This window comes from Mauremys reevesii, linkage group 3 (genome assembly GCF_016161935.1).
Source record: "Mauremys reevesii isolate NIE-2019 linkage group 3, ASM1616193v1, whole genome shotgun sequence".
Taxonomy (NCBI): Eukaryota; Metazoa; Chordata; order Testudines; family Geoemydidae; genus Mauremys; species Mauremys reevesii.
This window is the reverse complement of record NC_052625.1, coordinates 188,539,501-188,827,858: the sequence shown is the minus strand read 5'-3', so window position 1 is coordinate 188,827,858 and position 288,358 is coordinate 188,539,501. Positions and strand designations below refer to the sequence as shown.

The 288,358-nt window shown below is 41.3% G+C and overlaps 2 protein-coding genes and 3 long non-coding RNA genes across 19 annotated transcripts; 2 read left to right on the top strand and 3 right to left on the bottom strand.

Annotated features, from left to right (window-relative positions):
- Window positions 1-63,091: 63,091 nt before the first annotated feature.
- Window positions 63,092-123,412, bottom strand: TDRD15 (tudor domain containing 15). Of its 14 annotated transcripts, none has more exons than XM_039532190.1 (6): window positions 83,445-83,671; window positions 79,160-79,335; window positions 78,484-78,574; window positions 72,121-72,221; window positions 64,933-71,344; window positions 63,092-63,856 (listed from the first exon to the last, which is right to left on the bottom strand). In XM_039532190.1, exons 5-6 carry the CDS (start codon window positions 71,339-71,341, stop codon window positions 63,753-63,755), a joined length of 6,513 nt encoding a protein of 2,170 aa, XP_039388124.1. In that variant the 5' UTR covers window positions 71,342-71,344; window positions 72,121-72,221; window positions 78,484-78,574; window positions 79,160-79,335; window positions 83,445-83,671; the 3' UTR covers window positions 63,092-63,752. The 14 variants fall into 14 exon arrangements, with proteins under 14 accessions (XP_039388124.1, XP_039388120.1, XP_039388121.1 ...); XM_039532186.1 differs by adding an exon at window positions 80,423-80,476 and having other exon boundaries at window positions 63,092-71,344; window positions 79,160-79,271; window positions 83,445-83,669; XM_039532187.1 differs by lacking the exon at window positions 83,445-83,671 and adding exons at window positions 80,423-80,476; window positions 81,619-81,742 and having other exon boundaries at window positions 63,092-71,344; window positions 79,160-79,271.
- LOC120401933 lies at window positions 83,802-87,133 on the top strand. The gene is made up of 2 exons (XR_005596851.1): window positions 83,802-83,939; window positions 84,910-87,133. It is a non-coding gene; the product is annotated as an uncharacterized LOC120401933 (long non-coding RNA).
- Window positions 123,413-128,937: 5,525 nt separating the features above from the next.
- APOB (apolipoprotein B) lies at window positions 128,938-176,240 on the top strand. Its single transcript, XM_039529832.1, has 29 exons — window positions 128,938-129,072; window positions 130,769-130,804; window positions 136,342-136,457; window positions 138,896-139,041; window positions 140,882-141,035; window positions 141,197-141,352; window positions 142,588-142,712; window positions 142,875-142,960; window positions 144,392-144,611; window positions 146,087-146,314; window positions 146,501-146,618; window positions 146,735-146,881; window positions 148,345-148,556; window positions 148,882-149,119; window positions 149,695-149,871; window positions 150,225-150,416; window positions 151,462-151,629; window positions 152,512-152,723; window positions 153,368-153,550; window positions 153,779-153,900; window positions 154,586-154,796; window positions 156,264-156,439; window positions 156,610-156,797; window positions 157,051-157,196; window positions 159,503-159,876; window positions 161,042-168,625; window positions 169,629-169,743; window positions 170,598-170,784; window positions 174,109-176,240. The coding sequence occupies exons 1-29, from the start codon at window positions 129,006-129,008 to the stop codon at window positions 175,924-175,926; spliced, it is 13,902 nt and encodes a 4,633-aa protein (XP_039385766.1). The 5' UTR covers window positions 128,938-129,005; the 3' UTR covers window positions 175,927-176,240.
- A 34,966-nt stretch (window positions 176,241-211,206) lies between these two features.
- On the bottom strand, window positions 211,207-214,620 carry LOC120400797. Its single transcript, XR_005596080.1, has 3 exons — window positions 214,570-214,620; window positions 212,553-212,653; window positions 211,207-212,232 (listed from the first exon to the last, which is right to left on the bottom strand). It is a non-coding gene; the product is annotated as an uncharacterized LOC120400797 (long non-coding RNA).
- Window positions 214,621-264,813: 50,193 nt separating this feature from the next.
- Window positions 264,814-278,536, bottom strand: LOC120400341. 2 transcript variants are annotated; one of them, XR_005595749.1, is made up of 3 exons: window positions 278,424-278,536; window positions 265,663-265,749; window positions 264,814-265,026 (listed from the first exon to the last, which is right to left on the bottom strand). It is a non-coding gene; the product is annotated as an uncharacterized LOC120400341 (long non-coding RNA). The 2 variants fall into 2 exon arrangements; XR_005595750.1 differs by lacking the exon at window positions 278,424-278,536 and adding an exon at window positions 269,751-269,843.
- Window positions 278,537-288,358: the final 9,822 nt, after the last annotated feature.

The following is a 288,358-nucleotide window of genomic DNA, read 5'->3' as shown; positions in this document are numbered from 1 at the left end:
ACCTGTATGGCAGTGTAGGACCAGAATTTCAGTCATCAAGAAGTAGTTCTGAATGCTGACATGAAAGAGATGGCCCAGTATAGCAAAAAATAGAGACTTAATACCAAAACAACAGGTGCCTGCCACTTCCATGTATCCCGCACAAAGGCCCACACATAGCTCAATATACTTCTGAATGGACACAGGCTGGATCACAGTGCAAAGCTTGTGTATCTAGATGTTACAATGGCCCCTGCCTTGACTTTCAAGGAACACCTTATCAAAACAAGACAAGAAACAATCTGATCCGCAAACTAGTTGGCTCTATCAAGGGAGCCAATGCACAGACATGAAGAATGTCTGGGCTTGCTTATGCTATTCTGTAGCAGGGCCGCCCAGAGGGGGGGGCAAAGGGGGCAATTTGCCCCGGGCCCCGGAGGGGCCCCCAAGAGAAGAGCGGAGGCTCCCGCCTCCGCCCCTCTCCTGCAGCCTCAGCGCATCAAGCGCCGAGTCTCAGCCGAAGCCCCTGAGCCCCGCCCGGCTCAGAGCGGCGTGGGGAGGGGGCGGGGCAGCTGCCTCCGCTCGGCGTGGAGCTCCCAGCCCCGCCCCCTCACCACGCGGCTCTGAGCGGGACGGAGCTCAGGCCCTGCCGGAGACGCGCTCGGGTAAGAGGCTGGGGCCGGGGCGGGGGAAGCGGAACCCGCCGCCACCGCAGCGCAGCCCGGGGTCTTCGGCGGCGGGGGGCCCCTTCTGTTCCGGGACCCGCCGCCGAAGTGCCCCGAAGGCACGCGGCGGGGACCCCCCCCTCCGCCGCCGAATTACCGCCGAAGACCGGGCTGCGCTTCGGCGGCGGGTCCCGCTTCGGCGGTAATTCGGCGGCGGGGGCCCCCGCCGCGGGTCTTTGGGGCACTTTGGCGGCGGGTCCCGGAACGGAAGGGCCCCCCCGCCGCCGAAGACCCCGGGCCCCCGGAATCCTCTGGGCGGCCCTGTTCTGTAGCAGAGTATTGCTCCCTGGTATGGCTCAACTCTTTGCAAAGATGACTTGTAGACATTCAGCTGAATGAAACCAAGTGAACAATAACAGGTACTAAGACCGAATACCCTGGCCTGGCTGCCTGTCCTGTCCAACATTGCCCCTCCTGACATCAGGCAACAAGTTGTCTTGTACCTTATGGAGCAGATTCTGCAAGGCATGCCACATCTACCCATGTTTACAGATGTGTTTAATCCACCAAGCAACCATCTTAGTTCAAGCCACCCTGTTTGGACCGCTCCTCCAAGGCAGCAGTTCTCAAACTGTGGGTTGGGACCCCAAGTGGGTCGCGACCCCATTTTAATGGGTTTGCCAGGGCAGGCTTAAACTTACTGAAGCTCAGGGCCAAAGCCCGAGCCCCACAACCCAAAACCAAAACCTGAGGGTTTCAGCCCTGTGTGTTGGGACTCAGGTTACAGGACCTCACCTGAGGCTGAAGCCCTTAAGCTTCAGCTTTGCCCCACCTCCACCCTCATGAGGCAGTGGGGCTCAGGCAGGCTCAGGCTTTGGTCTCCCCTCCTGGGGTTGTGTAGTAATTTTTATTGTCAGAAGGGGGTCATGGTGCAATGAAGTTTGAGAACCCCTGCTCTAATGGAGTGGTTCTCAGCCAAAGGGAACACATACCCGTGGGGGTACAAAGAGGTCTTCCAGGGGGTACATCAACCCATCTAGATATTTGCCTAATTTTACAACAGACTACATAAAAAGCACTAGTGAAGTCAGTCCAAACTAAAATTTCATACAGACCATGATTTGTTTATATTGCTCTATATGCCATACACTGAAATGTGAGTACAATATTTATTTTCCCCCTGATTTATTTTACATTTATATGGTAAAAATGAGAAAGTAAGGATTTTGTCAGTAATAGTGTAGCTGTGACACATTTGTATTTTTATGTCTGATTTTGTAAGCAGTAATTTTTAAATGCAGTGAAACTTGGGGGTATGAAGACGAATCAGACTCCTGAAAGAGGTACGGTAGTCTGGAAAGGTTGAGAACCACCGCTCTAAGGAATCTCAATATCACTTCCAGGCAGCAAGAATATGCTTCAAACATAGCCAATACGTATTTTGTGACACAGCCAAAAGTCCAGCCCCCTAGTTTTGATCTTCCATGCCATTTCTGGGAAAAGCTTCATTGCTTCAGATGTGGCATAATCAGATGGGCTGCCAATAACTACAAATGGAGCTTTCATGATGCCCTCCTTTGCCACTGTGGCCAGTTAGAAGATGTAGACCACATACTTGTAGGCTATACCCATTGCTAACGGCTGCCTGGTTCCCTTATGCACATGCATAATAACCAATCAATAACTGAGGGAAGGGTAAGACATTTAGGGCATGTCTACACTTGCCTCCGGAGCGATCAATCCAGCAGAGGTTGATTTATCGCGTCTACTGAAGATGCAATAAATCAACCACCGCACGCTCTCCCGTTGACTCTGGTACTCCACCGGAGCGAGAGGTGCAGGCGGAGTCAACGGGGAAGCGTCAGCAGTCAACTTATTGCAGTGAAGACACCGTGGTAAGTAGATCTAAGTATGTCGACTTCAGCTACGTTATTCACGTAGCTGAAGTTGCGTAACTTAGATCCACCCCGCCCCCCTGCCAGTGTAGACCAGGCCTTAGACTAACATGCTTGACTTGATTGTCTATGTAGATGCAATTGCAATATATTTTACATAAAAACATAATTGCTTTATATTCTCCTTCAACAAAACTAGTTGCTCCAAAAGGTTTTGCTGAGTATAAGGGAGGGAGATTGCAGTAAAACAGACTCATCTGACCCCAGGCATATAACCCTAGTCTGATTTAAAGGAGTAAAAGTATTCCTAATACATAATTCTTTCTGTGAGCTAGAAATGTCCAATATAGCTACAACTCCACCTGTACGTTATTTCTTATCTCATGATTGGAAAGGAAAAAATAAGTCTTACGGTGCTGATCCTCTGCAATGGCAACCCCCTGCACTCACACAAGGCTCAGTAAAAGATCAAGAGTTTGTTGGAGTGGAATTTACAAACCCAGACATTTTGAGCTGCAACATGCATTTGAAAGCCCTGATTCCATGCCCAGAAAAGTCAGTCTGAATCCTTCCCTTAAATGTAGTGGGCACTGGATAAGGCCCTTGGACTTTATAATTGTGCAGGGATATATGCTTCTGCTAGGAGGACACACAAAAGATTGCCTCAAAAAGTACATTAGGATGAATGTTTAATTCTGCATATCATGTCCACTCAATTCCCTACTAACAGAAAATAATTCATTTCTGGGATAAAAGTGCTAAGAGCTGTGGCAATACACTATTTTCCCTCTGTGTTTTGGTGGCACTGTAGAGAAGTGGTCTTATTATTTAGTTTACCCTTCATAGGGCATTAACTTTACACAGCTAAAACAGAAGTTTAGTTCCTTCTTTTCAATAAGTAGAAATTTGTCTCATTTCCAAACAATATGAAATTATTTAAAACAAACAAATAAAATTACATTCTTTGAAGTGCTGTTCATTTCTGGGGCAATCCTAAATATGAATGAAACTAAAGACAGGGCTAGATAAGAAGTTTAGGGTGGTCTCAATGTAGCAAACATACCAGTGTATAGGAAAGAACGTTTTATAAAATGATGCAGTCCATGTTGGTTTTGACTGTAGTTAAAAGTACAATAAAGCCATTTTATGCTTGATTTCAGTTAGAATTGGAGATGGTTTTTCAATCTGCCCCTCAACAGTGTTTTAGAAAGCGAGAGGGGAAAAGGCAGATATGGCATTGAATAAAATGTTTCCAATTTCAACCCAGTTCCTTCTTAAGTTGGTAGCATATTGGAAAGGCAATGTGCAACTGAGAACCTCAGACATAAGAAACTTAATGATGGATGAAAATGAAAAACATCAGGATGCCTTTATATCTATGACAATTAGAATCCTTTAAACAAGTTATGAGTGAAAAAGCTGTGGAGAAGCCGGATTGTAAGCCAATTAGAAATGAATGAAAAATCTCATTTAAATGGACATCATCTTTCATTAATATTAGAAAACAATACTTTCTGCATTTTATTGGAGGTGATAAATTCTTTGCGACACCAGAACAGGACAGCTGTTTCATACTACAAGAAATTCTCTCTTCTGCATAGCACATAGCCAAAAATGACTAACCTACCATTTGGAATTTTAGTTCCTGGCAGTAAATCATTAACAACTGTAAATTAGTTTTCTTACTCTTTCCTATAATGGATGGGTTAAAAACATGCCCATGCTGTCATCATAATCAACATCAAAGGTTTGGCCATTTATCTTATGTAGTTGTTGGGTCTTAGCATCTATAGCTATTCCATCTAGTAATTCATAAATTGTACCCTGGCCAATAAGTTTGGTCTCATCCAGTGAAATAGAGATTACTTACTGTAGCTGTAGGTTCTTCAAGATGTTTGGTCTTTATCTGTATTCCACACATGGGTATGCATTTGCAACACGCCCCTGAGCCTGAAATTCTTCGTTGCCCCACATATACACTGTAGCTTTCCTTGTGTTCTTGACCCCCCAGGATATAAGAGGTGGTGCAGGTCGATGCCTCTCTAGTTCCCCTTCTTACCACAGTCCAACAGGATCCAAAGCAGAGGGAAGGAGGGAGGTAATGGAATGCAGATAGGGATCACATATCTGGAAGAACCTCTAGTTACAGTAAATAACCTCCATTTTTTTGTTCGAGTGATGGTCCCACTGTATATTCCACACATGTGTGACTAGCAAGCAGTGTTGAGAGTGGAGGAGGGTGCCAGTAGAGGGGAGGAATCCGGTAACAGAGATGCATATAGTACTGCTGCTCCTATGGCTGCATCTGCAATTTCAGCTTGAGCAAGAGTGTATTGTGACATAAATGTGTGCACAGAGCTACAGGTTGCTGCTCTGCAAATGTCCTGTAGCGGACTGTTTGGTAAAGATGCTGTGGAGGCTGCTTGTCCTTGTGTGGAGTGAGCTATAATACCCACAGGAGGGGGAAGCTTTGCTATCTTGCAGCATTCTAATATGCATCCTGAAACCCACCAAGAAATCTTTTCTAAGGATATGGCCTATCCACACAATCGTTTTGCTATGGCATCAAAGAGTCTCAGATATGTTCTTTGTAAGTAGAACGCCAGGGCGCATCTGATGTCGAGGGAATTAATTCTTTTGTCTGTGGAAGAGGCATAGGGTTTCAGGAAAATTACAGGTATGGAATTCAGAAACAATCTCATGGAGGAATCTGTGGTGTAACCTAAGGGAAACCTTTTCTTTGAGCAATCCTATATACAGAGAATCTGCCATCATGGCTCCTAGCTCACTGTCCTTCCTGGATGAAGTTATGGCCACTAAGAATGCCACCTTCACAGACAAGTGAGTCATGACACATGTAGCTTTAGGCTTGAAGAGCAGACCTCTGAGTACCAACACCACAAGGTTAATGACTTATGGAAAGGTCCTGACCAAGGCCTCCATAAATTGAACAGTGATTGGGTGTGTACAGACAGAATGTCCCTCCACTGGAGGCAGGAAGGCACTAATCACTGCTCGGTGTCTTCACAGCAAACTAAGGGCCAGACCTGAAGTCTTTAAGGAGGATAAATAGTCTAGGTTGGATGATGGGATGTTGGTGGCATTGAGCCTAGGCTGTGAAGCACCACCATCTAGCCTGGTAGCAAGCTCTAGTGGAATCTTTCTGACTTTAGTTATGGATTTCCTTGGCAGAGGCAGAGAACAAGTGTTCTGTGCCTGACACTCCTCCAAACACCAGACCATGAGGTAGAGTGGGCCTGCATTGCGGTGCTTGATGTACCCCCAGCCCCTATGCTGAGTTAGGAGATCCTGAAATGGGTGGATTCTGATAGGTGGACATGCAGACATCATTAGGCGTTCCATGAACCAGAATTGTCTTGGCCAATAGGGTGCCAGGAGGATGACAGTGGCTCTGTTGTGACAGATTTTCTGGACAATTTGTGGTAGTATGGGGATGGGAGGAAAGGTGTATATGAGGTCATCTGTCCAAGACAGCAGGGGAGCATAGCCCTGGGAATCATGGCCTATGACTCCCCTAGAGCATAGAATCACTGAAGATTAGGGTTGGAAGAGACCTCAGGAGGTCATCTAGTCCAACCCCATGTTCAAAGCAGGATCAACTAAATCATCCCAGCCAGGGCTTTGTCAAGCCAGGCCTTAAATACCTCTAAGGATGGAGAATCCACCACCTCCCTAGATGACCCACTATTTCACCATCCTCCTAGTGAAATAGTGTTTCCTAATATCCAGCCTAGACCTTCCCCACTGCAACTTGAGACCATTGCTCCTTGTTCTGTCATCTGCCACCACTGAGAACAGCCGAGCTCCATCCTCTTTGGAACCCTCCTTCAGGTAGTTGAAGGCTGCTATCAAATCCCCCCCTCACTCTTCTCTTCTGCACACTAAACAAGCCCAATTCCCTCAGCCTCTCCTTGTAAGTCATGTGCCCCAGCCCCCTGATCATTTCTGTTGCCCTCTGCAGGATTCTCTCCAATTTATACACATCCTGTCTGTAGTGGGTGGCCCAAAACTGGACCCAATATTCCAGATGTGGCCTCACCAGTGCCGAATAGACGGGAATAATCACTTCCCTCAATCTGCTGGCAATGCTCCTACAAATGCACCCCAATATTCCGTTAGCCTTCTTGGCAACAAGGGCACACTGCTGAGTCATATCCATCTTATCATCCATTGTAATCCCCAAGTCCTTTTTTGAAGAACTGCAGCTTAGCCAGTTGGGCCCCAGCCTGTAGCGGTGCCTGGGATTCTTCCATCCTAAGTGCAGGACTCTGCACTTGTCCTTGTTGAACCTCATCCGATTTCTTTTGGCCCAATCCTCCAATTTGCCTAGGTCACTCTGGACCCTATCCCTACCCTCCAGCATATTTAGCTCTCCCTCCAGCTTAGTGTCATCCATGAACTTGCTGAGGGTGCAATATATCCCATCATCCAGATCTTTTGGACATTCCTCTGTGGGGATCTGTCCTTCCATCTATGAGAGAGCCGTCTACTCTCATGGGGAGCCCTATAGGAGGAGTCTTTGGGTATCCATGGCAGAGACTCTACTGCAAGGCTCATGCTTGGAGGGATGCTGCTAGTCGGCTGAGGCCAATGTGGTGTGGGGTCTCCTGGGTCCAGGTCAGAGCAGGGCCTCATAGCTTCTTCTATCGGGAACTTTTTAAGTTGGAGCTCCTGGGCCTGTCTAGTTCTGGGTGGAAAAGATCAACAAATACTGCACTTTGCAGAGATTTGTGCTTCACATGGGCAAAACAGGCACATTGATGCTCGTTACTGATGGAGAAAGAGCGAGAGCAGTAGATGCAATCCTTAAATCCTGGGACTCTGGGCATAGTCCTGGGACTGAGGAGGATTTCCCCCGAATAGCAAGGGGCAATTATGCTATACTAACACTATACTAACTATAATTACCAAGCTAAATTAAAAAATACTTTACAACAAGTTTACAGGTTAAGCACTGAAGGAGGATACAATTCCAACTCAGGCCATGTTGGAGCAAGAAGGAACTGGAGTAAGAAGGAGAGGCGTTGACCCACTGCACCTTTTATACCCTTGGTCAAGAACATGAGGGAAGTTATGGCACATGTGCGGGTCAACAGACACTGCTTTGAAGAACTTCTAGACTTGGGTTCCTGGTGTGCATACATACCCACATATGGAATATACATAAAGACTAGCACTTGAAGAAGAAAATCTAGATTAACTCCACATTTCAACAGTATAACTGAGATCAGATTCTGGCCCACTGTACCCAACTTCCTGAAGTACTTTTTAACATGGGCTGGCCATTATATTGGAGACTGCACTCTAATGTGTTATATTGTTCCAACTCAAAAGCAACAGGGGAGGAAAATATTCTTTGAATTCACTACAGGGAAGAAAAAGAACAGACTCTAAGGTGCAGCCATCAAAAAAAAAAGAAGTTTGACTTTTTAAAATTAATTGGAAAGAGCTGCTGTGGTTAAAACTCAACAACAAACAAATATGAGAAAGTTCCAATGTGCTTCCATGTTGCACATTCACAGTTCCCACTGTGGTAAGCTAGGTAGAATACAAGTCAATGCAAAAATGTTTCATTTGAGGTCAACAGTCAAGGGAGCATCTAGGGCTTGATTCTTCACCTTTGTGAAGAATGGCTATGTTTCCATTGACTTCAATAGAGCAGGATTGGATCTTTAGAGACTTGCTGTACCAAAGATTGGAGTCCATTGCAGTAGGGGACAAATATAAGGTCAAATCCAGAGGTATAAGGCAGTTTTTCTCAGTCCTTCCTTAAGCAGGCAAACTACCAATGGGATATGGCTTGCAGAGAAGAACAACATCTGATTGCAGTGTCATATTTTGTTCTCATCTACACCTGTGCCTTAATGATTTCAGGGGGGGTTACACAGATGTACATGGCAGCAGAATTTTATCCTGAGTAAAGAGACACACATCTGTGTAAATTGAAAGATGATGTATTCTCTCTGAGTACCGCAATACGGTAACACAAACCAATAGGATGCCAAGATGGTGGTACCAGTATTAGGTACAAACCATCTACAAAAAGCTGGGGTAATTGATATTGCTATGTCATGCAACCTTTCGTCATGCTGAAAAGTTTAAGGGTCAAAAAGATACCTTTTACTATGTGACTGTAAAAATCAACCAATCAATGCAAACTGGACCTGACAATAGTTTTGCAAAGAGCTATTCAAGTAAGCATGATCTGTCCTTTCTACATTGACTTTGAGCTGATGCTTCTTTAAGTGATTTAAAGAGGCACAGATTCTGTCACTCTTACAATTATGGAGTAAGGTGTTGTTCAATATAAAGGTAGCAGAATCCGTCCATGTTAACTAAGAAGAAATTCAAGATTTTATTCCTCTACACAAGTTAGAATTCTGAAGCAAACAGTTATTGGGCTGAGAAAATTAAATAATTTACAGTGAACAATGTATACCATTATACCATTGTGAAAATGGCCATATTGCCAATTCTCAATCTTTACCCAACACTTCCCTAGAAAATTATAAAAAAATGCGTTCTACTTTTGATAGGAAATACAAAAGCAGGCTCTTATTAGAACACCACCATTGGAGTAATGGGGCAAAAATTGCTTTCCTTGTCCACAATATAAACTTACTTTAGAACTGAATGGAAATCTTCATTGGAATGCCACAATGTATTACTTTAATTCCAAGTACACAGCTCTTCACTATTGTCATTTGCTTATATGACATTTTCTTGTTTTCTGTGGAGAACATCTAACCTAATGCTAGGAGCACTTACCTGGAATAATTACAAAGATCTTCTGGTCCTTAAAGAAGTTGCGTGAGAGACAACAGAAAAAAAAAGAATCTAAACAAATTGAAAATCTTTGAGTCAATGTAAAAATAACATCACATTTTCACGCTCTGAAAGTTAGCTACTGTTTTCAAACTCTGATGCTTCATAAAGCTGCAGTATGAACAGCTGTTCCCCCACACAACAACACCTTCCTTACTGAGGATCAGGGCTGCTGGAACAATTTTTACAGTGCGGGTGCTGAGAGTCATTGAACCAAACTGTAAACCCTGTATATGATGGAAATCCCTTCAAGCCAGGGGGTGTGGCAGCACCAACAGCACCCCTAGTTTCAGCATCTATGCCAAGGATGGGTCTAAAATTACTTGGTGTATCCCAAATTGACATGGTAAGCACTCAAACCTCACCGCTTTATAAAGCAGGCCTTGGAAAGCAACCTCTCTTAGGTCCTTATATGCCCCCCCCCTTACTGTAGTACCTGTGTGCCTCCCAATCTTAAATATACTAATTCTCACAACACCCCTAAAAGGTAGGAAAATGCTATTTAACCCCATTATGCAGATGGTAAACTGAGACAGAGAATGAATATGTGACTTATCCAAGTTCTCAGAAAGAAATGATGGAAGAAATGGTTACAAATGCATTTCCTGGACATTTGGATTCAAAGTTCCTTATGGAAATAAGCAATTTAGGTAAGAATACATGCTCTGGCTTCAGGAGATTCAGCCCATGGGGAGGAGAGGACAAAGGTGTTTTTATGCCAGCATGGTGTCCTTTTGATTCTGGACTGCTCCATGTACAGTCCCTGATGTAATGTTGAGCCATCAAGAGCTGTTCTAATTTGTGGCACTATTCTCTCCACCTTCCCTTCCTCTGCCTCACAAACTGGGCTACTCTGCAGCAACTGAGAATTCCCAGAGTTGCATGTGTTACAGGGATACATTTCCCATCCCCATAATGACATTCAGCCTATGCTAAGACTTGCAAGGAGGCCTGCGAAGGGCAGCCTATGGCTGTACTTCACAATGCCTGAACTGAGAAGATTCTTCTCCAGCCAACCAAGAGGATTTTACAACCATTTCTATAACACAGCTATGGCAACCAGGGGCTTTAGTAAGAGAGAGTATCAGAGGAGTAGCCGTGTTAGTCTGGATCTGTAAAAGCAGCAAAGAGTCCTGTGGCACCTTATAGACTAACAGACATATTGGAGCATGAGCTTTCGTGGGTGAATACCCACTTCGTCTTGCATCCGACGAAGTGTGTATTCACCCACGAAAGCTCATGCTCCAATACATCTGTTAGTCTATAAGGTGCCACAGGACTCTTTGCTGCTTAGTAAGAGAGAGAATCATTCCTTTTGCTCCTTAGGTGTTCTATGGCAAAGCTCCAAAATAATGCAGTTAATTCATGCCAGCATATAGGAGGTGTGCTTCTTGTGTGTTTCTCATTTTCTGGGTGCCTGACTTTTGAGCCTGGGGTCTGATTTACAGAAGTGCTGAGCACTCACAGCTGTAACCTGAAGTCCATGAGAGCTGTGCTTTGAGCATATTGATGCTATATAATGCTACATATTCTGAAAAGTCAGGGCCCCAGGTGTCTCAAATTGGGCACCCAACATTAGCGGAGATTTTGACCTTAACCTCTGTGTCTCGGGTATCAACCTGTAAAGTGGGGATAATGTCACCCGCTCATCTCACAGAAGTGTTATGAAAATAAATGCATTAGAATTGAAAAGGCATTAGTGTTTGTAAAGCACTCCGATATTACAATGATCAGCACCATGGAAAAGCCCATGAGGAAATTGATCATTGTGTCTATGGAGTAGGGTTTGAATAGTGCACAGTAAACAAGGGACAAAGCGACACATTGAAGAAGAATCAAACAAAATATTGAATAATGGCTTATACAGTGAGCACTGTACATTCTGTGTGCTGTAGGAGGCAGGTATCATATGGGAAAAAAAGCATGTCGTCATGTAATTAAAGACTATTATAATGTCCAAAAGGGCCGGATTAAGATAGCAAAGGCAACCTTAAATCTGGCATTTCATAACTTTTGAATGCTTGACATTGCAAACTTAATAATGTTCTGTTAACATTTCTTTTCTTTCTCCGTCTCTCATATATATATTATAGATCACTCCTGTAATACACAGGGAGGTCCAAGCTTAAAAAAAGGACTGAATTGCAGTAATTACTCATGTGACCTTGGAAACAACCAAGCACACTATTGGTATTACTGCAACCTAATCAAGAAACAAGCATGCTACCCACCTCATCCTTAACAGTTATCTATCTTTAATACTACTGAGAAAGACTGAACAAAAAAACCCTTTAAAAACTACCCAAGATGCAAGAGAGAGAAAGGAGCCTTTTGAGACACTGGATTAGAAAAAAACTCCTAAAGTTAAAAAGGTAATGGCCTGTGAGCAGTGAGAGGGGCCTGGGACCTCAGAGCACAGGGAACGTTCATGAAGGAGCAAAAGACTGAAACCTTGGAGTAGAAAGACTATGGTCCTGACAACATAGAAAAAGATTTTGGGTAATATTTTCAAAAGCATCTGATTTAGGCATCTAAATCTCAGTGACTTTCAAAATTTGAAAATTGTCACCTTAATCGTGGAAGAAATGAAAAATGTGTCAAAAGCGAAAACAGAGAGAAAGCAAATAACCCGGCAGACCTAAGGCAGGACTCTGGTGTGTGTTAAGTGAATTACGCCTAGTGCTATGTCACATGTCTGCATTTGGCACTTACGAAGTCCTACAATATAAGGATGTTTGCAATGTACACAGGGCCATAGGGCTTTAGGGCATCTTTATACCTTTCTGCCAATGCATAACATTCCTAGAGCCAATTCATGCACTGGGGATCCCCAGGGGGAGCAGAGATGCTAAAGCAGCTCTTACAATATGCTCCTCCCTGTGACTGGTGCAAAGGTTTGTGCCTGGGGAAAAAAGGTCTCCCCATGTCCAGGTAATCCCTGGCTGCTCTAACAGGTCATAGGCAGCTGGTATTATTTTGAAAGTCGCTCTTGTACCAAGGGAGTGGATGAGAGCAGAGTGACCCCGGGACTGGAAATGTGCAACAATGGCTCAAAGCCATCCTCCTCCTCCTAAGCAGTATTGACAGCTTCTTGGCTGCAGCTGACCCTCTGGCCTTTATAGTTTTGTAATATAATCAAGATCTTTAAAAGAAAACCATTCTCCTGATCTCCAGTTCCATTGCACTGAGCAATGCAGCGCACATTTAGCATATGGAAGACTAATTAAAGCAAAATTCTAATTTTTTATCTTGCAGTTACTGCACCCATACAGCACCACTGATTGAGCATTAATTAAAAATAAAATTAATTATGCATTGGTATTTCTCTTGGGTTATCAGATTACTATCTCAGTAAAAAATGATACCTGGTTAAAGATAGGTCAGCTAATAATTAAGAACATTGTGATCAAACTAATGATGGAGGTCTGAGTAATTCATAATAATGGCATTAATGAGAACAATGACACATGTTCAGAGGATATGAATGTATAATTTGAAGAAATTATTGCAGTGGAATAGCATCCGTTTACATTCATCTAGCCCAACCCCTTGTCAAAAATACCCATTATTCTCTTTTGCAGACCAAATATTATAGGCTAATATTTTCTTCTTGATGCAGAAAGATTATGCTTATAATTTGCTGTCCTTTGAGGAAAGATTGTGCCCCCTACATATTTCTCAAACTCATTAATTACATTTATTTATAGTGAATGGTACAAATGTATTTAAAAAGCAGTAAGTGCTCCTGTTCACATTCTTTATCATTGAGAATATCAGCTTAATCAGCATTCTTAATTATGTCCTTGAAATGAAAGACGTTTGCAAATCATTTAGATGTAAAAAAGGGTGCCCAGGGGTCATTTGAACTCGGAATCAGTTCCTGAGAAACAAGCCCTAATTTATAGAAGGTCTTGATTGCTGTTGCCTTACAAAGACCTTGTTGAAACACAGAAAATGTTTATTTACAGCATGACCTTGACAAAGCTACTAACTTCTGCAAGAAGAAAGTTAAAAAGTAATAGCTGCCAATGATGCATTAGCATGGAAACAAATCTCTACATTTGGAATCCATGGGCCAACCCAGCAGCCCTTCTTCAATCTCCCATTGAATGCCTTTCATTTAGGACTTATTCCTGCCAGGGGTTGAGCACTCCTGGAGATTGAGCCTTTAGTAATTAATGGCCTGATCCAGCTCTTTATGAAATCAATAGGAGTTTTTTCATTGATTTCAGTGGAACTGGATCAAGTTCCCTATATGCTCAATTTTTTTTTTCCTGCATAAAGACTTCAGGGTTTACCTTCAGATTAATTGCTGTCTTTCGAGGGGCAGATTCTGAAAATTGCTGAATTCTCTCAGCTCTTTTTGAAATCCATGAGATTCACAGGAGGTGGTAAGCAGCAGGATCAACCTTGTATCTGTATCCTGCCTTTTGCAGTAGTCAGACAATTATGCTAGGGGACTGGATTATGACAACCTTGTGCAGGCACATACACTTAATGACTGTTCTAGCTAATCTGCACAATTGCCTCAGTACATAGGACACATGGTTCTTAAAAACAATTGCCAGTGTGAACAGCAAATGCCTTAAAAATCTCTAATTAAATACACGACACAGGGCTTTTAAGAAAAAAAAGCCTAGGATACAATTAGTATCCTTTAAAAGTCTGAGGTAGAATGAAAATATGAATAGACCAGCTGACTGAGAAAACAGAGTAGCTGTGGCCAAATCACAAATGAAACTCCAGGAGGATTTCTGACAGATTGCAACATAATCCACCCTTTCAGTTTGTTTGTTTACATTTTATTTGTCAGATTCTTTCACAGATCATTTTTTAAACCCAACAATTTATATTTATTCCTTTAATGATTTAATAAAATATTAATCACTGTCTAAGTAATGCAATGACATCATGCATAAAAATTAAAAATAATGCATCTGCAATAACCCAGAGGTTACATTTAATGAAACAATGCCCATAAATGAAATTTCATCATGAGTGCTAATGATGTGCATTTCAGCTGAAAGCATTTTGTATTTATTAGTTTTAACGGTGTTCATCCTCAGCCTCTGTAATCAGAATTACAATATCCACTCAGATGAGAAAAATAATTAAATCATCAAGACCTTCTTTCTTAGGGCTGGGCGATTCTGTGGAAACACAACTTTTGTCTGACTCCAGCCCTAAGCCCCCAAAGCAATAGACAGAGTGTTTTCTCCTCAGTTTCTAGAGGGCAAGTCTTCCAAGAGCACATACGCTTTAAGGGTCACACACATTTTGTGCATCCTAGTGAAACAGTATCTTCACGGTGATGGGAGCACAAGGCATAAGAAAATCACCCTGAATACCCACAGACTACATCTACACTCGCATACTCGGGTACTTACATGTGTATATACTTGCATATGTACCCCATACCTGAGCTGAGTGTCCACATATGCTATGCCAGACACGGGTACAAGCTGTATACACACACACACACATACATATACATATATATGTGTGTGTGTGTGTGTGTATACAGCTTGTACCCGTGTCTGGCATAGCATATATATATACATATATATACACCAGCACCCACACTGCGGCTTTTTGGTATGCTTGCTTGGTGCTAGCACAGGCTCCAGTGGTGATTTAAAGGGCCCAGGGCTCCCCGCAGCAGCTGGAGCCCCGGACCCTTTAAAGCGCCACCAGAGCCCCGTTGCTACTGCGCTATATGCAAACCCATGTTATATCGGGTCACATTATAGTGGGGTAGAGGTGTATATTATATTCACGTGTACCTGGATGGGGCAGGGAGGAGTTGGGAGGGACAAAAAGGACTTTCTGCCCTGGGGAGTTACAGGACTCAAGGCACCCGAAAGCCAAAGGGGGAATAAATATAATTTACCCTTTCATCATAGGCTGAAGGATGGGTCCACACAAAAGTAAACAAAAATAACATTTATTGAAACTAGCGCATGGAACGTAACTCTGAAAACAAAATTTAAAGAGGAACCATAAAAGTAAGCAGAACAGATCAGACTCCACATAGAACATTAGAATCTTTAATGCCTCTGACCCCATGTCCCTGGCCTTGATAACCCCTCCCCTGTACAACAAGGTGTGGGGGAAATGATCTGGTGGGGAATATGCATGGATATCTCCTGCCTGGATTTTGGGGGTTGGACACATACTGGTCATCAGGCACAGTCTTGGACTCATTCTTACCCTCCTAAACAGTCACAGGGTTCCCCCTGAGAGCAGTTGTGGGTGCTGATGCAGAGTGTGGAGCCTGGAATCCAGCAATTCCCTCCACCCCCAACACTGGGGGATGAGGAGGTTTGGATCCTCCATCTCAGCAGCACCCTAAGCTGCAAATGCAGGAGGAGGAGGCACCAGTGGCTACTGCAGTAGGCAGGACCCAAATCCTTTCTACCATTACTTGTACCAGAGACTACAACAGGGCATGCTTCCGCTCCCTTTGGGCTAGCTCCCATTCCCTGTACCACACATCATGCTCCAGGAACTGGATCATATTTGACTCCTGCCTCTGGAAAAAGTGTTTCTCCCACTCAACAGCCTATTCCTCCCTTTCCCTCATAAAGTCAAACTGCTTCTGACTCCCGCAGATCCTCAAGTGTCCTTATCCATCTTTCCCTACTATCCCTAGGCTGCTGGCCCAGGGCAGAATGGGTTCACTCTTCTCAGCCCAAGGTCCTGCCAATTCACTCACCCTAGCAGCACTGTATTTCCTTTCAAAGCGACTAAGAAATCCCCCATATAAAATAACTTTGATATTAAAGGCCACAATACTGATACTTTGCAGCATTTCAGGAATGCAATTGTTTCATTATTCTTCTCTCTGATATCTCCTGCAGGGCCCATGCAGGGAGCACCTGCTGAAAATGGTAGGTAGCATGAAAGAATAGTTTTTACAAATTTAACGTCTTTAAGTGTGTGATTGAGCTGGTGGGTGCATTTATTTCAGGGAGAACATGAATGGTTCCCAATAGCTTCTTTTAAGGTTGGCCACCATTTGGGGAACATAGCAGTTGTGAAAGTACCAAACTGGAAAAGGGAGGTGGCTTTCTAGCCCTGTGGTGGGGATCTGGCAATCTAGGCAAGAGAGATGTTTGGACTGCTTGTCACTCATCTACCTACCGCTGAATGGAGGGGGTTGGTGACCTATGAAGGTGGGTCAAGCACATTAGCACTGCTGTCATACCTTCAGAACTAGCAGGAGTTTCTAATGCACCAGAAATTTGCCAACATATGTTTACAGGCCTGGGAAGCAACCCAACTATATACTAAGTTAGCAGATAGAGCCTGCATAGATGGGGAGAAGTGAACCACTGCAAATACTCACTTGTCCCCAAGCCAGCTCCTGCAGCACAGGAGATCCAGCCCCTTCATCCAGAATTTGGCCACAAATCATTAGTAGAAATTAAGGCTAAACTTCAAAAATGGAGAGCCTAAAGTTAGGCTCCTAAATAAGGATTTAGGCACCTAAATAATTGGCTTGTTTTCAAAAGTGTTGAGCAAGCACTCAGAATCTCCCAAATGACTTTAGTAGTCGGTAGAGTTGATCAAGAATTTTTCAGTAAACCGCTTCTTTGTCAGAAAATGCCAATTCATCAAAACCAAAATTGTTTGCGGGAAAAGGTTGGTTTCAATGAACGTCATTTTTTCTTAAAGTTATACTAACAGAGGATTACTTGCCTTTTTTAAAAAAAAAAAGAGAGGGGAAAAGAAGGTGCTTACTAACTTACTATTTAAGTAGTCCAGTTAAGCTTTAAAGCTCATATTTAATTGAGATGAATTTGAGGGAGCTGAATTGTCACCTTTGCGAATGCAGTTTACATTTTACTCCAAGACTAAGTTAAGCACGGAATCTGAGATGTGATTTTTCAATCATTACTGTTTTATTTTTATTCCCTCCAAGAAAAGTATTCACTTCTCACCTAAGAATATCTCCATACCAAGATCTGTTTCAAGCTTCAAACATTTTTGCAACAGTCCTGTTGGGGGGAAAAAAAGCGGCAATATATATTTTTCAACAAGAGGAAAAGTGTTCTTTCTTCACACTCCCATAATTCAAAAATAACCAACAGGTGTGCACTCAAAAAGTTTCCAAAATGTATTTATTTTTCCTCAGGCAGAAACTAAGCATGGAACACGTCTAGCTAATAGGCGAATGTTTCAGAAAGATAGCAGCATGTGAGAAGAGGGGGTTATTACAGAAATTCTTTTGCAAACTTTACTATGGATATCAGGGGTGCTGGAACAATTTGTATAGTAGGGGTGCTGAGAGCAGTTGAACCAAATTGTAAACCCTGTATCTAATGGAAACAACTTCAAGCCGGGGGGGGTACAGCAGCACCCCTAGTTCCATCACCTAGGATGTATATGACCAGTGGCTGCTATTGTGCAGAGATTGAAAGACTGGTAATACATCATATCTTTCCCTGTCATTCTGACATCTGAAAGACAAGTCATTGATCTGACATTCAATTTATAGTTCCAGTCTGTTAAAGCCTCATTTCATTAAAATAAATTATTTTTTAAATAAATAAATTAATTAATTAAAATAAAAATAAACTGTTATAAGGACACAATGAATTCTGTGATCAACAGATACCCAAGATAGTCTTCCAAGTCTGATGAATCATTTTAAAAGCAATTGTATCAAGATGCCTATTTTGGATTTTCAGCACAGAAAAAAAAACGGGGAAAATTTTCACATAAAATGTTGGTCATTTATTTTCCTAGTTTTAGACATGCTATAACTTTATATGAGCATTCTGGATTGTTTGTGAATCACTGACAGTGAGTATTCAGTCAATATTAAGAATTCACTAATCAAGCTCTCTAATATTTATCCTGAACCACATAGTATTGTTACTATTTCCTGACTGGATAACCTAACCATAGTAAACTACTTTCACTTCAACTCAAATTTAACTTTGTTTCTTGATTAAGCTAATCTTGACTGAGGGCTCTTCACCACTTGTGAACATTTGTACGAACAAAACTTTGGTTGTACAATGTTAGCTAGCAGAGAACAATGAAAGCATAGAATCATACTGAACTGAAACCTATTTGGATAATTGCAACAGATTTTTCACTCTGTTCATGGAGCAGAATGTGTGGTAACTGAAAAATATGTAAATTGCTCTATATTTGTTATGAACACTCCTCCTCCAGATTTTGTTCACAAGCTGCAACAGATTGGGCTACCCTGTATAATTTCTCAAAGAATTTGCATCTTGTGCTGGATCTAGCTGTCTTATGAGCAAAACCCCCATTTGACTTCCGTGACAGATTCCCAAAGTAAGTGTCACTTCCCCTCAGCCTCGTTTTCCCCGTCTTTAGAACAAGGATAATAGCCACATCACAGGGAAGTCCTGAGGCACATGTAGTTATTGGCTGTTGAAAGCTTTCAAGATTAATTTTTTATAAATTCACTGTAAAATATATCAGCTGCCTTGGGCCAAGCCAACACAAACTATCGGGTTGCACTACTGTGTTCTTCTGTTTGAAGAGAGAGTCACAGTTATAGTAATAGCCTCCATTTTCAGCACAGGGAACCTTTCTTTAATTGAAAGATTTTAAAATCAATTTAAAATTCAAAACAAGAGGAAACTTTTTGAAGTGAAACCACTTGAATGTGAGAGTAGATCGATGTTATATTTTCAAACACTCATTTTTTTTAATATATGAGTGTGTTTTGAGATCTGGAATGCAGACATTCTTTTTAATAAATGCAGTGACTGCTACTAACGTACAGGATTTGAAATGATTGTATGGTCTCATTGTTTTTAAAGTGTTGGGCCAAATGAGAAAGCATATTTTTCTCTTTAAAATGGAAACAAGCTATCAGAAACACAGTAAGATACACATGGGAAGTTGGATTTTGCCTTGACTTCTGGTCTACTCTATTCAGGGTCCTGTACTGTGCCCATTATCTTGGTATCTTGAGCAGCCTTGAAAATGTAAAGCCGTCCCTTCTCAGCAGAAGTTCCATAGTTAGCCAGGCTAAATATATGAATGTGTATTTGTTCTTTTCCACAGATGAAGTTAAGCATATTATATCAAAGAAAGTGGCATTCCAGTGTTCTTGATGTAGACACAATGGTTCCATTTTTAGAACACTGCATATTTATTGTGCACACACAGGTGTACATGCATAGCACACACAGTAAGCCAAAGCAACATTTCATGCTTTCATTTCATAATCAGGCTTAGTTCTTAAAAAGTCTTATTCTAATCCCCACTGAGCAGGTATAAAGAGGGCATCTCATCTCAAATACCTTATTCTTGCAAAGAATAGGTTCATCTAAAGTGCAACAATGAATAAAATATGGGGAACATATTTTTGAAAGGTTATTTGACTGTGTCACCAAGTTAATTTTGGCACAAGATGACTCAAAGCATCTGCAATCTGAGCAAGAAGAATGAAACATTTTGACAGGCTCAAAACCTCATCCTTTGATTGTTCCATTTTTAAAAATTCCCAATTTAATTCCACCCTCTCTTTTAAAAAACATGCTCTCTGCCATTAACTCCCCGCATTGAAAAGCCCCCACTGTCCAATACTGCTTACAGGGCCGGCTCCAGGCCCCAGCACGCCAAACGCGTGCTTGGGGCGGCATGCCGCGGGGGGCGCTCCGCCGGTCGCTGGGAGGGCGGCAGGCGGCTTCGGTGGACCTCCCGCAGGCAGAGCCGCGGGACCAGCGGACCCTCCACAGGCACGTCTGCAGGAGGTCCACCGGAGCCGCAGGACCGGCAACCGTCAGAGCGCCCCCCGTGGCGTGCCGCCGTGCTCGGGGAGGTGAAATTGCTAGAGCCGCCCCTGACTGCTTACCTCAGCCAGATGTTGCTAAGCCAAGGATGGTTTTGAAACCTTTATCAGACAAACTGCTCCTTCCCAAATACCAGAAGGTATGTGCTAACTTCTCCAGAATGTCATCTGGCTGAGAATACAGACTCAAGACTCTTTTACTAGTCTGCCTTGGAGACACCTTAACATACTACCCACAGTTTGTGAGAGTTTGGAATGCAACTGTGTACACTGTACTACAATATAAACATGACCTGCTGCTCAGGGAACTGACACTTCCTATCCTACCTCTAAGATACAGAATAACCCCAGTCCCTTTAAAGAAACATTTATTGTACCATAAAGCTGTCACTTTGTACTTTTTCTGCTATACATTGTTCTCATCTAATGTATAAACCGATACTGCATTGATCCTCATTTGGGAATTTAGGCTCCGAGTCAGCAAAGCACTTAATTATATGCTTCAGTTTAAGCAAGTGTTGTGCTATATAGGGATGGAATTACTCATGTGTTTATTGTTAAGTGTTTCAGTCAGTCAGGGTCTGCCAATTTCTTCCTTCACTCCTTTCTTCTTCCCATCTCCCTAGTTTCACTATGTATTAAATGTATATATTAAAAAATATCTGAAGAACAAAGTTGTGATGAAAGTTAAACAACAGCCCAAATCTTGCCCTGTAATGCAGTGGATCACAGAGCAAAATGAGGGTGTACTCTACTGATGAGGGTGTGTTGCAGGTCCCTCTCTGTGCCCAATCTGCAGAGGGTATTAATCTGTTACAACCCCCCATTTCAGAGCCTTGGTGCTTTAGCTCTCAGTCACTGTTCATGCTTTTAGTTCAAATTCCCTAGTGTATCAGCCAAGATGGTGCCTGTCACCAGATAACTTCTTTCCCTCCACCCCTACCGCACACAAGCTTCTCAGGGCCTTTGGCTACTGCTGATCAATGAGCCTTGTGACCTGAAAGATGAGTGAAGCAGATATGCAGAGGGCGGCTTCATCCTTAAGGTTGCAACTTATTGGCTAGAAGCCTCAACACCTCAATCAATGTGCTTAATTGCAGGTCTGGATGACATATTGTAATGCATCCTCAAATTCTGCCCTGCTAAAAGTCTGCATGTTTGTTGCAGCCAGGTTCAGTAAAAGTGTGAATCTTCCCTCTCTAAGCTCAGGTTTCAGCAATCCTGATCTTCAGAGTCAACAGGCTTTTGAGTCCTATACTTATTTCTCCAAGCTTTTCAAAACCTCCTCTCTACATAGACCAGCTTAAGGGACATTATCCCTTTAAATAGCAACTTCTGTGCCCCAAAGCCCGTGGGAAATGTGGGAAATTTTCCCCATGTCTGTAAGCTGTGACAGAAGTCCATTTAGTTGCTAAAGCCTTGGTTCAGTGTGTAGCAGAATTAAGCTCACCATTTGTATGTTTTTTTCAGCTGACAAACTGGTTTATCAGTTCCCTAAGGAATTCCTTCCTAGTTGGTTCTGGTATTTCTATGAGAGTTAGCCCATGATCCTGTTGAACCTTTATTCAAATCCTCCTTCCCTCAAGAAACAGTCACATGCTGGATACACAGAGTACCTTTAAGCTCTATCTCCTTTGAACATAGCCCTTTAAAATGACAAAGGCTGTATGGCCATTTCCAAGACCCAAATTAGGGGTCTCTGTCCCTATTAGTTATTAGCTGAAGTCTTGTATTAACCTGACTTGTCAATAGATGGGCAAGACTTCACCTCTGCTCATGATAAGCACTCTAGCCAGGGAATTTTCCACTTTCTGATTGGTTGCCTTACAATTTAACCTCACTTTCCCAGGATATAGATAGCAGAGGCCACCTTACCACCAAACCACCTCTTAGTTAAGCTCATCTCCTCTGGGGTACTGCTGACTATGTCATCTATAATAATAAGAGATGTACCTATCTCCTAGGACTGGAAGGGACCTTGAGAAGTCATTGAGTCCAGCCCGCTGCCTTCACTAGCAGGACTAAGTACTGATTTTTGCCCCAGATCCCTAAGTGGCAAAAATGGATTGAACTCATAACCCTGGCTTTAGGCAGCCAGTGCTCAAACCACTGAGCTATCCCTCCCATCTAGCAAGCTGGAATTTTTCAAAGGATGGGAGCAGAGGGGAAGACAATTACTCACTGGTAATTCAACTTGTCAGCATCCTTCCTCCTCTTCCATCCCACATACAGTAACTCCTCACTTAATGTTGTCCCGGTTAACGTTGTTTAATTGCTGATCAATTATGGAACATGCTTGTTTAAAGTTGCACAATGCTCCCTTATAATGTTGTTTGGCAGCTGCCTGCTTTGTCCACTGCTTGCAGGAAGAGCAACCCGTTGGGGCTAGCTGGTGGGGGCTTGGAACCAGGGTGGGCTGGTATCCCCCCCCCCCATCAGCTCCCTGATGCCTTTAAGTTCCCTGTGTGGCAGCTGCCCAGCAGGCTATCAATTGCTGGTAGTTCAGCTTTCCCTTCCTCCATTGCCATGTGTTGCTCCTGCCCTCTGCCTTGGAGCTGCTCCCAGGAGCTTCCTGCTTGCTGTGCCGGGAGAGCGGGAGGGGAAAGAGGAGGGCTAATGTCAGGGTATCTCCCTCCCCCCTGCCCCTGCCCTTGCCCCTCGCTTACCCCATTTCCATAGAGCGTGAGGGGGTGGGAGGGGACACAACAGGGCTCAGGGCTCAGGACGGAGGGAGCGTGCTGGCAGCAGCTGCTGTCTCAACTTGCTGATCTACTTAAAGAGACAGTGTACTTAGAGTGGAGTCAACGTACTTAAAGGAGAAATGCACATCTCTCTCTCACACACACACAGAGTGTGTGTCTCTGTCTGCCACGCTCTTTCCCCTCCCTCCATTTGTGCTGCCTTGTAGAGTCTGAGGCTACATTAACAACAATGTGTTAACCCTTGAGGACTCAGCTGTTCTAATTCATCATTTAGCAGTAAGGCATTCCCTGGGAAATATCTCACCCTCTTCCACCCTCTAACTTCACCACCTCAACCAAGCTTCACAATCATCATTGCTGTGTACAGTATTAAGTTGTTTGTTTAAAATACTGTGAATACTGTAAAATACCATAAAAAACTGTGTGTGTGTTTGTGTGTGTGTATATATATTAGTCTTTTGTCTGGTGAAAAAAAATTTCCCTGGAACTTAACCCTCCCGTTTACATTAGTTCTTATGGGGAACTTGGATTTGCTTAACATTGTTTCCCTTAAAGTCACATTTTTCAGGAACATAACTACAACGTTAAACAAGGAGTTACTGTACCTTCCTTGTGTTATAGGTGGATCCTGTTAATTTTGGCTTTAAAATTTACTAAGGACTGAGCTTGGTGTCGGTCTTCATATCCTTTGACTATTCTTTACCTTCATGGCATAGCACACTGTAAATATGGGTGGTCTGCAATTAATCATATCATAGAAGAGGAAAGATCTCGGCCAAACAATTACCGGTGAACTGTTTTCTTTTCCCTTTAAAATCTGAAGTCACCTTTCTTATTTTTTCCATTATTTCTTCTAAAATTAGAGCCGATAGCTCCACCCAGAAGTGCTCTCCTCCATGTGCAATTTCTGCTTTAAGGAAATCCACGGTCCACGTTTGAAAGAATATCTTTAGAATATAACTTAAGGGCTGATCTATAAATCATAATGAATACTGTTAAGGAATAAAGCCATTAACATTTGGTAATGTTAAATGGCTCCTTTTTGTAAACACATTACATAGTTCTGTTTGTATTTCATCATTTACTAAGCTGCTAAATAATTATTTCAAGCTAATAAGAATTAGTTTTGAAGTTGTTAGTGTTAATGAGAAATCACTATATACATATTAGTGTCTCACATGACTAAATAATTGATACTTCAGTTCACATCAGAGCTTTGAGAATACTATCAAACAAATAAAAATTATTGCTTTCATTTTGTCCCATAACTTGAAAAAAGACTAAACTATTATGGTTTTTGAAACCAAAATCAAACAATATTTCCTGGTGACAAAATAAAGGAACAAATTCCAGATTTAGAAGCATAGCTGCATTGTATACTTTTTTGGTGAAGATTCAGTAGAGAAGCGATAGATTAATATGAATTCTATGAGAGTTGTGAGCACACTGCACTTCCCAGGAGGTTTCCAGTTCTTCACAGGGTCAGTCCTATATACATGTTTTTTCACTCTGTAACAGAGTTCACTCACCGCTAGGCGTTCCCTTGTGGCCAGGCATGGTGTAACTTCCTCATTGGGCTAGCAGCCCCTGTTGACTGTTGCTCCAGCACTGTGGTGATTTCTCTGTCTGGTACCTTGTCCAGTGACTCAGCCCTCTGGTCATATCATAGCTTTTAGTCCACTCCTTCTGATGTCACAGCTGTCTAAAGTAAAAATCTGAAACTGTCTTTAGCAGAAACAAAAATCCTGGGGCTCTCCCTCAGCCTGTCCCCTTGCTGGGCTCAACAACCATTACAATGGGCTTGTACACTCCCTCCATGGGGATGGTAGGGGAAGCCAGTCCCCTCAGATACTCTGGGTTCCAGTCCAGGCCCTGTACTGCACAGTTTGATAGGAGTGCTAGTGCCAATGTGGGATTCAGGCCTGTATTTTCACCTAAGATAGTATTTTGAGTTTTGCTTGCCTGTTTGATTTTTTGGATACACACACATTCTTACTAATATGTACCAGCAAAGGACAAAGACACCGTGTATGTTGCTTCTCCCTCGCCAGATGGCTGTTAGTACAATGGGAACAGACAAGAGCAGTTAAAGTATTATTGGCGCGCACACTTCAAGATTGCCTCAACCCCTATCTCAAGGCAAGGTCAAGCAACCAGTCGAGAGGGGCAATGGGGGATTGGGGGGGAAGGTATAAAACACTAAAAGACCAAAGAAATGCTTGTCCCTGACCACAGCACAACCTCACTCCTTACCCCTCCCATAGCGTACAAAAGAGGTGAGACAAAGACCCCAGGCCCTGCTAAATGGAACATGACCATAAGTTGTAAAGGGTGGGACTGTGGGCATGCATTTCAGGTATAATTATGCCTCCTGACGGGGAGGGGGGGTTGACACTGGGAAACAAGGCTTTGCAGTGTTAGCTTTATGGGACATATGTTTGCTGGAAACTAACCCCAATAAACATTGCATTGCCTGCACTTTGGACTTCTGGTCTTCTGCTTTTGTCTGCATGACAAGAACCAGGGGAGCGGGTGACGGGAAAGCCCTCTAACACAGATAGGTTAGCTCCTTTACCCATATTGCAGTTTTCCCTGGGCCATTTCCTGTCTCCCCTCTTTACTTCCCATCTGAGTCTCCCAGCCTCTTCCCTAGGTCTCTTTGCCTGGAGAGCATTTCACTTCTTTCCCTGCTTAATCAGGATCACTTCCAAGCCTCCCTGCCTGGAGAGCTTTCCTTACACACTCTTCCCTTCAGCTTTCTTTCTTACTCTGAGCTTTTCCCTATGAATTCAGAATCCATAGAGGCATTCTTGCTCCCTGCGTGGCTCCTCATTCCAGCTCTTTCGCCAGCTGGGCCCTGTCAGCATTTAAATCTGGCTCCCTTTATACAGGAACCACCTGATTGCTCTGAAGTGAGGCTTATTCTATAATCAAGGTTGGCTTAGCCCAGGGGTTCAGGACCCCTCCGGGGGTCACAAGACTATTACATGGGGGGTTGCAAGTTGGTAGCCTCTACCTCAAATCCCGCTTTGCCTCCAGCATTTATAATGGTGTTAAATATATAAAAACATGTTTTTAATTTATAAGGGGAGGGGTCACACTCAGGGGCTTGCTATGTGAAAGGGATCACCAATAAAAAAGTCTGAGAACCACTGGCTTAGCCCCAGACTCTCCAGCCCACAGAGGAGGCCACCCTGTTAAACCCTCCACTATATTCAAACCTGTCCCTTTCTCTTGTAATGGAAACTGAGGGTGCTGCATACCTTCCTAGATCAGAACCACAGTTACTAGTTCAGCTAGATTTAAAAGTGAATACTTTTTTTATGTAAAGGAGTACATAGTCTTGTTTTCTCATGCAAATTTGCCATTCTCTTAATATGGGCTATGGATGCTGTCTCCAGTCTGCCAACCATCCCATTAGCCACTGATGATGTTGGTTTCTGGTGCCAGCAAATGTGTGGATTTAGATATTGTGTCCTACATTTATTACAAAGATAGTATGAGAACATGATAGAAAGCCAAATCCTCAAATGGTATGAATCAGCACAGCACCAACTTCAATAGAGCTACCAATTTATACCAGCTGATCATCTGTCCCAGAAGGAGTATTATTATTCTTTGTCAAACTCTGTCCCTTGATGTGAGCATTCTTCAGTCATAAGGGTTTTCATGATCTCGTTGTTTTCTTCTCCCCCTTCAATATCAAAAGTGTTCTCACTATATATTCTAACTATACTAGAAATATTTTGTACATAAGCCAGAAAATGTGTCTTGCAATACAGAAGCCTACAGTTTGTATACCTCCCCCAGACTAGGCATATTTGTCTCTTTACTATGCATTCCACATTTTATTACATATCTAGCATGGAATTGTTAAAAAGGAAAGTACTTGCACCAGGGCATAAAAGACGGTTACTCACCTTTGTAACTGTTGTTCTTCGAGATGTGTTGCTCATATCCATTCCAATTAGGTGTGCGCGCGCAGCGTGCACGTTCGTCAGAAGATTTTTACCCTAGCAACACTCGGTGGGTCAGCTGGGCACCCCCTGGAGTGGCGCCGCCATGGCGCCGGATATATACCCCTGCCGACCCAACCGCCCCTCAGTTCCTTCTTGCCGGTTACTCCGACAGTGGGGAAGGAGGGCAGGTTTGGAATGGATATGAGCAGCACATCTCGAAGAACAACAGTTACAAAGGTGAGTAACTGTCTTTTCTTCTTCGAGTGCTTGCTCATATTGATTCCAATTAGGTGATTCCCAAGCCTTACCTAGGTGGTGGGGTCAGAGAGAGATGTTGCAGAATGCAAAACTGCTGAGCCAAAGGCTGCATCATTTCTGGACTGTTGAACGAGAGCATAATGTGATGCAAAGGTGTGGACCGAAGACCAGGTAGCTGCGCGACATATCTCCTGGATAGGTGCACGAGCCAGGAAGGCGGCAGATGAAGCCTGAGCCCTGGTAGAATGCAGGTGATGTGGCTTGGAGAAATATGAGCCAAATCATAGCAAGTGCAGATGCACGCCATCACCCAAGATGAGATCCTCTGAGAGGAAACAGGTAGGCCTTTCATTCGGTCTGCTATCGTGACAAAGAGTTGGGGCGTTTTCCGAAAGGATTTTGTCCGCACGATATAAAAAGCAAGCGCTCTACAGACGTCCAGGGAGTGCAATTGCTGCTCCCGTCGCATTGAGTGTGGCTTCAGGAAGAAGACCGGGAGAAAGATGTCCTGGTTAACATGAAAGGCTGAAACCACCTTAGGGAGGAATGCCGGGTGTGGTCGCAACTGCACCTTGTCCTTGTGGAACACAGTGTACGGCGGGTCTACCGTAAGAGCCCTAAGCTCAGAGACTTGTCTGGCCGATGTAATGGCTACAAGGAAAGCTGTCTTCCAAGATAGGTAGAGTAGCGAGCAGGTTGCTAACGGCTCAAATGGGGGAGACATAAGTCTGGTTAAGACCAGGTTGAGGTCCCAGGTCGGGGCTGGGCAGTGTACTTGGGGGTACAAGCGCTCCAAGCCCTTGAGGAACCTCGAAACAATAGGGTGTGAAAACATGGAACGGCCACCTTCCCCTGGGTGGAAGGTAGAGATGGCTGCCTGGTGTACCTTCAGTGATGATATTGCTAGGCCCTGCTGTTTGAGAGACCAGAGGTAGTCCAAAATAGAGGGGATCAAGACCTCAGTGGGAGTAAGATTATGCGTTTCGCACCAGCAGGAGAAACGCTTTCACTTGGCCAGATACATTGACCGGGTGGAAGGTTTTCTGCTACCCAAGAGAACTTGACGTACGGATGCAGAGCAACGCAACTCTGACTGGTTTAGCCATGCAGCAGCCACACCGTGAGGTGAAGGGCCTGCAGCTCCGGGTGGCGAAGTCTGCCGTGGTCCTGAATTATGAGGTCTGGGTGGAGTGGCAGAGTAATTGGGTTGGCTATCGACAGGTCGAGCAACGTGGTGAACCAGTGCTTACCTCAGACACATTCGTACTCAAGGCCTCTGGTCACTTCAGGAGCTGACATTACACATAAATGTCTGAGAACTGAGAGCAGTCCATTGTCAGGGACATTGAGGGCTGGGGCGGATGGAACAGCAGCCCTGTACACACCAGGGAGGGAGTTAGCCACCAGTCTAGGGAGCCTAGGGTGCTCGGGGGAATGGTGACTATAGTGTCTATTGGGTCCCTGCCCGGGCGGTATACAGAGTTGAGCCAAACTTGCAGAGGGCGGAGGCGGAACCTGGCGTATTTGGTTACGAACGTGCAGGCAGCCATATGACCCAGGAGACCGAGACAAGTGCGAGCCGAGGTCGTCGGGAAATTCTGTAGACCTCGGATGATTGTTGCCATCGCCTGAAAGCGTGGTTGTGGTAAACAGGCTCTGGCTAGACTGGAGTCCAGGATAGCTCCTATGAAGTCTAACCTCTGCGTGGGAACCAGAGTGGATTTTTCTACATTGATCATCAGGCCTAGGTGGGTGAATAGGTCCTTGACGATGCCCACATGCTGAGTGACTTGTGTCTCGGAGGCCCCTCGGATGAGCCAATTGTCCAGATACGGAAAAACGTGTATCCGACGTTGGCGGAGGTAGGCGGCGACTATGGCCATACACTTTGTAAATACCCGTGGGGCTGTAGAAAGGCCAAACAGCAGAACCGTAAACTGGAAGTGCTGACGGTTGGCTACGAAGCGAAGGAATCTCCTGTGCGGAGGAAAAATGGCAATGTGAAAGTACGCGTCCTTCATATCGAGGGCGGCATACCAGTCTCCAGGATCCAAGGACGGGATAATGGTCCCCATGGATACCATGCAGAACTTCAACTTTCTCATAAACTGGTTGAGTCCTCGCAGGACTAGGATAGGTCTGAGACCTCCCTTCGACTTGGGGATTAGGAAATAATGGGAGTAAAACCCCTTGCCCCTTTCGTCCATTGGTACCTCCTCTATAGCTCCCATGGCGAGGAGTGTCCGCATCTCTTGTAAGAGGAATTGCTCGTGAGAGGGGTCCCTGAAGAGGGACGAGGTTGGAGGGTGGGAGGGCGGGGTTAAAATAAATTGGAGGTGGTACCCATACTCCACCGTGCATAGGACCCAGCGATCCGAAGTTAATAATAATAATAATAATTGGCGATATACCAATCTCCTAGAACTGGAAGGGACCTTGAAAGGTCATCGAGTCCAGCCCCCTGCCTTCACTAGCAGGACCAAAGTTAACTGGGACCACGCTGGGAGGAAGTAGGAGAGACGGTTGGAGAAGGGAGGAGAGGGATCCTGGCGTGTAATTGGTACGTCGCTCTCAGGCGCACCTTCAAAAGTTCGCCTTTGGTTCCAGTGATGGTTTCGAGGGACCTTGATTTTGGCCCGCTTGGGATCCTGAAGGTGACCTGCGACTACCTCGGCCGCACCGCCTGCCAAAGTCCTGTCTTTGTCTAGGCGCAGGGAATGGGCGGTGAGGCTGGAGATGGAAAGGCCGACGTTGGGTCACCGGCGTATGCATGCCCAGAGAACGCATCATGACCCTGTTGTCCTTTAGGCTTTGCAGCCTGGGGTCAGTCTTTTCCGAAAATAGGCCTTTACCATCAAATGGCAAGTCCTGGATGGTATACTGCAGCTCCAGTGGGAGGCTGGAAGCCTGAAGCCATGAGATGCGCCTCATGGCAACACCTGAGGCCAGAGTCCTGGCTGCTGAGTCGGCTGCGCCCAACGAAGCCTGGAGGGAAGTTCTGGCCACCTTTTTCCCTTCCTCCAAGAGGGCAGCAAACTCTTGGCGGGAGTCTTGAGGGAGAAGCGCCGTAAACTTACCTACCCCCGCCCAGGTGTTATAATTATAGTGGCTAAGCAGGGCTTGTTGATTTGCCACCCGGAGCTGTAGAGCACCTGCAGAGTAAACTTTGCAGCCGAGTAAGTCCATCTGCCTAACCTCCTTCGATTTCAGGGCTGGTGCCTGCTGGCCATGGCATTCCCTCTCATTAACAGACTGGAGGACAAGTGAGCAGGGAGGAGGATGGATATTCAAGTACTCATACCCTTTAGAGGGCACCATATATTTAGCTCGACTCCCCTGGCCGCAGGAGGGATAGAGGCTGGAGACTACCATATAGTGTCCTCATTGGCCTGGATGGTCCTAATAAACGGTAAGGCCACTCTAGTGGGGGCATCCGCCGACAGTATGTCCACTACCGGGTCCTCTACCTCTGGGACCTCCTCCACCTGGAGGTTCATATTGAGCGCTACCCTCCTGAGGATGTCCTGATGGGCTCTCAGGTCTATTGGAGGAGGGCCCGAGGAGGATGTTCCTGCCACCACCTCATCTGGAGAAGAGGAAGAGGAGATGCCGGGGACAAGCAGGTCCTGTGTGGCCTCTTGCTCTTGGGCAAGCTCCTGCTCCAGTGAAACCTGGGAGTCCGGTGGGTGAACTGGGGCCTCCTCCGTAACAGTCGGAGGGGGATGGCTAACCGTCGCCTCTGGCACTCTGTGCTCTGATGGGACAGAGCGGGACGGCACTACTGGTATGCCTTGGGCCTGGTGGTAAGCCCAAGGTGTCCAGAATGACCACTGATGGGGGCCTTGGTCCTGAGCCTGGGTCCCTTGGAAGACTCTGGTGGGTACGTCAGAGACATGGTCCTGCGCATAAGAGCTGTCCGTGTGGGAGGACCATGATGCATGTCTGGACGGCCATGGAGGAGCTGAGAAGCCCTGGGCAGAGTCTCTGTCTCTAGCAGATCATGCTCTACTCGGCATCGGGGACCGGTACCAGGAGGCAGACCGGTACCGGGAACGAGATCGGGACCTGTGACCGGAGCGGTGTCGGGAGGTCGACCGAGATCTCGAGGCTCGATGTCGGGAGCAGCTATGGGAGTCACGGTGCCTGGAGCAGTACTGGGAGCTGGAACGGTGCCGAGAGTGGAGGGCCGGCAAACGGGATACTGAACGACGCCGTGAGTGCGACCGGTACCGGTGAGGGGAACGGTGCCGGGACTGTGAGCGGCGTCAGGAGCGGGAGCGCCGACGGGACCGAGAACATCTGTGGGACCGTGATCGGGAACGGTGCCGCTCTGGTGTGCCAACAGAGGATGGTCGTATCAACGCAGGCTTGCCGATAGACTGAATTACCCGCACCGGCGGTGCCGGGGGACGAGGCAGCGTCGACTCTGTCGTGGCAATCAGATCCCGCGCCGTTGAGAATGTCTCCGGCGTGGATGGAATAGTAAGCTCAATCACGGCTCGCGCCGGGGAGCTGACAGGCACCGGACTCGACGGCCCTTGTGGGACCGGAATCAATGGTGCCGACGTCGTCGGTGCTGTGGCAGGTGTCAGTGCCAGGCGATCTGACTTAGACGAGCTCTCTGGCTGCGGTGCAGGTGGCACGGAAGCAGCAGCAGTCTTAGGCTTTCTCGACCTCGGGGAGAGGGAGCGGTGTCTAGTCGACTTCGGTGCCGGCGACGGCTGGTGCCGAGAGGTCTTGGCAGTACCGGGGCAGTCCGGTACCGAGGAGGCGCTTCTGCCCGCCGATTGTCCAGCGCTCGATGCCGAAGATGTAGGGGTAAGAGCTGCCTCCATGAGGAGCTGTTTTAGCCGAAATTCCCGCTCCTTTTTTGTTCTAGGCTTAAAGGCCTTGCAAATGCTACACTTATCTGTCAGGTGAGATTCCCTGAGGCACTTAAGACAGGAGTCGTGTGGATCTCCTGTCGGCATCGGCTTGCGACAGGCCGAGCACGGTTTGAAACCCAGTGAACCGGGCATGGGCCCCGGCACCGGGTGCGGGGAACGGGCTAATCCCCGAACCCCTCTTAACTATAACACTAACTATGAATGATGTTAAGTACACTATAACTATAAAACTTTGAACTATATACACAAAAAATAACTAGAGAACTATGAGTAGCTAGGGAGGTGCAGTAAACAGTAAAACCGCACTCCACTGTTCCAACGACCGACACAGGCGGTAAGAAGGAACTGAGGGGCGGTTGGGTCGGCAGGGGTATATATCCGCGCCCAGCTGACCCACCGAGTGTTGCTAGGGTAAAAATCTTCCGACGAACGTGAACGCGGCGCGCGCGCACCTAATTGGAATCGATATGAGCAAGCACTCGAAGAATACTAGATTAACCTTCCCCAGTGAAGGATTTTCGTATACAGTACAGTTTCTAGTCCTCTATCCAGCTTCCTTGCAAAAGCCCAAAGTAGTGTGAATTTCTACCACTTCCCCTAGAAAACTATTCTGCAGTCCAACAGAACTCACTCTTATGACACACTTCCTATATCACCAGGAATTTTTCCTGTCATAACTAGAAATATTGCAGTGAAAATATGTCAAGTGATAGGTTGGGTCTTTCTCTAGGGTCACACTCAGGCAGTTTCAGAGTGTCTTCGCTTTCAGAAGTTCTTTTCCCAGTAGGAAACTTTATTCCAGCTTTTCAGGGTTCTCCACTATATGGCTCTCACATTTCAGGGGGCGTCTAGTCTCTGAGTTTCCTTATAAAGCTCTGGCTTACCCTTGTCAGCTGTTTCCCTCAGTCACCCTATAACCAGAATCAGCTACTTCTTGTGCCAAGCTCTCCTTTTTAAGCTTGCTTCCTCCAGCTGTGGCAGATGCTGCAGGTGTGCCTATTTGATAATGGCTGAGCCTAGAGGAACTCATTAGCCTTCTCCTGACTGGGATGGGGGTGTGTCCCATCATATCCCCTTTGACTACCAAAAACAATTTCTTTATTCTTCTGGAGGTGTTTACACCCTGAAGCTTTTATCACCATTACCCATCTTAGTCATTGCATAACCAAACCGACATGTATTTAGCACTTTTAATCTTTAATCACAAATCACTCCCTCTTCTCTCATAACCACCTAGTTGTTCTTATCTGAACACTCTCCAGTGTGATATCACTCTGGTAGTTTTGTCTAGCTGCTTCTCAAGTGCCTCAACCAGTCCCTGACACAATACGTTTGTGTGTGCATTTGTGTGTGCATGCATGTGTATGCTGCTTCCCGCAGCTCCCATTGGCCAGGAATGGTGAACCGCAGCCACTGGAAGCTGTGGGCGACAATGCCTGCGGACAGTCAATGTAAACCCTGTCTTGTGGCTCACCAGCGGATTGCCCTGATGGGCCGCGTGCGACCTGCAGACCACAGGTTGCCCACCATTGCTATGCAGTGATTTCAGTGAGAGTTTTGCCTGAATAAGGACTTCAGGATTGTAAACAATAATGATTAGCAATTTGAGTGTATGAAAAATATAGAATATCCAAAATTAAGGGTTCAAAAAACACTAATTTCTCAAATTCAAACTGAAACATCACATTGAAGACAGTCACTGAGATGATGAAATTATAACTCTGGAGGAAGGTTCTGAGAAAGGAAAGAAAGGTCCTGAGAAAGGAGAGTAACAGTATTAAAAAACAACCTTGCTGATATTGGAGAGAGAGCATTTATACTGGTTTAATCAATCAAAATAGCTTGGGAACACAGAAGCATGGTTTGTAAAATTCCAAGTAATTGTTCTTTATGCAAGTACTATACTTTATATCTTCCAAATTTAACATTGGCACAATATAGACATTGCAGACTATAGATACAGATAAGTATGTTTTTTAATGGCTTAGCATAATGATTACTAGCCAGGAAATGTGGTTAGGGAAGAAGAGTATATAATCTAAAATGGAATGTTCTTTATATTATTCCCTCTCACAGACTATATGATAAGAAGTGATAAGAGGTGGCTGGAATTCAAAGTGTGCATTAATGGCTTGGATATTGCCTTTTCTTTCAAGTTTAAAAATACATAATTATCATATCCTATATGATGAAGGAGCCATTCAAGCCAATACCTGGTTCAACACAGTATTTCTCCTACTGACACATCTATCAGCCAGAAGTAACATATCATTCAAACAACATTTGTATGTCATTCAGGCATCAGTAGAACCAGCTGTCTAGGCTAATGGAAGTACACAATCATCCTGATGATTTCTGGAATAATCCAAGGGAGATGATGATGATGATTCCCTTTGAGACACCTGCCTCTAAAATGGCTCACACTAGTTTTAAACAGCCTGTAATCTCACCTTGAGTGACTGCCAGGCTTCATTTGGATCCTTCATGTTTAATATATTATTTAGATTGCAGTTTTAGGCCTGAAAGGAAGCAATTTAGATTGAAATTAGCAATAGAATGAGAAATTATACTGACAGGCAATGAAGGTTTAGAGAGTTATTCAAAAATATATCTCTATTCTATGTGTGCGTGCGTGCGTGTGTGCGTACAAGACACACACACACATCCCACTAAAAATGCTTATGGAACATAAAGACGCTGTGGTTGAGCACTCAAACAATAAAATTCCTAAATTAAGGATGCATGCACAACTTCTACTCCTGCCCTTTACTACATGCATTATGATATAGACTTTAATTATGTCAATGTACATTATTTTACAAAAAGGACATAGGTATTTTGCAACAGTTCCAATCTGTAAAGCAATTAGTGCTACCACCTTACAGATTGGCCTTCTATATGCAGAGGTAAATTTGGCTTTGGCAGACAAATAGTCAACATACTATTTGTGTAGAAGATAATACATAAAAGAGTCAATGGTCTGGAAATCTTCAGCCCAAAAGGTAAAAGTTTCTGGAAGCAGGAGATAATAGCAGAAACACTTTGCCAGCCTAAACTATAGCTCTTACTAATATTTTATGAGCTATGGAATCACAGTTAATTTGAAACAGGAGGCGCTTATTAAAGAAATCTACAAACTATAGACACAAACAAGCTCCCTCAAAGCCTGAGTTCTGCCTTTGCTACTTGTTTATCAGGGACTATACGCTGTCTGGAACTCCATACAGCGCCACAAAAATCAATCAACAAAGGTAATACAGAATCATAGACATGTTGGGCTGGAAGAAACCTTGAGAGATCATCAAGTCCAGCCCTCTGCCCTGTGGCAGGACCAAGTAAACCTAGACCTTTCCTAACAGGTATTTGTCCAACCTATTTTCAAAAACTTTCAGTGATGGGGATTCTACAACTTCTCTTGGAAACCCATTCCAGAGCTTAGCTATGTTTAGAGTTGGAACGTTTTTCCTAATACCTAATCGAAATCTATCTTGCTGCAGATTAAACCCATTGCTTCTTTCAGAAGACACCAAGAACAACTGATCACTGTCCTCTTTATAATAGCAGCAAAGAATCCTGTGGCACCTTAGAGACTAACAGACGTTTTGGAGCATGAGCTTTCGTGGGTGAATACCCACTTCGTCGGATGCAAGTCACTTGCATCCGACGAAGTGTATTCACTGCAACTCATGCTCCAAAACGTCTGTTAGTCTCTAAGGTGCCACAGGATTCTTTGCTGCTTTTACAGATCCAGACTAACACGGCTACCCCTCTGATACTCTTTATAATAGCCCCCCGTCTTCTTTTCTCAAGACTAAATATGCTCTTTTTTAACCTTTCCGCATAGGTCAGATTTTCTAAACTTTTTCTCATTTGTGTTGCTCTCCTCTGGACTCTCTCCAATTTGTTCACAGCTTTTTTAAAGTATGGCCCCCAGAAATGGCCACAGTTCTCCAGCTGAGGCCTCGCCAGCATTGAGTAGAGCTGGCCAATTACTGCCCATATCTTAAATACAGCACTCCTATTAATACACCCCAGAATGATATTAACCTTTTATGTAACTGCATCATATTTTTGACTCATATTCAATTTATGATGCACTATAATCCCCAGATACTTTTCAGCAGTATTACCAACTGTACAGATAAAACTCATCTTGTAGCTATACATTTGATTTTTCCCTTCCTAAGTGAGGTACTTTGCACTTCTCTTTACTAAATTTCGTCTTGTTGATTTCAGACCACTTCTCCAATTTGACAAGGTCATTTTGAATTCTAATCCTGACCTCTGAAATGCTTGCAACCCCTCCCAGCTTTGTGTCATCGGCAAACTTTATAAACACACTCTCCACTCCAGTATCCAAGTCATTAATGAAAATATTGAAGAGTTCTGGAGCCAGGACTGAACTCTGTGGGGCCCCACTAGATGCATCCTCACAGTTTGACAACAAACCATTGATAACTACTCTTTGAGTAGGGTCTTCCAACCAGTTGTGCACCCACATTATAGTAATTTTATCTAGACCACATTTCCCTAGTTTGTTTATGAGAGTGTCATGTAGGAGCCTCAAAAGCCTCACTAAAATCAAGATACTTCACATCTATTGCTTCCCCCCATCTACTAGGCCAGTAATCCTGCCAAAAATGGAAATTAGTTAGTTTGGCATGATTTGTTCTTAACAAATCCATGCTGGGTATTCTTTATAACCCTATTGTCCTCCAGGTGCTAATACATTGATTATTTAATAATTTGTCCCAGTATCTTTCCAGTTATTAAAGTCAGGCTGATTCCCTGGGTTCTCTTTCCTCGCCTTTTTAAAGATAGTTACTATGTTTGCCCTTCTGCAGTTTTCTGGGACCTCACCCGTCCTCCAGAAGGTCTCAAAGACAATTGCTAATGGTTCCAAGATTGCTCTTTCAGTACTTTAGGATAAATTTAATCAGTTCCTGCCAACATCTAACTTACCTAAATATTTTTAACCTGTCCTTTCCCTATTTTGGCTTGTTTACCTTCCTCCTTGTTGTTAATTCCCCCTTGTGTGTTCAATATCTGGTCACCATTAACCTTTTTTGGAAAGACTGAAGCACAATAGGCATTAAACACATCAGCCTTCTTGATTATATCAACTGTTAGCTCTTCTTCCCCAGTAAATAGACAACCTACATTTTTCTTTGTCTTTCTCTTGTTCCTAAAGTATTTAAAGAACCTCTTCTTATTGCCTCTTATGTCTCTTGCTAGGCGTAACTCATTTTGTGCCTTAGCCTTCCTGATTTTTTTCCTACGTTTGAGCTATTCTTTTGTACTCTTCCTTAGCCATTTGTCCATGTTTTCACTTTGTGTAGCATTCCTTTTTTGATTTTCAGGTCATTAACGAGCTCCTCATGGAGCCATATTGGCCTTTTACTATTCTTCCTATCTTTCCTTTGCATCAGGATAGTTTGCAGTTGTACCTTTAAAATTGTCTCCTTGAGAAGCTGCCAGCTCTCCCAAACAACTTTTTCCCTTAGATTTGCTTCCCAAGGGACCTTACCTATCATTTCTCTGTGTTTGTTAAAGGCTGCTCTTTTGAAGTATGGATGTGTGTAGCTAGGTCCACATGGAAGACAAATAGTCCTACTCCCCTCATCAGATGCCTTTTTGGCTATGACTGCTGAAAATCTAGTAATAGCCTTGGGGCCAGCTCTAAACTACAAACCTTGCAAGCAAATGGCAAATGCCCCTTATTGATCAGGGGAGCTGCTGTTACCAATTCTTCCAGTTGCTTCTCTCACTCTACCAACATTATCTCTGTATTATCAGTATTGTGCCCAGAGCACCTAAGCATTCATCCAGGCTTTTTATAATGGTACCCATCACTGTAATACCAATGTCTCAATCTCTGGTAGATTCTGGGTGGCCCACATACTGTATCATACTGTATTCATTTCTCTATCAAGTGGGGCAAGTTGTCACAAACATTTTTTTAATCATAGAGCATCTTCTTCAGCTTTATATTTTATTATTACACAATATATTTTTCTTTTGCAATCTAGTTAAATTTAATTGGCAGTGGATATTTTTTAAGAAACTGTATAGCCCTCTGGAATTATTTTTAAAAAATGTTTATCCTTTGCACTTTTCATATTTCTGTCAACCTCCATGGTAACAGCTGCTATAACACTCTCCATCCTTGTGTGGTTTGAGAACTGTGCAATCCAGTGTGGTTTGCAGTCTAGACTCCAAGCAACCACCAATTTGTTAGGCCAATAGTTTTTATTTTTTTTTTTTTTTTGCCTTTGGAAACTATTATATAGGTGTTATTTCGCTGTCCTTTTTTGCTTGTGGTTTATTTCAAGGGTGGTTGATCCACAGACTTTGTATATTGTTTTTTCATATTGTTTTTCAGTCCTGAAAATGTTGCTTCTCACATTAGTAATTCTCTCTCTGGGTTGTCAAGTTTGTACGTAAAATCTTTTACTTAAACTTTTACTTGTTTGGGAGAGCAGAACCTCTTTTTAGAGTTTTTCAGTTTAACTCCAGATTGATTTTATTTTTAAAAAAAATAGTAACAATCCATGTTGACAAAATACATCTCATCCAAAAGTCTTTTTTAAGAAAACAGGTCAGTGAATAATTGTTTCAGCTACCACTGAAGATGAGGCCACCTCTAGGTTGGAACATGGCAGCAGTTTAATAGTAAAGAGCAGCAATGAAACAGAATGATAATACCAGCTGACCTGTAGGAGAAATTTAGATAGGCAGAATGTATGTATCCAAATTGGAATTTGGCCAAAACATGTAAAATGTGAAAAGTACCATGGGATTGCTAATGGTTACAAAATGATTTTAAATCATTCTCTGCAAAGTGACTGGGTGGCTCAGGGTAACACGCTGTGGCCACTGAACCTCAGCTAGACACATGTCCTGTGACTTTGAGGAAGGATGGTCCAGTGGTTAGGGCACTAGCATGAGGCTTAGGAGACCTAGCTTCAAGTCCCTGTTCTTCCAGAGATTCCTATGGACCTTGGGCTTAGTTCCTGTGTTTCTCAGTTCCCATCAGTAAAATGAGAATAACTACCTCACAGTGGTGTTGTGAGACAAAATCATTAAAGCTTATGAGGTGCTCAGGTCTTAGGTACTGATATAGCCCTGTTACTCTAAGAAAGATGGTTTACATCGAAGAAAAACAGCAATTCTTACTCATCACTTGGCTTCCTGCAAACTGTTCACCACTGATGACTTTACTCTCCCTTTCCTCAAGCTAGACAGCAGAGCTATATCATAGCTAGTAAATTTTCAGGACCTTATCTTATCCCTTGTGTCACAGTACCATGGCAGAGAACCAGAAGTTACCTGCATTAGATTAACATGGATGCACAAGAAAAGGACTTTATTAAAATATGTTACTCTCTGCTCACTTTGACCAGCCTTGAGGACTAATAATGAGAAAAAACCCTGCAAATTGCTACCTTGTATGCCCACTTACATCAGCATAGCAAGGAAAATAGCTCTAGGGAACACTAAACATCATGAGGCAAGGAGAGATTTTGTATACAATGTAAATATTGGACTACTAGTTTTTCTATATTGTTACTGTTAGATTCTTTACTGTATAACCTGAGTGGTAGAATGCCTGTCAGTCTCTGTTGTACCTGAAGGTTCTTGTAAACAAACAGCATTATGATAAATCTCTTGAGTTTCCCAGAGGCACTTTCTGCTGCTCTAAGCCTGGGGTCATTGTGCAGTCAGTCCTGCAAATATTCCCCTTGACTATCAACTAAGGCGGCACATGCCTGTGTGCTGTGATGCTAGAGCGTTTTAATATTAAACTCACAATACAGACCTCCTGGAATTGGCATATTTAGCAAGTTTGTGAAATCTTTTCATTTCTTCTAAGGACTGGGGGGGAACGAGTATTATGTGTCAAAATGTCAATGCAGAGAAGAAACTGTCCCTGAGCATACGCTGTTAGAAAGCAGACAGTTCTGGCATAGGCAATGCTGCTACTTAGTGATCCACTGACAAGAAGTCACACAAAGGTGGTTACTTTCTTTTGGGCTAAAAATGCAATGAAACCAATCATCTGTGTCATATGGATTGAATGTTAGGGCCTAATTTTTAAACACTGACTCTACACATCCATATTTGGGCTCTGAAATGCCTATTCTGGGCATATAACTGCTGATTTATGTGTCTAAATTTGAATATAGGCACCCAATTTAGGCACTCAAATTAGAAAATTAGGACCATAAAGAACTAAGACCAACATATTAATTAAAACTATCCAGAGATGATACATTGGGCCACATTGTGCCCCACAGCATCTGTGGTGGAGGGGATCCTTCTTTGTGCAGATGTGCCCCTCCCATATGGAGGGGTTGGTCAGCTGCCTCTGCAGCACTGGGTATGTCAACACCGCAATCAGGAGGTGAAATTGCAGTACCTGTAGACATACACAAGTTAACTTTCATCTAGCTGCAGTGAAGCAGTGGCAGCACAAGCATCTGCATTGGTTTGCCCTGCCCACCCAGAACCTTGGGTATATACTCAAGTAGCCTCAGCCCAGCCCATGCTACTGCGGCTTCACTGCTATTGTTACTCAAGCTATCTTCAATCTAGTTTGATCAAAGCTAGCACTGGTATATCTGCAGGTGCTGAAATCACTCCTCCTGATTGCAGTGTAGATGCAATCCCTTCCTAGACCCCCACAGAGGGCTCTGCACAAGTTTGTATCTGCATGGTGGAGACTGAAGGACAAGCAGAGTGGTCCCAGAAGAAATGGGCATGGAACCACAGTAAGGGGAGAAGCACATTGTTAGACACAATGAGTAATTTAAGTTGGCAGCTGCATTACCTTCTTTGTGGAGCTGCCTTTAGGAGGTTTTAGCCATGGCCATAGTGGGGTGGGAACCCTAGTAGCCTGAACCAAATGGAGCCACACTACCAAGGGCACAGAAATGTCACAGAAACATGGGGCCATGCCAAAAGTCTGTCCCTCTTGCAGATCTACCAGGAATTCCTTGGGTCCTGGGGATCCTCCTGGGGTTAAGAGCCTCCCAGATGAGTGCACTAATCCCTGGGCTATCAGAAAGTCTAAGGTGGGTCTTTCTCAGTCCTGCCTTTGGAAGTTGTTCCATTTTCTATAAATAATTACAAAGGCATTGGGCCAGAGAGAATGATTCTATAGCCTGGTGATTAGTATACTCACCAGGGTGGTGGGAATCCAAGTTCATTTCCTTGCTCCAGTGACTATTTACTTACTTTCTCCCATGGAACAGCTTCCACGGGAGAAACTGAGAGAAACCCACCTCGGAATATCCCACAGCAATTCAAAGCCCTTCACCACATCAGGCTAAGAGGGAAATTTAACTTAGATCTTCCACATCCCAGGTGAGTGTCCTAATCCCTGAGCTACAGCCTATTATGGAAGCACCACCCTCACCTCCTCCTCTGGCAATTTTGAAAATGCCAGGAAAGAAAATGTTTCAGGCCAAACAACCTGTGTTATTCAATCTGAAATGGACTTTCTTGACTTATCAAAACTTTTCAGAATTTTCAAATTTGGTTTGATCCAAACCTTATTTTTTTCAATTTTTCAGAACTGCCAGTGAACCAAAGAAATCAACTATTTGCCCAGCTATACTGACAGTTTATTCTGTATTAGGCCAATCCCCTCCCAATGGCACAGTTGGGGAGGAATTCTACAAGCAGACTCTTCCCCTTGACCTCCTTCTGTAGCTCTTACCATTGAAGGGAAAGGTCTGGCCCTTTGGAAGGAAGCTTTCCTTGCTTTTTATGAGCAATGGAGTTTGTTTTTTATTTCATAGCCCTAACAATCTAGAGTCACATCCTGATTACTTATTCTGGCACTGACTCCTATGTACTTGGGCAAGCCTTCTAGTAACTGTCTCTTTATTCCCAAAGACTAAAACTGAGATAACAATATTTAGGCTTGGAAGAATTTTATTTTTTTATAACTTCGATAGATATCATCAATGTTTATTTTTAAGCATTTTTTTTTCAATTTAAATTTACATTTTCACAGTTGCAGGAAATTATGGGTGAGTCAGACAATTACTTAATGATAGTAGACACTGAGATTCAAAAAGTTAAATCTTTATAACTGTCAATAAACAAATTGTCAACATCATAGGTCAAAATATACAAAATAAATAGTCTTAAATCAAACACTAATACGTTCTCAAGCAGCACTTTCCTTACTTTGCCTTTATATAAATTTCAATTATCATCAATGAAAATATTTTTCATCGCTTTGTGTGTGTACAATCAACATTTACCAAAAAAAATCAAATCCTTCCAAGCATAACAATATTTACATGCCTCACACAATTAAAGTTTTTACATTCCCCTTAAAGATAAAAAGTGTTAGGCAACAAGATAACTTCTAATTTTTGTTCCATGCTGAATGCTAACTGAATTCAAGTTTTCTGAAAAGAAAAAAAAAAAGAGTAGGCAGTGTCCTGTTGTTCTGATATAAAGTATTTTTAAATATTGAGTTACAAGAAAGCCCTCTCACTTTTAAAGCAAGCCAAGACCTTGAAAAACAATAACATATCACCAGGGGCAGCTCCAGGCCCCAGCACGCCAAGTGTGTGCTTGAGGTGGCATGCCGCGGGGGGCGCTCTGCACGCCTGTGGGAGGTCCACCAGAGCCGCGGGACCGGCGACCGGCAGAGCTCCCCCTGCGGCATGCCGCCATCCTTGGGGTGGCGAAATGTCTAGAGCCACCCCTGCATATCACTTTCTACAAATGCAACCAGATCTTCTTTATTAGTGGCTGTACAACCTTAACTGTTAGACCACCTGAAAAGCTTTGGGCTAGCATTGCCATTGGGGTGAATTTACTTCTGCTTAAAATATGGAAATTTTTATTTTTACCAGTTCAACTGAGTTGGAAATCTATTCCAATTGTGTAAATAATGGAACTCGGTAGGGTAAGCTTTTCATCACAGTGTGATACACCTTGGGCAGTACATAAGAATGCCTGCTTCGTGGCAAAAAAAGCAAACCAAAGGCCAACGCTTTTATCTTAACAAGGTAAAATACTCAGGGTAGATGGATGGATGAGCAGACAAGGCACATTAGAAATACCTATAATAGCTGAGTGGCTAAAACAGAGGGATATTTTTCTGTCTCGTGCATGTCGTGTGTGTGTGTGTGTGTGTGTGTATTCTTAAAGTGGAGCTTCATTTGTTTTCTTCAATATTGGAAACAAAAACCCTTCATGACAAATTTTATCATATGCATTTACAAAGTTTATTAGCTCAGGCAGATGACAAATTACATTTCTCCCCAATTTAAAAGCAGGTGTAGTGAAATTTGTGTGCGAACATCCAGTACATTTATATTTTGAAGGGTTATTGATGCAAGTAGCACATGACTTAAAAAAAAAGCCTCTGGCTGTTTCTTGCTGAGGATTTTTCTTTGGTGCAGCACTGAGAGTAAACATTAGAGTGGAAAAGTTAAACTTAAAAAGATCCCTGTTACACTCAAAAAGAGAAGAATCAATATCCTTTTTTTGGTGTGCTGTGCAGTTCTGCAGCACTGATTTGATGCACAGCTGTTTATTTGAGTCCAACCCTTGAGGGGGATAAGGATGGAAGGGAGAAACACAAATCCCTGCAGAGACCACTTTTTGGGAAGAGAAGATAGTTGAAAATGGTTACTCAATTATTTTCACTTATGTGTAACTCTCTAAGGTAATGATCTTGCATACAGATGTGCAGACAGATTCCTGCATAGCCCCATTGACTTCAGCGAGGGTCAGTCTGTGTCTAAATGTCCATCTTCCTGGATCTAACTGCAACATCAGGGCCTGTATTTTTTTATGTCTTATTATTGTCTTCTAGGTTTTTCACAAACAATATTGAAGACTTGCCAATTCTATGGCACCTAATAAAGGTAGGATAGGATTATTCAGAGGTGATGATATTGATATATTGATTAAAGATGTCTGTCAATTCTGTCAATGATGATACCAAACCAGAGCTGACATGGGAAATAACCTAATTCCTTTTTTAAGGAACCTCAGTTTTATATATCTTAGAATGTAAAAGGACAAAGTAATTGCACATATGGGTGCAAGGGTTTAAAATTGATAAAGAGATCATCATAATCCTTCCTTTAAAAAGAAGATTAATATTGAAAAATTTCTGACTGGGAAGGGTTTTATAAATTCTTACATACAAAACCAGAGAGTTTTAATTCCATTGTTACTTCCTAAAGCTCTGGTGGTTAAAATTATTAAATAATATCAACAAATATTGATTGTAACCTGCCAAATAAAAGACCAGAAATTAACACCCCAGCCCACCTATTAAGAAAATGTCTGTATGATGAGATGAGTCTTGCCACCTGCCCAGTGCATTGTCAGACAATAGAAGAGAAACAGTGGATCAAGACAGAGGTAACAAAAGGAACCTGCTTATGAAGATACACTGCTCACAAATGAGATGATTCCCAGGGCTGTACAGTACATTAAAATAAAGGTAGTTGCTGCCGCCGTGAGCTCTTACACTCTAAAGTGCAGGCACACAGAAATTCAACAGTGGGGATGCCCTTGTGTGTGTGTTTCCCCCTTCCCTTTCTTGTATATGGCTATAAACTCACTTTTGGGGTATCTGTCAGTTTGTAAGCTCTTTCGGGGAGGGACAGTATTTTTGTTCTGTATTTGTACGGCATCTAGCTCAATGGCATCCTGTTGCATGACTAAGGCTCCCAGGTACTATGGTAACACAAATTATAAATGAATGAAATTTTAAGAGGGACTGAAAGGAAAAGAGCATGGTGGTTTGATAAATGGGGATGAGAGAAGCATTCCATATACAGAGGGCAGTGTGATGACGCATACAGAATAGTGGGAGGAGATTACCAAGGCTTAAGGCTGGTCTTGCTGACAGACTGGTAGGACCACGATGGGGGAACTTGTGGTAATTCAGGATCCAAGATATAGTCGGGGATAGAACAGTGGAAGGCTCTGAAGACAAATTAAACTTGATGCAGAGCTTAAGAAGGAGCCACTGGAATGATTCAAAGTGACATGATCAAATGTATGAGAAAAAATCTTCTGGAGATCTTTGGATTTCTAAGAGTGCTGTATAATTGCAAAATATTACTACTTTTCTGTGGTGGCCATCTTCCTACACTGGTCTGAGAAATGCTGGTTTTAATTAGAAAAATAATTGGCAAATCCAGTTCAGAGCTAGTGAGAACTGTTTCTCAATGTGTTAACTTTCAGATTATGGTGCCAAGCCAAATGGGTACAGGTTTTTCTCTTTTTCATTTAAGCCATCTAAGCTGTAGGTCAAATGTTTGGATAAAAGTAAGTCTATGCAAATTTGCCTTTTGTTGTACATAGGCTATCTTTCCCTATTATATTATTTCAGAGTTTTCTGTTAAAGTTATAATGCTCTTAATCATCTTCTCTGTGATATCTACAAGAACAGGGACAATGGTGGAAATATTCAGCCCTAATAGTTCTGCGGCTTAGGCCGGCACATGCATTCATCATATGCAAATAGCGTCTATAACAGGCTGCGTTATTCTCATTTATTTCGACAAATCTCAAAAGCTTATTTTTAAAGAAATAATCTCAACAAATGTTTAATTTTTTTGCTGCAATTAATGCTTTTCTTTAGGCTTAAGCACACTGTCCAATTATTTTATAAACTCTACCAATCTCACTTCCATTTAAGAAGTTTGTTAAGTATTTTCTATTTTAAAGTATGCAGCATTTTTCCTTCATGTATCTCACAAGAAGTGACTGTTTCAAACTGCATTTTGTATAATATTTTCCTGTCTGTAGAGGATGCTCACAGCCCTGAAGGGTGAGAGACCATTGCAGCAGGTACCTTAAAACTAAAGTAGATTAGAAAATGGACCCTGTAGATTTTATGGGCCTGATTTTCCTCTCATTAACAATGGCATAAAACCATTGGCTTCAATGGAATTATGTCAGGTTTACAACAGTAGAAGGAAAAGGAGAATCAGGCACTGTGTTTATCTTCATTTTATACCCTCTAAGAGACTACTGGGAGTGGTGTTATGGGGAAGCATTGAAAGAAATGGTAAGAAAAAGGAGACCCCTCTCTCTGCCCAGATCCCCACAAAATGAAGAGCTAGAACATGTTACAGTCAATGAAGAAAATGTATTTATCCCTATGAAAGTCCTTTAGTGCTTATTCCCATTGCATCAGGAGGATTCTCAGGATCAGCAGGTAAGACCGACGCACTAACATCAGCATTCTCTTTGCAGCCAACTTCAGCAGTGTAGAAGCGCAGGTCATGAAACATCAATTCTGCTGGGCTGGCCACTGTGTCCGTATGCCTGACACTCGCCTCCCGAAGCAAGTACTCTTCTCTATTAAGTCAGGGAAGAAGGGCTTCCAGAGGGCAGTGGAAGTGCTTCAAAGCCATACTGAAAGTACACCTTAAAAAGGGAGGCATCATCCTAACAAACTGGGAGGACTTGGCACGGAACAGAACACAGTGGCACCACACCATACACCAAGCCACAGCCCACTCTGAGAACAGACGTGCTCATGAGACAGAAGCGACAAAGGAGGAAAGAAAGGGCACAACACTCCAGCTAACAACTATGTCTGCATCAATAAATAGCTCATTTGTAAAACCCACTGGCAGTACAGATTATCAAAGAACCAGTTAGAAAAATGATACGGAAATATGACACTGTCTAGTAGCATTTGTATATGAGGACTGTCACTGATGGAAGAGTATTCAGTGATTTGTTTGTATTAACTGTGTTATACAAAAAGTTGTACTAAAATCTTCTGCTCGTTTTAAAGGCCAAATAGGTTTTTTTAAATGGCTTGGTCATTTTTAATGGGATCTAATTAAGACGGACAAATTCCTGCCATTTTAACCCATGCAGACAGAACATATTTGAGTATTCTGGATTCTACAATTAATTGAATTTCATCTGAATTAAGCCCTACTTTTTTTACCCATTTACTTTGTATATAAAAATTCACATTCATAAGGCGAGTTTGGGAATCAGGCGCTGTAATATTTCTCCATTGCAATAATTTTTAACAGAACATTTGTTATTTGTCCAAATGGTTATTTATGCTGTTACTTTTGTTCTCTCACAGCTTCACGATTAGGAAAATTAATGCAAAGTCTCCACCTAGTGGCCAATTATATTTCAATGGCTCAAAGTATTTTGGTGTTTATTCAATACACACTTTCAATACCTCTCATTTAATCAAGTGAAAATAACGCATGCCAAGTATTTTGAATCACAAAATAGGAGTGAAAATCTGAGCTGTGGAAATAATAAAATCCCTATTCTACTGTGGATACAGAGACATTCATAGCTGCATTTCAGATTTGGTATCTAGTACACTCATTCCCATACTGTACCAGTCTTGCTAGTGTGCTGATTGCAAGACATTTGGGTTTGTGATGGACAGATTTCAGGAATCCTAGGCAGGCAGAAAACCATGGTTTTGTACAGGTGGTAAACGTGATGGCTTGTTGGTGCAGGGTGCAAACTGTAAGACTTTACAAGCTTTGCCTGTCAGATGATCAAAGAGCAATTTTAACAATAACCTTGGGAAAAGAGAGAGTATTGTACTCCTGAATCAAAGGGAAGCAATACAATGGCAATCTAGGAGAAAAATAATGAAGGAACAAGAACTAAACAGAAAATAAAATCTGAATTCAAAATGAAGATTGAAGGCTCTGCCTATGCAGAAATATTTGGAGAGAGGAAAATAAATGGTGTGTCCTCATCTCTGCTGAGGCCTCTATATGCTCCTATAATACATATATTATGATCAGTATTGCTACTCCTAATAATAGCTATAACACTAAATAACGTAACCTATATCCCTTGTGGTACAGATTTACTCCCCATTGTATATTTATTAGAGCTTTGTCTAGATTTGTGATTATTGCCAGTAGTACCTAGAGTTTCTAATGGAGATTAGGGCCACTTTGAACAAGTCACTTCATAAACACATAGTACAGAACAGCCTCTGCCTTGAATTGTACAGGAAACAATCTACTGTAAAGTAAGTAAAATTTTCAAAATCACCTAAGTGACTTAGGAGCCTGTCTCATTGAAAGTTACTGAGACCCAGGTTCCAAAGTATCTAATTCACTTTTGAAAATAGGACTTTGGCTTCCAGGTTAGTTATGTGATTTTGAACATTTTTACCCTGATTGTAATGATTGCCTATGGTCAAATGGAAAACTGTGGTAGAGCTGGGAATATTAATTTTAATGTGAAATCTTCTCTAAAGCCACTATGAGGAGAAACTGGAATCTTCCCATGCAAGCCAAGTAAGGAATGCTGAGTTCATGGAGACCTAGAATATCAGGGTTGGAAGGGACTTCAGGAGGTTATCTAGTCTAAGCCCTGCTCAAAGCAGGACCAATCCCCAGGCAGATTTTTACTCTGGTTCCCTAAATGGTCCCCTTAAGGATCGAGCTTACCACCCTAAGTTTAGCAGGCCAATGCTCAAACCACTGAGCTATACCTCCTCCCCCCTGGGACAAAACACCAGGAATGATGTTGTGCGTCCATGTATATGAAGGTCCCTGCTGAGAGAGTGGACGGGGAATTCCTAAGAAACCAAAGGACTGCACTTCCCAGAGCAGCCTGGGAGGAAGAGAAATAACAAGCTAAACAACCAACATAGATGCCAATGTGCAAGGTTACTGTGCTAATTTTCACAATTTATATTTTTGACTTGTAGTAGTAGGACTTCCCCCAGCAGTAATTACACAAGTAAATAATTTAACTCACTTTATTGTCGAACCTAGAAGCACAATTTGGATTTGGAGTGTTATTGGAAGAGTAAGTGTTGACTGTCCATCCCACACAATGAAACAGGCTCCACCCCAGAGGAGGAAGAGCAAACAGCTCAGGATCCTTTCCAGAGAGGTCAAGGTCACAAGCAGCTTGGGAAAGGCTGTGGTCCCTGCTCTGAGAGGTACCACAGACAATGAATAGGAGTCCATGTTTTCATAATATTCTAAACTTCAGGACACAAGGCATGGTGAGCTGCTGTTACACTTGTTTATGCTCTTCCCTTGTGAAACAAACCCCAGTATGGGAACTGGCAGTGAGTTTGCTTTCACTTTTAGCCAGCATTTAAACTGAGCAAATACAACAAAGATGTACTTGTGACCATCTGTACCCCTATGCTCACCCCTTTTGCATTGGATTATGGTAAATCTTGTACAAAGTACGTCTTGTGAGGTAATATTTGGAAACTCATAATTTGCAGATTATTGTCCTGGTAAAATATGTGTGACATCACTGTGCATAAAGTTATAAGATTCTGTGTGTGACATTAATGAGACAGGTTCCAACCGCTCTGGAGGGCAGTCACCCAGTTCACCAGAGACAAAAGGCTAGCCAACGCCTCAGCCAGATGTCAATGAGATCAAATGGATCATCACCTGATTAAGTGGCCACTCTTTGGCAGGAGAGAGGGTGTGGGCAAAAAGTACATTTTGACAAAGAAGCAGCTCAAGGTTCCTGTCCACACAGACTTTCTGTCACCTAAACTTCAGCTGGAGATGATTCTTGCGCAAGAGTAAGGGCTATAAGAGGAGTGAACAGATGCCCCAAATAATTTCTCCCTTTCTCTCTACCAGTGGCATCAATACCACTTAAAGAAAAGAGGAAGCAGGCACTGGACCGGGGGGGGGGGGGGAGTGGGATCCTGCCTAAAGGATACAGACAGTAAGACTGTTGAAGCTTGTGGTGAGATAGACTTTTGCTTTGAATTGACTTAGCTAGTTAAGTTACATATTAGTTGTGTTTTACCTTTTATTTCTTTGTAACCAATTCTCATTACCTGTGGTCACTTAAAACCTATATTTTTGTAGCAAATAAATTTGTTTGACTATTCTAGCTAAACCAGTGTACTTGGATTGCAGTATTTGGGAAACCCCATTTTCAATAATAAAGGGGGAAGGATGGCTCAGTGGTTTGTGCATTGGCCTACTAAACCCAGGGTTGTGAGCTCAATCCTTGAGAGGACCATTTAGGGATCTGGGGCAAAAATCTCTCTGGGGATTGGTCCTGCTTTGAGCAAGCAGTTGGACTAGATGACCTCCAGAGGTCCCTTCCAACCCTGATATTCTATGATTTGTGCATATCATTTTCTATTAATGAAATGATGAACTTTATATGAGCTTGTACCCTCCAGGAGGGTGCTGGGCAGTACAAGAGGCATATTTCTGGGGGAAAAACTGGGACTGGGAGTTTGCTGGTGTTGTACTGCAGTGTAATTCATCAGTGGCTGGCTACAGCACTCCTACAATATAGCTGGGTGTGATTTACATGCTGGAGGCAGACCAGGAGTGTTTGCTCTCACAGCAAAGCAGTGTAAAAGGCACTCCACGTTGGAGAAGTGAGGGGACACAATTGTCCATCAGTCCAGACTTCACCCTGGGTAATGTCATAGTACTCCTAGTATCAGAGGGGTAGCCGTGTTAGTCTGGATCTGTAAAAGCAGCAGAGAGTCTTGTGGCACCTTATAGACTAACAGACGTTTTGGAGCATGAGCTTTCGTGGGTGAATACCCACTTCATCGGATGCATGTAGTGGAAATATCCAGGGGCAGGTATATATAAGCAAACAAGAAGCAGGCTAGAGATAACGAGGTTAGTTCAATCAGGGAGGATGAGGCCCTCTTCTAGCAGCTGAGGTGTGAAAACCAAGAGAGGAGAAACTGATTCTGTAGTTGGCAAGCCATTCACAGTCTTTGTTTAATCCTGAGCTGATGGTGTCAAATTTGCAGATGAACTGAAGCTCAGCAGTTTCTCTCTCTGAAGTCTGGTCCTGAAGTTTTTTTGCTGCAGGATGGCCACCTTAAGATCTGCTATTGTGTGGCCAGAGAGGTTGAAGTGTTCTCCTACAGATTTTTGTATATTGCCATTCCTAATATCTGATTTGTGTCCATTTATCATTTTCCTTAGAGACTGTCCAGTTTGGCCGATGTACATAGCAGAGGGGCATTGCTGGCATATGGTACTAGGATCCAGACTAACACGGCTACCCCTCTGATACTAGGAGTACTATGACATTACCCAGGGTGCAGTCTGGACTGATGGACAATCATATGCCAGCAATGCCAGCAATGGCTTACATTGGTGGACGTGCAGGTGAATGAACCTGTGATGGTGTGGCTGATCTGGTTAGGTCCTGTGATGGTGTCGCTGGTGTAGATATGTGGGCAGAGTTGGCATCGAGGTTTGTTGCATGGGCGAGGACTGGCCTGCCACCCAAGGTCTGTGAAAGTGTGGGATCATTGTCCTGGATGGGTTGTAGATCCCTGATGATGCGTTGGAGGGGTTTTAGCTGGGGACTGTATGTGATGGCCCGTGGAGTCCTGTTGGTTTCTTTCTTGGGTTTGTCTTGCAGTAGGAAGCTTCTTGGTACACGTCTGGCTCTGTTGATCTGTTTCCTTATTTCCTCGTGTGAGTATTGTAGTTTTGAGAATGCTTGATGGAGATTTTGTAGGTGTTGGTCTCTGTCTGAGGGGTTAGAGGAGATACGGTTGTACCTCAGTGCTTGGCTGTAGACAATGGATCGTGGTTCCTCGGGGCATTGCTGGCATATGATGGCGTATATTACATTGGTGGACGTGCAGGTGAATGAACTGGTGATGGTGTGGCTGATCTGGTTAGGTCCTGTGATGGTGTCGCTGGTGTAGATATGTGGGCAGAGTTGGCATCGAGTGGCCTTGGGTGGCAGGCCAGTCCTCGCCCACGGACAACCTGCCAACCTGAAGCATATTCTCACCAGTAACTGCACACTGCACCATAGTAACTCTAACTCAGGAACCAATCCATGCAACAAACCTCGATGCCAACTCTGCCCACATATCTACACCAACGACACCATCACAGGACCTAACCAGATCAGCCACACCATCACCGGTTCATTCACCTGCACGTCCACCAATGTAATATACACCATCATATGCCAGCAATGCCCCTCTGCTATGTACATCGGCCAAACTGGACAGTCTCTAAGGAAAAGGATAAATGGACACAAATCAGATATTAGGAATGGCAATATACAAAAACCTGTAGGAGAACACTTCAACCTCTCTGGCCACACAATAGCAGATCTTAAGGTGGCCATCCTGCAGCAAAAGAACTTCAGGACCAGACTTCAGAGAGAAACTGCTGAGCTTCAGTTCATCTGCAAATTTGACACCATAAGCTCAGGATTAAACAAAGACTGTGAATGGCTTGCCAACTACAGAATCAGTTTCTCCTCTCTTGGTTTTCACACCTCAGCTGCTAGAAGAGGGCCTCATCCTCCCTGATTGAACTAACCTCGTTATCTCTAGCCTGCTTCTTGTTTGCTTATATATACCTGCCCCTGGATATTTCCACTACATGCATCCGACGAAGTGGGTATTCACCCACGAAAGCTCATGCTCCAAAACGTCTGTTAGTCTATAAGGTGCCACAAGACTCTTTGCTGCTTTTATATTACTCCTAGCAAATCATTTCCTCAGAGTGTGCAAACAAGAAACAAGAGAGGCCAGCTGAAGCAGCTAAGACTGAGCCTTTAGAACAGGGGTCAGCAACTTTTCAGAAGTGGTGTGCCGAGTCTTAATTTATTCACTCTAATTTAAGGTTTCACATGCCAGTAATACATTTTAATGTTTTTAGAAGACCTCTTTCTATAAGTCTATAATTTATAACACAACAATAGTTTAATGTAAAGTAAATAAGGTTTTTTAAATGTTTAAGAAGCTTCATTTAAAATTAAATTAAAATGCAGAGCCCCCGGACTGGTGGCCAGGATCCAGGCAGTGTGAGTGCCACTGAAAATCAGCTCGTGTGCCGCCTTTGGCACATGTGCCATAGGTTGCCTACCCCTGCTTTAGAATCACAAGTTTAAGCAAACAGTGAAGTAGGAGTTCCAGTCCAACTAAAATCCTACCATGCTCTTGTTCCAGAGCACACAGGTAAAGTACCTCAGCATTCTAAGGAAATGTCTCTCCAAACTATTTCTGTCAACTTCATGACACACCAAGTCCACTAAAAATTCTGAAAATTCTTGATAGCTCTGCACCCCCTACAAAGCCAGGCCCACCGAGAAGCACAATGTCCCACACCTGTACAGTACTCATTCAATAGGCAGCAAGAACTGTGGAAATTTTCCCAGAGTCACCACATCACAGAATAAAAGAAATCAGGGGCAAAAACACCTCTAAGGTCAGCTACTCTACACCGCCCCCACTCCAGGAATCAGCCCAGGATTGTTCCCTTCAAGCACTTTGTCTAATCTAGTTTTAAATAAGCCATATAATGAGGCTTCCACAGCTTCCCTTGGGATCTTATTCTCCATTCTAATAGACCTCATTTCCAGGAAGTTTAAATTATTTTTAATTTCCTCCCATTACTCCTAGTTACTTATAATTATATTACACTTAATGCAGCAAAACTTATTTGAAATGCAATAGTCTTTTTTTTAAAAAATATCCTTTACCAATATTAATAAACTTCCATTATTTACAGAGGTTTTTCTTTCTGAAGGGAATTTAATTCTGGTGAAAGGTTCCAGAGTAACAGCTCTGGAAAGCAAAATCCTCTATTTATATCCACAAATCAGCTAAAACATCAGTGCAAGATCCCCTACAAATGTGACCCAACCAAGAACTAGCTTTTACCAAAAGGGAGACAGATTAGATCAGTCTCCAAGCCCTTTATTTTTTTTTTAATTTTGTGGGGGAGGGGGGTTTAAAATAGGATAATAGGAAAACTGTTTTGGTGTGTTATCTGCCATCACTACATCATATAGCTAATAAACATTCTATTGTTATGGCTGGTTTAAATAAGAAATGGATATTTGTCACTAACCAATTTAATCCAGGGAAGTCAAGCTTAACAATGCCTCCCCCCACCCAAAAAAAATCAACCCTCATAAAGGTTCCTAAAGGAAAAAGCAGCAATAAAATACTCTCCCCCTGAAACTGTTGTTGCTGAGATTGTCAAACTCCAGACCTTTCCCATGACTTTGCAATTGCCGTCCCCCGAGAATTTAGGTAAGGAACTGTGCTTACGTGCAGCCCTCCCAAAGGTGACGACAGCTTGCTGGAGCTGACATTATATTCTTGAAGTAAGGTATCCCATCAGAACAAGTTTCCTTTCAAAAAGAGAAAAGCAAAGCAAAATAGACACAATCTTCCCTAAAGAGATTCTGTTTCTGCATTTTTAGAGTCTGTCACCCCACCCCCATACAAAGAAACATAGGCTCTACTTTTGGGGTGAGGGACAATAATTACTCTAAAGACTTACAAGGTCATTATTGATAGCCAAGGCCCCAATCCTTCAAAAATGTATGTACATGCTTAACTTTATGCACTGGCCTTGACAGATTCAAAAATGGGATTTAGGCAACTAGCTTATGCTTTAGGCACCTAAATCCCAGGATCAGGCACCACTGGTATTCCTGAAACCCTGGGTGCCTATGTTTCTGCTTCTGCACACTACTGCTCCACTCTAGGCATCCACAGCGATGCACAAACTGGGGCATTCCTTACCAGATCGAGCTCCTGGGGCAAGCTCAAACAAAACAGCCAGGGGACTTAGGCACTTAAACTATTTCTAGCAAGAATGAGTTAGGCAGACACTAAACTCCATGCAAAATGGCCAGAAGAGATGTTGGCACCACCCACCTTACAACCCACTATTAAGAGCAGTCATCAAGAATGTACGAGACCTAAAGCTCAATTCCACCCTCCTTCTGCGGAGAAGGGAATTGACCAGTTGGGGGTCTCACTGCTCAGAAAATTGAACAGGTCTATGGACTATTCTGATGTTGGGCTCCCTCCATCTTTCCTGTTGAAGCTGTTCCACTGTGAATAAATAATGGAAGAGCCATTGCTCCAGAAGAGCGAGAGAGCACAAGCATGATAATAAAAAGAACAGGAGTACTTGTGGCACCTTAGAGACTAACATTTATTTGAGCATAAGCTTTCGTGGGCTACAGCCCACATCCGAAGAAGTGGGCTGTAGCCCATGAAAGCTTATGCTCAAATAAATTTGTTAGTCTCTAAGGTGCCACAAGTACTCCTGTTCTTTTTGTGGATAAAGACTAACACAGCTGCTACTCTGAAACCAAGCATGATAATGTCTCTATAGCAGGGGTGGCCAAACTTACTGACCCTCCAAGTCACATACGACTATCTTCAGAAGTTCGAGAGCCAGGGCACACCTGCTGGGGCTCGGGGATTCCTGGGTTACCCATGCAGACACCAAACCACAGCAAGCATGGAGCCCGCTCAGCTCACTATCACTGTACGTCTCCTGGGTGCTGGCAGACGTGGTACTGCATTGCTACACAGCAGCAGCTCATTGCCTTTTGGCAGCAGATGGTACATTACAATTGGTAGCCATCATCGTCGTCTCCAACGGCCAACAATTGTTTCGGTGAGGTCTAGCAGGGGCACCTTGAAAAGTTTAATGGAGATTCAGTCCTGCCTGGAATAGTGCAGGGAGGAATAGCTCATTGTTTTGAGCACTGGCCTGCTAAACCCAGGGTTGAGTTCAATCCTTGAGGGGGCCATTCTGTGTGACAGTTGTGTGTGTTTCTCCTTGATGCAAACCCACCCCCTTTGTTGATTTTAATTCCCTGTAAGCCATGTTGTCAGTCGACCCTCCCTCGGCACTGCTGCGGGTTCCTGTTATAGCCTCTGTCTTTCATGCCCATGGAGATTTTTTCAAATGTTTGGGCATTTCATCTTTTCGAATGGAGTTCTGATAGCATGGATTCGTCATCTGCAGATTGCCACGCTGGCCAAACAGGAAATGAAATTCAAAAGTTCACAGGCCTTTCCCTGTTTACCTGGCCAGTGCATCAGAGTTGAGAGCGCTGTCCAGAGCAGTCACAATGGAGCACTCTGGGATAGTTCCCGGAGCCCAATACCATTGACTTGCGACCACACTACCCCAAATTCGACCTGGCAAGGTCAATTTCAGTGCTAATCCCCTTGTCGGGGGAGGAGAACAGAAATCGATTTTAAGAGCCCTTTAAGTAAAAAAAACAAAACGGCTTTGTCGTGCGGACGGGTGCAGGGTTAAATTTATGTAATGCTGCTCAATTTGACCTAAACTCATAGTGTAGACCAGGGCCAAGTACCAAGCTGAAAAGGCCAGTATGAGAACTGAACAGAATACTAGAATGAGAGCAATTTGTTTTGCTTAAGTGATGACTATCTTCCATACGGAGTTTGTAACCAATTCTAAACTCATACTAGCGTAATTCAGGAGTAACTCCACTTAAACAGAGTTACATTACTGTTCCACTAGTGTAATATCTCATTATAAATCCTATATACACAGGGGAATTGGTTAATCAACCCAATCAGCCTTTATCTGCCTTTATATAATTAGTAGGACTTGGCAGGAAACAGTTTTGTGTCACTTGAGACTTTTCAAATTCTCTCCCATCTCAAATTGGGACGAAAAGTCAAAATCTTGCAATTTTCTACAAATAAACAAACCAAAACAAATTGGTCTGGGTCAATCAGATCATTTCAATCTTTTTTCTCCACTTTTTAATTTTTTTTAAATATAAATTAAGTTAAATTTCAAAAGGAAAATTCATTTTGAACTGAAAAGCTGAAACTTTTCACTTGGAAAATGTTGAAACAGGACATTTTAACAATTCAAAACTTTGTTGAGCATTTACTTGAGTTGTGAAATTGGTCAAAACTGACCCTTTCCCAAGAACAGTACTAGTTTCAATTAATCTGCAATTTTTGGCCAAAAATGTTTTGCCAAAAAATTCCCCACCAGTTCCAGCGATTAGGTAAGTCTTCAAGCACATTTGGCCTATGTACATTGAGTACTGGGCTCAGTACATGGCAACTGGGTGAAATTCTATGGCCTGTGTTATACAGGAGATCAGATTTAAAGCCCGTCTGGCTTTAAAAATCTGACTCGAGGAACACAAATATAAATAAAGAGTCTGATCCTATGGTCTTTATTTAGACCAAACTCCTATTAAAGCCAACTGGATAAATACCGCAAGATCAGGTCCAAAATCTGCAAGTTATTTATTCTCTCCTAACATCTCAGCACACTGATGGTTTTGGAGAACCAATTATGGCAATATATATTATACTGGAAAAACATAACTCCTGGAATGAAAGACTTGAAGGTGAGATTTTTCAAAAGCACCTAAAGGACTTAGGAACATAAATCCCACTGAAAGGCAGTGGGATTTGCACTGCTAAGTCAAGCCTTTTTGAAAATTCCATCCCCTCTGTGTGTGCATATGGGGAATTAATTTTTTTTTTTGCAAACAACAACCATCTCTCAATTAGTGAATGTAATTGCAAATCTTAAAGGTCCTTAGATTCCTTGCCTTTTTCTTTTTAGTGTTCTAACTGCACTATCAAGTCTATCATTGTTTGCTTTTGTCTTTGTTCTAGAGTTAGACAGAAAAATTCTCAGGGCGCACACTTTGTCTTTTTCTTTTAATTCAAATATCTTGTTTTATAATTTGAATTTTTCATTGTTCTTTCACAATGCTAGGCCTGTCTGTAAGATACTGTAGAGATTTTACTACCCATATATATTCCTTTTCTATAACACAGTGTCACCATTTTCCAATATCAACAAGAAAAAGAGAACAGAATTCAAATCAAGCTCAGGAAAGTGGAAAAAACAGGAATAAGCATACCAAAAATCACATAAGCCACACCATTTAAGGTTTGCCTTACATTCACAGAGACACCAGATGGCAGTATAACTCAAACATGAACTATCAGAAACAGACACCAACAAGTCTGTCTAAGCTTTGCTTTGTAAAACACTGCCACAAACCTCATGACAAATCAAAAATATGCTAGATAAGATAGTCTATTTTGAAAATGTATATAATAGAGTGAGATATCCTCCCTATTTGCACTATTTCAACCAAGATGTTCCCGATTACAAGTATATAGTGTAATGCATTGAGTTTCAAACTGTGGGACACATGAGGTTATAAAGGAATAAGAATTCCTCTCAATAGCTGCGTCTCCTGCTCCAATTCCTACTACTGCTGCCAGACTGGAAGAACAAGGAAGGAAGGAGGGATGAGGAGTGAGGGGGCGTGGCCTCTCTCTGTGCAGGTGGTGTGGGGGGTATTCCCACCTGTTTGCCTCTCAAGGCTGATGCACAAGCACCCCCATGGGAAGTGGTTACTCTGTCTGCACAGGCTCTTTCGCATGCATTCTGGGTATCACCCTAGAGCCAGAACAACCTGTGGCCTGTGGTAATTCTGGTGGTCCTAAGGGCAGGTGCATGAGGGTTACAGCACGTCTGCCTGTGTCTTGCTGTGGCCACCTGCCTGGACTATGTCCCAGGCAGGGGATGCTTGCAGGCCAGGGAGCAGGGGGTGCCTTGCCCAACAGGGGCTTCCAGTGTGCACATTTATCCTCTCCATTTCTCTTCTGTCACTGCCACTGTTTCATACCTACTCCCTCCTCTAAGCCATCCACTTGCCTATCTTATCACCTCCCTGGTTCCCTTTTCTCACTATGTCACCTTCATGTCTTCTTTCATGCTACCTCTTATGCAGGTATCTCTCTCCCTGAAAAACATGTCTATTTAAGCACGTTCCCCATTCCTTCCAACTGTTCCAACTGTCCAACTGCAACATGTTGCATCTTTGGGGAAACAAATGGTATCTCTGTATGTGTATGTTGGAGCCCCATCCTATTGTAAAAAAAATAATTAGCTGCTGGAAAATAAGCATTTATGGTAACTATTATATACCTAGAATCATAGAGTATCAGGGTTGGAAGGGACCTCAGGAGGTCATCTAGTCCAACCCCCTGCTCAAAGCAGGACCAATCCCCAACTAAATCATCCCAGCCAGGGCTTTGTCAAGCCTGACCTTAAAAACCTCTAAGGAAGGAGATTCTACCACCTCCCTAGGTAACCCATTCCAGTGCTTCAGCACCCTCCTAGTGAAAACGTTTTTCCTAATATCCAACCTAAACCTATCCCACTGCAACTTGAGACCATTGCTCCTTGTTCTGTCATCTGGTACCATTGAGAACAGTCTAGATTCTTCCTCTTTGGAACCCCCTTTCAGGTAGTTGAAAGCAGCTATCAAATCCCCCCTCATTCTTCTCTTCTGCAGACTACATAATCCCAGTCCCCTCAGCCTCTCCTCATAAGTCATGTGCTCCAGCTCCGTAATCATTTTTGTTGCCCTCCGCTGGACTCTTTCCAATTTTTCCACATCCTTCTTGTAGTTTGGGGCCCAAAACTGGACACAGTACTCCAGATGAGGCCTCACCAATGTCGACTATACTTTTGCATTGTATACAACGGGATATATTCATTATTTTGTTCTCAGAACATTTGGAGATCCAATATAGAATTCTATCCAACGGCACGCAAAATATGGTGGCCTGAGTGCTTGTTTGCATGAGGGCCATCTTTGAGTTACCAGGTCTCCGAGACCCAGATACACAAAGGGACTTAGGCATTGCAATGCCTAACGTTTAAGCTACCTAGGAATCACCAGAATAGCAATGGGATCTGCAAAGCCTGGATAGGGGCCCAGGCTCTGAACCAAAGAATGGGATCCACAAAATCCAGCATGCTATCCCATCAGAGATGTTGATGAAGGAGTGTGTCTTAAGCCTCTGCCCCTCTGATTGAGTCCAGCGCCAAAATCTGGGTTGCAGGGAGGCACCTATCTCCACCTGCAATTTGCAGCTGTGAACCCTCTTCTGAAGTATATTGTTTCTTGTGAGAATGAGTTAGGCAGGTATCAACCTTCACATAAAATGGCTGAAGGAGGAGGAGGAGGTAGTGGTGCTCTCCCCCATAACTTTTGGCACAGTTGTTGGAACAATCACACAAGATGTGGGAGAACCACGTTAAATTCCCCGGCACACACAATGAGGAGAAAGGAATTGAACATGGGGGTCTATCATCTCTACAGGGAGTGCCCTAACCACTAAGCTATGGGATAAGATATTCTAATGTGGGTCTCTTTCAATCTCTCCTTTTGAAGCTGTTCCATTTTGGATACATATTTAAATAGTCACTGCGCCACAGTGAGATAGCAAGAATGCCTATATAGCCTGATGGTTAGGGCCTCCATCTAAGAAATGGGAGACCCAAGGTGCAGTTCCCCTGCTTCAGTGGTTCTTTGGAGAATTAAAGGGGGACAGCTTCAATGAGAGAGAATGAGGTCCTACTATATCAGATCCCACAAGATAGGTGGGAGAATGCCTATTTCCATCTGGTTTGTGGATCATGCTGAGGTTTAGGCATGAGATAGGCATCTGGGAACCTGCCTGAGGCAGTGCACACACCCAGAACCAGAAACCGTAGGGGACTTTTACAGCAAAAATGTAGACACCGAGTGAGTTTAGGTGCTTTCAGGATAAGATGGCAACAAAATGGGGGCTTTGTAGATAGCAGTGGGGCCTAAAACTATGACTTAGGTGCCTAAATCCCTGATATAGGCACTGAAGTTCCTTTGTGGATCTTGCCCCAAGTGCCTCGGATGTGAAATTGCTAAATACCCTAGCCTTTCCACCCTTGCTTGTGTAGCCCTGAGGATTAATCTGTTGGTCTGTATAAAATGTCTTTTTGATAAAAATGTGTAGGCTGCATAGATTAATAGAATTTGCAATAGCTGTAAACGCAAGATACCTAGAAGCTTCTAAACCAGACATCCTGGCCTATTTCCTCTGTGATGCTGAAAGCAACCTTTAAGACCCTTACTCAGAAAAGTGATAATAGGAAACAAACCTACGCAAATTGTCTAGGGACTTTCTGAATATCTGCTAACCTTTCACCTAGTTAGGTGCAAAAGTAGGGTATTTCTGCCCACAAAATACAACAAGTCTACCACAAGATACGTAGATAGTTGTCATTAGTACGCACACAAAAGGTCAGCCTATGAAAACAGGTACCCTCACCTTTCCATGGGGGAAAGACAAATTTGGGCATAGGAGGAAGGATTTCTCCCTATAAAAGGTGTGATAATCCACCATTAGAGCAGGCGATACACCCATCCTTCTATTCTCATCGCCTCACCCTGCCTACACCTACGAAAGCTGTCAACTAATGATAAGTCGTAGTGTTCTATCCTTTCACAGCTGTAAGTATGAAATAATTCTTAATTTCTACTTCACCTCTAAAGCATCTATGCTAAGAAGGGTTTAATTCATAACCAGTTTCTTTATAACTATACTTCCTCTAGCAGAGGTGTGAAATTCACTCTAGTACTATTTGCTGCAAAGTGCATTAGAACTGTGTAATATCATATCATATCTCTTAAAGAACTGTGATATTTTGTAACTTTGTAATCAAACTGCTTTTTAACATTTTACATTTACTTCTTGTTTTATTGGTTTTAAATAAAAGGTCTTGTTTGACTAAACTTTGTCTCAGTGTAAATTCCTGTTATACCCCAATCTCCTTGTATTAAATTCTGTGAAGCCTGATTCAAGACGAACTTTTATCTTCTGATCACACATATTGGCGAGCCATACCCATATTATTAATATCTATTAATTATTACTAACATTCTTAATTAATTAGAAAATTAAGTATTAAGAAAACTAAATTAAGTGGATAAATTCCACTGTCCCTACTAACCCTCCCCAAATCAGGCAACACTTGGGAGCATCTGTGGTCACCAATTTGGGTTGGTGACATTTTTAAGATCAATTCAAACAGAAGATTAGCTCAGGTCTGCTACCAAATTAGACAGCCTCAAGATCATTTGCAACAAAAGTGAGAATGGATACTTCCACTGATGTTGGTTGACTGACAAAAGTGGCAAGGCAGTTTACAGAGTTTTTCCTTGTCTTTAAACCTAAAGATTTAATTTTCTGACTTGCCTTTTTGCTTGACCGCCACTTCCAAAGATCCTTAAGTGCCAGAATTCCTCTCCAATGAAATCCCCACATCCCCATTCTCTCTCCCCATCCCTATCCATCTTCAATGGAGAGCCCCTCTTCCACTCTCTCTCTGGCTCATCATTTATCCTAGCTAAGGATTGAACACAAGTTCCCTTGGGACATGGTTCAGGTTACTCCACTGTCAACCAGGGAGGATTACCAAAATCAGCAAGAGGTAATTCCCTCTATGGGGACTAATGCATATGCAATCATATGGTACTTGTCAGTTGAGTAAATTGCCACTTTCTCAAACATCGCCTTATGAATTGGCACATTATCTTAAGACCTCTCTCTTTTTTAAAAAAGGCATATTAAAATTAGGCTTATACAGTATTATTAATTACTTTAGTGAAGACAATTTTTATTTAAACAAGATAACACAGTTTACACACAAAATATATACTGAAAAACGTTTTCAGAAAATAAATGCACATAATTCTAACCAGATTTGAAATGTTGGTACTTATCCTTTTTCACATCATTTACCAACCACCTAAACCTAAGTGAACCTCAAAACGAAATTAATTATTCAAAATAATTTAGCCATGGCTTGCCATATCCAACACATCAAAACTCTGGAGATTTACTATGTGTATGACAGAGAGTAAACACAAGCTGTATTAATATATGCATGTATAAAATATTTGAGCATACTATGTTTTTTCTAACATAATACAACCATTTTGCTGTAATATGTATCTATCATCAATAGAAAATTAAACAATTATATTGTATAAGCAATACTAGGCAATATATACAAATTAAAAATATACACTCAAATGACTAGCAATAAAAAAGCTTTCTTATGATCAAATTTAATGAAACATAAGCTTCAGTTATATTTAGTATCAAGTTTGGTTAAAAGCCAATGGGAAAAATATTCTTTAGGATTTTCAGGCTTAAAAGTATGTCAATTCCTTTCAAATACAAACACCTGAAAAAAAGTTGATTAAGTTAAATTAAAGTGTTGCATTTTCTCCCTTCCAATACACAGCACAAATGCTACTGTAGCTGGGATAAAAGAGGAAAATTAATGAGAGCTGCACAAGAGTATGCAATGCCAAAGCATGGTCCAACACACTTAGGTATGGTATAAACCCTAAAATGGTTATAATCTAGATTTGGACTTAAAGGAGGTCCCTCCCCCACCCCGGTATTATACACACACACACACAAAAATACACACACACACAACACTTTTCCATGTTTGAAACTTTACTAAAGACATTCGGCAATCTTTTAAATTAAATTTACACACTTTCAATTTCTAGAACATTTGGTTGAAATTAATAAACATTTGGAACTGCTGTTTTACAATGGTTGTCATTTGTATGCAACACTTCATAATATTTGCTTGACGTATTAGAATTACTTACAAATAAATTGAAAAATGTGGCCACATTAACAATATTCTAATATTGAAAAAAAATCCAGTAGCCTACCATAATTAACAGTGAAATTAACAGCTGTAGATGTGGCCAGGTCCTGTTCAGCTTTACTTAACAAAAAAATCCCAACACAAACAAAAAAAGATGAAATTAAATGTGCTTATCCTTCCAACTTTGCAAACAAATACACATAATTCAAAATTACCTATGAATATAAAGAAATGATATAAAAATATAAGTTACTTTAACTATGAGGAAAATGATTTTTAAGATAGTCACAAGCAGATGCAAAATGTTTAATCAGATCCAAAGTAATACTATTGATATTCCATCATGCTACACACAAATTAACAATGATGAATTTCAACGTATGTTTTTACTTTGTTATTAACAGAATACTGTAGTTTAATCTAAGTTCTGAAATGGATTTTAGCATTTAAAAAGAATTTTAGACCTATTTTGAATAGTTTACCAATGGCAGCAAGAGAAGTTAAATTCTAGTTGATGTAATGAGAAGCTTTCATATCCTTTATTTTCCCCAGGTGGCAGGACATTATCCAATCCTTCTGTATCTAGAAAAATCTATAATTTCAGTATTTACATTTTTGGGGGGGAAATGTATATCCCATAATATCCAGTCCATATTTAACATACATTTCTTAAATCTTGCATGTGTATAATACAGCAGCTGCACTATTTGAAATGTCTATTAAAGATGAAACATTTTCCATTCTAATCTAACATTTTCACACACACTTAACTGTGAGACGATTTACACTTTTGGCCTAAAGTTCTTCATGCTGAGTCTCTGTCCAAATGTAAATTTTTTAGGGAAGTTTGAACAAAGTTTCTGCAACCATTCTGAAGGTATGAGGTGTTAATAAAAAAACCCAAAACAAAGAAAAAAAACAACATTTTTACCATAGTTATATTATTGGAAATGTCCATTTGTAAAGAGCTTTTAGCATCCTTACATGAGAACTGATATTACAAAACAATCATTTTCCGAAACTGTCCCCTTTTCCCCATGGAAGAAAAAAATCGAAAACTTCTAATATCCATCCCTTGTGTGCACGCAGTGTGTAGAGAAGTGGAAGTATGGAATTTGCGCGCACACACACACACACACACACACACACACACCATAAGGGCCAGGTAAAATTCTGGTCCCTACTTTGAGTAGGCAGAACCCCATTGCATGGTGCAAAGCCACTTTGCCCCCAACTCAAGCTTCTCCCTAAATGGCACCATCTAGCTCTTAAGACCTCATCCCAAACCAGGAGAAGTCAATGGAAGTCATTCCATTGAGTTTAATGTGTTGGTTCAGGCCCGTATTTACTGATCCTTCTTCTAGAAATAAGAAGCTGTTAGGCATTAAAATTATGTACCTTTCCTTCATTACAAAAATAATTTGGTTTCGTGCCTCTTTGTGATAAGCCTTCCTGGGTATATAAAAACAGAAATAAAGGCCACAATTTGCATTGGCATCAAAAGGGAAGTAAAACCTATTTGAAATCAGAATGAGGCCTAAAAGCTTTATAATGTAAATAAACGTAACTCTTGCAAACATATATTACAGAGCTGAGGTAAAAGTTCAATCTGTATTACTGTCCTGAAAAAAGTACTTTTAACACTGAAGCCTACTTACTATTCATATATTCTTTTGATGCCACCTCTTTACTAATCTTCATTTCCCTCATTCTGGTGTTCATGTCAGCAGAGTCACATGTCTCATTCATTGCTTCTGGAGGCAGATTTTCAGTAAGACTTTCTGTGGAAATGGTGTTACATTTCTTATCATCCGAAAATTGCATAAATAAATTTTTGTCACACTTAAGTTCATCGTTTGCAGTATTTTTGCCATAACTATATGAACTTGGTTTCTTCCAGGGACGTTTTCTAGAATGTGCTTTAGTGGTAGAATTACTTCTTGAAACTGTACCATGGGCATTTCTATGTTGCAGATCTGGTGTTTGCTGCTGTGCATTCTCTTTTTTACGTACCAAGAAACTCCTTTCAGTACAGCTATGTTTTGCTTCGGAAATTTGCAGAAAAAGTGATTGCTGTGCTTCACTTTGAAGTTGTGAACATGGTTCAATTGGTTTTGTATTATCATGTCCAAGAAGGCAGCATGTACTTTTACAGTAGATAGCATGACCAGCTGCAACCAAGGTATCTGCTAGATTACTCTGCTCACACAGAACATCTACCTCTAGTTTCATTCCAGAACCATACTGCTTAAACTGGAAAATCAGGCCTTGTTTACATAGAAATTCCTGAAACACAAGCTTAGCTTCATCACTCCAGTGTTCCCCTTTAGCAGGAATCACACCAGATAAGAAGCAAGAGTAAGATAATCGTGGTAAACAAATAAGTTCTTCTGGAACAACTTTCAGTTTGTCAATATCTGAGTAGGGAATATATGCAGGAAAGCCATAATCAATAAACATTAGAACAACAGACTGAGTTGAAATTTCAGAAACTTCTACCCTGTTCCACTGTGCTTCCAACCCAAACTTGATCAAACAACTTGCACCAGGAGTCACAAGGTCCTGTGGCAAAGTTGGCAAATTGCCTGGAAGGTCAGAAAGTAGCATAAACAAGGTTTTCATAGTGTCAAATAAGTCTTCTAATTGAATAGAGAAGTTTGAAGGATCAGTAACTGTAGTTGCAAATCCAAGGTATTGATTACCACTTTGGAGCAGTGCCCATGTAATTGAATTTATTCTAAAAGACAGTACAGATGTCTTAGAAGCCACGTTATTTGCACTTTCTGTACAATTAGGTTTGTTGATCTTGCCTTGCCCAGAGATCTGATTCAAATATTCCAAAAGTAGAATCCCATCTACTAAGATATCTACTTCCCAGATACAAGAAGATTCCAAGTATCTCAGAAACAGGAGCTTTATTTCACGATATGCAATTTTATTTATCACATAGTCACATGACATTTTACCTGAATTTTTAATCCAAATCCATTTACATAATATGGCTTGTTTAGGAATACACTTGATCTCATTACTGAGCATTTTTGTATTACGCAAGGATACCATTTCACATCTACCACGATCCATGAAGAAAACTAACATTTTCTCCTCACTAATTAGCTTCATCACTTTTGATCGGTACCACTTCAAGGTGTTTTTAGATTTTGTCAAGCATTCCAATCCTTCTTGAATATTTTCTACTGCAATCAAACGGTTTCTCTTTGCTTCTTTGGCAACCATTACATTTAAATCCGAAAATGTTTGCCTATTTCTCATTAATTTTACATGGAAATTTCTACATTTTGAAATATGAATTATTTCTGCCATTTCTAGTTGTCCAGGATTTAGCTCTTGGTTAGGGATTTTAGAGAGGATTTCAGAGTTGTTTCTAGTCTCAACAGCCTCATATTTGTTATGAACTCTAGAGTTCTTTCTTAGTTCCTCATCTTCAGGATCTGCATTTGTGACTGGAATGTCTTGTTCTGTATTAGTTTCCATATTTAGCATTGGTGTGTTCTGTAATCCTGAGCTGTCATGTCTCTGCATTAACTCATTAACCACAGACTTTCCATCACAAATTATATCTACCTCCCACTGTTGTTCATGTTTTTGCAAAAATACACAAGTAATTTGTTTATCATTTACTTTTCTGGAAAAGTAGAACATATCATTGCTGCTCCAGCTTCTATCAGGATGAGTACTTTTTACTCTACTAAGGAAACAATGGATACTGAACCTTGGCAAAGTTAAGAACTTTCCTTGAATTTTGTAGATTTTTGATGGACTCACAACTGCTGTATTACCATAGTCAATGAATTCTACCTCATAGGATTTTCCTGATCTAACTGTTTTAATAACTGCTCTATATAAGAAACAATCAATTACATATTCTGCTAAAACAAGATCCCCTGCCACAAGTTCATTCAGGTAATTTTCATGGTCTACATTTATTTTTCCTTCGTTTAGTTCTTCTGCAAGTTGAATGATTACGTTTTCATCCTCTGCGAGCTGAATATAGAAACTAGATGGGCTATTTATATTGGAAATGTACCCTGCTAACTGAGAATTCAGCTCAATGTTACGTGGAGGAAGACTGATATATTTGGGTCTACTTACCCTACCTTCTTGTTGACCTGTATAATTTAGTTTGTTGGTGCAAAATTCAGTCATAATATTTACAGGTATTTCCTGCAAATTGAAAACAGGGCAAAGTAGAGATTCAGGAGTAAATATTCCATCTGCATTTTTCTCTTTGTGTTCCAAAGATATATTCATAACATTTTTACAAACTGGCTCTTTATTGCCATGGAATGTTGGTAGCATAAAGGGCATACTGCACAATTTTTGTGGAACAAGCACAGTTTGTTCTTTATCTTCAGAAGCCTCTTGAACACCAGTCTGAAAAGATACATCACGTACTTCAGGTTTTATTTCAGTTTTCAAGGCAATTCTCTCAGTATTTTTATCTTTTGTTTTATTACCTTCATCAGGTTTTACTTTGTGTACTTCCCTACTATTTTCAGCAGACTGCTCTGTACAACTTTTCACATGCTCCAATTCCTCTGTGTACTTTTTCCCATTCTCAGACAATAATTGTAGAATTTTCTGATTTATCTGGATATGTCCATCATATAGCTTCACACCAATCTGGCCATCTGACTCTCTGGATACTACTACTGCCTTCAATGGTTTACCCATGAAATTCTCCTCAAACCATTTATTGACTTCTACTGGAATTTCTCTCTCTCTAAGATCTGACAGATAACATTTAATGGCTTGCATGGGTGTCAATAGTAAATCTGTGGCATGATCTGGAATAGGCATCAGTTTGTCTCTCACTACCATCTGTTTATTCCCAAAGTCCACAAAATAGGCCAGTACATAGGATGATGATCCCATGGAAGATGCCAAAGCTCTGTAAAAAGGACCATCTTCAAAATATTGCGCTATGCATAATCGTATTTTTCTCGGGTCATATTCTGAACTGTTTGGTAGGTTACTAATCTCTGCAATCTTCTTCATCAATTTGTCTATAATTTCAGTGTTACGATTAAGCTGGCAATAAAATTTTGCAGGGCTGTATATATGCGTTATATATACTTCCTCTTCACTTCCAATTTTTATATTAAAAGATGAGTAGCAAAAACTATACAGAAAAACTGATTGTTTAAGTGCTTTTGTGAATCCAAAAAATTGGGACTGGCCATGGCCATGCTCCATGAGAAACTGCTGTGCACCAATAAATGGAGTCTGTAAATCAACTAAATTACACAAGCAGTTAGGCCTTATAAGAATTAGAGCATAAATGATGCAAGTCAATAGCCCACTGGAAGCAGAAATGAAGTCTCCAAAATCCTTACATGCCTCTTTAGTCCAAATGAATGGATAAAATAGTGAGAGTTCATTTATGTTCTTAAGACTACATGTAAAAGCTTGACTTTCCAAAGTTAAAAAATCTGGAAGAATAGCTTGAATATCCTTAAGTAAAACTCTTTCCTGATTACCATAGTCTACAAATATCACATCAACTTCATTTCTGGATACTTGTTTCAGAAAAGCTGCTCTGTACCACTTTCCATCCTTGGAGTGTTTTGCAACACAGGCAATCTGGCCAGTTTTATAGGGATTGCTATGCACTTCATAATAACTCTGAATTTGCTCCATTAAATTCATTAGTTCTGATAATTTGCTTTGCAACTGACAAAAAAAATGGGATGGAGAAATAATATGAGAACATATGACATCAAGAACTGCTCCTGGTTTGAACATTAACTCTTTATAAGAGCTCATATGGTCACTTCTCCCAGATATTATATAATGCTTTCTGGAAAGAGTACTTTCCCAATTTGGAAAAGATTCAAGAGATTCTCTTGCCACAGAAAAAGTGTTTAATAACTGTTTGTTGTGATAGATACTTCTAGTTGCTGATACTTTACTTTTAGGTATAACGTATGTACCTTGTGTATTTATATATTTTTTGTTATTGTTTTTTGAATTTAGGCCTTTAGAATTTTTCACAAAGTTCAAAAGAGAATCCGGTTGCACTTCCCAGTACTCAGCATATCCAGCCTGAACCATATGCGTGACAACATCTATTTGTTCCAAGCCATCCATAAATTGTGCATTAACAATGTACTTGCCATTTTGCTTTGCAATGACATAAAGCAAGAGCTGTTTGTCAAATACAACCTTTTTAAAGAAATCTGTTTCTTTTTTAACCCATACATCCTCAATGGGAAATGCATGAGCAAGTGCACAATGCATGGCAAGTGCTGGTAATTTACAAAACTCTGGAAGCAAAGTTTTCACATCATGAACGGGTACAGTATCTGTATTTCCAAAATCCAAAAAATAAACATTAATGTTTACACCTTCCACTTCAGTGATAAGTCCTCGATAGTACTCCATGTCTTTGCTATACCGGGCACAGCAGAGTAACCCAGGCTTTGGGTTTTCAACAATCTTATCATAAACTCCATAGCTATTATACACATCTGCAATATTTTTCATCAAGGTTTGAAACTCATTGTTGTAGTTATTAGTTTGAATCCAGAAGTTTGATGGATTCAACACATATTCGACAAAAGCAACATGAACGGAATCTATTTTCATTTCTACTGTTTTGCAATAGATTGATAAAGAAGGGTCCTTTTCAATTAAGCAGTTTCCCATTTGTTCTGTGTTTCCAATCAAACTCTCAACTGAAACACAGATCTCTTCATAAGCTTTGATATCTCCAAGTATATTAGTGACATCTGTACTAGAAACTAGGGAACATGCTTGAATTACCTCATTCACCTGTTGTGGATATTTAGCATTAACTTCAGATTCTTGACTATATAATGTAACATAATACAAACATTCATTGGCATTGAACAAATCAATGCTGGCATACACAGCAGTCTGTCCTAACAAGGCCTGTTTAAATTCTTTTAGTTGAGAATTTCTTTTTACAGCTTCACTCTGATCACTGAAACATGACAGTGCACACTGAAATGAAATCATTGGTAAGGAAGTGAATTCTGGTTGAAGTTTCAGAACGTGATTGGAAGGCACAACTTCACTGTTGCCAAAATCCATGAACCAGACCTTTACTTGGTCATCAGAGAGGAGCTGCTGTATCACTCCCCGGTGCCACTGTCCTTTTTGTCTTTTTGCAGCACAGAGAGCTCCAAAACTATCACAAGATGGAACATTTTCCCTACTGACAGCTTCATAATGCAAAGTCATTGTTGTGGTCAAGTCTTCTAGCCCTTTCTGCCATTTTAGCATCTGACAATAAAATTTGCTTGGACTGATTGCAAGAGTTATTTTTACCTTCTCTACACTGCCAACAGATAAAGAAGGCAGGAATCTATCCAGAATTGGCTGAAATACTGGTAGATTTTCAGCATTGCTGAAAGAGGATGACTCTGGCCTTGTGTACTTCTGTTGCAGCAAATCTGGCATGTGTTTGCAAAGAAGCTCTTGGGGTAATTCCTTTAACATTTCTACAATAAGACGAAACGAATATCCATCAACAAGTTTTCCTAATTGCAGTTCAAGAACATCGCTAGTGACTTTCGGTACTTCCAGGAGAAACAATTGGTATGGTAAAATGGCTTGCACGTGACCTTTAATCTGTAATCCTATTAGAGAAGAAAAATAATTTAGAGCTTTTGGACCCCATTTTTCCCCAACTGGAAGTATGTTTGCAAAAACACCACACACCACCTTTGGAGGCAGCTGGAACCATTCACCACATGCAGAAGAAACATTTATTTCATTAACTATTAGCACTTTCCCAATGTCTATGAGAAACACTTCACAGATTTCCCCTCTCTTTTCCAGCACTCTTCCTCTATGCCATTCTCTATTTATGTCCTCCACCAAACAAAACTCGCCAATGCCAATACCGTCCTTTACTTTGGATACATGCTGTATTTCCTTTTGCAATATGTGGTAATCAAAGTCGTATTCTGTATTATATTTCCCCTGAAATGTCACAAGTACTTCCTTTGGATGGCACTCTACGTGAGTTACCTTCAGATCCATGTCTAAAAATTTTGGTGGTGGAGACAAAGAATCCATTGTCTACAAAATAAAAAGATCAGTTTTGATAATCATCTAGTTTTCAATTCACTTTTACATTAACCGTGTTTAATTTCTTAAAGCAATTTGTATTCAGTATATCTTTAACAGTGCATTTTGCACAAAATAAATAAATACAATAAACGTTTACTGATCTTAATTCTAATTTTTCCACTTCTCTAGGTACATTTGGCACAACTCTCCCTCAGATGTTGTCTGCATGTGCTCCTCACAGACAAAGAGTGCGTCCTGGACTTACTATTGTGCTTTCTGACTTACTTTATCACCCTACATGAAGCAATCCACAGTGGTCCTCAAAGAGACAAAAATTCCTCATCTCTATTCATTTTATAACAGACACATTTGCAAAACAAGAACACAGGAGGCTCAGTATTTCTGCACAAAACAAGAAGTGGAAGTGACATTTCTCTGTCATTCATGTTATCTCTGTTAATTCTACAACTGGACTGCCTTTCACTCTGCAGGTAGTCTGGAGACATTCCAGAGCTTTAACAGTGGGACTCAAGAGCTGAACCCCCACATACCTGACAGCTCATCTGAAGGTTTGACTCTGTCGAGAAGACAAATCACAAAGATTCAGTGCTCTGTTTGAACAACCTTTTTGTTATTTACACTGAGGTATGCCCCCCCTCCCCTTCCACTTCTTGCTATTAGCTTTATTTGAGGGATTTTTATTTCCCCAAGACAAACATCTCTCTCTCTCCCCGCCCCTTTCCTCCTTCTCCTTCAGCAGGATCAATCTGTGGTCCTGTGCTTACCTCTTTTGATGGAATTACAACTTTTAGTATAGCTGCAAATGTGTTATTCTTTATAATGTACTTCTCATGTCTTTTTGGAGAAATAATTGGAAGTCACAGTTCTACCAAAGGAAAAAAAGGTTTTATGTTAATTATATGTTGAATGCCTCCTTTATTGTACTTACTTGTAGTACTCCATAACAGTGGATTTTATAAAAAAATTAAATATTTTCACATCACTTTTAAACAAAATGCCCTGACCTACATTTAACCAAGTCTCCAAGGTTCAGACTGACTAGAGCTTTATTCAAATGTAATGCAACTGATCTGACTTCACATTCTTTGAATCAATATCATGCCCCTGCAGTTTCACACCACCACCATCACATGCCTATATGCTAAATATGATATTCCGGTTAATAATTAACGATAGGCAGATTGTCAAACACATTCGCCCACTGTCCAAGAGCAAGCTGATAGGAATCAATCCCTGTCAAGCTGAGGCTTAGTTTCTCAGAAACTAAGCTTTTCATTTTTTAAAAATATGTATTTCTAGCTCTTAAGGAGGAAGGTAACATAAGAACACAAGAATGCCCAATACCAGTGATTCATCTGGCCCAGCATCCTGTGGTCAGTGGTCAGGCCAGATACTTGAGAAGGCATGAAGAGAACAGGGCAATTATTGAGTGATTCTCTGGCCTGGTCTACACTAGGCGTTTAAATCGGTTTTAGGAGCGTAAAACCGATTTCACACTAGCAGGCACCTTATATCGATTTTAATGGCTCTTTAAACGGTTTCTGTACTCCTCCCTAACGAGGAGTAACGCTAGTATCGGTATTAACATATCGGATTAGGTTAGTGTGACGCTGATCGACGGTATTGGCCTCCGAGCTATCCCACAGTGCACCAGGGACCGCTCTGGACCGCAATCTGAACTCGGATGCAGTGGTCAGGTAAACAGGAAAAGCCCCGCGAACTTTTGAATATTTCCTGTTTGCCCAGCGTGGAGCTCCGATCAGCACGGGTGGCGATGCAGTCCGAAATCAAAATAAAAGAGCTCCGCATGGACCATGCGGATGTGAGGGCAGGCAAATCCGTTCTATCCGTTCTATCAGCGCTCCGTTAGAATCCTTTTTTAAAAATCTCCAGACAGACGCCAAAGCAGGGACTCAGCGCACTGCAGCGTGACAAGCGTAACGGAAAGCCAAAGAATCAAATGGATGCGCATGGACTGGAGGACTGAAGCTATCCCACAGTTCCTGCAGCCTCCTAAAATTATTTGCATTCTTGGCTGAGCTCCAAATGCTTCTAGGGTCAAACACAGTGCCCGCGGGTCAGGGCATAGCTTGGCACTCTACTCACCCACTCCCCACCCACCCAAAGGTAAAACAATCCTCTGACTCTTTTACATGTCACCCTATCTTTACTGAATGCTGCAGATAGACGCGATAGTGCAGCACTCAACACCAACATCCTTGCTCCCCCCCACCCCGTCATGGGCGGCTGATGGTACAAAAAGATGGAAATCCATCCTCATCATCAGCATAAGCTGATCGTACAAAATGATGGAAATCTATCCTCATGATCAGCTTCAGCTGATGGGACAAAAGGACTGGTAAATCAGCCTATTGGCCCTAATTTTTCTGGTGGATGGATGGTGCAATATGGCTGGTAACCATCCTCATCATAGCAACAGGGGGCTGAGCTCCATCAGCCCCCACCCTTCATGTGTAAAGAAAAGATTCAGTTGCCCCTGGACTAGCAGTGGGATGCTGGGCTTCTCTCCTACACACTGCTTAATGTCCTGTCTGGACTATCATAGCAGCTGGAGGCTGCCTTCCACTCATTTCTCACTAACAAGTCAGTGTGTCTTATTCCTGCATTCTTTATTAATTCATCACACAAGTGGGGGGACAATGCTACGGTAGCCAAGAAAGGCTGGGGGAAGAACGGAATCAACAGGTGGGGTTGTTACAGGAGCACCCCCTGTGAATAGCATACAGATAATTTCTGCTCTGACACAGAGCAGGTGGTTCTCTAGCACACTTGCCTATATTAGGCAGCACAGATTCTATTTTTAGATACCAAAAGGAGGGATTGACTCAGGAGTCATTCCCAATTTTCCCCCTGGCTGATCGGCCAGGGCACTTATGACAGCAGCCAATGGTACAAAACGATGGAAGGTACAATATGGCTAGTAACCACTCTTGGCTTTTGCGCCTGGCTGATTGACCAGGGCACTAGCAGCAAATGGTACAAAAAGACTGGTAGCCATGATCATCCTCAGTTCCAATTTATGGAAGGGTTTGGATGGTGCAATATGGCTAGTAACCATCTCTGCTGTCATGCAAAAGCAAAAGCATGCTTCTGTGTAGCGCTGCTGAATCGCCTCTGCATCTAGTACACATACGGTGAGAGTCACAAACGGCAAAATAAGCTCCATGATTGCCATGCTATGGCATCTGCCAGGGCAATCCAGGGAAAAAGGCGAAATGCTTGTCTGCGTTGCTTTCCCAGACGAAGGAGTGACTGACGACATTTACCCAGAACCACACAATGATTTTTGCCCCATCAGGCACTGGGATCTCAACCCGAAGTTCCAAGGGGGGAACTATGGGATAGCTAGGGAATAGCTACCCACAGTGCAACACTCCAGAAATCGACGCTAGCCTCGGACCATGGACGACACCACCGATTTAATGTGTTTAGTGGATTTTATAAAATCTGTTTTACAAAACCGGTTTATGCAAATTCGGAATAGTCCCGTAGTGTAGACGTACCCTCTGTCATCCAGTCCCAGCTTTCGAGGTTTAGGGACTCCCAAGCATGGGGCTGCATCCCAGACCCTCCTGACTAAAGCCATTAATGGACTTATCTTCCATGGACTTATTTCTTTTTTGAACCCAGTTATACTTTTTTGGCTTTCACAGCACCCCCTGGAAATGAGTTCCACAGTCTGACTGTGAGTTGTGTACACCATAGATTTTTATAATGGCATTATGATTTTTTTTCCATCTTAGCTATCCCTTTTCTAATAGTTCCTAACATTCTGCTAGCTTTATTGCTTGCTGCTTGACTTGGAGAAGATGTTTTCAGGGAACTATCCACAATGACTCCAAGATCTCTTTCTTGACTGGTACTGTAACGGCTAATTTAGAGCATGTCATTTTGTATGTATACTTGGGATTACGCTTTCCAATGTACATTACTTTGAATTTAATGCCAAACTTAATCGGCCATTTTGTTGCCCACTCACCCAGTTTTGTAAGATCCCTCCACAGTAAGCTTTTATCTTAACTATCTTGAGTAATTTTGTATCATTTGCAAACTTTGCCACCTCACTATTTAGCCCTTTTTCCAGTTCATTTATGAGTATGTTGAACAGCACTGGTCCCGGTACAGATTCTTAAGGGCTGCCCTATTTACCTCTCTCCACTGTAAAAACTGACTATTTCCTACCTTTTGTTTCCTAGCCTTTAACCCAGCCTTACTGAGCCACAAGAGGCCCTTCCCCCCCATCCTATGACTGCTTACTTTGCTTATAAGCCTTTGGTGAAGGATCTTGTTAAAGGCTTTCTAAAAGTCCAAGCACACTATGTCCACTGGATCACCCTTGTCCACATACTTGCTGACCCACTCAAAAAATTTCAAAAGATTGGTGAACCATGAGTTCCTTTTACAAAAGCTATATTGACTCTTTCCCAACATATCATGTTCATCTATATGTCTGATAATTATATTATTTACTGTAGTTTCAACTAAATTGTCTGATACTAAATTTAGGCTTATCGGCCTGTAATTAACAGGATCACCTGCGGAGCCTCTTTTTTAAAAAAATCAACATTACATTAGCTATTTTCCAGCCATCTAGTAGAAAGACTGATTTAAGTGATAGGTTACATTTCAGTTAGTAGCTCTGCAATTTCACATCTGAGTTACTTCAGACCTCTTGGGATAATACCATCTGGTCTGGGTGACTTATTACTGTTTAATGTATCTATTTGTTCCAAAATCTCTATTCAACACCTCAATATGGGACAGTTCCTCAGATTTATCACCTAAAAAGAATGGCTTGGTGTGGGAATCTCCCTCACATCCTCTACAGTGAAGACTAATACAAATAATTAATTTAGCTTCTGTGCAATGACCTTTTTACGGATACAGACTAAAACTACTGCTACTCTGAAAGTTGTCTTTCTTGAGTGCTACTTTAGCACCTTGATTGTCCGGTGGCCCTACTGATTGTTTGGCAGGCTTCCTGCTTCCAAAGTACTTTAAAAAATTTGGCTGTTAGTCTGTGCACCTTTTGGCCCGCTTAATTACATTTTTACACTTGACTTGCCAGAGTTTATGCTCCTTTCTATTTTCCTCAGTGGGATTTGACTTCCAATTTTTAAAGGATATCTTTTTGTCTCTAAATGGCTCTTATACTCTGCTGTTTAGCTATGGTGACATTATTTTGGTCCTCTATGTTTTTATTATTAATTTATTATTATTATTATTAATATTTGGGGTATATAATTAGTTTGAGTCTCTACTAAGCTGTTTTTTTAAAAGTTTCCATGCCACTTGCATTTCATTCTGATGACTGTCCCTTTTAATTTTCATTTAACTAGCTTCCTCAATTTTGTGTTGTTCCCCCTTTTGAAGTTAAATGGTACTGTGGGGGGTTTCTTTGTTATTTTGCTCCCTGCAAGTATGTTAAATATAACTACATTATAGTCACTATTACTGAGCAGTTCAGCTACATTCACCTCTTGGACCAGATCCTGTGCTCCACTTAGAACTAAACGAAGAATTGCCTCTCCATTTGTGGGTTCCAGAATTAGCTGCTCTCAGAAGCAGTCATTAATGGTGTCTAGATTTCATCTTTGCATTCCTTCCTGAATAACCTTGTGAATGTCTACTACTGCAGTTGTGTCTTCCTCAATCAGCAGACAGCCTACAACACAAAGGTCTGGCCATGCTTTTATTCAACTTAATGGGACATTAATTGGCTAGTTATCCAGTTAGTCACTTTTCCAATTTATTTAAATATTAATAAAGGACCCAATTCTGCAAAATTCTGTATGATCTCATCTTTCACTGACATCAACAGCTGAAAGAGTTACAGAATGGGCTTGGGGAAAACAGAGAAGAGCTTGGGTGTAGATGTGGCTTCTTTTTCTCCCTTCTCCCCCCCACTCCTTTTTGGAAATGAAGTCCATTCTCACATTCCCTTTTGCGCTATCAAATGACCTCTGCAGGAGAATCTTATAAAGGATGACAACTTTATAACCTATACAGGTTATTGTCCTTGTTTACACTGTGAGAGTTGAATGCTGCAAGGAACAGAAATATTCAGGAACAAGGTAGGAAGTATGAGAAATAAGCGACAGAAGGGTTCAGTGCGAGGGAAAAAAAGAAGACAGATGAGAAAGATGCAGGGACAAAACAAACAGAGCAGAAGACTTAACAAAAGATTGAGTTGGCTGTCTCCATAGTCCAAAACCAGCGTAAAGCGGTGAGTCTCAAACTTTTGTACTAGTGACCCCAACCCCCAGTTTGAGAACCCCTGGTGTAAAGAATACTAGACAGAATTCAGCCCCTGAGGACAGTAGGTGGGCGAGTATGGAGGCAATGCACTCAGTCCCCAGAGGGAGGAAGCAAAGTATTTGTGTGTGGCAACCCTTTCTTTCCAACTGAAATATCAGAATGTCTGGGCTCTAGAGCAGAGGTTCCAAACTTTTTTTTTTTCTTTTGCTGTGCACCCGTCTCTGAGAAATAATATTTCCGCAGAAGCCTAGTGTCCAATGGTGCACCCCAGCCAGGATGCCTCACTGCACCCCAGCCTATGAACATCCCATGCCCGTGATATGTTCCGGGCAGGTGACCCCAGCAGAAAACAACAGCTTGGCTGCACCTCTCTCCTCATATCCCTGACTCTGGGACCTCCCGCCGCATCACTCACAGGACACAGGCTCCTCCAGCCTTGGCGTGATCCACAGCATGCAGGCAAAAGAGCCTGAATGGGTAGAAAGGAACTACCACCCACAGGGGTGCATGGACATTAGCCTCTGGAGAGGCAAGCAAGCTGGAATGCCTCTTCCCCCACCTCCTGCGAAGGAAGAGGCCTCCTCCTTGTTCTTCCAGCCTGACAACTCAGCTAATGAGAGATCATTCTTATTCCTCTCTCTAATTACCTCACCATGTCACAGCAGGAACACCCCACAGTTTGAAAACGAATGCTCTATATGTCATGCATAGCCATCATAAGGTTGAAGAGGTATTGCCATGCTGTTACCTCCAATGCTGGCAAATCTAAAAATAGACTGATAAAACAAAAGCTCTTTCACTCCTTATTAAAAAAAACAACCCAGTAATTTTGTGTACTCTTAACTCACCAGTACATGCACTCTGGTATACATTTATAGATCACCCAAAATGCACATGTAGAAGCCCCTCTCCTATGCACTTCAGCTACTCCACAGCTGTCTGCAGGGGATGAGACAAGGGTTAGGGTGAAAGTTGCAGAAAACTAAGGAGCAACTGAAATCCAGGGACAGAATGAAAACCATTATGCCATTTTCCAGTCCCTTCTGCTACAACAATGACAACTTTATACCAGATCTCTTACTCCTAGGGTAATTCTGTGCCAAAAAAATAAAAATTCTCTGCACAGTATTTTAAAATTCTGCATATTTTATTTGTCGAAATAACATACAGTAACTCTTAACGTTGTTATGTTCTCTCCCATTCAGCCAGGCACATCTGTCCCTGCCCCATGTGTCCCTGCACTCCCCTTTCCCCTGCGGCCCTACACCCCATTCAGCCACCCCTTCTCCCCTATCTTCAAAAATCCCTGCACCCCCATTCAGCCAACCTTCCTCCCTCCATCTCCACATGGCCCTGAACCTCCACTCCATTAGCTCCTGTGACCTCGCCCAAGTCTGTCCCACCACTAGCTCTTCTGAACTCAAGTCTATGTGACCGCCCAGCAGCCTCATGTGCCCTGCTCTGCCCATATTCTCTCCTGCCCAACCCCTTCCCCCCACTACCCTGTATCCTGGCTCGCCTCACCTAGCCCCACAGGCAGGGTGCTGTGAGGAACACAGCCTCTCCTCTTCGCTATCCACGAATGGTTTCTCCGTCCAGTGAGCGGGCTACCCTCTGTTGTGGTGCCACAGTAGCCCTTGGTGGGAGAAAGGTGTAATTACAGCACCTGGCAGAATCTATTTTCTGCAGAGAAAAAAAAACTGCAGGGGATATGATTAACTCCATACTAACTGTATTTCAGGTTTTTTTTTTAGCATGATCAATACACAAAGAAAGCCTAACCAACTTACTGATGCCTTCATAATCAAGTATATACTAGGGATGTAAAATAGCAAAACCGGTAAGCATTAGTCTTATTGGTTAACCCACCTTAACCATTAACCCCCAGCCTCCGGCTGGCGGGAGCAGCCCCAATCCCAGCCCCAGCCCCCGCTGGCCGATCCAGGCTGGCGCAGCAACCACCCGAGCTGACCTCATCAGCATCCTAGCCCCACGCCCACAGGACGGAGCAACCGCAGCCCCAGCCCCTCTCCCTTTCATCAGTTAAACAATATAATTAATTGTTTAACAGATTCACTTTTTAAATGACATTTACATCCCTAGTATCTACTATGTTAAGAGAAATAAATGTCTTTATTTCTGTTAGAATATAGGTTTGTTTGTCAGCCTGAGATAGAATTTTGGGTTTGACTTTTTGATACTCTTTTATCTTATACTAATATGTGTAAACAAAGGACAAAGACACTGTGTGTTACATCTGCCCGCAAGCAGATGGGTTGAAAAAAGATAAGAGATGGAACTCAAGTGTTATAGTACACTCCCACCATACCCTGTGTGAGGATACAATGGAAGGCTGCCTGGCTCTTTCCTCAAGCCAACGTCAAGCAACCAGTGAGGAGGGATAAAGTGGGCTGGGGAGGAGGTGGGGGGGGGGCATAAGAAACACTAAAAGCCAAATAAAGACCTGGCCTTGGCCAAAGCACCACCTCACTCCTTATCCCTCCTATGGGATATAAAAAAGGTGGGACAAAGACCCCGGACCCACTTCCCCCCAAAAAGGAACATGACCATAAATTGTAAGGAGTGGGACTGTGGGTGTGCATTGCAGGTATATTTGTGCCTTCTAAGAAAGAGGAAATGGAAATGGGGACACAGGCAAGACTCTGCGCAGTCAGAGCTGGAAGGGGGACATAGGGTAAACGTTCTGCGGCATCAGAGCTGAGAACGGAACACCAGGAAACGGACTCTGCTGGCATGTACTTATGGATATGCTTGCTGGAAACTAACCCCATTAAACACTGCATTGCCTGCACTTCAGATTTCTGGTCTTCTGCTTTCTGTCTGCATGACAAGAACCAGGGGAGAGGGTAAAGGGAGCATCCTCTAACAATTTCTATGGGCCTATGATAAACAGATTATCATGTTTATTACAGTGGTCCAAAGAGTCAACCAGAAACAGAGCTCCACTGTATACAGATCAAGACACATTCCCTACAGAAAGACACTTACAGTCTAAATCAAAAGCCAGACAAAGGACAAACCATACTAGCAAAATGAACAATGTAAAATTGGTAGGGCCCTACCAAATTCACAGCCATGAAAAAAGTGTCATAGACTGTGAAATCTGTTCTCCCCCTGTGAAATCTCACTTTTTGTGTGCTTTTACTCTATCCTACACAGATTTCATGGGCGAGACCACTGTTCCTCAAACTGGGAGTCCTGACCCAAAAGGGGGTCACAGTATTGTCACCCTTACTTCTGCACTGCCTTTAGAGCTGGGTGGCCGGAGAGTGGCGGCTGCTGGCCGGGCACGTGGTTCTAAGGGCAGCGCCCCGCCAGCAGCAGCACAGAAGTAAGGGTGGCAATATCATACCATGCAACCTTTCCTTCTGCACTGCTGCACTGAGAGGTCATTGGCCGGAGAGTGGCAGCTGCTGACCAAGGGCCCAGCTCTAAAGGCAGCAGCACAGAAGTAAGGGTAGGAATACCATATTATTCCATTCTTTTGTCTGCCCTGTTGCTGGCGGCAACTCCGCATTCAGACCTGCTCTCCAGCCACCCAGCAGCTGCTGCTCTCCAACCACCCAGCTCTGAAGGCAGCGCAGAAGTAAGGGTAGCAGTACTGCAACTCCCCTACACCAACTTTGCAAATAAAAAAAAAAAAGCCCACACACTCCTTTTTGGGTCGGGATCCCTACAGTTACAACACTGTGAAATTTCAGATTTAAATATCTGAAATCATGAAATTTATGATTTTTTAAATCCTGTGACCGTGAAATTGACTGAAATGGACCGTGAATTTAGTAGGACCCTAGATATCAGCAATTCTCTCTCTTTCTCATTACGTGCGGGAAATTAACTATCACAGCCCTTTCTTTTGGTTACTGAGGCTAGGTCTACACTGCGGGGGGGTCGACCTAAGATACGCAACTTCAGCTACGTGAATAGCGTAGCTGAAGTCAGTGTATCTTAGGTCAATTTACCTGGCCATGAGGACGGTGGCGAGTCGTCCGCTGCCACTCCCCTGTTGACTCCGCTTCCACCTCTCGCTGCGGTGAAGTTCCGGAGTCGACGGCAGAGTGATCAGGGATTGATTTTATCGCGTCTACACTAGACACAATAAATCGATCCCCGATAGATTGATCACTACCTGCTGATCTGGCGGGTAGTGTAGACATCCCCACAGTAATAATTTCAGGGTAATTTATACATTTACTGAAAAGAAAAAATTACTCATCACATTTAAAGCTTTCTTGTTTAGCGGTTGGCCTGATTCAAGATCACTGGCAACATTCTGTGACTGTTTGAAAAACTAAAGAGTTGCCTAAATAAGACTTTCTGGCTCTAGACCAGGGGTCGGCAACCTACGGCACGCGTGCCAAACATGGCACGCGAGCCGATTTTGAGCGGCACGCAGCTGCCTGCCGCGGTCCCGGCCCACAGCCCCACTCAGCCCCCCCGCCCACCGCTCTCCCCTGCGGGGGCAGGAGACAGAAACTTGGTTCTGCGGCAGCCAAGCTTCCCCGTCCCCTGCTTCTTCCCCCAGCGTGCTTTCCTGCCTCACCCCCTCTCCGTCCCTGAGCCAATCAGTTGATGGCCCTAGCAAGGGGGAGGGGGAAGAGCAGCAGCGTGCACACAACTCCCTAGAGATGACAGCGAGAGGTAGGGATGGGGCCTTGGGGAAGGGGGTGGAACAGGGCACATCCTTTCCAGCCCCCTGCCATGAGCTACTCAGGACAGGGGGCTGGGAGCACCCCTATGGGCCGAGCACCCCAGCCCTCTGCCCTGACCCCCCCACACACTCAGCATTCTGCCCTGCACCCCCCACACACACACACCCAGCCCTCTGCCCTGACCCCCCCACACTCAGCCTTCTGCCGTGCAGCCCCATACCCCCCAGCCCTCTGCCCTGACCCCCTCACACTCAGCATTCTGCCATGCAGCCCCCATACCCCCAGCCCTGACCCTTGAACCCACACACTCAACCTTCTGCCCTGCACCCCCTACACCCCCAGGCCCTCTGCCCTGAACCCCCCCACCCCAACACACACCCAGCCTTCTGCCCTGCATCCCCACAGCCCCATACCTCTGCCCTGAACCTCCCCACACACCCAGCCTTCTGCCCTGACACTTGACCCCCCCACACCCAGCCGTCAGCCCGACACCCCCACACACCCCAGCCCTCTGCCCTGATCCCTGAACTGCCCCCACCCCAGCCTTCTGCCCTGAACCCCCCACCCCCGGTCTGGGGTCCTGGCCACAGGCCCTGCTCCGCCCGCTGCCGGCCTAGGTGAACAGAACCCCAGGCTGGCAGCGAGCTGAGCAGGCTGGCGGCGTAAGATCAGCATTTTAATTTCATTTTAAATGAGCTTCTTAAACATTCTGAAAACCTCGTTTACTTTATATACAATCGTTTAGTTATATATTATAGACGTATAGAAAGAGACCTTCTAAAAACGTTAAAATGTATGACTGGCATGGGAAACCTTAAATGAGAGTGAATAAATGAAGACTGGGCACACATCACTTCTGAAAGGCTGCCGACCCCTGCTCTACACACAGCTCTACTCTGATGACAGGAACAAACAGAACTTCAGTTAGAGGCAACAAACAGCGCCTGGTTGTTAAGAAGAGTCTGACCCAAAAGCAGAAAATTCTTGGGGGAAAAACCCTTGTTTTTAACCGTCTCCAGACCTGGCTTCCCGTGCGTGCCTTGTAATGACAGCACCATGCACGGCCACTAGCCTCTCAGCCAGAGCCCCAGTGGCCTGCCCGTGTCCGGCCCAAAGCCAGGCGTACAGACACCAACCTGCCGTTTGAGACGGTCGGAGAAAACTCTTCCTTCAGCACGTCTAAAGGACCGTGTCTGTCAATGTCCTTGCGGACCAGCCCAGCCCGCGCTGCACGGAAGGGGGGAACAGGCAGCACGCGCGCCGGACAGTTAACGGGGCTTTCGGGGGACGCTGCAGCGCGAGGCGCCACAGCGGTTCTGCCCGCGGAGCCCTGGGCTTGGCCGGGGGGACGTGCCTCAGAGGGGCCGGAGCTTACGGGCCACGGGGTTCCGCTGGCACCGGGAGGCGCTGGCCGCACGAAGGGTGCCTGGGCGGCTGCTCCCTTACCCGGGGTCGGACGGGCACTGACGCCTGCTCGAGGCGCCGCGGCCGCAGGGAGAGATCGGTCTGCGGGCGCCACCCACAGCCGGCAAAATGGCGGCGCAACTGCCTGTGGCGAACGCCGCTCTGTCGGGCGCATGCGCCGCGGGCCGCGCTGACGCCCGCGTTGGGAGGCTGAGGCAGAGCTGGGGGTGAGGCGGGAAGGGGCGGTTGAAGGTTCCTCTAGTTGTGTGGGGGTTGGGTGTTGCTGGGCTATGGACCCCCTGAGTCTCCCCCGTTCACCCACAGGGGTCTTCAGCATGGGGCTGGGCCTGGCTGGCTGGCTGGGCTCCCCCAGAACCCCATGCTTGCTTCACCAGGCCTTCTCCAGAGTGGGGTCAGGCCAATATCCAGCACCTCTGAAAACCCACCTGAAAAATGTTCCTCGCTGCCTCTACAAGCCCATCCTGGGTGTGGGCCGCTGCGCCCACCCAGCGCCCCGCTGCCCCTTTGGGTTCACATTAGCAGCCTCTTCCTCCTCCCAGTAATGAGCAAAACATAAGCACACGCAGCATCTAATGAGGTGGCCACACCAAGGGAATAAATAGCAAGTTAGACCACAAAGTCCTTGAAATGCTAAGAACTGTTGTTGGGATGAATTAATCGATCATAGTCTCCAAGCATGTGGCCCTCAGCTTTGCCAGAGTTTTGTCTGTCACTGCTACTCAGGGAGCTTGGTGGACCGTGGATAAGAAGAGCTAGCCCTGGCAACCTTGGGAGACATTAAAGCTTTCCGTGCAATAAATGGAAATATTCCTATTTGGAAAGCATTACTAATACAAGCTTAGGGGAGAGATGGGACTATTTGGTCTTGATACTATATATTTTGTTCAAATCAGAGGAAAGATCATGCCAACCTGGAGTTAGTTCTCTTTAAAACTCTCTTTAAAACTCCTTTAGGTTATCGTAGTTAAAACATCCATGATAACAAAGTTCAAATATTTTGTAGCAATAGATTAGTTCCTTAAAATAGATATTTCTAAATGCCTATCATTGAGCTGTCTAAAAGGATGGGAATGTATGTTTCTGGCATTACTTCATAGTATGACAGTTATTAAATTTGCCTCATTATATGACCATTAATAAACTTGCTCCCTTTCTATATTTTTCCTGTTTTTGCAGGAAAGACAATCCATCATATCTGAACACTTTGAACATGTCTCCTGTGCAGCCTTGTTAGTAGTACATGGTGCATTAATGTCCAGGAAGAAGATGTTTACATTTAATCTTTCAGGATAGAGAAGCTCACTAACTCTTGGCTGGACACCAAATTCTAGCCCTCATTTACTTCTAAGTGTTGTACCAACCTGGAAATAGGTCTATGCCTTTGGATTGCCATGGAGATGTCAATTATTTAGGTGTGTGAAGTCATGCCACTTTCCAAGAAGCTACTGCAGCAGCATCCCTGATGGGGTCTGTGGTTGCTTTTTTAAGCAGCTTAAAAGGGCTGAAGTATTTTTAAATGTCTATATGAGTGAATGGCCACAGAAGCTGTAAAATATGTACCAAGGTCTGATGCAAATGAATAATAGCATTTCCAAATAAAACTAAAACATCTGGGCTAGATTCACAAAAAGGACTTAGGCACCTGCCATTTTAGGTGCCTAAATCCAGAATCAGTCCCTTGTGAGATTCACAACACCCCACCCACACACACACACTCACACACACACTCAGCTCAGTTGCCACCTAACCCAGCAGGCAGCCAAACTCATTGCCTACATTTCTGCAATAAAATTCCTTGTGCAAGTGTATTTCAACCACACACCTGGTGACCGGATGCCTAAGCCTCGGAGTGATTCATGCATTGGGAAAAGATAAGCATTCCTCCACCTAACTGACCCATGGGCCCTGAGCCAGTAAGAGTGCTCAGACCTTGTCTACTGGATTGGGCCCCTATATGTGAGCTTGCCCAAAACAACTGGGGGTGGTGCCTCTCTCATAGAACAGTGGAACACCTTCAACAGGTGAGACTGAGGGAGTCTCACATCATAATATGCCATAGGGCAGTGGTAAGGGCCTGCACCTGAGCAGTAGCGGATCCCTATTAAAGTCACGTTTCCCCACATGAACGGCAAATTTCAACTGGGGGTCTTCCACGTCCCAGCTGAATACCCTACACTAACCACTGGATTAAGAGTTATACGGGAAGGCCTCCTCCTGGCTTCCTGCTAAAACAGCATAAGCACTTAATGCCAAGACAGGGTTTTCAGAGGGAACTGCCTCCTTGCACACTGGACTTAGTCACCTATGCCTAAAAAGGGATGGGGTTTAGCACACATATCCTGCAGGTTGGCATCTCCCACTGCCTGGTTTAGGTGAGGAGCTGCCTAGGGTGCTGACTTTTGTGAATCCCATTCTGAGGCACTTATCTCTTTCCATTCATTGTATAGGGAGCCTAGGCACTTAACTCGGGCTTTGTGAATCCCATGATTTTCTGAGGGCCTAAAAATTTGGCGTGGCAATATTCAGCATCACCACACATAAGTTTCTTTGTGAATCTAGCCCAAGGTGAATGACTTAGATTTGTTATTCTTTGTAATAATCTTCCATAGATAAGAGAACAAATGCTGGTGTTGTATAAGGAATGGGAGAAATAAAAATAATCTCTTATTCAAGAACCTTGAATGGGAAAAAATCCATTTAACCATAGCTACAGATATGGAACTAACTGTTGGGTGAAGAGACTATTTTCTTTTCTAGTGCAGCTGTGCACTACAGCTAAACCTTTACACAAAAGGATTTCATACATCACAAACTCTGGTAGAAGTTCTGCTATCTTTATATAGGCAGAGATTTGGAAGAGAAAAAAGTACAAAGCAACCACACCAAAATTGAGGCCAGAGCAGAGGTGCTGGAACAATTTGTATAGTGGGGGTGCTGAGAGCAATTGAATCAAACTGTAAACGCTATATATAATGAAAATCACTTCAAGCCAGGGGGTGCTGCAGCACCCCCGACATCCCTAGCTCCAGCACCTATGGGCTAGTCCTAGTGTACTTTTTCCCACTCTTTCTTTGAAAAGGCCTAATCTAATCCACAGCAATCACTGTATGGTGCTGATAACAGAGCAGCAGCCACCAGGTGGCAGAAACAACCAAAGGTGGCCCTTAGTGAAATACTTGACAATATACCAGTATTGCTTCAACAGTTTGACCAATGAAGCAATTAATTCAGCCTGTCCAGTCCTGAAATACAAGTGCATATATGTATGGGGGAACTCTAAAGATCACATTTGCTCTATTAGAAATGTTTTCAGATAATTGCTATAATTTGTATTAACACAAACATCTTGATTTATGTACAGAATGCAGTTCCCTTTGAAAATATATTATATAATACATTACTCTTGTAGTCACTATATTTTTGCAAATTATCTTTATATCATCAGTAACCTATTACACAGTTATAAACTCAGCAGTTTATACATCAAAGAGCAGTCAGTGGAAGCCACAGCTATGAAATCATGACAGAAGAAGCCAATATCTTCTACTACTACTTAAAATGTATATAGCACTTTACAAGCAATTAATGACTCCTCATAACACCCCAAGCAGGTAAGAAAGTATAATCCACATTTTATAGATGGGGTAACAGACAAAGGAGTTAAGTGGCTTGTCTCTGGCCACAGTGAAGTAACTGGGAGGAATTCTAATAAGAGGGATTGTTATTCAGATTATTCTGTTTTACCCTTAGGACTTGTTTACACACACAAGTTGTGTCGCTTTAACTATATTGTTAGTTAAAGCAGTACAACCTCCTCCCTCAATGTGTGTGCAGTTATACTGGTATAAAGGTGCTTTATACTGGTATAGCTATTCCCTTATGGGAAGGAGAATAACTATACCTGTATAAGTCACTCTGTACCAATATAACTCCATCCACAGTAGGACTTTTACTATTAAAACTATTTTAGTTTAAAAAAGCTTATGCCCAAATAAATTTGTTAGTCTAAGGTGCCACAAGTACGCCTCATTCTTTTAGCTCTAACCCAAATAGTTACACCGGTAAAACTTATAAGTATACACAAACCTAAGATTTTTAAAGGGAAAATCAGGGAGTGCACATGCAGTGTAACTTTGTCATTTTAAAGGTTAAATGATATGTCAGATGAATGGTAGAGCAATTTAGTGCATGCATTGATGGTGGGTGATCTAACAGAATTGTGAGTCATGGAATCATATAAACTAAGAGGTGGAAAAAAGACCTATTAAATCATCTAGACTGTCTGGTGAGGAGACAGACTAGATGATCTAATAGGTCTTTAGCATCTTTCATTTCTATGATCCACATCAGTTAACCAAGGTGTGGCCTGAAACCTGCAAACTGGTCTATGTGGAAAAACCTTTATGTTCACACAGAGCCCCATTGGTGCCAATTTGGGGGAGGGGCCTGCCTGAGCAGATTTGCTTGAACATTCAAGGCCTTAATTTGTACTCTATTAAACCTGTTCCAAAGAGTTCACCTGTATGACTTTTGCAAATTCAAAGAGAAATTTCAGGCAAGCTTATCCAAATAAACTCTTTGGACTGGGAATTATCTTTGTATATGTTCGTATGAGGCCAGATCAACAAAGGGACTTAAGTGCCTACACTCTAAGTCCCAGTTTTAGGCAACACTGCAATCCACAAAACACAGCTCAGCTTCTGCCTGACACTGTATGCTCCTAAACTCACCTGGTGCCTAAATTTCCACTGTAAAAATTCCCTAGGTCCCTATGTTCCACCTCTGGGCATGCACACTCTGCTTCACTGTAGGTAACTGGGTGCCTATATCCCACCTTTGCCCCAGTGCGATTCATGAACCCGGGGATGACAGGCGTAGGAGAGTCTATGTTATTTGCAAGGCCTGATCCAGTAGGTGTGCTCTGAGCATGCTTAAACTCGGGGGGGAGGGGAGAAGGAGGTATGAGATATCTTTAGATTTGTACAGAGATCTCCCACCTCTCAGGAGAGTGCCCTAGCCACTGAAATATCTAGTGATATTCTCTTTGGCCCAATTAATATTTAATGTTTCAATTATTTAATTAAAGTGGAATGGCTTCAACTGGAGAGACTGAGAAAAAGACACATCAGAATATCCCATAGTCCAGTTGCTAGGGTATTGTCTTGAGACAGAGATGATCCTTGTTCAAATTCCTTCTCATTCGACTCCGGAGAGAATGGCACCAGACTCTTCTACTTGCTGGTGAGTCCTGACCACTGAGCTAAAGTTTATGAGGGAAGTTTCTCTCTCCTCCCAATCCTCATGAGCACTTTGCATGGAGCTAGGTGCCTGCATCACTCATTCTCACAAGAAATGGTTTCGGTGCCTAAGCCATCTGATTCCAGAAGAGGGGTTCCTGGCAGTGGATCACAAGCAGAGATAGGTGTCTCCCTGCAGCCCAGACTTAGGCGCTGAACTACATGAGGAAGTGGGACTTAGGACACACCCCTCTCATCAGCATCTCCCATTGGCTAGTTTAGGCAGACCTAACCTAATGTACTGGCTTCTGTAGATCCTATTCTTAGGCACCTAGCTCTCCCCATTCATTATATAGGGAGCCTAGGCACCTAACTCAGACTTTGGGGCTCTCATTGTTGTTCCAGTGCTTTTCTAGGCACCTAAAAGTTAGATATTGCAATGACTAATCCCTTTGTAGATCCAATCCACGGTGCCTAATGTTATGGGACCCCCAATCTTTACTGGGCCCTCTGGGTGTGATTTTAATATAAGTATAACAGAAAATACATTGGAACTGGAAAAGACTTCGCTTGATTAACTCTCCATTTCAAGGCTTGGGTTTGCTGTCCCTAATGACCTGATAGGGGGCTGAACAACCTTAACTCCCACTGAAATCAGTGCTCAGCCCCTTTGAAAATCAGGCCGTAAAAGCCTTGGTTCAATCCAGACCTGTGTGTGGGTTTCTTCCCTACCCCCACCCTTGCAATGTGGGGCTCCAGAGTTAATCATTATGTCTGTCTTGTTAAATATTTCACCTTTTTCTCTGTTTACAAACAGAACAAATGACCTAGAACTGCTTTTTGGACATTTGTCATTGGTCATGTGTGTGAAACATGAATTGCAATGCAAACAAAGGCAATGGTCATACGATGTCTACTTGCTTTTCGTACTGTCAGCTGAGCTAATGCATTTGCTCTATAATTCTTCAGATATATGTGGCATTTAGCTCCAGTTTTTTAAAGGTTTATGACCCTATTCTGATTTCAGATAGGTACCATCAATGGGAGGTCCATCAAGGTATCTGAGGTAGAATTGCACTCATCAGTTGTCCATTAGTCTTGAAATAAGTTTTAAAATGTTCTCTTTAAAACTAGTGATTCTCTTTAATTGCTCTCTGGTACACCTTGGATAGTTTTTTATACACATAAATCTAAAATTATGTCTACACTATCATCCTATAATAGGGCAGACAATATGCTATGGTACTTCAGGAAAAGCATGATATATTATAACAGTTTTAATTGCCTGCAGGGTGCTGATCCATGTTGGAATTAAAATACGTGGTGTTGTCATCAGATATATTAAAGGGACAATTTCATGGATGAAATTCTGGCCTTATTGAAGTCAATGGCAAAACTCCCATTGTCTTCAATGGAGCCAGGATTTCAGCCCATATATTTTGAAAAATACATTTGTTACTAATATAGTGTGTGGAAAATAAAAATGGAAAGATTTTCAAAATCTGACTGGCTTTTCATCTGTGTTATGGATTACTTTTTGCATTTCACTTCTGCTGGAGTAACAATAATAGATTAGTAATTTTCACATTAAGGCCGTGATTAAAGCAATCAAATCTGTGCAGCTGGACCCCTGTGCCTGAGCCCCTTTGAAGTTAGTTCACCCATGCAGATTTGGTTGCAGGATTGGGCCTATAAGATTCCACGGATGAGGAGAAAGCTACCAAGAGACAGAGCGTACTCAGCAGCAAGCCTTCTCATTTGGAATCATTCCCATTCGACCCAGCCCTTGGCTACATTCAGGAAATTATGTAAATCACACCTCCTTGTCCAGACTTCTTGCTATGTTCATTTCCCAGATACAGTCTATTGTCTAAGTTTCCCCATCTCTGTCTTGCAAAGTTGTGGTATTTCTGGGCAGATTTTTGCTCCATATACTTTACTACTGCTTGCAATCTAAGTCATATAAACTACACTCTGGTCTTGTATATGCTAGGTTTTTAGCCACCAGTGTAACTAAATCAGGGCAAAACCCTAGTGCATACACAGTTTACATTGAGGCAACATGAATTTTACATAGTACAAGTTATCTTTGTTTCAAACAGCTACAACTACACAAGTGGCTAAAAACTCATTATAGACAAAGCCCCATGTACTATGGTGCTGGGAGCCATATACATTCTCGTAATCATATTTTTTTCTCTGTTTATCAGTCTATTTAGCAACAGGTAAGGTTCTCTATTGAAGAATCACAAGGCACCATTGGATATTCTTAACAAAATGCCTCATTTTATATGCTGAAAATAGATTCCAAAGATTGAGAGATCTAACCATCTTGAAAGCCAACACATTTCTTAAGAGCAATCCTCAAGCTGCTCTGCACAGCTCTTCACTTTAGTTTCTTGAGATGATTAATTCTTTAGTCCCTAGATTAACTCACTGTGGGAAACACACATTAACCAGGTAACACATTTATGTTTTATGTAATGCACAATCTCACCTTGACATCTTTCCAACTCTGCTGAGACTGGCATTTAGGATAATCAGTATACTGTTTGGTAATAATTTGACCTGCTAGCTTTGCATATCTACAACAAACAAACCAGAGTCGATGATTATGTCAGTAAGAGAAGCTTCTCTTATAAAACTCATCTGCACTGTTCTATCGGGAACTTTCATTCCTCTCCTTCATCTTTTGCAGGGAAAATACAATAACATTAATAAACTATAACGCTGAGGTGTATAATGTTGCAGATGTTCTGTTAAGAAATAAAATAACTTTCTACTAATTGATCTGGTTTCCACATGTAATCCTCATCTTTACATTTTGGAGAAAATCCATTTTTTGTACAAAATGACAATGCAGACCAAAACTTACAAATAAAGAACTTTACAAATAAGACTCTACTTTTAGGGGAAGGGAAACCTGCTTTGATAACTCCATCTGAGAAGGAGCAGAATTGGGGGATGACTGCAACAGTGAGAAAAATGTTATAAACACTGAAAATTGTAATGTAAAAAAATGTACTTGACTTGAAAGTGTCTCCCCCAATTCCATCTACATCTGTGTATTCTAGTTCTAGATAAGTAACTGTTTGACTAAATATGGATAATATCAATTATACTGAGAATGATTTTCTTTTATGAGATCAGTAAGTCTCTTTCCACATAACTGCAGATTTTGTGAATAGCACATAGAAATTTGGTGGGTCCTAGCAAACTGTAGAATTATATATTTGATTTGGCTTATATGTAACCTAAATCTTTTGGATATTTTCATAATTTATCTGTTTTTGTTACTTTACATAGCCACTAGTACTGTCAGAGTTAAGTTGTATTAATCCTTTCATCCCAAAACTCTCAAAATAGGGTTGTTTTTAATATTAAAAGCAGAATAAAACAGAATTTGTTGCTAGAAATATGTTGAGAGAGAACTTTGCATCCAGACATAAGCCAGATCCTAAAGGGTAGTTAGGCTCCTAAAACATCCATTGAAATCAATGGATGTGGGCCCTTGTGAATATTCAAGAAGCCATAGGGCCAGGCATGCTGCCTATATTTTAAGAATGAGCTTCGTACATATCTTCTATTTACTCCATGATAAATCCTGGCTAACAGTTGTGCTCGAAAATAGGTGGGATATGATACAGGAAAATCTATTTGTTTGCTTTTTACTCAAATAATAATGCTTATTTCATAAGCAAGGAGGGAGGCAATGTCACATGACTAATAAAAATTATAAGACTTTTTACTTCAAATGCTTATGCTTTGTTCCTGAAAAGTATACTCAGTGTATGGGTAAAATAAAAGAATGCTTAGACACTATGATAATATAAACAAACAAACAATTTAAGAAGGGAAAGTGTCCTCCCTGGAACTTTAATAAAATAAACCCTGCAATTTGGTGCAATCTGATCAATTCCTAAAGCAAAAACCTTGTACTTCAGAAATATTTCTCTGAGTTCCAGATATAAGGTAATCCACAGCAGAGGTTTAACTTTGTCCAGAAATGGGGTGAAACAGAGAAATTGTCCCTCCTCACTCTTTAGTTTGGTGGCAACATTTTAACAAGGGACTCCCAGTAGCCCTGAAGATCATCACCCCTCCGGCTTATCCTGGCAAGCAGACAAGATCCTTCTAGTCAGAACTAGGTTTGCAAATGGTTTTTCTGTTAAAGAACAGCACCATATACTGTAATTATGTTTGGATGTTCTCATGACTACCTTTTCATTAGGATCTGGCCTAAGTAACTTTTATAACTTTTCTCCCTTTGAGGACAATTGCAATCAAACAAAACTTTAAAACGTCCAAACAGCTTCCTTTAAGAAATTGTACACAATACAGATATTTAATAAATAATTAAATAAGCTTTTGATGGGGACAGGGAATGATCATTCATATATGAGCTCCATAATCATGACTCCTTCCTCCATACCTCACTCCCCAAAGATAACGTCTCCCATTTACTTCACTCGGATTATGCTGAGGCCCCAAACCAGTCAATGTAGGCTACAATGTGAATAAATGTGATTTAGATAAAGGGAAAGAGGCACCTTTCTCCTTTAGTGCGCTATTTTTCCAGTTAAGGTTGGAGACAGTAAAGCAAGCTGTTAAATTCTTAGAGGATATTAAGGCAAGAAGGGGCCATTTTGGCTCTAGCCTAACCTTCTGCATTATGCAGGTCATAGAATTTCACACAGTTATTCCTGCACCAAACCCAATAACTTGTGGATGAACTGTTTTATAATTAAAAAAATGTATACTTAATAGTGCTTGCTAATTACCCCACTTGATAAAATACTAAGTAAATGTAGGAGTATACTAAGGCTAAAAGTGGGCAGGATTCACCAAAATTTGTCCTGTCTGTTACCTCATTTTAAATAGAAGGGGTGAAGTCCTCCCCCACTGAAGTTAACGGGTGTGTTCCCATTAACTTCAGTGGAGCCAGGATTTCATATGGCAACTCAGCCCATGTAATGTGAGGAGTTGAACAGAGGGAAGGCAATTCTTCTCTGCAACTATTCTCTGACTAAAGCAACTACTCCCTGGGGCTCAGGCAATCACAGAGAACAGATCCCAAGGACCTGGATTTAATTCTCCCATGTAAAAAGAATACTCGGCAACTTTCCCAGATGTTTCAACGGGGGTTAGCTCTGCCATGCCTGATGTAAGGGAGGAAAGGTAACTAAAGGCAGAAAGTACATAATCTCCTCTATCTCTCCAAAGGGCATATCTCAACTTCAAATCACATTGGAAGCAAAACTAGTTCCTTTCCCCAAAATGAAAAAAATTGGCAGTTCATCAGACAGGCTGGTGCAGAAATTTTGCATCCTAGCTCATGTAGAAGACTGCAAACAGGGGGGCAAAATTCAGCCAAACCAGTCATTGTGGGGCATGTTAGTGATTTTTCTTTCATATGCCCTGTGTCAGGCTGATCTTTCAACTGAATAGGTCAGTGTGCACTGGAGTTAGGTATTATCTACTGAACTGAGCCCTAACATGTTTGCTCTGAATAAATGCTATTTATTTTTTTTGCAGAATTACACAATATACAATACTTTTCTAAATATATGCATTAACCATTTCTAGCCATAAGCTATATTTTATCTCTTTAATAATTCAAGAAATTTAGGCAATATAAGTTAACCTGAATGTTGCAGCACTTAAGAGACAAGCTGCCTTTATTTACCACAAAGTAACTGCCACAAAGGACCATTTCATCACTAACACTGAGAGCTAGAGCTGGTTGAAATTTATTCAGACAAAACTCATACTGATATGAATGAGAGATTTGCTTGTATTAAGACTGAGGATTTAAAAAAAAAAGACTTCAGGAATTGGGCTAATTTAAGGACAAAGTAGTATTTCTATTATTCACTCTGACCAGAAATTTTTGCAAGTTTTCTAGTTAAATTCTAAATACAAAATGTAATGTGGAAAGTCTCTTTTGCAGCATCGCTATAAACAATTCAACCTAAATGTTCCATCCACTAGCAAAGATACTGTGATATTACCATAGCACTCCACTTCCACTATGATAGCACCAGGGTCTCCAGGAACTTATTACTTGTAGTTGAAATATTCTTGTCATGCTTCACTCTCACTCTCACCCCTGCACATCAAACTGAGTCATTCCGTGCCACATGAATATATGATAGAATCATGCTAATCCTACATATGCTTCCAAAAACTCTGTGGTGGAAACCATTTAGTACAAATGTGTTCCCTTAATTCCATGCCAGTCAGACATGCTTACTCATGCTGAAAACTTCTATTATAATTGGATGCTGGTTATAATTAGAAGGTTTGGGGTCCAGGTTGAATTCTGAATCAGGGATAGAGGCTGGATCAAACTGAATGGTCCCAACACTTATCTTAATCATCTCATCGCAGAAGAGTTCAATCTTTATGAATAGTGAAACTTGAGATAAACTTCTTCCTTCTTGAATGGCACAGGTTCTTACGAGGTCAGCCCCTTCCTGTGTTATTTCAGCACCATCAGAATAAAAATACTGTCCCTTTTGGTTCTGTATCCAACCCAAAACCATAGGGTCAGGTTTGAATACAGATAATTAAATTTAAATCTTATTCATTTCCCCAGGCCCAAAATTAGGAAGACAGTTGACATTCTGTCATCTCTAACTAAAACTATTTAAGGAAAACATCAACACATAAAGATTTAGATTTTTCTGTAACCATTTGAAAGAAATAAGAATATTTACCGGGGGGGGGGGGGGTTCGGGTTTTTTTTAACCCCCGCAGGAGATGATGCAATATAATGCATGCCAATTAAGTTAAGTTTGTTTGTTCAGATGGACTGAGGCCAAATTTCAAAAGCAATTTAATGCCTGATAGCTAAAATAATGACTTGGGGAAATTGGCTTAGCAAACAACATAGCAACTTGGGAGGCAAGGGTGAAATGATAATTTCAAGAAAAGAAATTTAAGGGATTCACAAGCTTCACAAACAAGTCCAGAGAATGTAGGTTAGAGGGTGATGATGCTAGTGTATGCAAATGTTCTCCCATGAAATCTTCCTCAGGTTTAATATGGCCAGGTATGCCAATCTCAAAGAGTTCACTCAAGATAAAACTGTAGACTTTATTACGTAATAGAGCAAAATAAATTAATATACAATGATATGTGCAACAGCTCAATAAAACTGGGGAGGCTGCCACTTTATTTAGACAAACACATTCTGTAACCAGGGTAAGTAGGTCTAGGTTGAATTCTGCCACCCTTATGTCAATTAATACCTTGCTCCATGAGCAATAATAGTGCTTAGTTACTATACGTAGGCACAGATAGGTCAAGTCAAAGGCAGAGCTGGGACTAGAACCAGTTTCTTTTGTAAAATACCAGGTATGATTGCTGTGTTGCAATTAATCTCAATGCCATGCTATCTTGCTTAGTTTTTGAGTTCTCCCTGTTTTGAATTCTTGTTTTACTGACACACAGATTTACATGTTGTTCCATATCCATGTGGCTTATTTGCTTTTTGTCCTCCACCTCCCAGGAGAGCTATTCCAGGCCCCCATCTGCTAATAATTTATATTAATTATTATCATCTTTAGTGCCACAAGTGTGCAAATCATTAAATGAACATAAAGACACAGACCATATACCAAAAAACTTCCAAATTAAAGCCCTGATTGTGTCTCTTTTACTCACATGAGTATTCCTTACTCACACAAGCAGTCCCATTGATATAAATGTTGATGCCTTGATATTAGAAAAAATACAGATGAAAGAAGTGGTAAAGAGATGCAACACAAAATAAAATAGTTTAGGTTTGGTACACACCTGGTCAGCTCCAGAAGTCAGGCATGGAGGGTAGGTAAGCCTTGTTTATCAAGTAACTGTCAGGAACATGTTAGCCCTAGGCCGACACTCTGACAGAGAGCTTGCCTGATGCCATATCAAAAGGTTGAGGTAGGTGCCCAGTTAAGCCCTCAAAATATGTAATAAATACAGAGTTAGGACTTAACTTTGAGTATCCACATTTGAAAAATTTGGCCTAAATCCATACCAAAATCAAGTTATAGCACTAATTTGTGTGAGAGCTACCCAAGCACAAAAGATAAAGCTTCAGAAAAATATTTTACATGGTTAAATAAACCTCCCCACAAAAAGCTTATTTTCATTCTGTTGTCTACCTCCAATACTTTTAAAGTACCCGGAATGTAATTGAACTTATCAAGAAATTTTGTTAATGGAGAACAAGCATCGGCCATTTCTGGGGAATTTTATATTTCAGGAGAAATAGGAGTTTACACTGAAAATACCGTCTTAACCATAACTATAGTATCACTAACAACATTATAGCTTGTTGCTTTTTAATGAAATAGCCAATCTAAGCTATTTTGCAGTGCAGCCTGATTGAGACCATAATACTTTTGGGCTAGATTGTCCTTTAACAACCAGCCTCATATAAGAAGTGGTGCATAGCTCTACCACCCCAGAGCAGCTGTGGAAGGATTGTGCCTAAAACAGGAGGCAAGGAATCTGCTTCTGGCCCTTCCCAGTAGCAGAATATTACCTGGTGCTTCAGCAGACTTTCCACCCCTCTCTGTCCACCTCCTGCCCACTGGTGTGGGGGGAGAAAAATTTGGCTGCTTTCTTACCTCAGACCTACAGTGGAGATGCAGAGTCTATGTGAGATTGAGTTAGGATGGCTTGTGGGAAGGGGCAATCTTATATCCAATTAGGCCAAACCAGAATCGGCCTTTTATGAATTGTGTGTATATGTGAACCACTGACCTCTACTATCTGGAACTGCAACTGCTCAACTGTGTGTCATAGGCCATATACCACTAACTGAAATTATTTGTTGGCTCAAATAATAGGGACTTGTGGTTATAGAATAGGAGAATTTGAATTCCATTGGCTTACTATGTAAAGTTCTCAGAGGCAATGGTGTGCATCGCAGTGACAACTGTGAGTCCATTAAGTGGCTATAATATTAATGATATCTGAATAAATAGTTGGTACTGTTTCCCAGTCTCTCTCTTGACAGTGAGTGTAAGTCAGTTTCCCTGCATTTGCAGTCTTGTAAAATGTGTAATAATGAATTTATTTTCTAGCATACTATGTAAATTACAGGTCTGGGTTCTGCTGCTTCGTAATTCTCTGCTTTTCACAGCTTAATTATCCGATGCAGAATAAGATGGATGGCCCTTTTGGCCCCCAGTCATTACTGTAACAATGAAAAGACTCTAGACATTACGTTTCTGATACCACATTCTCATGACACAGATTGCAACAAGAGTAAAGGTGCATGATTCCTCATAGATGAGAACAGCAGCGGTGAGAAGTGGAAACCCCAGGGAGACTTTATTCTCATTATGATCTCCAAATCATATTCTCTTGGTATTTCCTGGATGTTCTATTCACCATATAGGTCTGAGACAGATGGAGAAGTGAGAAGCTGTAGATTCAAACACAATATATTAGTTGGTTCAGCCAGAAATGACTTCTGATAAGAATCTGTGTGGATTCTTCCAGCTGTGAGACACCTTCCATGTATAAAATTATGAGATACACAAATGGCTTAGTAATTGAGCTGACTCTACCACTGTTTATCAGTATTGTGAATGTGTGGGTTAAAACTGGTGTCAGTAATGAACCGAGCTGAGACTGAAACCAGTGTCTGCCTGTACCTCCTGTTTTTCCCAGCCCTTATCAGAGAAGTTATAAAGAAGTTGTTTTATCTGAACCCCCGTGGATTATACAGAAGCAACAAGAAATATCCTGCTTTTATTACTAAGATCCCAGATACCTGGACTTTGCACCAAACAAATCTCTGTTGGCTTTAACCTTTGCACAATATCATAAATCTGTTTGCTGCGTGGCAATGAGATCACTGGTTGTTACAGAGCAAAGAACATGAACTGGTTAGTCATGTAAAAATATTCTCTAAGGTTGAAGATACAGCCACTTTGTAGCTATTTCATGCTCTGATTGATTTTAAACCAGGAACCTTATTAATCAAGTAGAATATCCACACCTCTGGGCTGTGTTTTGTCCCCAGGTGATTCATCCATAACTTACATTGTTGATTCTGTATATGCTTTACAAAGTGATACATCAGTTTTATTCAGGTGCACAAAAGCAGTTATTCTCAGGGTAGAAAAGGGTTTCAATACATGTTGACTAGAATTGTTGATTCATTCCAATATATTGTAGGAATAAATAGAGATTAAATTAATCAATTTTGATTTTTTTGATTATACTCTTCATCAACATTTTGAATTTGTATGAGGAAAAAATAGGGAAAAAGATACAGGACATTTTTCAAATTTCCCGATACCATTTTTCAGTCAGATCAATACAACAATATCCATAGCACCAAGAGCCAGATTTTTAAAGGGATTTAGGCACCTAGGGTGGAATGTTCCACAGGAGTAAGGCTCTTAACTTGTATTTAGGCTCCCAAGTTGTACTGATGCTAATGGAAGTTAGGTTCCTAACTCCTTTTGAGCATTCCACCCCTAGTGGGCGTTTCAGAAGAACCTAGGTGCCTAACTCCAATTGATTTCAATAGGAGTTCGTTATCTAGGTGCTTTTTGAATCCCACTTGGCAGCTAACTACATCTTTAGGCAACTAATACCTTTGAAAATCTGGCCTATAAAGGGTAAACTGCTAGGCCTTTCTCCTTGATTTCTTTATGAATATGTTTTTCTTGGATTAGAAAAATAAATACAAACTATTAGTAAATGTATATGACTTATTACAGAAGATGACATGGAAAGGAGGCTGAGACACACCGAGGTTTTATGAACTGCCAGGGTTTCTTTTCATATGGTTTGGATATACATAATCTATAGGGGGACAGAGTAATTCAGAAGAGCAGCAGTGCCCAGAACTGTGTTCAGTACATTTTTGTGAAGACAAGAATTGCATCGTTAAGGAAGATAATCCTGTTGGGCCAAAATTAGCGCTGGTGTAAGCAAGCACAGCTGTATAGAATTGTACCAGCTATACAAGGTCAGAATTTTACCCATTTGGCCCTGAATCTCTTCGCGGTTACACAGGTGTAAATCAGAAGTAACTTCACTGAAGTCAAAATCTGTGTATGAAAAATCAGCATCATTAATTTCAATAAAGATAGTGTTGTGGTTGAGGCAATGGCCTCAGATTTAAGACACCTGAGTTCAATTCCTGACTCTGCCACAGACTTTCTATCCTATCGTGGACAAGTAATTAAGTCTCTCTATGCTCAATCCCCCAACTTTCAACTTTCCTATCTCACAGGGGTGCTGTGAATATAAATAAATTAACGCCTGTTACTGGGAGGTGCTCAGATACTATAGTGATATTATATGGAAGGACCATATAATAACCTGGACAAATTCATATTAAAATAGCTATGATATGGTGTGATATGGTATGGGAGGACCTAAATATACCTGTAACATTGACATAAATGACTAAACTCTAACCTTAAAAAAAGAAACTAAATTAAGTTTTAATTATATTGATGGCTACATGGTGTTATGCAAAACAATAACATGGTAGTAATTGAAGGGCAGATTCAAACATTGGCATCAGGAGTTTGCTTCAGATTTACATTGGTATGACTGAAATTAGCATCTGGTTCTTACTTTAAAATTGGGAACTTTTTAATAGGCAAGTACTTGAAAGCTTGGAAGCCAACAGCCCTGTCAGTATTTGCATCTAGATTATTCTGTCTTGATCTGGGCTACTTAAATTTTAGGCGAGGTTTGTAGCTTTACAAATGTTTAGACAATGGAACAAGCTGCAGAGGGAGGGACTGGAATCCCATGAGTGGAGTCATTTAATGCTAGATGAGAGACACAAATCTATCAGCTGGGTCAGGAATAATCAAACTAGTCATACCACGATGCAGGGGAAAAGCTAGATGAATCACTAGAGGACCTTCCAACTCAAATGAATCTATTATTTTTTTCTGAGTGTTATTAGATGCTGGTGTATCTGAGATGGTTCTGGGAAGGTCTTCACTGAAAACTTAATTCAGGTTATCAACACTCAATTTACTCCTCCCAAGTTAGCCTAGCTCAAGTGAGAGCAGCCACACTGCAGGATCAGAGGTAGTCTCCTGATTCAGTGGGAATGGGGATGGGGGCCAGGGAGATTATAGGGGGTCCAGAGAGAGCTCAGGCCTGTGAAAGAGGGAACTCTGCTTTGAATGAACTGGGGGAGCTGCTCCTGCCTCTCCTTGAGCTCCATCTCCACTGCCAATGGATGCGGTGGTATCCCTGACCCCCAACCCTTTGCCTACCTTGGGGCTCTCATCCTGGCAAGTCACCTCAGTCCCAGTACAATGATGCCAGCAGTGACGATGGTGTGATCTGGGCCAGCACAGGATGGGCAAGTCACTCCTTGCACTATCAACAGTGGGTGCCAAACCTGAGTGGTGCTGCAACTGGTGCATGGGGTCACAATGCCACTCACTCAAATTTGCCATGGCTTCCCCTCCACCATGGTGGCCAGGCCAAATCTGAGTGAGGGGCATTGTGATCCCTGTGCCAGATGCAGTGTGACTTCAGGTTGACCTGAGTTGGCTTGATATCTGTGGATGCAGTTGCACCCATGGACCCCAGCTGAAGCTGCCCCTGGCATACTGTGAAATACTTAAGCTGCTGTGTCCCATGTGCTGTACTCATTTGTGTATGGCACGAAGACTTCTGGGGATGTCTGGACTTCCCATTGTTCTTGAGGTGCAGTAATCTGGACTACTATATTAATTCTTTCCCAGTGAATTGTGGGAGCACTTGTTTGTCCTTCCTGGGCTTATGGCAAGGAATCAAGGGATTCTAGCCTTCTTCCACACTACCAGGTGATGAGTTTTTCATGCAAGTTTAAGTCTATGTCCCTTCTCGGGCCAGCCAACTCAAGTAAAAACATCACCACACTGGAATTAAGGGGTTATGTGTGTGGATGTGACTCAAGGCAGGGGCAAGACTCAAGTTACAACTTGAGTTAACTTGAAAATGAAGACAAGCCCTCTGTATGAGAGTGGAAGAGATTCTGAGAGGGGATGGATGTATTGGGCACCAGGGGAGAAATCCTGGCCCCATTGAAGTCAATATCAAAACACCCATTTACTCCACTGAGATCAGGATTTCACCCCCAAAACAACTTTATTAAAGGTCTGATAATGTATTCTTCCATATGTAGAATATGAAAGCTTTCAGAGTGCTGCATGCAAAAATACCGCAGAATCAGATAACTAACTTCCATTTAAGTAATGGAAATAAACTTAAATAAAAATAGCAAATTATGGGAAGAGTGGAGTGAATCCCATAGTAGTACTTATAAGTGATTTTTATTTCAGACCCTTGATACACTGAAAGAAGAGAAAGAGTTTTGAGTGAGTGATAAAGTTTGTGCAATATAAACCTAAGACTGCATACAATATAGTTTAACATTCCCTAATGTGCCCTCAAAGCATTTACAAGTAATCACTTTTCTCTCTATCAATGATTTTAATAAGATGCCTCTAAATTTGTTGTCCAATGAATTTATAGTTTTGATTTTGTGTTTACATTTTCCTCAGGTCTATTAACTGTGGGCTCAATCCCACATTTCGTACACAGTCAGAACTCTGCTGAAGTCTGCAAGAGTTTAAGATAAGCAATGAATGCTGGGCCAGACCCTAATTGTAACATTTTGTACTGTCTTTTCACTTAAATTTGTTTTTCATTTCAAGGCAAATAATAATAATAGAATCCCAGTTTCTAGAAATGTTCTGAGATTAAAATATGCTTTTCTGAAAAACAATGATTAACCTACATCCTCCTCAGTTGAAGAGCCAACACAATCCTTTTGTTTTGCAATATAACTAGCATGTCCAAAACCAAAAAAAAAACCCAAAGCAAACAAAAAAGAAAAACCAACAGTCCTCAGGTTGGAGTAAGGCTTGTGCAAAGCTACAATGAGCCCTGCAGAAGTACCATGTCCTGATTTTGATCTTATGTAAACATGGAATAACTTCACTGAAGTTAATGGAGTTCACCAGTGTCAAACCGGTGTGGGATGAAAATCAGGCCCTATATTTTTGCATAGAAGTATATGAAGTTTGTACCATCTGCTTTTAATTAATTAAATATTTTAATAGTTGGACTAAAATGGAGTTATTTAAATATTCTATCTAATATGTAATAACATTCTATGAAATCCAGCATGAATGATTTATCCAATTTCAGTGTTACACATTGTTACTCTATTTAAATAATATATTAGCTAAAACTGCAAAGTATTAGTGAATCTTCTTACATGGACTAGATGACCTCCTGAGGTCTCTTCCAACCCTAATATTCTATGATACATAGCTAAAAAGCTTTGATTTTTTCATATAAATAATGATACAGGCTTATTGATTAAGCTGTCTGCTTTATCAATCACTAAACAAAAACTGACTAATTGAGTTCACATTAAAGCTTGACCCCCAAGCCCCACTCCCAACTCAGAATTTCATGATTCTGCATGTGAAATTGCGTATGAATTACCATGGCATCTGTCTTTGGCACTATGTGCCATCATGTAGAATTCAGGCTTAGTGAGACTGATTTGATAAGGTGGAAGCAGAAGCAGTGTACTGAGTATTGATCATACTCCAGCAACTTCCCTGCTTGTCTCATGATCTTCCCTGCGTGGGCCTACATACAGAGCATTAAGCAATACTCTGTACCGCATGGTGAAGAGCACCCCAGTGTTTCTCTGGCCTGAGCAATCATAGGAGTCTTGACCAAGAGGCAGGAAATGCAGAGGAGAAGAGGCTCACACAATAATGATGAGTGTACATACACTGTAGTAGAAAGGAGGCGAGTGGTGGAAATAGGGAAGGAAGTAGAGAAAGACAAGATTTATGGAGAATCATTCTGAATTGGATGTTCAAGTATATGGGAGCCAATGGAGCTGTCTGATACTGGGGAGTGAGGTGGTCACACAGAAGAAGAGAGATACTAAAATAGATAAAAAGTCTGGAGTGTTTGGTTATGATAGTCCAATGATCTTAAGGCTTTGCAGCTTAGAGAAAAGAAGGATATGGAGACTCTTAATGCAGTATATATAGTAAGTAATAATGATAATATAACACATCTAGTGCTTTTCATCAATAAATCTCAATTTGCTTCACAGTCTTTAATATATTTATCCTCACAACCCCCATGAGGTAGAGAAATGCTACTATCCCCAATTTACAAAGGGGAAATTGAGACACTAAGTGACTTGCCCATGGTCACACTTGTAGTCTGTGGCAGAGCAGGAACTGAACTTGAGTCTCCCAAGTCACTGCCCTAATCACTGGACCAAAATGATGAGCCTTGGACAAGAAACTCTGAACTAATCAGTAATTGGAGAAAATGTTCCATCATATCCCTGCCTATTACAAAAACAAAGATTTAATTTAATTTGAGATCTGCTACTTATTCTACTCATAGTGTTGTAGAAACAGGGTAGGAATTGTTCAGCTACTGGCTAGAAATGAATACTGGACCAGTATCTTTGTAATTACAAACCATCCACTTGGGAGACCACTGTCTTTCCTTCCTCATCTCCTTCCCACTTTCCCCCATCATTGCAAAATGTGTGAAATCTAGGGCCCAATCAGACAAACACTTACCCATGTGCTTAAGTTTAAGCATGTGCATAAGTGTGTGCAGAACTGAGACCTTTGGCCTTGATTCAGGAAAAGCTCTTAAGCATGTACTTAAGTGCCACTGACTTCAGTGGGAAATAAGTGTGTACTTAAAATTAAGCATGTGCTTAAACACAATTACTGAATGTCGGCACTTTCTATAATCAGGGACTCAGATTGCCCAGAAAAGCTTAAAAAGGCCAGTCGTATGTGCTGGAAAGTGCCCCAGCACAGTAAAACAAGAAATAATACGTAATAGCTAGTACTTGGAACAGGAAGAGAGTGGACAAAATACACCTATAGAAAAATTTAGGGCGGTTGTCCTAATTTTATGCTGTAGGAACGAAACACCAAGGAGTGTATTATATTAAACTTCACATTCTATTTCTTATCTCCTAAACTTCCATGTTATCAGGTTAGATGCACAATCTTTATTAGACTGTAATACTGCACGGTGCGTGCAGCACGTGCACTGTGTGTGAGACTCTACCAGAAATTCCAGTTTGTACTGTATTATACACATAGGGCCTAAGGGTGGCATAACTGGCCCCTGAATTTTTTGACAAATGGAATATAATGCCATAAAGGAAAATATTATTTTATCTATTCATGGTCATAAATATCCATATTTAACAGCACATGCACAAAGGTACAGAGTTGAGTCAACATTAACTGCATTTCCTGAATTTTGTGTGCTTGATTTCTCAGGTCATTTTAGGTTTCTGTGTGACAGTTTGTTATACCAGTACTTTTGGCACCAGAGCAGGAGCGTTGTCCAGGGTCGTAGATTTAGACAGTGGCCCATGTGCAACACAGAGAAATGCAACACAGGACCTGAAGAGAAGAAGCAGACTTCTGAAACAACAGCCAAAAAGATCTGGGAATGCTGTGCTAACTCTGAATTTAATAATACTCAGTATACTGGCTTTTCTGCCTCCCTGTCAAAAGCAACATTTCCTTTAAAATTTTATTTACAATATTGTACTGTTCACGCTTCTTCATGGTATCTCCAAATGGATCAGAAAGAGAGAGTTGATGTCTGCTAGCCAGGGGAACAAATGAAGTCAAAGAATCACTGATTTACATATCATCATTACCCATCAGTAGAGTTTGCTATGGCTTAGGATTCTGTAGGGAAAGATAGGAATTGAACCATGCTCCTAAACTGTGCTGAGCTGATCATATAGAACCCTGAATACCAATACTGAACTTTAGCTTTATACTTACCACCACCAACAAATCATATTGTTTCCATGCTTATACCTGGAAACCCAGGGTTTTTAGATGTTTAATGCTGCAGCTATTCAGATTTAGAGAAATAAATAGTTAATGATGAGAGCAGAAAATATTCAGTGTAGAAACACTGACCAAACTAATGTTTAACTAAAATAAATTTGCCCTGGGTTTCCTTGGCAGAATTTCCAGGACACTGAAAGGCACACAGAAGTCTACCCAGCATTCTGTGCTTAGTTGCTATCAAACATTGCCTGAAAATTAGCTGTCATATCTTATTTTTTGTTTTTGTTTTCAAACAGAATGTGTTTGTGAATCATAGAAACATAGGACTGGAAGGGACCTTGAGAGATCTTCTAGTCCAGTCCCCTTCACTCAAGGCAGGACTCAGGGCAGGAATAAATATTATCTAGACCATTCCTGACAGGTGTTTGTCTAACCTGCTTTGAAAAGACTCCAATGATGGAGATTCCACAACCTCCCTAGGAAATTTATTCCAGTGCTTAATTACCCTGACAGTTAGGAAGTTTTTCCTAAAGTCCAACCTAAACCACCCTTTCTGCAATTTCAGCCAATGGCTTCTTGGCCTATCCTCAGAGGATAACAAGAACAATTTTTCTCCCTCATCCTTGTAACAACCTTTTATGTACATGAAAACTATTATCATGTCCCCCCCTCAGTCTTCTCTTCTCCAGAATAAACAAACCCAATTTTTTCAATCTTCCCTCACAGGTCATGCTTTCTAGACCTTTAATCGTTTGTGTTGCTCTTCCCTGGACTTTTTCTAATTTGTCCATGTCTTTTCTGAAATATGGCACCCAGAACTGGACACAATACTCCAGTTGAGGCCTATTCCGCGCAGAGTAGAGCAGAAGAATTACTTCTTGTGTCTTGCTTACAACATGCCTACTAATACATACTAGAATTATGTTCGCTTTTTTTTGCAACAGTGTTACTCTGTTGACTCATGTTTTAGCTTGTGACCCACTATGACCCCCAGATCCTTTTCCACAGTATTCCTTCCTAGGCAGTCATTTTCCATTTTGTATGTCTGCAACTGATTATTCCTTCCTAAATGGAATACATTGCATTTGTCCTTATTGAATTTCATCCTATTTGCTTCAGACCATTTCTCCAGTTTGTCCAGATTATTTTGAGTTTTAATCCTATCCTCCAAAGCTCCCCTGTGGGACCCCACTTGTTATACTCTTCCAGCTTGACTGTGAACCACTGATACTCTACTGTCTGGGAACAGTTTTCCAACCAGTTATGCACCCACCTTATAGTAGCTCCATCTAAGTTGTATTTCCCTATTTTGTGTATGAAAAGATCATGCAAGATAATATCAAAAGCCTTATTAAAGTCAAGATATACCACATACTGCATCCACAAGACGTGTTACCCTGTCAAAGAAAGCTATTTGGTTGGTTTGACATGATTTTTTCTTGACATATCTATGCTAACTGTTACTTATCACCTTATTTTCTTCTTACTTACTATTTATTACTTACTATTTGTTATTTATACTATTTATTAATGTATCCATTTCACAAAGGTTGTAGTAAAAGACATGTGTCTTGCTTACTCTTCAATCATCTGCTAAATCCTCGCACGATGAATCAGAATCCAAAACAATCTGGGTCCAATATTTTTCTCTTTTTAATAATGCCTCTTTCGTTGTAAATATTCAGCTTCCACATCAGAGGGGTCAGAAGTACAAACCTTACGCTAGGGGATCCTATGGCATCATGGCATATGTGACTGTGTTTTCAGTGAGAGGGATGAGGTGTGGTTGGGAAGCAAATGGAGCCAGACCAATTACAACCAGGGGTGTGCACAAGGGTGTGGGGGAGAGCAAGCAGGGCCCCCCTCCCCCCAGTAATCTTCAGGGGCACAGAACTCGTCTGGCCTCGGGGTCATGGTGGCATGGGGCGGGTAGGGGAAGCAATCTCCTGCTGGGTAAGAGCAGGAGGAAGAAAGAGTGAGCTCCTGCCAGAGTCGGGCCAGGGGGGAGGGGCAGAAAACAAGCTCCTGCCGGAGCCGGGGCAGGGGGAGGGAGGGAAGAGTGAGTTCCTGCCAGAGCCGGGGTGAGACAGGAGGAGGGAAGGAAGACCAAGCTCCTGCTGGGCACCGGGAGGGGCAGGAAGAGCTAGCTCTTCCTGAGGCTGGGGTCAAAGTTAAATTTCTGCACATGCCCCTGATTACAACCGATGCTCCAGGATCAATGAATTTCATATCGTTTTTACCTGCAGTCTCCCAGTCTATGTGCAGTTTGAGGGCAACATGCCATGCATGTGCTGGTACCAGTCTCACTGCAATATGGGAAAATGTAGAAAAGATAAAGCCAAAACAACCACCGATTTTTTTCTCACAATCCTCTCCCCTTTAGCTTGTTTTTCTGGAGGAGCCAAAAAGGCACCTAGAGTTCAAAGTCTGTAGAGAGCTTTGCCTAGGATCCTGTTATAATTTTCTACCTGTGAACAAAACCTGTCTACACTGTAACTGGAGGTGCAATTACAGCTTGGGTAGGCGTAGCTGTGCTAGCTTTAATCTACCCAGGGGCGGCTCTAGGTATTTTGCCAACCCAAGCACGGCAGGCAGGCTGCCTTTGGCGGCTTGGCTGTGGGAGGTCCCTGGTTCCGCGGATTCGGTGGCAGCCTGTGGGAGGTCCACCAAAGCCACGGGACCAGCAGACCCTCTGCAGGCATGCCGCTGAAGGCAACCTGCCTGCCGCCCTCGCAGCGACCAGAAGAGCGCCCCCCCGTGGTTTGCCACCCCAGGCACGTGCATGGCGTGCTGGTGCCTGGAGCCACCTACCAAACAATGGCAATGAAAATCTGACAGCAGAGCTTTCAGCAAAGTCTAGTAAGGCAGCTATGTACATAGGGTCCCCAGGTGGGCTTGTACAGCCTGTGCAGCAAATCACATCTTTGATTGCAATGTAGGCATAGCCACAAGCACAAAGGATGAAATTCTCGCTCTGCTGAAGTCAGTGGCAAAAGTCCCATTGACTTCAGTAGGGATAAGATTTCATCCAAAGTGCATAGAGTATTCTTAATTCAAAATGTAAGCAAACAGGCTTCTCAATAAAGAAGTCCCAGTAACATACCAAGCCAAAAGCAGTATTAGTTCTTTGAAAGAGAGTGATGCAGTTTAGATGCCAATAGCAGACTTGCTTTTGGAGTCTACGAAGGATCCAGATGCCACAGCTAAAATTCCTCACATTCAGACATCTGGGTTCACTGATCACAGTTCAAAGGGAAATAATTAATAAAGAAGTGGTAAAAATGATGTTATTCGTGTAATGGTACTATAGCCATTAAAAGCAATATATTTTTTTTAAATCACGGAAAGCTGGTTTCATTTTGTACAGTGCGGATTCCATTTTTCTCCCTGGAGAAAGTGGAAAAGAAAAAATGGAACTAATTGTTTGAAGATTAGTGGAGTCAGAGTTTCAAAATTATGACAAAAAGTGAAAAACGGTGACAATTTTAATGACTTTTTTCTCATTTTCCAGCCAGATATACAAAACAGTTAATATTTCCTTATACAACTCTGTTAGAGTCATGTGAATATATTCAAACCCCCAAAGATTCCATGATTTACTACTGAGACATCACTTCAGTGTGAACTGCAACCTGTATCTGGGTGCAGTGCTCTTGGCTTTCTCTCTCCAATTCAGGACAGACCTTGAACTCTTCAGTTGAAAATTCTACCTCTATGGTTATCTACTTGTTAATGACCCTTGCTACAGGGAGTCCAGAGCTGTTCTTCTCTACGCAGGAAGGGTTCCCTGCAAAACTGTTCTAGGCACTATAAGCAAAGGGTTTGGTGGGGAGGGTTCTTTGTTATGTTTTTATATTTTTTCTATCCTGTTTTCAGTGGAATGGTGACCCTGCCCAGGGGTTGTGACGGCAACCTTATTATGGGGACTGATTAGCCTGGGAAGTCATCTTCCTTGTCTAATAGTTTCCAATGCCATTTCTCATAATGAAAGAGTTGGCAAGTCTGGAGCAAACACTCAGCATTGTAGGGTGAGGGTACAGGGAACCGTGGAGGTCAGCAAAATCATTTTTCTTGCAGTTATTAGCAGTGATGTATTTGCTCATGATTCTAGTTTTGTTTTAAGTTCCAGGCGATTGTATTCTAGGAGACTGTAATGTGCACAGCTGCACATTACTGAAGAGACATGCATTACCCGTGAGAGACATTTTTCTAGTTCATATATGACTGACGTCCAACACTCTTAGATCTGGTAACGTCACTGTGCATGAATCAGTGCTGGTTTCTGGTCTGCATGCTTCAAATGTCACCAAGGATTAATGGCCTTACATTTATAATGTACGTAAGGAGATAACCTTTACATATCAACTTAGTGCTTGTTTAAGGTAAACCGACAGCCCTGGGGCAGCAGCAATTCGATCTCCTCCAAATGCAAGTGTACTTCAGGCCTGGGCTAAAAGGACCACATTTAAGATAACGCTGGTTTGATTTTTATGGCCCATTCAGTGTTTGGGCACGGCCTACCCCCTCAACAATGAGTAAGGGTGGTAGTTTTTGTGGGAAGTTAATTATATGTTTAAAAATATGAGGGTTGTGACATAAACATAAAAAAGTCAGAAATAAAACCAAATTATTTTTCTATGAAACATTAACTTGACCTCCCACCCTCTAACTTCTCCTAAGAGGAAGAGGGGTAACATTTTCAAAAAGTCTTGAATGATCAAGGAGCCTAAGTCCCATTGACTTTCAATTAAGCTTAGACATCTAAGGGCCAGGTTTTCAAAGGTATTTAGGCATCTAAAGACACAGATAGTCACCTAGTAGGCTTTTCAAAAATGTCTAGGCACATGGGGAGTTAGGACTCTAACAATGTTCATTGTGAGTTGGGATCCTAAATTCTTTTGGGAATCTGAGCCTGTGACTATGCTGCTATTGAAAAATCGGGCTTAGGCTCCTAAGTCACTTGGACACTTTTGAAGATTTCTCCTGAAGTGTCTCCAATGACTGTTCCTAAGGCAACAGGGTGCCTCACATGACTCAGCAGTGACTAGTTATACACAGTAGTTATGTCTGGGGCTTGTTAGGGGGTGAATGGAAATCACTCTAATTTTATTTAGCCCTGGAAGGCTACCAAGATGCAATGCATTGAGGGAAATGAGAAGATGTACATTAAAGACTAAGGGAGGGTAGATTGTTCTCTAGAAAGGACAAAAGCAATACAAAGTCCAAAACAATGAAAATTATAAATTTTGCCCTGATCCTTAATGGAATGTAGTAAGGAATGACTATGTAAAGGTTACAGAAAGAGGGTGGGAGTCAGAACAGCTGGGCTCTAGTTCTGGCTGTACCACTGGCTCACTGTGTCACCTTTGGGAAGACACTTAGGTCAAAATTTTCAAAATTGGCCTCTGATTTTGGGTGCATTAATTTTTAGATGCCCATCTTGAGACACTGTGGCCCTGATTTTCAAAGGTGCTGAACATCAGTACCTTCCATTGAATGCAAATCACATTTTGATTGTTCCACACTTCTGAAAATCAGGCCCAGGATATCTCAGGTTAGGCTCCCAAATCCTGAAGCACCCAAAAAAAGGGTCACTTTTGTTGGCCTTGTCTATGCACTCAACTTACTCCTGTCAAATGGCAATGTATTCTTTAAAGAGGTGTCATGAAGCTTAATTAATGTTTTAAAAGGATTTGCAAAAGTTAAAATGATTATTGTAATAAATACAGTAACAATAAATTTGGCTGAATTTTCTAGGTCATGAAACATTCTTGTGACTGTCCAGAAGTCTATGATATCATTTGCAGCTGTGGGTGGGACTGTGTTAGTAGTAATTATAACAGGTTGGACCCCGCTTTTGGAATGTCTCAGGTATTTACTGGGATTTCACTGAGCCCCTCCTCCTCTACCAGCCTGGACTCCCACTCCCTGTTTTGCTGAATTAGGTTCTCCGGCCTCTTGCAGCACACACACACACACACACAGAGGCAGGGCCACACCCAGCTACAGACACAGACTGAAGTCAGCTCTGTGCGAGAAGATTCACCCAGCACTTATGTGAACACCCCTTTTGGGGAATAAACCCAGAATAATACTGTCTTGCACTGTACAGAAAAATCTGCACAGCACAAGCTGATAAAAATTCACCATCTCCCTCAATGTGAAGAGAGATGTGCACAGCTTCTTGCCCCCCCCGATATGAATTCTACAAACTGGGTAATGTTATAAACAAAACAAATGTATTAACTATAAAAGGCAGATTTTAAGTGACTATAAGAGATAGCAAACAGAACAAAGCAGATTACTGAGCAAATAAAACACAACAGTCAAACTAAGCTTGATTTACTAAAGAAACAGGTTACAAAATATAATTTCTCGCCCTAAATGTTGACTTATGGAGGATGCAGAGTTTCAGTTATTTCTTCTTACAGATTGGACCCCTGTCTCAGTCTGGACTCACCCCTGCCTTTCCCTTCAGGTTAGTTCCTTTGTCCCTTCAGGTTTTTCGTGCAGTCCTTCTTCTTGGATAGGCAATGGAGGAGAGTCCAGATCAACCCCCTCTCCAGCCCTTAAATTGGATTTCCCTAAGGCAGGAATCCTTTGTTCGATTCCCATCCCCCTACAGAGGAAAAGTGCCAAGCAGTGTCCAAGGTGGTGTTTGTATCAGGTGACAGGATCACCTGACCTGGTAGTGTCAGAGCTATGTCCCAGGAAGCCTCTCAGGAAGGAGGGAGATTAGTATTTTCACAGTCTTATTGTTTCTTCTCAAAGGCCCATCAAGGCTGTGATGGCTGGTTTTCGGGTGGGTATCTCTCAAATACACACAGTTGTAATTGTTACATAGTCGATATTCCTAGCTTTAGATACAGAAATTACATGCATACAAATCGGATAATCACATTCAGTAAATCATAACCTTTCCAATGATATCTTATATGAGCCATCTTGCATAAAGTATTTTAGTTATGCCATATGCATATCATAACCACATTTCTATGAAGAATATGGGGTGTAACATAACAGTAAGGCTTCCCTAAGAGGTTCATCATTCAGTCTAGAATCTTTTTATCTATAGTTTTATCAATTGCAAAATGCTGGTAGATTTAAGTACATAACTTATCAAAATGTGGTTATTTGTTTTTATGCCTTCATTATCTAACACGATTATGGAAAATTTCTTTACTTTGATTTTACTTCTTTTTATCCCATGCCCTTTGCTCCCTGACCTCTTCCTGAGCTCTGCTGAGGTCAACTGGGACACAACTCAGAATTGGGATCTTTGGCTTTACCTAAGAAAATATTCTTCATAATAAAATAATAATAAATATAATAATAATAATAATAATAATAATATATGACAACTGTAATTACTTGTATTCCACTGATAAAAAATATATCTGAATCCCATCTCTGGATGCATTAATCACTGAAAAAAACCCTTAGAACTGAAACAGAAATAACTGAAGTCAGACATTGGCTTAACTGTCCATAGTTGCTGAGAATGCACTTTGTACTGATAGTACAAATTCAAGATAGGATATTAAAGATGGGCAAAGCCCATACTTACTGATACCACTCTATGCTATCTCCTGTGTGTAATACAAGAAAAACCTGTTAATTACTGTACTTCATTCCATGGCAGACTTTGATACTTACTAAGCATTAGACAAGGTAGACAGTTGCAAGATAATGCACAGTAGAAAGAACTAAACTGCTCAGTAGAAAGATCTAGGTGTTATTTATAATAAATAATAATAGGAGATATACCAATCTCCTAGAACTGGAAGGGACCTTGAAAGGTCATTGAGTCCAGCCCCCTATCTTCACTAGCAGGACCAATTTTTGCCCCAGATCCCTAAGTGGCCTCCTCAAGGATTGAACTCACAACCCTGGGTTTAGCAGGCCAATGCTCAAACCACTGAGCTATCCCTCCCCCCCTCAAATAATAATAATAATAATAATAATTTAGGACATCTCATTGTAGATGCTTGCCCAGTGTGTAGTAGTGGTTTAAAAGACGAGTTAAGGTCTTAGCTTGCATTAAACAGAGTTTAAAGAATAATTTATACAATGTATTACTGCCCCTTGACTAAGCAACAGATGAAATGCAGATCCGCATTTCCATTTGGAAAAGAAATCAGTGACACAGAGTCATATATTTTCTTAGTGTAATTTGTTTATTTTCAAAATGTACCCCAGTCTTGTTTCCCTGGACAGCAGGAGGAACCAATGGCACACGGATTGTACCCTTTTTTTCAGGTAAGGAACCATAACTTTCTCCCACAAAGCAGCTATTCTGAGCCTATGCCTCTCTCCAAGGGCTCGTACAGAATCTCAGCCAAACACCGACTGCTCCTTCCGAGGGACCACACCAAACTTGGTGTGCTGACTGCATTACACAAAGTTTTGTTCCGCCCCCTCAGTCCCTGAGTTTGAAACCTAGGCACCTTTTGGAACACATGGTCTTGGCGTGCCAGCCTCCTCCTTTATATCCAGCTGTCCTGCACTACCAAAGGGCCTGAGCTGCTTGTACTGTTGGCCGCAATGGATGTGCTAAAGCCCCCTCCCTCCCCTTTAAAAAAGTCTATGATGACCTTTGCATCCAAGCTTCTTAATAGTAATACCGCCTTCATTCCACTATTACAATATCATTAAAAAGGGAACATATTCTAATATCACACCAGTCAATGTTACCTTCCACCTTGAATATTTTATTCACTTTGGATCTCATTTCAGAGAAGACATAGAAGGGAAGAGAAAATTCCAATAAGCGAAAACAAAACTGAGCAGAGACATGGGAAGGTAGATCCTCCATATGGGGAGATTTTAAAAGATTGGGACTATTTTATTTACAGAGGAGATATGAGAGTAATAGAAAGTAAAATAATGGACGGTAAAGAGAGGGGAACAAGCAGTGAAGTTAAACCATCAATAGGTATGTAATGATAAGAGTAGCTTCTTTTTCTCAAGTAGTTGAGATAAGGAGTGGTTGAGGCTTGTGCTTTGGCACCAGCAGTACTGGGCTCAGTCCAGCAGTTGAGGTTACTTTAAGGTGGTGGCCTGCTGGTGTTGAATTCCTGTTCACCTCAGATACTGGGGATAAACTTTCCCTAATGAGGAGTGTATCAAAGATTCTCCATCATGAAAAAAATGCAACAGACTGTAGAATAGTTTTCAACTGCTATGGTGAGTACAAAACCCAATTGCCTGTGTCCTTAAAACTAGACAAAGGCCTGAAAAATACAAATAAGGGGACAATCCTTAGTTACAGGGGATGAATCAGTGGTTGTCTAACAGGGCCAAGATTTTTAAAAAATAGGTGCCTAAAGTTAGGCTCCCAAGTCTATCTTTAGAGATCAAAATAAGTGACCTGATTTTCTAAAGTGCTGATGGAACTTGTTGACTTTTGCTGTCACTTGCTATTGTTCAATGTCTCTGCTAAACTCCCTTATATCCCTAGTGATTCTGGTGTCACAAGATAATGGTACAGATTATAGAGGAAATGCCAGGTAATGTTTCAGTAAGTTTGTAGCCGGAGCAGGAATGTGAGAGAAAAGTCTGGCTACCTCAGTGATGGCCCCACTATTGAGAAACTGCTCAGCAGTCTGCATGGGAGAAAAGTCATAGAGGGGTCCAATGGGTGTGGCTTTCATCCTGCTTCTAGGGATCACTGGGTTGGGTGATCCATATGTGGCTTCATACGGTGGCTGAAATTCACCTCTACGCAGGAACCATTCAGCCTTCACTTGAGACCATAAAATGGGGCTTCCAGGAAAGGAGTCTGAACTCTAGGCCTTCTATACTGGGGTGAATGGGTTCATTCATTTTAAGTGATATAGCAGACAAGCAGAATTGCTAACAAGAGATCTCTATGGAGCATATACAGAGGCCAGCAGTACATGCAGAGAGGCCTGATTTTGTCTGGTTGCAGCCTTGCCATCAATTTGCAATCCTGAGCTCCAAATGTCACACCAAATTAGGTTGCTCCTGAATCTCTTTGTCTAGTCCACTCCTCATGCTACAAATATCAGTTACATATTGGCATTCCTTTGCATCATAAAGTGTATGTTTTCCTGTTTGGGGTGAGATGATGCCAATTTCCTCAAACATGCCAGAAGTAGGCTTTACAGATTTTAAAAGAGGGGTTCTCAATTTATATCCAAAGAAGGAACACACCCAGTTATTACAGCTGATTTCAATGTTTGTGAGCTGCGGTATCATAATTATCTTAATCATACAATTATTGCAGGACTCAAAGTACATTTATTTTTATATAATGGAAAACACCCTTGGATTAGTAACCCAAGTGAAAATAAAGTATGATGGTTACATTCTACAACAGTTGCTCAGGTAAAGCTTCCACTGAAGTCAGTGTGAGTTCTATTTGTGTAAGATCTTACACGCACTAGTAGCCTCATATATCAAATTAGATTTCGAGCAGAGACTGTGGAGTCGATTTTCAAAGGCATAAATGGCATTTAGGAACCTAACTCTTGTTTGTGTCTTTGAAAGCCTACTCCTATATCTTCTTGTGTGTTTGTCCATTGCCTGGCACAATGGTGCATCTATTACTGATAAATGGGTGCGGGGCTGATCTAAATATTTATGTATCTTATTAGTTGAACAATCTGTTATTCTGCATTATTTAGCTGTTAGCCTTTGAAATTAGATATGATTCTAATTTGAGATACAGCATTCCTCAGCTCTTTTGGGGAAATATAAAAACAACCACAACTTTTCTGAGAAAAACTATCATATGATGTTGCAATAAGGGGTTTCACCTTTCAGGTTAATGTTTGACATTAGGTATAAATGTAAACTAGAAACTAGTCAAACAGAAAGATCCCTGTGTAAAGAATCCATGGATCTGTTGTACAGCTGAGAACAAAGGAATAATCACCCTACGTTTTCAGCAATCTCCTAATTAATTCACTGCATAGTAATACCATTTTGCCAAAAACTGCAACGCTAATATGAAGGAAACATTAGCCTGTTTCTTACCGTATTCCAAAATAATTCCTTACCAAAGAGTTTAGTCATTAGAAAAAGTCAACAGCTACTTTCAGATCTTAAGTCTTAAATAACTAGAGTTCAATATTCATCTTAATACTAACGCCTGAAAAATACATATATCAAAATGAATAACTGAAATGTTAACTACTGCGTCTGTAAGCTGACTTCCCATTCCAAGATTAATTTTCTATCCCATTGGAAAAGTATCAAGTTCTCCTTCTATAACTATCAAACGTTTCCTTCTCGCATGTCAAGGACCTGACTCTGTTCTCACCCTCAGGTAAATCATATGTAATTCCACTTAAGTCACTAGAAAATAAGTATATGAGAAGTAGAGACGTGCTGTTTTTTTCCCCAATAGAAATAAACTCAAACTCTCTTAGAACCATGTCTTATGAATTCAAAGAAAAAAATTAGAATTACATGAACATGAAAATTGCCATGCAGGAACAGAGTTCCTCTAACCAGTATCCTGTCTCTAACAGTTGGCAATACCAGCTGCTTCAGAGAAGGATGCAAGAAGCCCTTAAGAAGGGCATTATAGAAAAGCCTTCCTCATCCCCATTTGTCTCCTGGTCATGAAAATGTATATTTTTTCCAAACATTGGATATCCTTATTATCCCAGTAAATGTCCAGTCCCTTTTTTTTTTTTAAGTTCCGTTATTCTCTTGGCCTCAATAATATCTAGTGGCAACTAGTTCAAGGGGCCAGTTGGGCATCATGTTTCATTTTTTCAGTTTCAAATTTACTGCCAACTTTCAGTATCATTGAATGGCCCCTCATTTTTATAATGTGAGAAGGGGTGAATAGAAGTGCCTGATGTTTCCTCTATATTATTAATTGTTGTGTGTGCCTTTATCCTGCCCCCTCCTCTTTGATTCCTTTCTAACACAAATAGTCTTAATCTTGTTCATCTCTCTTGACTGGATGTTTTTCCATGCCCCTGACCATTTTTATTGCTTGTCTCTCAACCTCCTTTATTTCTGCAATGTTTGTTTTGAGACAGGATAACAGGAATTGAATGTGGTATCCCAGATGGTGACATCCAAAGAGGATAGAACTATGATGTTCTCAGGGGCAGCAGATGACAAAACAAGGAGCAATGGTCTCAAGTTGCAGTGGGGATGTCTAGCTTGGATATTAGGAAACAATATTTCATTAGGAGGGTGGTGAAGCAATGGAATGGGTTACCTAGGGAGGTGGTGGAATCTCCTTCCTTAGAGGTTTTTAAGGCCTGGCTTGACAAAGCCTTGGCTGGGATGATTTAGTTGGTGTTGGTCCTGTTTTGAGCAGGGGATTGGACTAGGTGACCTCCTAAGGTCTCTTCCAACTCTAATATTCTATGATTCTATATCATTGTTTTTTATTAATATAATGCCATTATAGTATAATCTGTGCTATCTTCCATCACACTGCACACTAAACAGAGGTCTTCACTGAACTGTTCAGACACAGTTATAAGCATGTATGTTTACTGAGTTTTTATAGTTAATTTAGAACCCAGTAAAATGTATGAGAAATTCAGATTATTCCTTCCAATTTGCATATCCTTGCATGTGTCACCGGTGAATTTAATCTGCCACTGTGCTGTCCATACACTTTGCTGTATTAGGTCTTTGTGAAGTTCCTCACAGCTTTGTGTAGAGAGATTCAGAGCAGGCACTGGCAAAGGAGCGCTGTGCCAGATCTATTCCTCCTAGCATCCCCTTGCATAGGGAGGATCCTTCTGTGGCTAGTGTAAGTGGTTTTAAAGCAGCTCTGTGCTGGTGGAGCAGCACAAAGTTGTCCTAAAGCAGGGGAATACCTGGCCCTCTATATTTACTCTCTTTGATGCTCTGCTTAATCTGAAATAAAGGAAGTGGCCCAGTGCAGGTTGGACCTAGGATTGAGGAAGTGCAAAGGTGGTTTAAAGTTGCTTTTGCACTTTCCCCATGCTCTGAGTTGCACTGAGTGCCCTTGGTCCAGAGTCAGGAATAGTATAAGGGGACCAGGGAAGTTATGAGGGCAAGTGATGGAAAGCAAACAGTTAGACCCACATTAAAAACATAAAACACTAACAATTTTCTGTGTGTAAAACTTTAAGCACATAAAAGTTTTCCACATGGATAAAAGCCTCCACTTCTACCTCATCCATTCCCCTCTAACATCCATGATCCCCACAGCCCTATCCAGCGATGAGTAAGGCATACTCACCTTCCCTGGGCTGTGTGCCATTTACCAACAGCAAGGATGGTCTTAGCCTAGGAGTCACTGCACTCAGTCTAAAACCCTGAAGAAGCCGCTGTGCTGGTGTTAGGCTCTCATCACACCAGATTGCAGGAGTGGGGTTGCAGTTGGGAGGAGAGCTCCATGGAGAGCAGAATTCTGAAGCACTCTGAAGGCAAGTACAATTATCTTGTACTTAATGCAGAATACAAACCCATTTACAGGAGGAGGCAGGTGCTCTGGTGAGAGCAGTTGGAGTAGAAAACGCCCCTAGCAATGGAAGTCTGGATAGGATGGAACTGGTAAAATACAAATGAACAGGAGGAGGAGACTACAGTACTGTGGCACCTATGCAGGATTTAGCAAGATCTTAGATATTGGATGAGAAGGTAAGGGAGGAGTCAAAAGTGACACCAAACTTGTAAGCCTCGGTGACAAGAAGGTCTATAGCATTGTGCTGTAGCAGAGAAAGGCAGTAGGGAGAAGAGGAGAGGGCATGAGTTGAAAGATGAAAAGCTTTGATAAATGTACAAGCAACACGTCCAAGAGGAGACACTAGACAGACTGGGGAAGATGAGACAAAGGGTGGGTGGTGAAAGTTCTGGTGTGAAGAGGTAAATTTAGGAGAGATGGTAGCTGAGCCCAATGAACTGAATGAGAACAGACAGCGAGACAGTTTAGAAAGTGAACGGGGGCTAGCGATGGAGGAAAAAACAGAATTTAGAAACACAATTTTCTATTTGCCTATGCAAATATGAGATTTTGCAAGTGAAAAATGGATAACCTTGCAAATTTTATGGACACAGTTAAAGAGCTAAGAAACTGGCTCCATAAATCTCAGACTTGCTGATCTTGCTGATATTGTTATCAAGAAAAAAGTATCAGGCTAGATCCTCTCGAGCATAGCTCCATCAGTTCACTCCAGCAGAGAATCTGTCTCACAGTGTTCATATTTCTCTAAAAATAACTCAGTGTTTTTCAACAAGGCAAGATAAGTTTTATGTTACATGATAATCCATTTATTCTTTAAATTTGAAATGACTGGAGCAACATAATTCTGAAAGTTTTGGCTCTTTCCTACTAAATAAATATGTAGGTGCTCTGTTTACCTTTAGTAAACCTGTTTTCAAATAACTGAAAAAGGATGAGCTGATGGAAGGTTTGTTCCTGTTACTAATAACATTTGAACAACAGAATGTTCTCTTTTCTTGTCTGACAGCCCTAGCTGTTATCAAAAGATAAACTCTAATTATGTCGCTTATGGCTTATCTTAATTTAAAAAGTTAGTTCAGTTGAAGAAAGACCATTGTAACGAATCACTGTGCTGTAGACAGACTGACGTATAAAAATCATCCACACCCCATCATAACATGAACTAGAATGCTGCTTCTTCAGCTCAAAAACAATTGTATCTACCTCTGGCAATAAGATTAGGTCTCTATAATCTTTGTAGGTCAGACTCTAAGGATCAGATTTTCAAAAGACCTCCGAGCCTGATTTTCCAAGCATCCAAAATTCAAGCCAGATTTTCAAAATAGCTCAGCCCCATTGTGAAAATCAGGGCATATATTTTGATGCCTAAACTGGAACTGAGCTGTTTTGATAATCTAGCTCTACTTGATGTCATCATACACACATGCAAAGTGGGTAAACGACAGCAAGTTTGTTTTCACCATCATTTTTTCTGACTATACAAAGGAGTGTGTCTTTGCAAGAATAGTGTGGATTTTCCAACATCAGCTAAAACAAACTAATATCAGAAATGGGTCTGAACCTAAACCTCAAATTTGGAAACATCTGGGCTTGTGGGGAAGTGTGTATCCAGAAATGGACGTGAGCATGTGTGGTGGACAAATAAAGACATGGCCATTCCAGATGCCATATGCTCACAATACAACTCCAGAAATGATTTCCACGTGAGATACCAATCTTATTTTTCTGAATAAAGGGATCTCTCTCATGTTGGGTGAGATCCTGAAGGACAGTAGTCCACAAACCAATTGCATTATCGTTTCATCCATACAGTTCTTGTAGCTACCTGTGTTGATTTCAGAAGCTGCTTTTTTCCAAATGTATTCAAATTACATAGAGAGTTGGTTCATTCTAATTAGATGACTGCTGCTTCCAGAGTGAAAGTAGGTAGGGGATGGTATGGCATACCAGTAAGAAGTGGCTGTCAGTACCAGGCCGTACGCAGCGGCAGTGCTTTAACGTCACTGCCCCTTTTGCCCCCCACCACGCCAAGGCCACTGAAAGGGGGGCGGTGTGTGTGTGTGTGTGTGTGTGTGTGTGTGTGTAAAAGGGGTAGCTGTCCCGGAGACCGGAGATTTAAAAGGGCCGAGCTCCCAGCCACCGCCGCTGCTACCGCAGCAGTGGCCGGAGCCCCAGGCCCTTTTAAATTGCTGCTGGAGCCCCTGTTGGCATGGGCCAGGCAGTGCGGATGGGCTGGCTGGAGGATGCTGACCCCAGGCCCTCCACTTCTGCCTGAGGCCCCGCCCCTTCTAGCTGGGCCCCCGTACCGGTAAGTCTTCTATGTTACTTTCACCCCTGGCTGCTTCTTTATCCAAATTAGTTTCCGTGGGCTAACTCAATTTGTCTAATGCAAGGGATCAAACTCATTCTGTGGAGAGGGACAAATCCAATTGTATTATGGTCCATGGCCTCAGATAAATTTAGAACTACAGATTTCCTTTGACCCATAGCAGATGGCAGGGGAAGGCAACTGTAAGGTAATAGAGGGCCACAACATCCATTAAAACCCTCTGGCAGGCCAGGGGCTGTGACATGGGGGAGGGAGGTCAAATCCTGACCATAGATGGTATGATGTGGGGAGGGTCCCAGGAGGTGGGAGGCCCGGGGAGCGGTTGGAGAAGGAACCTGCCCTGCCCTCACTCTGGAGGTCGTTCTCATCCTCCAGGGCTGGGCCCAGATTCCTACTCCATCCTGTTGGCTCTTGCCACAGCATCACATGGCACACACGTCCACACACACACACAGGCAGGGCCCTCCCTCATCCCCTTCTAGGCCTTAGAACTACCAGGCTGCTTGCCCCATGCTAGGCTGTGGTGGGTAATAAAATGATCTGAAAGGTCAGATGTGGCCCTTAGGCTGCCAGTTGCTCATCCCTGTAGTATGGGATTTGGAAAGACTACAGAAGAGATTTTACTAATTAATTTAGAGGGTGACCAGAGCCAGGGCATATATTTTGCCCATTTGAGACAGAAAAGAATGGTTGGATTTTCGGAATATGATAAAGAAAGACACAACAAGACTTGGTAAAAGCCTAGATGAAGGAATCAAAGGAAGAAGAGGGAGGAATCAAAGATGAACCCCAAGTTTGTGAAGCTGAGGAACTATCCAGTATGTAAGGGATTGCTCACTGCAACAGAAATAAATTTACTTATAGGATTTCAGGCTGGGAACTTGCTGTTTTGTTTAGCTGCACCACAATAGAGTGAGGGGTGGGGAATTGCTACTAACTATGCAGTAGATAAGGGATAGGTGGGCATGGCTCCATCCCATAATACTCTGAGTAACCCAGTTATCCCTAGCAAGACCACTTTACTACACTTGATGTATAGACTTCACTAACAAAACAAATAACTGATAATCCACACAGACTGAAAAATGGTACTATTGGTTTTTCCTCTGAAGTCCAAAATGTGATTTTCAGCCCTAAAAATATAATAAACAACAAAGAACTTCAGAGCAGAGTCTTTTGCACCTTGCTACTCATGTAATCACATATTTTATTTCCAGGAGGCTGTGCATAAGAAATATATGCAACAACACTCTACCTTAGATTCACTATTTACTATCTAGCCCAAAACAGCCTTTCATAAGACAGTATTGATAGTTGCATAGATGCATGACTTTTTTATTCTTTTATAGCATATAGTATCTTGTAAAGTCAAAAGCAGAATATGCAAATTATATTGGTGGTTCACAATATAACTATTGAGGTTTTTTGGCAATTAATTACCAGAAAATTATTTTAATGATGAAATACAGTTCTATAATGAGATGCTGAGTGCAATGAAATTCTTCACTTTCCATGAAGTACCCTATAAAACTCTGATACAATTCAATTTTTACACATTTGGGTTTATGAATAATTCCCCCTCATCCTCAAGTACTTTGCTGCAGCTCCATGCCCTAATATCTCTGGGCTACCTTTAAATCCCTACAGCCCTAACTCCCACACTTACTCCCTGGGAGTCCCTCCCACCGACTCAGTCCCTCTGGGTTACCTTTCCATCTTCTGTATTCTGGGACTGAGCTCTGACTCCCAGGCTACTTCCTTGAAGTACTTACAGACTCTGCTTCAGAGATCCATAAGACACCCCTCACCACCACTTGCTTCCTATGAGTGCTTCCCCCACATTGAGCTCTCTCAGCCCTTTTATAAGGCCCATTAGGCATCAGCTACCCCCCGCCCCAGGCTGGGAAGCAGCTACTTAATTATAGTGCAGCTGGGGCTGATGGGACAGGGCTGATTAGCTCCAGGCCTCCTAGCCCTTAAAGGGACAGGCCACCTTGTTACCGTGTTACTTTGGCAGTCAAAAAAGGCCAGCCCCAACCCCCAGGAGGTTAGAGTCTAATTCAAAACAAGACACAACAAAAGTGTTTAGCAAGCAATAGGCACTTGAGCTAACGCTCAGTGAAGTCAATTGGTAGAGTAGTAAATAATGCTAAGGATAGGTCAGTTATACAAAGCAATCTGAATTGCATGTTAATAAAAATATAATAAAATAAAATAATAATGGTAATCATTCATAAAAATTATTATCACTTTTCCTCAGTAGATCTCAAAGCACTTTACCAAGAAGGTCAGTACCAATAACTCCATTTTACAGATGCAGAAACTGAGGACAGAGTAGTGAAGTTACTTACCCAAGGTCACCCAGCAGACTAGTGACCAAGTCAGCAATAAAACCAGTTTCCTGAGTCCTGTGTCCTGTCCATTAGGCAGCACTGCCAGATAAGCTAAGTTCAGCTGAATAATATGTATTTTAATACAGCCAAAAGCAAGGTCATACATCTAGGAGCAAAGAATGAAGACCACACTTTCAGGATGGGAGACAGCATTCAGAAAAGCACTGACCCTGAAAAAGGATTTAGGGGTTATGGTGGATAACCAACTGAACATGAGCTCCCATTGCGAGGTTGTGGCTAAGAGGGTTAATACTGCTGCTCAGATGTATAAGCAGGGGAATACTGAATCAAAGTAGGGAAGTGCTATTACCTCTCTATATAGTATTAGTGAGACTATTACAGGAATGTTGTGTCCACACTTCAGAAAGGAGGTTGAAAAATTAGAAATGGTTCAGAAAAGAGGTACAAGAAGTATTTGAGGTCTGGAAAACATGCCTTCTAGTGAGAGATTTCAGCAGCTCAATGTTTTTAGCTTATCAAATATAAGGTTAAGAGATTATTTGTTTCTGGTCTATAAGCATATACATAGGACAAAGAGTTCTGATAGCAGATGATTCCTTAGTAGAAAAAGACATAGCTAGATCCAGAGGATGAAAGGTGAATCTAGACAAAGTCAGACTAGACATAGAATGCAAATTTTTGACTGTGAGAGCAGTAAGCCATTGGAACAAATTATCAAGGGATGTGATGGATTCTCCCTCGCTTGAAATCTTTAAATCAAGCCAATGTCTTTCTAAAAGATGTTTTATAGCTAAACAACAAGAGGTGGGCTTGATGTGGGAATTACTGGGTGAGATTCTATGGCCTGCCTCAAGTAGCAGGTCAGGCTAGATGAGCAAAATGGTTTCTTCTGCCCTTAAAATCTGTGAATCAGTGGAAGTTCTTCCATTGACTTTAAAACAGTGTTGGATCAGGCTCAAAAGAGAAGGGAAGACAATGGTAACAAAAACTAGATCAAGCGGGTCCATTTTACAACTTGATGGTTCAAAATCAACTGAACATTATTTAAAAAAATACATGCAAAGAAAAATCTCTCTCTCAACATAGCAATCATTGGTTGGATAATCTTTTGTAGGCATCACAACAGAAAGGGGTCTTTAGGAAGGATTTGAAGGAAGAGAGGGTACTGGCCTTACAAATAAAGTCACTTCGACATGGTGAGTTCTTCAGTCACCTTCTATTGTTTATCAATGAAGCATTAATAATGAGGCCATATGAAAAGACATCTCCTGCAGTAAACAAATATCAAGGAATCGCTAATAAGGTTGTAGCACATTTTAGATGAGTTACCACAATGAGAATGTATGTTATTGGTGTCTCTCACTTTATTCACATGCATACTACATGCTACAAAATGCTGCAGTTTCCTGATGTGTAGTGTTACGCTGTATATAAAGGCTGGATATAATTAATATAATTTAATGATTAATTACATTCTAATGACCCGATAGTAAAAACACTGCTTGGCTGTATGCAGCCTGTTTTAGACAGGTAATCTATGACGCCCCTACTCTTTTTCAAGAACTTTTGATTGACACTAATTTCTAGGATACTTGTCCTTCTTTAAATATATATTTTTAAATGTCATATGATTTGTAATTCTGGTTAAATAAACTGGATTACTGAATCAGCAAAATACTTAAGCACATGAGTAACTTTAAGCCCAGGAGCAAGCCCCATGATTCAGTAAGACTATTCACATGCCTAAAGTCAACAGCCTTGTTGAATCAGGGCCTAAGTCCTCAGTTTAGCTAGGGACCTCTCTAGGGGGTGAAAGGACAGTTCGCTTCCCATGGCCCTTTGATCCTTGGCCTCTGGTGGGAATGCAAAGTAGTGCTAGTTACAGTAATGTGTTTTTATGCTGTCAATTTCTGTCCTCTAAGAACTGAATTGAGACTAGTACTCACTAAGGTTGCTTGTAAAAAGGCAACCTATAAGTGAAAGGTTATTGATATCATTACTACTAACCTTAACTCCCTGGTGTCAAGTATCAGGGAATAGCTGTGTTAGTCTGTATTCACAAAAACAACAAGGAGTCCAGTGGCACCTTAAAGACTAACAGATTTATTTGGGCATAAGCTTTCATGGGTAAAAAACCACTTCTTCAGATGCATGGAGTGAAAATTACGGATGCAGGCATTATATAACTACCTGCTCCCTGATTCCTCAAAGAGTCAAGCATAGTAGATAGCACTTCATCCAGTAATGACAAAAGCTACAGGAATTTATGATCTGTTCTATATTTTGTTTAAAGTTCAGTCTCCACCTAGCACTGAAATCTGCTGTCTATCTCTTAATGTTTCATTCATTATGACTATCATTTCTGGTAATGCCACGTAGAAGATAATAGTTTTTCTTCTTCTCTTCCATATATTTCATCAATAACTTAGCAAAAAAAAAGTCTCTCTGCCTCTTATCTAAGATAAAAAACAACAACAGCTGAACCAAGAGTTTAAAATATTTTAATGCAGATGTTCCTCAACTGTGGTCTGTGATCTCTGGCTGGTTACATGGTGCTAGATCCTCCTTCTTATTTCTAATGGTTAAATTACATTAAAAGGTATCTAAAACCGTCAATCCTTTCCTGATATTACTGTTCCCTGTAAGCTATATGCCCCAGGAACGTTATATGAGCATGACGGCGAGGGAGGATGGGCCAGTCATTAGGGCACTAGTCTAGGTCTTGGGAGACAGGGATTCAATATAGTGTTGTAACATTTTGTAGCATATATTGTTGTGAGGTTACAATGGGATCCTGGCCCATGATTAGGACTCCTAGGTGCTCTGGTAATTCTACTACCACTATTAATAATAATGCAAGTGTGTCACATACATACTTCTGGTTTGAGGCGGGATATTGAAGGCAAATTTGGCCCTCATTTATACTAATCCAACCCATTGTCTAAACAATCTGCCCTGATTTACAACTGGAATCCTCGCTGAAGAAAATGAGGTTATACAGTAGAATTTATTAAAAATCCTGTTAATGGTCGGCAATCCAGAGAGTTCTCACTCTTCCAGAGCTGTGCTCACCTATAGTGCTAAGTAATAAAGATCTATATGTGTCATTAAAGTCAGACATGACTGAATACACAGAACACACATAGTTGCTTTTCCGGTACAGTCACATTTCAAAGTAAAAAGAGTGCAACAGGCCATTCTGTGTTTTGGGGCAGCAATGGTCACAATGGGCTCTTTGGAAAACAAATATGCTTTTCTCCAATACTTTGGTGGATCTGATGGGTACTAGACAAGATCAGCAATGGAAACAGAAGTATGTAAGAAATGCTGTTCTTGTGGTGTTTTCAACCCAAATCACAGAAAGTCTGTTCTTATGAGATTTCTGGTCTGACCAAAATGGCTTGCCCGTCCAAGTGCCTTTAGATGAAATCCTAACCCCAGAGATGTCAAGGAAGGGCTAGGCTCCTTGGCTGAACTATATCTGCCATGATGCACTACCTACCTTCTGGTTGAACTGACACTGTACATCATGTGAGTTATGTGAACATGGTGTATCATGGGAGCAGGGCCGGCTTTAAGCCAATTCACCCGATTCCTGGGAATTGGGCCCTGCGCAAAAGAGGGCCCCACACCTGAGGGGGCCCTGCTCCAGGGGTCTTTGTCAGCATTTTGGCAGCGGGGGGTCCGCTCCGGGGGTCTTTGGCAGCATTTTGGCAGCGGGAGGTCCTTCAGTGCCATGGAAAACGCGGAGCGGACCCCCCGCTGCCGAAGTGCTGCCGAAGCCCCGGACCGCCGCCGAGTATTTCAGTCGGGCCCCGTGGGTCATAAAGCCGGCCCTGCATGGGATATTAATCTAGCAACAGAGCCTATCCCACAGAGAAGAGTCAAGTCACGAGGTACCTGAATTACAGTTCCCATGAGGCACCCTGGCAGTTTAGGGGAACCCAAATTACTATTGATCCAAGCTAAAAATAAATGTTTTGATTTGGTTCAACAAAACGAAAAGAAATATTTTGATTTGGGAATGTCAAAACTTTTCATTGTGGTCAGAAATGTCAAAATCAAATATTTTGACATTACTTAATTGAATTTTGGGGAATTTTCCATTCTGGAAAAAAATTGCTTTTCATATTGATTTGGGAATTTTTTCCCAAATATTGGAATTCCCTATGGGATGGAAATCCTGATTTTTGACCAGCTCTAATATGCACTTAAATGTTCACGAGTACTGTGCAGTTTTGAATTTCCTTCATTTAGTTCTCTGAATAATAATGATCATTTCTTATCCTTACCTCTCATTTCTTTGTTGTTGTTACCAAACAAGGAGCTGAACTCTAAAAATCTGGGCTAACTGAAACCAGCAAGAATACTGAATTTTCTAATCCCAACATTTGATATGGCTTGTTGTGCGTAGATATTACAAGCCTGTCTGAAATGCATCTGCTTTTGAGCAAGGTATGAAGCAAATTTTGGCCCTATAAAGGGCATCTGTAATATTGATTGTTCTGCCTCTTCTGGCCACATGACAGCATGTTCACATTAAGTAAAGAGAAGATGCCTAAATTATACAACAATCTAATTACTCTCATGTGTAAGTACCATTCAAGCCTCTCAGCCTCCATACTAATTCAAAGGTCTGTAGTGCTAACTTTTCTCAGCAGGAATTTACATGATTGACTTTATTTCTTGCTAAAAGGAGGAAATCCCTTTTTGTTGGAATATTATCTTCTGCTGTTAAAACTCAGTTAAAGAAAGAAAAATACAATTGAAGTGGCACAATCATTTACCACAGATAAATGTTCAGTCTTCTGCATTCTGGGGCCTCCGCAGCCCAGGCTGAGCCATCTGCAGAATTGCAAAGAGGATCCAGGACTCTCACCTTTGGACCTTTTGCAATTTGCTCTGAACTTTCTAAACCATTTGGCTCAGCTGCTTGCAACAGACTATATAAATGCAGGTCCAAGTGAGAGGCTCATTCTCTCCCTGAAACTTGGGTAGAAGAGGTGAAGGGAGAAAGGAGAAGAACTGAGGGGACAGCAGCAATAGGGTCCGGTGCTCACCATGGGCCCTCTGCAGCTCTGGCAGCTGCTGCTGCTGCTGTTGCTGCTCAGTAGTGATGTTCTCACTCGTAAGTAGAAATTTATATGCCAGGGCTTTTTGCTGGTTTATGTGCAAATCTATTAAAATATCAGGGAGGGGAAAATCTATGGGACAATGAATCACAGAATCAGAGAAGCAAAGGATGGGAAATATGTAATCTATTCCCTTTTTGTGATGTGAGTGTGTCCTAATAGCAGGACCCATATTGAATCCATACAAGGAAAAGTTGGAAATTTTACCATTTCTCTGGTTTATTTTTAATTTGTTTTACAAGTGTAGTGGTATCATCATCCTTTATTTTTGCCTAGCTGCTTTTCTTTACCGTGGTCATTGCTCACCTGCAAGGAGATGTTGTATAGTATTCTGCAGATTTAGTGTGGGTGTTGCTAATACTTTTTACTGCAAGTGTGATGGGATGTGAGTGATAAAACATGATGTGTCTGGTAGGAGGCACTGTATGTGGAATAGCGATTTGTATTAAAAGATGACAGTAGTAATTTTGATTCAGTTCAGTAAAGATACACCTGGTATAATTTGGGGAAAAAATGAATGTGGTATGGTGGAGTTGTAAGATAATTCCTTCCTGGCCTAGGAGTGTCTGTTCAGACTATTCAATGGTACCGTAGTTTGTAAAATGTTTCGGGATCCTTTAGGAGGATAGAACTATGGGTCCAATCCTTCACCATTGAAATAAATGGGTGTTTAGCAGGATCTGGTCCTATATGCAGGTAATGATAATATTCGCCACCAGTGTGCCTTTATTGACTTCACCGGAGTTACACTAAGGATATATTTGGTCCTATACATTGTTACTAGTATTGTTTTTGTTATTAGATTACTTGAAACAAGTTACTTTTTTCCTAATTCAAAACAATATGAATCTGATCAGTTAAGTCAAAGAAAAGACCGTGGGCTTTGAATCAGAGCTCATGAAAGAATAAAGGTTCAGTATTCAAACTAACCTTAAGTGAATGCATAACTTTATGTAATCCAAATATTGATTAAATTAAACACATTTTTCAACAAATATGTTTACCTCTGTCATCAATACAGGTGACTCTTACTTATCTACTTTTCACCAGTCCACAAATTTTATAATTCAGACACAAAAACGGAGGTCTCCCCCTGCTTCTTAGTCAAGATTTAATAGCAGAGAGCTGTACAGAGGTCTCATATAGCAAAGCTATTGTTATTTTTACAAAGAAATATTACCGCAGTGCAGTTATTAGTCTACTATTCAATATTTTCATTATTTCGTAATTTAAAACTAACCTATACTTTTCAGTGTTGTATAGAAAGTATATTCTGTGATGCATTTGGTCTGTTTGTCATCTATCAGCTGTACTACTTCCCCCATCACAATGCTTTTTTATTATCATGTTGTACATTTAGTGCCTGATCATACACCATTAATATCAAGGAGCATTTTGCCACTGAGTTCAGTGATCTGAGGATCAGGCCCTTGCTTGCTAATTCACAAAATTCAGTCATTTGTAATGTGTTTTTAATGCTCGACTTCACCATTTAAGTAGATTGGAATTTTGTCTTTTACCTCAGTATTTGCAGAACGAAGCCCTTAGTTGATAGTACAAATTAGTGAGGCCCCACTGTGGCTGCATATCCATCTCTGGACTGTGATGCAGAATGTACATATGTATTTCTATTTTATTTGTTTGATATTAATAATTTGTAAAAGCTTTATTTTATGCTTTGCTTTTTTACAGAAGATGGGCCTGAAAGTGGAAATTCAGCTTGCTCAAGTAAGGTTCTCCCTTTGTATTCCTTTTGCTCTACTATTGTTTTAACTGACTATACCTCCCAAAGTTGATGGTTTGGGTTTTTTGTTTTCCACTTCCATATATCCTTTCCTTTAAAACAGATGTTTACTCAGACAAAACTCCTATTGACTTCAGGAACTAGAAGGTGTCAGGGACTTAGCCCTATGAATTTTAAGACTTTTCATCAGACTGAATAGCAGTGATTGTGGCTCTGAGTTTTAAAAAACTTTCCACAAATAAATATCACATTTATTTGCTTGGTTGATTTTCAAGGTCCATTATTTTGGAAGTCCCCTTTCTCTAGCTTTGAAGATTTAACAAGGAAATCGTATGCATTTCATTTCAATGTACACTGGTAATCTCACTCCTGATTTACTCCTTTCAGTTATTGCTACACCCAGGGATTTGGCTCAAATACAGAATATGTCAATAACTCTATCAGCTGGGATAATAATTTATTAAACCAACCTAGTCAAGAAACAGGAAATGCTGACTTTATGCACAACCTTTGTAATGAATCCTGGTTGGCCCTGACTGCTTTCTTGGATACAGAATGTTCCTCTGGAGGGTCAGTGTCCAATGAGTTGTTTTGATCTTTGTCCTTGATGAGCTTTTGCTTTTTCTTATTTGACACTATAGCACCATCTACAGGTGATCAGGATTAATTCATCCATCTGAACCAATTCAGAGATTTTTTTCTGGGTTTCGCTGTCTATTTCTCAACTTTCTTTTTATTTACTATTTTCATCATTATTTATTCCTTTTATAACAGATAAGCTTCATGTTAAACACTGGAAATGAAGGAGTAGTTGGAGGGAAATTATGTCTCCTAGAATTAGTACAACAGATATCAGTCTTGTGAGAATTGATGAAAGTATACAAACAATTATAATATTGTAGAGTGTAAGGTAGCTGAAGTTTACATGGATAACCTTCAAACTGTTTGTATGACTGTAATTAATATAATTGGCCGATCAGACTAGTTAAATCATTGAGGATGAAGAGAACTATACCATACTAAGTATTTATTGCTATCATATTCATATTTATTAATAAATAAATCTGTGGTGTCTGAAATAAAATACTTGACGTCAAGGGGAAAATAGATAAGGCTTACGGACTCTGGAAATCCAAGAAACACCATTTTTTTCATGTTCTCTCTGTGTGTGTGTATATATATATATATTCCTACTGTATTTTCTACTGCATGCATCCAATGAAGTGGGTTTTAGCCCACGAAAGCTTATGCCCAAATAAATGTGTTAGTCTCTAAGGTGCCACAAGTATCCCTAGTTCTTTTCTTAAGGAAAAAAACAGGATACTTGCAGGAAAATTCTACTCTCATTTACAACCCCAGTGATGTCAGAGTAAACTCTCGTCCAGATACTTAGCTGGTGTAAACTGGCACAGATCAACTTGAACAGATCTATGCTAATTTACACCATCTGAGGATTTGGCTCTCTGATTTGAAATTATTCAGTCCCACTTCCATAGCTTAGACTGTCTCATATATTCCTCTTCTAAGATGTATAGCTTCCTTTTAAGATCTCTCTCTCTTTTTCCCTCTGAAGCATAATTCTTGTACCAAAATATAAAGAAAGCAGACAAACTCCTACCAGATTCTACTGAGACATTCCCTGCTGACATGATAAAATGTGCTACAGGAGCATGGCTGAGACTATAATACACTTCACTGAGCCAAACAGTGCTGGCATAAAGAGGCAAAACTATTGATTTCACTGGAGTTGTGTGTGCTGACTCCAAGATGAAGTTGACTTTCCTTCCTCCCAAGGAGGATCAGGGTTAGTTTCCAATTCTGCCAGCAGACACAATGGCAATCTGTCAACAGAATTTGGCCCACCATTTCCAGGCCTGCCACTGGAAGATCTCATATCCCTGTGAGACAGTGAACAAAATTCTGCTTTCATTTACATCTATGTAACCTCACAGATTTTTCATTTGATCTGCAAGCAGAATTCAGTGTGCTGTTCGTGGCAGGGACCAACTTTTTTGTTCTGTGTTATACAGCACTTAGCATAATGGGGTCCTGGTCCATGACTAGGGCTCCTAGGTGCTACCACAGTACAGATAATTAATAATAATAATAATATTAAAGCTGAATCTCCTTTGCAGGTAGTAGGGACAGATAGGTGAAATCTCCCTGTGTGAAGAGGCCCAGCACAAGGCCTGTGTGCCAGTTAAGTCCTCTGCGCTCTTAGGAGAGGCTTCTAAACACATTTCCTCCTGCCTGATATTATCTCAAGGACTTAAATAGTGCACAGGCCTGATCTGGGTCCTGTACACGTCAAATTTAAAAAAAAAAAAAATCCACTAATATAAAAAGGAAGAACTCCAGGGAGTACATGAACTCAGGTGTGAGTTTGACTCAGAAAAGTATCTCATGTTCCCAGAAACTTTTGGACAGCAGGGCGGTTCTTTAGATTCTTGCACAATTACAATTAGGGGTTCTGGTTTTGGGGGGGGGAGGGGTTCCACTCCATTTCCACATTTATCTTTGGAAACGTCAATCGTGTGACGTTCCTGGACAAATTGGCTCTTATAGTTTTCTTTGAATTGTGACTGAACAAATTTGAGTTGAACTCTGTTGTTAGCAAGGAAGCAAACACCACTTTTAAAGAAACCCAATAAAGGCTTTTAAAAAACAATCTAATTAATTGTCTGCATATAATCATAAAAAGGTGGGGGTGGGAGGGATATTGAGAGGCCATTAAGTCCAGCCCCATGTGCTGAGGCAGGACCAAGTAAACCTAGATCATCCCTGAGATGTGTTTGTCCAATATGTTCTTAAAAGCTTCCAATCTTGGGGATTGCACAACCTCCCTTGGAAACCTACTCCAAAACTTATCTACAGATATAGTTAGAAAGATTTTCCTAATATCTAGCTTAAATCTTCTTTGCTACAGATTAAGCCCCTTTTTTTCTTTTCCTATCTTCAGTGGACATGGAAAACAATTGATCACAGTCCTCTTTACAACAGCTGTTAGCATATTTGAAGACTGTTATCAGGACCTCCCTCAGTTTTCTTTTCTCAAGACTAAACATGCCCAGTTTTCTTAACCTTTTCGCATAGGTCAGGTTTTTAAAACCTTTTCTTATTTTTATTGCTCTCCCCTGGACTCTCTCCAGTTTGTCCACATCATTCTTAAAGTATGGTGCCCAGAACTGGATACAGCACTCCAGCTGAGGCCTAACCAGTGCTGAGTAGAACAGGACAGTTACTTACCGTGACTTACATACAACACCCTGGAGCGATGATGGGATTTTTGAAACTGCATCACATAGTTGATTTATTCAATTTGTGATCTACAGTAACCCCCTGATCATTTCCAGTAGTATTACTGGCTAGCCTGTTATTCCCCATTTTGTACCTGTGCATTGTGTAGTATTTTGCACTTGTCTTTATTGAATTTCATCTTACTGACTTCAGACCAATTCTCTAATTCCTCAAGGTCATTTTGAATTCTAATCCTGTTTTTCAAAATGCTTGCCACCCCTCCAGTCTTGGTGTCATCTGCACATTTTTTAAGCATACTCTCCACTCCATCATCCAAGTCATTAACGAACGTATTTAAGTTTGGAAGGATTTAGATTTAGATTTTTTTCAATTTGACCATACACACAGAAACCAATGAAAAAAATATTCCCATCCATACTATTCTAAATTTACCAATAGGCAAAGTAAGAAAAGAGCTGCTTGAGAATTTATTAGAGTTTGATTTAAGGATATTTACTTTGTATATTCTGACATGTGATGTTGACAATTTGTGTTTTAATGGCTATAAAGCTTTAACTTTTTAAATATCAATATCTAATGTCATTAAATAATTATTGTCTAAATTTCCCCCATTAATTTCCTGTAACAACTGTGAAAATTTAAATATTTTTTTTAAAAAATGGCTTAAAATCCATAATTTTGCAAAACTGAAGATTTAAATATATTTTTTAAAATGCTTAAAATAAGTTTGTATATTATCCATCAAAATTATAACAAAAATTGATTCTGTCAAACCTAAAAATATTGAATAGATTTGACTAAATATGACCTCCCAGTTTGACAGTGAAGCATTGATAACGACTCTTTAAGTATGGTCTTTCAACTAGTTTTGCACCTACCTTATAATAATTTCATCTAGACCACATTTCCCTCATTTGCTTAAGAGAATGTTATCTGGGACTTTATCAAAAGCCTTACTAAAATCAAGATATATCACATCTACTTCTCCCCTATCCTCTAGACCAGTAACCCTGTCAAAGAAGGAAGTTAGGTTGGTTTGGTATGATTTATTGTTGACAAATCCATGCTGGCTATTCCTTATAACCCTATTATTTTCGGTGTGCTTATAACTATATTGCTCAAAAAAAATAATTAAGTATCTTTCCAGGTATTAGTTAGGCTCACTGGTCTATAATTCCCCAAGTCCTTTTTGCTCATCTTTTTAAAGATGGGTACTATGTTAGCCCTTCTCCAGTCCTCTGGGACCTCATCCATCCTCCATGAATTCTCAAACATAATTGATAACAGTTCCAAGTTTTCCTCAAGCCATATTAACTTGGATACATGTAATTTATCTAAATATTCTTTAATCTGTTCTTTCCGTATTTTGGCTTGCATTCATTCCCCTGTGTTAATATTAACTGTGATGAGTATCTCATCACCATTAACCTTTTTAATGAACACTGAAACAAAATAGGCATTAAACACCTCAACCTTCTTGATGTCATGAGTTTTATCTCTCCTTCCTCACTAAGTGGAAGACCTACACTTTCCTTCATCTTTCTCTTTCTCCTAATATATTTAAAGAACCTCTGTTTATTGCCTTTTATGTCCCTTGGTAGGTGTAACTTATTTTGTGCCTTAGCCTTTCTGATTTTGTCCCTACATGTTTATGCTATTCTTTTTACTCCTCCTTAGCAATTCATCCACATTTCCACTTTTTGTAGAATTTCTTTTTTGATTTCCATGACATTAAAGAGCTCCTGATGGAGCCATATTGGCCTTTTACTATTCTTGCTTTCTTTCCTTTGCATAGCTTCATTTATCCCTTACATTTTCTTCTGATGGGGCCTACATTCCCAACTGTGCTTACCATTGACTTTAATGGGGAAAAAAATCTGAGATGCATAGACTTTAAAGCCGGAAGGGATCATTATGATCATCTAAGCTGACATATTGCATAATACAGGAGAAAGGATCCAATGACTTGTGCATCAATGCCACAATTTCTGTTTGAGCTATAGCACATATTTTGGAAAAACATCCTATCTTGATTTAAAGGCTTCAAGTAATGACAACTCACCATATCCCTTCTACAGATTTATCTTAAAAAAATGTATGTACAAAACCAAAGAAGAAATCAGCCATAGGGATATGCTAATATTTCCCTCATTTTTGGCATTATTTCCAGTTTGCACAGTGCTATCTTGGTTTGTATTGTGATGATATAAATAGGCATCGGTCTGTGCTATTCATAAAAATGTATTTGTTTTTCTAATTGCAGAAGATGCAACCAGATTTAAACATCTCAGAAAATACGTTTACAACTATGAAGCAGAAATAGCAAGTGGAGTAAAAGGAACAGCAGATTCACGAAGTGGCTCAAAAATTAACTGCAAGGTAAGGAAAGAGGAAGAAAGAACTGACTACAATCAGAAATAAAAGATAATGGGAAACATGGGGATTAACAATTGGAAACTCCTCCCCCATATTTTCCTACGCCCTCCATCTCCCTTCCCGCTCCATTTTTTATTTAGTGAACGTAGTGATTGTGAAATGCACACATTTGACCGCCCTGAAGTCTGAAGCCCTTTATTTTCCGACAGAAAAGGCAGTGGCAAGATTGGCGGAGTTTCTTCACTCCACTCTGCCAATGTACCTCGAACCTGACCTGGCTTTTCTACTTCTAGAGAAGAGATAGCAGAGTTGGTAACTCAGTGCATGGCTCATTCAGCATTTGGCTTATCCTCTGAGTCTGCCAATAGAGCCACTCAACGCTTATCCACTAGAGCCTAAACTGAGGTTGCTAATTGATCAATTGATTTCATGCAGAACACTGAATACTTACCCAGTGATGAAAACTGTCAGTTATCTTCCTGGGTCAGGATCTGGTATCCTAGGGGTGAAAGGCTCCATAGGCCATTAGCCTGATAACCTATCCTATTCTCCTTCCAACTTCCTCAAAATGTCACATTTCACAATATTACTTCATTATCTGGGTAACTGGGCAAATAGCTTTTGGGTATTACAGTGTTCTGCCCAGCAACTAAATACTCCTCTGTATAATGTTCAAATTTCTTCACAAGTTCTGAAGCCAATGTCAAGACCCACACTGCAGATTGCTTGTTTACAGTGAATATTGCTGGTCTTTGCATCTAGCATGCAGTATGGTGTGGAGCAAATGTTCAGTGTTTTTCATTAATCATCCTCATGCTTGTTCTGCTTGAAATGTACTCACTTTTGGCACATTCCATATGTAAGAAATCTTATAAATTAGTGACCTGATTCTGCTCCAATTAAAGTCAATGGGAGTAAGATCACATGTTATTATCATTACTGTAAGAATACCTATAAATACTCTGGTCATAACATTTCAAATTTCAACATTTTCTGCCAAAAGTTTTTGCAAAAAAATTCCTACTTTTTGACCATCTGTGGTTATAATATTATTTGATTAATAATAATTCTGAACTTTATAATAATGTTGGACCATGTCACACTCACTTTCCTTAGGTAAGTAGTTCTATTGATATCAGTAAGACCAGAATAGAGCCAAGAGGACATGGTCCATTGTGCATATTTTCAGGAGATAATATGTAGTCTCTCTTCTAAGGTCTGTATCTTCAGCTTGTGTAAACAGAACTGGAGAAAGAGCTGGTTGGATAAATGGTCCTCCCACCCTGTGGCAAATTTTTAATTTTTTGTAAAAATTATCTAAATCTGAACTATCCAAACTATTTTAGCCAAAATATTTCTGTTCCAGAATGTCACTGTAGTGCCTAGGAGTTGTAGTTTGGGTGCCTTGTGCTCCCATTTTCTTCTACAAGTTGGACTCCCTGGTTGGAATACTCTCCCCTATTGGTGAGGAGAGGCAGTGTATCATGGGAGTTAAATGGCCATAATGTATCTGAGGAGACAAAACCTGGCTGGGGAACCCAGTCCTTAGAGGAAAATAGAGATGTGAGGCAACCAAACTACCATTCCCATGAGAAAGAAATATTTTGGGTTTGGAGCATTCATTTTTTCAATGAAAAATCAAAGTTTTCCATGGAAAGCAGACACTTTTTCAATAAAAAAGTAATTCAGTTGAAAACCCAATATTCTGTTGAAAAATAGTTTTAACTAAAAATTCTCTACTAGCAGAAAGTGAGGAACTGGTTCAGATCTAGTTCGGTAAAATCGATGGAGCAGGAGACCTGGGTACTTGTTCCAGGCTTTGCTATTGACTTACTATGTGATCATGGGAAAGTCACATAATGTGTCTGTCTCTCAGTTTACCCATCGTTAATATGAGGAATATATTATTAATTATTCATATGTCCATAGCTCTTAGGGACCCTAGTCATAGACCAGGACCCCTACATCCTAGGTACTCTACAAATCTATATGACCTCTACTCCACCTGGACATTGTAAGATTACTTAAAGCACTCTTCGATCTTCACACAAAAACTGCTATACAAGTGCACGGTGCACACAGTCAGGGCCGGCTCCAGGCACCAGTGAAGGAAGCAAGTGCTTGGGGCGGCCACTAGAAAGGGACAGCAGTCCGTGTGTTGTTGGGGCTGCACGTCCAGGTCTGCGGCAGCAATTTGGTGGCGTGTCCTTCACTCCCTGTCTTCCGCTTCGGCACTTTGGCGGCAGCTCAATCGGGTGGGTTTTTTGTTTGTTTCTTTTTCGCCGCTTGGGGCGGCAAAAAAGCTGGAGCCGGCCCTGCACACAGTGTTACTTTAAAAATAAATTTTAAAAAATCTCCTGTATCTTTAAAAATATGAACCACATAGTTCTTCAGGAGTGATAGTAAGAGAAGGAGCAAACATGTGCTGTGTATGTTTTCAGGTTGAGCTGGAGGTCCCACAGCTGTGTAGCTTCATCCTGAAGACAAGCGAATGTACTCTGCGAGAGATGTCTGGTGTGGACGCTGAGGGAAAGACGCTCCTGAAACAGTCAAAGAACTCAGATGACTTTGCCAGAGCCATGGCCCAGTGAGCAAAAACTTACTAGAGCCTTTGCTAACAAACCCGTCCTTATTTAATTTGGGATAGACTATAACTTCACAACCTGCCCTGTCCTTTAGAAGGGGTGGTGTATGGCAGTGCTGTCCCAGACTTGGGAATGAACTGTGATGTTGAGAGAGCAGGAGGCTGAAGGGAGCTAGTTGCAATTCCTTGATTCAGAGCCACCTGTCTGTGGAACAATTTAGTGCTTCATGGGGACAGTCCTGAATTGTGTCACTGAAAGCCTGAGTGTAGCAGAGCTCAGCTCCCTGTCTCATCCACACTCTGGGCAGGTCTACACTACGGGGGAAAGTCAATCTAAGCTACACAATTTGACTTACGTTAGCAACTAACCACCAGGGGTTGATTTAGCTCTTCACTAGGCCTGCTAAATTGAGCCCTGGTGGATCGATCGCTGCAGCATTGATCCACCAGTAAGTGGAGACAAGCCCTCTGACACTGGAATGTTCACAGCCTGCTTCCTTCTCTCCTTCATATCAGGAGTGTAGGGAGTGCTGGTGTAGGAGTTAGTGTAGTCCACTCTGAGTTTTCTACCGGAGGAAAGTTCCCCTGAACATGAGGAATTGTCAAATGGCCGTGTCCAGCCACTTTCAGACTACTTTGCTTGGCTTACACAGCACAAAGTAACATTAGCCCACCTAAGCATACAGCCCAGGCTTCTGCTACTGACCTTTAATGTCCTTCACAATTTAGCTCCTTCCTACACTGGTAATTTATTGTGTCTGTCCCCTCTGGTCCACCAGTGAAACCAGCTTCCATTGCTTGGTTGTCCAGTGATGGAGAATCAACTGCATTGCTTGGTAGTCTGTTCCAATAGTTAATTACCCTTACTTTGAAAACATCACATCTTATTTCCTATCTGAATTTGTCTAAATTCAGCTACCAACCATTGGGTTTTGTTATGCATCTGCACACTACATTAAAGAGCAGCAAAGAGTCCTGTGGCACCTTATAGACTAACAGACGTTTTGGAGCATGAGCTTTCGTGGGTGAATACCCACTTCGTCGGATGCATGTAGCAGCCACTACATGCATCTGACGAAGTGGGTATTCACCCACGAAAGCTCATGCTCCAAAACGTCTGTTAGTCTATAAGGTGCCACAGGACTCTTTGCTGCTTTTACAGATCCAGACTAACACGGCTACCCCTCTGATACATTAAAGAGTGCTCTAATGTCAGAAATCTTCTCCCTGTATAGATACTTACAGATCCATCAATTTTACCTTTAGCCTTCTCTACTATAAACTCAATAGACTCAGCTCCTTAATCCTGTCACTATAAATTAGGTTTACCAGACCACAAATCATTCTTGTTGCTCTTCACTGAATGTCCTCAAAGTTTACAACATCTTATTCTTTAAGTGTATACACCAGAATGGAGGTGGTATTAATGGTCAGTAGTCTCCTACTCAGTATTCAAAGAGAAATAATATTAAGTAGAGTCATGGTTGGGGATAGTCTATACAGAATTGGGGGAAAGAACATAGCAATATAAAATAATATGCAGTGAACCCAAGATCACTATTTCTCATGAAAAAGGGCAAGGGAGAGATGCAGAAACTGGTTCATTAGGGAATATTTTAAATGCTGTTTTAAATTATTTGAAATGTGTGTGTTTGTACAGTCCTTGGCACAATGGAGCCCAATCTTGATTGGGGTTTTGGGGAGTCACATTAATACAAATGAATAATAATAAATAATTCTACATCTAGATATACATGGAGCATTTGGCAATAATCAAGATGGTAAGCTCTTGGCTAGCTTGTTTTTATTTTTGTCTCACATTTACTGTTTTTTTGGGGGGCAGGTATGAACTGAAATTTAGCACTCAGGATGGGAAGAAGGTCCAGCTGTATTCAGAGAAGGATGAACCAATGAACATTCTGAACATCAAGAGAGGGATCATCTCAGCACTTATGGTGCCAATGGAAACAGAAGACAATCTAAAAACAGTCTCCATGGTAGGAAGCTGAGCAACAGTTAATTTACTTCTTTAACAAATGCAGCAAAACCCACTAAGTGGGCCCTGTCCTGACGTTCTTACTCAGGCAATGGGATTTCAAACTAGACTTGAACTCTTTTGGTAACATGAACAATGATGTTAATTTTTCCTGCTCTCCAGGATACCATATATGGAAAGTGCGACAGTGAAGTTGAAGTCAAGGATAGGAAAGGGAACACAGCATCAGTTATTTCAATTAATAGAAACCTGAAAACCTGCGATAACTTCAATCCCATCAGAGACTATGTCAGCCCAATTGCCCTCATAAAGGGACTGGTAAGTACATCAGGGCATAATGTGATTTAAGAAAGTGCTTCATTATAGCTATTTTAGTTCTTCAGAATCTGACCCTCTGCCTTTGCTTCCTGCCATTAGTGGTAGTCAATGGAAAAATCTGAACTTTGGGAAATGCATATCATCTCAACTTCTTTCACATTGTTCTCACAAATACTGCAATGCGATGTGTTGTTTTTTGGTTTGTTTTTGTTTGTTTTTTAAGAGAATAGTTCGGAATAACTGATTTTATATATATATGTAATCATACTTTCCCATGGGCTTAATACGGTCAGGTGTGAGGCACCTTATAAGATCAGGCCCAAGGTTTTCTAGATAGCCCATTAAACTTTATTGGCCAAATCTTCCAACATGCATATGCCCATTGCATGTAACCAGCATATGTATGCAAGTAGCTTGATGTGCATGTGCATGCTGAAGTTTCTGCATGCACCAAGATAAATCCTTTGACAAGCCCCATCCTCAGAGGCACTCAGGGTATTTGTGCGTGCAAGTAGGCTGGGTGCAAACACACACACACACACACGCAAACACACACACTGGAAGATTTGGTCCTGGTACCGAATGCTCCTGTGCTTATTCTTTTAATGTTCGTTGCTGATGGAAATCTTTAAACCATTTGTAACTATGGAGTCCATAGGAGGACTGTGAAGTACATACACTGTTTTAAAGTGTCTAAATTATTCTGACCATTGCAAATTACTTCATAATGATAAGGGCCAGTGCTTAATTTGTGCCAGAGCTTGCCAGGGCTGAGCCCGGGCACCTCTAGGCTTGACAGTTCATAGCTCTGGCACCTCTGGGTTTGCTGCATCCCTTATGAATGTAAAAAAAAACACTTGAGCCCTAGCACCTAATTGTTTGAGCCCGGGCAACTTCTTTCATTACAAATTAAAAACTGATTTGGCCATGTCCTTTCCTGTTGGCTGTAAGGGCTCAGTCCTGCAGTACATTCTCAAGCAAACACCATAATGACTTCACTGATACTTAGGACAAGAGATCTTCAGTAGTGTTGGCTGTGAAGAGACTGCAGGATATGGACTGATATATTGGCACAGTTTTTCTTTAGACAAGGCTGTGATTTGATTATTAACCGCAGCACCACTCCCAATGTGCTGTCACTTTTAATGTTGCAGCTCAGTAAAAATACCCTTCAGAAATGTGCTTGCTTCACTAAAACAAAATATGCTAAATGTTCCTCAAACTATGTTTTACAGAACAGTCCACTAGCCACCCTGCTCAGCAGCAGTCAATCCTGTCAGTACACTATAGATTTAAGGAGAAAGCATGTGGCTGACGTAGACTGCAGAGAAAACCACCTCTTTCTGCCTTCCTCATACAAGTAGGTGGCATGTTATATATCGTTACCCTTCCTTTGTAAATAGTCATAAAGAATACTAATAGGTCAAATTCTGCCCTGATTTACTGCCCATGGATTCAGTACAATTGAAGCACAACTAATTCAGCCACAACTAAAGGACTGCATTTTTCTGTTATTTACTAGAAATCAGTATGGTATGATGGCACAAGTCACACAGACTCTGAAACTTCTTGAAACCCCCAAAATCAACAGCAGAAACTTTGATGAAGGTAGGTCTGCAGTACTGAAACATGTTTCCATTTCATCGTGGCACATTTCTGGCTTCCCATCTCGGCATGCACTCCTCATAAAACATGTACACTGACCAAATTAGATTAGCTTTGTTAAGAAATGCCTAACCACCTACAATAAAAAAAGCAGCATATCACCTTCAGGAAATAGCAATGGTGTGTATTCACCTATATGTGAAATAATTCTAGATATTGGGAGACAAATGCACTCTTCAGCTACATCAGTACCTATATAAAACTTCATAAAGATCCTGTTATTTAAACAGGAAGGATGCTTCAAGGAGTCAGAAACTAAAATGTCTCTGTGATGGCCTGCCCTTGTGGGCAGTGTTGCCTAGTGGTCAGGGTTCAGGCCCTTAGATATGCAGGGTGTGGGGCGGGGTGTAGGGGAGCCTGGGACCTCCCACTCCACCAGGCTCCAGCTCAGGGCCCTGTGAGGGCTATCAAAGGTCTGACATCCAGGAAATCCTTAAGGCTGCCCTCCCTAGGCAACCCACTGTGGTTCAAAGTTTGAAGTCTGTGACAAGAAGATGTGAAGGGGATCAGCTCACCACTGGGCACTTCCTCATGGCCGTGCTTTGCACAGCAGTGCTCTCTCTCTCTCAGGGCAGCAGCTGCCTCCTCCTGTGACTTGGCTCCCTCGCCAGGTCAGTCCCCAGTCTCTCACCAGTCAGGGTAGTCTGTACCCGTGGGGTACAAAAGGGGTGGAACAAAGACCCCAACTCATGACCCTCGAAAATGGAACAGGACCTTAAGTTCTAAGGGGTGTGACCAGGGGCGTGCACTGCAGGTATATTTGGGTCTGCTAAGGAGGAGGAGGTGGGAATGGGGAATAGGGGAATGGAGAACAGGGACACAGGCAAGGCTCTGCGGCGTCGGAGCCAGGAAGGTGGATGTGGTGTAAAGGCTCTGAGGTGCCGGAGAGGGGAAGGGGGATGCGGGGTAAAGGCTCTGCGGCGTCGGAGCTGGGAATGGAACACCAGGAAACAGACTCTGCCAGTGTGTAGAGCTATGAATATGCTTGCTTGGAACTAACCCCAATAAACACTGTATTGCCTGCACTGCAGACTTCTGGGCTTCTGCTTTCTGTCTGCATGACAAGAACCAGGGGAGAGGGTGAAGGGAAAGCCCTCTAACAGTCTTCCCTTCCCTCAGGAAGTTGCTGTTGGGAGAGTTCCTGCCTTCCCTCAGCCCTTTCCTCAGAAGCTGCAAGTTTCAGGTCCATTGTCTTCCCTGATTTGCCACCAGTGAGCTGTTCTGCTCCCTTTTAACTCCTCCTCCAGCCTGTTCATGTCTTGCAAGTGTGGCAGGGTGGGGCTAGCTGAGCTGCTCTGGGCTCCTGGCTGCCTGGTGTGGGGTTTGTAGATCACAGTCCTTACAGAAAGAAATAATGCTTTTCCTGTTTGTTAGATAAACTGGAAAAGAAAAGACTTTCCTTGGAAAGTGCTGATACCAAATCCCTCCGGCACGGAGACGCTGTGCTGAAGGTCCTCCAGGAACTGCAGAAGTTGTCAGCCTCCCAGCAGAACCAGCAGAGAGCAAGTCTTTTTTACAAATTTGTAACTGGACTTAGAGGCTTACACAATGACACTCTTAGGTCTCTTGTACTGAAGATGATGGAGACCTCAAGGTAATGTATAAAAAGTGTAGCTCTCGCATTGTGTAAACACAAAGCCTGGCAATGTTGAATCAAATTTAATTCCAGAGGTGATGTTCTCCTGTAAACAGTTTTAATCATACCCTAAAGTAATATCTTAAATGCTGTAATAGTTGGACATTGAGAAAGACCGCTAAAAGTATGTTTGAGGGAGAGACGGAAAGCTATTTAAATGTTATCCCACAAACAAACAAGTCCAGTGTGGTAATAATTTACTTCAACAGGTTTATTCTTACCTTCCACAAGATAGTAATATTTTTCATTTGCTCATTAACTGTTACTTTGATATATATAAATGCTAGTATATTTTGAGGGGAGGAGACTCCTAAGTGTAAATCGCACTGCTCAGTATTATATGGGATCAAATCCAGAACTTGTACCAATTCTCCCTTAAATGGTCATGTAATAAATGCTGCACAACAGCATAATAAGCCTTTATCACAGATGTCAGCGGTCGCCCTGTGACTCCTCCCCTCTGCTCCCCCACGAATAGGTTACTACTATGAGATAAACCTGGATTAGACCTTGGGTAGGCTATTCAGGGAAAGGATGTGTTAACATGCACTGATTGCAAGCCTTGGCACCAGGTGCTACCACTACCAAATCTCCAGTTGTGGAGAGCAAATTTTTGGAGGTCCAGGAGTGGGGCACAAATCTACTGCTCCACCATTTCCCTCCTGGCTGCATTTTATTCCATTACACATAGGCAGAAAAAAAGCAGCTTCCGTTTAACTCATGTTACACTGTCTGAGGATTGTGACTGGTTTGTGGATGAGCGGAGGGTGAGATGGTTCAAGAGAGAAACATGTGACTACATGTCTTGGTTGTTCTGTGCCTAGCACAATGAGTTCCTGGGACACGATTTGGGCTCCTAAGTGCTACAATAATACAAACAATGAATAGTAATAACAGTTCATAGCTGGTTATGATATTAGCATAATTTGTAAAAATAATACGATTTTAACTGATTTTTAATGGCCATTTGTGTGATTTATTTTGAGACACACAGAGGTATATGGATATATCACTCGCACTAGAACGCATACAAATCTGGATACAGACACAGAATACATAGGTATAAAAGATATTGATGAGATGGAGAAGGATACGCCTGAACCAAAACCCCAGTTCCAAACCCTCCTCTGGACTTTGTGGAAGTTTGGATCTAGATTTGAACTTCAGGTTTTGGACTAGTCTCTACAGAGGACCTGACTGGAAAACTCTGACTCTGAGCCACTCCAGATTTCAGAAAGTTCTGATTTGTGATTTGAATCTCAAATCTGAATTTCATGACTCCATAGAGACCTAAAAACATTTCTGTTGTAGAAAATATCTATCTTCATTTGAATATAGTTTTAACACACTGGCTGCACATTTCTTTCTAATATGCAACATGGACATATACTCAAGAACATTGGACTAATGTCAATAATCTCTTTCCCTTTCAGTTCCATCACAGTGCAGGGTCTGATTCAGTGCGGTACCCCAGATTGCATGGGTTCTATACTTCAAATAATAAGAACTGGAAATATTGATCCTCTGGTGGCGGACGCAGTCACATACAGCCTTGGACTCCTGCCTTTTCCATGTACCAAAAGAATACGGGAAATTCTTAACATGGCCCAGTATCAGCAAAGTCGAGCTACTTTTTATGCTTTAAGCCATGCTGTTACCAAGTGAGTATATGTACATATACGTGTACAGAAAAAAAAATGTTAGGACAAACTCTGAAACAATCATTATTTGGAGATTTAATCATTCAGATTATTATGTTTGTGCAAATTGACTTAGAAAAAGATTCCCTACACACACCTAAGTAAGGTGTTTCTAATGGTTTTTGGTTCATTTCTGTCTTCCCTTAGTTTCTACGAGGACAAGAAAACTGTGACACAGGAAATAATGGATGTTGCAAACTTTATGGAGTCAATGATTGGCAATGAGTGCTCTGGGAATGACGAGTTAACCTACCTCACACTTAGGGTATTTTAATTTGCCTCTCTCTTTATATGATCTATTATTTTAAAATCACAGCATGCAGTATAACATTCTTATTGATTGGGGAAATATATGTATTGCCTTGTTTTCATAATTCACAGGCTATTGGAAACATGGGCAAGGCAATGGAGGTTGCTAATCCAAACCTGAAATCTGCTCTGAAGACATGTATCAAAAGTGAAGTTCCATCAATTTCTGTTCAGAAAGCAGCCATCCAGGCACTGAGAAGAATGACTATTACTGATGAGGTAAATCAATCTTGTATAGTTCTAGCTCATCTCGGTTGTATGCTTCTAGTTAATGGTTAAACAAAGCAGGCTTTCTCCATCCATGAATATTTTATGCTATTTCCCCATTATCTATTCCCCAGCCTTTCTTTAGAACCCCTTCCTTGATTTTTACCGGGGCTGATACTCCTCTCACAGCAGCATTCTCAATGGGCCAGATCTTTAGCATGTGTGAATTTGCATAGCTCCATTGTTTTGCACCTGCTTTACACAGGTTTAATTATGTGAAAGGAGAATTGGATATGTCCATTGCTATTGGACGGTGTCTTCAATGAAGTAATTACAATGAGGATGTGGCCCAGTGACTTCAAGAGCGTTACCTCTGATTTACACAGGTTTAATTACAGTCAGAGGAGAAGAATCAGGCTCATTGCTTTTACTGGGTGGATATTTGTTCTGGTAGTGTTGCCTAGTGGGTAATTCACTAGACAAACACCTAGGTTCTATTTCTGGTTCTACCACTGGCCTTCTGGGTGACCTTGGGCAAGTCAGCCTCTCTCTGCCTCATTTTCTCTATCTCTACAATGGGGATAATGGTACTGACCTCCTTTGTAAAGTGTTTTGAGATCTATAGATGAAAAGCACTGTATAAGAGCTAGATATTATTTGTATTTGCACTACAGCAGCATCAGGTTTGTTTAACCTACACGGGTTGCATCGTGCTAGACAGAAATGTAGAAAAAGCCAGTTCCATCTCCAAAGAGCGTACAGGACCTTTTTTCACATTTTAAATAGTTGTTAAGATGTTGTACATCACCCCAAACATTTCAGGGAATACAACAAAGAGTCCTGTGGCAACTTGTATTCACCCATGAAAGCTTATGCTCCAGTACTTCTGTTAGTCTATAAGGTGCCACAGGACTCTTTGTCGCTTTTTACAGATCCAGACTAACACGGCTACCCCTCTGATACATTTCAGGGAATGTTTTTTTTGTGTACTATGAAGGTGAAGTAATCAGAATTACTATGCGATATATATGAAATAAGTAGAGCTGGTTGGGAAATGATTTATTTTTCCCTAAGAAAAATGTCAAGCAAAAAACTTTTTCATTTTTCATCTAAAGTTTTCTTCAGAAGTTTTTGGCCTTTTGTTGACAAAATAAAAACTAAAAATGTTTTGGTTTTCAACAACCAACAAACAACAGTTTTCATTTTCAGTTGCCACAAACCAAAATGAATTTCAGTTTTGACAAAAGCAGATTTTGTTAATGAAAATTTCCATCAAAACAAAGTTTTAATGATTTTTTTTACCAGTCCTAGAAATAAGTAGCTTCCCTGCTCTATAACTCCAGTAAAGTTGCAACAAAGTTACACAGGTGTGATTAAGGGAATCATTTGACCCAACATGTTCCAATCAGACACTGGCAATATCATCTGCTAGCCAGATTATCAGTGCACTAATGTACCTTTCATTGTTGGTACAGGACCGTACTGTGCTTCTGAAAGCTTTTCAAAATGCCGATGCTCCAGTTGATAAACGTCTGGCAGCCTATCTCATGCTGATGAAAGGTCCTTCCGCATCTGATCTCAACAAGATCACTAGAGCGCTCCTAAGGGACAAAAGTGAACAAGTGAAAAGCTTTGTTGCTACCCACATTGCCAACATCTTGGACTCTGAGGAAGTAGGCATCGAAGAGTAAGTACAATTAAATTGTATGTTGTTGACATGGAATGAAGTTCTAAGCCTAATTGGAATGGTGAACTGAAATAGCCTCAGTTAAACAATTTAAAGTCAGAGAGCCAGATAATCAGCTGGTATAAATTGGTGGCTTCAATACAGATATACCATCTTACTCCCACTGAGGTTCTGGCTCTTACCCTTGCTTTTTCTACATGAACAAGTGCAGAGCATTCACTAAATACAATCAAGACAAGTGGCAGAAGAAATCATTATTGTTTGAAGACTAGCTGATTTCTGGAATGTTTACTAACTGTATTCCAATTAATTTCCTTTTTCTTAGTCTTAAAAACAAAGTAGAAGAAGCTCTTAAAGGATCTCAGATTCCAGCAGCCAATGACTTCAGAAAGTTTTCACAAAATTATCAGATTTCCAAACGTATTTCCCTGCCCGGGAATGATCCTGTCTCAGCCAAAATAGAAGGAAATCTGATATTCGATCCAAACACCTACATTCCTAAAGAAACCATGCTAAAAACTACTCTGCAGTTGTATGGACTTAGCCCAATGGATATCTTTGAGGTACAACAGATGTCAAATCATTACATTATTATTCAGTATTTACATATTTTCTTTCTGTTTGCTTATACTGACTTGCAGTGACTAAATATATTAGTTTTATAAGCATCAAGATCCAGATCTAAACCCCACTGATGTTAAAAGGAGCCCTGCCATTGACATCAATGGGCTTTGGAGCAGACTGGCCCTTTCTTGGCACTCATTACCACTGTGAGCATTTCAGGCTTAGGTTGAGTCATTCAAGATCTCATTAAGCATAAAATTCACCCCTTTGCAAAAGCCCCACTTGAAGTGCATGCACCCTAATGTCACACTTGAGCACTCATATTAGGGTTTAGAAGGGATGTAAGCAATTCATAGGTCTTGTGCTGATGCTCTGCAAGGGGGTGAATTTCACCCAAAGAGAGATCAAACGCTCTGCTCCCCAGCTGCAGGCATGTGCCTTCTCTAAAGCTTTCTGTCATTGCAGTTTACATTTTAAAATGTACCATTTTTTTCACCAGAGAGTCTCTTTGCTGTAAAACTCCCTAGAAGCAGGGAATCTGTCTCAGTCATTACATTGTCTTCTTGTGTTTCAGATTGGCATGGATGGGAAGAGTTTCGAGCCAATGCTAGAAGCATTGTTTGGGCAGAAAGGGTTCTTTCCCGACAGTGCCAGTAAGGCTTTGTACTGGGTTGACGGCAGAGTTCCAGAGCATGTCTCCAAGGCGCTCTTTGACTATTTTGGTTACTCCAAGGATGACAGACAGGAACAGGTATACTTTCAGACTTTTCTTTAGACAGTGTTTTATAAATATTTTGCACACGCATTTATCTGTGTGCAGTACTTTCCGGCATGTGTAACGTATTGTATATCTGGAGCATTGCCCTCTCGTGGTTAATTTACAGAAGATAAAATCCCTAGTTACACCTAACTAAAGGTGATTTTCCTTTATTGAATTCCGTAGAATCCTTTGTTTTAGGAACCAAAGTTCCAGAGTTCTGTCTCCAATAAGGGTATCTGTGCAGATCAGCTGGTAGCCATTATGTAATTGTACTGGGTGTATCAAATTCTCAGACTTGTTACAAGGGGATTTTATTTTGTGGTACTTTTTGATTGAATTCTCAGGATGTGATGAAAGGAATAATGCTGAACTTTGAAAAACTGATAAAAGAAATGGGAAACAATGAAGCTCCTGAAGGTAGGGCCTACCTCCGAATCCTGGGAGAAGAACTTGGGTATATGAAACTCAACGATCTCAACATACTGGGAAATTTGATTATAAAGAGCATTAAAACTCTGCAGGCCATTCCAGAGAAGGTATGTTTCTGAAGTGCAGAATGAAAATATTTCACATTAGGTTTTTCTATCGGATATTTTTATATTTATCTTCCAAATAAAGCACAGATATTTGAATGGAGTACTAGTCACTTAAAAAGAAAATTACTTAAAATGTAGTGTCAAAATTTAGCCAAAAAAAGACAAAGGCCCTATCCCCAAAGTTATTTAGGTGCCTAACTCCCATTGAAACAAATCCATCTAATGGGAATTAGGTATCTAGATACCTTTGAGAATCTGGACCTAAAATAATTGTGTATCTCGACAACAGAAGAATGTGAGATTCATGATAATGTCTTCAATACATGATTATCTCCGTATCTTTATTCCATTTGATTTCACATGCTGTGGATCTAATCCACCAATGAGATCCACGCAGAGTCCCAGAGAAGCCAGTGGGGGTCTGCTGAGACACAAGGATGCACCTATTGACTCCAAAAGGATCCCATTGCAGGATTGAGACCAACATGGGAGTAATCCCTAAAATTTTAATGTTTGTCCATGTGCTATATTGCTAAAGTGTTAATGAAGGTAGAATGTACAGGAATATTTTAAAATGTTTTATAATATTGAAAAGGAAAGGAAATGTATTGCACTTTAGGGATATTGGGTGAAATCCTGCCCCCATTGAAGTCAGTGGGAGTTTTACCGTTGACTTCAGTGATGCCAGGATTTCACCCTTCTACCTAATCTGACCCACTTAGGTAATTATATTACACCTATCACCATGTAATCAGATGGTCACTATTGTTTCCTCAGATTTAGGTGAAGAAATTATATTTATTTTTCTTAAAAGTCGGATTTTGACAAATGTTCTTTGTGAATATTTTTACTTGTGCCTCATAAATTAATATTTTTGTGCCATCTTGGTCTCTGTACTGTATAAGAATTATAGTCTTAGATTATGTGATTATGATTAAAGGATATTTTAAAAGGTCCTTTATACCTCATTTTAGGATTCATTTTAGTGTTACAAAGCCTACATTAAAGTATTTAATTGTTTAATGTTTCCTTATTTGATTCACAGATTGTGCAGGCCATTTCAAAAGGTACAGAGGGTGACTTATTTGTTCACTACATCTTTATGGACAATGAATTTGAGCTCCCAACCGGAGCAGGATTGCAGCTCCAAGTTGCTTTCTCTGGAATTGCAACTCCTGGAGCCAAGGCTGGGGTGAAGATTCAACCAAAGAATGTGAGTCTTAATTCCTGTCATGATATTATATCCCCCTAACAAGTGTGCCATCTCCTTTGGGAATAAAGCAGAAATATTGCAATTTGTCAAAGACAATACAGAATATTCCAGAAACAAAGATTAAATTATTAATTACAATGCTTCCAGGTTGTCATTGGGTGAGGGCAATATTAAACTAACAAATTGAACAAAACAAATATTAAAATATACCTGAGTTTTATATAGCTATCTAAGATTATTCATCCAAATTAACCCAAGTTAGTATGCTAACTTCCCTGAAATCCTGAGTCACCAGAAATAGGTTTGGAACAAAATCTCCAGTCCAAACACCTCTGAAATTTGGGGCTGTAAATTTTTGAATCTGCATCCAGATTTTGCATCTGGCCTCTATTTTGGTAATCAACCAAATTAAAACCTTGAGCCTGAGTGCTCTTATACACTGAGAAAGTTTAGCTAGATCTTTGGACCCATTCCTATTTGTCAAACCTCTTACTCACTGGAGCTTAGTATAATCCTCCCACTGTGGAAAAGTCTCTTCTGACAGGATTTAAATTGCATGAGGCTCTCCAAACAGCCAATTTTTATTCAAAGTCTCTCTGCAGGTGGAACAGCTTCAACTATAAAGCAAGTTCATTGTCCCTGAGTTATCTCCCCCCATATTTGCTGCCCCACAAATATCACTTCCTTTTTCCTTCAGATTCTATAGTGTGTCTTAGTGACCAAACTTTACTGAATAATAACATTAATTTGATAAATTAACCTACCAATATCTAGATCTAGTCAATCAATAAGAATGAGAACATTACTCTTACATTGATATTATCAGAACTAAATGATGTTCTTTGGGGAATGAATATATATAATTTTATCTTTTCCCCATAGATGCAAGCAGACCTGGTCATTAAACCCTCGATGGCAATTGAGTTTATAACTCATGTGGGAGCAAACATCCCAGCATTTGCTAGAAGCGGCGTGCAGATGATCTCCAAAATATACCATGAGTCTGGAATAGAAGCCCGAGTTGGTTTGAGAACCGGACAATTAAAACTCAGCATCCCTGCTCCAAAGACCCCTACCAAGCTCTTCAGCTTCAGGTGTTTGAACCTGGATAAGAATATTTGCTCTTTCAAGATTGCATCCTCCTTTCTCTCTTGCTTTTTTGCTTCTGAATGATAAATATTGTACTGGATTTTATTTTGATGGTGGTTGGCTTTTTTGTTTTTGTTTTGGATTTCTTTCTTTATTTGTTTGTTTGTTTTTTGCTTTTCTGGAAAATGACTGCTACTGTAAAGCTAGGATAACTTCCTTCTCAGTGTAACGTAGTAGTCAGAGCAGACTAGGGCCCGGGAGTAAGGCCTGAAAGATTCCTGAATTTGTTACTCACTTTCATAATATTTGCCTGTTTATGCTTCAATTTCCCCTTTTATAAAATGTTGGCAATAACAATGCAAATCTATGTGATAGGGTGATACTTAATTATCATAATCACTTTGAGATTCTAAGATGAAAGGATCTGTATGCATGCAGATTATTTATTATATAATAATTATTAATGCATAATTTTATCATTTTCTCACTACTTGCTACTTCCAACGCTTTCTGTTACTTAAGCTTGTAATAGGTATATTTTTTCAGAAGGTTTTCACTTGAAAAGTAATCTCATAAATAGGATTTATCAAATAACAGTAATATTTAGATACATGTCTTGAGAGTAACTAGACTTATTTTTCTTTTCCAGTAACACATTATATTTGGTCTCTCCAACCAAAACTGAAGTGATTCCACCTCTGATTGAGAACAGAGAGTCGTGGACGTCTTGCAAACCTTTTTTCGTTGGTCTAAATTACTGTACTAAAGTAGCTTACTCTAATGCCAGCTACACAGATGCAGCACCATACTACCCACTGACTGGAGAAAGCAGGTCAGTCGTGTCATCCTTGACTGTATCTATTTTTTGTCTGCCCCACAAAAGTCAACCATCCCTATTATGGCTGCAGTACATACTGCTTTTTTTTCATGTACTTTAATTAAAGACAGGCAGGATCAGCTCAGAAACAAGATGGTTGGGAACTGACGTGATTTTTACCATTTGCTATACTAATTGGATTTGTTAGTTACTAGTATTGGTGACCTTTTCCCCATTCTTTAGGATTGAAATTGAAATACAGCCTACAGGATCAGTACAGGAATACTCTGCAAGTGCAAACTATGAGCTACAGAGAGAGGAAAATGGCCTTGTAGACACTTTGAAATTTACCACTGAGGCAAAAGGTAAGAATCTAAAGAACAATCAGACTTAGCTCATCTTTGAATTGTGACAATGCCATGAAAAAAAATCAGATTAACAAAATTAGGATTGCTATTTACAACCTACAATACAAAACAATCTTTGTACCCAAACCTGCAAACGTGTGTCCTCAGTTTTATGTACATGAGTAGTTCCAGTGCACAGGTGTTATAAAGGACCATAGCTATGTTTTGTATCTCAAAATGTTTTGCTATGTTAAATAATAAAATTACCTTGATACATGAAAGCAATAAAGAAGGGAAATTATGAGGCACCATATAAGCAAGAGGAAAGATACATTGTTAGCTGAAATATGAAAATAAATGGTTAGTCAATAATGCACAGAAATACTGAAAATCTGTTACAGAAAAAAAGAGTTGAACCAACATCAAATTGTATGGAGAGACAAACTGAAGAAGATCAGTGATAGATAAAGAGAGAGAGCAAGCAGAGAGGTAATTAGAGACAATATAGCATCTCCAGTAGGTTGGATGGAATCTCTAGAAATCTGAAAGAACAAGGAGAGCAAATTTCAACTTGTGTACTCAAATTGTTCTCTTCACTGTCTGCTTTAGATATTTGGGGTAATGCTATTTTCAGATGCTCATTTTTTTTCATTCTTCCTTCTATAAAAACCTAAAAAGACATAATTAATGGTGCATTTTTCAGGTGTAAGACAAAGTGAGGCCACGCTGACCTTCAGATACAATAGAGACAAGAAGATTTTGACCAGTGATGTCCAAATTCCAAATTTTGATATTGACTTTGGTACCAACTTCAGAGTCAATGATGAATCCACTCTGGAAAGGAGGGCATATACCTTTATCTTAGACATCAGTAACAAGAAGATTCCTGAAGTTACTCTTACTGGTCGCATAAGGTAATCCCGACATCCTGTTAGACTTTCCGAATATTTTGAAACTAGGTAACTGAATATTTTATTAACAGTAGGGTTTTCAAGAGTATGTTCTTCTAGATTAGGGGTCGGCAACCTTTGGCATGTGGCCCATCAGAGTAATCCGCTGGTGGGCTGCGAGACATTTTGTTTATGTTGACTGTCCACAGGCATGGCCGCCTGCAGCTCCCAGTGGACGCGGTTTGCCGTTCCCGGCCAAGGGGAGCTGAGGGAAGTGGTGCAGGCCACAGGAACATGCTGGCTACCACTTCCTGCAGCTCCCATTGGCTGGGAATGGCGAACTGCAGCCACTGGGAGCTGTGGGGGGCTGTTCCTGCAGACAGGCAACATAAACAAAATGTCTCACAACACGCCAGCGGATTACCCTGATGGGCCACATGCTGAAGGTTGCTGACCTTTGTTCTAGATACACAGAGATTGTCCGTCATCTACGTGCACCATGTGACTTCTCTCTCCCTTCACTCAAATCCCTGTTTAAAACACACTTCTACCATAAAGCCATTCATCTATAATCCACCACAGATAAATAAAAAGAAAATAAGTACAATCTAGCTTCAGAATGGATTCTTCACACTATATATGACAAATATAATTTCAGTTACAAATTCATTGAGGTAATTCCTGTATCTTCTGTTATACTGGTAGAGTGTCAAGTGTGCCATTGGCACTCAATAAATAATAAGAATAAAAACATCAAAGAGCTATCGATAAGAATTCCTCTCTTCATGATAAGAATATTTCCTGTAGCATCTATGGAAGAGTTTATAATTAATGGCAGTTTTCCCTTGATCCTAAAATTATCTGCCTCACAGATCCACAGTGAAGTGAATTGTTCACACTCTTTAATACCCTTCATTCTTCAACAGAATTCTCTTATTTTAATGCTGCCCCATGGATGTTCCTCATGCAGAGCTGCCTTTAACACCAGTGGCATTAACAAAGTTCAAGGACCTTGATTCCCTTTCATTTACACCAATGTAAAATCAGGATTAAGTCTACTCAAGCCAGCAAGTTACAAAGGGGTACAATGCTTAAGTTAGAGGAGGATCGGACTCAGTAGTAGACTATTGCCCATAGATGGCCAAATGCTTTAGTGTTTACTCAGTTGTTAGATAAAACTACTATTGATGTGAATGGGAGGTTTATCCTGAGTAAGGATTTTCGTATTTGGCCTATATATACCTGGACAGAAAGAGCTCCATAATAGTATTATAATAATTTTCCTACATCAGTGAAGTCCCAAGGAAATCAACGGGATTTCAGAGCACTAATCAGCTCAGGGGTCAAGTTCCTAGGTCCAAATAAACCCATTCCTTGTAAGACCTAGAATTCCTTTTTCCAGTTTTAATTATAATTGTTCCTGAAAAAGTGCCAGCCATAATATAGCTAAACTGGTGATTGCTCATGTTTGCTACTATTTTGCTTTCACAGATATGATGGGAAGAAAGATGCAATGCTGGGAGGTGTCATTTCTATCCCTCGCCTACGGACTGAACTCATAACTGAAGCGTTGCTTCATCATTCACTGAACAGGGTTTCTCTTCAGATGGACTCATCTGCAACGGTTTATGGGAACTCGATTTCAGAGAGAGTTGTTTTCAGATATGGTATGGGCATTTATCATGGTGTAGAAACTTCATCCATTTGTGAAAATGATACATGTAATCTCCTGTTACATCCGTTATCTAGTACATCTGTATACACTATGAGCCATACAAGAGTAACGTGATTTTGTTAATTTTTAATCCTCCCCCTCCCTTGAACTCATGATTTTCAGATAATGAGAAGATTGAACTAGAGTGGAATTCAGGCACCAGCACGGCAGTGAAAAAGATGTCTGCCAACTTCCCTGTTGACTTTGCAGACTACCCGAAGGCTTTACAGAAGCATGCCAATGAGCTGCTGGATCGTAAAGTGGCTAATACAGATATGACATTGCGGCACATTGTCTCACAATTCATCATGGTAAGTGTGAATACTTATTCTAAAAATATTACAGCTTGATCATGCAACCCTGAGGAGCGGTCCAACACATTTTACTAGGACTACTTGTGTAATCACTAGGGTGTGTAAGGGTTGCATTATCAGGTCCATCTGCTCCTCTCCAGAAAAGCACTCAATCTTGTGCTTCACATTAAGCACATGGGTAGTCCCACTGGCTTAAAGCTAACACTTATTTCACACTACTCTGGAAAACACATCCACTGTGTCATTGCAGGCAACCCGTACCTGGCTGCAGAAGGCATCCAAGGATGTTCCTTATGCCCAGACTTTACAAGATAAGCTAAATGGACTGCAGGAACTGAACATTCAGACAATGGGGCTGCCTGTTATCACCATTCCAGAGGAACTCTTCCTGAAAAGGTAAACGGAGAAATGAGAGCAATCACCATAGGGGACTGAAACTGGAAACTTTCTCATGTATTTCTTATTTAAAATATGATTGGACTTTGTTTTAGACAATAGCACATAATGACCATAACAAAGAATTGTAAGAGCAGAGATATATAATTATGTTTACTAAATGGCATACATAATTAATGTGTACGGGCCAATCCTCAGCTAGTGACATTTGCCATAGCTCCATTGAAGCCAATTTACACCAGCTGAAGATCCTGCCCATCGCATATAACTATATCATGCACTCCATATCCCTTAGCAGAAAACAAATTGTTTTTCCTTCTGCTTTCTTTCACTGTGGTAACATGAAGCTCATATTAGGTACAAGCATCTTCATTGCTTTCGGTCTGTACATGGGCTGAATATGGGTTAGGAACCAAGTGATCTTTCTCCTACAGTCTTACCAGCTATGCCCATTATTATAATAGTGGCTAATTCTGCTGCCCTACACTACATTTTTGTTAACCATTTCCGATTCAGTGCCTCTGGTTTATCAGCCATTTCTTAAAAATCACAACTTTGTATTTGGAGTTCCATGACTTTCAGATTGCTCCTTGGTGCCATTCACTTCCATTCAGCAGCACACATTCTGCCTAGCTAAGCTATTTGTCTTGGAGTGTACACCATACTCACCCGTGTGGTATCTGACTGTCATTTAGGACCATATTTTATATAACATATTTTCTGATGCCCCAAAGGTACTAATACATTTCCAAATCTTATGCTTCAGTAAAACTGTTTTGTAGACAGTCATATGTGCCAATGGACTTTGTCAATATTTTCTCTAATTTTGGAGTATAGCTGATAGAATAATTCATTACAAATAATGCTGTTTTACTATTTGCAAATTATTTATGAATCAGTCTTGATTACAGCAAATGTATCTATTATTTGTTAATATTCACAGAACAGTTTATGCAAATAATTTCAGCCTATGGTGTTGGAAACTGTTCAATTTAACTATTTGGTATTCATTGAGCTGTGCAGTGGATCATTAAATTACGAGTATTAATATTCTGGTAGCACATAAAGATTCCAACCCTGGTTGCTCTAGCCACAGAGCACACGTAAAATAGCAGACAGTCTCTGTTCCAAACATCATATAATCTAAAGCCAGTTTAGAGAAACAGATACAGGCAAACAACAACAAAAAGAACTTGCCAAAAGTACAGATCTTATCTATTACAATGCAATTTCTTCTCATTTTTCTCTGTGCATAACAATATCCACCAGCCCCACCAAACCTGTTTACAGCCACCAGTCAGAGTTTTTCACAGTCACGTGGTATTATTTCTGCTACCCGATGGGATGGCTGGAACTTTTAAAGAAAAATAATAATAAGTACTGAAAGATGAGTAACAAGTAGTGTATAATGATAAACACACTTTCCAGTATGAATTTTTGGACAAATAAATAATGTCTTCTAAAATTACTTAAATGTTGAGATATGCAAATAACCAGCAGCTATCATAGAATATAATAATAATAATAATAATGAAGCCCTTCATGTAACACTCTACAAACATATCACTTTTATTCACAAGAATATGAACAGATCCCTTTTTCTACTATTTCACATAGCATATTGCATAAGTGTGGCAATGACATCAGAAAGGAAGGGCTTCAAATCAAGAGATGCCATTTAGAGCACTTAGAGCATTATTCTGGGAGTTAGGAAACTGGAGTCCATTTTGTAACTCTATTAGAATGTGACCTTGGTCAAAAGACTTTTTCTGTCTGTGCCTCAGTTTCCTCATTTATAAAATGCATATTATATCTCTGTCTCTGACACCCATTCCCATACCAACATTTCTTTTCATTACTGTTCATAAAGCAGATTAAGATCTTCAAATGGCAGATGCAAAGTATTAATTAGAGTAGAAAATCAGGAGCAAAATAAGAGTCTTGTGTTTAACTTCCTTGGAAAAAATAACTAGAGAAGTAACCAGCATGGTCTAGTCAATTTATTTTGTGGGGAAAGATCTAGTCCCTGCCAGTGACATTTTGTGTGGAGTTGTCCCACTTAATCTCTCAGTCTTCTTGTCTGTAAAATGGGGATAACAACATTTACATACCTACCTGCATAAAGTTTTAATTAGTGGATGTATGTGGAGTGCTGAGTTCAGACTAGATTATCATAATGGTTCTTTCTTCCCTTAAAATTAATGTATTTATGAATTACCTCATTATCATTATTATTAATAACTATTACTTCGTGTGTTTCATAGAGTTTTACATAATGATAACAGTGGGTAATTTTTGTGTTACAGTGATGGACGGATCAAATATATTTGGAACAAGGACAATGTTATAATTAACATCCCATTGCCATTTGGCGGAAGATCATCGCATGATATAAGCCTGCCAAAGACTGTAAAAACACCTCCATTGGTAATGAAATCAATTGGAATAAATGTGCCATCTCAGGAGTATCAACTTCCACTATTTACTGTTCCAGAGTCCTACCAACTTCGTGTGCCTTTACTGGGCACTTTAGAGGTCTCCACAAATGTATACAGCAATTATTACAACTGGTCTGCATCTTATACAGTGGCTAACACCACAAAGAATGTTTCCAGTATGAGAACTAGTTACCTGATGAAAGCTGATTCTGTTTTCGACCTACTTTCATACAGTGTGCAAGGTAAGAATTTTTGTTAATAGTGTTACACTTTTAAATGTGCTTTTAAAATGTCTCTATTTTTATATGTAACATGAAAAGGAGATTCATTTGCAAACTGTTTATTTAAAAAAATGGTTGTGTAAACGCAAATCTTTTCTTCTTTTTAAAATTTGTAATATGAACTTTATTTAATTAGGTGATAAAAATAAATCCTGATAGTTTAATAAAAAATTCAGCTCCAAATTTTCCAAGGGGCCCCAACCCAGCCTCTGAAGCCCTGATCCTGAAAACACTTAAGCATATGACTAGTCCCATTAAGCTCAATAGGAATCCTAAGTGCTTGCAGAATCAGGGCCTATATTAGTATGTGCAGTTATCTGTGTATGCAATTCAGGTAATTAGATCACAAACACTAATGTCTGTGCACAAACAGTTTTCCATGCAAATATGCAGGTGCAGTTGTATTGCTATTATTATCGTTAATTATTTATCCAGCACCATAGTGTGTGTGTGTATGTGTGCCTATACATATATATACAAAACCATATATGTATGTAAACAAAGACCTTGCCCGGAGGAAATCACAGCCTAAGGATCTGATCTTGAAAGGAGATTGGTGCCACAAATTCCTATTGAATTAACTCAAACTCCTATTGAGAGGTCAATGGGTGCTCTAGACAGTTAGCCACTCTAAGGATTAGGTCATGAAACTGGGATTTTCAAAGGGAGCTGGGCACCTAAACCTAAATTTCAATGGGAGTTACCTGCCTAACACCTTTAGACTTTTTTTGAAAATCCCAGCATGATGCACAATAAAAATGAAGATGATGAAAGAGATGTGTCATGAACACTGTGATCTGGATGATTTGTTTGGCACATAGTTTGTTCATTTCAAGTTTAAACAATGGTATGGCCTATTTCATCTTATAGATTTATATGTATTATCGCAATAAGAGTTAATTTAAAGGCTGTTTTTGAAAATTTAGCCACAGACAGCAAATATCCAATATTATAGAAATGTTTAGTATTTACTTTACAAAACAGTGTTGGCTCTTTGAACAAATTAATATGCAATTCTGAAAGTTTAATGGTATCATACATAGTATATTATTTTGTCTTGGTAATGTAAGATATTTATTATATCTTCATATCTTTTGTTTTCCCCCTTCCCTATCTCCTATTCCAGGTTCTGGAGAAGCATTTTATGATCAGAATACATTCGATTGCACATATGAGAGTTCCCTACATCACAGACTCCTAGATTCAAATTTTAAATTTATCAGGACAAACAAATATGAACCTACCCTCACTGTAAAACAGACCATTTCACTTACGGCATCTAGCACTCTGGGCACTCAGCTCTCCTTTTCTACAGATATGGATTTCAGCCAGAAAAATAATTTGAATATCAACAAAGTACAAATGGAAGGGGAGTTGAGAGTTGCTTCAGCCTTTGCTAAAGGAATTTACACTCTCTCAAGCACCTATAACAAAAACAGCCACGACTTAACTGGGAAATCCAATCTGACGTTTGACTCATCTTACCTTCACGCTACCAACCAGATAACTGGCAAGCGAACTGATGATGTACTGTCAGTCACTTCAGTCTCTAATATTCAGAGTGGTATCATAACAAACACAGCTTCACTGAAGTATGAAAAGAGCCGACTGAATGTGAAGTCAGAAACAAATGGAAGATACCAAAACCTCGCAGGTCTCAACAAGTTTGAATTAATTTTGGCAAAGCAGATGGCTTCAGTTCACTCTGAATACCAAGCAACTTATGAAGAAAACCGGTATTACACCAGCCTTTCAGGTTCCCTTAATTCCCAGGGTCTTGAACTAAATTGTGATGTTGCTGTGAATGCTCAACAAAACCGAGCAGCACATAAGTCTACATTAAGGATTAACCAGGATGGTTTGGCCAGCAGCGCAACCACAAATCTGCAGTTTAATCCACTAATGTTGCAGAAAGAAATGAATGCTAGAATTGATGCTTCTGGAGGCACCTTGGCAGTTACTGCTAAGGGGCGCTATGGTAAACACAATGCCCAATTCAGCGTAGATGGAAGAATGGCCCTAACGGAAATAGCGCTAGGAAGTGTATATCAGAGCACAATTCTGGGCATGGACAGCAAAAATGTCTTAAACTTTAGAGTTAATAGAGAAGGACTCAAGTTTTCGAATAACTTGATAGGATCATACAAGGAAATGAATCTTGAGCACGTGAATGAGCTGAATATTCCTGGCTTATCCTTAACATTTACTTCAAAATTAGACAATACCATCAGCTCTGACAAGTCCCACAAGCATTATTTTGAGCTACAGCTGCAACCCTATTCACTCACAGCTAAATTGAACAATGACTTAAAATACAGTGAAACTGATGTAACCAACAAAGCACAGTTACGACTGGAGCCACTGAAGCTGACACTGACTGGTAATGTGAGAGGAGCCTACAGAACAGATGAAGTGAAGCATACATACGCCATCACTTATGCTGATCTGGCTGCAAATTTTAAAACAGACACAGCTGCAAAACTTCAAGGCACAGCACTCATCCACAAAATGAACCTGGATGTTGCAGGGCTTGCTTCCTCAATTACTATCAATACAAACTATGATGCAAAATCCCTGCATTTCACCAATGTAGTACGTTCTGCTATGGCCCCATTTACTGTCACTGCTGATGTACACACCACTGGTGATGGGAGACTATTTGCTATGGGGGAACATACTGGACAACTGTACAGCAAATTCCTGTTTAAAGCAGAGCCTTTAGCTTTCACATTCTCCCATGATTACAAAGGATCTACCAGCCACAGCCTAACTACTGGAAAAAAATACACTACATTACTTGATAACAAAATCCATATGCTTTTCACTCCATCAGAGCAGTCAAGTGCCTGGAAATTGAAGAGTCAAGTGAACAATAATGTATACACACAGGACCTTGGTGCTTACAATGATGCAGAAAAAACTGGTGTGGAACTTAGCGGACAAGCTTTAGCAGACCTCACTATAATGGACTCACCAATTCAAGTACCATTAATGTCTGAACCAATTAATTTAATTGATGTTCTACGTATGAGGGATGCCATGGAACAGCCTCAAGAATTCAGCATCTCTGGTTCTGTGAAATATGATAAGAACAAGAATGAGCATGTTATCAACCTGCCATTCCTAGAATACCTGCCTGCTTACTTTGAACAAATCAGGGGTGTGATTCTATCCACACTGCAGTCTATACAAAGGTACTTTAAAAGCATAAATATAGATCAATATATGAGGAAGTACAGGACAACTATGGATAAGCTCCCACGGCAGGTGAATGACTACATGAACAAATTAGATTTCAAAAGCAAGGTTAACGGCATGAAAGAGAAATTGGTTGCTTTCACAAAGGACTATAGAATAACAACTGATGACATCCAAAGTGCACTGGAAAATGCCAGAATCAGTTTGCAGGAAGCACTGTCTCAGCTGCAGATTTACCTGATACAACTTGAGCAACATATCAGAGATAATTATGATCAGTATGACATTAGAATAGTTATTGAAAAACTGATTGACCAAATAGTTGAAAAAATGAAAGTTCTGGATCAACAGTATAAAATCAGTGCATCGATGATTAACACTATTCAAGACTTACAGTCCATTATTGCTCAGTATGACCCAAGCAAAATAGAAAGCAGTGCCAAAGCCTGGATTCAAAATATGGATGCTGAGTACAAAATCTTAGCTCAGGTACAAGGAAAACTAGAACAGCTCAAGAGTCAGATTCACAATATTGATGCCAAACGTGTTGCAGAAAATTTGAAACAACAGGTACAGGCTGTTGACATTAAAAAGCTTCTAGAAAAAATCAGGAGTTCATTACCAGTTCAAAAAATGAATGAAATTATTGAACAAATTAAAGATATTCTCCTCAATTTGATGGAGGATTATGAAGTTGCTGAGAAGATCAGTGCTTTCCGAGGCAAAATGCATGACATGATCATGAAGTATGAGATTGACAAGCAGGCTCATTTTCTAATGGACAGGATGATACAATTGTCTGACCAATATAAAGTGAAAGAAACTGTCCAAAAGCTAACCGTTTCCCTGAAAAAAATTGACATAAGATCATTCTTTGATAAAATTGTTAGTGTTATTGATGATGCTGTCAAGCAAGTGCAAGCATTTGATTATCAAAAATTGATGGATGAAGTCAACAAATTCCTTGACATGGTTATAAAACAGCTAAAGAATTTTGATTATAACCAGTTTGTAGATCAAACAAACAACAAAATCCGGGAAATTACCCAGAAAATCAATGATGAAATCAGAACCCTAGAACTCTCACAGAAAGCAGAAGCATTAAAACAGTATATGAAGGATGTCAATGCTGCAGTTTCAAAATTCATGGAACAATTAAAAGACACCAAGCTTACAGCAGTCATTGATTGGTTCAGGGACCTCCTAAGTTCAACAGCATTTGCTGATCTGAAAGTCAAGCTAAATGAAAACCTGGAAGATCTACGAGACAGGATTTATCAAATGGACATTCCAAAAGAATGCCAGAGATATCTTCAGAAGGCAAGCCAGTTCTATAATACCATTGTCGCATATATTTCTGACCAATGGGTCATTGCTTCTAAGAAGATTGCTCTTTTAGCTGAGCAGTATGATGTAAAAAAATGGGCTGAAAAAGTGAATGTGTTTGTTGAAACAGGTTTCATTGTTCCTGAAATCAGAACTGGCCTAGTCAACATACCTGCCTTTGAAGTCAGTCTCCGAGCTCTCCGGGAAGCGACATTTCAAACACCAGATTTCGTAGTTCCATTAACTGACCTGCATATCCCTTCTTATCAAATCCACATAAAAAAACTTAAAGACATACAAATTCCAGTCAGGTTTACTACCCCAGAATTTACTATTCTAAATACCTATAAGGTTCCTTCTTATACAATTGACCTGAATGAAATCAAACTGAAGATTGTGAAAACAATAGACCAAATGATGTCCAGTGAATTTCAATTGCCAGTACCTGACATGTATTTTAGAGAACTGAAGATGAAAGATATGCTTTTTTCTGACATTTCTTTCCCAGAAATTCATATACCTGAGCCACAAATACCTGAATTCTTGATCCCTAAACTAAATCTAAATGAGTTCCAGATTCCTAACATTCAGATACCAGAGTACCAACTGCCACGTATTCCACACACAGTCACTGTCCCTACATTCGGCAAACTGTCTGGTGCTTTCAGAATAGCTTCTCCATTCTTCACACTGTCCACTTTTGCTGGCATTCAGAACACTACAGCTTCTGTAAACAGCCCAGAATTTGTAGCCACTGTTTCAGCTCAAGCAACATCCAGATTAGATTTCCTTGCTTTCACTGTGAACGCAGATGCACGCCTCTCAGCCCCTGAGATGCAGCAGCTGATCCTTAAAGAAACCATGAAGGTCACCCATACACTCCTTAAAGTTGATCACAACAGTGAAGTGATATTTTTGGGGACTTCTGTACAGGGGAAAGCTGAAACTACTACAAGCTTACGTACTACAAAGAATTTGATGGAAGTACACAACAACTTACTAGTCAAGCTAGAGAGGAAAATTTTGATGCAGAGCAGGACAACATATACTCACAGACTGAACATCCCACAAGCTGATCTCTCCAGCCAGGCTGATCTGATGAATGACATGCTAACAGAGTTAGAAGCAGGACACATATCATTTACTTCCAGTGGTAAAGGAAACTGGAAATGGGCTTCTCCTGATTTCTCCGATGAAGGCACCCATGACTCCCGTGTCACTTTTACGATGGAGGGGCCCATTATTGCATTTGCTGCTGAAAACAGGATAAACGATAAATACTTGAAAATCAACCAGAATGTGAATTATGAATGTGGTCTCCTAAATTATGCAACACTTCAGCTTCAGTCTGAAGTTGAGTCACAACATGTGGGTCGTAGCACTTTAAGTGTACAAGGCACAGGGCAGCTTGCAACAATGAAAGTAGAAATAAAAGGAAATCATGTGGCTAAGCTCAATGGGAGAGTTGCTGGAACCATAAATAATAATGTTGCCTTTTTGGTGAAGCCCTTTGAAGTTAGCATATCAACAAACAATGATGGGAATGTAAAAGTTAGTTTTCCATTGAAGCTGACTGGCAAAATTGAATTTCTGAATAACTATGGTCTGGTGCTCAGTTCCTCTGCTCAACAAGTCCATTGGCAAGCTAGTGGCAGGTTCAATCAGTACAAATATTCCCACAGCATGTCTGCTGGGAACACTGAAGACAAGATTGAAGCTCATGTGGGAATGAATGGTGAAGCCAACCTGGACTTCCTAAATATTCCTCTATCAATTCCTGAATTTCACATTCCTTATGTTGGAATCAAAACTTCTCAGATGATGAAAGGGTATTCACTGTGGGAACAGACAGGCCTGAAGGATTTATTGAAGACTACAAAGCAATCATTTGATTTAAATCTGAATGCCCAATATAAGAAGAATAAAGACATGCATTCTCTCCCACTTCCCTTAAAAGCAGTGCATGAAGCAATTAATCAGTACATCATTTTCTTCAATAGACATTTTGAGAAAGGAAGGGACAATGCATTAGATTTTCTCACCAGTTCATACAACAAAGCCAAGATAGAGTTTGACAAATATAAAGTAGAAACTTCATTCAACAAACTACCACGGACTTTCAGGATTCCTGGATATACCATTCCCATTGTGAACATTGAGGTGTCTCCCTTTACAGCAGAGCTGCCAGCATTTGGTTATGTGATCCCCAAAGAAATAAGCACAACAGGCTTCACCATCCCACTTATTGGGTTTTCAGTGCCGTCTTACACATTAGTCCTACCGTCGCTGGAGATGCCGGTCCTTCATGTTCCCAAAGATCTGCGCACACTTAAGCTTCCTAAATTCACAGTGCACAGCCCTTCAAACCATATCTTGATTCCTGCTTTGGGAAACATTACCTATGACTTTTCATTTAAATCCAGTGTGATTACCTTGAATACAAATGTTGGGCTTTTCAACCAGTCTGATGTTGTTGCTCGCTTCAGTTCCTCATCTTCTTCCATCATTGATGCACTGCAGTTTAATTTAGATGCTACAACAAGCCTGACGAGGAAAAGGGGTTTGAAACTGGCCACAGCATTGTCCCTGAGTAATAATAAATTTGTGGAAGGAAAGCATGACAGCACTGTTAGCCTCACAAAGAGGAACATGGAAGCTTCAGTGACAACAAATGCAAAGATCAACATTCCAGTTTTTAAAATGAATTTCAAACAAGAGCTTACAGGAAACACTAAGTCCAAGCCTACTGTTTCCTCAGCCATTAATTTTAATTATGATTTTGATACTCTTAGATATGGTGCCAGTGCTAAAGGTGCAGTTGATCACAAACTTACTCTGGAAAGTCTTACATCTTACATTTCTGTAGAGACAGCAACAAAAGGAAACATCAATGGAATGTTATACACCTTAAATCCATTTTCTGGGATGCTAGTCCATGAGGCAAATACCTACCTGAACTCTAATGGAGCTCGCTCCTCAGTCAAACTGGAGGCTAACTCTAAAGCAGATGGAATCTGGAATGTGGAAATGACAGAAAAAGTTGCTGTTGAAGCATCTACACATCGTGTTTATGCAGTCTGGGAGCACAATGGGGAAAACTATGCACAATGTACCCCTCTTCTGAGAACTAAAGGGACTCAGAGCTGCAGAGTAACCTTAGAACTGGTTCCTTGGAGTATGTCAGCATCTCTTCAGCTACAAGCTACTCAACCAAATTCCTTCCTGGACATAGCTTCAGTTAATCAGGAAGTTTTAATGAACATCAACACTGAAAACCAGAAACTTGGCTGGAAGGGTGAAGGCCAAATTCAGTCATTATCTCTCAGTCATAATATGCAGTTATCAAATGAAAAATCAAAGGCACAATTTGACATTTCTGGGTCTTTGGAAGGACATGTCGATTTCCTCAGGAACATTGTGTTTCCAGTTTATGAAAAGAGTTTATGGGATATCTTGAAACTGGACCTCACTACCAGTGCTGACACAAAGCAGTACTTAAATACTTCTGCATCCATAGTTTATACAAAAAGTGAAGATGGTTACTTTTTACCTATATATGTGAACAGACTGGCTGACGGCTTCACAATCACTGTTCCTGAGATGCATCTAGAAGCTCCAGATCCAGTTCTCACAACTCCAGAATTTCAAGTTCCTTTTACAACCCTGCAAGTTCCATCGTATACCATTGACTTGCGCAATATAAAAGTTCCACACAAGCTAAGCATAATGCCTTTTGACATCAATTTACCCTCTCTGCCAAGAATGAGATTCCCCAAAGTAGATGTAGGAAACAAGTACATTACACTGGAAGAATATAAAATTCCATACTTTGAGGTGACAGTACCTCAGTACCAAATAACTCTATCTCAGTTCACTCTTCCAAAAAGCATTTCCCTTGGTAATATGTATGTGGATCTGAGTGAAGTGGCTAATAAGATTGCAGACTTTGACTTGCCAACAATTACAATTCCTGAGCAGAAAATAGAGATCCCACCTCTCAAAATATCCTTGCCTGCTGGAATTTATTTCCCTGCATTCGGTGCTTTGACTGGATCTTTCAGAGTTGCTTCACCATTGTATAATGTCACCTGGAAAACAGACGTAAAAAACAACAAGGACTCTTTTACATATTCCATTGATTCTACCTCCAGTTCAACACTACAGTTCCTGGAATATGACCTGGAAGGTAAGATGAACTTTAGAATTTCATACTCCAAAATTTGGGTTGAAAATGTTAACATTATTTTTTCTCAACAATTATTTTGTGTTTGAAGTGCAGTTGTACTGTGAAAGAGGAATGTAAAAGAGGATCCGTTTTCCTTCTGTGTTCATTTTAGTGACAAAATAACTTTATTTCTTCTCACTCCTGTTAGCCCTGCATAGCCAGTACAGCTAAAAGAAAGAGCTAGTTTCTATTTCTTCTTGCACATCATCAACCCATTTATTTTTAGTAAGTATCAATTAAAGGCTTAATCTTTTACACCTGTAAAAATCAACCGAAAGTTCAGAGGGTTGCACAGATTAACTAAGGGAATAATTTCTTCTGTAGCAATTTTTTCATTGACTTGAATGGGATCTGGATTAGTTAGGCTCTATCAACTGGTGGTAATGCAGAAGCCAGCTTGACTGATCTCAGGATCAGTTTGTAAGGCTGTCAGTTAAACAAATATCCATCTTTTTGCTTGGAAACTGAGCACATCTGATTTAAAAATTATTGAAACACACACTCAGAATACCACAAAAACATTTTTAGAGCCATTTTTATGAGCACCACCAAACTTCAAAGTTATAGTAAAAACATGAGGTAAATGTAAAATGACATGCTGTAGAAGAGAAAGCTCCATTTATATTCTGCATCAAGGGCAAAAAGCAAAGCAAAAGGGCCTTTTATATCCAAATTACAATAAAAGACATGAAGAAGGAATTGTAAAATTCCCAATTTTTATTTCCCTATTTTTCCCTACTTTTCTAGCTACAGTACATTTCTTGCATTTTAAAATGTCTGGGACAAAACAGATATATGCATGTCCTTTTGTATTTTGCATTGTGGGCATCTAACTTCTTACCACACAGTGGTGTGTGACTGTGGAACCACAGTGATGTATCCAGCTGAAATACAGGATACCATGTGATCTGTTTTCTGCAGTGATTCCAGAAATTCACACAATGCAAAAATCTCTCTTTTGCAGCTGTATCAACCAGCAGACATGAAGGTGATGTGTCTGTGGGAAAGATAACAGGCAGCTTTTCACATCGTGACATGAGTGTGGACTATAAGGAAGATCTGACTATGCAAGGATTTAGGTAAAGATTTGCTTAGGTGACATGGTTTATAATAGGCAAAATGACAAGAAACAGACTATGGCTTAGAAACCTAACTCCTACAAAGTGCTTCGTGGTAATTATAAAGAATAAATGTGCTCTCTTTGCTCCCTGGGCTATCCCTCACCACTCCACTCCCATTAGATAACTGGGAAGCTGGAAAGCACTCTTCTCGAATATGACTGTTCTGAAGAGCCTGCCATTTCACATAACTGGTGAGATGTAACTAAGGTTTTCATATAATCAAAGATCCTGATTTCCAACACAGCCTCCACCGAGACTCTCTTTCTGCAAGCACCATTCATTGGAAGCCTAATTTTCACCTGCAATTATTTATGCTCAGATTTACTGAGACTTGGATGTCCAACTACCTGATTTCATCTGCAGATCAGGGGCTTAGTAACAGTGACTGCAAGCAACAATAACTGTGGGCACAAACTTTCTATTTACACTTCTTTGTGCCTGCAGTACACAGATGGAAAAAGGAGGAGTCTCGTTTGTAAAAATCTGACTGTAAGAATCAGCTAACAACATTCAGGGCCTATTTTGCAGTCCTAATTCAACCAGAACTCCTAACCAATCTCAGTATGGAGTTTTGCCTGAGAAAGCAGTGTCGGATATTACCCTGCATTTGCATATGTGTTAGTCAGAGTCCCAAGATAAAATGTGGATAGTAAAACTTAGTTTTCTTTTGGTTGCTTTGGCTTTCTTTATACTTTTATTAATCACGAGAGATACTGTAAGAAATCATACTGCAATATGTATTTCTGTAGGAGCTGCCCTGTAGCTTAGCATTCATTTGTTTCTTAAACACTGTTTGTTCTTGGTTATATCAGAGTCTTGGCTCACACTGCATTACTAAAGATCACCAGCCCAACCTTTACTGATGTTCAGATGCGTTATTGGGGAGATAGGCACAGGATCTCCTCATCGGTATCTTCACCTTCTGCGGGCACCCTGGGTTTTCGTGTTGAGATGGACACAGATATTCTCCGGGGGAAAATTTACTACCAAACTCAACAGGTAGGCAAGGCTTGAAATGAAGCAAAAAGACACCATGGGGCTTGGGGTTTTACCTTTTAAAGTGACTGTAATGCTTACTAAAGGGGCTAGAGTGATAGTTTTGAAAACTGACTTCTGTCCAAGGAAAACATACATAAATCCTGCAATGTGAGCTTCTTTTACGCCATCCAATCTCAGCAATATGACTTAACCCCAGTCTGGAAGTAATATCTCTGTAAACACTTTTAGAGGTAAGAAAATAGTTCAAGCTCCCTACCTATTTAGTTTTGGCAGAGCTTTGAGATCAAAAATATGCATCCATTAGTAAGTGGACAAAGGGCATCAAACTAATTGCATATAAACCACTGTACAGCCATCAGATTACAGTAGAAGCCCTATTTTATGAACTAATTGAGGACTGAGCAATTACAGTAGGTATGGTGCAAAAGTTGCTCTATGATGCACTGCACTACTTTCTCTTTGTCCTTCAAATCACTGCAAAGCAATTTACAATGCATTGAAGGCACGGAAATGTGAAGGGATGTTGATTTGTTCTTCATGACATCTCTTGTTATGTATCAGAGCAATAGCCATGTGAGACTGTATCCACAAAAAAAACAAGGAGTCCAGTGGCACTGTAAAGCCTAACAGATTTATTTGAGCATAAGCTTTTGTGGGTTAAAAAAAACCACCTCTGCCACCTTAAAGACTAAGACTCCACTTCTTCGGTTTTTCACCCACAAAAGCTTATGCTCAAATAAATCTCTTAGTCTTTAAGGTGCCACCGGGCTCCTCATTATCTCTTGTTATGTGATTTTTCTTCTGTTGGGTAAAATGGATTGTATGGAAGTAACACAGGAGGAGAAGGACCTCGGAGTATTGGTTGATCACAGGATGACTATGAGCCGCCAATGTGATATGGCCGTTAAAAAAGCTAATGCAGTTTTAGGATGCATCAGGCGAGGTATTTCCAGCAAAGATAAGGAGGTGTTAGTACTGTTATATAAGGCACTGGTGAGACCTCATCTGGAATACTGTGTGCAGTTCTGGTCTCCCATGTTTAAGAAGGATGAATTCAAACTGGAACAGGTTCAGAGACGGGCTACTAGGATGATTTGAGGAATGGAAAACCTGTCTTATGAAAGGAGACTCAAAGAGCTGGGCTTGTTTAGCCTAACCAAAAGAAGGTTGAGGGGGGGATATGCTTGCTCTTTATAAATGTATCAGAGGGATTAATATTAGGGAGGGAGAGGAATTATTTAAGCTTAGTACCAATGTGGACACAAGAACAAATGGGTATAAACTGGACACTAGGAAGTTTAGACTTGAAATTAGATGAAGGTTTCTAACCATTAGAGGAGTGAAGTTCTGGAACAGCCTTCCAAGGGGAGTAGTGGGGGCAAAAGACATATCTGGCTTTAAGACTAAGCTTGATAAGTTTATGGAAGGGATGGTATGATGGGATAGCCTAATTTTGGCAATTAATTTTGGCAATTGAACTCTGATTATCAGCAGGTAAGTATGCCCAGTGGTCTGTGATAGGATGTTAGATGGGGTGGGATCTGAATTACTGCAGAGAATTCTTTCCTGGGTGCTGGCGGGTGAGTCTTGCACACATGCTCAGGGTTTAACTGATCGCCATATTTGGGGTCGGGAAGGAATTTTCCTCCAGGGCAGATTGGCAGAGGCCCTGGAGGTTTTTCGCCTTCCTCTGCAGCATGGGTCACTTGCTGGAGGAGTCTCTGCAGCTTGAGGTCTTCAAACCACAATTTGAAGACTTCAATAACTCAGACATAGGTTAGGGGTTTGTTATTGAAGTGGATGGGTAAGATTCTGTGGCCTGCTTTGTGCAGGAGGTCAGACTAGATGATCATAATGGTCCCTTCTGACCTTAAAGTCTATGAGTCTATGAGTATAACTGGTCATATGTAAGTTAAGTGTTCATAAAAATTGACGTTCTACTGTACTTATAATTACTGTAGAAATGGCCCAAACTAGAACCAGCAACCTAGAAGTGATGGTAATGAGATACTGAGCCTAAGTTCTAGGTCCCTGTCAAGGGTTTTGTGTGGAATCATTAACACACCTCAGGTATATTGTGAGGCACAGAGCTAAAAGCCACTTATTGGATTTGGCAACAAAAAATTCCATTCCTGAGAATCTACCACAATAACTTCACAATTACAGACTTAATATTCCAAGATTGCGATATGTTAATTTAGGTATCACATAAAATTAACAATTTAACTTGTGTAAAATTGAAATCAGGGAAATGTATTTACTTTCTTAGGGTCTGATTTAACAACCCTTAATCATACTGAGTATCATAGAATCATAGAATATTAGGGTTGGAAGAGACCTCAGGAGGTGATCTAGTCCAATCCCTTGCTCAAAGCAGGACCAACATCAACTAAATCATCCCAGCCAAGGCTTTCCCAAAACGGACCTTAAAAACTTCTAAGGATGGAGGTTCCACCACCTCCCTAGGTAACCCATTCCAGTGCTTCACCACCCTCCTAGTGAAATAGTGTTTCCTAATATCCAACCTACACCTCCCACACTGCAACTTGAGACCATTGTTCCTTGTTCTGTCATCTGCCACCACTGAGAACAGCCTAGCTCCATCTTCTTTGGAACCCCCCTTCAGGTAGTTAAAGGCTGCTATCAAATCCCCCCTCACTCGTATCTTCTGCAGATTAAATAACCCCATTTCCCTCAGCCTCTCCTCATAAGTTATGTGCCCCAGCCTCCTAATCATTTTCATTGCCCTTGTTGGACTCTCTTCAATTTGTCCACATCCTTTCTGTAGAGGGGGGACCAAAACTAGAATAACATTTATGCTGGTAGTCTTGTTGATTTAAAGCATTGGAGGATTGCATACTTCTAATGCTTTTGTATTAAGGTAATGGATCTCTTTCAATTCATCATATAAAATAATTAAATAGAATCTTAACAATAGTATGACGGTAGCTTAGTGAATGAGCAGAACTGATACCTTTCCAAGTAATTCTTGCATCTTGCTTTGATACAGTTAACAGGTAATACAAAGGAATCAGAAAGATGTTATAAAAAATAACGAGACCAAATTCTGCCCTGATTTACTTTCTTATTCCACTATTTTTAGGCGTAAGGACAGAATTTAATCCAATACAGCAATTAAAAATATGCAGACACATAATAGACAAAACTGAGTTTATATTCAAATTGAATGCAAGATAAGAAAATGCCTATCTAAAATCCCTCTATAATTTAGGGTCATGTTTTTAGAACAGAAGTAGCATGTAATAATATTTTAATTGTTTGAGTCAGAATCTGTTTTTTCACTTATCCTTTTTGGATTTTCAGTCTGCCTCTCAGAAAGAAATTGACTTATTAAAAAGTGAGATATCATTCAAGAAGCCTGACCTGATTCAGATCAAAACTAACTGGAACGATGCTGCTGCTACAGACATGCTGAGTGGTCTAAAAGAAAAGGTACCTACAATTACGGAGGCACTCTATAACAGTATTAACAAGTACCACCGCGAGCATACAGGGATGGAAATCAGTGCAGCCACCCTAAAGCTGAAGAACATCCTGCAAAACAAGGCTGACAAAGCATACCACTTAGCCACAAGAAAAATAGCTGAAATGGATCTTGACCTCCGCACAGCTGCCTACGATGCCACTGGGAAATACCAAGAGATGACAGCCAAAGCTAAACAGTTATATCAAGGAGCATCAGATCAAGCAGTCCAGATTGACTACCAGCAAATAAGAACAAAGATTTTTGATGCTACAATGGATGTAATAAGGGAATACCACAAGAGGGTAAAGCACCTGATTGACTCAACCATCGAATTCCTGAAGATCACAAAATTCCGGGTCCCTGGACTGGCTGAGAAGTATACTGGTGAAGAACTGTATGTAATGGCTACAGAGGAGGCAGCAAAAGCTACTGATCTATGCATTTCAAAAATGCAAGAGTATTTCGACGTTTTGATTGCATTTGTCAATGAGATGGAAGTTAAAGTTCCTGCTTCTGACAGAATTCTCAAAGGCAGTGAAGTGCTTGATCAAATTAAAGAAATGCTAAAACATTTGCAGAACAAAGCCAGACAGATATTTGCTACTCTTCATGAGGCTGACTTTGCAGAAAAGCTTATGCAACTGAAACAATTAGTGCAACAAGTTTTCCAAAATGTAGAAGAAATTATTAGAAACTTACAATCGAAAAACTTTGAAGAGATTAAAGTTCAAGCACAACAGATGTACAGTGATGCCATCAACTCAGACTATGCAGAAAAATTGAGATCCTCGACAGAGAATATTAAAACACACCTTTCTCAGTTAAAAGACTTTAGCCAGAAGACATTTCAAGAGATTTCAGAGAAATTACATCAGATTCTTCTATATGTAAAAGCACTGCGGGAGGAATATTTTGATCCAAGTTTAGTTGGGTGGTCAATCAAATACTATGAAGTAGAAGACAAGGTGCTAGATTGGTTAAAGAGTCTAATAGATGCTCTAGTGGACTGGCATGCCAAATACATTGGAGATACTGCTGACTTGGTTTCACGTCTGACTGATCAAATACAAGAATTTGTGGAAAACCATGGCCAGAGGTATTATGATCTGGTTACTGATGCTGATGGAAAAGGAAGACAGAAAGCCATTGAGCTCTCTTCTGCTGCACAGGAAAAGATCCGATATTGGTCTGAAACTGCTAAAAAGAGTTCTGCTGAATATAACAAACTAGTCAAAGTGAAAATACAGGATGCCTATAACCAACTCAGCCAAGCCTATGAAAGGCTAATCAGTGCAACACAAAAATTAATTGATCTGGCTATAGAAAAGTACTCTACATTCCTCCAGTACATCACGGAGTTGCTCCATCATCTTGAGAAAATGACAACTGATAGCATAAGGCCATACATAGCTGTTCGTCAAGGAGAGCTTAGAATAGATGTGCCTAAACCATTTGACTGGCAATCAATGCCCCAATTATATGAGGAGGCACTCAGAAAAAAGTTGGAAATAACACGCATGTTGATTCAGAAAGGCATGGACCAAGACTCCAAGACATGGATAGAATTGCAAACATTTATTGACCAGCAGCTTGCTGATGAGCAACTGAATATTCAGCAGATTATTGAAAATATAGAGCAGCGCATAAGAACCTGAATGGACATGTAGAAGAGCTAAAAATCACAAATTTGTATCACACTGTATTTAAAAGATGACAGCAATCAACATATTGGAACTTCGGGAAGATACTGTCTGAGTTTGTACTTGTAAATGAAACTGAATAATCTACAGCAGGTTATTTTAATGTGCTTCAAAAGCCAATAAATGAATTCTTTATTACACTGTTGTGTTATTCATTATAACCAGTTTTACTTGGGCCATGAGCCTGATCCATTAGGAACAATGGAAGTCTTTACATTGACTTCACTGTGTGTTGGACCAAGTAAATAATGTACAGTAAATTTTGTAAATAGTCTCAAAAGCTAGGGTTTCAGATAAAGGTCAGATTTGTGATCCTGTTAAAGAACAACTTGGAAAAACAAATGCAATTATTTCAAAGAATAGAAATTATCCACAAAAATACTCTTATAGTTATCTCTGGGAGAAAAAGAAAAGGAGATGAATACATGCACTGTGAACAAACCAAAGAAGAAAGTAAATAAATGCTGGGAATAAAATCAAGAAGGAAAAATTCCTCCCATTGTAAAAAAAAGTCAGATAGTTTCCTCCACTAAATTATAAAAAATAATAAATAAATAAATAATGCTTTGTTAAATACAAATCATAAACAACACCTGTATATAGCAGTATTATTTAGAAAAATAGGCCATGAATTTCAGGAACAAATAAAATATTGTTCTGGGATAATTTTGTGACCCAGAAATTTAGGGATTTTTCTGATTTTTTTGCACTGCAAAATTTTAGGTTTTTCATCAAATTGTGTGATTATTTTATTCTTCACAAGTTTTATTGCCAACATTGATCACCACAGGAGTCAAAGGGAGTTTTACTACTGTCTCCCATGGCCTTGGAGTCAGGTGTCATATGAAAGAAATGCCAAAATATGAATATTTCCATTTCTGAGAGGAAAACGTGTGGACATAATTTTTTTCAGGCTTATATACAGTAGTTAGAACTCTATGTAGATACTCCTTGCAAAAAGACCCAGAAAAGGCTGAAATAATGGGCTTTTTACTCTTTTGTTGCCTCATTCAAAATAAACTCTTTAAAAATATCACTAGAAATTTTGTGAGTATGTTTATTTTGGTGTAGTTGGTTCACCCTGGGTTTTTTTTATGTTTATTCATGGGAAAGGGGTGCTTTTATATGAGGTTTTGTATAGCACATGTTTCTCGTGTGCCTCTACACCACCCTGATCTGGCTGCCTTTGGAGGCAGGGTTCCTTCCATGGTGTAATTGTGAGCTATGCCATTATCAGATACCATTAATAATTATACCATTAATAATGGGAATCAGATGGGCAAGACTAACCCAGAGAAACAAAGAGTGAGCCACATCCAATCAAATGCATACATCTATCCAGTCATTAGGAGGAAAGACTGACCCTTGGAAAGTAAAACTACCACAGCTGTGTCCACAGGTCCAGTGTTCCCAGGGATCTGAGTCATGACAAGTAATGCTCAGTGAAAGAGCTGGGTTTGAACTGTAAAAGGAGTTCTTGCTCCAGATAGGTCTAACATAGGATCTAGACATCTTCTCGCCTCCCTCGCTTCCTGAGAGTTGGGAAGACCATTGCTATCAGTAGCCCTTTTCATGACATCTACTGAGTGCCTGAGTGCAAGCAGACTTTTGATTCAGTCTCATGACCCTGGCTGCAAGAAGCCCTTCCACATTCATTTATAAGGAATATCAAGCCTGTGGGTCACCAGATCTTTTATTTTACTTCAGATTACCTAACTCATCACACCAACCCCCAAAATGTATGAGCCTAACCAGATTTTCCAAACACATCCTGAACTGTGCCGCCCTCATAGCAAAGATCTACAAGACAAATGGCAATAGAAAAACACCATCAACATCATGGGGTGGGAGGGAGAGATGTAAACATTTGTATCTTTTTCTTTTAGTTTTCTTTCCTCTGTCTTCCTCATGACTATTTATTTCAGTCTATCATCTATAGCTCTTGGGAGGGATAACAATTCTACAGAAGGCCCAGTATGTCAGGGATGGGTAAACCGAACAATACATTTGCCAACTAACAAATACTGGCTGCATTTGGCAAGGCAAAAGTTTCCCAAGAGCAAAGACAATAGTTTACACACCAAACTGTGCTGAAAGATTAGAGGGTGATTTCCAAGTCTCATAACAGCGTTGCAGCCAATGGATTAAAATTCTCAATGATGTAATCTCTGTGGTAGCCATTTTGCAGTCATTCTATGGCTGGTTTTGGGAGTGTCTGGTAGCAGCATGCTGCTTTCAGAGAAGAGCTCTCACTGTAACTATAAAGAGCATCAGATTTTCACACCAAAAAAAAATCATTTCAAACACTTTTTGTGTGTGTGTGTGTGTACACAACAGGAAGAACAAACCAATTTTTCCATACAATAACGTTACCAACTAAGGATAACTTTAAATTCTCTGGCTTTTTTTGTTTGTTTGTTTGTTTTGTTTTAGATTGTATCAAACTTTATTTTTATTTCCTGAGTGATATTTTACAGAATTTTGAACTAAACCACAATTATTCAAATTATGGTACAATTTGCTCCATTTATGAAACTTTAGCAATATAATCTCTTGAAATATCAGTACTCTCATCCTGTCCTTTTTTTTTGAGCCTAGTTTTTACACTGAGAAATTAGATATTTCATTAAATAGCATTACGTGGGAGATACATATCAGGAATGATCAGCTATCTGGGACTCGACGACATTGTTTCTCTTTGCCTATAGTTTTTTATTATCGGAATTCTCATAAATGCTGAAGGGGCTTTTCTTTATAATTAACAAGTATTAGACATAGAGCAGAGTTGGTTGTAAAAGTTTAATTAAATAAAATATTTTATGAAGAAATTCAGAGAACAATATGCCCTGCTCTCAACCAAGTCATCATAGAAATAACATTGACAGGAAACGTGTGTGTTCCTAAATGACAAATCACTGCAAGAAGCAGGACAGCAAAAGTACTCCAGAACTTTAGGCTGTGCAGTGTTACCTAGAACTAGCTTTAAATAAGGAATATAGGAATACAGCTATATAGACCAATAGCCCATAGAGTATAGTATCTGTTGCTGGCATACAGCAATTTGTTTCATCACTATGATTAATCAACACCTTACAAGATTTAAGTTGAGAGAGAAGGTGAGTGAGGTAATATATTTTATTAGACTGCGGACAAAAGGTTTAAGATGAGACATTTAATTTCTCAGTAAAAGAGACCAAACTCCATATTACTCTGCTGCCTGAAACTATATCAGTCAGGTAGGAAAATACAATGTATTAAGGGGAATTCTATGTTTGTTCTGGGCATGAGACTCCTACTGACACCCGGAGTTGGTTGTATTTCACTGATACCGAGCCAAATCCTGATTCACTTAAAATCAACAGCAAAACTTCTATTGAGTTTAATGGAGGTAGGATTTGGCCTGTTGTGCATGTATAATTTGAGAAGCACTTTGGGATCCCACTGTTTGAGAGAAGTTATATTATTATACTGCATACAAACATCTAAGGAAAGAACATTCAGATTGAAAAGTCATGCATTCACAAGTTGAGAAATGCACGAATGAAGATTGCCTGTGCAATGTTAATTTGGCCCCCTTATGCAGTCATATTATGAAACATGTCACAGTTCAGGGCAACTGTACCTGTATTCCCTAGTAGTACTTCAATGGCACTCACTCTAGCCTTCAGGCTTCTCAGCCATCACCTCCTGTGGAGTAGGACACCATCATCAATAAACCATTCATTTCAAACAATGGACCCCTGCATGGTGTTGCAATATTTGTCACCTCTCTTCTATAGAGAAGTTACGTACAATCCCAGTGCACAATTACACAGAAACGTAATACTATAAGGTCTTGCAAGGATATTACAGGAAATTGCCATATCTGCCACAGTACAGTCTTGCCCAATATCACATAGGAAATCCAGGAATAGAGCCAACTCTCCTGGGTTCTTCTCCAATGCCTTAAATGCAAGAAAATATCCTTACTCTTCTTGCAACTCTCTGCCCCTTGTGCACTGAATTAGAGTCTGCTTGGGCCTAATTTTTAGACCTGACTCGGACCCAAGCCTGTGAAGGCTAAGTCATTTTCTGACCTGACCTCAATCCTTCCTGTGAACCTGAGTCAGCGCCACAGCCGCTGCTGCCTCCTGCTTGTGGGAGTCTATCCTCCCCCTACCTGTGAGGTTTGTGCACACCAGCAGCTGCATGCCCAACTCCTGCTGTCTGTCCCCTCTGGTGGCACTGTGTGTGCTGCAGAGTGAGAGGCACTGCTGCTCCTCGGCACACACACTCCACAGCCACAGCACACATAGTGCACCAAGGTGCCTGGGGCCAGCAGGAGCGGGGCATGCAGCCTCCTCCAACCCCATGAGCGGGAGGAGGCAAGCTGACCCAGCCCGAGCCTGAAAGGGTCTGGTTGTTTTTCCTCCCAACCTGCCCTGGACCAGACATTTGCAGTCAGGACCCATCGGGTTCAGGTTGGGTTGTAGGGCTCTACACTGAATGGCGCTGTGCTCTATGTGCTCACGTAATTAAAGGCACATGATGTGGCAGAACCCTGTGGTGAATGAGTGAAGAATGCTGGAATTATGAGAATTCAATCCCCTCCCCCTCCCATTTCTCAATTTATCATCGTATAATGAAAAAGTACTTACACCATATCACTGCATAGTAAATACCCTGACATTCTAACTGAACCTATGACAATATAGGCCCTGATTCCGTTGATCTGAACATTTCTTAACAGTGTGATAAATGCCATGCTGGCACCTAGCAACATCCACATTGCATTATACTGTTAGAAACACTTCTGTGAAGCACACAAATACTAGCCATCCCTTAAAGAAACATCACCCATGTACACGCTCATGAAAAATCAGCTCTCAGAACCTCCATGGTGCATGCATTGCCAAACAAAGAAATGACACTCTATTCTTGGCTCCCATGGCCCACCATTCCCCGTGTTCCTCAGGGTTTGTAATCATCACATGTCAAGCTATATATTAACCTGGGACCAGTTCCTGCAGAAGCACTCCTTCATGACAGTAATATTCCTTTCACCGGGACTACTCACATATGTAAACAGGGCTGGATTAAAGCAGTTTGGCATTCTAGGCACGCCACAACATAGGGCCTCCCACAGCTCCATCCCCATGTCCTGCTCTGACCTGGAGAGGCAGGCATACCCACTTCCTCCTGCCCCAGGAAGCAGGAGTGGCAGCAGGGAGTGCCTCAGTACTTAACCCAGCTTCTAGGGACTATCTGATGGGGTGGATAAGCCAGGCCTGCTACGTTCTTCATCTGCCACAGACAGTGTTCGCTGCTGGAGTGGTGTTGACAGAGCCCAAGAGAATTGGGTTTTGGAGTTAACATCCTATTGAGATGCACAGAGAGTTCCCACTTCCCTGAGCTATTGTTTTGGGCAGGTGTCCCTGCATCAGACAGACTCAGGATGTATTTTCAAGCTTTTTATCACAACTGTGTAGGCTAGAATCTTTTTTTCTTTTTTTTTTTTAAATGAAAGCTAAGATTCTGCCTTCATCATATGGCTCCAGGAGCTGATGTGCTAAGGATGTACCTATAGAGCATAGTCTGGCCCTGTGTGGTATTCCTGTCTGAGTTTGCATAATCTAGTTTTTAGAACGTAACCATTTTTCTGCCTCTCCCAAAAACCTTAATCCCAATCCTGTTCCTCATGTGTTATTCCCCTTTGTACCTATTTACATCTACGCTGTAGATAATGTTGGAGAATACATATGTGGGAACTGGAATGGCGGCCTAGTAGATCAGGCACTGGACTAAGTGCAAGGGGATGTGGGCTCAAGCGTTAGCTCAACCACAGACTTTCTGTACAACTTTGGACAAGTCACTTAACCTTGCCTGTGACTCAGTACCCTGCTTGTAAAATGGAGCTAATGCTTCCCTTCCTCAAAGGGCTGTCATGAGGATAACAACTATTAAATGCTCAGGTAGGATTGTGCTGAAGGCCAGATAAGTAGGTAAAGACAATGCAATGACAACAAGAAATCAGTAGTTATACTGGGTTTATCTCTAGTATCATTATGTTCGTTGTTCTAGAAACTTGCATTGGACTTCATGTGCTAAATCAGTCAGAAACTCTCTATTTAACCCCATCCCCCATCACACATACCAAGCATACAGCATATAAAAAACTCATGCCGATAAATGATCCAAGGAATGGCCTAAACAGCTGCTAGGAGTTAATTTATATTGGAGTTTCTCCATACGCTTTTAACTTTGCAAATAATCTGCCACCCATTTCACTTTTTGGCTGAAGCATAATGCACCTTTGTAAAGACACCATTCTGTCTAACAGAGATGTTTCTTTTTAGTCCGGGATTTTGCCCCCCTAGAAATAACAAACAGCTATCTCATTTACCCTCCACAAAATGCTGGCCACTTACTGTGTGTAACTAAGCCCCATTTCATCTGGTTTAATGTTTAGCATGGCATGCAAACTAGTAGATTACAGGGGGCAGATGATTTATTTAATAAGAGGGTTTTTTCCATAAAAAAAAAAAAGCAAAGTCATTGCAAAAAAGCTGTGTACGATGTAAAAGCACAGCCTGCGATGAGTGACACAAAAAAGTCCTGCAGCATATATTGGTAATCCTGATGCTAAGCTTAACTGCTTCACCGCCTCTTCCTTTTCCTCCATTACTTTGTGTCTTGACCCCCTTCTCCATAGCTCTCTTCTAGGAGTATTGTTCATTGCAGCCACCCTACCTTCGGAGTGAACAATTCCCATCTCGGACAGGCATATAGAAACAGCAAACCCTGATGTCCACCACGGAATATAATTATATATGAGATGAACAGTTTGTTATGCTGTAGCTAAATTAATGTCAGCATTTCTATTAATCCAGACCACAATGTTTTTCACAGGGGACAATGAGGGCTTGGAACGTAGCTATAAAAAGATAGATCATTAAGTAATTTTGCACACACAGGCTGTCAGGTTTTTTTCCCCATCCTCTTTTCCCTAACCCTATGCAGCAACAACCACCACCATCTTCCAGCTACTGCAGGGATTCCAAGTACGGAGTGTTAGTAGTTTGGGGCCCAACCCTACAAGCTGAGGATGCTCAGCATTGTTCGGGAACATTTCCGGGGTTGTTATTATGTAACAGGGGCTGGCATGTTGAATAGTGTGGGGATTGACAAAGCTGAAAGAATTCAATGCATTTTAGTAAGAAAGAAAGAATTTGCTGCTGGTGTTAATTAGCTGGAGTTTTGGAATTAATGGTTTCACAAGGCTATTTGGCATGCAGATTTTGTTTGTTTGGGGGTGAGGGAGCTAAATCTTGCCTCATACATATACATGCAGGAAAATCCTATGTAGCTGGAAGAGTTTTTCTCTTCCTTTTATTAAGCTCTTTGTGATAAATTGCCACTCTGCAACAGAAAAACCACCCACCTGCTTCAAGAGCCTGGGGTCAAACCTTGGCTTTAGTTGTTTTGAAGGAGCACAAAGCAGCCAGTATGCCAATCTAAAAAAATATCCCAGGAATCCCCTGTGATAGGGTAATCACTGGGTGCCACAAAGCTGGTGTAGGCACCTCTGCTCTTTGATATGGGAGGTGGAGGAGTTTGTTGTGTTCTGCCAGATTCTGACCCACCACAGTCCCTGGATGCAGGTAGCATAATTTAGAGGAGCCCTAAGGTTGCTCTAAGTTATACCAGGGGCAGTTTTAGCTCTGGCTAGCCCAGTATCAGGGAAGTAGAAATGTGGTGTAGATGCACCTTGCCCCCAACACTTCCTCAACTATGCCAAAGACAATCTCAGCACAGCTAAGGATTGAACTCCCTGTGTCAGAGAGAGGCCTATAGCTGATACGTTTCTCATACATTCCTTCCTGATGCATGCCGGTAATCAGCCCTGAAGCATGATCATTGGTGATCCTTGACATATATATGCCATGTATCACTGGATCTATTTAATTATTGTTCACATCTAACTGCATCTCTTTCTTCAGCTTGACATGTTTTCAAAAGATCCTAGACCCCCACTCTAATTAAAAAGCATGAAAAAGTGACCACTGTAAAATGATTTTTATGGGTACAGATTGGCTCCCACATCACTGTAATTTATCTTCAACACATGTCGTAAACTGCTTTTGGAAAAGGAATGCTTAATAAATGTGATCTTTTGTTTTGACATTATACATTCCTACTTTCAGCTAGATGCTTTTGAATGATTAACCTAAGAATGTTGCTCTTGCAGTCAACCAGATAAGCCATCTTTGGAAGGAGGAGAGGGTGAATGTCTACAATTATTTGGCTAAAGCAGTATCTATACTTTATGAAATTGTGCCTTTGTTTTGAAAATAAACACATAAACTTGGCTCCAAATGAGAGTTGTTAGAATTTGTTTCCATTATTAGAAAAATTAGAGTAGGTCTTCACCTAAATGCATTAATGTCTAAAAGCCATTATGGACACCATTTATAAGTCATCATTTACTTACAGTTACCACAAAGGGCTAGCAGAATCAACCACAGTTTTCTTGTCTACTTAGAACAGGTACCTGTGGTATGGTATGTGTGTTAACGGTGTGTTAAGTAGGTGGACTTTTTAATTGCCTTTACTGCAATGAATTTTGCAACTCAACAAATGCAAACAGGTACATTAAGAAAGCAAGGAAACTGAGGGAAATTTTCAAAAGCACTCAGCATTTGCCAGTTAATCTGATCGTTGAACATATATTCTAAGGGCTCTATTCCTCTTATCTCACAAAGAGCTCTGAGCTAGCTGTGTCTTTTCTTACATTGGTGGTTGGCTGCAAACATCACTTCAAATTCTGCCCTTAAAGCAAACGGTCTGTCTGACATAACAGCAGTGGGAGTTTCCCAAAATTCTACCCTTTGACTACGCCATTGATACAGCTGCGATAGGAGCTATCAGATGCATATTTCTTCTCAACATAATTGGCTTTCGGACCATTTCTACATCCATCAATTAGCTTCTCCTTGCGCATTTTTGTGCTTAACATGTGCTTTGCTCTGGCTATCACAAAGCTAATCAATTCTTTACTCAGTATAACAGAGAGTAATATCATATATCTAATGAAGGGTGAACTGAGGAAGATATAATAAGAATTGACCTTACCCTTTCCCAACATTTGAACTGAACCCAAAATATGTTTTGCAAAATATCATTCCAACCCTTAGTGAACTTTTTTTTTTGGATGTGGATGGGGTGGAAGTCTCCATATTATTATTATTTTATATGTATTCCAGTGACATCTAAAGGCTCCAAACAAGATCAGGTCCAATAGCAAGATCTCTCTGAATCTGGTATCAGAAATTGCCCTTACCTCAGTTTCCTATTAGTACTAGTCGTTCATTGGCTTCCAGCACTGTCAGATCTCAGAAGCAATGTAGCCCTCTGCTTAAATCCTAAAGTCCTTGCCTTCTGGAGTTTAACTCAAAGTCTAACATAAGCCCAAAAACAAATCTCACCCCCTAGACTCTTCCACTGGGCACAGCCCTTCCTCTGAAGGTCTGTCCTCTGTCACCTTGTCTTTGGCCATTCTCCTGGGCTTTAATCAGTCTCTTCTTCCCCTCATATGCAAGGGTCACTCTATTCCCTCAGAGGGTGTCCATATGGGGGAACTCATGCCCATGCTCACCCTCTACTATGGGTTCCATAAACAACTGGTCTGCTTGCCCAAAATACAAAACTGCCCTGCCTTATTCTTCCCAGGGCATTTTTCTATACACTGTCCATCCAGGGCTCCTCACCAGCCCTTTCCCAACTATCCTTTTGCTCTCAATTAAATAATGACTCCCAAGTCTACTTTCCTTAGACGTAGGATGATCAGATAGCAAATGTGAAAAATTGGGACGGGTTGGGGTGTAATAGGTGCCTATATAAGAAAAAGACCTGAATATTGGGAGTGTCCCTATAAAATCAGGACATCAGGTCACCCTACTTAGAGTCTTCCCTAACTTTCACTAAAATTGCTTTCAGATCTACCCTCCCTTGCTGAACTCGGTTTTCTCTTATCTCCCAGCAGGCATGGTTTAAGCACCTGATTCTTGTCACGTGTCTACCCTTTAATTCCCCTCACCCAGCGAGATGAGCTACACCAACCACAAGTGAAGCTGAACCCAAAGGGCCAGCTCAATCTGTGATGGGCCTTTATTAGGCTACATATCAAACAAAAAGTGAGAGACAGTCATTGACACAAAAGCTAAGTTTTAAATAGACAAGACAAAAGGCAGGAACAAAGAGGGGTAAAATGACGTACACAAATTTGCACAGCCAATCCATGGGCTCCCCTATGCCCTAGCATCTGAATCTTGCTGCAGTTCTCCACTTCCAGGTCTTGGTTGGGCTATGAGAGAAGGTCTTGAAGTATTGCAGGAGATGCTATTCTTGTGGTATTTTAACTGGAAAATCATAAAAGCAAATCATGAGAGTATGAGAGCATTTTGAAATTTCCAGGTTGGTTTCTAGAGCAAAGAGGTTTGGATAAGTCCAGATAAGCTTTGGACAAGCAGCCAAAACCAGTGATGCTGAGTAAAAATGTTCTAACACTCATAAGTGACTTTGAAGTCCATTGAACGTCTTAGGCATCTTTGAAAATTTGACTCACTTAACATAACTGAATCCAAATGCTGAATCACTTGAAGTTGGACTGTCTCTAATAGCAAATGTGATCACCATTTTCTGAGGAACCTACACTGTTTTCACCTAAAACTGTAGAATGCAAACATCTTAGGTAACATAGAGGAATCATGAAATCATAGTCACTAAGGCAGAGCAATATGATTCATAGCAAGTCAAGGTGGAACTTACCGCTGTGAGAACCTTCTTCTTACTTGAAAAGACTTCAGTCTGCACACTAGACAACTAAGGATCTTTCTGGAAGGCTATATGTCTTCAAGGGCATGGTGCACTGAGGGATGTGATAGACAGGACTCCAACCAAAGTTCTCTGATCTTGTTACTGTATGGGTGTACCAGGGAGAAGAAGAGTCTTCTTCCCCTTTCTTCTCCCCAGACCTAGGCAGTGTAAGGCATGGTTTAGTCCTCAGTAATTTGAAACATTTGGACTCAGTTATGAATAGCAAGGATGGATATCTAAATGGATAACTGTATAGAACCCATGTCTTCCTGTGTGTCTCACAAATTCACATGATGCCCCCTGTAGAGCGGGGAGGGGGAGGGGCGGGAAGAAAAAAATATTTTTTTTTAGTTCACTGGCAATTCCATACCATCAAAAAAAGTATTTTTGACCTGGAACAAAAAGTCCAGTTTGGGTTAAACAAAACATCTTGTTCAGTCCAAAATGCAGGCCTAGCATCAGGAGGAGGTAGGAGGGAGAAGGATTAAGTTAAATACTAATTGGAGCAAGAACACAACGTTGGGTCTCCCATGTCAGGTGAGTGCCTGAATGACCATGCTATAAAGTCTTTCTAACTTAACTCTCTCTCTCTAGCCCAGTGAATGTTCAAGTATTTTATGCAAAGTGGAATAGCTGCAGTGGGAGAGACTGAGAAAATTCTCCCCCAGATATCTCATCTCCCAGTGGCTAGTGCACTCTCCTGCAGTGTGGGAGACCCACATTCAAATCCCTTCTCCACATCAGGCAGATGGGGGAACAGAACTTGGCTTGGCTCACCCACATCTTAGGTGAGTGCCCTAACCAGTAGGCAAAACTAAGAGGTGGGGACCACTTCCTCCTCCAGCCATTTTGTGAACCTAACCTGACATTTTTCATTCTTGCTGTGATTGGGTATCTACCCCACACTCACCCTGCAGGATTTAATGTAGGCCACCTGGTCCAATTAAGCCATTAGGCAGCTGATTAACGAAGTTCAGCTGGTCAGGAATCAGTGGGGCCTAAAAAGCCCAAGAGCTGAAAGGAGAAGAGGCTCCTTGGAAAAAGCAGACACTCCCAGGAGAAAGAGAGAAGTGAGTGGAGATTGCAGTCACTCACTGGGAAGAGAAAGAAGGCTTTGGGGAACTGGTAGGCCTAGGAAGAAAAGAGAAACCAGTAGTAGAAGCAATTCAGGGACAGAGCAGTGAGGCCAGAGAGAGAAGGCCCAGACTGCTGAGCTGAGGGTCCCTGGGCTGGAACTCGGAGTAGAGGGTGGGCCCAGGTTCCCCTACCAGCCACTGGGTGAGTGGCCTCAAGGCAGTGAGTGAGAGGACTGCCTAGGACTATTGTGGGCTAAACCTTCCCTTGAGGGGGATACACGGTCAGTGACACAGTCAGAGGGCTGAGCCACGAAGAGGATTCTGTGGTTCCTGAGGCTGTGGGTAGGCAGAGACAGTATGCAAACTGCAGACAGGGGGGTGTCAGCCTTGAGCTAATCACCACTGCACCAGAAGGAGGTGCCAGTCTGGTGGTGAGCAGTGTGCCCCGTGACACTGGCCAAAACTATTTGGTAAATTCTTGGGTCAAGTGAAACTGCATTTTTCAGCAAATAAACTGTCTGAAAATTTCACTCCAGTGCTCAACCATTAGGTTTAGTATTTTGATTTTAAGTGTGTAAAAGCTCATGTAGCTTGACAGTTTCCTATTGGCCACAAAGATATACAAACTTTTATATAAAACATATTCAAACACTGTACAGTACTTGGCAGTAACTGATAGTCACGAAATCTCTTCCACAAGTCTAGATCTACATTTTTCAGATGACTGCTGGAATGTCTGAGCTGGAATGAAAACTCCCACTTTCGGTCAAACCAGGCCCACTGTCAGGGATCTGGACTGCACATGTGGAATAGGTGGTGGTCCTAGGATAGACAGAATACTTGGAAGAACAATAAAATGAGCTGTTCAAATACAATACTTACCATGTACTGCAATTTGCTGTCTGTGGCCAGGATTTGGCCCTCTGTCTGGAATTTGCCCCATTTGTGATCTCAAATGTGTTGCTTTGTAGAAACATGAGGAAGGATTGAGGCCTGAATGCATTACACTACCACAGTTATGTCTGGGGAAGCACGGAGCAAAGGGCTGATCCTCGTGTCGTGTAAAGAATCTAAACAGAAGAAAAGAATCATTTTGTCCAAATAGCCAGGGCTTACTCTCAAGAGCACTGCCCCTTCTTGCCATGAATAGACAGAGCACAGGTGCATTCTTATACCGCTAGTGATATTATGTCTTGCTGTTCCTTTCCCCTCATTCTCTTTAGAGGAGTGGTGTGAAAACAATCTGAAAATCCATGAAACAAACATGAAAGCAGCACAGCAACGTGAAAGTTGACCATCAGCTTTCTCTTTTCCTTAAATATTCTTCTTTCCAAACACGACAAATTGTCCTCTGAATTTACAGTCAGAATAGTTCATTTTTATTACATTTCCACAAGCAGCACTGAACTGTGTCAAAAACTTGTAACATTCAAAGGAAAGCCACAAGCCACAGGCTGTTTTCCTACTGTTAATGTTTGCATGTAATCTGCCAAGGGCAGGAAGAGTCCACTACCTTCAAACTTTTGCTTACCAGCAACCTGGTTTGGGTTTAATGTTAATGTGGTTAAGATAGCTTCATTCAGATTTGGAGCAATGCTGACTCAAATTAAAGGGGAGAAAATCCAAGTACAATTTTTTCCCAATATATCTTTCAGAAAACAGCATGACTTCCATCATACCATCTTCAACATTAATAAGGAGATGGCCCTATAACCTATTGTGCGCTGAATCATGTTACTAGTACCCTTCGGACTTTCAGTCATCTGGGGCTGGCAGTGCTACAAAGCCCATATTAGGCTTTGCATGGAAAAGAGAAAGGATGCCATTTGGCATCCCTGATAGAGCAGATTGTGAGGAGGCACCTCCCAGCAAAAGATATTGAAGCTGTTGCAGTGAAGGAGTTAATCAACATTGAAGTACTAAGCAGAATGGCATGCTTTAGTCAATGATTTGGAAGTGAGAACCTCAACTTGTTGGCATAAATAATTACTAGGATTAAATCTTAGTAAAATGTTTGGATATCAGGAGCAAGACAGTAGAGTAAGAGTGATATCAGTGCTTGTCTGGTGCTCCGCCGTTAGTACTAGTTATTACCACATAATACACTTACGTTGACCTGATTTTTCAGTGTCCAAAATAAATCTCTCAGACAGTCTCCATCAGCTTTTAGCCATCGGTTCATACCAGAACAATGAAACTCTCCCTATTCTCAGGCCTCTGCGCAGAAGAATGAGTTAGACTAATGGAGGAGTATGAACTGTGAGGCTGATGAAGTGGAGGAAAGCTGATTGACTACAGCTGTGTGGTAATCCAAAGTTTGTCCATCACAACATTTTGGTTGTTATAATTCCATTGATTTGGTCCAATAAAGAACTGTCTTTACTTTCCATAATTCCAAGAGAAATGTGTGTTCATTTCCCAAATGTACACCTCTCTTATTGAATATGAGTACAATTTTCACCTGCCAAATTGGGGAACCGTGTTTCATCAAACTGAGGAAACAGAAAAAATTGGAGAAACCAATATGTTTTCATGATTCCTTTCACCAGTTTGTCCATTGCTGCAATATTTTTCATCTCAATCAGACCAACATGCTGTCTAATGTCAAGGACTTAACTGTGTGAGGCACCCACCAGGCTCCACTACACTGTCATGAAACATGGCACCTGGAAATAAGAGGGAGTAGGTACAAACTATAGCCCACATTTTCCTCTACATGGAAAAACCTAATTCTGGAAACCTGTTGAGTTTCCTCTGATTCATTCTGGGGCAGAGGGGAAACTTCTGCCTCTGCCCCCCACCCTCCAGTAAACAGGAAATGTGTTTTACCCCCTAAATTTGAGGTTGTCTCAAGATGTTCATGGATCTCAGAACCCCTACAAAGGTCAGTGACATCCGAGCTGAAGCCAATTGTCTCCATACTAAGCCTTATGGAGTCTGTGATGGGGTTTAGAAATTCCACACTGGACACATGGAGTTAATGAGCTAATGTGGGCTCAGGTGTCTAGGCCACGTTGCACTTGTGAGACATGTCAGGATTAGAGTGAAGAGATGAAGAGGGAGAGCCCCAGCTCCGTTAATGGCAGGCCAGGGAAGAGAGCAGACCTTCAGTGCTCAGCTCCTTAGGAGAGGGCTGACTGATGGCAGGAGCTCCCCAGCCAACTGCTGCCTGATGATCTCTCCCTGAGGAAAGGGAGGTCCAGATACAGATGCATCTTGAGGGGGAACCATTCCCCTCTATTACCGGTGAACTCAGGCTGTTTTGTGTGTGTATGTTAATGCCCCTTGGTTTTGTTTCTTGACTCCCCTGGAAGGAGAGAGACATTAAAGTGACCTGGCCAAAGGGCCCAGTCACAGGAAGAGGCAGACCAATGCAGGCCAGGATTAATGTACCTGATGGGAAGAGAACTGCTACACCATGCTCGGTCACAAGGAAATACTAGCAGTGAGTCAACCTCTTCATGGGGAGGTTCTTCACTACCTCATGGCAGCCCAGCTTCATGGGGAAATATGTGGTCCCCATTGGCAGCCCCACCAAACCTTGTAGGTTTGTTGTACTGGATACAGCAGGAGTTATGACTGGTTCAGCTAGCACTGATGTGCAGACAGGTTTCCAGTCAAATGCATGGCAGCATGCAGGGGCGGGCTATTGCGCTGTCTAGGGGAGCATGTAGTAGAGCGTCTCCTCTTCTCCCACCTTTTTCAGCATTGTTCTGTACCTGTCTAGTTATCTGTCTGTCCTAGATTTGTGCTTATTGCTGTAGCATCAAAGTGATGTAGCGCAAGATGCAGCGCATAGCAGAAGACAGCATATAATCCTGTGAAAATAGCAGAGTTCAGCAACCTCTGGAAAAGATCAGGACCAGTTCATAAAATGCTAAAAAGCCTGAAACTGCCGTGAATTGCTGGGCTATGAAAGCTTCACCTGCTCAGGAACAAGTTAATATTACTGTGTTTACTGCTTATGTTCCAGTCCCATATATTATGGTGAACAAGCTGACTAGGACGATTGGTGTAATAACTTGAGCACCTAGGGCCTTTACAGTAACCCTGGGAGTAGTATCTTGCATGTTCCCCCTACTCGTGTTTAATAGGAATCCATCTATTATTCCACTAACTCCTTCCACCTGCACTTACCAATTCTAGGTAGATTCCCTGTTCCCCCTCCAAACAGAGAAAGGAGTTTGGGACAGGTGTGTAAGCATGTATAAAATAACCAGATTGCATGTTACATCTTGGGTCTTTAAATGGGTGACCCAACCAAATAGCTTTGCACAGAGCCTTCGAGTTAGCCCTGAAACAGTTTGCAAAGCACAGTCAATTGAATGTGATTGAAAATACTGCTGCTGCCATCATTCAAGAAGCACATGGTATCAGAACATTGAAACAGTGGAATAAAATGTACCCTACGTTATTGATATAATGAGATCCATCTTAACATCTATGACTTTATTAGTGTGAAGGATCCTGGCAAAGTTTAAAAAGCCTCAGCCGAAACATTGCCACTCAGTCAGATGATGGCACTATAGACAAAGTTCCACCAGCAACACTCCACACTCATTAAAATGTGTGTTATGCTGTTCATTATTCTGGTTTCATTCTCTGTACTGATTTTCCCCTGGTTACCTGGTTGGAAACTGTACCCCCTGATAATTCATACACTCACACAGACAGCCTATAACAAATGTTGCTAAGAGAAGGACTGCCACCTGTTAAGAATCCATGGTTTGGGGATGCACTGAAGTGTGCTCTTTTCCCACACTAGTATTTTAAAAGGTTATAGATCATGTGTGGATAATAGGCAGAACATTAGGTCACTTGTCTCACTTACAACAATAATCCATTTTGATATGGGTCAGGTTGACACAAAGAATCCACCCATACCAGGTCTATTGACAAAACTGATCCCTTTCCCCCAAACTAATGAAATTTTCAACTAATGGGTACTTAAGTTAATAAAGTGTGCCACACATCTGCTAGGAGCCATTTGTAAAATAAAGCACTGGAGTTCAATTTTGAGATCATTGACATAGTGTTTGAGTGGCATCCCACAGAGACACAGCATGGCACCAAATTAAGGAGAGTAACACAATAAACGTGTGAGAAATTATGTTAGTATATAAACAGTAAGTGAGAGCAACTCTTTCTTTAAAGGAAGCATAATGCTGTTTGGGGTTCACACCATCACTAATGAACTGAGCAGGCCAAATCCTGGTACCATTCCCCCTCCACTACCACCCCCCGCCAAAGTCAATGGGAGTTTTGACAATGACTTCAAAAAGCCTAGGATTTGGCCCAGTGAGTTATTTTCAAGGAAATTGGAGCACAACTATTCTTAGAGCTAAAAAAATCTTTTCAACGTGTACGTCAAAAAATCACCATTCCATGTTACACAGGTCATGGCATGCTGAGGATAATAGAGAACAAATATTTCAATAAAGCTAGGAAAGGGTGGGAGTTTTTTTAAATTCCTGAAATTTAGCCAGCCCAGTACAATGCAAGCCAAACGTCACATTAACAATAATGAAGCCCTAAGCCTTTGCAGCACTTATTTATTGAAAATATGTCCACATGAGAATTAAAAATGGTCCTGAAGGGTAGCCTGAATTTGATTTCTCAGCTTTTCAATGAGCTACAGCACCTGATCTTAGCCATAGAATGGCCCAGGATATCAGGTATTGAGATGATTACTTTACTGACTAAATAAAAGCTATTTTAGGTAAGTTGAAAAGTTTTGAAAAATGCATAATTACAGATGATCAATATATTTCAAACAAAACATGTTTTTTCACTAGAAAAGGGTCTTGTTTAAAAAACATTTGCTTTTATATTTCATTTTGAATATTGGATGTTTAATATATTTTTTAATGGAAAACATTACTGAGAACTGAAAAAATTGATATCCACTTTGATAACACGTTCAATGTTTTCTGTTAACTTTTTTTGGAGGGAAGATTGGAAAAAAATATTTTTTGTAAAAGCAAAAAAATGGGCACAACTTGAACACTTCAAAATGTAAACATCTTTGATTATAATGCACAGATCTCCCAGAATATGTCTACACTGAAATTAAAAACCTGCAGCTGGCTCCTGCCAGTGACTCCAGCTTGCAGGGCTTCTGCTAAGAGGCTGTTTAATTGTAGTGCAAATATTTGGGCTTGGCTGGAGCCTAGGAGCTAGAGAGATGGGGGGATTCCGAACATCTACACCACAATTAAACATCCCCTTAGCATGAGCACGAGTCAGCTGGCACAGGCCAGCTGTACGTTTTTTAGTTGCAGTGTAGATGTATTCCAAGCCGCCTCTTGCCCTCTGGCCCATATAAACTGCAGCTTCCAAAGTAAAACCAGTTGAAATTTTGTGAAGTTTTGATATGATTTTGTTTCTCCAAAAAACTGGAAACTTTAAAAAAAATGTATTAGGATTTTTCAAAAAATCAAAATTTTGTTTCCAAACTTAAACACCAGCCCCAGGTTTTTATTGTAAGCCTCATTCTTTCTCTGTTTTAATGAGACATCTGCAATTTAAAATTTCAGCCTTGGAAAACAAGATTTAAAAAAATGACACTTCAAGATCTGTCTTTCTCACAGTGTTTCTAAACTTTCACTACTGGTCCCAGTTGTCATCCACGGTGTGTGAAATGGAAAATAATGGGGAAGGCAAAAAGCCATCAGACATTGTCACAGTTGAGATCCTGTTTTATCCAAACTGGTTTCCTATGTGACAGGTTCATGCAACAATAACGTTTTCCAGAACAATCAATTTCCCCACTAAAGGCCTTATCCAAAACAAATCCATGGGAGTCTATTAACTTCAGTGGGCTTTCGATCACATTCCAGCACAGGAGTTTTATGTCTGGTGTCCATATAAGCATGGCTTCCAGCGAATTCCTGCTACAATTGACTGTTTTACACATATCTGTGCCAAACCCCTCTCGAGAAGGACGTAGGCATGAAGCAGAAGCGCACATTGATTACAGCAATTCTCACATAGGTATTCCCTACACTGAGGATACCCCCACCAGCCCTGCCCCCCTTCTTAGCACACCCACTACTCACACATAAAGCCCTATCTCTGCATACTTGCACTGAAGGATTTCTACAACACAAGAGGAAGGGAAAGCAGGCCTATGGCTTTTGCCTCTCAACATATAATTAGCTAATGATACAGGGTACTGAATATTTTAATATACTGAAAGCTTAAGCTACTGTATTTATAACAGTCAGTTCAGTTCTGTCACTATGGTTGCCAACCTCCAGGATTGTCCTGGAGTCTCCAGGAATTAAAGATTGATCTTTAATTAAAGACTATGTCATGCGATGAAACCTCCAGGAATAGGTCCAACCAAAATTGGCAACCCTATCTGTCACACTCAGTGACTAATACCTCATATCACGCATAATATCTAATTGCATTGGGTTCGATTGCTCCAGCCCAAGCTCAAACATCTGCACCACAATTAAACAACCTCTTAGCACAATCCACGCAAGCCAGAGTTACTGGCACAAGCAAGCCACAGGTTTTTATTTGCAGTGCAGACTTTCATCTGTAGCCAAGAGTCCTTTGCAAAGGAGCTAGCAGTATGTCTGTTTTGTACAGGTGGGGAAACTGAGGCACGGAGCGATGAAATGGCTTGCTCATGGTCACCCAGCAGGCTAGTGGCAGAGCCATGAATAAAACCCTCATCTCCTGAGGCCCATTAAAGAATCCTCAATCTGATTACATGAGACCATTTTGGCCCCAGGTGAAAGCTACTATAGTTCTCCTGGATTGGAGACACTGTATGTTGAACATTAGCAAAGTCTGCACTAGCTACAGGCCAGCTAGGCAGCTGTCTAGGGCGGCAGCTTTCTGAGAGTGGCAGATTGGCAGTGGCACCAGGAGATGAGGCTGGTGGGGCTTTGAGGAGCAGGAAGCTGCACCCAGCCAGGCTGCTGGGGAAGCATTTCCACCCCCTCCTGAGACGCTTCCCAACCCCAGACTGGAAGGTGGCCCCTGCTGCTGCCTGGATGTTGGACTGTTCTGCTCTCAAGGGGTCTGACCCTAGGGCCCATCAACCTCGGCAGTCCAAGGCTGGGATCTGCCCCATCAGCCTCCAACCCAGCTGCATGAGATTCAGAGGTGGAAGTGGCAGCAGTGGGGGAGGTGCTGGTGGTCTGCTGTGAACCCCTAACAGAGTAAGAGAGGGATGGCAGACTGAAGTTTTGCCTAGGGCAGAGATTGTCTTGAGTGGCCGCTGCACATTATTATTTATTATTAATGATTAATTATTAATTATTAATTATCATTATTGTATTTGTTCATTGGATGGATTGTGTGCCTTTTTCCTGTGCACATTGGCAATGCGCTAGAATTTGGAATAACTGTTAATAAACACAAATATGTAAACGAAACAACAGCAGCAGCAAAGATTTATGACCTTTTCTCAGGGTTTATACTTTGAATTGGTTTCAATAAATCACATATTTGTTCAAGATATACCTATACCCCGATATAACATGGTCCTCGGAGGCCAAAAAAAATCTCACCTCCTTGTAGGTAAGACTGCATTATGCCGAGTTCAGTCTGGTACGGTGTACCGGCAAGAGCCGGTATGCCGTGCTGGACTGGACCAGCTTCCTTGGCGGTGATTTAAAGACCCCGGTGCTCCAGCCACTGCTGGGAGTCCCAGGCCCTTTAAATCACTGCTGAAGCTCCGGCAGTGGGGCTCGGGCGGGAATTTAAAGGGCCCGGGGCTCCCTGCAGTGGCCAGAGCCCCGGGCCCTTTAAATCATTGCCGGAGCTCTGACAGCAGTAAAGCAGCGGGGTTCGGGTGGCGCTTTAAAGGGCCCAGGGCTCCCCGCTGCTTTACCGTGTTATATCCGAATTCATGTTATATAGGGTCGCGTTCTATCGGGGTAGAGGTGTAATTGAAAACAGGCATTTCATGGAAAGCACAAATGGGGAGTGGGGATGAGGGACTAAAAATAATAGAAATTTGAGGTCAGTTTTGGTTTACTCTAAGGTTGCTATTTATGTTCTTCCCATTCAATGAGATACAATAGGTGCTGATTGGACTCAATTTAGGCTTTGCCAGCAGGGTCTTGGAAAGGCCAGTGCGACCAGCTTGGCTTAACAGTGAAATCGTTGCTCGTCTTAAACACAAAAAAACAGCTTACAAGAAGTGGAAGATTGGACAAATAACCAGGGAGGAGTATAAAAGTATTGCTCAGGCATGCAGGAGTGAAATTAGGAAGGCCAAATCACACTTGGAGTTGCAGCTAGCCGGAGATGTTAGGAGTAACAAGAAGGGTTTCTTCAGGTATGTTAGCAACAAGAAGAAAGTCAAGGAAAGTGTGGGCCCCTTGCTGAATGAGGGAGGGAACCTAGTGACAGAGGATGTGGAGAAAGCTAGTGTACTCAATGCTTTTTTTGCCTCTGTCTTCACAGACAAGGTCAGCTCCCAGACAGCTGCACTCTGCAGCACGGTATGGGGAGGAGGTGACCAGCTCTCTGTGGAGAAAGAAGTAGTTCGGGACTATTTAGAAAAGCTGGACGAGCACAAGTCCATGGGGCCGGATGCACTGCATCCGAGGGTGCTAAAGGAGTTGGCCGATGAGATTGCAGAGCCATTGGCCATTATCTTTGAAAAATCATGGCGATCGGGGGAGGTCCCGGATGACTGGAAAAAAGCTAATGTAGTGCCCATCTTTAAAAAAGGGAAGAAGGAAGATCCAGGGAACTACAGGCCAGTCAGTCTCACCTCAGTCCCTGGAAAAATCATGGAACAGGTCTTCAAGGAATCAATTCTGAACCACTTAAAGGAGGGGAAAGTGATCAGGAACAGTCAGCATGGATTCACCAAGGGCAAGTCATGCCTGACTAACCTAATTGCCTTCTATGATGAGATAACCGGATCTGTGGATGAGGGGAAAGCAGTGGATGTGCTATTTCTGGACTTTAGCAAAGCTTTTGATACAGTCTCCCACAGTATTCTTGCCAGCAAGTTAAAGAAGTCTGGGCTGGATGAATGGACGGTAAGGTGGATAGAAAACTGGCTAGATGGTCGGGCTCAACGGGTAGTGATCAATAGTTCCATGTCTAGTTGGCAGCCAGTATCAAGTGGAGTGCCCCAAGGGTCGGTGCTGGGGCCGGTTTTGTTCAATATCTTCATTAACAATCTGGAGGATGGTGTGGACTGCACCCTTAGCAAGTTTGCAGATGACACTAAACTGGGAGGTGTGGTTGATACGCTGGAGGGTAGGGATAGGATACAGAGGGACCTAGACAAATTAGAGGATTGAGCCAAAAGAAATATGATGAGGTTCAACAAGGACAAGTGCAGAGTCCTGCATTTAGGACGGAAGAATCCCATGCACTGCTATAGACTAGGGACCGAATGGCTGGGCAGCAGTTCTGCAGAAAAGGACCTATGGGTTACAGTGGAGGAAAAGCTGAATATGAGTCAACAGTGTGCCCTTGTTGCCAAGAAGGCTAATGGCATTTTGGGTTGTATAAGTAGGGGCATTTCCAGCAGATCGAGGGATGTGATCATTTCCCTCTATTCAGCACTGGTGAGGCCTCATTTGGAGTACTGTGTCCAGTTTTGGGCCCCACACTACAAGAAGGATGTGGATAAATTGGAGAGAGTCCAGCGTAGGGCCACAAAAATGATTAGGGGGCTGGAGCACATGACTTACGAGGAGAGGCTGAGGGAACTGAGATTGTTTAGCCTACAGAAGAGAAGAATGAGGGGGGATTTGATAGCTGCTTTTAACTACCTGAAAGGGGGTTCCAAAGAGGATGGATCTAGACTGTTCTCAGTGGTAGAAGATGACAGAACAAGGAGTAATGGTCTCAAGTTGCAGAGGGGGAGGTTTAGGTTGGACATTAGGAAAAACTTTTTCACTAGTAGGGTGGTGAAGCACTGGAATGGGTTACCTAGGGAGGTGGTGGAATCTCCTTCCTTAGAGGTTTTTAAGGTCAGGCTTGATAAAGCCCTGGATGGGATGATTTAGTTGGGTTTGGTCCTGCTTTGAGCAGGGGGTTGGACTAGATGACCTCCTGAGGTCCCTTCCAACCCTGAGATTCTATGATTCTATGATCTGTGCCACTCCAACAGCAGCACAGTGGAAGAATCATGCCTCAGACAGGCATAGTTCTATCCCTATTCTCGGGTCATACCACGAGATTAGTAATTTGCTGCAGGTCCAAATCACCAGTAATTTACTGTCTTGCGCCACACCAGCTCAGCTGTGTCAGCCAACATGTTGGTGAAAGAGAGTCAAGGCTCCACCTACTTCCCATCTCATGGCTCTTTATTCACCTGCTCAAGGTAGGAGTGGGGGGTGCAAATCACCCATTGACTCTTCCATGATCAATCCCAAGTTCTGGTTAGCCCATGCACAGCTATGATTTCGGGGGGGAGGGCTCTTAGTGCCCATGAAGCACTTGCATGGGCATGCAGTCCAACTGATAATCAAGGTCATAGTAAACAAATGAAAGAATACTACTAAAAGTGTGCGGCACACCCCTTGTCTATCGTATCAAGATTGCACAGCTGGCCTCAATGGTGATTTTTTTCTGTGTTTCTAATGATTCCCTCTGTCATTTATTGAGAATTACTATTTATATAACTTAATTTTGCACTCATCCCTGCACTCATGAGGGTCTCTGCAGAGCTAAGCACATGGGTGGTCCCCAAAACCTGGTTTGTAAGATGAGGGACAGGGAAGGGAAGGCAGGTATTCACACAAAGCCTGAGCTCAGTAGAGGAGCTGGGCCCTGGAAAGACATGTGAGGTATGGGGTAGGTTGAGGGAAAGCCATCATTCCCATTAGTCGACAGAACACTGTGGAGGTGCTACAAGAAGGTTACTTCAGTCCTATGTGGGGCCTTTAAACATAAGGGATGATAGAAGGATCTATACAATGGTGTGTCTGCTATGTGTCACCCTCTTCTATATGGACATGCCACTTCCTATCCTCCATGCATGGCTGTGTGGAACAGAGTTCTGGCCCGTGCAGGGGAATGCATTCAGATCCCCTCACATTCCAATCCTGGCCCCTCTCGTGCTGTGAAATCATAAAGGACGGGACTTGTCTACACGGTGCATTAGCCTGCCTTAAAGAGGGGTAAATTCTAGTGCATGCTACCGTGTCACGCACTAACTGGCCTTGCAGCCCTTGCTGGCATACACTAGAAGTTGTCTCGTGTGTTAGTGTAGTCCCATTTCAAACAGTACCATTTTAATTCACATGAGGTAACTTTTAGTGTGCAACAGCTGGGTCCACACTGAATGACATTTACACTCCTGTAGTGCAGATTATCGCAGCTGGTAGACAAGCCCTTATAGTTTATTTTAATTCCTATTATACAAAATCCTCTATATCAATGCCCTGTCTTCTGCTTTGTGTAAACTGAAACCTGCTCTGACATTCTTCTTGGTTTACAAGTTAACAATGACAATCAAATTTTGGTCAGTCAAGAACTACTGTAGATATAGGCAGACATTGTTAGCAGCTGAGGCCCTCTTTTAAAAGTCTAATTAAATTAGACTCAAGCAGGTTGTCCTTTACTGAGCTATTTTGCCAGTTATTTGAGACTTATTCTATCTTAGAGATGTCAGAGAGGCATAAATGCTACACTGTACATAAATAAACAATTTTGGGTTCAATTATCACTCAGCAAATGGGTGTCATCTTATTCCACTTCAAACAGGGATTTGTTTTTCAATCTCCATGAATCATACTAATACCAATTAATATCAATAACTTGTTTTTTCAGACATCATTTCAAAACAGTATTTCCCACTTAGTGGTTCATGTCAAATAATTTTGCATGTTCATTTACATCCATTTCCACATCTGGCACAAGCTTGTAGGCCATCTCAAATGAGAAGCTATGAACTGGGTAGGCTGGAAACTAAATGACTCTCTGACCCCTAGAGATTGTGCAACCTAATTCACCTCCCATTTTACACCAATTTTCTAGCGGTGTAACTCCCACTGATCTCAGTGGAATTAGTCCTGATTTAAACCAGTGTGAGAACATAATACTTAAAGCTCGTGCATGGCAAGTCAGGGTGTAAATCTACAGCACACTAGCTTGTCACGCACTAACTCATCATATAGACAAGCCCTTAGTAGTTTTTTCAACCAAAGGGCCTGAGTCGTCTTTCATTTACTCCTGTTTTACATGTAACTCCACTGACGTCAGCAGACTTACTCCTGATTTGTACCATTATCATTTACCCAGGTTACCCACTGATGTCTCAGGGAGTTGCACTTGGGCAAATGAGGTCACAATTGGGTCCATAGTGCTTTAGGCCAAAGCCTCTTGTCAGTGTGTAATCTGGGGATCTGAAAGAACACAAAGGAATCTTCCCCTCCAGGTTCCAGCATGAGCCGAATCACTCCACCACTGCTATTCCTAGCTAATATTTCAAAGTTGTTTTTCTTTCAAAGTGTTCAAAATGTGTTTGTTTTTCCTTTTTTGCAAAATTTTTCTTGTGCTTTTTTTTCAAAAGTTGTATACAAAACCCTAACAAATTAGCTATCAACATTTGTCACTTCTCAAAAGCTGGGGTTTTTGGTCAATGAAACATTTCAATAATGTTTTCTAACATTTCTTTTTTAAAATGGAAGAAAGGGAAGACATCATCTTGATGGGGGAAATGCATTAAAAAGGCTATTTATCAATGAAAAAAATTGGTCCAAAAAACTTTCGATCAATTCTGTTATCAACCTTCTCTTGTTGAGGACAGGGGCGGCTCCAGGCATTTTGCCGCCCCAAGCACGGCAGGCAGGCTGCCTTCGGCGGCTTGCCTGCGGAGGGTCCACTGGTCCCGCGGCTTCAGCGGACCTCCCATGCCTGCGGGAGGTCCGCCAAAGCTGCGGGACAAGCGGACCCTCCGCAGGCAAGCCGACAAAGGCAGCCTGCCTGCCACCCTCGCAGCGACTGGCAGAGCGCCCCCAGTGGCTTGCCGCCCCAAGGACGCGCTTGGTGTGCTGGGGCCTGGAGCCGCCCCTGGTTGAGGAAACAACTGCAAGACAGCAATGGAACCTCTAGCAAAACACCACCCCAGGCCCATTCTGCCACATCCTCACTGCTACAGGTTTTAAGGTTAAACCCAGCTAGCAACAAACACTTGTGTCCTGGAAGAAACACTGATGTACTATTGACACTAGAATTTACTGTGATGACAGGTAGGGACACACAACCCTGACACTCCCTTATACTCGATATACTGTACAAACCGGAGTGGGGGAGGGGGAATTAATAAAATTAAAATTGAAAAGATAACTACTCCAAGCAGAATTTTGACCCATAAAGGAAAAGTATCAGAGACTCTGTGAACTCCACTATGGACTTCGCTATTGCTAGTGATTTTATGTGGAAGGTGGCTCAGATATTAAAGTGATGGGTGGTAGTATAAAACTGATCAATAAATTAGACAGAATATACATTAATTAACACATGTTAAAACACAACTAAAATCGAAGTGTAGAGCTACCCTACCCTAAGATTGTGTATAGTTTGTTGTGTGCTTCCTTGTGTGTGTGTGAACTTTGAATTGTGTGCACACATCCTTAAGCAGGGTATCTACCACATTTAATGTTTTTAGGGATTCGGAAATATTTCCTATAGAGATAATACGGAAAAAAGAACTCCTAAAAACATTTTCCAATTTGTAGAATATTTCAAATTTCAACCATTGTCTTTGTGTGAAAATCAGTTATGCAAGACAGGGATGCACAAAAGTTCATGAGACTTTCATATGCACTTGAAAACCTGTCCTGTTATTTTAACCCAAGAGATTACAGGAGTCTCCAAACACTTGATGATCTCTCATGCTATGTGTGCTGCAGAAATTTGGAACAGCGAGATAAGTTAACTGGTGGAGTTGCAGCACATGGGGTAAAACACCTCTCCAGTGCAGCCCCATATCTCTAGCATGTCACCATTGTATAGAAAGCCCATTGGAATGTCTGCACTTCCAAGAATGTAGCTGTGTTGTACTACCACACAGAGACAAGAGCGGAATCCAACAGAGAAGCATTTCAGTATAAAGTTTTAGCCTTCAATTACCATTCACTGTCTGATCATGTTTGCGGGGGGTGGGGGAAGGAGGTGAGTCTGAGGACCTGTGGATGCCTCTGGAGGAGGCACTTGAACACATCATGATATTTGGAAACTCGCACATCGTATTTTTTCTTTTATTCCCCACTGTGCTTAGATAGCTACATAAGCATCAGGAAACACCTAGGCTTACTACTTTTTTGTGAAATGCCAATACCATGCTGCGTTCTGCGTTCTGTACAGAACGAGGCAGCCCCATTTCCTAGCTGCTTGCATTCTAAATAGATAGATTAGATATAGATATAATAACCACATATCCGTATATAGTCTCACGTCACATGTGATATAGCTAGATTTAAATAGGGATTAAGTGGATTCAGAATTATATCTGCTATTTGAAAATTAAGAGCAATTAGCATTTAACTGAGTCAAAAGGGGTGCACATGGTTAAGACATGCACTTGGCAGACACAAGTAGGAATCTGGATCAGAATAGCCCACAGTCCAAACACACAGGAAGACACAGTCCCTGCTCCAAAGAGTGCACCATTCAATTATTTAAACATAAACCAAAGGCTTTCAGAGAGTCAAGAGGGGGGAACAAATGTACACCGATGATTAAAAATAGCAAAGGCAGATTTTGCAAGCAGTCGTTTGCACTGTTTAGCATCTCTGTGGTTTGTCCTGATCTTTTTACTCTTCAGTCAGTAAGGATATTTATCAAAAATCATTAGATTCCCAGCTCTCACACATGGGTGGCTCCCGTAGAGAGTGAAAAGGATAGAGCAGTTTTAGAAAACAGCTACATTATAACTTGTGCAAAGGAAGGGATTTTGGAATAAACCGGGAATATCAGATTCAGATGAGAAATAAAAAAGTAAAGAGCCCCCCTTTGGTGTCACCACATACGTGATTAGAGAGACTTAAAGAATTCACCAATAGACTCTCCAAGCAACTGAGTGTTGCTTCAATGGTATGCAGTCAGGTTGTATTTGTATTCGGAAATCCCAGCTGTATCAGTGTACCCAGTGTATTGAATATTTGTGAGATGAATTACACACACAATTCTGTTAATAAAAGAAATCAAAGGACATTTTCAAGGGAGGCAGATTGCTGTAGGTGATATTGTAATCTTCCAACTTTTCTTTCCCTTTGTTCACTTTTATACTTCAAGGAAATAAGGATAGCAATATAGTCATAAATAAGTTCTACATTTAAAATAGGCTCCAGAAAAATCTAGTTTACGTATTTGTTTGGGAATAAAATAAGAAAGTAGTCTAGTGACAAAAGCAGAATAATTGTCCTATATCGGCAACCAGCTCACTCTGGGACCTTGAGTAAGTCATGCTGAATCTCTCTATGAACTCAATTTAGCCATCTGAGAAAAGGGTACAATATTCCCACGCTAGTTTCTTTTCCAGATTTCTCATTCTCAGGTCCCAAATAGCTCCCCCCACATGCACACCCATTCCACACACACTCTTATCTTTGTTGTCTTTTCATGGTGTTGGGGGATTGATGGCTTGTCTTGTCTCACCCCTGCTTTCTCTTGGGACAATTCCCTTGGGCCATCAGGGTTATTGGGTGGCTGTTGCTAGATTGCAACTGTGTGGCAGCACATTATCCCTCTTCCCCAGCACTAAACCCATAACAGTTTTAAGAGCCATAGGTCTAAGGCACTGCAATGGACATATTAGGGTGGGATTTACTCAAGTAGTCAGTTTTGGCGTAATTCTGATGCCATAATGAAGACTATGGAAATTTCAGTGAAGGTTAAGCTGAGCATTTTTCCCATTCATCATCTTTTATGCTTATATTTTAAAATAATAGTTTATGTATTTAAGCCCCATGTTTTCTTTCTAGATCTTTTACGTTTTTCTGCAGTCAAAGAAGTTGATAGTTTCTTAATAGCTGATATTATGATATGATAGTCTCCTAATGGTCACAAAAGAATTAACATATAGACTATAAATGGTTACCTAACTTCAAAAGTGGGAATCCACATCATATAAACAATCCAGTGAGCTCCTACAATACTTATTTGGGGTTTGGATGGAATGTCCTATGAGGAAATACTATGTTTAGTCTGGCAGAAATTTACTTGAGAAGTGGCTGCATAATGGTATACAAAATACAGACAAGTTAAATCTGGACAAAGGACAGAGGTATTAGAGAACCTAATTTCTTCAAATACTGTAAGATGATTAAAGTAAAAAAACAACCAGATCTTACACTAATGAACAACCGCTGATCTTGTGTAGCCCTTGAGTCCTTTAAAAATAACAATGAGAATCGCAGAACAATTAGTAGAACAAATATTTGTTCTTACAAAAAACATATTGAATAGATTTGGAACACAGGAAGCAAGTAATTATTAGAATCAAAATAGGCTAATGTTCTCCCTATGCTATTTCTAAAACAATTTGAGGTTCACTATTAGTATGTGTATTTAACATATCATTTTGAATCTTGTTACAAGTTATTTGGACTACATTTAATAGGATTATTATTTTTGGCATTCATGGTCATGCAATGTCTATAAACAACACTTCTGAACCCTTTTAATACTAGAAATGGCCATATGGTGTCATGAAATAAGCAGATCTTTTTGTATTTTTAACAGTGCATTTATGTCATGTTTTTAATTTTTGGATTTCTATCTGCAGCTGGTGGCATGTGTCACCACTGAAGTATTATGTATCTGTCTAGTTGCTTAGCTTGCCCTGATCTCCATAGGATCTGTTTAGCCATCCCTTGTTTAATGTCCTTATGACCCATCACACTATTCAACAGCTTCAATGGTTATTGTGAGATGGCTCTGTTTTGGGAGATTTTCTGGAAAATTGGTGGATAGGAAGTTGACAGCCATTAGAAGATAGACCCAAACCATTAGAACTCTTTTCATCTAGATGTATCCTGCCCAGAGGAGAGGGGAGAAGAAAGGGAATTATTGTAAACCTTATAATTTTTCCTCAACTGTAGTTAGCCAAAATGGCTCTTTCCTGTATCCATGCCCCAGCAAACACTGTGAGGAAACTCCATCCTGTTCCAATAGAAGTGGATTCTGTGCTGTGCCTCCTGAGAGAAGGTGCAGATGGGGGGCAAGGAGCGGGGATGGCAAAGATGGTTGTAACAGCCTCCAGTGTAATTTAGAGGAGCCTTGAAGTTTGCTTTAACTTATAGCAACCTCCCAACATCTGCCTGTAGGCTGCACCCCAAATTCTCATTTACCCAACACGGGGCTGTGAGGTGGTCGAGGGACATCAACACAGAACACATCACCGGACATCGACAGTACCAGGAGGGATGAGCTGGAATGCTGATGAGAAGCGCAATCAGGAAAGTAACTGAAATACTTTCCTCATGGACTGTACTTTCTAAATGGACAACCTACCCTAAATTCTCAATTACTGAGGGACAATCTTCACTCATTGCTATATTTGCTTTCTACAACCAACTCTCTGTATAACTTTTCATAAGTGATGTATCCGAATACTTGGATGCTAATATCTAAACTGTATTCTTAAATGTATTCACCTAAATTTGGGTTATTGCTGATTATGCACTATATGTATCTTATGACTTTAAAAACAAACTTTGTATTTGTGGATAATGTAAGCACTATACCCAGATGTACAGACACTTTTTTCTTAACCTGTGTACTATATCATTTTTTAATATTAGCTTTAATAAAAAAATTAAATCTAACCTCTTCCATCAACCCTATGCTAATTCTGCATCAGAGAAGGTATCCTCTGGCTATCTGAGTCTCTGTTATGGCCCACAGAAGAAGCCAGATCGGCATATGGGAGCTGGCACAGAATAGGCCCTTTATTAGCTGCCAGTAGGAAACGTTCAGAGAGTTGATCCCTATGTAGTCATGACTGCCCAGATGGGGTGGAGTGAGACTGCTGCTGGGAAGGCTGGGACAGGGCATTTAAAGAAAAGTTGTATTTTTTTTTCTCTGTACAATTCTGCCTAGGATCTTACAAGATGCCCATCACTGTGGTATCTGAATGCCATGGACTGCTGTCTCTGTGTGGAGTCATGCAAGAAAGATGCTTTGGCATAAGAAAGCAATTTTGTATTTTAACTGGTAAAAATAATGTCAATATGCAATGATAGGGGAAACAACTTCTCTTTACAAAGATGATTGAACAGTACTGAGTAGACAGTTTATTTACATTAACATGGCATGTATTTATCACCACCCTGATTATTTGCTTTTGTGTTTTGACATTCCCTGTCCTTCGGTTCTTTGTCTTTTTAAGTAATGAGCTCCTTGAGCTTGAGTGTCTTTGTGTTTGCACAACAGCCACTCTAATACGGTCACAACAATGACTGGGCACTACAACATTGTAAATAATAAAATAAGAATTGAGCTGTTGAAATAACATTGTTCTGCCTTCAATACCCTATGAAGGTACAATTGAATGTAACTGAATAGTAGGCTTAGTCCCACCGGTCTGAAAGAATTCATGAAGGAATTTCTAATAACTTCAAAGTAACAAAAGAAGCTGCCAGTTTGGCATGTAAGGATACACCGGTGCCTGGTAGAAGTAAATTCCTTTTTAGAGGCAGACACTTCAATTACACAGTAGCAAGTTCTACAGTAAAGGAGTTCTCATTGCACACAGAAACCAGAAGTGTATGAAAGGTAATAGGGCTTGACTGTGCAAGATGCTGAAGAACTGCTGCCTTAGACTTTGCACAACTGAGCCCTACAGATACATTTCCCTGCCTGCTCTGATTTATTCAGGGACAATAGAAATAACATATTTTTACAGTCTTTCATCCTAAAACAAAACAAAGCACGTTACAAATATCAACTGAAAACCACTGCCCATAGCAACACTGAACAAAAGTTTAGGACAGGAAGTAAAGAAGAATTCTATATCCAACTGAAACTACAGGGTAGTCAGAATGTAATTATGCACCCAGGAATTGGCCAAGAACACAGGGGTTAATAAACTACTTTTGACAACAGCTTGCAATTGATGACTGGAGGACAGGACTAGCACTGGTTGAATTGTCCTATGAAACATTTTTTTCATCAGAAAATGTACTGTTTGTGTGAAAGGGTCGGTTTTGACAAATCTCCTGATTCAAGAAACTATTGATAAAAAAAAGTTTTTTGAAATTATTTAATTAACCCACTTTGACATTTTTGAAGCAAATGTTTCATTGTTTTGAGTAAAACAATATTTTTGTTCTGAAATTTTAGGTAATTTATACTAAAAACATTTTTTTAATTAAAAGGTTGAAATAAAAAGCTTCAAAATTATCTAAATGAAATGTTTTGATTGACCCAAATTGAATTATTTTTTCCAGATTATTGCTTTGAAAAAAATATTTGAGATTGAGATTTTGAGTTTCATCCCATTTCAGGACAGGGAAAAATGCTGAAAACTCTTGCAGGACAGTAAAACCATTTCCTGCTTAATTCTAATGATGACTTTGGTTGTCCATCTAATCTTTAAGATGGCTCAGCACCATTGCAAATACTGGACTATTTGTTGAACGTTAACTCAGAAGAAAGTGTGCCACTTGCTGAATCACCAGCCTCACTTCCTGAAGCACCTCGACATTTCTTGGAAGTCATCCTTCCAAGCACAGGTTTGGCCTGGATCATCTTAACTAATGAAACAGGACAGGAATCATAGAATATCAGGGTTGGAAGGGACCTCAGGAGGTCATTTAGTCCAACCCCGTGCTCAAAGCAGGACCAATCCCCAACTAAATCATCCCAGCCAGGACTTTGTCAAGCCTGACCTTAAAAACCTCTAAGGAAGGAGATTCCACCACCTCCCTAGGTAACCCATTCCAGTGCTTCACCACTCTCCTAGTGAAGTAGTTTTTCCTAATATCCAACCTAAATCTCCCCCACTGCAACTTGAGACCATTACTCCTTATTCTGTCATCTGCTACCACTGAGAACAGTCTAGATCCATCCTCTTTGGAACTCCCTTTCAGGTAGTTGAAAGCAGCTATCAAATCTCCCCTCATTCTTCTCTTCTGCAAACTAAACAATCCCAGTTCCCTCAGCCTCTCCTCATAAGTCATGTGCTCCAGACCCCTAATCATTTTTGTTGCCCTCCGCTGGACTCTTTCCAATTTTTCCACATCTTTCTTGTAGTTTGGGGCCCAAAACTGGACCCAGTATTCCAGATGTGGCCTCACCAATGCCGAATAGAGGGGAATGATCACGTCCCTCTATCTGCTGGCAATGTCCCTTTTTATGCAGCTCAAAATGCAGTTAGCCTTCTTGGCAACAAGGGCACACAACAAGGAGTGACAGCATAATTCAGAAAACAGGCTCATAGGTTTTAAGGCCAGAAGAAACCACTATGATCATCTAAACTGACCTCCAGACATGAACGTGTATGAGGCACTATTCCTTTTAACCCCATTTCCTCATTTTAGCCCCCAAACTGGAGATAAATGAAAAAAGGTTTGGAAGATATCTGATCATTGTTTGGGAAGAGTTGGAATCCAGTTTGTTGTTTAATGTGGGTTTTTTTTTGCTTTCAATGCAAAAAAGAGAGATCATGAAACATGATTATTAAACCATGTGCCTTCTTACACACAGTTTTTCTACCAAGGTAACCAAGTTTGAAGGCCCAGAACTCCAATGACGAGAAACACCTAATTCCCATCAATTTCCATGGAGAGAAAGCATTAGCTCTATTACAGAGAGTGACACAAAATCCTTGGTGGAAACCTACTAAGAGCTCTCTCTGCTTCTGCTGGCCTGCTCCCATTCATGGCAAACTTGTACCATTCTCAGTGCTTCAGACAGAGATGTGCAGTTTCAAGAGTATTTAGGGGCAATGACACACTCAGACTAATTCAGAGGGATGAATTACAATACCAACACTGAACAATCCCTACTGGCAGTGAGCACAGCATCTGAGTTCCTCATCTCTACTAGTGAGACAGGCAACACTATATTAAAGGTAAATGTGGCCTGAAGAACTCAATATAACCTTCAGTAATATGGCTAATATGCCAGAACTCCATGAGCTTGAGTTTTATGCATGTTGGTAATGTAGGAGAAAGTCCTCAGCAACAGGCAAGGAGCTGCCAAGAGGCATAAAGTTAAAATCATAGTTTGCCGAACAGTTGGGGTCATTCTCACACTCTCTCTTTTACTGCAGCAATCCATTCCTTATAGTGTTTCATTAGATTGTAAAACAGTGTTTCCTCAGGACAAGCTTTTCCTTCAAGCCAAATACTGTTCCCACTTACAGCACTGTAAATCTAGAACAATGCTGTTGAATTATATGACACTGAAATCAGTTGCACAAAATGCAATTGATCACAGAATTTGGACCATCTTCATGTTCAGAAGTGATCATAGGCAGATAGAAAGATTTCTCCTGCCTACGCTCACCTTTTCCTGCATTGATCAAGCCTCCTCCTGAAGTTTTTAGTAGCTAGATGTTAAGTAAATATATTTGCTCATCCTCTCTCCTCATTTCAATTTCAAACACAAGTAATATGTTCCAAAAAGACCTCATAAATTTGGGAGATGGTCAAAAGTCAGCCTGTGTTAAGACCTGCCATATTCTCAGCACAGAGGGAAGCCGCCCCTTGCTGATTGAGGCAGTTTTTTTAAAATTCTGCTTATTCGACCCTGAGATCTGGAGATGGATACACTGACTATTCATAACACAAGCCCAGTTTTTAAAAGACATGTCAAGACGCAAGAGAGCCAGCTAGCCTTTAAAGTGGACACAGTCTGTGTTTTCAGTTTATGTTGTCAGTCAGTGAGAAAGAAACATAAGTCAGTAGTTTTCAAATGAACCACCAAGTCACAGGGTCTGGATTTTATAGGCTTCCATAGACAGCTGTGATTTCATTAATGATTCACATCATTTTGATTTTCAGAATTATGCTTTGAGAGTGAGATTTCTTCTAGCTAGTGCAATGTATGTAGCTTCTTTTTTAATGGACAGAGAAGGTAACTTTGGGGAAACTGCAGTGCTGTCACTTTTATACGGTACATGTACAACTTGATGTCACTTATACAAATGAGAATGCACGTTCTTCAGATGTGCAAACTAGGGCATTTCATCATTTGCCTACAATCTCCAGGTTTCTGGACCTTCTTCCTTAACAGTAAGGCTGTACGCCCCCAACACCAAGTGTGTAAATGGCGCTTAAGCCTGGTATTAAGTAAGTTGAGCATCACATAGGTTAGATGAGTTGTGCTTAGGTCCCAAGGTGATGGAAATAACAAAGTATTGTCTACTTAGTTTTTAATCATTCAAATTACAGAGGAATAAATGGAATTTAACAGCTCATTTTAAAACATATCTTCATTTCCCAATAGTTCATCCATACATGTAGGTCACAGATCAACATCTATTGCTAATTTTTTTTCCTGGAAACTGGTGGAATAGTCTAATGAATTTGTGAGGTAACAGTATTAAACTTCTAGGCAGGGTGTCAAAATCCACCTCTGATTTATGTAGCATATCTGTAGTAACTTGACAGCCATTACACAGCCATGAATGATGCATTAATATCTACAAATCAATGGTCAAAGCAGTTTGTTTAGACATGTGCAGACCATGAGGTGTCTGAGTAGATACCAGCCTGGACACAAAGTTTATCTGTTGTTCTACAGAAGACAAATGTCGTTGCTACTGCAAGATTCTAAGCCATGGAAATTACTTAACAGTTCAGTTGTGATACAATTAAGCTGTGAAAATATTTCCCAGTCTCTTGAATCCTTGTCTACACAGTGTGGATAGCACAGGCTCAGTCCATCGAAAGTAATGGAGTGAGATTTTCCACTGTGTTCATTTCATTGGACTAGGAGTGTAATTACATTTTGAGGAAAATAAATCTTTCTAGTATAATCATTTAGGTCAACAAGCTCTAACCCAGCAGAGCACGCTGGCATCACCTACTTATATAATAAATATATGTCTAATAAATAAATGTCTAAAAAAGCCTTCATGGCAATAGGATCATATTAGCAGGGGTCAGGAGTTTATATCAATGCCTGTTAGAGCCCTCTCCAAAGCAGTAGGCTTCTTTTCAGGTCGACTATGGAGATTTGCTTTCTTACACAAGTGAATGCGGTTCACCTCAAGGGAAAAGAAAACAGATCATCTGATCCTTCACAGTGGGCCTGCACGCCACACTGCTAATCATGAAGAAATCATGGAAATACACCAGGTGTAAGGCACCACAGTTTAAATCCAGCAGAACTTTCCCTGTTGCAGCCTCTGGGAAGCAAGTCCTTCAGAGGATAATAAAATCTTAAAGGAAAATGCAAAAACAAAATGCAGAACGATTAGTTAAATAAAGGGCATCTGTCCAAGAAACCTATAACAACTCTATGAAATGTGTTTTCAGCACCATAATGCACATTTTCTGTTTTGTTTCATAGCAAAACCATTACATGTAAGTGTTGCCTTTGAAACTCCAGAAAAAAACACTGATGAATGTTTCACGGTGGACCAAAGGTTGCCAAAACTAACAGCTTTCTGTTTAGAGACCCTCACCGTGAAATCCCTGTGAAGTAGCAGAGCTTGAAGAGTAATTAGCCACAACCATAACAAAACAGTGAGCTACTCACCACTCAAATCTCTCTGACTTCTCTGTTGTTTTAACTGTCATTGGTCTTGCTGGCACTTGAGAAAGGATCATCCACGAAAGAATCACTTCACATAACACCAGCTGAGGTAACAAGACACAGAAAGGATATTTGTCATGGTATACTTGTAACTTTTTGAAACCAATTCTCACCATTGTACCTGTTCCCATTCCTTAGAGCAAAATTTTACAAGCAAAATTTATTCCCAGTAAAATTCCACTGACTTCAATGGAGCTACATCAGGGATGAATTTGGCCCCTCATCTGTCATCAAAATCATAATGGGGAATTAGCTCAAATGGTAGAGACTAGTGCTTATGCTCTCTAGACTCGGAGGGGAGGGAAGGAGCTTTCCCTTCTCTTTTAAGGCCAGGGGTTGGCAACTTTCTGCATGCAGCTCATCAGGAAAATCCTCTGGCAGGACGTGAGACATTTTGTTTACGTTGACCATCCGCAGGCACAGCCCCACACACCTCCCAATGGCCATGGTTCGCTGTTCCCAGCCAATGGGAGCTTCAGAAAGCAGCAGCCAACACTGAAGTTTTTTCCTGAAATTTTCTTGTCATTGCATTAGAGGTGGATGCGGCTCCACCAGTGATAGCAACAATGGGAGGGGCACTAGTGTAGAACAAGCCACAGCGGTGTTAAGCCCAGGGTGTAAACCAAGCATTAAGCTGGTTGTACATCAAATAAACTTTTACTGTGCTTTCAGATCTGCTCTGAGGAGTGGTAAAAATGTTAGTAGCTGATCTAAACTAGGTTTCACATCTCTGCTAGCAGCAGTAGTGATACACTGGTAATAAGGCACCAAAAGAAAAATCTCAGAAAAAGTTCAGTGCAGATGCAAGCTTTGTTTAACTTCTCAAGAAAGAAGATACTGTATTGATGGACACTAGAGAGAGAGAGAGAGCATTTGCATAGCACTTTTTCATAACAGTTAATCATCATCACATATAAAGGGACTGATGATTTCTTCCTCTCTATATTGCTTTATTGATGCTTTGTTTTACCAAAAAAAGTTGTAAATAAAGTAGCCTGCACAAACCCTTCACTTCCATCAAAAAATAAACAAAACAAGAAACAAACAAAAAAAAACCAACAACACTTTATTCAATTATTGTCATTAATGAAACCTGTAAAAGTAACCTGGGCTTTTATGTTATCCTTCCAGTTTACATAAAATAATACTGCCAGTGCTGTCTCTCTTCATATAGTGCAACACGAATATCCAGAAGTTATATTACAGATATTGTATAATTAGGAAACAGACCCACAATGAATTTCCCCACCCACGGAGATGTTTGGATTCAGGGATTTGGGCTTCCCTTTATCCAGTCCTTCACAACAATCCAGTTCAGAGTGTGGATCCAGTATTGAAACTAAATCTAAAACGGAGAAGTCTCCACCACTGCACTCCAGGTTTGTGGGTGTGTTGGGGAGATGCATCAGGGAAAGCTGTTGATTCATGCTGGATTAAGCTGAGAGCATGGGCTACCTGGCAGTGCCCCAATAGGCAGTGAGTGGAAGCAGATAGCTAGTGCCTAGCTGAGAGACCCAGGTGAAGAATGGAGGTTTAAAGTGCCTTCTTCCAGAAGATAGAAACAGTCAGTGGGATCTTGAGGGAGGTGTGACAAAGTTCCTCCTCTACCTTGGTGGGTCCTGCGCTTATTGGCAGATTTGCTCGCCTCAGAGATCTTCCCCTCTGGTGGAACCCACAGTCCGGGTCAACTCCTCCTGTGTCTGATCAGGATTTGGGAGGTTTGGGGGGGAACCCAGATCTGCCCTCTACTCCGGGTTCCAGCCCAGGGCCCTGTGGATTGCAGCTGTCTGTAGTGCCTCCTGTAATAGCTGCATGACAGCTACACCTCCCTGGGCTACTTCCCCATGGCCTCCTCCAAACACCTTCTTTATCCTCACCACAGGACCTTCCTTCTGGTGTCTGAAAACACTTGTACTCCTCAGTCCTCCAGCTGCACACTCTCACTCTCACTCTGACTCACCTCCTTGCGCCTCTTGCTCCCAGCTCCTCACATGCGCACCACAAACTGAAGAGAGCTTCTTTTTAAACCCAGGTGCCCTGATTAGCCTGCCTTAATTGAGTCTAGCAGCTTCTTGATTGGCTGCAGGTGTTCTAATCAGTCTGTCTGCCTTAATTGTTTCCAGAAAGCTCCTGATTATTCTGGAACCTTCCCTGTCACCTTACCTAGGGAAAGGGGACTTACTAATATATCTGCCTTCTATCACTCTCCTGTAGCCATCTGGCCTGACCCTGTCAGAGAGGGTTTTAGAGATAAGGTCTAATGTCTATTTCTGAACATGGAAATGGAAATTAGCCTTTTCTAGAGTTTTGGTCTGGAAACAACATTAGTCCTCATGTTCTTCATCCAAACACAGATTTCCTGGTCTCTGGCTATATTGATTTGAAAGATAATTTTTAAAAATTGTTTCTGCATAAATAGCATGGAACCTGCAATGCACTGTGTCTCCTGTATCCACATCTTCTGAAACTCTTACTGTGAGCTTGATTTTGAGATTAGTTTGAGCTTTATTATGAGCTTGATTTCCTGGTGAAATGTTTGCTCCCCCAGTACAGTAGTGTCTTTAATAACCTCATCCATCAAAGTCCATCAACTCTTGTACCCTTTGCCTGAGATGTACTGAGCCATAACTTCCATACTACTTCTCCTTCTCCATTACAAGGTTAATTAAAGCCAGAACTGGTTGGAAAAATTCCTCTGAAACATTGTTTCATTGGAATTGACCAATTTGGCAACATTAGACTATTTTGCAGAGGGAATCAAACTTTGCTGTAGTATTGAAAGAACCCAGGAGAGGTTCCTAGGGGTAACCTATCTGATTTCTGACAGCTTGCCTGCCCAGCTCCTCGGTAGCTCACATGGTGAACGGCTGAGGAGCCCGAGCTTCCATGGTCTACAAATACAGATTCAGGGCAGCCAGTCTGCGCTTAATTTGTACCAGGGCTTGTCAGGCTGAGCCCTGGCACCTCAAGGCTTGGTAGTTCATAGCCCCAGCACTCTGGGCTTGCTGCATCTGTTAAGAAAGTAAAAAAAAATTACTTGAGCCCTGGCACCTCTTTCATTACAAATTAAGCACTGCAGCCAGTGATGCAAACTACCCCGTGTTGGTGACCCCACAGCTTTCAGTATCCCCAGTTCTGCAGCAGCCAGGCACGTGGACTGCACTTGGACTCCAATCCCTTTCACTGAGAATTTTAAAATTTGGGGGTTTCATTTCTAATCAGTATGAACCAAATTTCTAAACCACAAAATCCTCCCCAAACCAAAACTGTCTTCACTCAGTTCTTATCGTAGAATCATAGACTCGCAGGACTGGAAGGGACCTCGAGAGATAATCTAGTCCAGTCTCCTGCACTCATGGCAGGACTAAGTATTTTCTAGACCATCCCTGACAGGTGTTTGTCTAACCTGCTCTTAAAAATCTCCAACCTCCCTAGGCAATTTATTCCAATGCTAAACTACCATGACAGGTAGGAAGTTTTTCCTAATGTCCAACCTAAACCACCCTTGCTGTATTTTAAACCCATTGCTTCTTGTCCAATCCTCAGATGTTAATGAGAACAATTTCCTTCCTTCCTTAATGTAATGACCTTTTGTAGTGTGACTGAAAACTGTTATCATGTCCCCTCTCAGTCTTCACCTCTCCAGACTAAACAAACCCAATTTTTTCAATCTTCCCCATAGGTGAATCGCTAGGTCATGTTTTCTAGATGTTTAATCATTTTTGTTGCTCTTCTCTGCACTTTCTCCAATTTGTCCACATCTTTCCTGAAATGTGGCACCCAGAACTGAACACAATACTCTAGTTGAGGTCTAATCACCACAGAGTATAGCAGAAGAATTATTTCTTGTGTCTTGCTTACAACACTCCTGCTAATACATTCCAGAATAATGTTCACTTTTTTTGCAACAGTGTTGCCCTGTTGACTATTATTTAACGTGTGGTCCACTATGACCCCCAGATCCCTTTCCGCAGTACTCCTTCCTAGGCAGTAATTTCCTATTTGTATGTATGCAACTGATTGTTCCTTCCTAAATGGAGTACTTTGCATTCGTCCTTATTCAATTTCATCCAGTTACCTCAGGTCATTTCTCCAGTTTGTCCAGATCATTTTGAATTTTAATCCTGTCCTCCAAAGCACTTGCTACCCCTCCCAACATGGTATCATCTGCAAACGTTATAAGTGTACTCTGTATGCCATTATCTAAATCACTGATGAAGATATTGAACAGAACCAGACCCAGACCTGATCCCTGTGGGACCCCACTTGATATGCCCTTCCAGCTTCACTGTTAATCATTGACAACTACTCTCTGGGAAAAGCAACAGAGAGTCTTGTGGCGCCTTTAAGACTAACAGATGTATTGGAGTATAAGCTTTCGTGGGTGAATACCCACTTTGTCAGATGCATACTCTCTGGGAATAGTTTTCCAACCAGTTATGCACCCACCTTACAATAGCTCCATCTAGGTTGTATTTCCCTAATTTGTATATCGGAAGGTCATGCGAGATAGTAACAAAATCTTTACTAACGTCAAGATATACCGCATCTACTGCTTCCCTCCTATCCACAAGGAGTATTATTACCCTGTCAAAGAAAGCTATTAGGTTGTTTTGACATGATTTGTACTGTTAGTTATCACCTTATTATCTTCTAGGTATCTGCAAATTGATTGCTTAATTATTTCCTCCATTATCTTTCCGGGTACGGAAGTTAAGATGACTGGTCTGTAATTCCCCGGGTTGTCCTTATTTCCATTTTTATAGATGGGCACTATATTTGCCCTTTTCCAGTCTTCTGGAATCTCTCCCATCTTCCATGACTTTTCAAAAATAATCACTAATGGCTCAGACATCTCCTCAGTCAACTCCGTGAGTATCCTAGGATGTATTTCATCAGGTCCTGATGACTTGAAGACATCTAACTTGTCTAAGTAATTTTTAACTTGTTCTTTCCCTATTTTAGACATCCAATCGCTGCTAAGCTTTTTGGTGAAAATTGAAACAAAACAGTCAATTGGCACGTCTACCATTTCCACATTTTCTGTTATTGTTCCTCCCTCACCCTCATTGAGTAACAGGCCTACACTGTCTTTGGTCTTCCTTTTGCTTCTAATGTATTTGTGGAATGTTTTCTTGTTACCCTTTAGGTCTCTAGCTAGTATAATCTAATTTTGTGCCTTGGCCTTCCTAAATTTTGTCCCTACATACTTGTGTTATTTGTTAATATTCATCCTTTGTAATTTGACCTAATATCCACTTTTTGTAGGACTCTTTTTTGAGTTTCAGATCATTGAAGATCTCCTGTTTAAACCACGCTGATGTCTTGACACTCTTCCTATCTTACTTATGCAGTGGAATAGTTTGATTTTGTGCCTTTAATAATGTTACTTTGAAAAACTGCCAACTCTCTTGAACTGTTTTTCCCCTTAGACTTACTTCCCATGGGATCTTACTTACCAAATCCCTGAGTTTGCTAAAGTTTGCCTTCTTGAAATCCATTATCTTTATTGTGCCAGTTTCCTCCTACCATTCCTTAGAATCATGAACTCTACCATTTCATGATCATTTTCACCTAAGCTGCCTTACACTTTCAAATTCTCAACCAGTTTCTCCCTATTTGTCAAAATCAAATACAGAACAGCCTTTCCGGGGTAGGTTTCTCCACCTTCTGAACTAAAAAACTGTCTCCAATACATTCCAAGAACTTGTTGGAGAATCTGTGCCCTGCTGTGTGATTTTCCCAAAAGAAGTCTGGGTAGTTGAAGTTCCTCATCACTACCAGGTCCTGTGCTTTGGGTGATTTTGCTTAATGTACTAGTAGTTTGAATGTGAAAAAGCATACACATTCCTGACTTCTGGTCAACAGAAGTTTATATACAAGCTGACAAATTTTTCAGATATTAATTGTCTTTCTCTTTTTGAATGTAAGCTCCTGGAGGCAGAGTCCATGTACACTGAGTAGCTCAATAAATAATAAAGTGATAGTCTCTAGATATCATAGTGTTTCCTTATCCTCCAATAATTACAGTAATCAAAAACATCAAATGAGGAGAACAAAAACATCCCCATAGAAGTTATGACTTGAGTAACATGACTTCTTGTTACATAAGGCAATAGCGATCAGATATTTAGGTATATGTGACTTTTCCTTTCCCTCATCTCCAGTAAAGTGGAAATTCAGAATAGAACAGCTTTAACATTACACAAAAACTTGATGTAAGATTTCCTGACACTTATATGAATCTGTATCCTAGCATGCACCATGTATATGATAAGACTTATTAAAATGACCAAATGTAGTTAAGTTATGTTGCCATGGTTCCTTTCTGTAGGTGAAAGAGTAAAATTACTCTTTTTACGATTACTATTTTGTTGAATTTTGCCTTCCTTTCTGTCTCCCATTTTTTAAAGTCAGCTGCCATGTTGGCCTTCCTGCCCACCCTTTGGACAATTTAAAGTTTTTCATTAATTTCTATACATCAGGAGAGCGTTCTTGGAAAAATGCCTTTCCCACCAAAACTACCCACAAATTGCAAAATCAACATTGAACTATTTTGTAGCCATTACTCCTGTGACAGAATTTGAACCTAACATCCTCTGATCCAAGGTACTGAGATAATTTACTCACTCTTTACAAAAATAAAAGCCAGCAATGTCTGAAGGAATTACTCTCTTCTTTGGGCTGCAACAATTATATGAAATGGTTTCCTTGTCCGTTGCAGGAACAGTAGTTCTTTTGACATCACCATTTTTTATAATGCTGTCAAATATTAGCCTAAATGAAAAATTGGGTCTCTAATTAGGCTAACTGGAAATACTGCATTGCCTAACCTTGGTATTATATTTTCAGGTTTGTTTACTAGGAAGTGTTGCTGGCTGATTTAGTTAAATCATCATCTCTCTCTTTAACTCTATATGGGCTATTATTTTGCTTTCCTTCATATCAGCAACTCATATTCTCTAACACTGGTATGCCACATTTGGTAAAAAATCTGTATTTCAATCAAGCTTCTTTGCAGGAATTTTGCAAACAAAAAAAGAGCTAATTTTGTTGAATGAATAACAATTATAGCCACACACTCTTTCCAAAGACTGCTGGTCTCTCCAGTCACAGGATCCTCCTTGCCTAATCTCTTCAAATAATACTTGAAGCAACTGCTTCCTGCTAAAGCATAATCAGCAACAGGAATAGAGAGGCAAGCAGTGCTGCAGATGATAGTAGTACCTTGGAAAGGATCTTCTTTCTTCAGCAGGATGTAAACAAGAAAGCCAGATATCTGATAATACATTCACTAAAATCCACTTCTTTCACAGTCTCTCCAGAGAAGACCATGCTCCCACAACAGCCTGGAAAGGAGCGTTAATGTGATGCATATCTTGAGAAACAAGCAACCTTGTCACCTTATTGCACATAGTCCAGCCTCCTCCTTGTCTAGTCATTGCTTGCTACATCCTCTCCTCTTACACCTAACAATGCTAATACCTAACTTTCTTTACTACTTGATATCTGCAATTAGTATAATTATCCTCATTCTATGGATGCAGGACAGAAGGAACAAAGAGGTGAAATGATTTGCCTTATGTCATGCAGCTAGACAGTAGTACAGCTAGTGTCCCTACAACTAGTCCAGGCACCCATTCATTGTGTCCTTTTCCTTGTAACATCTTGGGGCAGGGACTGTGTCTCTGCTATCCCAAAAGGGCCATGTTTACCTATAACACTGTGTAGAAATATTAACTAATAAACAACAAAATATAAAAAATGAAAACATTTTAAAAAGGACAAGATTAGAATCTATTACAGCTAAACTTTCTGTTTAAAAATAGCTGGGGAAAACCTATATCTATATATGAAATATTTTTTTAAAAACAATCATTGAGGCTTTTACACTCTGCAGCTCTCATTTATTTAGCCAGAGGACAATGCAAAGTGATAATTAGGTGCTAAACTCGAGCCATATTCCTACAGATAGCCCTCCTGACAGTCACTTAACACCTAATCAGGTGTTAAAGGTATAAATGATGGGGTTTTCAACAGCATTTAGACCCTATATAAATTATAAAGTAGTTTTAAATTAATAGGGTTTGTCTATATGGGAAAGTTTTACCAGTTATACCAGTATGGCTATACAGGTAGTTATACTGGTATATTCTCCATATGACACTCTTATTCTAATATAGAAGGTTTTATTTCTGGTTTAATTTAACCCTTCCCAAATGACATAAGTTACCAAAAAAACAAAAAAACAACAACCCTATTCTTATATCAGAATAAGGCCTAGTCTACACTTAAAAGTTTTGCTGGCATAGCAACGTTGGTTAGGAATGTGAAAAAAATCACCTCCTCAACCAATACAGTTTTGCCAGCAACAGCTCTAGTGTAGATTAAGTTATATTGACAAAAAATGATTTATTTCATTTGAGAAACTGTATAAGCTAGACCAGCAAAATAACTCCTGGCAGTACAAGCTGCATCACCAGGAGAAGAGCTTATCAGCAAATGCTTTCTAGTGCAGACAAGGCCTAAGTGTGTCAACGCAAGTGGTTATACCAGTATAATTATATCCATTTTGGGCCTTGTCTACACAACACATTTTTGTTGACAAAAGTCAGCTTTCATCAACAAAACAGTGGAGGTATACACACTATAATGATCCTCCCACCAATTTAACTCTCCTGCTGCCCCCTCTCCCGGATAACCCAATAGTACACCAACAAAATAAGACCCACCTCAACAAGAGGCATAGAGCTTTTGGAGACAAAGATAGATCGACGCAGAGTCAATGTTGACACTGCACCTGCTTATGTCACTATAAATGGCCTCCAGGAGGTGTCCCACAATGCCCATCCTGACTGCTATGGTCAGCGGTTTGAACTCCACTGCCCTGCAGCCAGGTACACAGGCATCTCCTGCGCCCGCTTTAAAGGACCGGGAATTTTTGAAATTCTACTTCCTGTTTGCTCAGTGTGGGCAGCTCATATTGCATCTCCCCAGCTGACCATGGTAGCTTCATGCAGCAAATGCTCTCCTGCTTGGAGTACACCGGAGTTGTTGGATCTCCTGGGTCCGTGGGGAAAGGAGGCTGTGCAGTCCCAGCTCCATCCAGCCATAGGAACTTTGAACCTATGCTCAGCTTTCTTGTGGCATGTTGGAGAAGGGCCACAAATGGGGAATGCACAGTGCCTTGTGAAGATCAAAGAGCTGAGGCAGGTGTACCAGAAGGCAATGCAGGCAAACTGTCGCTCTGATGCTGTGCCAAAGACCTGCCGCTTCTACAAGAAGCTGGACGCCATCCTTGGTGGCTACCCCACCTCCACCACCAAGAGCCCCGTGGATACTTTGTGAGAGCTGGAGACAGGGGCCAGCAGACTGAACCCTGTGGTGGATGAAGAAGTGGAGTTGGAAGATAAGGTGAGACAGGCAACAGGATCGTCCAGTGGCATGGTGAACCAGGACCTCTTCTCGAGTCTGGAGGAGTCAAGCCAGTCCTAGCAGTCCTTCTCTGGCATGCATGATGCAGGAGAGGGGAGCTCTGGTGGGTTCTCATTTTGATTTCATATTGATTGGTAACATGAGGTAAAGCTGTCCTTTCTTTCATTTTATGTGCTAGAAATGGATTAAGGGATAAAAATGTACAAGACTAGAAGTGTTTGCATCAGCTTCCCATTCCCCTATGCAGCTACTCAATGGGAGCCCTGCAGAAAACTTTGTTTATGTACACCAAGATTTCATGGGAATCCCCTCCAGAGAGATCTCTAGGAAACTTTCCTGGAGATGCTCACCAATCCTCTGCCGAAGGTTCCTTGGCAGAGCTGCTTTGTTCCTTCCCCCATTGTAGGAAACGTTCTTGTGCCAATCAGCAATCTCTTGTGCAAGGATCAAGGCAACTAACCAATGAGCAGCATTGGGACCGGGTCTCAAGCCACATGCATGCAAGATATACATCCTTGTTTACCCTCAGGAATGAGATATCGGCTTCAATAACCCCTGCCTGTGAAAAATGGTGACAGAATTTACAATAGTGTCCTAATTCGCTTGCAGTGATCCCCTTAAATAAACACCTAGACCAGTGATTCTCAACTTATTTACCAATGCGGGCTGCATATGCAGCTCTCAGTGTGTAATGTAGGCTGCATTCATGCAATATATATATCACCTGTATGGTCCTGAGGATTCACATGGGCCACAGCTGTGTGCTGATTGGGCTGCAAGTGGCCCCTGGGCCACAGGTTGAGAACCACTGGATTAGATCCTTTGCTCCATTTTGGACCTCTCCCCCCTGGGTCAAACTCACCATGTTTACGGTGCTCGCTGATCTGTGTGCTTTCCAAGGGAGAGGGAGAAAGAGGTGTATTTAACTATTACAATTCAATGCTCTGAGTGCACTCACAATACTGCCTCTGTTTCTTGTGCTTCTACAGATGTGCCCTGGAGGAGAACCCCCTACACACCCGCACAGTGCCTCTGTTAGATTAGGAGGTGACCCAGGAGGAGTAAAGAGGACATGTTTAGGGAGGTGCTCCAATCGTATAATGTCACAGATCATGATCAGCAGGCGTGGAGAGAGACAATTCACGTAAAATTGAAAATAGATAGCTTGGAGAGTAAGCAGGGCCAGGAGTGAATGATAAAACTGATGGAGGACCAAAGAGAGATGCTGAAGTCCCTGATTGCTTGCTTTGCCCTGCGGCCTATGCAGAACTGCGAGCCATGCCGTCCTTTCACTGTGGCTGCTGCTGGAATTCATACAGCGTGACAATTGGCACATTTGCAGACTACAAATCACACTCAGGAAGCAATCATCACAAGGGTCATTCTAGGAGGCAAGGAAACAAAACCTGGCTGAATGCATTATATAAAGACACATTCCTGGGGCTCATTGTCAAAATGCTGATTCAAAGCATCCCTTGAATAGCCCCCCTTTGTGCCCCTCTAATAGCTCTGGTATGTGGTTGCTCAAAGTCAGCCTCAATGTTGCACCCCTGGCGAAACTTTTCCCCCTTAGCTTCACAAATATTATGCAAAGTACAGCAGGCTGCTATGACCATGGGAATATTTTCCTCATTGGGGTCCAACCTGCCATAAAGGTAGAGCCAGCGAGCCTTTAATCTGCCAAATGCACATTTAACGGTCATTCTGCACCTGCTCAGCCTGTTGTTGAAGCACTCCTTGCTGACATCAAGGTTTCTGGTGTAAGGCTTCATGGGCTGTGGGAGTAAAGGATAGGCTGGGTCTCCCAGGATCACTACGGGCATTTCAACATCCCACCATTAGAATCTTCTGTCTGGAAAGAAAGTCCCTGCTTGCAGCTTTTTTTACAGGCCAGTGTTCCTGAAGATGTGTGCGTCACACACCTTCCCTAACCATCCCGTGTTGATATCAGTGAAAAGACCCTGGTGAGCCACACGCAGCCTGTAATACCATAGAGAAGTCGCCCTTTCTATTGATGTACTCTGTCACAAAATGGTCCAGGCCAAAACTGGGATATGCGTGTCATTTATCACCCCAACACAGTTATGGAATCCCATTGCCGCAAAGCTATCTACTATTTCATGCACATTTCCCAGAGTCCCAGTTCTTTTTAGCAGGATGCAGTTAATAGCCCTGCACACTTGTTTGAACACAACCCCCACAGAGGACTCATTTTGATGTTCTTGTACCTCAGGGCAGAGGCAAGCTCCACACACAGTTCCAGGAAGTTGGCTTTGTGCATCCGAAAGTTTTGCAGCCACTGCTCTTCATCCCATACCTGCATAATGATGCTATCGCACCACTCAGTGCTTGTTTCCTGAGCTCAGTAGCAACGGTCCACCATGTGCAGCTGCTCCGTGAATGCCAAAAGTAATCTGAAATTTTTTCTTTCCATGGCACACAGCAGAGTAGGCCCCTACTGCTCTAACCTCTGACAGGGCTGAATATTCAGGAATCAAGGCACTAAATCCATCTCCAATGCCCGCTGCCGTCCACCACATGAAAATCAGGGCCAATCCTATTATCTATTATCTTCTCTTTAGAATATGCAATTCAGTGGCTGACCTTATGAGAATTACTCACTTAGCCTTCACTGAAAGTAACAGAGCCAAGCTCCATACAAATATACATTTATACTTCTATAGCTGCGTTGTCTTTGATAATCAATGCTCCCCTTGGCAACCAAAGCATCTCACATACTGTAAGTCGTCTGCGGAGAAATGAAAACAAACAGTTAAGGAGCAATCACTTAAGAAAAACTTTTTCAACAAAGCTGGACCAAATGGCTTCAAGCTCATCTTTCTCTGTAAATAAAGTGGTGAAGAGAATGAGATGTTCAGTGACGTGCTCAGGGCCAAAAGACAACTCAACAAGTCAAACAAATGTAAGCACATTTAGAAAATGTTTAAAGTAAGGAAACTATTCCAGAAATACCCTCCTTCCCTATCCTTGTCCCCCATTTACTTGCATTCCTCAGGAAAAGCACCATATACGTTCACGCAACAGGGTTTTTGCAAGAATATTCATTCTTCATCAAAATAGAAGGAAACATTTAAGGTATAACTTGTACTACCTACTATTCAAATGCTTTAGCTCTGGATATCATGCATAGATGTGCAATGATACAAGATTTATGCACTCTGACACAAGGGAATCACAATGCCATCCTCAATAACAGATACCACAAACATCCAGAACCCAACACTCAACAGCCTGCGGGGCGTTAAAAATTCAGATCCAACTTGGTGGTTCAGATCTCCATTACCGATTTGTCTTTCCTGGTTGATTCTGTAGTCCAGTAATGCTACATTTTGACATCACATTCATTTTCATGGGAACACAATGTTAAGTCATATGAAGATTGATTATTTGTCATTGATATTGATAATGCACTAACAACTAGACACTCCATTGTGCTAGGCACTGGGTGAATATATAGTAAATGACAGGCCGAAGGTCTAGAATTTCACTGAAGAATAAATAAGAGGGAACAGCTGAGGATTAATTTTGCTATGAAAGCAGTGTGGTCTAGAGGACTGGGGTCTGACCTAAGAATCAGAAGACCGAGATTCTCTTTCTACCTATGCTAACAGCTTGCTGGGTGATCTTAGGCAAGTCACTTACCCTCCCTATATCTCAGTTTTCCCAGAGCTAAAATGGGGGTAGTGATACTGACTTCCTTTGTAAAGTGCTTTGAATCTACTGGTGAAAAGTGCTACATAAACACGCCATATTAGGAAAAGTAGAAAAGGCTATTTATCCCCACTTGGTAGATACAGAACTGAGGTATATGGTGTAGTTGTAGCTGTGAGACAGCGTAGGTGAGGTAATATCTTTTACCAGCTTGTCTCTCTCACCAACAGAAGTTGGTCCAATAGAAGATATTGCCTCATCTCACAGAACTGAGGCATAGAGAAGATAAGTGTCTTGTCTCACAAAGGAAATCTGTGGTAGTGGAGGAACTTGAACCCAGGTCCTCCAAGTCCCAAGCGAGCACACTGATCCCTGGAAAAGCCATCATCTCTTTATTTACTTAACATGACTTAATTGCTAGCTCAGAAATTCAGGGCCTTTTTAAAAAGAACATTGCAATTGCAGCTGAGTGAATAAACAGTAGAAAATCATTTATTTAAAAAATGTAGCTGCTGCTTCTGTGCATGAATAGCCCCCAAGCATCTAGTGGCTTTCTCATGTGTATTTATTATTTACAATTATGTATATGAATAATTACTTAAAATATTATATTTGTTTATTATTATTATACTGATAGAATAATCAATCAGTATAACCAAATTTTAGAATTACCGTGCATATTGTTAGCAGCTTTTGGCTCATATTTGATGTTCAAAATTCAAGTTGCATTAGTTAGTTTTCTTTTGTAACCACACGTGAGAATGCATATTCACCCCAGAGATCAAGCCCTTTCTTGTTTCTAAGGCTACACGTGGAAGTTTCACTGATTTAACAAATCGGCTTAAAAACTGATTTTGTTACATTGGTGCAACTTTGTGCATGGACTTTCTTGTATCAGTTTAAAACTGCTTATATCGGTTTAGTTTGTCCCTGTAAATTTACTGAAATAAACCAAATTTAAACTCATAGAAGAATGTCCATACACCAAGTTGTACTGGGTTAACTAAAATACTTTCAGAATCACACTTTTAGGCAAACCAGTGCAACTCTGTGTGCAGACCAGGCCTATAAGTTTCATTCATCCAAGCAGGGAACATTAAAAAGACCTCAGAGTTAGAGGACCAATCACATACTCTGACCAGCAACTTACAAGTAGCAAACAGTCCAAGCAATAATCAGAGTGAACAGTTCACAAACAAACAGGCAGAAATATGATCACTTATATGGCATGAATTTTGAGGGACACATGTGCTAAATTATTTCTGGATGTCTTCCTAAAAGGTATGTGATAGTTCAAACAGAAGTTCCTCTGCAGCAGCCAACAGTCTTTAGATATAGGAATGTCCCCAGTGATACTCATATCAAGAGCATTGACAGTTAAATACTATACATGATTTTATAAGGAAGTGGAAAATTTGATCACAAATAGTAATCGTATCAACAAATTGCATTTTAATATGTCCAAAATGATTTAGGGGTTATAATATAATATGAATATGATATGAGCTCCAAGCCAATGATAATAGCTTAACAATAAGTTTTCTTTTTGGATGTGTACAAGACACCTTCAAATAGGTATATAGTATATTCATTGACCATTGTTGTAATACTCTCATGGGTGGTAATTGCTCATAAGATAATTGGGAAATAATTGAAGCAAAATCAAAAAGAGTGGCCTTAATAACAATTTAATGGGAATGAGAAATGAAATTATTGTATTCTAATCTTATAAAAGAAAGTAAAGAGTGTCTTGGATTTGTAGCTGCCCTTTTGAAAGTCTCCCCAAGGAGGTTCATTAGAACAAAGTTAGAACAAAGTATCAAGTGATATGCTGAATTCTCTTGATATTCTGGCATACTCTATTATTTCAAATTTACTAAGGTATGTCAACACAGTTCAAGTTATAGTGATAGTGTGTGATTTAATACTTCCTAATATAAAATTTCTATAAGAGATATTAAACCACCAAAACCAGAAACCAATTGAACAGGGACACCATGGTGTCTCCAAATCATTAAAATACAAGCGGCCCAATAAAACATAATATTTTTTCTTTTTGATGACATCTCCAGTGATTTTAGCAGCACATATTTTTGAGAATATGGACCCATTAGCCATTACTCTATATCACTAGCTATTGTTTATTAGTTGTTATATGTGCATTCTCTTCTCTCAACCTGCCCCAGGTTCACCTGGCAGGCATTTGGCATATTTACTGCAATTTAAAGTAAAATATAATAATGTAGCCACTGCAAAAAAAAAAAAAAAAAGTGAGCCTTCCCATCCTTTACTGAAGTTTTTTGATGGCAACAGCTCTGATATGGCATGTATGGTGAAAAATGTGCTTTGCTGTTCCTTAATGTTGTGATTTATTGTCATTTCTATAGGCTTCTTTTTACTGAACAGGAGAGTACACAATAGAACAAAAATAATGGAAAAATAAGAGAGAAAGAAGAGAGGTAGAGAGGTGGATCTGGCATACTTATTATTTTTAATATTAAGAAAGAAACTTTCAGTCTCATTTTATCTTGCAATTTTTTTAATTAATACTGATAATGATTTCTTTGAGATATTAATACAAATAATACTTACTATACTACTCAATAACTCCTGATTACACCTATTAAATAGATAATTTTTAATTGCCTTATGTTACAAAATAATGTTACCTCAATGTTTATAGTTTTCCATATAGGGAAGCAGAGAGACACTGTGAATACTGAGCTAAATTTCATCTATTTATCTAAGGCAGCATTTCTCCATCCTTTACATATCAGAATCCCCTTTTTGCATACCATGACCTTTGCTGGGTTCACCTATACAGGTCTGTCGCATCTTACGTGGATTTAACATGTGCAATTTCAGCTTTACGTGGTCAGCAAAACCAAAAAAAAGAAAAAAATAACAATTTTAATACTGTACCTGTAGTGCGGGTGATTCCGCCCGCCATTCAACTCAATGTAATTTTGACTATACGTGGTTTTTGCTTTATGCGCTAACCGCGGAACGGAACCCCCGCATAAGATGAGACTTGCCTGTAGTCAGAACTCCCATCCCATTTAGTAATGTGGGAAGGTCATGACCCCTTAACACCTCTTCATGACTCCTGGTGGTTTTAAGCCCCATGATCCAAGGCAAAACAGATATGTTTTTAATAGTGAACAGTATATTTCACACCCGTTTGCTTAGTTTTAAATATTACAAAGCCTTTCTTATCCCTAGTAGACTATGCTGAATGGGAACTACGCTACAGAAATATGTTGGCAGGATATGGTCAATATTAATTAGAAACAGACCCAAACCAAACATCTGCCTTAGAAGGGCAGAAAATTTGGGTTCAGACTGAAATTCACAGCTGAAAGTTTTCTCTAGAACACACCAAATCTGACACCCCCAAATGTTGGTAAATTTCAGATTTGCATCTGGGTTTCAAACCCTTAAATTCAGGAGTGTCTGGATCCAGGATTCTAGTTCTGTCCATTTTAGGGATAAAGGTCCTGATTCTTCCCTAATGTGCACTGGTTTTACATTGTGTGACTCCATCGACTTTAGAGGAGTTAACGCCTAATTTACACTGGGGTAATGAGGGGAGAATCAGACCCATAAAGTGATCATAACACAATTGTGATGTACTGAAATTAAATGTCTTCTAATCTCTTGCTGTAATTACAAACCTGATTCTTGCTCTAGGGTTTATTTTTAGGAGCTACAATGGTTTAGATTGTATCTACACTATTTACTATGCTGAAATATTGAATGAAATAGAGAAAAGTAGTTTTTCTAAGCCACATATTTAGTACGCTGATGCAGTGTATAAACTCTGATCACTTGCACTATGTTTAGGAAGTCGCTAAAAATAAAACGTTACTTTTTAAAACAATTTTCTTCCCTTCATAATTGACTTGTTTTTGTATTACATTAGGACCAAGATTTGCAAGAGTGACAAGTGATTTGGGATACCTCAGTGTTTGTTTGCCCAACTTAAGACACTTTAAAGGGACTTGATTTTCAGAACCTCCAGGTATTGCAATTTGAGCAACCAAAATCCGAAAGATCCAAAAATCACTACTCACTGGAGCTAGTCAATTTTTTTTCGGGGGAGGGGAGGAAGGGGGGAGAAGGGGGAATGAAGTTTCCAGAAAAATCTAAATTTGCCATCAATTTTTTTTGATTTTCCATCAGAAAAAAGTAAATGATGTATGGCAAGTTGAATCAACCACATTCAGAATAAATCATTTTTTGAACTGACCTGAAATATTTTGTTTTGAATCAGTTCAACTAAACATTTTGCATTTCTTTATTAGTGATGCCTTATGGGAGTTGTAGTTCAAGTCTCCATTCTCTCCTATTGGCCAGGTTCCCTGGAGGGCTACATCTCCCATAATGTAATGCAGATTTCCTTCTGACTGAGTTGTGTGGTGCATCATAGAAGTCACATGAATCTTGGTGCATTATGGGAGATGTGGGTCAACCAGGGAGCCTGGCCAATAGGGGAGAATGGGGCATCAGGTTCCTGAACTACAACTCCCAGGAGACAATGTGTCATTATGGGAAAATGAAGTTTCGTATTGAACTGACTCAAAACAAAGCATTTCAGGTCAGTTCAATAAACCAAAAGAAAACATTTCAATTTCGGGTATTGAAAGAATGTGTCGACATTTCCTAATCAAAATTTTCACAATTTCTAATCCACACAAAATTTGGAAATGTTATCTCTGTTTGGAATGAAAACAAATGTTGAGATGCCAGAATTTTCCACAGGACAGAAGTTCTGATTTGTGCTCAGTTCTACTACTCACTTTGGAATATCTTGGCCTAAAGCAATAATCATGGCAAGAATGCCACTATAGGTGACCTTAGCATCATTATATACTGGTGTAATGCTTCTCAGATAATTTTAGTATAACTGTACAGCAAATATATAAGAATCCCAAGCAGGCCTTAGAAATCTGGAACTGAAAACAAAGGGTAGACATGTTAAGTAAGAACCATAAAGAGAAAAAACCCTTGGAAGGGCCAGGAAGATTCCATAGTGCACAAAATAGAAACACGCCGTCTATAGTGAATCTATCAATCTATTTAAATGATTAATAATTTTTACAATAGGCTGGATTCACAAAAGGACTTAGGCACCTAATTGCCACTTTAGATCTCTAAATCCCAAAATCAGGCCAAAACTTGCTCATTGCCTACATTTTTTCAGTAAAAGGTCCCTGGGCTCTTAGGTTTCCGTTTCTGATTCTGAGCATGTGCACTGCATCTTCACACCAGGCATCGGGGCACCTCACCTCAGGGTGATTCATGAATAGGGGTAATATGGGCATTCCTCTGCCTAACTCACCTTCAGGGTCCAATCCAGTAAGTGTGTTCAGAGTGATCCGAAGCCCCTGTAGCTGAGCTTACACAAAGATCCTGGGGAGGGGGAGGGATCTTCCCTCATAGCTTTTAGCCCAGTAGTTAAGGTGCTCACCTGGAATAGGGGGATTGCTGGTTCAAGACCCTCCCCCACATCTGAAGGAGAGAAGGGATTTAAATGAGGATCTGCTACTTCTCAGGTGAGTGCCTTAGCCATTGGGCTATGGGATAATCTTATGCAGGCCTCCATCCATCTCTCCTGTTGAAGCTGTTCCACTCTGCATAAATAATTTGTAAAAAATAATTGGAACGGGGGGACTGGATCCTGGTTCTCTCCGCTGAGAGTTCTAATTACCAGGCTACAGGGTCATTCTCTTGCTATCTCTCTCATTTCTCACCCCACCTCTCTCGTTTCTCTCTCATTTCTCTCCCCACCTCTCTCGTTTCTCCCCACCTCTCTCATTTCTCTCCCCACCAGTGTCAACAGGAGCGATTGAGGAAGCTCCCATCAGTATATGCCATTTCCCATTGGTTAGGACACACACCTGAAATGTAGTGATCCCTCTTCAAATCCCTTCTTTCCTCTCAGGAGGAAGAGGGATTTGAATTGGGGGGCAGGTGTCTCCCACATCCCAGGTGAATACCATCACCAGTGGGGTAAGAGTTATGAGGGAGCTCCTTCTCTCTTCCCTCTCTTCCCTCCTTCCCTCTCATCCCCACCCCTCAAAAAAGGTGTAGGCATCTAACTCCAACACAGGGTTTGCAGTTGAGAATCCCAAGCAGAGGAAGATGCCTCCCTGCAGCCTGGACTTAGGTGCCTATCTCTGTGAGAGGGGTGAGGCTTGGCTTGGCATTTCCCATTGGCTAGCTTAAGCAGCTCCCCACCTAGCATGCTGGTTTTTGTGAATCCCATTCTAAGGTGCCAACCTCTCCCCATTCACTGTATAGGGAGCCTAGGTTCCAAACTCAGACTTCGGGAATCCTAGTGATTTTTTAGGTGCCTAAAAGTCAGGCATAGTGCTCAGCATCACCACACCTAATTTTCTCTGTGAATCTAACACAATGTGCTTCCTTCTGATCACTGATTCCTTCTATTATTAATCCACCTGCATCAAAAAGAAACAAAAAAGGAAGAAGTCATAAATCTTCCAGAGTTGTCCTCCTGGACATAGAATGAACTTTGGTCAACAAGCAAGTCAGAAGCTTCCTCCACTAGGGACTGAAAGGCTCAGTTCAACTCCCATTGAAATCAATGGAAAGACTCTGTTTGAACTGAGTGGGAACTGGACACGGACCTAAATGAACAAAGGCTGTTGTTGCACAGACTGAGTGACGTTAAGTGTTGCCTGAGGTTTTTTTTGATTACATTAAAATCAGTGCTTAAATCACTAAATTGTGGAAATTTCCCATTCCACAAGTAAGCAAATATTCTAAAGTATATATATTTTACTTAGCAACCACCACACAAAAATATACAATGGGGGAATCTGTTAAATCCAAACCCTTGCTGCATTTAAAATTGTGTTCTTTTGACAGGTCTGTTCCTTTAATAGGGTTTCATTGAAGAGGGTGCTATTGTTTTATAAAATACTTTGTGGTTTGGTATGTAAAATATGCAGCCATTTAATATATCTCAAGTAGTTCAATTTTGCATTGTATTTTAACTTTTGATGCAGTATAAGTTTCCCTCCAGAAGTTCTCTCTGAAAAGGCTTCATTGTCATTTTCTATATATTTTGGTTGAGTACTTAGAAAATGTCTTCTTTGATCCGATTTATTTCTTTAAGTATTTTTGTATGTGTACCATTCAGATAGGTAATATATAGGGCACAATTAATGTAAGGACTAGAATAACTCACAGGATCGGTAATAACACGTTGATACTTTCACCTCTAAGTCATCAGTTTGAATCCAATCCTAGTGCAAAGTGACTTACAGTTGTCAATGGCTGTTTGGCAACATGTGTGAAATGTCTCAGATGTCTCAATCCATTTCCTAAAAGACAGGTCACAGCAAAGTCCCTAAAATTGGCATATGCAATTGTGACTGCTGACACACCTGAAAAGAAAAATCTGCAAGTCAGAAATGGGAACATCCACAGCAGAATCATTGATAATCACTGATGTCATTAATCAACCATCTCACATAAAATGCTACCATAAACAGATTAAAAAGAGAGACATCATATTTTAAATGACAAAACAGTCAGAACCACAAACTTTGAAAAAGTATATGATTGAATTGAATAAACACAATTGTTGATAAGAGAGTCAAGCATGATCAAATGAGACCCTACCCCCAAAGGAAGAAACTGAATAACACTATTCAGTTACACTAATTAAAAAGACATTTACAGAAAAAAAAATATCCAATCAGAATACTACGGAGGAGCTCAGCTATAACAGAGATAGATGATCTTATCAAAAACAGGTAACTATGGCCCCAGTTATGCAATGAAGTCATTGGAACCTTAGAGTGTGTTAAAAGTTAAGCATGTAATGACATGGGAACGTTCTATGGCCTGTGTTTATACAGGAGGTCAGACTAGATGATCACAGTAATCCCTTCTGGCCTTGGAATCTATAACTCCATGAAGTGCATTGATATCAGGGCCCTAAATTCTATGTCAGGCTATTCTTAATGTATACAACGAGTCAGGAAAAAGATCTTGGAGTCATCGTGGATAGTTCTCTGAAGATGTCCACGCAGTGTGCAGAGGCGGTCAAAAAAGCAAACAGGATGTTAGGAATGATTAAAAAGGGGATAGAAAATAAGACTGAGAATATATTATTGCCCTTATATAAATCCATGGTACGCCCACATCTCGAATACTGTGTACAGATGTGGTCGCCTCACCTCAAAAAAGATATTCTAGCACTAGAAAAGGTTCAGAAAAGGGCAACTAAAATGATTAGGGGTTTAGAGAGGGTCCCATACGAGGAAAGATTAAAGAGGCTAGGACTCTTCAGCTTGGAAAAGAGAAGACTAAGGGGGGATATGATAGAGGTATATAAAATCATGAGTGATGTTGAGAAAGTGGATAAGGAAAAGTTATTTACTTATTCCCATAATACAAGAACTAGGGGTCACCAAATGAAATTAATAGGCAGCAGGTTTAAAACAAATAAAAGGAAGTTCTTCTTCATGCAGCGCACAGTCAACTTGTGGAACTCCTTACCTGAGGAGGTTGTGAAGGCTAGGACTATAACAATGTTTAAAAGGGGACTGGATAAATTCATGGTGGCTAAGTCCATAAATGGCTATTAGCCAGGATAAGAATGGTGTCCCTAGCCTCTGTTCGTCAGAGGATGGAGATGGATGGCAGGAGAGAGATCACTTGATCGTTGCCTGTTAGGTTCACTCCCTCAGGGGCACCTGGCATTGGCCACTGTCGGTAGACAGATACTGGGCTAGATGGACCTTTGGTCTGACCCGGTACGACTGTTCTTATGTTCTTATCCTTTTCTTCAAAAAATTAATGCCTGATCTACACAGTTTTGTACTGGTATAACTATGTTGATTGGGGTGAGATTTTTTACTAATATAGATATATTGGTACAAGCCCTAGTGTAGATGCAGTTATATTGATATAAAGATTCCATAAACCAGTATATCTTATTCCCCTTGCTACATGGGAATAAGTTATATCGCTATAAGTACATTTATACCCATATAAATGTGTCTACAATAGGGAGGGTTGTACTGCTTTAACTATACAGGTATGGTTAAAGCAGTGCCATTTTTGTGTGTGGACAAACCCTAATTCAGATTATAATCTCACTGTTGTCTTAATTCTAAAATGAAAGAGTGGGTTACTATTGACTTCAACAGTAGCAGAGTGAGGCCAATGCTGAGCAGTTCTGAAATGCCTGTTCACAGAACCTAGACACTTGGTCTGGGTGCATGTGGAGTGACTTTCACCTTAAATGCATAACAGGTTATGAAAAGTAAACTTCCAGTTCTTTATTTGCAGTGGGCCGAATACATCTATCCTCCTGATTGATCTAACCTCATTATCTCTAGCTTAGCTCATGCTACAAAACATCTGTTAGTCTATAAGGTGCCACAGGATTCTTTGCTGCTTCTACATCTCTTGTGTGACTCCAATGACTTCGCTTTTGCAAGGTTTAAATATTCATCATTTTTTCAGCTGGAAACACTAGAATAACAGATCTGAGGCAAACTTGTGTCTTGGCAGAAGTTATTCACAATTTCTTCATCCAGCTACATTTTGTCTTTTGCAAGACATGTTGGGTGCCCCACCCAGTCACAGCAATGCATTAGAAGAACAAGTGGATACCCTTCTTAGTCACTGACTACATAATAATGTGGTAATAGTACCCATAATGATCATATATTGATGCCATAACGTTGCCCCTTAGTTCCACAAATATTACGCTTTTCGACCTGTATAGAATCCCAATTTTTGTGTAGCAATAACCATTGTTCTGTCTACCAAAATAACAACTTCAAACCTACATTTAACAAGAGATGAATGACCTATTTGGTCTTTCAGTCCATTTTCTGCCAATCAGGGTTCTTAAGTGCTGCACTGAATCATAAAATCATAGAAGATGAGGGTTGGAAGAGACCTCAGGAGGTCATCTAGTCCAACCCCCTGCTCAAAGCAGGACCAACACCAACTAAATCATCCCAACCAGGGCTTTGTCAAGCCGGGCCTTAAAAACCGCTAAGGATAGAGATTCCACCACCTCCCTAGGTAACCCATTCCAGTGCTTCACCACCCTCCTAGTGAAATAGTGTTTCCTAATATCCAACCTAGAACTCCTCCACGGCAAATTGAGACCTTTGCTCTTGTTCCCTCAGGGCTTCTCGTAAGTCATGTGCCCCAGCCCCATAATCATTTTTGTTGCCCTCCGCTGGACTCTCTCCAATTTGTCCACATCCTTTCTGTAGTAGGTGTGGGGGGCAAAAATGAACGCAGTATTCCAAATGTGGCCTCACTAATGCTGAATAGATGGAATAATCACTTCCCTCGATCTGCTGGCAATGCTCCTACTAATGCAGCCCAATATGCCATTAGCCTTCTTGGCAACAAGGGCACACTCTTGACTCATATCCACTTTCTCATCCATTGTAATCCCCAGGTCCTTTTCTGCAGCACTGCTGCTTAGCCAGTTGGCCCCCAGCCTATAGCAGGGCATGGGATTGCTCTGTCCTACATGCAGGACTCTGCATTTGTCCTGGTTGAACCTCATCAGATTTCTTTTGGCCCAATCCTCCAATTTGTCTAGGTCACTCTGGACCCTATCCCTACCCTCCAGCATATCTACCTCTCCCCACAGCTTAGTATCATCCGCAAACTTGCTGAGGGCAAGCCATGCTTTACCCCATCTTATGTCCCATCTTATGTCCCATCACCCAGCTCATTAATGAAGATGTTGAACAAAATCTGCCCCAGGACCTACCCTTGGGGCACTCTGCTTGATACTGGCTGCCAACTAGACATTGAGCCATTGACGCTACATGTTGAGCCTGACGCTCTATCCAGCTTTTTATCCACCTTATAGTCCATTCATCCAATCCATACTATTTTAACTTGCTGGCAAGAATACTGTGGGAGGCCATATCAAAAGCTTTGCTAAAGTCAAGATATATCACATCCACCACTTTCCCCATAACCACAGAGCCAGTTATCTCATCATAGAAGGCAATCAGGTTGGTGAGGCATGACTTGCCCTTGGTGAATCCATGTTGACTGTTCCTGATCACCTTCCTCTCCTCCAAGTACTTCAAAATGGATTCCTTGAGGACCTTCTCCATGATTTTTTCAGGGACTGAGGTGAAGCTGACCAGTCTGTAGTTCCCCAAATTCTCCTTCTTACCTTTTTTAAAGATGGGCACTATATTTGCCTTTTTCCAATCATCCAGGATCTCCCCCAGTCACCACGAGTTTTCAAAGATAATGGTCAATGGCTCTACAATCACATCAGCCAACTTCCTCAGCACCCTCAGATTCATTAGATATGAATCCATGGACTTGTGCATGTCCAGCTTTTCTAAATAGTTCTTAACCTGTTCTTTCATCACTAAGGGCTGCTCACCTCCTCCCCATACTGTGCTGCCCAGTGCAACAGCCTGGGTGATGACCTTGTCTGTGAAGACCAAGGCAAAAAAAGATTGAGCACTTCAGCTTTTCCACATGATTTGTCACTAGGTTGCCTCCCCCATTCAGTAAGGGTCCCATACTTTCCCTGACCTTCTTTTTGTTGCTAACATACCTGTAGAAACCCTTCTTGTTACCCTTCACATACCTTGCTGGCTCCAACTCCAGTTGTGCTTTGGCCTTCCTGATTACACCCCTGCATGCTTGAGTAATATTTTTATACTCCTCCCTAGTCATCTGTCCAAGTTTCCACTTCTTGTAAGCTTCCTTGTTGAGTTTAATCTCACCGAAGATTTCTCTGTTAAGCCAAGCTGGTTGCCTTCCATATTTGCCTTTCTTTCTACACATCGGGATGGTTTATTCCTGTGCCCTGAATAAGGCTTCTGGTGAAATGGCATTCATGCTAAGAGGATTCCCTTCCACTCTGTGGAAATGACATTTCACTTGCTAGTTACTCAGGAGTGTCATTGCCAAAAAGCAACATCAGCATCTGCAGCAGCCACAGAAGCGTCTTCTGGATGAAAACTCATTAAATTGAACTCTAAGTATAGCAGTCATTCTGAGTCTGTGTTCAGGCTCTCGTGGTGGTTGATTGAAGCCATTTTGAAATTTGGCATTTTGAATAAAAGCTGAAGGAAGGGTAATTTAAAGACAACAGATATAGGCTGTGACTTTGCAAAGTACTTAAGCATGTGCTTAACTTTCAGCATATGGGTAGCTCTACTGAAGTCATGCTTGATTGCTTTTGCTGAATTCAGGGGCAGCTCTAGCTTTTTGTCACCCCAAGCATGGCAGGCAGGCTGCCTTTGGCAGCATGCTTGCGGGAGGTCCACCGGTCCCGCGGCTTTGACTTACTTGCTGCCGAATTGCTGCCGAATCCGCGGGACCGGCAGACCTCCCACAGGCATGCCGCCAAAGGCTGCCTGAGTGCCGCCCTCACAGCAACCAGCAGGGTGCCCCCTGCAGCTTGCCACCCCAGGCACGCGCTTGGAGCACTGGTGCCTGAAATCGCCACTGGCTGAATTGAACCAGGAACAAACTACTTTTTGTTTCAGCAAAGGGATGCAGTAGTAGCTCCTATTCATGTAGACTCATAAAACCCAATTCTCCTCTTGCTCTTCTGAGTCACAGTATGATTCCAAATCCACTTCTGGAGCAATGTGACAATATGCTACCCAGGCTATAAAGTAAAGTCACGAATATGCTAACTTAAAGTACAATTTGTTTGAAAGTGGACAATATTCTGAGCTTGAGGCTTTTAGAGTAAGTGGTTTCCATTGCTGAACAACAGTGCTATCCTCTTTTCATTTGCAAATATCTGTGTCTGCCCATGGGCCACCTTCCCTTTTAGTTGCTGAGTGTCTTCTGGACAACATCAAAGGCTATTCCCTAGCTCCCCTCATTGCACTCTGTTCTGCAAGACTCATTTCACAAGTAACCTCATGGTCCCATTGACTTCAGTGGGGCCAGAATTTTCACCCTCAATAATTAGATTCAAGAAGATAGAGAGAGGACAAATGACTTGAAGGAGGTGATGGGTTTGGGGAGAAAGCAAGAAAAATGAAGACAGTGGATGTGACCATCGGACTGCTACAGACCACCGGACCAGGGGGATGAGGTGGATGAGGCTTTCTTCCAGCAACTAACAGAAGTTGCTAGATCACAGGCCCTGGTTCTCATGGGTGACTTTAATCACCCCGATATCTGCTGGGAGAGCAATACAGCAGTGCACAGACAATCTAGGAAGTTTCTGGATAGTGTAGGGGACAATTTCCTGGTGCAAGTGCTGGAGGAACCAACTAGGGGAAAAGCTCTTCTTGACCTGCTGCTCACAAACAGGGAAGAAATAGTAGAGGAAGCAATAGTGGATGGGAACCTGGGAGGCAGTGACCATGAGATGGTCAAGTTCAGGATCCTGACACAAGGAAAAAAGGAAAGCAGTAGAACAGAGACCCTGGACTTCAGAAAAGCAGTCTTCAACTCCCTCAGGGAACTGATGGGCAAGGTCCCCTGGGAGAATAACATGATGGGGAAAGGAGTCGAGGAAAGCTGGCTGTATTTTAAAGAAACCTTATTGAGGTTGCAGGAACAAACCATCCCGATGAGTAGGAAGAAAAGTAAATATGGCAGGCGACCAGCTTGGCTTAACAGTGAAATCCTGGCTCGTCTTAAACACAAAAAAACAGCTTACAAGAAGTGGAAGATTGGACAAATAACCAGGGAGGAGTATAAAAGTATTGCTCAGGCATGCAGGTGTGAAATTAGGAAGGCCAAATCACACTTGGAGTTGCAGCTAGCCGGAGATGTTAGAAGTAACAAGAAGGGTTTCTTTAGGTATGTTAGCAACAGGAAGAAAGTCAAGGAAAGTGTGGGCCCCTTGCTGAATGAGGGAGGGAACCTAGTGACAGAGGAGGTGGAGAAAGCTAGTGTACTCAATGCTTTTTTTGCCTCTGTCTTCACAGACAAGGTCAGCTCCCAGACAGCTGCACTCTGCAGCACGGTATGGGGAGGAGGTGACCAGCTCTCTGTGGAGAAAGAAGTTGTTCGGGGCTATTTAGGAAAGCTGGACGAGCACAAGTCCATGGGGCCAGATGCGCTGCATCCGAGGATGCTAAAGGAGTTGGCCAATGAGATTGCAGAGCCATTGGCCATTATCTTTGAAAAATCATGGTGATCGGGGAGGTCCCGGATGACTGGAAAAAGGCTAAGGTAGTGCCCATCTTTAAAAAAGGGAAGAAGGAAGATCCAGGGAACTACAGGCCAGTCTGTCTCACCTCAGTCCCTGGAAAAATCATGGAACAGGTCCTCAAGGAATCAATCCTGAACCACTTAAAGGAGGGGAAAGTGATCAGGAACAGTCAGCATGGATTCACCAAGGGCAAGTCATGCCTGACTAACCTAATTGCCTTCTATGATGAGATAACCGGCTCTGTGGATGAGGGGAAAGTAGTGGATGTGCTATTTCTGGACTTTAGCAAAGCTTTTGATACAGTCTCCCACAGTATTCTTGCCAGCAAGTTAAAGAAGTCTGGGCTGGATGAATGGACGGTAAGGTGGATAGAAAACTGGCTAGATGGTCGGGCTCAACGGGTAGTGATCAATGGTTCCATGTCTAGTTGGCAGCCGGTATCAAGTGGAGTGCCCCAAGGGTCGGTGCTGGGGCCGGTTTTATTCAATATCTTCATTAACGACCTGGAGGATGGGGTGGACTGCACCCTTAGCAAGTTTGCAGATGACACTAAACTGGGAGGAGTGGTTGATACGCTGGAGGGTAGGGATAGGATACAGCGGGACCTAAACAATTTAGAGGATTGGGCCAAAAGAAATATGATGAGGTTCAACAAGGACAAGTGCAGAGTCCTGCACTTAGGACAGAAGAATCCCATGCACTGCTACAGACTAGGGACCGAATGGCTGGGCAGCAGTTCTGCAGAAAAAGACCTAGGGGTTACGGTGGAGGAAAAGCTGAATATGAGTCAACAGTGTGCCCTTGTTGCCAAGAAGGCTAATGGCATTTTGGGTTGTATAAGTAGGGGCATTTCCAGCAGATCGAGGGATGTGATCATTCCCCTCTACTCAGCACTGGTGAGGCCTCATTTGGAGTACTGTGTCCAGTTTTGGGCCCCACACTACAAGAAGGATGTGGACAAATTGGAGAGAGTCCAGCGGAGGGCAACAAAAATGATTAGGGGGCTGGAGCACATGCTTATGAGGAGAGGCTGAGGGAACTGGGATTGTTTAGTCTGCAGAAGAGAAGTATGAGGGGGGATTTGATAGCTGCTTTCAACTACCTGAAAGGGGGTTCCAAAGAGGATGGATCTAGATTGTTCTCAGTGGTAGAAGATGACAGAACAAGGAGTAATGGTCTCAAGTTGCAGAGGGGGAGGTTTAGGTTGGACATTAGGAAAAACTTTTTCACTAGTAGGGTGGTGAAGAACTGGAATGGGTTACCTAGGGAGGTAGTGGAATCTCCTTCCTTAGAGGTTTTTAAGGTCAGGCTTGACAAAGCCCTGGCTGGGATGATTTAGCTGGGTTTGGTCCTGCTTTGAGCAGGGGGTTGGACTAGATGACCTCTTGAGGTCCCTTCCAACCCTGAGATTCTATTATTCTATGATTCTATGTGATCCAAATTAAAAGTGAACCTGAATTTAAACCTGGAGTGGAAGCAAAACTGCCAAGAAATTAATGTTCTTTTCTCTGGTTTTGGGTCCTCTTTCTTCTTAATGTTGTTATTTATGGTCAGTATTTAAGCAATGCAAAAAAACAAACCAAAATAACTAAGCAATCCCTATTTTGAACACTGACCTTTAGTTCTCCTATCCATTGCAAAATAGAAAAGGGCTGTTCTTCCCTTTCTAATCAGACATGATTTTGACATACTGCTTCCAACTACTTGTTAATGATTTTCCAAGCTACTCAGCTTGATTCTTCACTCCCTCCTGAGTATGAAAGCTTTATTGTTCCCTGCTAACGTTTCTGCCATCCACCCCTCCCTATCCTGAGCTTTGGCACAAATTGACTCATTTGAGCTTCTGTGTGAAGACCACCTGCAGCAGACCTTGAAATGACTAACATGGAAGCAGACTGAGATTCAGCTTAAAGCCCAGTTTCATATCAACTCTCCCTCTCTCTGTTTCTTACACCAAAAACTACTTCATTTCCTACACCAACTGCTAAAGTAATAGTCCCAAAAGAGGGAGCAATAATTTACAGCAACTCTTCTTAATACCCAAACATTAATTTTATTTATTATGCCAAGAATGAAATTTACTCGAGACATAGTCAGTGATTGGCATCTTTGGAGGAAATATGGTAAATTACTCAAATATATGGATATAGCTGTAGAGATTTATAAAACATTGCCTTGAATGGCTATAACATGATATATGACTAGTGCTGAGGTCATGTCCAATGTACGTTTTGCTCATTTACTTTTGCAGGTGGGGCTGAAACAGTTGCCAATTCACAAAACGAGGTTTAAAAAAATAGATTGAAAAGTAGATTTGAAAAGTTAGATTAAATAGTGTTACTTCTTAATAGCAAATCTATATATATGTATATACGTCCAGGCATGATAAAACCCAGTTTTTGACAGTTTGAAAAATAAAAAATAAATTAAAGAACCCGATCCTGCAAACACTTACTACTAGGTACAGTGCTTATTATTTGAGTACTCCCATAGAAATCAATGGCGCACACCCAGTAGAAAGTAATATGCCCCCTGAGTCAAATAGGAGTACTCACAATAGTAGAGCACTCTGCCCAGCAGTGTTCACAGGATCAGAACTTAAGAGGCCTGATTCTGCAAGACTTATTCAGGTGAAAAGTCCACTGAAAGCAATACTATTACCATGGATTTGCTGTGGTGTAACTGAGACCAGAATTTGGCCCAATAGGACTACTCATGTGTGTGGCCTCCAACTAAACAGATAAGAAAAATCTTCCACTTTTCAAGCTTCACACACACAAAGGCATTGGAGGAAATGGATTTAGCAAGTGATGTGTTTTGTTTCTTTGTTGGAACACATTTGGACGGCAAACTGCGGCTCTGTTTTTCTTGTCAGTGCTAGGGAGAAAAGAGAAATGTAAGGCTATTTAACAAGGATTCAGAATATGACTCGCCTACTTTTTTTTTCTTTAGGAAAAAAACTGGGTGATGTTTAAAGTCCCTAAATCACAAAAGGCATATTTTTAATATCTTGTACTAGGGATAACCTTTTTAATAGCACTGGAAATCCCCATGTACTACATCTAGGTGTATCTAGATGGATTGCTTCCATATGAATACATTTTCCTTCACCATTTTTCATTCTATTGTACATATCTGTAACGTATGCTTTTTATAATGAAGGGCTACTCTTAATAACCTTGTATTTATTTTATTTTTATTTTTTTAAGAAAGAGCAGATGTTATGAAGTGAATGAGAGCTATTGGTTTAATAAAGCACAGTCATCTTCCCTCAGATGTTACAATAAGCCAGATTAGATAGAGCTCTAATGGAGAAAGTTTGAATGTTACTTTTACTGTTGATAAATGGGGAGAAATTTCATTTTCTCCTTTTGGTGTATGCTGTGTGTATGTGTGTATTTAATTGTTTAGAATCTGGCACTGTAAAGATATGAAACCAAAGCATCCCTAGATCTTAAAATGGCCAATTATACAAACAATGTTTTTTAACTGACAACAATAAGGAAGTGTAAAGTGATAAAGTCCTTTTTTCTCCCCAATTAAATATTTTTCATGAAGGTCTTGAATATATTTCTCTCTATAGTGTCATTCGAGTAATAACAGAAAACTTGGTGTAACGATGGAAAAAAGACATTAGAATTTTTTAGGGGTGGAGAAAGGGGATCTGCGAATGTACATCAAAGAGAGGGTCTTGTTTTTCCTTCTATTCCCTCAGTGTTTCCATGAAATCTAAGGCAATGACATCACAACAAAACAACGTTGCCAAGATATACTATACAAAAACATGTTTTCACATGGTTACATTTTCTGCAAATTATAGCTCTTGGAATATAAATCAGAATAATTGTTTAAATCAGAGTGACTGTTGAAACAGATTTACAGAGATCAAATCAAAAATGTAATAATTCTTGTGGTTTCACTAATGCTCAGAGCACCAAATACTTCTAAAAATTTTGGTTGTCAGTTATATATAGTGTTTACATTAACATGCTGCTTGAACAGAGAAAATATATATTTTAAGATGAAAATGTGAATCCAGGGTTACAAGAATGTTTCTGAAACAGCTAAGTCATCTTGTTTCAAGTAAAACCAGATGTTTGCTTAAAGTGAAAGCCAATCATTTCTTTTAATTATGTTCACTGGTTAGGCCACCAGGAATATCCATATGTGCACACAATGATCCGATTAAAATCAAAGACCTTATGATGGAGAAAGCAATCAACAACTGAAAGACCACCAAATGATATGCAGTGCACTGATCTGGATTCTACCATGTATGTTTGCTCATTTTCACTCAGCAAGTCAAACAAGAAAGATATTGCTAGAATTCTCTAAGACAGTCATATGAGAATTATAACCTAGGTTCTTACAATAGCTTCAGTATTAATGGCCTGGTAAACAGTGCTTCCAACCCAATTAACCTGGATTAAATGGCCAAAACTTCTATAAAGGTTGAATGCACCATGTACTATAAGGGAAGCATTGCATCAAAATCTGTGCTCTCTTCAGCTTTTAGCAGATGTTATATCTTGGTGATCTTGAGAGGGAAAGTAAGGTTTGAAGACTTGTACAGTACTTCATATCAATATTTAAGAAGGAGAGGGATTGCACCTCCACTTGCTTTGCAGATGTACCTCGTGTGGCATAGCATTCCTTTCTCTGACATTTATGATATTCATCTTTTGGGGCTGGGCATGTTTACCAGGCATGCTGGGCAACTTTACCCCATCTTATGTCATTTTCTCTTCTGTGCTACTTGGGCCTAACATATTCTGTCAGAGCTGTTCTGACCTTCCTCCCCACAACTAAGTCTTTTGAGTAGATAATAAGCAGTCCTCTGTTCCAGTGATTCTCAACCTTGCCAGACTACTGTACCCCTTTCAGGAGTCTGATTCGTCTTGCAAACCCTAAATTTCACCTAATTTAAAAACTACTTGCTTACAAAAATCAGACATAAAAATACAGGTCACAGCACACTATTACTGAAAAATTGCTTACTTTCTCATTTTGTCTGTATGGAAAGTTTAGTTTGTACTGACTTCGCTAGTGCTTTTTATAGAGCCTGTTGTAAAACTAGGAAAATATCTAGATGAGTTGATGTATCCCCTGGAAGACCTCTGCGTACCCCCAAGGGTAGGCGTAGAGAACCACTGCTCTATTCTATTATATATAGGCTTTTATACTGCACTCATAACTGTAATAGCCAAGTGCCTTCCACTAGTGAATTAAGCAATGAGATTAATATCCGCCACAGATAACTTGTTCTCTCATCCTCTCCCATCACACTGCAGCATCAACATAAAGACACTCCTTGCTGCCATTGCTCTTCTTTCATATTAGTTCCAAATGAGAAATTAAAATACAATCACTCCTTCTGAGAAACTGAGTTAAAATTTCTTCTGCTAGTCCTACTGATCACATGGGTTAAGTTCAGCCTATCAAGTAACCAGAAACTATACCATGTGACTTACGTAACCAATCGCAGCCAACCACTCCAGGTAAAAATTCAAAAAAGTGATGTCAAAACATGCCAGAAAACACTGAATTGCATTTTACATTGAAATGTCAGCATAAAATCTTGAAAAATTGCAAAATTATTTGAATTTCACAAATATTTGAGGAACTTGAACAAGAGTAATATTTTAATAGTTAATATTTAACATTAATATCATTAATATTTCTGTGATTCTTTCTCACAACTTGTTTCACTAGCCAGAATATGAACTTCATAGTTGGCAAATGAATTTCTGATATCAAAAACTATTTAGGTTCAATATGTGATCAAATAAAATTAATCTATGACATGATATAAAGGAACCATCATTGTAGCTTTTAAATAAAGTAAGTTTTGTTGAAAGGATGTCAAAAGAACAATAGTCACATGAGCTATTCTTATGAAACAAATAGTCCCATTTAGGTTATGCTCTACTGGTAATGTATTGATAATTAAAGTTCTGTGTGATTTATGGAAGTCAGAAGGGAAATTACTCTAAAAACATCTAGATTTAGTACTTATAACTCCCAGCTCCCACTGTCCCAAAGGATAACACTTCAACAATCACCATGACTCAGTTGAAAAGATCTTTGGCTTATTTTTGCAAAATGTTTGCTTGACTTCTTCAACTGCATCTACTAAATGTGCTCAGCTCGATAAGATAACTGACTTATAAAGCTATGCAACAGAGTAATTACAGCATCAGTCCACAATAGTAGTGATATTTTACAACATACAACACATTCAGAAGTCTTGAGGAAAAAAACATCCACAAGAATTAACTTCCATCGACATTGGAAACTCAGTGTACGGATAGACTATAATGTATTTTTTATCTTATCTGTCTGTCTTTATAATGCCAGTCTATAGTAAGCTATTTTCCGGATATGAAGCTATGTATTAAAGTTATAAATAATGTATGTAGTAAGTAGAGCTAGTCAAAAAATAGAAACCTATTTTCACCAAAAAAAATCTATATCAAAGTTGTGGTCCATTCCAACATGTTCAAAACAGACCACCCAACTCCCCCCAACCTTTTTTAAAGTCTGCATTTGTTTTACCTTTGATAAATGAAAATATAATAATTTCAGTAATAGTTGGTATTTTATTACATTTTTAAAGACATTGAAAAATGAAGGCAATTATTTTATTTTATTTTATTTTATTTTATTTTATTTATGGTAAAGGGCCATTTCCAATTAAAAACTTTTTTGGTCAAAATAATTTAGTGCAGTTCTAATAGTAAAGTGTTATTTTATATTATGGATTTGAACAATCAGTTTCACCCCAATGGTATGTGACAGGAGAGTCAGGATTCATATTCAGTGAAACAGCAGTTCAAATGAATAAATATTAACACTATGAATTTCCTTAACACCTTTCCTAAAAGCAATTTAAAAATATTTTGTGCAGCAAGTGTTATCAGAAGCATTTTTATACGTGGGTAAATTGAGACACAGAGAATGTAGCATAGTGGTAGCCTGTCATAAAGTATACAAGGCTTCATGACATATGCCATTCCACACCCTGTAAGCACCAGTAATTGACACTGTATGACCACATTTGGAAATGTATTTTCCTAGCTGTGGGAATTTGACCATCACACTTCCACTCCGGCATAAATACAGAGCAATTGGAAAGTAGATTCAGCAGATAAAGGGCAGAAACTTACACAATGGAACAATGAGTGTTTTATTGATATAGTAATCCAGCATGGGCCCTGATGTGGCACAGGATAAACTCCAGCTGCAATGAGGAAAGACTTGTTTCTCCCAGAGTGGGGGAACCAACCTCAAGGTCTGATTCAGCTCCCAATGTAGTACATGAGAGCCTTTACATTAATTTCCAGAAAGAGGAATCTGGGAGTTAGTCAATAGCTATTCCTGGTCTCATGTGGCATAATGATATGGCAGCAGCATATAGTGGCTAAAAATAGTCAACTATTTACTAATATTTACATATCACAACTGCACATCAGCCAAGTACAGTTTCATCAAATGAACTGTTTAAACAAATCTCAGCACTTTCACAGACACTTGTTTTAGGTGATGAAGTGATGACAATGACAATGGTGATGATGGAGGCTCACATTGCTGTTGTCATACCAGGACTCAGCAAACAAACACATATAAGCGAGGTCAGACCAATGCAAGAACCGCAAACACAGTTAGATGTGGGACAGACAAGATTGTCCATGACCATTACAGGCTGTTGTATCCTTGCACTGTTCATGTTCTTCACAGGTGTTAATGCACCTTGTTTCAAAGCAGTCAATGGTGATATGATAAATCTGCCATCACCATGCTCTGTCATGGGCTGTTGCTTCCCAGTTGCTGGGGTCAACCTGACATGCTTTTAAATTTGACTTCAGTGTATCTTTAGATTATATGTACTGGCCACCATGAGAATGGGTGTTTGGCCTTAGCTGACCATAAAATATGCTCTTGGGTAGTCTCAAGTCAGCCATACAAATGAGATGCCCAGACCAACGCAACTGAGGTTTTATGAGAATGCTTTGAATGCCAAACATCCAACTCCAATTAAGGATTTTGATACTGGGCATCTTGTCCCACCATTTGACCCTGCAAACAGACTAAAGTACATATGAAACTGACTAAGTTTCCTAATGAGGTGGTTATATGTTGTCCATGTTTCACAACCATATAAAAGTGTTGTAAAAACACAACTGCCCCATCTACATTTGGTTTAGTACCTATTTTTATGCCCCTATTGTTCCATGGGTGGTTTGACAGAATTCCAAATGCAGAGCTGGCTTGGCTTTGCGATGGGTAATATCATCAGTCATTGCATTCTGTGACAGCATAGGTCCTATGTTGCAAAACTTCTCCACAGACTTGCAAAGGTCATTGTTGATCTTAATAATTGGGTAGACATGCATATCCCCTAACACCAGTTGATACATTACTTTGATTTTCTTCAGGCTGACTGTGAAACCAAAACAACTGACTGCACAAATGAAATCATCAGTTATAAACTGAATGTCATCAACCAAGTGAGCAATCAGTGCACAGCCAATAAAAGCTCCTTAATGAGTAGAACTGCCACTTCTGTGGGAGCACAGAAGTGTTGTAGATTGAACTTCTTCCCATCAGGGTGAAACTTGATAGATACTCCTCTGTCAATGTCATCAAATCCAGCCATAAGTACAGCCCCACAAAAGGATGGAAAAGAGTATGGGAGCCAGCCCACAACCTCGTTTTATGCCATTGGTGACCAGAAAGGGGTCTGATATCTCACCATTCTCCACCACTCTGGCCATCATGCTATCATGAAAGGACCAAATGATGACCAAAAGTTTCCAGAAACCCTCACAATTTACAGTGTCAAAGGTTTAGCTAAGTTGACCAACACCATATAAAGACTGTGGTTTTGCTCCCAGCTCTTTTTCTGAAGCTGACCAGGTGTGAAGATCATGTCTATAGTGTGTTGTCCACACCAAAATCCACATTGAGACTCAAGGAGGACGGTTTCCTCAAGACAGGTGTTAAGTCTATTCAGTATAACTCAGGCAAGAGTTATCCCACCAAAACAGCAGTGAAAATCACTGCAGCCATTCACAATTTGCCCTTGTTATGTTTATAGACTCATAGAAATGTAGGGCTGGAAGGGACCTCAAGGAGTCATCAAGCTCTACATTCAAGACCAGTGTCCTGAGACAGGATCCAGAAAACATAGACCCACCCCGACAGGTGTTTTTCCCAATATGTTCTTAAAAACCTCCAGTGATGGGGATTCCACAATCTCCCTGGGAAACCTATTCCAGAACTTAACTATCTTATAGTTAGAAAGTTTTTCCCCCTTCCTGCAAATTAAACTCACTACTTCTTGTCCCACCTTCAGCGGACATGGAGAACAATTGATCACTGTCCTCTTTATAACAACCTTTAACATAGTTGAAGACTATGATGTGGTAACAACTATGACAGATGATCTGGAAAAGGTTAAGTACTCAATGCTTTTTTTGCCTCGATCTTCACAGACAAGGTCAGATCCCAGACTGCTGCACTGGGCAGCACAGTATGGGGAGGAGATGACTAGCCCTCAGTGATGAAAGAACAGATTAAGGACTATTTTAAAAAGCTGGACATGCACAAGTCCATGGATCCGGATCTAATGATTCTGAGGGTGCTGAGGGAGTTGGCTGATGTGATTGCAGAGCCATTGGCCATTATCTTTGAAAACTCATGGCAATCGGGGAAGGTTCCAGATGATTGGGAAAAGGCAAATATAGTGCCCATCTTTTAAAAAGGTAAGAAGGAAAATCTGGGGAACTACAGGCTCACTTCAGTCCCTGGAGAAATCATGGATCAGGTCCTCAAGGAATCCATTTTGAAGCCCTTGGAGGAGAGGAAGGTGATTAGGAACAGTGAACATGGATTCACCAAGGGCAAGTCATGCCTGACCAACCTGATTGCCTTCTATGATGAGATAACTGGCTCTGTGCATATGGGGAAAGCAGTGGATATGATATATCTTGACTTTTGCAAAGCTTTTGATATGGTCTCCCACAGTATTCTTGCCAGCAAGTTAAAAAAGTATGGATTGGATGAATGGACTATAAGGTGGATAGAAAGCTGGCTAGATAGATGGGTTCAATGGGTAGTGATCAACGGCTTGATGTCTAGTTAGCAGCCACTATCAAGCAGAGTGCCCCAGGGGTCAGTCCTGGGGCCGGTTTTGTTCAACATCTTCATTAATGATCTGGATGATGGGTTGGATTGCACCCTCAGCAGGTTCACAGATGATACTAAGCTGGGGGGAGAGGTAGAAAAGCTGGAGAGTAGCGATAGGGTTCATAGTGACCTAGACAAATTATAGGATTGGGCCAAAATAAATCTGATGAGGTTCAACAGGACAAATGTAAAGTCTTGCACATAGGATGGAAGAGTCCTATGCACAGTTACAGACTGGGGACCGACTGGCTAAGCAGCAGTTCTGCAGAAAAGGACCTGGGGATTACAGTGAATGAGAAGCTGGATATGAGTCAAGAGTGTGCCCTTGTTGCCAAGAAGGCTAATGGCTTATTGAGCTGCATTAGAAGGAGTGTTGCCAGCAGATCAATGGAAGTGATTATTCCCCTCTATTCGGCACTGGTGAGGCCACATCTGGACTATTTCATCCAGTTTTGGACCTCCCACTCAGGGCTGGCTCCAGACCCCAGCGCGCCAAGCAGGCGCATGGGGCGGCATTGTCGGGGCAGGGCGGCATTTGGCTCCAGCAGACCTTCCGCAGTCATGCCTGCGGGAAGGTCCACCGGAGCCCCCAGGACGAGCGGACCTGCCACAAACATGACTGTGGAGGGTCCCCTCTTCCCGCGTCTCCGCTCGAGCTCCTGCAGGCATGACTGCGGCAGGTGCGCTGGTCCCGCGGCTCGGACGGAGCTCCCGCAGGCATGCCTGCGGATGCTCCACCGGAGCTGCGGGACCACGGGACCATCCGCAGCCACTTCTGCCCCGGCCACGGGACCAGGGAAGAGCGGCGCAGCGCCGTCCTGCTTGGGGCGGCGGAATTTCTAGAGCCGCCCCTGCTCCCACTACAGAAAGAATGTGAACAAATTGGAGAGAGTCCTGTGGAGGGCAATGAAAATTATTAGGGGGTTGGTGCACATGACTTACGAGGAAAGGCTGAGGGAATGAGGCTTATTTAGTCTGCAGAAGAGAAGAGTGAGGGGGGATTTGATAGCAGCCTTCAACTACCTGAAGGGAGGTTCCAAAGAGGATGGAGCTAGGCTGTTCTCAGTGGTTGCAGATGACAGAACGAGGAGAAATGGTCTCTAGTTGCAGTGGGAGAGATCTAGTTTGGATATTAATAAAAACTATTTCACCAGGAGAGTGGTGAAGCACTGGAAGGGGTTACCTAGGGAGGTGGTGTAATCTCCATCCTGAGAGGTTTTTAAGGCCCGGCTTGACAAAGCCCTGTCTGGGATCATTTAGTTGGGGTTGGTCCTGCTTTGAGCAGGGAGTTCGACTAGATGACCTCCTGAGGTCTCTTCCAATCCTAATCATCTGAGATTCTATGACTTTTATCAGTTCCTGCTCGTTCTTTTCTCAGGACTATGCTCAGGTTTTTTTAACCTTTTCTCATAGGTCATATTTTCTAAACCTTTTATCATTTTTGTTGCTCTTCTCTGGACTGTCTCAAATTTGTCCACATCTTTCCTGAAATGTGATGCCCAGAATTGGGCACAAGTATTACAGCTGAGGCCTCACCACTGCTGAGTAAAATGGAACAATTACCTCCCATGTCTTATATACAAATGTGATTCTGGCACACCAGATGACAGCTCATGCCAAGGGCTCCATGTCTCAGTGGAACACTGACAAATACATAGCTCACCCATATTGTTAAAATATGTATTAGAATTATTAAAAAGTGCTTAGCGTTTAGACTTTATTGAATGCTTGTAAATTGCTGCATTCACTAATTTTACTTCTAATATCTGTATCCTATATTATAAGGTAATATTTAAACATTTGTATTATAAGCATCTGACTGTGTAAATCACCAGACAGTATAGATACATTTATTAGCTGATCTCAAACAGAAGGTTGAGGTAAACAGGATGAAGTTTAACAAAGACAAACGCAAAGTGCTCAACTTAGGAAGGAACAATCAGTTTCACACATACAGAATGGGAAGAGACTGTCTAGGAAGGAATACAGCAGAAAGGGATCTAGGCGTTATAGTGGACCACAAGCGAAATATGAGTCAACAGTGTGATGCTGTTGCAAAAAAAGCAAACATGATTCTGGGATGCATTAACAGGTGTGTTGTGAGCAAGACACGAGAAGTCATTCTTCCACTCTACTCTGCGCTGGTTAGGCCTCAACTGGAGTATTGTGTCCAGTTCTGGGCACCACATTTCAAGAAAGATGTGGAGAAATTGGAGAGGGTCCAGAGAAGAGCAACAAGAATGATTAAAGTCTAGAGAACATGACCTCTGCAGGAAGGCTGAAAGAATTGGGTTTGTTTAGTTTGGAAAAGAGAAGACTGAGAGGTGACATGATAGCGGTTTTCAGGTATCTAAAAGGGTGTCATAAGGAGAAGGAAGAAAACTTGTTCATCTTAGCCTCTAAGGATAGAACAAGAAGCAATGGGCTTAAACTGCAGCAAGGGAGGTTTAGGTTGGACATTAGGAAAAAGTTCCTAACTGTCAGAGTGGTTAAACACTGGAATAAATTGTCTAGGGAGGTTGTGGAATCTGGCAATATTTAAGAACAGGTTAGGAGGGGTAGCTCAGTGGTTTGAGCATTGGCCTGCTAAACCCAGGGTTATGAGCTCAATCCTTGAGAAGGCCACTTAGGGATCTGGGGCAAAAATTAGTCCTGCTAGTCAAGGCAGGGGGCTGGACTCCATGACCTTTTGAGGTCCCTTCCAGTTCTAGGAGATTGGTATATCTCCAATTATTACCTTTAGATAATGTCTATCAGGAATGGTTTAGACAGTGTTTGGTCATGCTCCTTCATAATTTTTAGACATATTCACATAGCAATAGAAAGGTGTACAGTGCATTAAAATGTGCATTCAACCACTAGGTGAATGGGTCAGATTACATGGACTCAAGTGCATTATGAAAATGATATACCTTACCTTTCCTTCACTACATATGATCACCCAACTACCACCAAGACTGTCCAATGTAAAATCAGCTCATGCATGAAGAACAGCTGGTTGAAACTGATCCCAAGTGAGAAAGAGGTGGTATGGGTGAGCAGAGGAGAGGGTTTTGAAGAGTTTGCAGCCACGGTACAGTCTCCATTGGTTTAAGATACACACCCACAATTTGTCAATTCAGTCTATGAGCACGCTTGGATTCTTCACTGATGCTGAGCTCTCAAATAGCAGCATCTACAAGTAATGCTTTCTACCATCTCCACTTTGTTAGGAGACTCCATGCCATCCTGGTGGATGGTGTCCTGGACTCAGTTATTCATGCCTTTGTCATCTCTCAGCTGGACTACAGCAAAGCAATAACCTGGTGTAACGGATCGCTGACTCACCAAGATGGCACCTCCTGCTGGTCACTCTGGGAATTAGTTCCATTCTAGCCATGGAGCATCCTCTGAGGGATGTCTTGTCCATTCTCAGCTCTGCTGCATTGTCTGGGACCAGTACTGGATTTACCATGATGCCAATGGCTCCATTGCACTGGGCCCAAGCTCAGAAGGGGACCCATAATGCTCACTTCCTCCCCTCTTGCAGTGCTGCAGAAGCGGAGGCCCTGAGAGCGAGCCTCAGAGATCCAGCATAGGAGCTGAGAACCCAAGGGGCCCTGGCAACTGTAGTTCCTTGGCCAGCTCCCTGCCTATAGAGCCAGCCCTGGAGCAGGGAAGGAACTACATTTCCCAGTATTCCCTTGGCAGCTATCAACAGGAAAGGGAGGGGGAGGGAATGGAGAAGCTGAAACCCCATGCGCTGCAGCTTGCTGCAAATGGAGAGCTGGCTGCTAGAAGGGGGTGGCAGTGTGAATGGGGAACAAGTGTGCCCAAGGAGTAGAAGGCTTTGGCCCAGATATCCCCTTCAGAAGACTTCCACAGACTGGATTAGGGATGCTGGTGTGACTTCACCTGGCAGCCCCCAAAGAAGGAATTGGGTGTATTAAATGGACAGTGCACCTCTCTATCTGAAGCCTAGCAAGGGAGGTATGTGGATCCTACCAGAAGTTAAAATGATAAGTAAGAGAGGGAAGGCTCTACTAGAGGACCTGGGCAGCTTTAGATACAGTACCAGGCACGTAGGAGGATTTCCACTGAGCCACGGAAGCAGAAATTGTCTTTTCCTTTCCAGATTTAGCTAATATTCAGAAAGGGAATCTAGCACCTGCCTTCCAAATTTGAACACCTTCTAGCTCATTTTAGGCTGCTGTTACTTCATTTCTACCAAATCAAATATACTGATCCACTGTAATTTTCTGTAGAAAAAGTAGGATAAAATTGAGCTGCAAATGCTGGCATTTTCTCAGTGCTACCTAGGACTGGAATTGCTATTTTCAACAGCCATTACCATTTTTTTTAGTTTTGTTTGTTTAAAAAGAAGACACTAATATTGCATTGGCAAATTTCCCACAGAAACAAAGAGTGGAACAAAAGAATAACAAAGACACCTCAACTTTTCGTCATTTATGTAGTACTTGTGGCACATTAGAGACTAACAAATGTATTTGAACATAACCTTTCGTGGGCTACATCTTAATTAATTAGCCTCTTTGAGTTGGTATGGCAACTTCCACATATTCATGTTCTCTGTATGTATATATATCTTCTTACTATATGTTCCATTCTATGCACCTGATGAAGTGGGCTGTAGCCCACGAAAGCTTATGCTTAAATAAATGTGTTAGTTTCTAAGGTGCCACAAGTACTCCTGTTCTTTTTGCCGATACAGAGTAACATGGCTGCTACTCTGAAACCTGTCATTTATGTAGGACAGGGAAAGGTCCCCTGGAGTCCCTGGGAGAAGGGAAAAGGAAGGAGGGGAAAGGAAAAGGCTAAAGAGGAGTCAAAAACCTATTTCAAAAAAAAATTACAAATCAAGTAAGAAAAAAAAAAGAATATAGCAAAAAGCAGGCGCAGGCTTGCAATTAACAAGAACAACTAAACAACAAACAACACACAACAACAGAAGTGGACAAGTGGAAGGTGGACAAATAACCAGGAGGAGTATAAGTGCAGGTGTCAAATCAGGAGCAGGAAAACTCAGGATCATCAAATCACACTTGAGTTGCAGGTAGCCAGAGATAGGTTAGGAGTTAGTTTAGGTATGTTAGCAACAGGAAGGAAAGAAAAAAAAAAGTGAAAAGAAGGGTGAGTTGGAGGGAGGGGAGGTAGTGGAGGAGGAGAGGAGAGGGAGAAAGCTAGTGTTTTTTTTTTTTGCCTCTGTTTTCTTCAGACAGTCTCAGCTCCAGACAGCTGCACTCTGCAGCACGGTGGGGAGGGAGGGGAGGAGCTCTCTGGAGAGGAAAGAAGAAGTTAGTTAAGGCTATTTAGGAAAGCTGAGGGAGCACAGGGCATGGGGCTCCGAGGGCCGAGGGGAGGTGCTAAGAGGAGATTGATGATGAGATTGCAGAGCCATTGATCTGTCAAATCGATGTGTGAAAGGAGGTCGAAAAAAGAAAAAAAAAAAAAAATCTTTAAAAGGAAAAGGAAAAAAAGGGAAGAGGAAGATCCCAGAGTCTCACAGTCCACCTCAGTCTCTCATGGAGGAAAAAATCAAGGGAACAGGTCTCAACCACTCAAAAGGAACCACTTGATCAGGAGGAGTGGTCATGGAACAGTCAAGGGGGCAGCAAGGCTGCCCTAACTGCCTGACTAACCTAATTAGATAACCGAGATGGATCTGTGGATGTGGAGTGGGGAAGCTTTTTTGGATTTTTTTTTATTTTAGCTTTTTTTTTTACAGTTACATTCCAAAGTCTTAAAAGTTAAAGAGGAAATGTCTGGATGGATGAATGGACGGTGGAGTGGATAGAAACTAGATGGATGGTCGGGGTGGTCGGGTAGTGATCAATGGTTCCATTGGTTGTGGGCGGAGGGTGGCCAGTGGGCCCGGGCGGGGGGGGGGGCGGTTTTTGTATCTTATCTTCATTAACGATCTGAGGAGTGTGGACTGCACTGCTGCCTGCTTCAGATGATGAGGAGGAAGGAGGGAGTGAGGAGGAGAGGCTGGAGGATAGGAGGGGGAGGGAGAGAGGGAGAGACACATTAGAGAAAAAGAAAAAAAAAGAATGATGATGAGGTTCAACAGGACAAGTGCAGAGGACGGAGAATGCCATGCACTGCTGACAGACTAGAATGGCTGCAGTTCTGCAGCAGTTCTGCAAAAGGACTAGGGGGGATGAAAAGAATGAAAAGCTGAATATGAAGTGTGTGTGTGCCCTTGAAAGCAAAAAGGCTTTTTGCATTTTGGGTGTGCAGGGGGGGCAGCAGCAGAGCAAGGGATGTGATTTCCTCTCTTCTCTACTAGCTGGTGATGAGGCCTCATTTGGTACTGTGTCCAGTTTTGCCCCCCCACACTAAAAGAATGGGTGGATGGGAGGAGAGAGTCAGCGGAGGGCAACAAAAAAAAATAGGGGCTGGAGCATGACATATGAGGCTGAGGAGAGAGGGAAACTGGGATTGGGAGAAGAGCAGAGAGAGAAGAGGGGGGATTTTTTTGCAACTTTCAACTACCTGAAGGGAAAGGAAAGAGGATGGGATGGATCTAGACTGTGTGGGTAGAAGATGACAGAACAAGGAGTAATGGTCTCAAGTTGCAGAGAGAGGTTTAGGTTGGATATGGAAAAACTTTTTCACTAGTAGGGTGGTGAAGCACTGGACTGGTTACCTTTAGCAGGTGGTGGGAATCTCCTTCCTTAGTTTTTTTTTTAAGGTCAGACAAAAGCCCTGCTGGGATGATTTTTTTAGGTTTTGTTCCTGCTTGAGCAGGGGGTTGGACTGGATGACCTCCTGAGGTCCCTTCCAACCCTGAGATTCTATGATTCTATGATTCTATGATAATATGAATCCAGATATCCTCCAATCACACAAGCTGAAAATTGTTCCACTTTACTGCAGTTCTGTAACCATGCAGGAACCAGTCCTGTCTGTGTTCTGTGCACATCCAAAATTCCTACCTAATTCAGAAGTGCCTTGCTTTTGTGACCATACTACCTGATATTTTCAGCCCTTGTAAGCTAAGCAGGTTTACATTTAGTAATTGGGTGGGAAGTCTCTCAGAAAAAGTTAGGTGCTATAGGAGGTGTTTCTTATTCACTAGATAATGTGAGACGTTCCTGTTACAATAGTAAACCAATGCAGCATACAATTCTCTTTGCTCCTAGAGTCTAGAATGGGGTCATTTGCTTCTATACACAGCCCATTAAAGACAATGAAAAGACTCCCACTAATTTCAACAGGCTTTGGAGAGAACTGGTTATACACAGGGTAACTCCACTGTTTTTAAAGGGTCCTGGTCCCACAGCAGAGGGGGGGCCATGCGAGCTTGTTGCAGAGTTGCTGCTCAGGGATGGGAACCCCCTGGAACTCCAGCCTCCAAAATCATTCAGGCTGCACTTTCTGCACGACTATGTGCTAGCTGAGGGGTGCGTGGGAATTGGTGGCCTCTGCTGCAGGTGATGGGCATCTCAGATACTTAAAGCCATGGCCTTAACTGCAGAGTCTCTAGCTGCCTAGGGCCAGTGCTGAGGATTTAGGCCTGGTCTACGCTAAGGGCGGGGGTCAAACTAGGGTATGCAAGTTCAGCTACGCTAGTTCAAACTACTTACCCGTCCAGACGCCGCGGGATCGAAGTCTGCGGCTCCAAGGTCGACTCCGCCACCGCCGTTTGCAGTGGTGGAGTTCCGCAGTCGACCGGAGCACGCGGGGAGTTCGAACTATCGTGTCTAGATTAGACGCGATAGTTCGAACTCCGAGAAGTCGAACTCACCGCGTCGACTCACGCGGCAAGTGTAGCCAAGGCCTTAGAGTCCCTAGTGCTGCGTTGCAAGATTCAAGCATGCTCAGCCTTGGAATTGCCACCCTTCCCATGACTAGTAGCTGCAGCTATCTAAGGCTGACCTCTGGCAATTGGCCCCCATGACTGTAGCCAGAGAAGCTGCAGGTGGCTCTGTGACTACTGGGGGCCATTAAGCTAGAGCAGATAAAGAAAATGGAGTTAACCTCGAGGAACAGAGGTCACCAGTAGGAAAGGAATGTCAAGGGAAGCAGGGAAAGAGGGAGCAGGTCAGGCTTGCAGGGGACAATAGCTCTAGCTGGTCGGAGAGCATGTCCAAAGTAGAAAGGAAACAAGTATGGGGAGAGGTGGTGGTGATCAGGTAGTAGACTAGCATGTAGATGGGAGCAGAGGAAGAAAGGCTGGTGTCTTCAGATTCCCAAGGGCTAAGTCCTCACTTTGGGGAAACAGTGTTTGCAGGTGGCTTGCTCAAATGGCAGGATGGGTGTCAGAATTGATCAGGTATCTGCTGGCTTTAGAACTTTGAGCTGAGACTAGGACCACTGGTGACATAGGGTGGTACTGGAGACATGGCTAGAGAAGGTCTGAATGAGGAAGGAGATAAATCTGTGGGGAGTTTCCTCGATCACTATGAAAGTTCTACTCACTGTGGACACTGGTAAACCCACATGGGTGTACAGCTCAATGAGAAAAACTGGGGGCTGAGGGAGCTGTGTATGGCAGTGCATATAGTCATGTAGAGGTATATGATCAAAATGAAAAATGTCTCTGAGATTCAGTACCGGGTATACTATGGCACCAATGGCACTGCCACACCAGGCCCGCACGCGGAGCTCACGACTGCATAGGGGCCCAAAAATATGTTTGGCACCGGGGCCCACAAAAGGTTAATCCAGCCCTGTCTGGGACCCATGTTGCTCCCTGGCTTGCGGCGTCCTCTTCTGGACAAAGCCCTGCAGCTGTGCCCCTGCTCTATTCTCCCCCCCTTCCAGGGATATCAGCAGTCCTCAGTCTGCACCTGCCTTTGTGGCCACCTGCCGCCCCGAAGTCTAGTCCCTTGCCTCAGGGACAAGGTACGGTCCATTGGCCTCGCTCCTCCATGGTAAGATTTGGTGTAAGTGGGGAGGGGAGGACCCAGGACCACACGCTACTCTGGCTCCCGACCCAGGAACCCTCTAGCAGCAGCCTCCCACTGCCTTCCTTCAATCCCCTCTTCTCCCTGTGTACTCTGGGCCACTTCCCCTTGGCCTGTGCACCTTCTTGGCCCTTGTTCTCAGGGACTGCTGCTTGGCAAGTAACAGGCTGGAGCTCCCTCTCTGTTCCCCTGAGCCTGCCCAGCACTGCTCTAGCCTAAGTGCTCCATCTACAGGGAGCCAGCCCTTCTCCCTTGCTTGTCAGGAAGAGACTGCTGCCTCCTCTGCTTTGCAGCCTTTATATAGGGCCCAGCCTGGCCCTGATTGGCTGCCTTTCTGCCCTTCTGTGATTGGCCGGGTTCTGAACAGGTTCCCTCCAGCCTGCTTTAACCCCTCCTCTGCCAAAGTGGGGCAACTGCCCTACTACACCTGGTTATAAAGCCTTCAGCACTTTGGAAACTCCAACTATTACAAAACAATGCACAGCATCTCCCCCGCAGCATAGGCTATTGCAAACACATCAAACCTGTCCTTCTGTGTCTACACTGGCTTCCCACTGGCAAACTCATCTGTATGGAAAACAGAACTTTCTCCAAGCATAGTCCAAGACTGCGAAATGAACTCCTCCAGGAACTAGCAAACCTCACAACTTTCCATTCCAAGTGCAAGGCACATAATTTGACCTGTCCTCTCTAACATGAACACATAACAGGCATATTTACATAACAAAAGAAAAAACACAAAAACAGAAAACCCAATACACTACCAAAACAAGACACTCCACTGCCCATATTTCTCCCCAGAGAGAGAGGATGAGAGAACAAACAAGATGTGTAGTCATGTGACTTTATGATCTACTGCAAGCTGCTCAGATACTATGATAAGTGTGGTATAAGAATCTATATAGAATAGTGGACAATTGACATACTTCCCTGAGGTCTAGTTTATAGAGCACTGGATTGGAAATTAGTATTCATAGGTGCTGATCATGGCTCTCCAACTGACCAGCTCTGTGGCAAGTCACCTCACCTCTCTGTGCCTCCACTTCCACTCCCATCTTTTTTCTTTGTCTCATTTAAATTGCAAGTTCAGACAAGGACTGTCTCTTGCTACAGTATTTGGCACATTTGGGCCCTGATTTTGGCTGGGGCCTCTAAGACCTACTGTAATATAATAATAATAATAATCAGGTGGCTGAAGGCACAGACATTGCCTCACAATGTCACTAAACATCACAGTGAACCTTGTGTTAGTATTACTATGCTGTGGGCTAAATTCTGCCCCGACCTACATGAACATAAATCCCACTGAGATCTTTGGGAGTTGTGTGTGCACATCTGAGGGCAGAGTTCGGGCCATAAAGTTTAAGTATGAGCATCTGGGCACAATTTTCTCCAGTGAACAGAATTCCAAGTTTCTGTAACATCTGCTGTGGAAACTATAAGGATTTTATATTAATGTTTTACACTGTGTTAACTATAATCACCTACTTTTATGGGGCAAGCGTAGTCATCTCCACCTGATGATTTTAGTGACGTGATTTTAGTGATGTGGACACTAGAAACTGGACTGGGACCATCAACTCATTTCAAATGGGCCATTGAAGAGCTATCAGATGGTAATGACTTTAGCTTGTGACTTGCAAGTGACCTAGGCATGGTGGGTTTTTTCCCAGCAGAACATCATTTTCAGATGAGCTCTCATTCCTCCTTTGGGAGTCAGTAAATCCCTTCATATTTTTGAGATTGTTTGGCTAAGATAACAACTGCATTGACACAGAAAAAATACGCTTAAGTGTTAGCAGTTTGTGTATAGGCATTTCATAATGGGAAGGATAATTTATAAGAACATAAAAATGGCCATATGCATCAGACCAATGGTCCATCTAACCCAGTATCCTATCCCTGACCGTGGCCAGTGCCAGATGCTTCAGAAGAAACTAACAGAACAGGGCAATTATTGAGTGATCCATCCCCGTCATCCAGTCCCAGGATCTAGCAGTCACCGACTTAGGGACATCCAGAGCATGCAGTTGTGTTCCTGACCATGGGGGCTAATAACCATTAATGAACCTGTGATGGGGTGCCAAGGGAGGGCCAATCATTGCGGGCCCTGGTGACCACGCCTCCTTTCCCCTGCTGTGCAGGCGCCCAGTGGAGAGACCACATAAAAGGAGGCAGCCCAGGTCAGTTGGGGTGAGCGAGGGAGGAGGAAGGATGTAATTTGCTGACTCCTGTGACAGTCCTGGCAGTAGAGCTCACAGACGCGGACTACACTCTAGGCGATTCACTGCCCGCTGAGGAAGCTGCTGCCTGTTCTGCATCCCAACCCAGAGGGAAGTAATGCCTATAGGTGGTTGGTTTGTTTTGCCCCACCCAGTGGCTGCAGTCTGCTTACTCCCTCCCAAGGGGATAATTGCCCAATGTAACTGCCTGCCCCAGCCCAGCAAGACTGTTTGTTCATTTTGCCCAGCCAAGATGCTCCACGGCTGCAGACGGTTTGTCTGTTTTGCCAGAGATTATGGACTATTTACGGAGTGACAGGGTGCACCAACCCCACACTGGGCCAACAGGGGCTCCCTAGCTCAATGCACGGAACCCATCCTCCATGAACTTGTCTAATTCTACTTATACTTTTGGCCTTCATAACAGCCTCTGGCACTGAATTCCACAGGTTGATTGCATATTGTGTGAAGAACTACTTCCTTATGTTTGTTTTTAATTGAGATATACCTATCTTATAGAACTGGAAGGGACCCCGAAGGGTCATCAAGTCCAGCCCCCTGCCTTCACTAGCAGGACCAAGTACTGATTTTGCCCCCTCAAGGATTGAACTCATAACCCTGGGTTTAGCAGGCCAATGCTCAAACCACTGAGCTATCCCTGCTGTCTATTAATTTCATTGAGTGACCCCTAATTCTTGTGTTATATGAAGAGGTTAATAACATTTCCATATTCACTTTCTCCACACCATTCGTGACTTTATAGACCTCTACCATATCTCCTCTTACTCATCTCTTTCTTAAGATGAATGTTCCCAGTCTTCTGAAACTCTCCTCACATGTAAAATGTCCCATATCGCTGATCATTTTTGTTGGTCTTCTCTCTATCTATTAATATTCATTTAATTAGATAAAAAGGCACAACTTTAAAAATTGTGTGAATGTTACTGAAAACATCACCATGCAATTGTACCTGTTTATAACTTTTGATTTTTGTTGATAATTTTTAGAGTAAAGCACACGCTTACATTCTGTCCTGAATTAGGGCCTAAATTATACAAAACAGTGTACCATGAAACATTTTAACAAATGAGAAATTCTGGTGCTTTCTTCTCATTTGGTGAGGAATACTTTACTTTTCCTTATCTATTAATTTGTTCTTCTATAAAACAATATCTAAGATTCCATAAAAAAATGTAGTTGCATTTTTTAGCTAGTTCTCACTCAGCGGCCTGTGGGAAACTGGTGAATAAGTAGTGAAATTTGGACATAATTTTGTGGATTTTTCTGTAATGTAGTGATATTTTTATGATATATTGTGATGATGATATACATGCTTGTTCATAATTCCTTACCTAAATCAAAATGCTCTGCTGTTATCTGCTGTATACTCTCAGGCAAGTCAGCTCAGCAATACAGCAACTAGGGGCTTCTGTGTAGCTACATCAGACAGTAAACACAAGTAAACACAAGGTTTAATGCAGACTCCCTTCCACATGTCTAAGTCTTTAAGGGTATCTAAGGGCATCAGGCAGATTTTGAGAGCCAGATTCTCAGAGCTGTGCTGGTTTACACGAGCAGGGAATCTGGCCCCATAGCTCTAAAGATCTTATTATCAGGCGATACATACCTAATCTTCTTGTATGTCTCAAAAGTGATATACAATAACCCGGAAAAAAACAGCTGTTTTAGTCAAGATGCACCAACCCCCAGAAGAGCCTGTGGAAAAAGTCAGTATGCTCTGACCTAGTAATAGGCTTCAAAGAAGGGACTGCTGTCCTCATAAAAGTCAGGTGTGGACATATATGAGCATGTTCTGTAGGGTGGAGCTTAGGTCATAACCATCACCCAAAGTTTGAGCAGCTCAACACCCCCCATCCTCAAATTTAAATTACAACTTGAACCAAATAAATCAGCCAAACCAAGAAGCAAATGAAAAATGCCACAAGCAGATGTCACAAAAAGGAGGTGAGCCAGAGACTCCATGAAGTCCATGCCAGCCTTTGCTATTGATTTTACATGGAAGGTGCTTAGACATTACAATGACAGACAGCAATATAAACCCCTAAAATATATGGTCCCATGAGCATTCGCAAGACTTAATATCAATGCAAGGTGTCTGGAATACAAAGAAAACCCAGTTTTTATTCAAACAAATGTTTGTAAAGGAATTTTTTGCAACATTTGTCCAGCTGTGATCATTCCAATGCCTTCCTGGGTCATGGTTATATTGTTCCTAAGTAATAGCCTACATGCCATTATGGGGATTTACTGGAAAATGAGATTTAAGTTAGAGCAGAAGTTCCCAAATTGTGGCCAATGGACCAGTGATGCGTCATGAAGCATTATTATTATTATTTGTAATGTATTTGTAGCAGCACCAACTAAGTGCTAGGTACTTTCCAAATCCCTGCTTTGAGATGCTCACAATCTAAGGACAGATGGCTAGACAGAGGTTAGGGGAAGTAGAACAATATGCAATTTATATACAAAAGTCAGCTTGATTGACTTCAGGAAGCATGGCAGAAGTGACTTTTTTTACAAGGGACTAAAAAGAGGACAGGGAAGGAGCCTTTCAGATGATCTCAGGGAGGTTCTACTATGTATAGGGGCTGTATGGAGGAAATCACAGAGACTCAGTGTTTGCTAATGCTGTGCAGAAAATTATCTGGTCACATGGTGCTTTCTCTTCAACTTGTTCACAGCTGTCTCTACAGATGCCCAGTGGAACAGGAGCAGCAGCCAGCCAAACTGCCTCTGTTTGCTACCAGGTAACCAGGAGAAGGACAGGAAACAGAAATGAGAGCCACCAGTGGGAGAGGAATTTCCAAAGTTGCAAGAAAGAAGTTAATGAGGCAGCCAAGCTGCACATTCATGAGACTAGGAAAAGACAAGAACTGGGAAGTGGGCAGCACATCTAGGGTAGAAGGGAACCAAACAGCAAGAAATCATGTACAAGGGGAGAGAGGGGCCAAGCAATGAGACAGCATGTCCAAGGGAGGCATGGAACTGGGGAACAGCTGGCCAGGGAAGCATCTGCAGAGCAGTAAGGGGAGAAAGAGCAATGGAACAGAACGGAGCAAGAAACAGACAGTCTGATTAATAATGTTTTTCTAAAACCATAAAACACTTGTTGCATTAAAGACCGTTAAAAGCCTCAGAATGCTTTCCCAGCTTTAGTTTTCCATATAAGCAACTGTAGTATTGCTACAGGCACATTCTGCAATTGTAAATGGAAGGAAGGCGGGTCCACAAGACAGTCTCTCTGTGTTAAGATGAGGTCCGCCCCATGGAAAACTTTTAGTTATATACACAAAAGTGGGCAATAGATTTCAGTGAGAAAATGAGGCTGGAGCATTCAGAGGACTGGTTACAATGGGCTGCAGAGCCTTTCTACTCTAGGTCACTGGTTAAAATTTCTCAGGTGCAGTTTGTCTTTTAATCAAGGCTGGCTTAACCCCAAGCTGTCCAGCCCAAGGGCAAGCCACCATGGTACAGATGTGGTATAAGAACCGGAACAACAGTAAAAACATTATGCATGAATACATTTTATTTCTGCTTACAATTTTTCACTAATCAAGCCTGTTTAGTGGAACAAGGTTCTCCGTCTCTGTTTGCAGTGTAGAAGTGTATTGATAGATTAAATGATGCTATTTCACATCCATATAGGTTTTTCATAGTCTGATCCTTCTCCATGAGTTTAGTGTCATGGATCCACTGATGCTGTGTGGATTCAGTAGTTATAACTTTTGGTCACTGAAAATTATTTTCTTCATTCATAATGATACATGGCTGTCAAAATTGTAACTGAATCCTAACATCTGTAAAAAATGCATTCACAAATATTCACTAATATTATTTAGTAGCAACTGCATGACACTTTTTATTTGTTTTCTAGAAACACTCTGACAAGTAGAGCTTGTTGAACATTGCAAAAACAGGTTTTATGAGGATTTGTTCCAATTCCAAACAGCTGTTCAGTTCAACTATGTTTGTGCAATGGTTTTCCTTTGTAGAAATGTTTGGGGAAAGGCTGTTCTTTCCATGATTACCTGTATTTGCATGTGAACAAGAGTATTCATGTGAGTGTGTTTATACACACACAAACAAAGAGTTGTGACACTTGCATTTTAATACCTTGTGGGTTGCTCTTGTAGGGTGAAATTCACTTGTAAACACTCAAACATATATACACATATACAAATATAATTTCCAAGTAGGGTGATTGGGAAAATATATTCTTGGATGGCCTGGGGGAGTGGGCAACTTGGGGCCAATGCATTGATGTTAGACATGACTGTACTGCTGTACTAACTCATCAACACCCTGATCGTGTATTTGGGTGGCTTGTTCCTCAAGGGCAGGCTGAAAACCTAGAGGGGTTCACATGAGCCTTCACCACAGAAATGACCTATTATCTAAATACTTACACAGACCCCATCACTATAGGAACTTACCCTTCCTCCTGCTCATAAAAATGTTTGTCATCCAATCAGGAATCTTGGGTTTGAACACCCCCTTCACGTAGGTACAAATAAAGCAACCTGTGTGCAAATGAGTTATTGACATTTCAGATTCTTAATTTGTACCACATTTTGAAGTCAATGGGATTTAGGCTCCTAAGTGATTTAAGTGCTTCTAAAAATGGGACTCAGACTCCTACCTTACTTAGTTGCTTTTGAAAATTTGACCCATGATCACTGATACAAATATGTTATTATCTATGGACAAAGGTGAGAGATGGGTTGGAGAAAAAATACTTTGATCTTAATGATACCATACATCTTTTTAGTGCCACTGTTTTGTTTTGATTTTTGTTATTAGCATATTTTAGGAATTATTTTGACTGGAATGAAAGGTGTGTTGTGAGAGTGTTAGCTAACACATTGTGAAAGTCTAATACAGACAAGGCAGTGTGGACTCTTAAACACATTCCAAGTTAATTAGGTTGAAGCCAAAGGAAGGGTCTAGATTTCAATTCAATCAGGATAGGATATGTAAAAATTCTGTGCTGCCTTGCCTACACCAGAGATTCTGAGTGTATTAACTAACACCTTCTACCAACATACCTTTCACCATAGTCAGGACAAACCGTTAGTGAAGAGGACTAGGATGGTACAGTATAATTCTTAATGTATGCTTTGATATATTTTATAGTGCCCAGAGGCCCCAGTAAAGATCGAAGTCCCATTGTGCTTGGCACTGTACAAAGACTAGTTAAATGTCTTAAGTTAATATTCCAATAGCACATTATCATTATAGCAATAGCCATTAACAACCATTGAATTTTCCTATATAACATATACATCAAGAGCTATTGTCTTAACTAGGCTTGGTGCATTTTACACAATGAAAAAGGTAAGGCTTCATTAAACCAAAACGTACTTGTCTCACTAATTGTGAGCACAAGCGAAGGATAGAGATGCTGAGAAAATAATGAAGTGTTATGAAGAGAAGTTGCTTTAAACATGGTAACGAGGAGAGAGAGCCTGCAAGCAGATGGTCTTCTGGTTTCTCATTTCAGAGCTACTGTAAACAGGTGTTGAAAAAGCCTTCCATCCTGCTGATGCCTGAATGTGGAGAAAGCAGCCCTTTGGGAAAACCACAGCAAAGAGAAATTACTGCATATTCTGCCATTTATCAGTGGGAAAAGTTCATAAATGCAGCTCCTCTCATGGAACTGATTAATATTTCAAACAAATGCATACCACACAAAGGAAACATTGCTATTTGCAGCCAGGCTATAAATTACTGCAGATAACTCAAGAGACAGGTTTGGGAAATGAGCAACACTTTGCACAAAGATCTGGATGTCTGCATCAAAATGGTTTATATTTACATTCTAGCATATCTGTAGCATCAAACCGAGCCAGCCATTTCAATTTAAGTACTGTAGTTCTGAACTTGTTGGATTGCAGCCTTTTATGTTTCATCTGAGACCTCCCTAACACTCCCTCCAATGCACACACACGTTGCATATGCTCTTTAGAAAATATGGAATTGATCTGCCACACAATAAATATGAAAATTCAGCAGGAAAAATTAGAGGGTTTTGGTTGATTCCCTCCTGCCCCTTTTCTTTATTTTATTTTCAGTGGGGGAGAGGGTGTGACGTGGGAAAGACAGGGCAGGAGGGAGTGGAGAAAAGAGAGGAAAGTATGGAGTACTTTATGCCCACCCTGCATGAGTTCTCCCAAGTCTAAAAGCCAGATGAGGTTCCAAGGATTGCTCCTCCACATTCATTCTGGCAGACTCCATTTTATTTTGATGACCCGCCTCCCACACTCTACTAAGCACACAGGGAACAAGCTCACTGGAGAGAAGCCCAGCTCTTTTACTGTATTAACTGTAAGAGTACTCAACTCAGAATGGCTATGCTCAGGCTTCTGGAAACATCTATTCACACTGGACATACTCAGAGGAGTAACATTAGCATAAATCATTCCCATAGCAACACTTCATCGCTTTATTTGTATAATAAATCCCAAATCCAGGATATTTACTCTTACAAGTAGGCTTGGAAGGATTAGATTTTTATCAGTAAATGTTGCTTTCACTGCACACAGACATACAGAAATATATTTCCAGGGATAATAATTGAAATTTGCAGGTAGGCAAATAAAGAAAAATGCTACTTGGGAACTTAAATCAAACTCTAATAAGTCTGTTTTTGGTGTATAGGTCAATATGTGATGCTGACTTTTGTTTTAATGGTTATAAGTTTTAACTTTTTGAATCTCAACCTCTGCTGTCATTTAATAATCATCTGACCCCTCATAATTTACCACCATTCTGAACATTTAAATAGAAAAAATAAAAATTGATATTATTCATCAAAACTATATAAAAAAATCAAATTCTGCCATGCCTACTTACAAAGCATCAAATATCTGAGTGAGAGAGACATTGTAAATCTACCCTGTTTGCCCCAACGTCTGGGTGATTTATATATCCATTTTACTTGTGTGTACATTTTAATTAATTACAAAGTACACAACATCACACTATGCTTATCCCTATCTCTGGATGTCCCGGGCATCTGTCTTCCATTTACTAAATTTTCAAAAGTGGTCACTGAGTTTGGTAGACTCTGGTTTTGAGGGCCCAATTTGAGAAACTCTTAGTCTGATTTTCAGAGTTGCTGACTGCCGCTTGAGTTATGGGCACTCAGATACCCCCAAATTGATTTGTATGGGGTACTGTCACAAGGCGGGGTTCCCTCGCCCTGGATTCTTACTGCAAACAGGCTTCAAACACACCATTGGCAAGTTCAGCATAAAGTGCTTTATAAATATTTGTTCCCCACACTGTAAGACTTTTCCCCAAGTCATTACCTACTACCAAAGAGGGGGAGAGAGCTCAGCTCTCTGAGCTCTTGGGCTGCCATCCAGCCAGCCTTAGGCTACTCACAGTCCATCACAGGAACCCCAAATACTGAAGCACCAAAAGTTAGTAGCCACTTTTGGAAATGAATAGCATACTCCTTAGAGCAGAAATTGCCTTTATTTTTGTGTATGGAATAGCATAGGCCATACTACACGAATAATGATGACACACTGGGCCTGGTTTTCCTTGGTCTGAATCGAAATAGTTTCTCTTAAGTCAAGAGAATTACAATGGTGTATCTATAATACTTAATCCTGCCTCAGTGCAGGGTACTGGACTAGATGACCTATCGAGGTCCCTTCCAGTCCTACATTTCTGTGATTCTATCTGATGTAAGTCGAAGAAGAATCAGGCCCAATAGGCAATGGAATGTACCTAGAAATAAGAATGTTCCCAATCCGTACTGGAAGCTTCAGATAATGAGGGCTAAAGAAGGAGTGGCTACATTTCCAGAATACAAGTGAATGGCTGCACCACCAAAATTATTCTTTTCACTGAACGTTAAATCAAGCTTGTGGTATCTTTTGTTTTTTGCCTTTAATATGGGTTTGATCTCTGGTTCGAGGCAGTTCAGGGAGGAGCAAAGAAACAATAAGAAGGCTGAATAGACTGACTTTTAAGGAAAGAGTTACACGGATTAAGTATAGGCTAAGCAAAGGTAGAGGAGGAACATGATCGCAATCTACAAATATTTGAAGAGTATAACTACCAAGGAGGAAGTAATTAGTAATTTAGGCAAATAAAAGGAAGTAATGGGATGGAATTGAGAAGAGAAACACGCAGGCTGAATGTCTGGAAGAGCAATCTGATGTTGCAGTCTATTAGCTGGTGGAATAGTCTCCCATGAAATGAGGCAGCAGCTCCATCACTTGGCTCATTTAAAGATAATTGGACAATGAGGACCTGACCCAATTCCCCCTGGAGACCATAGAAAGACTGCCTTTGACATATATGGGTATTAGGGGAGATCCTAAACATATTGTAGAGAATCACTCCTGCACTGGCTGGGGATGAACTGAATGACCAGTTAGCTCACATTAATTTGTCTTATGTAATTCTCTGGCTTGTCCATTTGTATTTTTTGCCCATCTCAACTATATATTTTGCTCATTTCCACTTCTGCAACTAAAGTTCCTCTTAAACCAGTATTTATCCTTACCAGCCTGACTTTCTTGGTTATTATTTGGCTATGAAGTTCCTTGTCCTTGTTCTAATATCTGGCTCCTCATGGTTTGTTCCAGTTTTCTCAGCCTAACAGTCAGAGGCATTCATGCAGCCTTCCAAAATTATAACCTTGATCTGCTTGCTAGTCTTCTCTGCTAAAGATGTGGGAACTCTGTTTGAATAAACCATCAAAGGGCATGTCTACACTTTGAGCTGAAGGTGTGATTACCTGCTTGAAGTTGACATACTCGCATTAGCTCTGATCAAGCTAGCGTGCAACAAACTAGAGTGGAACTGTGACAGCACCACCAGCTGGAGGGGCTAGTTGCTCTGATCACATGCCTAGGGTCTCAAGCGAGTATGTACTAATTTAGCTAGCCCCTCTCACCTCTTGTGCTTCCACAGCTAAACTCTATTTTTAGTGAGCTAGCTCAAGGAGAGAAGATAAAAATGGCCATGCTGGCTCAGACCAATGGTCCATCTAGCTCAATATCCTGTCTTCCAATAGTGGCCAATACCAGGTACTTCAGAGGGAATGTACAAAATAGGGCAATTGTCAAGTGATCTATCCTCTGTCATCCAGCCCCAGCATCTAGCAGTCAGAGGCCTTGAACACCCAAAGCATGGGGTTGCATCTGTGATCATCTTGGCTAATAGCAATGAATGTCTCTAATCCTATTTTTAACACAAGTATATCTCCTCATGCTGGGACTCACACCCACAGCTTAAGGTGTAGACATACAAGAGACCCTACAGCATGCTTGAAAGTCAACAAACGCGGGCTTTGTCAGCTTAATGGGGAAAGTGAATTCTAGAATCAATGGGACCATGCTGAAAATGTCCTTTTCCCCACCCACCTGGAGTTCAAATCCAGGAACTGTTAGAAAAGGAACATATTAAGCTTTTATAAGGCTTGAGGATCTCATAATAAATATTAAAACTAATGCCCTACAAATAAACACCCCAAGTCCCTCCATCATCCAGCCATAAAAAGCCCAAGAATCATGTGGCCAACAAATAGACATTTTGTGGGAACAATCAGGGAAGTGATTTCCAGACAGGGAATATATCGCTAGCATCGCTTCTCTTTCACCAGGGAACTACTAGCTGGAGTGTCTCCAGGACAGAGAGAGGCATTTTATTAGGTGGCCACTGCCAAAAGCATTTTGAGCTTCACTCATCAAAGCCAATACTTTCTGAATGGAATTTAAGGAAACTGGTGATCAGTACAGATGTCAGAGCATCCATGTCATCTGCTCTGTATAGAAAGCACCACTTAACAAGAGGACAACTACATTATGCACCAACCTAAATCATTAGATTAAGTATAGCCCCATGTACAGCATATTGCAATAGTCCAGTGTCGAGGTGACAATATGTGTAATGGTACCCAGGTCTGCTTCCAAGACCTTGTATACCCTTCTGGGCAAGCCTACAAAGGAAATAGTCTTAGCAATAGTTGCTAGCTGGACATTCAGGATCTCCTAAGGCTATGTAAAGCAGAAACATTAATAAATAGTAATGGGCTAGAACCAAAGTCAGGGATATGAACAGCCAAAAATTCAAACCCAGAGCCAGATTCCAATTTTGCAAATAGCCCTTAACTTTCAAACAGGCCAAACTAAATCCCTACATTTGAATGCCACTAAATTCAATGTGTGTACATGAGGAGGGTAGATATGGCTATGAATTCTGCGTCTTGGTAACAATTATTGATAGCAAATATTGCTTTTAAAACACAATGCCTTCCTTTATTTTGCCATACAAATGAACAAGAATGACTTAGTCTTTGTGTCAACCTTTCCAGGTATATTTGGTTGGATGAAACTGATACCAATAAGGTGGAATTAGCTTTACAAAGTTGAATCTTCGGGGCTGCTGCTGCTTGTGTGACTAATTCACTGTTAAAGGTGCATACATGTTCTCTCTCCTTTTTGTATTTTCCATTTTTTGACCAGCTGTTAAAAAGTTGATAGCATAATAAATATTACTATTCTGAAATAAGATGCATATCTTAAGACTGGTATTTATATGATTATTGGACTTCATCCTGACTTGATATAAAATCTGTGGACAAATGATGCACTTTATGAAGAGGCCAAAGTTTAAGTGGGAACACCCTTGTTTGTTGCAGCAGAATGTCACACACAAGGGGTGGGGAAACATCAGATCTTGCAGAGATTATTGAAAACTGAATACTGTTCATGATGAACTTGCACCTGAAAAATAATCCACTTTTGTATAAATGATATGGATTAATGACATGAGGCTACCGTGCCTTGTAATTGGGCATGCATCCGAAGGATGGTTGGAATGCATGCAGGAACATTTGCCCCCAGAAGAACATCAATTCTCCTGACTTGGTGTTATGCTGAGTTTGTCTTTACATTGCAATACCTGTAACTGCCTTTTCCGTCCCAGGTTACTCTGGAGCAGGAAACTCACACCTGTTGCCTGGGTGCCTTACATCATTAAGGATAATGGTGTTCCAGGTGGGGGGGGGGTCCCAGCTGAGAGGGGAGAATTACTTCTATGAATATTTATAGTTGACAGTGCCTCTACCAGGCCAGGCACTGCATACACCAGTGGGCGTACCTCGGCTGCCTTCAGGAACAAAAATATAATAGATTGTATCCAGGCAATAAACACCCAAAAGCAACACAATGTTTCTCAAAAGTAATCCTAACAACATACAGTAAAAATGCAACAGACTAATATAGGTTATTATACCCACAGCAGATCAGTAGGTGGCACTGCAATAGCTCAGCTAATGGCTGCAGCTTTCTACAGCAACATAAACAAATCTCTTGGCATCATACACAAATCCATCCCATCCCTGAACGCACACTCTCCCTTAAGATTATAGCCCTCTCTTGTGTTGGCACACTGGGTGAGCAGGAGTTCAGGCCAGCACTTTGTAAATCCGACAAAGGCAGTCCAAGTGAAACAAGAAGGAGTGAGGCAATTTTGTATTGTGACTAGCTTAGGTTGCGCAGTACAAGTTGGCAGTAACAGTTGTTATATTAGAGAGCAATAACCCAGGGGTAAGTCACTCTTTCCTCAACTGTCTGTAGGCCAAATTCACATCCGCACAACCCAAAGTCTCCGGCTTCCGCTCTCAAATGTGGAGAATGCATCCATGAGCTAGGACTTAGCACTAACAAGTTGTCAACAGTAGTGTAGTTTTAACCCTAGTCATGTGTCTTCAGCCCCAAAAACTCAACCCCAGGACTCCATCACAGCTTCTTCATGGCCCAGACCCCAAAGGGAGCAGCAGGTCTGTTCCAGCTCTTTGCCCACAAAATGGAGCCCACCAATACCCTGCCTCTGAGCCAGGAAGGTTAGTCCCCCACTGCACCTTGGAGTTTGTAGTCCTTCAAAGCCAGTATACGGTACGTAGAGGGCTCTCTGCTCAGAATACCTCTGAAAGGATTCAGAGGCTCATCAGACAGGGGGACAACGTACAAATATCGTCACATCATTTTCAGCTTCAAACTTTGTGCCTGTAAACCAAATCCAAACATGTAGAGATTTGCCTATCCCTGGTGGTAATAAATCTCAGTCTTGTCTTTAGCATGCCAGGTATTCCAGGACTGAGTGCCTCCTTAACAGAGACAACAGCTAATTGCACTGGATGTGTGTTGCAATTTAGCGACGTGAACATGGCCATCAAACTCATTTAACATGCAGCTAAAAGTAAGATTTGAAATCAGCTTCTGGAGGGGAAGGGCTAGTATATTACCACACTCTACTGCATCCCCAACCCAATGTATCATACTTTTTTTTAGAAAGGGGCATATTCTACTCTCAATTACACCCCCTAAAGAATTGCATGTGTATACATTAGAACAGAATATGGCCAAAGATCCACCTCTGCAGTTTCAAAGATAATAGAAGCCTCACAGTCCTGCCCTGAAAAAGAGAGAGAATTCTTCTTATCTGGGGATCAGTTATGATCCCAACTCTGTGCCCACAAAGATGGGAAAGGGATGTGAGGAGCCCTTTTATTCCCCCACTGCTAGGCAGCTACCCCCTCTCATGTAGGTGAGTGGAAAGTCAGTTGGCATGAGCATGAAATGGAAACACCTGGCCCCATAGCATGCCAGCAATTGTACTGGAGGTGGCACAAAGAAGTAAACTGTGTCAGGAAAAGGGCTAGCAGTGTATTTGTCCCATGGAACAAAGGGGAAGCAGGGCCTGAATTGGGAATCACATTGGTGCTCACAAAAGTTTGAGCAGAAATGGGTGAAAATTCTCCCTTGTCGGGTAGAGAGAGGATGGAAAAGAGAGAGAGAAATCCTTATGAGTCTATCTTAGGGGTTTCTATAGCACCCCTCTGGAGGGGCTTGTTCATGATTGCATATGTTGTGTTATGTTGAGACTACCAGTTAAAGTGGAACAGAAATCACTCGGTCTCTTTCTGCTGGGATTATATACTGAGCTCAGATGGTACCCACAATCTCTTCACAGACTAATTGAAGCAAATATAAGCCAACAGAGCACATCAATGCCTGCCTGTATCTGCAGAGAGCCTGAATGATGGCTCTGAGAGGTCTGAGTATACCATTCATCTCAATGGGTTGTTAGCTCAGACGCTCATTGTTGATCATCTAAATGTCTTGTCAACTGTTTCACCACCACCACAATGTGGAACAAGGAGGGCACACAGGAGGGTGATTCTAGCAGAGGACATGGTGCAGGGGGGAGCAGCGTGGTGAAAGAGGGAAGTGATGAGTGGGATTGCTCCAGGGAGGAGAGGACTTGGTAGCCCCACTGAAATGTCAGCAGCAGACCCACTGATCAGCCTGGCACTCCTGCGCTACATTCTAGCACCACAGCTAACTCCCTCTACCTGCCCTGCATAGGCCACCTAGGCCAGAGATATGCAGAAAACCAGGGACAAGCGGACAGGGATGGGGAATAAAGGGTCAGGGCAATAGGGAACACAATCTAAGCAACCCTCCTTTCCCAAATTACAATCCCCCCTTCGCTCTTCAGTGTCCTGCTCCCCAGAGCCTCAGAAGGGCAGCTTTGGGGAGTCACAGGCCAATTCCCAGGGTTCATTGAGCCACTTTGATAAACCATTGGACATTCATGAGGCCTAGAGGCTTCCTTATGACTGCAACCTAGACCTCTGCTTGTCAGAGGAATTCCTCTGACAGTTCCCCCTCTCCTGTAGCTTTCAGGGCCTGGGAGAGTGACATCCAGAGAGCGGAAAGCATTTCAGCAAAACAGTTACTCATGCAAAAAATGTAGCAGGAAACACTGCATTTGTATGGAATGCCCGTGAACTCAAACCAATGAAAATTTCAGTTCCTCTATAAACATTTCAGCCAGCTCTATGCAATATACAGCTGACACCTCCTTTGCTCCGGGAAGCACTAACCAGCAACAAAGGTTTCAGTCCAAACTATTACGTTAGTATAACAACAACACATGAGTGTTGTGCTAACTCCCAAAGTACTGCTCATTACCACACCTGGGAGGAGGGTTTGGGCTAAGGGGCACATATATCACGGAGTAGGGAGTCTTACGGGTCTCCAGGAGTGACCAAGGGAGCAGATAGCTGGGAAGGGATTCACTAAGTGATAGCCACAGGTAGGGGATTCCAGAGTCCTGCTATGAGGGTCCAAGCAGGATTACTGTAGTTCAGGCTCTGGAAGTTCACTTTTCCCCACATTGGTAAATTTTCAGTAGAACCTGCACTTTTCCAGGTTTTTTTGAGGCCTGTCCTTTACCACTCTATAAAAGCAGTGGGGGGCAACTCAGTAGAAGGAACAGTGCTAGCTTTCCAACCTGGCAGCCTCCCTTTCACCGCACTGAAGCCAAGTACGCTGCCAGCAAGTCCCAGGTGTGTGCCACATGAGCAGGTGAAGAAAATAAAATATATTTATATGGGTTGCGATGACAGTTCTGAGTCCATCTAAAGCATAACACACCGTGAGGAGTGTGGTTATCCTGGGATACCAACATTGCTCATGTGCACTAACGGGCAAAAATCCAAAGGCACGGTGCCTTCATCTTCTTGGAAAAATCTACAGGCCCTCTACTCTTTCGCATGTTTTCTTAGTTGATTTTTTTTCTCTTTTAAAAAGCAGTGAGGGGGGAGAGAGTTTAAGGTTTAAGTGAGCAACAAGGAACTATTTTATGAGAAGATTCAATCACCCACTGGTTTTACACCATTGTAACTTCAGTGGAGTTGCTTCTGATGTATACAGGCGTCAGCAAGGTCAGAATCAGGCTCCTGGCGTACTTTAAAAAGCATCAACTAAAACTTTTTAAACCTAATATTTAAATTAAATATGGCCCAATGAAGGAACTCCAGCATGTCAGCTTGCTGCTATGCTTTTACGTGCTACAGCAGGGGAAAAATAATGCATGGCCTTCTCTGAGACAACAGTTAATACTCAGCGAACCGGAAGAAGGTGTTTGAGCAGGACTCTGTGTTGATAACAGCCAACAACTCTGTCCTCTGGAGGTTAGTCCCATTAGTCTCATTATTTACTGTCCCTTGAACCAAAGTCCTTTGCTTGGCCAAGTGGAAACTGAACCAAGGAACTGGAATAAATTGATAAATTAAACAGTCATAAGTCAAGGAGCAGATGGTATTCACCCAGGAGTTCTGAAGGAACTGTGATATGAAATTGCAGAACTACTAAGTGTATGTTACCTATCATTTAAATCAGCTTCTGTGCCAGATGACTGGAGGATAGCTAATGTAACACCAATTTTTTAAAAGGCTCCAGAGTTGATCCTGGCAATTACAGGCCAATAAGTCTAACTTCAGTACCAGGCAAACTGGTTGAAACTATAGTAAAGAACAAAATTATTGGACACATAGATGAACACGGCTTTTCTCAAGGGAAATCACCATTCTATTAGAATTCTTTGTGGGGGTCAACAAACATGTTGACAAGGGGGATCCAGTGGACATACTGTTCTTGGACTTTCAGAAAGCCTTTGACAAAGTCCCTCACCAAAGGCTTTTAAGCAAAGTAAGCAGTTGTGGGATAAGAGGGAAGGTCCTGTCATGGATCAATAACTGGTTATCAGTCAGGAAAAAAAGGGTAGGAATAAATAGTCAGTTTTCAGAACGGAAAGGAGTAAATAGCAGGATCCCCCAGGGATCTGTACTGGGACCAGGGCTGTTCAACATATTCATAAATAATTGGGAAAAAGGGGTAAACAGTGAGGTGGCAAAGTTTGCATACAAAACAAAATTACTCAATAGTTAAATCAAAAGCAGACTGTGAAGAGTTACAAAAGTGTTTCACAAAACTGGGTGACTGGGCAACAAAATGGCAGATGAAATTCAGTGTTGATAAATGAAAAGTAAGGCACACTGGGAAACATTATCCCACCTATACATACAAAATGATGGGATCTAAATTAGCTGTTACCACTCCAGAAAAATGTTGGAGTCATTCTTGAGAGTTCTCTGAAAACATCTGCTCACTGTGCAGCGGCCATCCAAAAAGCTAACAGAATTTTAGGAACCATTAGGAAAGGGATACATAGTAAGACAGAATATATCATAATACTACTATATAGATCCATGGTACTCCCACACCTTGAATACTAAGTGCAGTTCTGGTTGTCTCATCTCAGTAAAGATATATTAGAATTGGAAAAGGTATAGAGAAAGGCAACAAAATTATTCAGGGTATGGAACAGTTTTCCTATGAGGAGAGATTAAAAAGATTGGGATTTTTCAGTTTGGAAAGAAACAACTAAGGGGAGATTAAATGGAGTTCTATAAAATCATGAATGGTGTGGAGAAAGTGAATAAGGAAATATTATTTACTCCTTCACATAACATGAACCAGGAGTCGCCTAATAAAATTAATAGGCAGCAGGTTTAAAACAAACAAAAGTAAGTATTTCTTCACACAACACACAGTTAACCTGTGGAACTCATTGCCAAGGCATATTGTGAAGGCCAAAACAGGGTTCAAAAAAGAACTATATAAATCCATGGAGGATAGGTATATCAATGGCTATTAGCCAAGCTGGTCAGCGATGCAACTCCATGCTCTGGGTTTCCCTAGCCTTTGACTGCCAGAAGCTGGGACTAGACCAGTGGCTCTCAACCTTTCCAGACTACTGTACCCCTTTCAGGAATCTGATTTGTCTTGCGTGCCCCCAAAATTCACCTCACTTAAAAACTACTTGCTTACAAAATCAGACATAAAAATACAAAAGTGTCACAGCCACACTATTGCTGACAAATTGCTTATTTTCTCATTTTTACCATATATTTGTAAAATAAATCATTTGGAATATAAATACTGTACTATAGTGTATAGTATATAGAACAATATAAACAAGTCAGTGTTTGTATGAAATTTTAGTGTGTATTGACTTCACTAGTGTTTTTTATGTAGCCTATTGTAAAACTGGGCAGATATCTAAATGAGTTGATGTACCCCCTGGAAGACCTATGTGTACCCCCAGGGGTACGTGTACCTCTGGTTGAGAACCACTGGACTAGACGATGAGGGATGGATCAGTTGATAATTGCCCTGTTCTGGTCATTCCTTCTGAAGCACCTGGCATTGCCCCTGTCAGAAGACAGGATACTGGGCTAAATGGACCATTGGTCTGACTCAGTATGGCTGTTCTTATATTCTTATGAACCGATTCACAGGGTACACTGGCCATCACTTACCTGGTGACTCCCTCAGATTCTGTAGAATTTGAGTTTTTATTTTAAAAAATTTAAGTGCCAGTACTACAAACAGATATGCCATGGAAGGCACAACCACTCCCACATAGCACCAGTGATGCCAATGGAACTCTGGGTAGGTAGGTAGGTAGGTAGACTATGCCTTTATGATGAAGACTTTGTTCATCACTTTGATGTGACATTGAGAGGAACAATTTCTTTACTGATTGTATCTGAAAGGCCAAAATCCATTTGCTGTGGATGTAAGATCTTAACTATAGTTTCTGCTAAGAACTTTTCATATAGGCCCGGAGTCCACAGTTTGGCTTGGGGCATGAGGGCTAGCTAACAGAGAACAATACATGGCTAAGAGAAAGCTGGGGTAAACAAATAACCTTGTGTGTTTCAAGTCAATGAGCGAAGTCAGCATAACTCCGAATGTAATTGGGCGTCCTTATCGTGACTTATACACACATGAAGCGCTGAGAAAGGCCTCACAGTTAACTCCCTAATGCAAGGAGAAAATAGTGGTACAATGCCCCTCAGATTCCAAACAGAGTTCAGGGAGAGGCCTAATATAATTAACATGAGTTATGACACCCTCCCCTCACAGATATACGCCAATCTTAGCCCACAGAAGTGCAAGGGGTAAAACTATAAACAATTGTTACTGTTAAGTACTAATTACTGCTTTTTCGCTTTATATTTCCAAGAATGTACCTTTGGTCAACCGGGAGAGCTGCTACCTCATTCCCCTGGACCCCAAAATTAGGATGTAACCAATACACATTAATAGACATAGTTTGAGGGTAATTACCTGTGTGTCAGCAATATGTTAATTTAAGCCATGGGCGGAGCCATTATGTAATCTTTTAGACCATTGGCTTATTGTGTTCATCTTGTCTTGCTGCTAGAACCTATCCAGAGGCTTAAAAAATCCCATCCCCATCGCTTCTCTTCGCCCAATAAGCACCCTATATAATCTATTGTAATCAATTGTTCTGCAGTGTCTCTGAGCCTAATAAGCAAAGTGACATCCCGCCAGCACTGTGCATAATAAACTCCTGTGCTTCACTTTACACCAGTGCTTCTCAAAGTCAGGCCACTGCTTGTCCATGGAAAGCCCCTGGCGGTCTGGGCCAGTTTCGGCCGTGGAAGGTAAACAAACTGACCCAGGCCACCAGGGGCTTTCCCTGAACAAGCAGCGGCCAGACTTTGAGAAGCACTGCTCTACACGCTGTGAATTACTGTTCCTTCCGTGGCTGAGGGTATTTGCTATGGCTGGGATTGCTATTCCTTAAGAATGATCAATAACAGAAATAAAGGGAAATTACAAATGAAACTGTAGGTGATAACGTGGGGTTTTGGAGTTGGAGGCAAGGTTCTTTGTCACCCATAGCACCATCTTTCATTCTTTTTCTTAAAAAGAAATTGTACTGTGATTTTAAAAAAAGCAAGTGCTCCAGAGACTCAAACACCTGCTTGATTCACTGTGTTTCCAATATGTTTACTGGTGTGTGTGTGTGTGTGTGTGTGTGTGTGTGTGTGTGTGTGTGTGTGTGTGTGTGTGTGTGTAAAAAAGCACTCATGCATGCACATATTTTTGGTGTTGTCTTTATTGGAAAATGTACATTAATTTCTATTACAGAAAGGGGAAAAGTTCTAGTTTTAAGGTGAACAAGGGAAAATAATGCCAGTCTCTTATACTTTATTGACATCTTTGCTTATACAAAGAAATATCCCCTTCTTTAAGCAGATCTACAAGGTGCACAAACTATGAGTCTAGAAATGTAACTGTTTTAGAAACATGAAACAGTCCTAAAGCTGAAGTATAGAATTCACATTGGAAGGTAGAGAGCTGGTGGCTTAAAACCAAAACAAGTTGTTAGTTAAATTTTTTTTGAACGTGCATTGGCTGTTCGACTGTGTTGATTGTTACTATCTTGAGCATTTTTTAAATATTTCCCATTAGCCTTTATTTGATATTTTATGCTTCCCCTCATAAAACCTTTAAACAGATTAATTGTGCCTGTGATGTTTGTTTGGAAGTACAGCTGGTCTTCCTTCCAATTTGTTTTATAATTGTGATGTCTCAGAGATATCCTTGTAAAACCAAAGGGGAGATCTACAAACAACTATTTAATTCTCAAAAAGGAAATCCAGATTAAAGTTATTCGGGGAAACATTTCAATAATGTTTGAGGTTTATAAAACTTTAAATGAAGGACTTTAAAAACCAAACAAAACAGGTACTGCTTTATAGGTAAACAATGATCGTCCTGGAGTTTCTTTAAAGAAAAAATATCACAGCTCTATTAAAATGGGATGTCACGGAATGAAAAATAAAACCAATCTCAAAGTGTAAGAGTAATACAAACTAGTTTAGGAGCTGTCATGCTGTACCTCCTGCGAGTGCTATATTTCAGGATTATTTTTCTTATTAGTTGGAAAGGATGGGTGAGGTTTTAGACCAAAGCAACTGCTAACTATAAAACTAGATCAAAAAAGGTTTCAGTTTGAAAGAGTACCTTTAAAGTCTGTTTGTGAGATACACTGTTCAGCTGTTAAATGTCTTGTAAGTTTTCCAAGAACTTTAGTGAGCTTTCTTCATAAAATCTATATTATTTTCATTGAAGATTAATGATAGGCTTATTAAAAAAATCAAAAAGTTGGATACGTTTTCTGTTATTATAAATAAGGGTCATCACACTACATTACTTTGGAATGTTTTTATAAGTTCTGTTGGTATAACTACAGTTTTTTTGTTTTGTTTTTTTAAATATATGGGCCTATTTTTTTCCAGTCTGTTTTTCATTTTTAAAGGAGACCATCTATTTTTTCCTTTTCTCTGCAAGTATATCTAGCACTGGTAAATATTATCAACCTTGCAATCTCATTGAATCAATTTTCACTATGATTTAAATGCTGAGCAACCATGCTAAATTCAATATGTTTGCACAGGTGTACATCAGGGAAGGATTTTGCCCATTGACTAAAATAGGGCTGCACAAGGTGAATGAAAGCAGAATTTGGCCATGTGCATTAGTAATTGGAATGAAGGAAATTAGACCCCGTCCTCCATTCTGATGTCTGCAGATGGGCTGCTGGACTGCGCTGTTGCATCTCTCTGACCAGATAGATCACAATGCAGGATTAGAGCTATAGATTGCAACAAACATGCCAGTGTGCATTCATATTCCAACACCAAAAATGATGAGGTTGCCAGGTGATAGCATACGCTCATTGCAATAACATAATGATGTGCATGGCTGTTGAGCCCAGTCACACTGAAAGTGGCAGGGTTAAAAAAAAATTATACCCTGTCACATAGTAGTGGTTAATATCCACTGACTCCAGTGATTACTGTTATATCTTTGTTTCTGCTTTTGAAAATCAAATGCAAATAAAAGATAGCATCAAACCACAACAATCACAACCATATAATACAGCCAAGCAATAAAACACACAAATAGAGATGTCTAGGATGGAGGTCAGGTTAATGACCTAGACCCCTCTTTGTTCTTCACACTCACACACGCGCGCACGCACACACACACACACACACACACACACACACACACTGTAACAGATGAGAGGATTATTCTGTTTTTTACTGGACATCAGTCCATTGCTGCTGTCTCTATCTGTTAGTCAAGGCGAGTTTTGTATAAAAGGATAAGAACAAGCTTTTCAACAGTGAATAGCAATTTGGGATGTATCAGTTGTGAGTACCCAATGTGATAAACTCAGGCCAGACAGCTGCAAAGAGAAGGTAGAAAACAGTCTGAGAAGGTTAAAAGGCCCTCCTCCCTATCGACTGAGGAGGGGTTACCAGAGATCAGTTAGGATCAGCTGAGGTGTCTCGTTTTCAGAAGCAAAGAAAATTAGGCCCTGTTATGGGGTCTTTGGATTGACACCCACAAACTAAGGAACTCAAATTTATTAGCAACTTTTTAAAAGCCTTAATGTTACTTAACTGATTACAATGGCATATATAATTTTAAAATCCACAATAAAAAACATGTGGTACAGCTGCACAGTTGTCATTCATAGTTGGATAGCTCTATGTTCTCGAAGAAATTTATTTTAAAACAAGGGCTTGTCACTTTTACAATCAGGAAAGTCAGGTACTACAGTTTGAGTCATGTCAGACCTAGGAACTCAGCTGGCCCACAGACAAACTGCTGCAAGGATACCAGGATTCTGTTGCCACACATTTCTTTGGAGCTGAAGTCAATGGAGCAACATCACCTTACCAGTGATTCCACTATGCAAGGGAGTGAGGAGAAGTGGCAGATGTGCTGCAGGGACTCCCTGTGCAATGCTGCATGGGGAGATTGGAAGTGGGAGAGCAGCAATGGGGTGAGGAAGAACTGGGAATGAGAATAGAGGATTGACAGCTACATGAACTCTCCAATCCTTCCCTGCACTGGAATGAAAGCACTGATGATATGAAGGGTTCTCCAACCTTTAGCATAGAGAAGCAACCACCAAGGTGCTGCCCTTTTGCTCTGTGACCTCTAGGGTGGGGGAAGATTCCTCGCCTTTTGCCACACACATGGTCCCTCAGCACCAGCCAAGTAATCTGGGCTCTGCCCTGGGGAAATGAATCTGGCCTACAAGCACAAAAGCACTCCCTCCTTCCCCTGATCTACCAGCTGTCTGCTCATTTTTACATACCAGGGCAACATTAATGGTGAACCATAATCTACACACATCACGTGGAACCTTCCTCTGAAGTTATTTCTGCAGACTTTCTTGTTGAAACTAATCTCTTGCATGCTGGAGATCATCGCACTGCTTGATATTACTTGACTCTCTTTCTCTCCAGTGGACATGTTTTCATCTCTCTAGTACCTTGTTTCATCAGTAAGCAGCACAACTGGAGTTTTTTGTCTTTGTTTTTCTTTTGAACTGAACTTTGTGAGAGGTCAGATTAATAACTTGGAGTGTGAAGGCTTCTAGTTCCCACAGAAAAGTTACAGTGTGAGCAGAGGCTATGCAAGCTTTGCTCACACTGCCTTGTTGATGTTCCTCAAAAGCAACCTGCAAGCATAGCTGTCACCACATACAAAACACTGATGGAAGCAGAATGGAGACTATATGAGATCTACATTTGTGCTAAGTGAGACCTCAATGAAAAAAAGAACCCAGCACAAGAGAGGAGGTGCTTTGTGGATTTCACAGTTTTCAGCCCTTCTGCCTTCCCTGCTTATAAGAACTCTGCTCCCACAAGTGTAAAAATAGCAAGGACAGAGTCACTGCCCCAAACAGCTTCTAGTCAAAGGCTGGGATTTCCAAAATGGACTAAGGGAGTTAGGTGCCCATTTGAAATAGGAGTTGGGCACCTAACTCTTAGTTCCCTTTGAAAATGCCCAAATTTCAGACAAGATGCAACAAGGTGACAACTTAAGACAAATTTGAGGCAAGATGCAATTATCTTCTCCCCTCCCCCCGCACCGAGGAGCAGTCTTGGGGATGTAGCGCGCTAGGAAGGAGGATAGACAGCTTCCCCATAATCCTCTCTCTCTTCCTCTGCTGGCTTAGCATCCACCCCCGAGCTGATAGGTGTCTCTTAGCAGGGGAAAGCAAAGAGCAACCTTTTAAGTGTTAATGGCTTTTCTGGTTTAATGATTTTCTCTAAAATCAATAGGACTCTATCCACCGATGCCTAGAATGTTCCCTGAAATTTTGGAATGGATCAATTGCAGTGTTCATGAGAACATAAGAATGGACATGCTGGGTCAGACCAGTGGTCCACCTAGCCCAGTATCCCATCTTCCAACAGTGACCGATGCCCACTTCAGAGGGAATGAACAGAACAGGGCAATTATCGACTGATCCATCCCCTGTCATCCAGGCCCAGCTTCTGGCAGTCAGATGCTTAGGGACACCCAGAGCATGGGGCTGCATCCCTCACTATCTTGGTTGATAGCTATCGATGGACCTAACCTCCATGAACTAATCAAATACTTTTTTGAACTCAGGTATTCTTTTGGCCTTCATAACATCCCCAGCAATGAGTTCCACGGGTTGACTGTGTGTTGTGTGCAGAAATACTTCTTTGTGTGTGTTTTAAATTTGGTGCCTATTAATTTCAATGGGTGACCCCTGGTTCTTGTGTTATGTGAAGAAGTAAATAACACTTCCTTATTCATTTTATCTACACCAGTCATTATTTTATGGACCTCTATCATATCCTACCCAGTCATCTCTTTTCTAAGCTGAAAAGTCCCAGTCTTTTTAATCTCTCCTCATATGGAAGTTGTTCCATACCCTTAATCATGGTAGGTGCCCTCCTCTGTACTTTTTCTAATTCTAATATATCTTTTTGGCGATGTGGGGACCAGAACCACACTCAGTATTCAAGATGAGGTCATACCATGGATTTATATAATGGCATTATGATATTTTCTGAGTTTTTATATATCCCTCTCCTAATGGTTCCTAACATTCTGTTAGCTTTTTTGACTGAAGCTGTTTGAGCAGCTGTTTTCAAAGAACAATCCACAGTGATTCCAAGATCTCTTTGGTGAGTGGTAAAAAGCTAATTTAGACTCCATCATTTTGTATGTATAGTTGGGATATTTTCCAACATGCCTTACTTTGGATTTATCAACACTGAATGTCACCAGCCATTTTGTTGCCCAATCACCCAGTTCTGTAAGATCCCTATGTAAGTCTCCACAGTCTGCTTTAGACTTAACTATCTCGAGTAATTTTGTATCATCTGCAAACTTTGCCACTTCATTGTTCACCCCTTTTTCCAGATCACAGACTCATAGAAGTGTAGGACTAGAAGGGACTTCGATAGGTCATCTAGTCCCGTCCCCTGCACTCAAGGCAGGACTAAATAATAACTAAATCATTCCTGACAGGTGTGTGTCTAACCTGTTCTTTAAAACATCCAACAACGGAGATTCCACAACCTCCCTAGGCAATTTGTTCCAGTGCTTAACCACCCTGACAGGAAGTTTTTCTTAATTTCCAACCTAAACCACCCTTGTGGCAATTTGAGCCCATTGCTTCTTGTCCTATCCTCAGAGGCTAAGGAGAACAATTTTTCACCCTCCTCCTTTTCACAATCTTTTATGTGCTTGAAAACTGCTATCACGTCCCCTCTGAGTATTCTCTTCTCCAGATTAACAAACCCAATTTGTTCAGTCTTCCTCATTGATCATGTTTTCTATACCTCTAATCATTTTTGTTGCTCTCCTCTGGACTTTCTCCAATGTGTCCACATCTCTCCTGAAATGTGGTGCCAAGAACCGGACACAGTACTCCAGTTGAGGCCTTATCAGCACAGAGTAGAGTGGAAGAATTACTTCTTGTGTCTTGCTTACAACACTCCTGCTAATACATCCCAAAATGATGTTCGCTCTTTTTTTTTTTTTGCAACAGCATTACACGGTTGACTCATATTTATCTTTTGATCCACTATAACCCCCAGATTCCTTTCCGCAGTACTGCTTCCTAGGTAGTTATTTTCCATTTTGTATGCATGCTACTGATTATTCTTTCCTAAATTGAGTACTCTGCATTTGTCTTTCCTGAATTTCATCCTATTTACTGTAGACCATTTCTCCAGTTTGTCCAGAGCATTATGAATTTTAACTCTATCATCCAAAGCACTTGCAGTCCCTCCCTGCTTGGTATCATCTGCAAACCTGAATATGTTGAAGAGTGCTGGCCCCAATACAGATTCTTTGAGACCCCACTATTTATCTCTCTCCACTGTGAAAACTGACAATTTATTCCTAACCTTTGTTTCCTAAGTTTTAAACAGTTACTGATCTATGAGACGACTTTCCTTCTTATTCCATGATTGCTTACTTTGCTTAAGAGCCTTTGGTGAGGGACCTGGTCAAAGGCTTTCTGAAAATCCCAGTATACTATGGGGGAGGGATAGTTCAGTGGTTTGAGCATTGGCCTGCTAAACCTAGCCTTGTGAGTTCAATCCTTGAGGAGGCCACTTAGGGATCTGGGGCAAAAAATTGGTCCTGCTGGTGAAGGCAGGGGGCTGGACTTGATGACCCTTCTAGTTCTAGGAGGTTGGTATATCTCCAGTTATTACCTTTTTTTTATTACTATATCAACCCAATCTCTCTTGTCCACATGTTTGCTGACACCTTAAAAGAATTCTAATAGATTGGTGAGGCATGATTTCCCTTTACAAAAGCTGTGTTGACTCTTCCCTAACATATCATGTTCATCTATGTGTCTGATCATTCTGTCTTTTACTATACTTTGAAACAATTTGCCTGGTACTGAAATTAGTCTTACCAGTCTGTAATTGACAGGATCGCGTGTGGAGCCTTTTTAAAAAAATCATTGTCATGATAGCTATCCTCCAGTCATCTGGTACAGAGGCTGATTTAAGTGATAGGTGACATACCACTGTTAGTGGTGCTGCAATTTCATATTTGAGTTCTTCCAAAACTCTGGGTGAATACTATCTGGTCCTAGTGATTTATTACTGTTTAGTTTATCAATAAGTTCCAAAACCTCCTCTACTGACACCTCAATCTGTGACAGTTCCACAGATTTATCATCTGAAAAGAATGTCTCAGGTGTGGGAATCTCCCTTACATCCAATGCAGAGAATTCATTTAGCTTCTCTGCAATGGTCTTGTGTTTTTTGAGTGCTCCTTTAGCAGCTTAGTCATCCAGTGGCCGCCGCTGACTGTGGACAGGCTTCCTGCTTCTGATATACTTTAAAAAAATTCTGTTAGTTTTTGTGTGTTTTGCTAGTTGCTCTTTAATTTTGTTATTGTTCTTGTTGTTGTTTTGGGGCTTGCCTAATTATACTTTTACACTTGAGTTACCAGACTTTATGCTCTTATTTATCTCAGTAGGGTTTGATTTCCAATTTTTAAAGAATGTCGTTTTATCTCTAACTGCCTCTTTTATTCTGTTTAGCCATGGTGGCATTTTTTTTGGTCCTCTTACTGTGTTTGTTTTGCTTTGTTTTATTTGGGATATACATTTAGTTGATTCTCTAGTATGGTGCATCTTGCAGGCATTTCACTCTTGTGACTGTTCTTTTTAATTTCCATTTAACAAGCGTCCTCATTTTTGTGTAGTTCCCCTTTTTTAAGATAAATGCCACTGTGGTGGGTTTTTTTTTGCTATTTTCCCCACTACAAGGTTGTTGAATTTAATTACATTATGGTTGCTATTACCAAGGTTCAGCTATATTTACCTCCTTGACCATGTGTGCCACTTATGACTAATCCAAAATTGCCTTTTTCCTTGTGGGTTACAGGATTAGCTGCTCCAAGAAGCAGTCATTAATGGTGTCTAGAAACATTATCTCTGCATCCCAGCCTGAGGCGACATGTGTACCTAGTGAATGTGGGGATAGCTGAAATCTCCCATTATTATTGAGTTTTCTACTTTTGTAGCTCTGTAATCTACCTGAGCATTTCACAATCATCATCATCATCCTGGTCAGGTGGTCGGTATCATCTTTCTACTGCTTTACTCTTACTAGTCAATCATGGAATTTCTATCCATAGAGAGTCTGTGGTAAAGTTTGATTCATTTAAGATTTTTACTATATTTGACTATGATTTCTCTCACATATACTGACACATCCAACTTTGTCATTCCTATATATTTTATACCCTCATATTACCATGTCCCATTGATTATTATCATTACACCAAATTTCTGTCGTGCCTATTATATCAATATCCTCACTTAATACCAAGCATTCAAGTACACCCGTCTCAGTATTTAGACTTACAGCATTTGTATACAAGCACTTACAAAATTTGTCAATATTTAGTTGTCTGCCTTCATGTAATGTAATTGAATGGGACTCTTTTGTGTTTGATTGTTTCTCTTCACTTCCTACCTGTACTTTATCAACTTCTATTCTCTCCTCTTTACTAGGATATAGAGTATCTCCTTTAATAAATCCTTCCATAAGGGATG

Bases quoted from the DNA above. Each gene is read 5' to 3' on its own strand.
- TDRD15 (XM_039532190.1), bottom strand. From the start codon at position 71,341: ATGGATTCTTTGTCTCCACCACCAAAATTTTTAGACATGGATCTGAAG. The intron at 63,857-64,932 runs GTAAGTAGGCTT...AGATTTTTCTAG, and splicing joins ATCAAAAGAATATATGAATA to ATACAGAAGGATTGGATAAT.
- APOB (XM_039529832.1), top strand. From the start codon at position 129,006: ATGGGCCCTCTGCAGCTCTGGCAGCTGCTGCTGCTGCTGTTGCTGCTC. The intron at 146,315-146,500 runs GTGAGTATATGT...GTCTTCCCTTAG, and splicing joins TTAAGCCATGCTGTTACCAA to TTTCTACGAGGACAAGAAAA. The intron at 150,417-151,461 runs GTATGTTTCTGA...TTTGATTCACAG, and splicing joins TGCAGGCCATTCCAGAGAAG to ATTGTGCAGGCCATTTCAAA.